The sequence below is a fragment of the Oncorhynchus keta genome, chromosome 1 (assembly GCF_023373465.1).
Source record: "Oncorhynchus keta strain PuntledgeMale-10-30-2019 chromosome 1, Oket_V2, whole genome shotgun sequence".
Classification (NCBI taxonomy): domain Eukaryota; kingdom Metazoa; phylum Chordata; class Actinopteri; order Salmoniformes; family Salmonidae; genus Oncorhynchus; species Oncorhynchus keta.
Window position 1 is genome coordinate 7296102 of NC_068421.1, and position 276075 is coordinate 7572176.

The 276075-nt window shown below is 46.9% G+C and overlaps 5 protein-coding genes and 6 long non-coding RNA genes across 26 annotated transcripts in view; 1 reads left to right on the forward strand and 10 right to left on the reverse strand.

Moving 5' to 3' along the window:
- Positions 1-17870: 17870 nt before the first annotated feature.
- On the reverse strand, positions 17871-21792 carry LOC127911878 (uncharacterized). 10 transcript variants are annotated; one of them, XR_008079901.1, is made up of 4 exons: positions 20974-21792; positions 20896-20934; positions 20398-20592; positions 17871-20313 (listed from the first exon to the last, which is right to left on the reverse strand). It is a non-coding gene; the product is annotated as an uncharacterized LOC127911878 (long non-coding RNA). The 10 variants fall into 10 exon arrangements; XR_008079873.1 differs by having other exon boundaries at positions 17871-20040; positions 20080-20313; positions 20896-21792; XR_008079818.1 differs by having other exon boundaries at positions 17871-20001; positions 20041-20313; positions 20896-21792.
- Positions 21793-21803: 11 nt separating this feature from the next.
- On the reverse strand, positions 21804-147105 carry LOC118380856 (rho guanine nucleotide exchange factor TIAM1-like). The gene is made up of 30 exons (XM_052479358.1): positions 146961-147105; positions 146138-146757; positions 143001-143373; positions 138159-138380; positions 137500-137737; positions 126680-126852; positions 126313-126537; positions 119185-119370; positions 116151-116300; positions 114998-115079; positions 114524-114528; positions 112250-112399; positions 104206-104310; positions 103320-103401; positions 102341-102427; positions 96608-96820; positions 90812-90912; positions 84763-84828; positions 74842-75042; positions 69919-69987; positions 68332-68457; positions 66630-66738; positions 56793-56972; positions 54835-54953; positions 44781-44889; positions 44368-44426; positions 35442-35550; positions 26932-27019; positions 23444-23616; positions 21804-23235 (listed from the first exon to the last, which is right to left on the reverse strand). Exons 2-30 carry the CDS (start codon positions 146746-146748, stop codon positions 22625-22627), a joined length of 5022 nt encoding a protein of 1673 aa, XP_052335318.1. The 5' UTR covers positions 146749-146757; positions 146961-147105; the 3' UTR covers positions 21804-22624.
- Positions 64086-65346, reverse strand: LOC127911827 (uncharacterized). Of its 4 annotated transcripts, none has more exons than XR_008079666.1 (3): positions 65039-65346; positions 64415-64830; positions 64086-64258 (listed from the first exon to the last, which is right to left on the reverse strand). It is a non-coding gene; the product is annotated as an uncharacterized LOC127911827 (long non-coding RNA). The 4 variants fall into 4 exon arrangements; XR_008079664.1 differs by having other exon boundaries at positions 64311-64778; positions 65039-65345; XR_008079731.1 differs by having other exon boundaries at positions 64467-64830; positions 65039-65345.
- Positions 125366-126306, reverse strand: LOC127912774 (uncharacterized). 2 transcript variants are annotated; one of them, XR_008083351.1, is made up of 4 exons: positions 125957-126306; positions 125859-125908; positions 125693-125744; positions 125366-125450 (listed from the first exon to the last, which is right to left on the reverse strand). It is a non-coding gene; the product is annotated as an uncharacterized LOC127912774 (long non-coding RNA). The 2 variants fall into 2 exon arrangements; XR_008083352.1 differs by lacking the exon at positions 125366-125450 and having other exon boundaries at positions 125588-125744.
- Positions 147106-147314: 209 nt separating the features above from the next.
- Positions 147315-202233, reverse strand: LOC127912539 (uncharacterized). Its single transcript, XR_008083121.1, has 3 exons — positions 202060-202233; positions 183191-183323; positions 147315-147400 (listed from the first exon to the last, which is right to left on the reverse strand). It is a non-coding gene; the product is annotated as an uncharacterized LOC127912539 (long non-coding RNA).
- Positions 202234-206334: 4101 nt separating this feature from the next.
- LOC127911389 (collagen alpha-5(IV) chain-like) lies at positions 206335-243593 on the reverse strand. 3 transcript variants are annotated; one of them, XM_052477875.1, is made up of 4 exons: positions 243446-243593; positions 241428-241531; positions 219663-219789; positions 206335-207644 (listed from the first exon to the last, which is right to left on the reverse strand). In XM_052477875.1, the coding sequence occupies exons 1-4, from the start codon at positions 243471-243473 to the stop codon at positions 206965-206967; spliced, it is 939 nt and encodes a 312-aa protein (XP_052333835.1). In that variant the 5' UTR covers positions 243474-243593; the 3' UTR covers positions 206335-206964. The 3 variants fall into 3 exon arrangements, with proteins under 3 accessions (XP_052333835.1, XP_052333889.1, XP_052333864.1); XM_052477929.1 differs by lacking the exons at positions 241428-241531; positions 243446-243593 and adding an exon at positions 234605-235017; XM_052477904.1 differs by lacking the exons at positions 241428-241531; positions 243446-243593 and adding an exon at positions 234183-234569.
- Positions 229806-231473, reverse strand: LOC127912563 (uncharacterized). The gene is made up of 3 exons (XR_008083326.1): positions 231381-231473; positions 230321-230446; positions 229806-229968 (listed from the first exon to the last, which is right to left on the reverse strand). It is a non-coding gene; the product is annotated as an uncharacterized LOC127912563 (long non-coding RNA).
- Positions 243594-245548: 1955 nt separating the features above from the next.
- Positions 245549-246714, reverse strand: LOC127912788 (uncharacterized). Its single transcript, XR_008083438.1, has 4 exons — positions 246614-246714; positions 246255-246342; positions 245757-245844; positions 245549-245585 (listed from the first exon to the last, which is right to left on the reverse strand). It is a non-coding gene; the product is annotated as an uncharacterized LOC127912788 (long non-coding RNA).
- Positions 246715-249081: 2367 nt separating this feature from the next.
- On the reverse strand, positions 249082-264241 carry LOC127909169 (SR-related and CTD-associated factor 4-like). Its single transcript, XM_052469297.1, has 10 exons — positions 263987-264241; positions 262854-262937; positions 262618-262662; positions 261730-261891; positions 254658-255158; positions 253702-253928; positions 252269-252610; positions 251809-252005; positions 251594-251694; positions 249082-251420 (listed from the first exon to the last, which is right to left on the reverse strand). Exons 1-10 carry the CDS (start codon positions 264014-264016, stop codon positions 251214-251216), a joined length of 1896 nt encoding a protein of 631 aa, XP_052325257.1. The 5' UTR covers positions 264017-264241; the 3' UTR covers positions 249082-251213.
- A 443-nt stretch (positions 264242-264684) lies between these two features.
- On the forward strand, positions 264685-266953 carry LOC118376535 (melanocortin-2 receptor accessory protein-like). The gene is made up of 4 exons (XM_052479264.1): positions 264685-264802; positions 265686-265770; positions 266147-266243; positions 266505-266953. Exons 1-4 carry the CDS (start codon positions 264800-264802, stop codon positions 266563-266565), a joined length of 246 nt encoding a protein of 81 aa, XP_052335224.1. The 5' UTR covers positions 264685-264799; the 3' UTR covers positions 266566-266953.
- A 108-nt stretch (positions 266954-267061) lies between these two features.
- The window catches only part of LOC118394759 (nucleolar pre-ribosomal-associated protein 1-like), an 83607-nt gene continuing 74593 nt past the window's right edge, over positions 267062-276075 (reverse strand). The window contains 3 exon segments of the mRNA XM_052469302.1: positions 267062-268474; positions 268789-269436; positions 273266-273507. Of these exon segments, the coding sequence (XP_052325262.1) occupies positions 268251-268474; positions 268789-269436; positions 273266-273507 (1114 nt within the window). The 3' untranslated portion in view covers positions 267062-268250.

Below are 276075 nucleotides of genomic sequence, written 5' to 3' on the forward strand. Positions count from 1 at the left end.
ACTCCTGTCTCTCCTGCCCCTCTCCACTCCTGTCCCTCCTGCCTCTTTCTCCACTCCTGTCTCTCCTGCCTCTTTCTCCACTCCTGTCTCTCCTGCCTCTTTCTCCACTCCTGTCCCTCCTGCCTCTTTCTCCACTCCTGTCTCTCCTGCCTCTTTCTCCACTCCTGTCCCTCCTGCCTCTTTCTCCACTCCTGTCTCTCCTGCCTCTTTCTCCACTCCTGTCCCTCCTGCCTCTTTCTCCACTCCTGACTCTCCTGCCTCTTTCTCCACTCCTGTCCCTCCTGCCTCTTTCTCCACTCCTGTCTCTCCTGCCTCTTTCTCCACTCCTGTCTCTCCTGCCTCTTTCTCCACTCCTGTCTCTCCTGCCTCTTTCTCCACTCCTGTCTCTCCTGTCTCTTTCTCCACTCCTGTCTCTCCTGCCCCTCTCCACTCCCGTCTCTCCTGCCTCTTTCTCCACTCCTGTCTCTCCTGTCTCTTTCTCCACTCCTGTCTCTCCTGCCCCTCTCCACTCCTGTCCCTCCTGCCTCTTTCTCCACTCCTGTCTCTCCTGCCTCTTTCTCCACTCCTGTCTCTCCTGCCTCTTTCTCCACTCCTGTCCCTCCTGCCTCTTTCTCCACTCCTGTCTCTCCTGCCTCTTTCTCCACTCCTGTCCCTCCTGCCTCTTTCTCCACTCCTGTCTCTCCTGCCTCTTTCTCCACTCCTGTCTCTCCTGCCTCTTTCTCCACTCCTGTCTGTCCTGTCTCTTTCTCCACTCCTGTCTCTCCTGCCCCTCTCCACTCCCGTCTCTCCTGCCTCTTTCTCCACTCCCGTCTCTCCTGCCTCTTTCTCCACTCCTGTCTCTCCTGCCCCTCTCCACTCCCGTCTCTCCTGCCTCTTTCTCCACTCCCGTCTCTCCTGCCTCTTTCTCCACTCCTGTCCCTCCTGCCTCTTTCTCCACTCCTGTCTCTCCTGCCTCTTTCTCCACTCCTGTCCCTCCTGCCTCTTTCTCCACTCCCGTCTCTCCTGCCTCTTTCTCCACTCCTGTCTCTCCTGCCTCTTTCTCCACTCCTGTCCCTCCTGTCTCTTTCTCCACTCCTGTCCCTCCTGCCTCTTTCTCCACTCCTGTCTCTCCTGCCCCTCTCCACTCCTCTCTCTCCTGCCTCTTTCTCCACTCCTGTCCCTCCTGTCTCTTTCTCCACTCCTGTCTCTCCTGTCTCTTTCTCCACTCCTGTCTCTCCTGCCTCTTTCTCCACTCCTGTCTCTCCTGCCTCTTTCTCCACTCCTGTCCCTCCTGCCTCTTTCTCCACTCCTGTCCCTCCTGCCTCTTTCTCCACTCCTGTCTCTCCTGTCTCTTTCTCCACTCCTGTCTCTCCTGCCTCTTTCTCCACTCCTGTCTCTCCTGTCTCTTTCTCCACTCCTGTCTCTCCTGCCCCTCTCCACTCCCGTCTCTCCTGCCTCTTTCTCCACTCCTGTCTCTCCTGTCTCTTTCTCCACTCCTGTCTCTCCTGCCCCTCTCCACTCCTGTCCCTCCTGCCTCTTTCTCCACTCCCGTCTCTCCTGCCTCTTTCTCCACTCCCGTCTCTCCTGCCTCTTTCTCCACTCCTGTCTCTCCTGCCTCTTTCTCCACTCCCGTCTCTCCTGTCTCTTTCTCCACTCCTGTCTCTCCTGCCTCTTTCTCCACTCCTGTCCCTCCTGCCTCTTTCTCCACTCCTGTCCCTCCTGCCTCTTTCTCCACTCCTGTCTCTCCTGTCTCTTTCTCCACTCCTGTCTCTCCTGCCCCTCTCCACTCCCGTCTCTCCTGCCTCTTTCTCCACTCCTGTCTCTCCTGTCTCTTTCTCCACTCCTGTCTCTCCTGCCCCTCTCCACTCCTGTCCCTCCTGCCTCTTTCTCCACTCCTGTCCCTCCTGCCTCTTTCTCCACTCCTGTCTCTCCTGCCTCTTTCTCCACTCCTGTCCCTCCTGCCTCTTTCTCCACTCCTGTCTCTCCTGCCTCTTTCTCCACTCCTGTCCCTCCTGCCTCTTTCTCCACTCCTGTCTCTCCTGCCTCTTTCTCCACTCCTGTCCCTCCTGCCTCTTTCTCCACTCCTGTCTCTCCTGCCTCTTTCTCCACTCCTGTCTCTCCTGCCTCTTTCTCCACTCCTGTCTCTCCTGCCTCTTTCTCCACTCCTGTCTCTCCTGTCTCTTTCTCCACTCCTGTCTCTCCTGCCCCTCTCCACTCCCGTCTCTCCTGCCTCTTTCTCCACTCCTGTCTCTCCTGTCTCTTTCTCCACTCCTGTCTCTCCTGCCCCTCTCCACTCCTGTCCCTCCTGCCTCTTTCTCCACTCCTGTCTCTCCTGCCTCTTTCTCCACTCCTGTCTCTCCTGCCTCTTTCTCCACTCCTGTCCCTCCTGCCTCTTTCTCCACTCCTGTCTCTCCTGCCTCTTTCTCCCTCCTGTCCCTCCTGCCTCTTTCTCCACTCCTGTCTCTCCTGCCTCTTTCTCCACTCCTGTCTCTCCTGCCTCTTTCTCCACTCCTGTCTGTCCTGTCTCTTTCTCCACTCCTGTCTCTCCTGCCCCTCTCCACTCCCGTCTCTCCTGCCTCTTTCTCCACTCCCGTCTCTCCTGCCTCTTTCTCCACTCCTGTCTCTCCTGCCCCTCTCCACTCCCGTCTCTCCTGCCTCTTTCTCCACTCCCGTCTCTCCTGCCTCTTTCTCCACTCCTGTCCCTCCTGCCTCTTTCTCCACTCCTGTCTCTCCTGCCTCTTTCTCCACTCCTGTCCCTCCTGCCTCTTTCTCCACTCCCGTCTCTCCTGCCTCTTTCTCCACTCCTGTCTCTCCTGCCCCTCTCCACTCCCGTCTCTCCTGCCCCTCTCCACTCCTGTCCCTCCTGCCTCTTTCTCCACCCTGTCTCTCCTGCCTCTTTCTCCACTCCTGTCTCTCCTGCCTCTTTCTCCACTCCTGTCCCTCCTGTCTCTTTCTCCATTCCTGTCCCTCCTGCCTCTTTCTCCACTCCTGTCTCTCCTGCCCCTCTCCACTCCTGTCCCTCCTGCCTCTTTCTCCACTCCTGTCTCTCCTGCCTCTTTCTCCACTCCTGTCTCTCCTGCCTCTTTCTCCACTCCTGTCCCTCCTGCCTCTTTCTCCACTCCTGTCCCTCCTGTCTCTTTCTCCACTCCTGTCCCTCCTGCCTCTTTCTCCACTCCTGTCTCTCCTGCCCCTCTCCACTCCTGTCCCTCCTGCCTCTTTCTCCACTCCCGTCTCTCCTGCCTCTTTCTCCACTCCCGTCTCTCCTGTCTCTTTCTCCACTCCTGTCTTTCCTGTCTCTTTCTCCACTCCTGACTCTCCTGCCTCTTTCTCCACTCCTGTCCCTCCTGCCTCTTTCTCCACTCCTGTCCCTCCTGTCTCTTTCTCCACTCCTGTCCCTCCTGCCTCTTTCTCCACTCCTGTCTCTCCTGCCCCTCTCCACTCCTGTCCCTCCTGCCTCTTTCTCCACTCCCGTCTCTCCTGCCTCTTTCTCCACTCCCGTCTCTCCTGTCTCTTTCTCCACTCCTGTCTCTCCTGCCTCTTTCTCCACTCCTGTCCCTCCTGTCTCTTTCTCCACTCCTGTCCCTCCTGCCTCTTTCTCCACTCCTGTCTCTCCTGCCCCTCTCCACTCCTGTCCCTCCTGCCTCTTTCTCCACTCCTGTCTCTCCTGCCTCTTTCTCCACTCCTGTCTCTCCTGCCTCTTTCTCCACTCCTGTCCCTCCTGCCTCTTTCTCCACTCCTGTCCCTCCTGCCTCTTTCTCCACTCCTGTCTCTCCTGTCTCTTTCTCCACTCCTGTCTTTCCTGTCTCTCTCCACTCCTGTCTCTCCTGCCTCTTTCTCCACTCCTGTCTTTCCTGTCTCTTTCTCCACTCCTGTCCCTCCTGTCTCTTTCTCCACTCCTGTCTCTCCTGTCTCTTTCTCCACTCCTGTCTCTCCTGCCTATCTCCACTCAGGCTGTGATGGATTCAATCAACAGGAGGGGCTGACCCGTAACAGGGTGTCGTCATGGTGACTCCAGCCACAGCCCATGCCTCAATAAACACTCTATAATGTAGTGCTGCAGTAACAGAGTCCTGGTTCCCCCTCTGCTGTCTCCTGTCTTCCACTGCACTGTGTGGAACGGACACACACACACACCCACCCACCCTGTCACTGTCAATTACCCCTGTTCCAGAGATCAGTTCCGGACTCCATCAAGCCACTGATCAGCCGTGTTAGTTAGGTGAGTGACATGGTGTGTTTGTGCGAGTGCCTGCACAAGTGTCTATGAGGAGTGACAGGTTGCTAACGCAGGCCAGCCAGGGTGACTCCCCTGTCAACATAACATCTGTGTCCGCAGGACAGCCTGTTCCCTATTAAGTGCACTATGTAGAGAATGGGTAGCCATTTGGGTCAGAAACTTGTCTTCACAAGGACTCAAATATAGTAGAGGAGGACAGGGATAGGTGGCATATGTTTTTGTCCAAGGAAAACAATGGTACATTAATCTCCTGCCGCACATAGCCCTGATCTGTCCCTTTAGTCGTTACAGACCAGAGGAGATTGACAAGGAGGGATGGGCTCAGGGAGAAGTGGACCTATGATGAAAATTACAGGCCTCTCTCATCTTTTTAAGTGGGAGAACTTGCACAATTGTTGGCTGACTAAATCCTTTTTTGCCCCACTGTAAGTGCCAAGCAAATACACAGCAATACACCCCCCCTCCTTTCCTCTTCAGTGTCCCTCTCCACCTCCACGTCCCTCTCCACCTCCACGTCCCTCTCCTCCTTCACGTCCCTCTCCACCTCCACCTCCACCTCCACGTCCCTCTCCACCTCCACGTCCCTCTCCACGTCCCTCTCCACCTCCACCTCCACGTCCCTCTCCACCTTCCTGTCCTTCTTTCCCCCTGCCTGTCCCTCTCCTCCTCTCTGTCCCTCTCCTCCTCCTTGTCCTCCTCCTTGTCCCTGTCCTCCTCCTCAGTCCTTCTTTCCCCTGCCTGTCCCTCACCTCCTCTCTGTCCCTCTCCACCTCCACGTCCCTCTCCACCTCCCTCTCCACCTTCCTGTCCTTCTTTCCCCCTGCCTGTCCCTTTCCCCCTGCCTGTCCCTTTCCTCCTCCCTGTCCCTCTCCACCTCCCTGCCCCTCTCCTCCTCCCGGTCCTTCTTTCCCCCTGCCTGTCCCTCACCTCCTCTCTGTCCCGCTCCTCCTCCCGGTCCTTCTTTCCCCCTGCCTGTCCCTCACCTCCTCTCTGTCCCGCTCCTCCTCCCGGTCCTTCTTTCCCCCTGCCTGTCCCTCACCTCCTCCCTGTCCCTCTCCTCCTCCTCCTCTCTGTCCTTCTTTCCCCCTGCCTGTCCCTCACCTCCTCTCTGTCCCTCTCCTCCTCCCTGTCCTTCTTTCCCCCTGCATGTCCCTCTCCTCCTCCTCCTCCTCCTCCTCCTCTCTGTCCCTCTCCTCCTCCCTGTCCTTCTTTCCCCCTGCATGTCCCTCTCCTCCTCCTCCTCCTCCTCCTCCTCTCTGTCCTTCTTTCCCCCTGCCTGTCCCTCACCTCCTCCCTGTCCCTCTCCTCCTCCTCCTCCTCCTCCTCCTCCTCTCTGTCCTTCTTACCCCTGCCTGTCCCTCACCTCCTCTCTGTCCCTCTCCTCCTCTCTTTCCCTGTCCCTCTCCTCCTCCCTGTCCCTCTCCTCCTCCTCCTCCTCCCTGTCCCTCTCCTCCTCCTCACTGTCCCTCTCCTCCTCCTCCTCCTCCTCCTCCTCCTCCTCCTCCTCCTCCTCCTCCTCCCTGTCCCTCTCCTCCTCCTCACTGTCCCTCTCCTCCTCCTCACTGTCCCTCTCTTCTCTGTCCCTCTCCTCCTCCTCCTCCTCCCTGTCCCTCTCCTCCTCACTGTCCCTCTCCTCCTCCTCACTGTCCCTCTCCTCCTCCTCACTGTCCCTCTCTTCTCTGTCCCTCTCCTCCTCCCTGTCCCTCTCCTCCTCCTCCCTGTCCCTCTCCTCCTCCTCCCTGTCCCTCTCCTCCTCCTCACTGTCCCTCTCCTCCTCCTCACTGTCCCTCTCCTCCTCCCTGTCCCTCTCCTCCTCCTCCCTGTCCCTCTCCTCCTCCTCCTCCCTGTCCCTCTCCTCCTCCTCACTGTCCCTCTCCTCCTCCTCCCTGTCCCTCTCCTCCTCCTCCCTGTCCCTCTCCTCCTCCTCCATGTCCCTCTCCTCCTCCTCCTGTCCCTCTCCTCCTCCTCACTGTCCCTCTCCTCCTCCTCCTGTCCCTCTCTTCTCTGTCCCTCTCCTCCTCCCTGGCCCTCTCCTCCTCCTCACTGTCCCTCTCCTCCTCCTCACTGTCCCTCTCCTCCTCCTCACTGTCCCTCTCCTCCTCACTGTCCCTCTCCTCCTCCCCACTGTCCCTCTCCTCCTCCTCCCTGTCCCTCTCCTCCTCCTCTCTGTCCCTCTCCTCCTCCTCCTCCCTGTCCCTCTCCTCCTCTGTCCCTCTCCTCCTCCCTGTCCCTCTCCTCCTCTCTGTCCCTCTCCTCCTCCTCCTCCCTGTCCCTCTCCTCCTCCTCTCTGTCCCTCTCCTCCTCTGTCACTCTCCTCCTCTGTCACTCTCCTCCTCTGTCACTCTCCTCCTCCCTGTCCCTCTCCTCCTCCTCCCTGTTCCTCTCCTCCTCCTCCCTGTTCCTCTCCTCCTCCCCTCTGTCCCTCTCCTCCTCCTCCCTGTCCCTCTCCTCCTCCTCCCTGTCCCTCTCCTCCTCCTCTGTCCCTCTCCTCCTCCTCTCTGTCCCTCTCCTCCTCCTCCTCCCTGTCCCTCTCCTCCTCTCTGTCACTCTCCTCCTCTCTGTCACTCTCCTCCTCCTCTCTGTCCCTCTCCTCCTTTCTGTCACTCTCCTCCTCTCTGTCCCTCTCCTCCTCCTCTCTGTCCCTCTCCTCCTTTCTGTCACTCTCCTCCTCTCTGTCCCTCTCCTCCTCCTCCTCCCTGTCCCTCTCCTCCTCCTCTCTGTCCCTCTCCTCCTCCTCTCTGTCCCTCTCCATCTCCTCCCCTGTCCCTCTCCATCTCCTCCTCCCTGTCCCTCTCCTCCTCCTCCCTGTCCCTCTCCTCCTCTCTGTCCCTCTCCTCCTCTCTGTCCCTCTCCTCCTCTCTGTCCCTCTCCTCCTCCTCCTCCCTGTCCCTCTCCTTCTCTCTGTCCCTCTCCTCCTCCCTGTCCCTCTCCTCCTCTCTGTCCCTCTCCTCCTCTCTGTCCCTCTCCTCCTCCTCCTCCTCCTCCCTGTCCCTCTCCTCCCTGTCCCTCTCCTCCTCTCTGTCCCTCTCCTCCTCCTCCCTGTCCCTCTCCTCCTCCTCCCGGTCCCTCTCCTCCTCCCTGTCCCTCTCCTCCTCTCTGTCCCTCTCCTCCTCTCTGTCCCTCTCCTCCTCCCCCTGTCCCTCTCCTCCTCTCTGTCCCTCTCCTCCTCTCTTTCCCTCTCCTCCTCCCTGTCCCTCTCCTCCTCCCTGTCCCTCTCCTCCTCCCTGTCCATCTCCTCCTCCTCTGTCCCTCTCCTCCTCCTCTGTCCCTCTCCTCCTCCTCTGTCCCTCTCCTCCTCCTCCCTGTCCCTCTCCTTCTCCTCCCTGTCCCTCTCCTCCTCCTCTCTGTCCCTCTCCTCCTCCTCCCTGTCCTCCTCTCCTCCCTGTCCCTCTGCTCCTCCTCCCTGTCCCCCTCCTCCTCCTCCTCCCTGTCCTCCTCCTCCTCCCTGTCCCTCTCCTCCTCCTCTCTGTCCCTCTCCTCCTCCTCCTCCCTGTCCCTCTCCTCCTCCTCCCTGTCCCTCTCCTCCTCCTCCTCCCTGTCCCTCTCCTCCTCCTCCCTGTCCCCCTCCTCCTCCTCCCTGTCCTCCTCTCCTCCCTGTCCCCCTCCTCCTCCCTGTCCTCCTCTCCTCCTCCTCCCTGTCCCTCTCCTCCTCCTCCTCCCTGTCCTCCTCTCCTCCGCCTGTCTTTCCCCTCCAGAGATCTGACCCGTTCTTTTCATTTTCCTCCTGGCTGTAAGCAGGACAATCACGCTGCTACAGTTTGGCAGCTTCTCAATGAGACAGGTTGGCTTCGTGTTCAGAATGGTCCCATGCAACAGACCTCCTCTCACCTCTGGCTCCCATCTCTCTCTCTCTTTTCATCCCTCACTGACTGTGCTTGTCCGAGCATGTCTGACTTCAGCGGCTGCTCTGAGGTCTTGAAAGTCAGTTTTCAGCGGTTCTGTTTTTCACCTGCTGTTCTGAAACGGTGTGGTCTTCTCTTTATCACAGTGTGTGGTCTTCTCTTTATCACAGTGTGTGGTCTTCTCTTTATCACAGTGTGTGGTCTTCTCTTTACCACGGAGTGTGTGGTCTTCTCTTTACCACGGAGTGTGTGGTCTTCTCTTTACCACGGAGTGTGTGGTCTTCTCTTTACCACGGAGTGTGGTCTTCTCTTTATCACAGAATGTGGTCTTCTCTTTACCACGGAGTGTGTGGTCTTTATCACAGTGTGTGGTCTTCTCTTTACCACGGAGTGTGTGGTCTTTACCACGGAGTGTGGTCTTCTCTTTATCACAGTGTGTGGTCTTCTCTTTACCACGGAGTGTGTGGTCTTTACCACGGAGTGTGGTCTTCTCTTTATCACAGTGTGTGGTCTTCTCTTTATCACAGTGTGTGGTCTTTATCACAGTGTGTGGTCTTCTCTTTATCACAGTGTGTGGTCTTTATCACAGTGTGTGGTCTTCTCTTTATCACAGTGTGTGGTCTTTATCACGGTGTGTGGTCTTCTCTTTATCACAGTGTGTGGTCTTCTCTTTATCACAGTGTGTGGTCTTCTCTTTATCACAGTGTGTGGTCTTCTCTTTATCACAGTGTGTGGTCTTCTCTTTATCACAGTGTGTGGTCTTCTCTTTATCACAGTGTGTGGTCTTCTCTTTATCACAGTGTGTGGTCTTCTCTTTATCACAGTGTGTGGTCTTCGCTTTATCACAGTGTGTGGTCTTTATCACAGTGTGTGGTCTTCTCTTTATCACAGTGTGTGGTCTTCTCTTTATCACAGTGTGTGGTCTTTATCACGGAGTGTGTGGTCTTTATCACAGTGTGTGGTCTTCTCTTTATCACAGTGTGTGGTCTTCTCTTTATCACAGTGTGTGGTCTTTATCACGGAGTGTGTGGTCTTTATCACAGTGTGTGGTCTTCTCTTTATCACAGTGTGTGGTCTTCTCTTTATCACAGTGTGTGGTCTTCTCTTTACCACGGAGTGTGTGGTCTTTATCACAGTGTGTGTGGTCTTTATCACGGAGTGTGTGGTCTTTATCACAGTGTGTGGTCTTTATCACGGAGTGTGTGGTCTTTATCACAGTGTGTGGTCTTTATCACAGTGTGTGGTCTTTATCATAGTGTGTGGTCTTCTCTTTACCACGGAGTGTGTGGTCTTTATCACGGTGTGTGTGGTCTTTATCACAGTGTGTGGTCTTCTCTTTATCACAGTGTGTGGTCTTTATCACAGTGTGTGGTCTTCTCTTTATCACAGTGTGTGGTCTTCTCTTTATCACAGTGTGTGGTCTTCTCTTTACCACGGAGTGTGTGGTCTTTATCACGGTGTGTGTGGTCTTTATCACGGAGTGTGTGGTCTTTATCACAGTGTGTGGTCTTTATCACAGTGTGTGGTCTTTATCATAGTGTGTGGTCTTCTCTTTACCACGGAGTGTGTGGTCTTTATCACGGAGTGTGTGGTCTTTATCATAGTGTGTGGTCTTCTCTTTACCACGGAGTGTGTGGTCTTTATCACGGTGTGTGTGGTCTTTATCACAGTGTGTGGTCTTCTCTTTATCACAGTGTGTGGTCTTTATCACAGTGTGTGGTCTTCTCTTTATCACAGTGTGTGGTCTTCTCTTTATCACAGTGTGTGGTCTTCTCTTTACCACGGAGTGTGTGGTCTTTATCACAGTGTGTGTGGTCTTTATCACGGAGTGTGTGGTCTTTATCACAGTGTGTGGTCTTTATCACAGTGTGTGGTCTTTATCACAGTGTGTGGTCTTTATCACAGTGTGTGGTCTTTATCACAGTGTGTGGTCTTTATCACAGTGTGTGGTCTTTATCACAGTGTGTGGTCTTTATCACCGTGTGTGGTCTTTATCACGGAGTGTGTGGTCTTTATCACAGTGTGTGGTCTTTATCACGGAGTGTGTGGTCTTTATCATAGTGTGTGGTCTTTATCACGGAGTGTGTGGTCTTTATCACAGTGTGTGGTCTTTATCACAGTGTGTGTGGTCTTTATCACGGAGTGTGTGGTCTTTATCACGGAGTGTGTGGTCTTTATCACAGTGTGTGGTCTTTATCACGGAGTGTGTGGTCTTTATCACAGTGTGTGGTCTTCTCTTTATCACGGAGTGTGTGGTCTTTATCACAGTGTGTGGTCTTTATCACAGTGTGTGTGGTCTTTATCACAGTGTGTGGTCTTCTCTTTATCACGGAGTGTGTGGTCTTTATCACAGTGTGTGGTCTTTATCACAGTGTGTGTGGTCTTTATCACAGTGTGTGGTCTTTATCACGGAGTGTGTGGTCTTTATCACAGTGTGTGGTCTTTATCACGGAGCGTGTGGTCTTTATCACGGAGCGTGTGGTCTTTATCACGGAGCGTGTGGTCTTTATCACAGTGTGTGGTCTTTATCACAGTGTGTGGTCTTTATCACGGAGCGTGTGGTCTTTATCACAGTGTGTGGTCTTTATCACAGTGTGTGGTCTTTATCACGGAGTGTGTGGTCTTTATCACAGTGTGTGGTCTTCTCTTTACCACGGAGTGTGTGGTCTTTATCACAGTGTGTGGTCTTTATCACAGTGTGTGGTCTTTATCACAGTGTGTGGTCTTCTCTTTATCACGGAGTGTGTGGTCTTTATCACAGTGTGTGGTCTTTATCATAGTGTGTGGTCTTCTCTTTACCACGGAGTGTGTGGTCTTTATCACAGTGTGTGGTCTTTATCACGGTGTGTGGTCTTTATCACAGTGTGTGGTCTTTATCACAGTGTGTGGTCTTTATCATAGTGTGTGGTCTTTATCATAGTGTGTGGTCTTTATCACAGTGTGTGGTCTTTATCACGGAGTGTGTGGTCTTTATCACAGTGTGTGGTCTTCTCTTTATCACGGTGTGTGGTCTTTATCATAGTGTGTGGTCTTTATCACAGTGTGTGGTCTTTATCACAGTGTGTGGTCTTTATCACAGTGTGTGGTCTTTATCACGGAGTGTGTGGTCTTTATCACGGTGTGTGGTCTTTATCATAGTGTGTGGTCTTTATCACAGTGTGTGGTCTTTATCACAGTGTGTGGTCTTTATCACAGTGTGTGGTCTTTATCACAGTGTGTGGTCTTCTCTTTATCACGGAGTGTGTGGTCTTTATCACAGTGTGTGGTCTTTATCACAGTGTGTGGTCTTCTCTTTACCACGGTGTGTGTGGTCTTTATCACAGTGTGTGGTCTTCTCTTTACCATGGTGTGTGTGGTCTTTATCACAGTGTGTAGTCTTTACCACGGAGTGTGTGGTCTTTATCACGGAGTGTGTGGTCTTTATCACGGAGTGTGTGGTCTTTATCACAGTGTGTGGTCTTTATCACGGAGTGTGTGGTCTTTATCACGGTGTGTGTGGTCTTTATCACAGTGTGTGGTCTTTATCACAGTGTGTGTGGTCTTTATCACAGAGTGTGTGGTCTTTATCACGGTGTGTGGTCTTTATCACGGAGCGTGTGGTCTTTATCACAGAGTGTGTGGTCTTTATCACGGAGTGTGTGGTCTTTATCACAGAGTGTGTGGTCTTTATCACGGAGTGTGTGGTCTTTATCACGGAGCGTGTGGTCTTTATCACGGAGCGTGTGGTCTTTATCACAGTGTGTGTGGTCTTTATCACAGTGTGTGGTCTTTACCACGGAGCGTGTGGTCTTTACCACGGAGTGTGTGGTCTTTACCACGGTGTGTGGTCTTTATCACAGTGTGTGGTCTTTATCACAGTGTGTGGTCTTTATCACAGTGTGTGGTCTTTATCATAGTGTGTGGTCTTTATCACAGTGTGTGGTCTTTATCACGGAGTGTGGTCTTTATCACGGAGTGTGTGGTCTTTATCACAGTGTGTGGTCTTTATCACAGTGTGTGGTCTTTATCACAGTGTGTGGTCTTTATCACAGTGTGTGGTCTTTATCACAGTGTGTGGTCTTTATCACAGTGTGTGGTCTTTATCACGGAGTGTGTGGTCTTTATCACAGTGTGTGGTCTTTATCACAGTGTGTGGTCTTTATCACAGTGTGTGGTCTTTATCACAGTGTGTGGTCTTTATCACAGTGTGTGGTCTTCTCTTTACCACGGTGTGTGTGGTCTTTATCACAGTGTGTGGTCTTCTCTTTACCACGGTGTGTGTGGTCTTTATCACAGTGTGTAGTCTTTACCACGGAGTGTGTGGTCTTTACCACGGAGTGTGTGGTCTTTACCACGGAGTGTGTGGTCTTTATCACGGAGTGTGTGGTCTTTATCACGGAGTGTGGTCTTTATCACGGTGTGTGTGGTCTTTATCACAGTGTGTGGTCTTTATCACGGTGTGTGTGGTCTTTATCACAGTGTGTGGTCTTTATCACGGTGTGTGTGGTCTTTATCACAGTGTGTGGTCTTTATCACAGTGTGTGTGGTCTTTATCACAGAGTGTGTGGTCTTTATCACAGTGTGTGTGGTCTTTATCACAGAGTGTGTGGTCTTTATCACGGAGCGTGTGGTCTTTATCACGGAGCGTGTGGTCTTTATCACGGAACGTGTGGTCTTTATCACGGAGCGTGTGGTCTTTACCACGGAGTGTGTGGTCTTTACCACGGAGTGTGTGGTCTTTACCACGGTGTGTGGTCTTTATCACAGTGTGTGGTCTTTATCACGGTGTGTGTGGTCTTTACCACGGAGCGTGTGGTCTTTATCACGGAGCGTGTGGTCTTTATCACGGAGTGTGTGGTCTTTATCACGGAGCGTGTGGTCTTTATCACGGAGCGTGTGGTCTTTATCACGGAGCGTGTGGTCTTTATCACGGAGCGTGTGGTCTTTATCACAGTGTGTGGTCTTCTCTTTATCACGGAGCGTGTGGTCTTTATCACAGTGTGTGGTCTTTATCACGGAGCGTGTGGTCTTTACCACGGAGTGTGTGGTCTTTACCACGGAGTGTGTGGTCTTTACCACGGTGTGTGGTCTTTATCACAGTGTGTGGTCTTTATCACAGTGTGTGGTCTTTATCACGGTGTGTGTGGTCTTTACCACGGAGTGTGTGGTCTTTACCACGGAGTGTGGTCTTTATCACAGTGTGTGTGGTCTTTACCACGGAGTGTGTGGTCTTTATCACGGAGTGTGTGGTCTTTATCACGGAGTGTGTGGTCTTTATCACGGAGTGTGTGGTCTTTATCACGGAGTGTGTGGTCTTTATCACGGAGTGTGTGGTCTTTATCACGGTGTGTGGTCTTTATCACAGTGTGTGGTCTTTATCACGGAGTGTGTGGTCTTTATCACGGTGTGTGTGGTCTTTATCACGGTGTGTGGTCTTTATCACGGTGTGTGGTCTTTATCACGGAGTGTGTGGTCTTTATCACAGTGTGTGGTCTTTATCACGGAGTGTGTGGTCTTTATCACGGTGTGTGGTCTTTATCACGGAGTGTGTGGTCTTTATCACGGAGTGTGTGGTCTTTATCACGGAGTGTGTGGTCTTTATCACGGTGTGTGGTCTTTATCATAGTGTGTGGTCTTTATCACGGAGTGTGTGGTCTTTATCACGGTGTGTGGTCTTCTCTTTACCACGGAGTGTGTGGTCTTTATCACGGAGTGTGTGGTCTTTATCATAGTGTGTGGTCTTTATCACAGTGTGTGGTCTTCTCTTTACCACGGAGTGTGTGGTCTTTATCACGGAGTGTGTGGTCTTTATCACGGAGTGTGTGGTCTTTATCACAGTGTGTGGTCTTTATCACAGTGTGTGGTCTTTATCACAGAGTGTGTGGTCTTTATCACAGTGTGTGGTCTTTATCACAGTGTGTGTGGTCTTTATCACGGAGTGTGTGGTCTTTATCATAGTGTGTGGTCTTTATCACAGTGTGTGGTCTTTATCACGGAGTGTGTGGTCTTTATCATAGTGTGTGGTCTTTATCACGGAGTGTGTGGTCTTTATCACAGTGTGTGGTCTTTATCACAGTGTGTGGTCTTTATCATAGTGTGTGGTCTTTATCACAGTGTGTGGTCTTTATCATAGTGTGTGGTCTTTATCATAGTGTGTGGTCTTTATCACGGAGTGGGTGGTCTTTATCACGGAGTGTGTGGTCTTTATCACAGTGTGTGTGGTCTTTATCACAGTGTGTGTGGTCTTTATCATAGTGTGTGGTCTTTATCACAGTGTGTGGTCTTTATCACAGTGTGTGGTCTTTATCACGGAGAGTGTGGTCTTTATCACGGAGTGTGTGTTCTTCTCCCTCTTTCCGGATCACATAGAGGAAGATTTTTCTCAGAATTAGCTTTTTTTCCCCAGACATGTCTGGGCACATTGGACATAAATATTTATTTTCTCTCTGTCTCTCGAAAAAACGGTTCTCTACAACATTTCACAGTCCATAGATACCCACCAGAAGCTGAAGTTGAACCAAACCAAAGACTGAAAACAACCGTACAGTGCTGTAAATGACAAGTAGGAAACCAATTTATTTGATATGATAAACACATTATAATATTTACATACAGAGTAATAAAAATGCAGTCTTAGTAGCACAATGGGTTGTTTCACAAGTATTATAATTATTAATATTATTATTAGAGGATTTATGTTTACACATTTTCGCCATCTTGATGGGGGGGGTCTGTTGTGGTGGCAAATATCATCAACACCAATTCACTAGATGAATAAATAAATTCAAAGCTATTGATAGTGCATTATCGGTGGTGAACAAACAGAGAAACTGTAAGAAATTAATTTCTTAACAGAAAAAGACTATTGAATGCATGTGCAAGTTGTCCACAGCAAAAATGTGCACAAAGAGTTAGTTTTCACAAAGATAATGTAGTGATCAGAACCGGTGGAATGAAAAGTAAAGGAACATGGGTGACCAACAACAACTAAAAGATTACAAACGAATAATATGACAATTCAAGTAAAACAGGATTTTGTTAACTTAAAAACACAATTCCCTTAGCCTCAGTGAAGACCGGGTGAATAAAACATCATTCTTCTCTTCTATGTCATCAGAGAATAAACCAAATAGTTGTAAGACTAAAAAGCTAGCCTGGTTTCGGTTTTTCAAAACAGGAAGTCAATATTATATACACGAACGAAGAAAGTAATATTGCTCCAAAAAAAAAAAAAACGCATCTGTGTTGCTAGAATAAAATGTAAAACACACACCTATTAGTAAACTTTGCAAGACTTGACTAGGCTGTCCTCAAACCTTGAACTGTGGAAGGATTCAGATAATATACTATGGTACAAAAGCAAGATTTCTGGCTCTCACAGACTTCTCACTAACTTCTTCTTTAAGAGGCTCCTCTGTCCTCCACTCGTTACCTGTATTAATGACAAGGTTCCCTTTGTGTCAGTCAACGTCGGTTCAACATTCTACGGGGAGTCGCACTCTCGCTACTTCGGTTGAAGGATCTACGGTCTCGCCTGACAGGGCCGACGAAATCCGCGCTTCCCTGGAAGCTCCGACTTTCCACAGGTGATGAGCGCCGAGGCTCGGATTCATTACCTTCAATTATTCCGCTCTTTCACCTCGATGTGAACAGGACCGATTCAGGCTACTAAAACAAACAATTAGAAAGCGAGACGTTACATTGCGCCAACTAAAACCGTCCCCCAGTCACACGGTTATAGTATTTCTCTGAAAGATCATTTCTGAGTAGTTTGTCTCGGCCTGGCGCATGCTCAGGTGGCCCTCCCTCCAACCAGTCAGTGTGCCCATCGCCACGTACTGCGGGCAAACTCCATAAAAATACATGTAGAATTTAGTGTTACAACAAAGAAAGTGTTAAGTTTAAAGTTTAAGTGTTACCGACGGCAACTTTCCCTTCCCGGATGCCGACACATCGTCTGGGACTGAGGTGCAGGAAACGGAGGGAGACCTTGGGGCTGTCGTCGGAACAGTTGGAATAAGCATTAACACAGGGGGATAAGTGAGACGGTTGGTTACATACAGGGCCCAGGTTTGGAATGACGACTTTGGTCTCGTCTCTTGACTGCCCCGGGGAGTTTTCTCGGATGACGAAGAGGACTTAGTTCCGGGACCTCCTCGCGCTACGGGAATAGAGGTAACAGAACTTCTGCCGCGGGGCGTCATTTGGAGATGACGCGGCCGTGTTCAACCCCCGCCGCAGAAGTTATCACGGTTCGGTGGGAAGTACCTGACAGTCACACAGTCAAGTGCCACCTACCCGTTCCCAGATTTCATTGAAGAACTGACAACAACAACTGTCCGACCCTTAATTAGCTAAACCGGTGTCCTGGCTATATTCCCAATCTGCCCTTCATACCATCATGGCCACCGTAATCATCCCAAGCTTCCAATTGGCTCATCCATCCCCCCTCCTCTCCCCTGTAACTATTCCCCAGGTCATTGCTGTAAAATGAGAATGTGTTCTCAGTCAACTGACCTGGTAAAATAAGGGTTGAATAAAACAAGATGCTGGGTGGGTGTGGCCCCCTTCCGACGATCTGGGTGGGTGTGGCCCCCTTCCGACGATCTGGGTGGGTGTGGCCCCCTTCCGACGATCTGGGTGGGTGTGGCCCCCTTCCAACGATCTGGGTGGGTGTGGCCCCCTTCCAACGATCTGGGTGGGTGTGGCCCCCTTTCAACGATCTGGGTGGGTGTGGCCCCCTTTCCACGATCTGGGTGGGTGTGGCCCCCTTTCAACGATCTGGGTGGGTGTGGCCCCCTTTCAACAATCTGGGTGGGTGTGGCCCCTTTCAACGATCTGGGTGGGTGTGGCCCCCTTTCCACGATCTGGGTGGGTGTGGCCCCTTTCCACGATCTGGGTGGGTGTGGCCCCCTTTCCACGATCTGGGTGGGTGTGGCCCCCTTTCCACGATCTGGGTGGGTGTGGCCCCCTTTCCACGATCTGGGTGGGTGTGGCCCCCTTTCCACGATCTGGGTGGGTGTGGCCCCCTGATCTGGGTGGGTGTGGCCCCCTTTCCACGATCTGGGTGGGTGTGGCCCCCTTTCCACGATCTGGGTGGGTGTGGCCCCCTTTCCACGATCTGGGTGGGTGTGGCCCCCTTTCCACGATCTGGGTGGGTGTGGCCCCCTTTCCACGATCTGGGTGGGTGTGGCCCCCTTTCCACGATCTGGGTGGGTGTGGCCCCCTTTCCACGATCTGGGTGGGTGTGGCCCCCTTTCCACGATCTGGGTGGGTGTGGCCCCCTTCCAACGATCTGGGTGGGTGTGGCCCCCTTCCAACGATCTGGGTGGGTGTGGCCCCCTTCCAACGATCTGGGTGGGTGTGGCCCCCTTCCAACGATCTGGGTGGGTGTGGCCCCCTTCCAACGATCTGGGTGGGTGTGGCCCCCTTCCAACGATCTGGGTGGGTGTGGCCCCCTTCCAACGATCTGGGTGGGTGTGGCCCCTTCCAACGATCTGGGTGGGTGTGGCCCCCTTCCAACGATCTGGGTGGGTGTGGCCCCCTTCCAACGATCTGGGTGGGTGTGGCCCCCTTCCAACGATCTGGGTGGGTGTGGCCCCCTTCCAACGATCTGGGTGGGTGTGGCCCCCTTCCAACGATCTGGGTGGGTGTGGCCCCCTTCCAACGATCTGGGTGGGTGTGGCCCCCTTCCAACGATCTGGGTGGGTGTGGCCCCCTTCCAACGATCTGGGTGGGTGTGGCCCCCTTCCAACGATCTGGGTGGGTGTGGCCCCCTTCCAACGATCTGGGTGGGTGTGGCCCCCTTCCAACGATCTGGGTGGGTGTGGCCCCTTCCAACGATCTGGGTGGGTGTGGCCCCCTTCCAACGATCTGGGTGGGTGTGGCCCCCTTCCAACGATCTGGGTGGGTGTGGCCCCCTTCCAACGATCTGGGTGGGTGTGGCCCCCTTCCAACGATCTGGGTGGGTGTGGCCCCCTTTCAACGATCTGGGTGGGTGTGGCCCCCTTTCAACAATCTGGGTGGGTGTGGCCCCCTTCCAACGATCTGGGTGGGTGTGGCCCCCTTTCAACAATCTGGGTGGGTGTGGCCCCCTTTCAACGATCTGGGTGGGTGTGGCCCCCTTCCAACGATCTGGGTGGGTGTGGCCCCCTTTCAACAATCTGGGTGAGTGTGGCCCCCTTTCAACAATCTGGGTGGGTGTGGCCCCCTTTCAACATCTTTTCAAAGAGACTTACCCAGAACTTCTGACAGTGTACTGCTGTTGACCAGATATGGAAGAGGTTCAACAAATATATCCATGCTTTTGACTACTGCAAAGCTCTACTTTCTGGCTACCCGGATAAAGCACTAAATAAACTTCAGTTAGTGCTAAACACGGCTGCCAGAATCCTGACTAGAACCCAAAAAATGTATCATATTACTCCAGTGCTAGCCTCTCTACACTGGTTTCCTGTTAAGGCAAGGGCTGATTTCAAGGTTTTACTGCTAACCTACAAAGCATTACATGGGCTTGCTCCTACCTATCTCTCTGATTTGGTCCTGCCGTACATACCTACACGTACGCTACGGTCACAAGACGCAGGCCTCCTAATTGTCCCTAGAATTTCTAAGCAAACAGCTGGAGGCAGGGCTTTCTCCTATAGACTCGGCCTCAACCTTCAACCTCAGTCCCCAGTCCCCCCCACCCCGAGCGACTCTTAAGGTCCAAATGCGCCCTTTTCTCCGACATGTCCTACAGATCCTTAGCTTATGAGCCATTTCCCTTTTCAGCCTCCTCTGTTTGCTTTCTGAAGAGCAACGGAGGTTACATGCCGTGTGTCCGGTGCGAACTTCACTTCACGTATATTGAACGGGCCTGGGTCATGTGACCAGCATATTGTTTTTCTTCTGTTTTGCTAATCCAGCAGGACGCTCTCTCAGCAGCGTCTCTCCCACTGGATTGTGGGGGATCTCTCTCTCTCTGGCACATAGCAGCAAGGGGTTACCTAGCGCGGTGTACGTGCCCACTCCACCGGGAGTCTGGCAACGTGTCGGCCGTTGTTTAAAGCGTTGACTATAGGAGATAGTTGGGCATCACCACACACGTGTGAGGTTTTATCGCTTGGACGTCACACAGTGTGCTTACGGTTGGGACCAGGGGACAAGGGGAAGTCACCAGGCAGCGCACCGTGTGCTTACGGCTGGGACCAGGGGACAAGGGGAAGTCACCAGGCAGCGCACCGTGTGCTTACGGCTGGGACCAGGGGACAAGGGGAAGTCACCAGGCAGCGCACCGTGTGCTTACGGCTGGGACCAGGGGACAAGGGGAAGTCACCAGGCAGCGCACCGTGTGCTTACGGCTGGGACCAGGGGACAAGGGGAAGTCACCAGGCAGCGCACCGTGTGCTTACGGCTGGGACCAGGGGACAAGGGGAAGTCACCAGGCAGCGCACCGTGTGCTTACAGCTGGGACCAGGGGACAAGGGGAAGTCACCAGGCAGCGCACAGTGTGCTTACGGCTGGGACCAGGGGACAAGGGGAACAACCGCATCTGGTGGGGGTCAGGTTCATTTAGTATCCGTTAGGGTTGGCTTGGGGAGGCTTGGGGAGGGATTATATTTCCCCATAGTATGTTGTACCAAAGTTGACTGACTGGAAGGGAACGTAAACGTTTTGACTATAACTACTGTTTTCTGAAGGAGGGAAACGAGGTACAACACCTGTTCCTGGGCTCGGTAAAGAGCGGTAATTTAATTGAAGGAATTAATCTGAGCCTCACGCTTATCACCTGCGGAAGGTGTGGCTTTCAACAAGGAGAGGATGTAAATTGGCCTTGTGAGGCGTGATTCTAGATCCTTCACCCCGAAGAGCCACTCCCCATAGTGTGTTGTACCTCGTTTCCCTCCTTCTTGGAACAGTAGTTATAGCTGCGTTTCATGTGTTCTAAACACATATGCACACTTGACAACAATGTGCAGGAACCTATAGTACCCCCTGGTATCTGCCCCAATGGGCAGGAACCTATAGTACCCCCTGGTATCTGCTCCAATGGGCAGGAACCTATAGTACCCCCTGGTATCTGCTCCAATGGGCAGGAACCTATAGTACCCCCTGGTATCTGCCCCAATGGGCAGGAACCTATAGTACCCCCTGGTATCTGCTCCAATGGGCAGGAACCTATAGTACCCCCTGGTATCTGCCCCAATGGGCAGGAACCTATAGTACCCCCTGGTATCTGCCCCAATGGGCAGGAACCTATAGTACCCCCTGGTATCTGCTCCAATGGGCAGGAACCTATAGTACCCCTGGTATCTGCCCCAATGAGCATGATGGGCAGGAACCTATAGTACCCTGGTATCTGCCCCAATGGGCAGGAACCTATAGTACCCCCTGGTATCTGCCCCAATGGGCAGGAACCTATAGTACCCCCTGGTATCTGCTCCAATGGGCAGGAACCTATAGTACCCCCTGGTATCTGCTCCAATGGGCAGGAACCTATAGTACCCCCTGGTATCTGCCCCAATGGGCAGGAACCTATAGTACCCCCTGGTATCTGCTCCAATGGGCAGGAACCTATAGTACCCCTGGTATCTGCCCCAATGGGCAGGAACCTATAGTACCCCTGGTATCTGCTCCAATGGGCAGGAACCTATAGTACCCCTGGTATCTGCTCCAATGGGCAGGAACCTATAGTACCCCTGGTATCTGCCCCAATGGGCAGGAACCTATAGTACCCCTGGTATCTGCCCCAATGGGCAGGAACCTATAGTACCCCTGGTATCTGCTCCAATGGGCAGGAACCTATAGTACCCCTGGTATCTGCCCCAATGAGCATGAATCTATAGTACCCCTATATCTGCTCCAATGTGCAGGAACCTATAGTACCCCCTGGTATCTGCCCCAATGGGCAGGAACCTATAGTACCCCCTGGTATCTTCCCCAATGGGCAGGAACCTATAGTACCCCCTGGTATCTGCCCCAATGGGCAGGAACCTATAGTACCCCCTGGTATCTGCCCCAATGTGCAAACCATGCCAAGCAACAGTATTGATTAGGGTCCATGATTGTACTGTCAGACAGTGAGCCAGCCAGCCAGCCAGTCAGTCTCTCACAGTTTGACCTCCACATCACCATATGATTGGGTAAGACCCCTCCATGTCTCCGTATGATTGGTTGATTCAATAAGACCCCTCCCCTCCCTGTATTCCAGTATTGCTCCCATTGGAGGGCTTGTGTATCTGTACACAACAAGGCATTCAAGTACATTGACAAGGAGTCGATATAGCAGCTTGAAGAAGCTGTGCCATGCATTTCTATGCACATGTAATATTGATGGGTGGGGATTGATTGATTGATTGATTGATTGCTTACTGATTATTTCTTGAAGCTCATGGATGCTTCCCAAATGGCACCCTTTAGACCATGGCCCTATAGAACCCTATTCCCTATATATAGTGCACTACTTTAGACCAGAGCCCTATTCCCTATATAGTGCACTACTTTAGAACAGAGCCCTATTCCCTATATAGTGCACTACTTTAGAACAGAGCCCTATTCCCTATATAGTGCACTACTTTAGAACAGAGCCCTATTCCCTATATAGTGCACTACTTTAGACCAGAGCCCTATTCCCTATATAGTGCACTACTTTAGACCAGAGCCCTATTCCCTATATAGTGCACTACTTTAGAACAGAGCCCTATTCCCTATATAGTGCACTACTTTAGACCAGAGCCCTATTCCCTATATATAGTGCACTACTTTAGACTAGAAGAGCCCTATTCCTATATAGTGCACTACTTTAGACCAGAGCCCTATTCCCTATATATAGTGCACTACTTTAGACCAGGGCCCTATTCCCTATATAGTGCACTACTTTAGACCAGAGCCCTATTCCCTATATATAGTGCACTACTTTAGACCAGAGCCCTATTCCCTATATAGTGCACTACTTTAGAACAGAGCCCTATTCCCTATATAGTGCACTACTTTAGACCAGAGCCCTATTCCCTATATATAGTGCACTACTTTAGACTAGAAGAGCCCTATTCCCTATATAGTGCACTACTTTAGACCAGAGCCCTATTCCCTATATATAGTGCACTACTTTAGGCCAGGGCCCTATTCCCTATATAGTGCACTACTTTAGACCAGAGCCCTATTCCCTATATATAGTGCACTACTTTAGACCAGGGCCCTATTCCCTATATAGTGCACTACTTTAGAACAGAGCCCTATTCCCTATATAGTGCACTACTTTAGACCAGAGCCCTATTCCCTATATAGTGCACTACTTTAGAACAGAACCCTATTCCCTATATAGTGCACTGCTTTAGACCAGGGCCCTATAGAACCCTATTCCCTATATAGTGCACTACTTTAGAACAGAACCCTATTCCCTATATAGTGCACTGCTTTAGACAGGGCCCTGTTCCCTATATAGTGCACTGCTTTAGACAGGGCCCTATTCCCTATATAGTGCACTACTTTCGACCAGAACCTTATGGGCCCCAAATAGGGAAAAGGGTGCCATTTGTAACTCATATAAAGCTCTCTGTCTGAGTGGTGAGACAGACTGTCTGTAACCACCTGCTGATCTTGTACTCTAGCTCTGTAGTGTCTGACCCCCTGAGTCCGGGGGACAGTTCTCCCTGCGTAGCCAGATGTCCTCGCCTTCCTCCCTAGCCCCTTGGTCATCCAAACTCATCCCAGCTAGGCCACGCTGCTTCCCCAGGTGGGAAAGTCTCATCCCTGGGGTGGTGGTCCCCATGGCGCCCTGGGGCTGGGGGTGTTTAAGGCCCCTCTCTTGGCCTTCCTCTCCCAGGGACAGGGACCCGATAGGCCCATCTAGGTCTGTGTTGGACAGTGATTCAGTGGAGGGTCCTCTGACAGACAGGCAGAAATCATCATCACCACTAAACATCTCTGTTTCTTTCACGTCTCCTCCTCCTTTCACCTCCGCCTCCTGCTGCGCCTCCTGCTGCGCCTTGTAGCGCTCCAGGTCAATCTGCTCCTCCACCCAGCGGTCTGTATCCCCTGCCTGCACCTCCCCCTGTTCCTTTCCTTCCCTTTGTCCCTGTCCATCAGGCTCTTCAGAAGACAGTGGAGACAGAGGGGACTCCTGGTCCGGCTCGCCGTCGAAGACGATGTCTGTGTCGATAGTGAACCGGTTCCTCACCAGTTTCCTCCGGCCCAGGGTCCTCGCCGGGTCTGACGCTGCAGAGGGAAGAGAAACAGACATCAAGGTTTCAGTGGGATGAATGGATTAGGTCAATAACGTCAATAGATCACATATAAAATATAAGCTAAGCTAGCTGTTAGCGGTTACCTGCTTTAAATCACACTGACACAAGCACACAGACGACCCACGTCCAATCACATAATCCCCCCCCACACACGCCTCTTCCCTCCCGACAGCACCTACCTGCTCTGTTCATGGCAGGTCTGGCTCCCTTCAGGGCACAGAGGCGTTTGCCTCCGAAGGGGACATACTGCTGGTTGGGAGGTAGAGACTCTGTCTTCATCAGCTGGCGTCGTTGTTTATCTCTCAGGATGGAGTGGACTGTCTTCAGGAAGTCCTTCTTACTGTCCACAGAACTGGACGAAAGAGAGATTTGAACAGATTCGGCATGGGGTTCCCAGATCCTCAAAAAGTTATACTGCTGCACCATCGAGAGCAGACAGGTTGCGTCACCGCCTGCTATGGTAACTGCTCGGCATCCGACCGTAAGACACTACAGAGGGTAGTGCATATGGCCCAGTACATCACTGGAGCAGGGCATCCTGCCATACAGGATCTATATACCAGGCGGTGTCATATACTGTTTTCTCTGTTACTGCACGGCAAGCGGTACCAGAGCACCAAGTCTAGGTCCAAAAGGGCTCCTTAACAGCTTCTAACTCCAAGCCATAAGACTCCTGAACAGCTAATCAAATGGCCACCCGGACTATTTACATTGACCCCCTTTGTTTTTACACTGCTGCTACTCACTGTTTATTATCTATGTATAGTATATATATATATGTATATGTATAATTACCTCGACTAACCTGTATCCCCACACACTGACTCTGTACCGGGTACCCCCTGTATATAGTCTCATTACTAACCTGTACCCCCTGTATATAGTCTCATTACTAACCTGTACCCCCTGTATATAGTCTCATTACTAACCTGTACCCCCTGTATATAGTCTCATTACTAACCTGTACCCCCTGTATATAGTCTCATTACTAACCTGTACCCCTGTATATAGTCTCATTACTAACCTGTACCCCTGTATATAGTCTCATTACTAACCTGTACCCCTGTATATAGTCTCATTACTAACCTGTACCCCCTGTATATAGTCTCATTACTAACCTGTACCCCTGTATATAGTCTCATTACTAACCTGTACCCCTGTATATAGTCTCATTACTAACCTGTACCCCTGTATATAGTCTCATTACTAACCTGTACCCCTGTATATAGTCTCATTACTAACCTGTACCCCTGTATATAGTCTCATTACTAACCTGTACCCCTGTATATAGTCTCATTACTAACCTGTACCCCTGTATATAGTCTCATTACTAACCTGTACCCCCTGTATATAGTCTCATTACTAACCTGTACCCCCTGTATATAGTCTCATTACTAACCTGTGCCCCTGCACATTGACTCGGTACCGGTACCCCCTGTATATAGTCTCATTACTAACCTTTACCCCTGTATATAGTCTCATTACTAACCTGTACCCCCTGTATATAGTCTCATTACTAACCTGTACCCCTGTATATAGTCTCATTACTAACCTGTACCCCCTGTATATAGTCTTATTACTAACCTGTACCCCCTGTATATAGTCTCATTACTAATCTGTACCCCCGCACATTGACTCGGTACCGGTACCCCCCTGTATATAGTCTCATTACTAACCTGTACCCCCTGTATATAGTCTCATTACTAACCTGTGCCCCTGCACATTGACTCGGTACCGGTACCCCCTGTATATAGTCTCATTACTAACCTGTACCCCTGTATATAGTCTCATTACTAACCTGTACCCCTGTATATAGTCTCATTACTAACCTGTACCCCTGTATATAGTCTCATTACTAACCTGTACCCCCTGTATATAGTCTCATTACTAACCTGTACCCCCTGTATATAGTCTCATTACTAACCTGTACCCCTGTATATAGTCTCATTACTAACCTGTACCCCTGTATATAGTCTCATTACTAACCTGTACCCCCTGTATATAGTCTCATTACTAACCTGTACCCCTGTATATAGTCTCATTACTAACCTGTACCCCTGTATATAGTCTCATTACTAACCTGTACCCCTGTATATAGTCTCATTACTAACCTGTACCCCTGTATATAGTCTCATTACTAACCTGTACCCCTGTATATAGTCTCATTACTAACCTGTACCCCTGTATATAGTCTCATTACTAACCTGTACCCCTGTATATAGTCTCATTACTAACCTGTACCCCTGTATATAGTCTCATTACTAACCTGTACCCCTGTATATAGTCTCATTACTAACCTGTACCCCTGTATATAGTCTCATTACTAACCTGTACCCCTGTATATAGTCTCATTACTAACCTGTCTCATTACTAACCTGTACCCTGTATATAGTCTCATTACTAACCTGTACCCCTGTATATAGTCTCATTACTAACCTGTACCCCCTGTATATAGTCTCATTACTAACCTGTACCCCCTGTATAGTCTCATTACTAACCTGTACCCCCCTGTATATAGTCTCATTACTAACCTGTACCCCTGTATATAGTCTCATTACTAACCTGTACCCCTGTATATAGTCTCATTACTAACCTGTACCCCTGTATATAGTCTCATTACTAACCTGTACCGCCTGTATATAGTCTCATTACTAACCTGTACCCCCTGTATATAGTCTCATTACTAACCTGTACCCCCTGTATATAGTCTCATTACTAACCTGTACCCCTGTATATAGTCTCATTATTGTTATTTTATTGTGTTACTTTTTATTACATTTTTTTCTTTATTTCTTGCACTGTTGGTTAAGGGCTTGTAAGTAAACATTTCATGGTAAGGACTACACCTGTTGTCCTCAAGGCCATGTGACAAATAAAATGGTATTTGATTGGTTTAATTCTCAGATGGTTAATAAGACATACAGTTGAAGTCAGTCAATTTCTTGTTAACAAACTATAGTTTTGACAAGTCGGTTAGGACTTCTACTTTGTGCATGACACAAGTCCAACAATTGTTTTCAGTCAGATTATTTCACTTATAATTCACTGGATCACAATTCCAGTGGGTCAGAAGTTTACATACATTAAGTTGACTGTGCCTTTAAACAGCTTGGAATATTCCAGAAAATAATGTCATGGCTTTAGCTTGTGGAAGGCTACCCGAAATGTTTGACCCAAGTTAAACCATTTAAAGGCAATGCAACCAAATACTAATTGAGTGTATGTAAACTTCTGACCCACTGGGAATGTGATGAAAGAAATAAAAGCTGAAATAAATCACTCTCTCTACTATTATTCTGACATTTCACATTCATAAAATAAAGTGGTGACCCTAACTGACCTAAGACAGGGAATTTTTTACAATCATTAAATGTCAGGAAATTGTGTGAAACTGAGTTTAAATGTATTTGGCTAAGGTGTGTGTAAACTTCCGACTTCAACTGTATATAGGTCAATAGCCACAGCATTAATCAGCATCAAGGAGCTTCCCCTCTTGGTGCTTTGGGCATCTGGAAAGGCACTATATTAATGAATTAATTAAACATGAAGATTTTTTTTTTTAAACGATTAAAAGATATTGAGGGTGGTTCCAAAGTAAATCAGTGACTTAATGCCAATGTTCTCTTCAGTCAGGACTGATAAACATCAGTTTGGTCAGGAGGCTCACCTGCAGCACAGGTGGAATGTCCTCTCCGGCCGTCCTTCTGACTCGGACTTGACGTGGACGATCTCACACACGGCAGAGCCCTCTCCGTCTGCATGGCACGCACACATGTTATAACCTCACATACAGAACAACTCATTTGTAGTCACTGACTATCTTTCTCTCACTCCATCATGTCTATTCAGACAGAGAACATTAAAGAACATCATGTCTATTCAGACAGAGAACATTACAAAGAACATCATGTCTATTCAGAAAGAGAAGAACATTACAAAGAACATCATGTCTATTCAGAAAGAGAAGAACATTACAAATAACATCATGTCTATTCAGAAAGAGAAGAACATTACAAAGAACATCATGTCTATTCAGACAGAGAAGAACATTACAAAGAACATCATGTCTATTCAGACAGAGAAGAACATTACAAAGAACATCATGTCTATTCGGAAAGAGAAGAACATTACAAAGAACATCATGTCTATTCAGACAGAGAACATTACAAATAACATAATGTCTATTCAGACAGAGAACATTACAAATAACATCATGTCTATTCAGAAAGAGAAGAACATTACAAAGAACATCATGTCTATTCAGAAAGAGAAGAACATTACAAAAAACATAATGTCTATTCAGAAAGAGAAGAACATTAAAGAACATCATGTCTATTCAGACAGAGAACATTACAAAGAACATCATGTCTATTCAGAAAGAGAAGAACATTACAAAGAACATCATGTCTATTCAGACAGAGAACATTACAAAGAACATCATGTCTATTCAGAAAGAGAAGAACATTACAAAGAACATCATGTCTATTCAGACAGAGAACATTACAAAGAACATGTCTGTTCAGACAGAGAACATTACAAAGAACATCATGTCAATTCAGAAAGAGAAGAACATTACAAAGAACATCATGTCTATTCAGACAGAGAACATTACAAATAACATCATGTCTATTCAGACAGAGAACATTACAAATAACATCATGTCTATTCAGAAAGAGAAGAACATTACAAATAACATCATGTCTATTCAGAAAGAGAAGAACATTACAAATAACATCATGTATATTCAGAAAGAGAAGAACATTACAAAAAACATCATGTCTATTCAGAAAGAGAAGAACATTACAAAAAACATCATGTATATTCAGAAAGAGAAGAACATTACAAAAAACATCATGTCTATTCAGAAAGAGAAGAACATTACAAAGAACATCATGTCTATTCAGAAAGAGAAGAACATTACAAAAAACATCATGTCTATTCAGACAGAGAACATTACAAAGAACATCATGTCTATTCAGAAAGAGAACATTACAAAGAACATCATGTCGATTCAGAAAGAGAAGAACATTACAAAGAACATCATGTCTATTCAGAAAGAGAACATTACAAAGAACATCATGTCTATTCAGACAGAGAACATTACAAAGAACATCATGTCTATTCAGAAAGAGAACATTACAAAGAACATCATGTCTATTCAGACAGAGAACATTACAAAGAACATCATGTCTATTCAGAAAGAGAAGAACATTAAAGAACATCATGTCTATTCAGACAGAGAACATTAAAGAACATCATGTCTATTCAGAAAGAGAAGAACATTAAAGAACATCAAGTCTATTCAGAAATAGAAGAACATTACAAAGAACATAATGTCTATTCAGAACTGTACCTTGGTTATAGAGGGCTCTATATTGAACTGTACCTTGGTTATTGAGGGCTCTATATTGAACTGTACCTTGGTTATTGAGGGCTCTATATTGAACTGTACCTTGGTTATAGAGGGCTCTATATTGAACTGTACCTTGGTTATAGAGGGCTCTATATTGAACTGTACCTTGGTTATTGAGGGCTCTATATTGAACTGTACCTTGGTTATTGAGGGCTCTATATTGAACTGTACCTTGGTTGAGGGCTCTATTTTAACTGTACACTACCTTGGTTATTGAGGGCTCTATATTAAACTGTACATTGGTCAGAGGGCTCTATATTGAACTGTACTTTGGTTATAGAGGGCTCTATATTGAACTGTACCTTGGTTATAGAGGGCTCTATATTGAACTGTACCTTGGTTATAGAGGGCTCTATATTAAACTGGACCTTGATTATTGAGGGCTCTATATTAAACTGTACTGTACCTTGGTTATAGAGGGCTCTATATTGAACTGTACCTTGGTTAGAGGGCTCTATATTGAACTGTACCTTGGTTAGAGGGCTCTATATTGAACTGTACCTTGGTTATTGAGGGCTCTATATTGAACTGTACCTTGGTTATTGAGGGCTCTATATTGAACTGTACCTTGGTTATTGAGGGCTCTATATTGAACTGTACCTTGGTTATTGAGGGCTCTATATTGAACTGTACCTTGGATATTGAGGGCTCTATATTGAACTGTACCTTGGTTATAGAGGGCTCTATATTAAACTGTACCTTGCTTATTGAGGGCTCTATATGGAACTGGACCTTGATTATTGAGGGCTCTATATTAAACTGTACTGTACCTTGGTTAGAGGGCTCTATATTAAACTGTACTGTACCTTGGTTATTGAGGGCTCTATATTGAACTGTACCTTGGTTATTGAGGGCTCTATATTAAACTGTACCTTGGTTATTGAGGGCTCTATATTAAACTGTACCTTGGTTATTGAGGGCTCTATATTGAACTGTACATTGGTTATAGAGGGCTCTATATTGAACTGTACCTTGGTTATTGAGGGCTCTATATTGAACTGTACATTGGTTATAGAGGGCTCTATATTGAACTGTACATTGGTTATTGAGGGCTCTATATTGAACTGTACCTTGATATTGAGGGCTCTATATTGAATTGTACCTCGGTTATAGAGGGCTCTATATTAAACTGTACCTTGGTTATTGAGGGCTCTATATTGAACTGTACCTTGGATATTGAGGGCTCTATATTGAACTGTACCTTGGTTATAGAGGGCTCTATATTAAACTGTACCTTGGTTATTGAGGGCTCTATATTAAACTGTACCTTGGTTATTGAGGGCTCTATATTGAACTGGACCTTGATTATTGAGGGCTCTATATTAAACTGTACTGTATCTTGGTTATTGAGGGCTCTATATTAAACTGTACTGTACCTTGGTTAGAGGGCTCTATATTAAACTGTACTGTACCTTGGTTAGAGGGCTCTATATTAAACTGTACTGTATCTTGGTTATTGAGGGCTCTATATTAAACTGTACCTTGGTTATAGAGGGCTCTATATTGAACTGTACCTTGGTTAGAGGGCTCTATATTGAACTATACCTTGGTTATAGAAGCCTCTATATTGAACTGTACCTTGGTTATTGAGGGCTCTATATTGAACTATACCTTGGTTATAGATGGCTCTATATTGAACTGTACCTTGGTTATTGAGGGCTCTATATTGAACTGTACCTTGGTTAGAGGGTTCTATATTGAACTATACCTTGGTTATAGAAGCCTCTATATTGAACTGTACCTTGGTTATTGAGGGCTCTATATTGAACTGTACCTTGGTTAGAGGGCTCTATATTGAACTATACCTTGGTTATAGAAGCCTCTATATTGAACTGTACCTTGGTTATTGAGGGCTCTATATTGAACTATACCTTGGTTATAGAGGGCTCTATATTGAACTGTACCTTGGTTATTGAGGGCTCTATATTGAACTATACCTTGGTTATAGAGGGCTCTATATTGAACTGTACCTTGGTTATTGAGGGCTCTATATTGAACTGTACCTTGGTTATAGAGGGCTCTATATTGAACTGTACCTTGGTTATTGAGGGCTCTATATTGAACTGTACCTTGGTTATTGAGGGCTCTATATTGAACTGTACCTTGGTTGAGGGCTCTATTTTAACTGTACACTACCTTGGTTATTGAGGGCTCTATATTAAACTGTACATTGGTCAGAGGGCTCTATATTGAACTGTACTTTGGTTATAGAGGGCTCTATATTGAACTGTACCTTGGTTATAGAGGGCTCTATATTGAACTGTACCTTGGTTATAGAGGGCTCTATATTAAACTGGACCTTGATTATTGAGGGCTCTATATTAAACTGTACTGTACCTTGGTTATAGAGGGCTCTATATTGAACTGTACCTTGGTTAGAGGGCTCTATATTGAACTGTACCTTGGTTATTGAGGGCTCTATATTGAACTGTACCTTGGTTATTGAGGGCTCTATATTGAACTGTACCTTGGTTATTGAGGGCTCTATATTGAACTGTACTGTACCTTGGTTAGAGGGCTCTATATTAAACTGTACTGTACCTTGGTTATTGAGGGCTCTATATTGAACTGTACCTTGGATATTGAGGGCTCTATATTGAACTGTACCTTGGTTATAGAGGGCTCTATATTAAACTGTACCTTGCTTATTGAGGGCTCTATATGGAACTGGACCTTGATTATTGAGGGCTCTATATTGAACTGTACATTGGTTATAGAGGGCTCTATATTAAACTGTACTGTACCTTGGTTAGAGGGCTCTATATTAAACTGTACTGTACCTGGTTATTGAGGGCTCTATATTGAACTGTACCTTGGTTATTGAGGGCTCTATATTAAACTGTACCTTGGTTATTGAGGGCTCTATATTAAACTGTACCTTGGTTATTGAGGGCTCTATATTGAACTGTACATTGGTTATAGAGGGCTCTATATTGAACTGTACATTGGTTATAGAGGGCTCTATATTGAACTGTACCTGGTTATTGAGGGCTCTATATTGAACTGTACATTGGTTATAGAGGGCTCTATATTGAACTGTACATTGGTTATTGAGGACTCTATATTGAACTGTACCTTGGATATTGAGGGCTCTATATTGAATTGTACCTCGGTTATAGAGGGCTCTATATTAAACTGTACCTTGGTTATTGAGGGCTCTATATTGAACTGTACCTTGGATATTGAGGGCTCTATATTGAACTGTACCTTGGTTATAGAGGGCTCTATATTAAACTGTACCTTGGTTATTGAGGGCTCTATATTAAACTGTACCTTGGTTATTGAGGGCTCTATATTGAACTGGACCTTGATTATTGAGGGCTCTATATTAAACTGTACTGTATCTTGGTTATTGAGGGCTCTATATTAAACTGTACTGTACCTTGGTTAGAGGGCTCTATATTAAACTGTACTGTATCTTGGTTATTGAGGGCTCTATATTAAACTGTACCTTGGTTATAGAGGGCTCTATATTGAACTGTACCTTGGTTAGAGGGCTCTATATTGAACTATACCTTGGTTATAGAAGCCTCTATATTGAACTGTACCTTGGTTATTGAGGGCTCTATATTGAACTATACCTTGGTTATAGATGGCTCTATATTGAACTGTACCTTACAAAGAATTGAGGGCTCTATATTGAACTGTACCTTGGTTAGAGGGTTCTATATTGAACTATACCTTGGTTATAGAAGCCTCTATATTGAACTGTACCTTGGTTATTGAGGGCTCTATATTGAACTGTACCTTGGTTAGAGGGCTCTATATTGAACTATACCTTGGTTATAGAAGCCTCTATATTGAACTGTACCTTGGTTATTGAGGGCTCTATATTGAACTATACCTTGGTTATAGAGGGCTCTATATTGAACTGTACCTTGGTTATTGAGGGCTCTATATTGAACTGTACCTTGGTTATTGAGGGCTCTATATTGAACTATACCTTGGTTATAGAGGGCTCTATATTGAACTGTACCTTGGTTATTGAGGGCTCTATATTGAACTATACCTTGGTTATAGAGGGCTCTATATTGAACTGTACCTTGGTTATTGAGGGCTCTATATTGAACTGTACCTTGGTTATTGAGGCCTCTATATTGAACTGTACCTTGGTTATAGAAGCCTCTATATTCAACTGTACCTTGGTTATTGAGGGCTCTATATTAAACTGTACCTTGGTTATTGAGGGCTCTATATTAAACTGTACCTTGGTTATTGAGGGCTCTATATTGAACTGTACCTTGGTTAATGAGGGCTCTATATTGAACTGTACTTTGGTTATAGAGGGCTCTATATTGAACTGTACCTTGGTTATTGAGGGCTCTATATTGAACTGTACCTTGGTTATAGAGGGCTCTATATTGAACTGTACCTTGGTTATTGAGGGCTCTATATTGAACTGTACCTTGGTTATTGAGGGCTCTATATTGAACTGTACCTTGGTTGAGGGCTCTATTTTAACTGTACACTACCTTGGTTATTGAGGGCTCTATATTAAACTGTACATTGGTCAGAGGGCTCTATATTGAACTGTACTTTGGTTATAGAGGGCTCTATATTGAACTGTACCTTGGTTATAGAGGGCTCTATATTGAACTGTACCTTGGTTATAGAGGGCTCTATATTAAACTGGACCTTGATTATTGAGGGCTCTATATTAAACTGTACTGTACCTTGGTTATAGAGGGCTCTATATTGAACTGTACCTTGGTTAGAGGGCTCTATATTGAACTGTACCTTGGTTATTGAGGGCTCTATATTGAACTGTACCTTGGTTATTGAGGGCTCTATATTGAACTGTACTGTTATTGAGGGCTCTATATTGAACTGTACCTTGTTATTGAGGGCTCTATATTGAACTGTACCTTGGATATTGAGGGCTCTATATTGAACTGTACCTTGGTTATAGAGGGCTCTATATTAAACTGTACCTTGCTTATTGAGGGCTCTATATGGAACTGGACCTTGATTATTGAGGGCTCTATATTAAACTGTACTGTACCTTGGTTAGAGGGCTCTATATTAAACTGTACTGTACCTTGGTTATTGAGGGCTCTATATTGAACTGTACCTTGGTTATTGAGGGCTCTATATTAAACTGTACCTTGGTTATTGAGGGCTCTATATTAAACTGTACCTTGGTTATTGAGGGCTCTATATTGAACTGTACATTGGTTATAGAGGGCTCTATATTGAACTGTACATTGGTTATAGAGGGCTCTATATTGAACTGTACCTTGGTTATTGAGGGCTCTATATTGAACTGTACATTGGTTATAGAGGGCTCTATATTGAACTGTACATTGGTTATTGAGGGCTCTATATTGAACTGTACCTTGGATATTGAGGGCTCTATATTGAATTGTACCTCGGTTATAGAGGGCTCTATATTAAACTGTACCTTGGTTATTGAGGGCTCTATATTGAACTGTACCTTGGATATTGAGGGCTCTATATTGAACTGTACCTTGGTTATAGAGGGCTCTATATTAAACTGTACCTTGGTTATTGAGGGCTCTATATTAAACTGTACCTTGGTTATTGAGGGCTCTATATTGAACTGGACCTTGATTATTGAGGGCTCTATATTAAACTGTACTGTATCTTGGTTATTGAGGGCTCTATATTAAACTGTACTGTACCTTGGTTAGAGGGCTCTATATTAAACTGTACTGTACCTTGGTTAGAGGGCTCTATATTAAACTGTACTGTATCTTGGTTATTGAGGGCTCTATATTAAACTGTATCTTGGTTATTGAGGGCTCTATATTAAACTGTACCTTGGTTATAGAGGGCTCTATATTGAACTGTACCTTGGTTAGAGGGCTCTATATTGAACTATACCTTGGTTATAGAAGCCTCTATATTGAACTGTACCTTGGTTATTGAGGGCTCTATATTGAACTATACCTTGGTTATAGATGGCTCTATATTGAACTGTACCTTGGTTATTGAGGGCTCTATATTGAACTGTACCTTGGTTAGAGGGTTCTATATTGAACTATACCTTGGTTATAGAAGCCTCTATATTGAACTGTACCTTGGTTATTGAGGGCTCTATATTGAACTGTACCTTGGTTAGAGGGCTCTATATTGAACTATACCTTGGTTATAGAAGCCTCTATATTGAACTGTACCTTGGTTATTGAGGGCTCTATATTGAACTATACCTTGGTTATAGAGGGCTCTATATTGAACTGTACCTTGGTTATTGAGGGCTCTATATTGAACTGTACCTTGGTTATTGAGGGCTCTATATTGAACTATACCTTGGTTATAGAGGGCTCTATATTGAACTGTACCTTGGTTATTGAGGGCTCTATATTGAACTATACCTTGGTTATAGAGGGCTCTATATTGAACTGTACCTTGGTTATTGAGGGCTCTATATTGAACTGTACCTTGGTTATTGAGGGCTCTATATTGAACTGTACCTTGGTTATTGAGGCCTCTATATTCAACTGTACCTTGGTTATAGAAGCCTCTATATTCAACTGTACCTTGGTTATTGAGGGCTCTATATTAAACTGTACCTTGGTTATTGAGGGCTCTATATTGAACTGTACCTTGGTTAATGAGGGCTCTATATTGAACTGTACCTTGGTTATTGAGGGCTCTATATTGAACTGTACCTTGGTTATTGAGGGCTCTATATGGAACTGGACCTTGGTTATTGAGGCCTCTATATTGAACTGTACCTTGGTTATTGAGGGCTCTATATTCAACTGTACCTTGGTTATTGAGGGCTCTATATTGAACTGTACCTTGGTTATTGAGGGCTCGGACTTGGAGCGCGTCTGTGGAGATCATGTGACGGAAGCGAAATGGGTCCTTGTCTTCAGACGAGACTGACGACACTCGATGGGAGCCACCCTGAGAGACACACAGACAGCCCTTAGATACACCCCCCAGACAGACAGATACGCACGCACGCACCCCCAGACAGACAGATACGCACCCCCCTACTGGCACAGATACGCCCCCAGACAGACAGATACACCCCCCCTACAGATACCCCCAGACAGACAGATCGCCCCCAGACAGACAGATACACCCCCCTACAGACAGATACGCCCCCAGACAGACAGATACACCCCCCCCTACAGACAGGTACGCCCCCAGACAGACAGATACACCCCCTACAGACAGGTACGCCCCCAGACAGACAGATACGCACCCCCTACAGACAGATACGCCCCCCCCCAGACAGATACGCCCCCAGACAGACGGATACACCCCCCCAGACAGACACACCCCCCGCCAACAGACAGATACGCACCCCCTACAGACAGACACGCACCCCCCTACAGACAGATACGCACCCCCTACAGACAGATACGCACCCCCCACAGACAGATACGCACCCCCTACAGACAGATACGCACCCCCCTACAGACAGATACGTACCCCCCCAAAAGACAGATATGCACCCCCAACAGACAGATACGCACCCCCCATACAGACAGACACACACCTCCCCAAAAGACAGATATGCACCCCCCCCCCTACAGACAGACGCACCTCCCCCTACAGACAGACCTCCCCAAAGACAGATATGCACCCCCAACAGACAGATACGCACCAGACACCACCTCCCCATACAGACAGACACGCACCCCCCCAACAGACAGATACGCACCCCCCCAACAGACAGATACGCACCCCCCACAGACAGATACCACCCCCCACAGACAGATACGCACCCCCTACAGACAGATACGCACCCCCCCCTACAGACAGATACGCACCCCCCCTACAGACAGATACGCACCCCCCACAGACAGATACGCACCCCCCCAACAGACAGATACGCACCCCCCTACAGACAGATACACAGACAGATACGCACCCCCTACAGACAGATACGCACCTCCCCTACAGACAGATACGCACCCCCCACAGACAGATACGCACCCCCTACAGACAGATACGCACCCCCCCCTACAGACAGATACGCACCCCCCCTACAGACAGATACGGACCCCCCACAGACAGATACGCACCCCCCCCTACAGACAGATACGCACCTCCCCCTACAGACAGATACGCACCCCCCCCTACAGACAGATACGCACAGACAGATACCCCCCCCCACAGACAGATACGCACCCCCAACAGACAGACGCACCCCCCCATACAGACAGACACACACTCCCCATACAGACAGATACGCACCCCCCAACAGACAGATACGCACCCCCCATACAGACAGACACACACTCCCCAACAGACAGATCCCCCCAACAGACAGATACGCACCCCCAACAGACAGATACAGACAGATACGCACCCCCCTACAGACAGATACGCACCCCCAGATACGCACAGACAGATACCTACGCACCTCCCCTACAGACAGATACGCACCCCCCTACAGACAGATACGCACCCCCTACAGACAGACCTCCCCCTACAGACAGATACGTACCCCCCACAGACAGACCCCCCAACAGACAGATACCCCCTACAGACAGACACCCTCCCCCAACAGACAGATATGCACCCCCCCTACAGACAGATACGCACCCCCCCCATACAGACAGACACACACCCCCATAAAGACAGATACGCACCCCCCCAGACAGACGCACCCCCCTACAGACAGATACGCACCTCCCCCACAGACAGATACGCACCCCCAACAGACAGATACGCACCCCCACAGACAGATACGCACCCCCCATACAGACAGATACGCACCCCCCCATACAGACAGACACACACCTCCCCAACAGACAGATACGCACCCCCCAACAGACAGATACGCACCCCCCCACAGACAGATACAGACAGACACCTCCCCCAACAGACAGATACGCACCCCCCAACAGACAGATACGCACCCCCCACAGACAGACACCCCCCATACAGACAGATACGCACCCCCCATACAGACAGATACGCACCCCCCAACAGACAGATACGCACCCCCCCAACAGACAGATACGCACCCCCCAACAGACAGATACGCACCCCCTACAGACAGATACGCACCCCCCCTACAGACAGATACGCACCAGACAGATACCCCCCCACAGACAGATACGCACCCCCCTACAGACAGATACGCACCCCCTACAGACAGATACGCACCCCCCTACAGACAGATACGCACCTCCCCCTACAGACAGATACGCACCCCCCTACAGACAGATACGCACCCCTACAGACAGATACGCACCCCCCTACAGACAGATACGCACCCCCCTACAGACAGATACGCACCCCCACAGACAGATACCCCCCCCCATACAGACAGATACGCACCTCCCCTACAGACAGATACGCACCTCCCCCTACAGACAGATACGCACCCCCACAGACAGATACGCACCCCCCACAGACAGATACAGACAGATACGCACCCCCCATACAGACAGACACACAGACCTCCCCATACAGACAGATACGCACCCCCCCCAACAGACAGATACGCACCCCCCCATACAGACAGACACACACCTCCCCAACAGACAGATACGCACCCCCAACAGACAGATACGCACCCCCCCCCCACAGACAGATACGCACTACAGACAGATACGCACCCCCAGACAGATACGCCCCCCACAGACAGATACGCACCCCCCCTACAGACAGATACGCACCCCCCCTACAGACAGACACACACCTCCCCACAGACAGATACGCACCCCCCAACAGACAGATACGCACCCCCCACAGACAGATACGCACCCCCCTACAGACAGATACGCACCAGACAGATACGCACACAGACAGATACGCACCCCCTACAGACAGACAGATACGCACCCCCCTACAGACAGATACGCACCTCCCCTACAGACAGATACGCACCCCCCTACAGACAGATACGCACCCCCCACAGACAGATACGCACCCCCCTACAGACAGATACGCACCCCCCTACAGACAGATACGCACCTCCCATACAGACAGACCTCCCTACACACCCCCCCAGACAGATACGCACCTACAGACAGATACGCACCCCTACAGACAGATACGCACCTCCCCTACAGACAGATACGCACTCCCCTACAGACAGATACGCACCCCCCACAGACAGATACGCACCCCCCTACAGACAGATACGCACCCCCTACAGACAGACACGCACCTCCCCTACAGACAGATACGCACCCCCCAACAGACAGATACGCACCCCCATACAGACAGACACACACTTCCCCCTACAGACAGATACGCACCCCCAACCAGATACCCCCCTACAGACAGATACGCACCTCCCCCCTACAGACAGATACGCACCCCCCACAGACAGATACGCACCCCCAGAGAGATACGCACCCCCAACAGACAGATACGCACCCCCTACAGACAGACACACACCTCCCCTACAGGACATACAGACAGATACGCACCCCCTGGACAGACAGATACGCACCCCCCATACAGACAGACACACACCTCCCCCAGATACAGACAGATACGCACCCCAGACAGACACACAGACAGATACGCACCCCCTACAGACAGACACGCACCCCCCCTACAGACAGATACGCACCCCCACAGACAGATACACCCCAACAGACAGATACGCACCCCAGACAACAGACAGATACGCACCCCACACACCTCCCCATACAGACAGACACGCACCCCCCCAACAGACAGATACGCAGACAGATACGCACCCCCCCCACAGACAGATACGGACAGACAGATACGCACCCCCACCCTACAGACAGATACGCACCCCCCTACAGACAGATACAGACAGACACACACCCCCCAACAGACAGATACGCACCCCCCCAGACAGATACGCACCCCCCTACAGACAGATACGCACCCCCCCTACAGACAGATACGCACCCCCCCAACAGACAGATACGCACCCCCCCACAGACAGATACGCACTACAGACAGATACGCACCCCCCTACAGACAGATACGCACCCCCTACAGACAGATACGCACCCCCCACTACAGACAGATACGCACCCCCCTACAGACAGATACGCACCCCCTACAGACAGATACGCACCCCCCCACAGACAGATACACACCTCCCTACAGACAGATACCCCCCCCACAGACAGATACGCACCCCCTACAGACAGATACGCACCCCCATACAGACAGATACACCACCTCAGACAGATACGCACCTCCCCCTACAGACAGACAGCACTACAGACAGATACGCACCCCCCAACAGACAGATACGCACTGACAGATACGCACCCCCCCAACAGACAGATACGCACCCCCCTGACAGATACGCACCCCCCAACAGACAGATACGCACCCCCTACAGACAGATACGCACCCCCTACAGACAGATACGCACCCCCCAGACAGACAGATACGACCCCCTACAGACAGATACGCACCTACAGACAGATACGCACCCCCTACAGACAGATACGCACCCCCCTACAGACAGATACGCACCCCCTACAGACAGATACGCACCCAGACCCACTGGACAGACAGATACGCACCCCCTACAGACAGATACGCACCCCCTACAGACAGATACGCACCCCCCAACAGACAGATACGCACCCCCATACAGACAGACACACACCTCCCCTACAGACAGATACGCACCCCCTACAGACAGATACGCACCCCCTACAGACAGATACGCACCCCCCCAACAGACAGATACCACTGGACAGATACGCACCCCCCATACAGACAGATACGCACCCCAACAGATCCATAAATGATTGCCAAAGCTTTTGGGTTGGTTTAGATGGCTGTGTGATATGCCTTTTACAATACATCAACTGGTACCAGTGACCCACTGGACTAGGTATGGAAGGTACCACTGGACTAGTAATGGAAGGTACCACTGGAAGGTACCACTGGACTAGGTATGGAAGGTACCACTGGACTAGTAATGGAAGGTACCACTGGACTAGTAATGGAAGGTACCACTGGACTAGTAATGGAAGGTACCACTGGACTAGTAATGGAAGGTACCACTGGACTAGGTATGGAAGGTACCACTGGACTAGTAATGGAAGGTACCACTGGACTAGTAATGGAAGGTACCACTGGACTAGGTATGGAAGGTACCACTGGACTAGTAATGGAAGGTACCACTGGACTAGTAATGGAAGGTACCACTGGACTAGTAATGGAAGGTACCACTGGAAGGTACCACTGGACTAGGTATGGAAGGTACCACTGGACTAGGTATGGAAGGTACCACTGGACTAGGTATGGAAGGTACCACTGGACTAGGTATGGAAGGTACCACTGGACTAGGTATGGAAGGTAACACTGACCCACTGGACTAGGTATGGAAGGTACCACTGACCCAGTGGACTAGGTATGGAAGGTACCACTGACCCAGTGGACTAGGTATGGAAGGTACCACTAGGTATGGAAGGTACCACTGACCCAGTGGACTAGGTATGGAAGGTACCACTAGGTATGGAAGGTACCACTAGGTATGGAAGGTACCACTGGACTAGTAATGGAAGGTACCACTGGACTAGGTATGGAAGGTACCACTGGACTAGGTATGGAAGGTACCACTGGACTAGGTATGGAAGGTACCACTGGACTAGGTATGGAAGGTACCACTGGACTAGGTATGGAAGGTACCACTGGACTAGGTATGGAAGGTACCACTGGACTAGGTATGGAAGGTACCACTGGACTAGGTATGGAAGGTACCACTGGACTAGGTATGGAAGGTACCACTGGACTAGGTATGGAAGGTACCACTGGACTAGGTATGGAAGGTACCACTGGACTAGGTATGGAAGGTACCACTGGACTAGGTATGGAAGGTACCACTGACCCAGTGGACTAGGTATGGAAGGTACCACTGACCCAGAGGAATAGGTATGGAAGGTACCACTGACCCAGAGGACTAGGTATGGAAGGTACCACTGACCAAGAGGACTAGGTATGGAAGGTACCACTGGACTAGGTATGGAAGGTACCACTGACCCAGACGACTAGGTATGGAAGGTACCACTGGACTAGGTATGGAAGGTACCACTGGACTAGGTATGGAAGGTACCACTGGACTAGGTATGGAAGGTACCACTGGACTAGGTATGGAAGGTACCACTGGACTAGGTATGGAAGGTAACACTGACCCACTGGACTAGGTATGGAAGGTACCACTGACCCAGTGGACTAGGTATGGAAGGTACCACTGACCCAGTGGACTAGGTATGGAAGGTACCAGTAGGTATGGAAGGTACCACTGACCCAGTGGACTAGGTATGGAAGGTACCACTAGGTATGGAAGGTACCACTGACCCACTGGACTAGGTATGGAAGGTACCACTGGGTATGGAAGGTACCACTAGGTATGGAAGGTACCACTAGGTATGGAAGGTACCACTAGGTATGGAAGGTACCACTAGGTATGGAAGGTACCACTGGACTAGGTATGGAAGGTACCACTAGGTATGGAAGGTACCACTGACCCACTGGACTAGGTATGGAAGGTACCACTAGGTATGGACTAGGTATGGAAGGTACCACTATGGAAGGTACCACTGGACTAGGTATGGAAGGTACCACTAGGAAGGTACCACTAGGTATGGAAGGTACCACTAGGTATGGAAGGTACCACTAGGTATGGAAGGTACCACTAGGTATGGAAGGTACCACTAGGTATGGAAGGTACCACTAGGTATGGAAGGTACCACTAGGTATGGAAGGTACCACTGGTACCACTAGGTATGGAAGGTACCACTAGGTATGGAAGGTACCACTGGGTATGGAAGGTACCACTAAGTATGGAAGGTACCACTAGGTATGGAAGGTACCACTAGGTATGGAAGGTACCACTGAGTATGGAAGGTACCACTAGGTATGGAAGGTACCACTAGGTATGGAAGGTACCACTGGACTAGGTATGGAAGGTACCACTAGGTATGGAAGGTACCACTAGGTATGGAAGGTACCACTAGGTATGGAAGGTACCACTAGGTATGGAAGGTACCACTGGACTAGGTATGGAAGGTACCACTAGGTATGGAAGGTACCACTAGGTATGGAAGGTACCACTAGGTATGGAAGGTACCACTGGACTAGGTATGGAAGGTACCACTAGGTATGGAAGGTACCACTAGGTATGGAAGGTACCACTAGGTATGGAAGGTACCACTAGGTATGGAAGGTACCACTAGGTATGGAAGGTACCACTAGGTATGGAAGGTACCACTAGGTATGGAAGGTACCACTAGGTATGGAAGGTACCACTAGGTATGGAAGGTACCACTAGGTATGGAAGGTACCACTAGGTATGGAAGGTACCACTAGGTATGGAAGGTACCACTAGGTATGGAAGGTACCACTAGGTATGGAAGGTACCACTAGGTATGGAAGGTACCACTGGACTAGGTATGGAAGGTACCACTAGGTATGGAAGGTACCACTAGGTATGGAAGGTACCACTAGGTATGGAAGGTACCACTAGGTATGGAAGGTACCACGGTATGGAAGGTATGGAAGGTACCACTAGGTATGGAAGGTACCACTGGACTAGTATGGAAGGTACCACTGGACTAGGTATGGAAGGTACCACTAGGTATGGAAGGTACCACTGGAGGTATGGAAGGTACCACTGGACTAGGTATGGAAGGTACCACTAGGTATGGAAGGTACCACTAGGTATGGAAGGTACCACTAGGTATGGAAGGTACCACTAGGTATGGAAGGTACCACTAGGTATGGAAGGTACCACTGGAGGTATGGAAGGTACCACTAGGTATGGAAGGTACCACTAGGTATGGAAGGTACCACTAGGTATGGAAGGTACCACTAGGTATGGAAGGTACCACTAGGTATGGAAGGTACCACTGGACTAGGTATGGAAGGTACCACTAGACTAGGTATGGAAGGTACCACTAGGTATGGAAGGTACCACTAGGTATGGAAGGTACCACTAGGTATGGAAGGTACCACTAGGTATGGAAGGTACCACTGGACTAGGTATGGAAGGTACCACTAGGTATGGAAGGTACCACTAGGTATGGAAGGTACCACTGGACTAGGTATGGAAGGTACCACTAGGTATGGAAGGTACCACTGGACTAGGTATGGAAGGTACCACTAAGTATGGAAGGTACCACTAGGTATGGAAGGTACCACTAGGTATGGAAGGTACCACTAGGTATGGAAGGTACCACTGGACTAGGTATGGAAGGTACCACTAGGTATGGAAGGTACCACTAGGTATGGAAGGTACCACTAGGTATGGAAGGTACCACTGGACTAGGTATGGAAGGTACCACTAGGTATGGAAGGTACCACTAGGTATGGAAGGTACCACTGGACTAGGTATGGAAGGTACCACTAGGTATGGAAGGTACCACTAGGTATGGAAGGTACCACTAGGTATGGAAGGTACCACTAGGTATGGAAGGTACCACTGGACTAGGTATGGAAGGTACCACTAGGTATGGAAGGTACCACTGGACTAGTAATGGAAGGTACCACTGGACTAGGTATGGAAGGTACCACTAGGTATGGAAGGTACCACTGGACTAGATATGGAAGGTACCACTAGGTATGGAAGGTACCACTAGGTATGGAAGGTACCACTAGGTATGGAAGGTAACACTGGACTAGGTATGGAAGTGATGCTTCAACAAAGCCAAAATAAATTCGAACCACTTGATGGGAATGGAATATCGAGGTTAGGATTCAGAGAAACTATGGTTGAAAGGTTTGGTTGTGATAAGAGACGGAACTTACCATTTTCTTCTTCTGCTTGGATCCATCCTTACACACAAACACCACGGCTGTTCTGAAGACTGAACCATGAAGAGGGCGATGGAAGGGGTCGCAGAAAGATTTCATGTAATACGTTTCAAATACATGAAATAAGCTACCATAATACAGTATTATGTCTCTTGGAGTGATCAGGCTTGCACTCAGTCCCAAATTGGCTGTGGTCAAAAGTAGTGCACTATAACAGGAATAGGGGACACAGTCTATGTCATTCGACAGAGTGGTACATGTATCCCCTTATGTAACAGACAGCCATCTTAAGAGTGATCTAGAGAAGGTTCTAAGTAGCTTTGTCCTGTTCTAGAACTAGAACCCCATTAGCTACATGGTTCTGAGAAGCCACATCTGATGCACACTAGGTATTGCCCTTAACGTACTGAATGCAGCCAGTTGGGGTTCTTTCTTCCATTTGCCCAGGGAGGAGGGAGGGTTGATCCAGGCTACGCTGGTGTGGAGCAGCAAGTCCCCCATCGACAGATCAGCAACCTACAACACAACCATGTTACAACCATGTTACAACACAACCATGTTACAACCATGATACAACACAACCATGATACAACACAACCATGATACAACACAACCATGTTACAACCATGTTACAACACAACCATGTTACAACACAACCATGATACAACACAACCATGTTACAACACAGCCATGTTACAACCATGTTACAACACAACCATGTTACAACCATGTTACAACACAACCATGTTACAACCATGATACAACACAACCATGTTACAACACAGCCATGTTACAACCATGATACAACACAACCATGTTACAACACAGCCATGTTACAACACAGCCATGTTACAACACAGCCATGTTACAACCATGTTACAACCATGATACAACACAACCATGATACAACACAACCATGTTACAACACAACCATGTTACAACACAACCATGATACAACACAACCATGTTACAACACAGCCATGTTACAACCATGTTACAACACAACCATGTTACAACCATGTTACAACACAACCATGTTACAACCATGATACAACACAACCATGATACAACACAGCCATGTTACAACCATGATACAACACAGCCATGTTACAACACAGCCATGTTACAACCATGTTACAACACAACCATGTTACAACCATGTTACAACACAACCATGTTACAACCATGATACAACACAACCATGATACAACACAGCCATGTTACAACCATGATACAACACAGCCATGTTACAACACAGCCATGTTACAACACAGCCATGTTACAACACAGCCATGTTACAACCATGTTACAACCATGATACAACACAACCATGTTACAACACAGCCATGTTACAACACAACCATGTTACAACACAGCCATGTTACAACACAACCATGTTACAACACAACCATGTTACAGCCATGTTACAGCCATGTTACAACACAGCCATGTTACAACCATGTTACAACCATGTTACAACACAGCCATGTTACAACACAACCATGTTACAACACAACAATGTTACAACACAACCATGTTACAACCATGTTACAACACAACCATGTTACAACTATGTTACAACACAACCATGTTACAACACAACCATGTTACAACACAACCATGTTACAACCATGTTACAACTATGTTACAACACAACCATGTTACAACTATGTTACAACACAACCATGTTACAACTATGTTACAACACAACCATGTTACATCCATGTTACAACACAACCATGTTACAACTATGTTACAACACAACCATGTTACATCCATGTTACAACACAACCATGTTACAGTCATGTTACAACACAACCATGTTACAGTCATGTTACAACACAACCATGTTACAGCCATGTTACAACACAACCATGTTACAGCCATGTTACAACAACTATGTTACAACACAACCATGTTACATCCATGTTACAACACACCCATGTTACAGCCATGTTACAACACAACCATGTCACAACCATGTTACAACCATGATACAACACAGCCATGTTACAACACAGCCATGTTACAACACAGCCATGTTACAACACAACCATGTTACAACACAGCCATGTTACAACACAACCATGTTACAACACAACCATGTTACAGCCATGTTACAGCCATGTTACAACACAGCCATGTTACAACCATGTTACAACACAACCATGTTACAACCATGTTACAACACAACCATGTTACAACACAACAATGTTACAACACAACCATGTTACAACCATGTTACAACACAACCATGTTACAACTATGTTACAACACAACCATGTTACAACACAACCATGTTACAACCATGTTACAACTATGTTACAACACAACCATGTTACAACTATGTTACAACACAACCATGTTACAACTATGTTACAACACAACCATGTTACAACTATGTTACAACACAACCATGTTACAACCATGTTACAACACAACCATGTTACAACTATGTTACAACACAACCATGTTACATCCATGTTACAACACAACCATGTTACAGTCATGTTACAACACAACAATGTTACAGCCATGTTACAACACAACCATGTTACAACACAACCATGTTACATCCATTTTACAACACACCCATGTTACAGCCATGTTACAACACAACCATGATACAACACACCCATGATACAACCATGTTACAACACACCCATGTTACAACACACCCATGTTACAACACACACCCATGATACAACCATGTTACAACACAACCATGTTACAACACAACCATGTTACAACACAGCCATGTTACAACACAGCCATGTTACAACACAACCATGTTACAACACAACCATGTTACATCCATGTTACAACACAACCATGATACAACACACCCATGTTACAACACAACCATGTTACAACTATGTTACAACTATGTTACAACACAACCATGTTACAACTATGTTACAACACAACCATGTTACAACACAACCATGTTACAACACAACCATGTTACAACCATGTTACAACTATGTTACAACACAACCATGTTACAACACAACCATGTTACAGCCATGTTACAACACAACCATGTTACAACACAACCATGTTACAACACAACCATGTTACAACACACCCATGATACAACCATGTTACAACTATGTTACAACACAACCATGTTACAACACACCCATGATACAACCATGTTACAACACAGCCATGTTACAACACAGCCATGTTACAACACAACCATGTTACAGCCATGTTACAGCCATGTTACAACACAGCCATGTTACAGCCATGTTACAACCATGTTACAACCATGTTACAACACAGCCATGTTACAACACAACCATGTTACAACACAACCATGTTACATCCATGTTACAACATAACCATGATACAACACACCCATGATACAACCATGTTACAACTATGTTACAACACAACCATGTTACAACACAACCATGTTACAACACAACCATGTTACAACACAACCATGTTACATCCATGTTACAACATAACCATGTTACAACACACCCATGATACAACCATGTTACAACTATGTTACAACACAACCATGTTACAACACACCCATGATACAACCATGTTACAACACAGCCATGTTACAACACAGCCATGTTACAACACAACCATGTTACAGCCATGTTACAGCCATGTTACAACACAGCCATGTTACAGCCATGTTACAACCATGTTACAACCATGTTACAACACAGCCATGTTACAACACAACCATGTTACAACACAACCATGTTACAACACAACCATGTTACATCCATTTTACAACACACCCATGTTACAGCCATGTTACAACACAACCATGATACAACACACCCATGATACAACCATGTTACAACACACCCATGTTACAACACAACCATGTTACAGCCATGTTACAGCCATGTTACAACACAGCCATGTTACAACCATGTTACAACCATGTTACAACACAGCCATGTTACAACACAACCATGTTACAACACAACCATGTTACAACACAACCATGTTACAACCATGTTACAACACACCCATGTTACAACACAACCATGTTACAACACAACCATGTTACAACACAACTATGTTACAACACAACCATGTTACAACCATGTTACAACACAACCATGTTACAACTATGTTACAACACAACCATGTTACAACAACACAACCATGTTACATGTTACAACACAACCATGTTACATCCATGTTACAACACAACCATGTTACAGTCATGTTACAACACAACCATGTTACAGTCATGTTACAACACAACCATGTTACAGCCATGTTACAACACAACCATGTTACAGCCATGTTACAACAACTATGTTACAACACAACCATGTTACATCCATGTTACAACACACCCATGTTACAGCCATGTTACAACACAACCATGTCACAACCATGTTACAACCATGATACAACACAGCCATGTTACAACACAGCCATGTTACAACACAACCATGTTACAGCCATGTTACAGCCATGTTACAACACAGCCATGTTACAGCCATGTTACAACCATGTTACAACCATGTTACAACACAGCCATGTTACAACACAACCATGTTACAACACACCCATGATACAACCATGTTACAACTATGTTACAACACAACCATGTTACAACACACCCATGATACAACCATGTTACAACACAGCCATGTTACAACACAGCCATGTTACAACACAACCATGTTACAGCCATGTTACAGCCATGTTACAACACAGCCATGTTACAGCCATGTTACAACCATGTTACAACCATGTTACAACACAGCCATGTTACAACACAACCATGTTACAACACAACCATGTTACATCCATGTTACAACATAACCATGATACAACACACCCATGATACAACCATGTTACAACTATGTTACAACACAACCATGTTACAACACAACCATGTTACAACACAACCATGTTACAACACAACCATGTTACATCCATGTTACAACATAACCATGATACAACACACCCATGATACAACCATGTTACAACTATGTTACAACACAACCATGTTACAACACACCCATGATACAACCATGTTACAACACAGCCATGTTACAACACAGCCATGTTACAACACAACCATGTTACAGCCATGTTACAACACAGCCATGTTACAGCCATGTTACAACCATGTTACAACCATGTTACAACACAGCCATGTTACAACACAACCATGTTACAACACAACCATGTTACAACACAACCATGTTACATCCATTTTACAACACACCATGTTACAACCATGTTACAACACAACCATGATACAACACACCCATGTTACAACCATGTTACAACACATGTTACAACACAACCATGTTACAGCCATACAGCCATGTTACAACACAGCCATGTTACAACAAAACCATGTTACAACCATGTTACAACACAGCCATGTTACAACACATGTTACAACACAACAATGTTACAACACAACCATGTTACAACCATGTTACAACACAACCATGTTACAACTATGTTACAACACAACCATGTTACAACACAACCATGTTACAACACAACCATGTTACAACCATGTTACAACTATGTTACAACACAACCATGTTACAACTATGTTACAACACAACCATGTTACAACTATGTTACAACACAACCATGTTACATCCATGTTACAACACAACCATGTTACAACTATGTTACAACACAACCATGTTACATCCATGTTACAACACAACCATGTTACAGTCATGTTACAACACAACCATGTTACAGTCATGTTACAACACAACCATGTTACAGCCATGTTACAACACAACCATGTTACAGCCATGTTACAACAACTATGTTACAACACAACCATGTTACATCCATGTTACAACACACCCATGTTACAGCCATGTTACAACACAACCATGTCACAACCATGTTACAACCATGATACAACACAGCCATGTTACAACACAGCCATGTTACAACACAGCCATGTTACAACACAACCATGTTACAACACAGCCATGTTACAACACAACCATGTTACAACACAACCATGTTACAGCCATGTTACAGCCATGTTACAACACAGCCATGTTACAACCATGTTACAACACAACCATGTTACAACCATGTTACAACACAACCATGTTACAACACAACAATGTTACAACACAACCATGTTACAACCATGTTACAACACAACCATGTTACAACTATGTTACAACACAACCATGTTACAACACAACCATGTTACAACCATGTTACAACTATGTTACAACACAACCATGTTACAACTATGTTACAACACAACCATGTTACAACTATGTTACAACACAACCATGTTACATCCATGTTACAACACAACCATGTTACAACTATGTTACAACACAACCATGTTACATCCATGTTACAACACAACCATGTTACAGTCATGTTACAACACAACCATGTTACAGTCATGTTACAACACAACCATGTTACAGCCATGTTACAACAACTATGTTACAACACAACCATGTTACATCCATGTTACAACACACCCATGTTACAGCCATGTTACAACACAACCATGATACAACACACCCATGATACAACCATGTTACAACACACCCATGTTACAACACACCCATGTTACAACACAACCATGTTACAACACAACTATGTTACAGCACACCCATGATACAACCATGTTACAACACAACCATGTTACAACACAACCATGTTACAACACAGCCATGTTACAACACAGCCATGTTACAACACAACCATGTTACAACACAACCATGTTACATCCATGTTACAACACAACCATGATACAACACACCCATGTTACAACACAACCATGTTACAACTATGTTACAACTATGTTACAACACAACCATGTTACAACTATGTTACAACACAACCATGTTACAACACAACCATGTTACAACACAACCATGTTACAACCATGTTACAACTATGTTACAACACAACCATGTTACAACACAACCATGTTACAGCCATGTTACAACACAACCATGTTACAACACAACCATGTTACAACACAACCATGTTACAACACACCCATGATACAACCATGTTACAACTATGTTACAACACAACCATGTTACAACACACCCATGATACAACCATGTTACAACACAGCCATGTTACAACACAGCCATGTTACAACACAACCATGTTACAGCCATGTTACAGCCATGTTACAACACAGCCATGTTACAGCCATGTTACAACCATGTTACAACCATGTTACAACACAGCCATGTTACAACACAACCATGTTACAACACAACCATGTTACATCCATGTTACAACATAACCATGATACAACACACCCATGATACAACCATGTTACAACTATGTTACAACACAACCATGTTACAACACAACCATGTTACAACACAACCATGTTACAACACAACCATGTTACATCCATGTTACAACATAACCATGATACAACACACCCATGATACAACCATGTTACAACTATGTTACAACACAACCATGTTACAACACACCCATGATACAACCATGTTACAACACAGCCATGTTACAACACAGCCATGTTACAACACAACCATGTTACAGCCATGTTACAGCCATGTTACAACACAGCCATGTTACAGCCATGTTACAACCATGTTACAACCATGTTACAACACAGCCATGTTACAACACAACCATGTTACAACACAACCATGTTACAACACAACCATGTTACATCCATTTTACAACACACCCATGTTACAGCCATGTTACAACACAACCATGATACAACACACCCATGATACAACCATGTTACAACACACCCATGTTACAACACACCCATGTTACCCATGGTACAACACAACCATGCTACAACACAACCATGCTACAACACAACCATGTTACAGCACACCCATGATACAACCATGTTACAACACAACCATGTTACAACACAACCATGTTACAACACAACCATGTTACAACACAACCATGTTACAACACAACCATGTTACAACCATGTTACAACACAACCATGTTACAACCATGTTACAACACAACCATGTTTCAACACAACCATGTTACAACCATGTTACAACTATGTTACAACACAACCATGTTACAACTATGTTACAACACAACCATGTTACAACAAAACCATGTTACAACTATGTTACAACACAACCATGTTACAACTATGTTACAACACAACCATGTTACAACACAACCATGTTACAACTATGTTACAACACAACCATGTTACAACACAACCATGTTACAACTATGTTACAACACAACCATGTTACATCCATGTTACAACACAACCATGTTACAGCCATGTTACAACACAACCATGTTACATCCATTTTACAACACACCCATGTTACAGCCATGTTACAACACAACCATGATACAACACACCCATGATACAACCATGTTACAACACACCCATGTTACAACACACCCATGTTACAACACACACCCATGTTACAACCATGGTACAACACAACCATGTTACAACACAACCATGTTACAGCACACCCATGATACAACCATGTTACAACACAACCATGTTACAACACAACCATGTTACAACACAACCATGTTACATCCATTTTACAACACACCCATGTTACAGCCATGTTACAACACAACCATGATACAACACACCCATGATACAACCATGTTACAACACACCCATGTTACAACACACCCATGATACAACCATGTTACAACACACCCATGTTACAACACACCCATGTTACAACCATGGTACAACACAACCATGCTACAACACAACCATGCTACAACACAACCATGTTACAGCACACCCATGATACAACCATGTTACAACACAACCATGTTACAACACAACCATGTTACAACACAACCATGTTACAATACAGCCATGTTACAACACAACCATGTTACAACACAACCATGTTACAATACAGCCATGTTACAACACAACCATGTTACAACACACCCATGTTACAACCATGGTACAACACAACCATGCTACAACACAACCATGCTACAACACAACCATGTTACAGCACACCCATGATACAACCATGTTACAACACAACCATGTTACAACACAACCATGTTACAACACAACCATGTTACAATACAGCCATGTTACAACACAACCATGTTACAATACAGCCATGTTACAATACAACCATGTTACATCCATGTTACAACACAACCATGATACAACACAACCATGTTACAACTATGTTACAACACAACCATGTTACAACTATGTTACAACACAACCATGTTACAACACAACCATGTTACAACTATGTTACAACACAGCCATGTTACAACACAACCATGTTACAACCATGTTACAACTATGTTACAACACAACCATGTTACAACTATGTTACAACACAACCATGTTACAACACAACCATGTTACAACTATGTTACAACACAACCATGTTACAACACAACCATGTTACAGCCATGTTACAACACAACCATGTTACAGCCATGTTACAACACAACTATGTTACAACACAGCCATGTTACAACACAACTATGTTACAACACAACCATGTTACATCCATGTTACAACATAACCATGATACAACACACCCATGATACAACACACCCATGTTACAACACACCCATGTTACAGCCATGTTACAACACAACCATGATACAACACATCCATGATACCACAGAACATGAGGAGACTCCCAAAAACACTGTACCTCTGTCTCGATACCACAGAACATGAGGAGACTCCCAACAACACACCTCTGTCTAGATACCACAGAACATGAGGAGACTCCCAACAACACTGTACCTGTCTGGATACCACAGAACATGAGGAGACTCCCAACAACACTGTACCTCTGTCTCGATACCACAGAACATGAGGAGACTCCCAACAACACACCTCTGTCTAGATACCACAGAACATGAGGAGACTCCCAACAACACTGTACCTGTCTGGATACCACAGAACATGAGGAGACTCCCAAAAACACACCTCTGTCTGGATACCACAGAACATGAGGAGACTCCCAACAACACTGTACCTCTGTCTGGATACCACAGAACATGAGGAGACTCCCAACAACACACCTCTGTCTAGATACCACAGAACATGAGGAGACTCCCAACTACACACCTCTGTCTAGATACCACAGAACATGAGGAGACTCCCAACAACACACCTCTGTCTCGATACCACAGAACATGAGGAGACTCCCAACAACACACCTCTGTCTCGATACCACAGAACATGAGGAGACTCCCAACAACAACACACCTCTGTCTCGATACCACAGAACATGAGGAGACTCCCAACAACACACCTCTGTCTCGATACCACAGAACATGAGGAGACTCCCAACAACACTGTACCTCTGTCTGGATACCACAGAACATGAGGAGACTCCCAACTACACACCTCTGTCTAGATACCACAGAACATGAGGAGACTCCCAACAACACACCTCTGTCTAGATACCACAGAACATGAGGAGACTCCCAACAACAACGCACCTCTTTCTTGTCTCCACTCTGCTCCGCTATGAGCTGGTCAAACACCAACCCAAACTCCTCGTGGATCTTCTGCATCTCATTGATGTGACTGGCCACCTTGTTCATGGCCTTCATAGCAACTGGACAGGAAGGAGAGAGAAGAGAAGAGGAACACTATTATACTAAACCTAACCCTTCTGCATCCCATTGATAAAATAATATAATAAGCATGTACTATAGGACACCCCCCTCCCTCCCTCCCTCCTCCTACAGCTCTCTCAGTAGTAGTGGGTACTATAGGACACCCCCCTCCCTCCTACAGCTCTCTCAGTAGTAGTGGGTACTATAGGACACCCCCCTCCCTCCCTCCCTCCTCCTACAGCTCTCTCAGTAGTAGTGGGTACTATAGGACACCCCCCTCCCTCCTACAGCTCTCTCAGTAGTAGTGGGTACTATAGGACACCCCCCTCCCTCCCTCCCTCCGTCCCTCCTACAGCTCTCTCAGTAGTAGTGGGTACTATAGGACACACCCCTCCCTCCCTCCCTCCTCCTACAGCTCTCTCAGTAGTAGTGGGTACTATAGGACACACCCCTCCCTCCCTCCCTCCATCCTACAGCTCTCTCAGTAGTAGTGGGTACTATAGGACACACCCCTCCCTCCCTCCTCCTACAGCTCTCTCAGTAGTAGTGGGTACTATAGGACACACCCCTCCCTCCCTCCTAAAGCTCTCTCAGTAGTAGTGGGTACTATAGGATACACCCCTCCCTCACTCCCTCCCTCATCCTACAGCTCTCTCAGTAGTAGTGGGTACTATAGGATACACCCCTCCCTCCCTCCCTCCTCCTACAGCTCTCTCAGTAGTAGTGGGTACTATAGGACACACCCCTCCACCCCTCCTCCTCCTACAGCTCTCTCAGTAGTAGTGGGTACTATAGGACACACCCCTCCCTCCCTCCCTCCCTCCTACAGCTCTCTCAGTAGTAGTGGGTACTATAGGACACACCCCTCCCTCCCTCCTACAACTCTCTCAGTAGTAGTGGGTACTATAGGACACACCCCTCCCTCCCTCCTCCTACAGCTCTCAGTAGTAGTGGGTACTATAGGACACACCCCTCCCTCCCTCCCTCCTCCTACAGCTCTCTCAGTAGTAGTGGGTACTATAGGACACACCCCTCCCTCCCTCCTAAAGCTCTCTCAGTAGTAGTGGGTACTATAGGACACACCCCTCCATCCCTCCTCCTCCTACAGCTCTCTCAGTAGTAGTGGGTACTATAGGACACACCCCTCCCTCCCTCCTACAACTCTCTCAGTAGTAGTGGGTACTATAGGACACACCCCTCCCTCCCTCCTACAACTCTCTCAGTAGTAGTGGGTACTATAGGACACACCCTCCCTCCCTCCCTCCTCCCTCCCTCCTACAGCTCTCTCAGTAGTAGTGGGTACTATAGGACACACCCCTCCCTCCCTCCTCCTCCTACAGCTCTCTCAGTAGTAGTGGGTACTATAGGACACCCCCCCCCTCCTCCTACAGCTCTCTCAGTAGTAGTGGGTACTATAGGACACACCCCTCCCTCCCCCTACAGCTCTCTCAGTAGTAGTGGGTACTATAGGACACCCCCCTCCTCCTACAGCTCTCTCAGTAGTAGTGGGTACTATAGGACACACCCCTCCCTCCCTCCTCCTACAGCTCTCTCAGTAGTAGTGGGTACTATAGGACACCCCCTCCCTCCCTCCTCCTACAGCTCTCTCAGTAGTAGTGGGTACTATAGGACACCCCCCCCCCCTCCCTCCCTCCTCCTACAGCTCTCTCAGTAGTAGTGGGTACTATAGGAGACACCCCGCCCTCCCCTCCCTCCTCCTACAGCTCTCTCAGTAGTAGTGGGTACTATAGGACACCCCCCCCTCCCTCCTCCTACAGCTCTCTCAGTAGTAGTGGGTACTATAGGACACACCCCTCCCTCGCTCCCTCCCTCCTTACCATTCAGGTGATAGTGTTCTTCACTGTCCGGGTCTGTCAGTGAGTACAGCTCTCTCAGTAGTAGTGGGTACTTCAGAACTCTCTGGATGGGTTTGATCAGGTAGGACTCCAGGGTTGAGGAGTGTTGCTGTTTCGGGTTCCTGTCTTCCAGAAACGCCTTGAAGTCTGCATCGGTCTTAGCTAGATGCAATGAGATGGGGGGGTTACACACGTAACCTCCAAACGTTTCAGAAGGACAATGAAATAAGATCCAACATAAAGAAGCCCCCCGACTGTCTGCTGGTACCATACTGTTATGTGATCTGTTAATGAAGGCCAATACAAGAACAACACTTTCTCTTCTGTCTTAGCTAGAAGCAGAGGAGAGTTTAATACGCAGCCAACACATTCTGTTGTAGCTATGAAGAGGTCATTCAACACTGCCCTAAGAAACACATTCTGTTGTAGCTATGAAGAGGTCATTCAACACTGCCCTAAGAAACACATTCTGTTGTAGCTATGAAGAGGTCATTCAACACTGCCCTAAGAAACACATTCTGTTGTAGCTATGAAGAGGTCATTCAACACTGCCCTAAGAAACACATTCTGTTGTAGCTATGAAGAGGTCATTCAACACTGCCCTAAGAAACACATTCTGTTGTAGCTATGAAGAGGTCATTCAACACTGCCCTAAGAAACACATTCTGTTGTAGCTATGAAGAGGTCATTCAACACTGCCCTAAGAAACACATTCTGTTGTAGCTATGAAGAGGTCATTCAACACTGCCCTAAGAAACACATTCTGTTGTAGCTATGAAGAGGTCATTCAACACTACCCTAAGAAACACATTCTGTTGTAGCTATGAAGAGGTCATTCAACACTGCCCTAAGAAACACATTCTGTTGTAGCTATGAAGAGGTCATTCAACACTGCCCTAAGAAACACATTCTGTTGTAGCTATGAAGAGGTCATTCAACACTGCCCTAAGAAACACATTCTGTTGTAGCTATGAAGAGGTCATTCAACACTGCCCTAAGAAACACATTCTGTTGTAGCTATGAAGAGGTCATTCAACACTGCCCTAAGAAACACATTCTGTTGTAGCTATGAAGAGGTCATTCAACACTGCCCTAAGAAACACATTCTGTTGTAGCTATGAAGAGGTCATTCAACACTGCCCTAAGAAACACATTCTGTTGTAGCTATGAAGAGGTCATTCAACACTGCCCTAAGAAACACATTCTGTTGTAGCTATGAAGAGGTCATTCAACACTGCCCTAAGAAACACATTCTGTTATAGCTATGAAGAGGTCATTCAACACTGCCCTAAGAAACACATTCTGTTGTAGCTATGAAGAGGTCATTCAACACTGCCCTAAGAAACACATTCTGTTGTAGCTATGAAGAGGTCATTCAACACTGCCCTAAGAAACACATTCTGTTGTAGCTATGAAGAGGTCATTCATTCTGTTGTAGCTATGAAGAGGTCATTCAACACTGCCCTAAGAAACACATTCTGTTGTAGCTATGAAGAGGTCATTCAACACTGCCCTAAGAAACACATTCTGTTGTAGCTATGAAGAGGTCATTCAACACTGCCCTAAGAAACACATTCTGTTGTAGCTATGAAGAGGTCATTCAACACATTCTGTTGTAGCTATGAAGAGGTCATTCAACACTGCCCTAAGAAACACATTCTGTTGTAGCTATGAAGAGGTCATTCAACACTGCCCTAAGAAACACATTCTGTTATAGCTATGAAGAGGTCATTCAACACTGCCCTAAGAAACACATTCTGTTGTAGCTATGAAGAGGTCATTCAACACTGCCCTAAGAAACACATTCTGTTGTAGCTATGAAGAGGTCATTCAACACTGCCCTAAGAAACACATTCTGTTGTAGCTATGAAGAGGTCATTCAACACTGCCCTAAGAAACACATTCTGTTGTAGCTATGAAGAGGTCATTCAACACTGCCCTAAGAAACACATTCTGTTGTAGCTATGAAGAGGTCATTCAACACTGCCCTAAGAAACACATTCTGTTGTAGCTATGAAGAGGTCATTCAACACTGCCCTAAGAAACACATTCTGTTGTAGCTATGAAGAGGTCATTCAACACTGCCCTAAGAAACACATTCTGTTGTAGCTATGAAGAGGTCATTCAACACTGCCCTAAGAAACACATTCTGTTGTAGCTATGAAGAGGTCATTCAACACTGCCCTAAGAAACACATTCTGTTGTAGCTATGAAGAGGTCATTCAACACTGCCCTAAGAAACACATTCTGTTGTAGCTATGAAGAGGTCATTCAACACTGCCTAAGAAACACATTCTGTTGTAGCTATGAAGAGGTCATTCAACACTGCCCTAAGAAACACATTCTGTTGTAGCTATGAAGAGGTCATTCAACACTGCCCTAAGAAACACATTCTGTTGTAGCTATGAAGAGGTCATTCAACACTGCCCTAAGAAACACATTCTGTTGTAGCTATGAAGAGGTCATTCAACACTGCCCTAAGAAACACATTCTGTTGTAGCTATGAAGAGGTCATTCAACACTGCCCTAAGAAACACATTCTGTTGTAGCTATGAAGAGGTCATTCAACACTGCCCTAAGAAACACATTCTGTTGTAGCTATGAAGAGGTCATTCAACACTGCCCTAAGAAACACATTCTTTGTAGCTATGAAGAGGTCATTCAACACTGCCCTAAGAAACACATTCTGTTGTAGCTATGAAGAGGTCATTCAACACTGCCCTAAGAAACACATTCTGTTGTAGCTATGAAGAGGTCATTCAACACTGCCCTAAGAAACACATTCTGTTGTAGCTATGAAGAGGTCATTCAACACTGTTGTTGTAGCTATGAAGAGGTCATTCAACACTGCCCTAAGAAACACATTCTGTTGTAGCTATGAAGAGGTCATTCAACACTGCCCTAAGAAACACATTCTGTTGTAGCTATGAAGAGGTCATTCAACACTGCCCTAAGAAACACATTCTGTTGTAGCTATGAAGAGGTCATTCAACACTGCCCTAAGAAACACATTCTGTTGTAGCTATGAAGAGGTCATTCAACACTGCCCTAAGAAACACATTCTGTTGTAGCTATGAAGAGGTCATTCAACACTGCCCTAAGAAACACATTCTGTTGTAGCTATGAAGAGGTCATTCAACACTGCCCTAAGAAACACATTCTGTTGTAGCTATGAAGAGGTCATTCAACACTGCCCTAAGAAACACATTCTGTTGTAGCTATGAAGAGGTCATTCAACACTGCCCTAAGAAACACATTCTGTTGTAGCTATGAAGAGGTCATTCAACACTGCCCTAAGAAACACATTCTGTTGTAGCTATGAAGAGGTCATTCAACACTGCCCTAAGAAACACATTCTGTTGTAGCTATGAAGAGGTCATTCAACACTGCCCTAAGAAACACATTCTGTTGTAGCTATGAAGAGGTCATTCAACACTGCCCTAAGAAACACATTCTGTTGTAGCTATGAAGAGGTCATTCAACACTGCCCTAAGAAACACATTCTGTTGTAGCCCTAAGAAACACATTCTGAAGAGGTCATTCAACACTGCCCTAAGAAACACATTCTGTTATAGCTATGAAGAGGTCATTCAACACTGCCCTAAGAAACACATTCTGTTGTAGCTATGAAGAGGTCATTCAACACTGCCCTAAGAAACACATTCTGTTGTAGCTATGAAGAGGTCATTCAACACTGCCCTAAGAAACACATTCTGTTGTAGCTATGAAGAGGTCATTCAACACTGCCCTAAGAAACACATTCTGTTGTAGCTATGAAGAGGTCATTCAACACTACCCTAAGAAACACATTCTGTTGTAGCTATGAAGAGGTCATTCAACACTGCCCTAAGAAACACATTCTGTTGTAGCTATGAAGAGGTCATTCAACACTGCCCTAAGAAACACATTCTGTTGTAGCTATGAAGAGGTCATTCAACACTGCCCTAAGAAACACATTCTGTTGTAGCTATGAAGAGGTCATTCAACACTGCCCTAAGAAACACATTCTGTTGTAGCTATGAAGAGGTCATTCAACACTGCCCTAAGAAACACATTCTGTTGTAGCTATGAACACTGAAGAGGTCATTCAACACTGCCCTAAGAAACACATTCTGTTGTAGCTATGAAGAGGTCATTCAACACTGCCCTAAGAAACACATTCTGTTGTAGCTATGAAGAGGTCATTCAACACTGCCCTAAGAAACACATTCTGTTGTAGCTATGAAGAGGTCATTCAACACTGCCCTAAGAAACACATTCTGTTATAGCTATGAAGAGGTCATTCAACACTGCCCTAAGAAACACATTCTGTTATAGCTATGAAGAGGTCATTCAACACTGCCCTAAGAAACACATTCTGTTGTAGCTATGAAGAGGTCATTCAACACTGCCCTAAGAAACACATTCTGTTGTAGCTATGAAGAGGTCATTCAACACTGCCCTAAGAAACACATTCTGTTGTAGCTATGAAGAGGTCATTCAACACTGCCCTAAGAAACACATTCTGTTATAGCTATGAAGAGGTCATTCAACACTGCCCTAAGAAACACATTCTGTTGTAGCTATGAAGAGGTCATTCAACACTTCTGCTATGAAGAGGTCATTCAACACTAAGAAACACATTCTGTTGTAGCTATGAAGAGGTCATTCAACACTGCCCTAAGAAACACATTCTGTTGTAGCTATGAAGAGGTCATTCAACACTGCCCTAAGAAACACATTCTGTTATAGCTATGAAGAGGTCATTCAACACTGCCCTAAGAAACACATTCTGTTGTAGCTATGAAGAGGTCATTCAACACTGCCCTAAGAAACACATTCTGTTGTAGCTATGAAGAGGTCATTCAACACACATTCTGTTGTAGCTATGAAGAGGTCATTCAACACTGCCTAAGAAACACATTCTGTTGTAGCTATGAAGAGGTCATTCAACACTGCCCTAAGAAACACATTCTGTTGTAGCTATGAAGAGGTCATTCAACACTGCCCTAAGAAACACATTCTGTTGTAGCTATGAAGAGGTCATTCAACACTGCCCTAAGAAACACATTCTGTTGTAGCTATGAAGAGGTCATTCAACACTGCCCTAAGAAACACATTCTGTTGTAGCTATGAAGAGGTCATTCAACACTGCCCTAAGAAACACATTCTGTTGTAGCTATGAAGAGGTCATTCAACACTGCCCTAAGAAACACATTCTGTTGTAGCTATGAAGAGGTCATTCAACACTGCCCTAAGAAACACATTCTGTTGTAGCTATGAAGAGGTCATTCAACACTGCCCTAAGAAACACATTCTGTTGTAGCTATGAAGAGGTCATTCAACACTGCCCTAAGAAACACATTCTGTTGTAGCTATGAAGAGGTCATTCAACACTGCCCTAAGAAACACATTCTGTTGTAGCTATGAAGAGGTCATTCAACACTGCCCTAAGAAACACATTCTGTTGTAGCTATGAAGAGGTCATTCAACACTGCCCTAAGAAACACATTCTGTTGTAGCTATGAAGAGGTCATTCAACACTGCCCTAAGAAACACATTCTGTTGTAGCTATGAAGAGGTCATTCAACACTGCCCTAAGAAACACATTCTGTTGTAGCTATGAAGAGGTCATTCAACACTGCCCTAAGAAACACATTCTGTTGTAGCTATGAAGACATTCAACACTGCCCTAAGAAACTTCTGTTGTAGCTATGAAGAGGTCATTCAACACTGCCCTAAGAAACACATTCTGTTGTAGCTATGAAGAGGTCATTCAACACTGCCCTAAGAAACACATTCTGTTGTAGCTATGAAGAGGTCATTCAACACTGCCCTAAGAAACACATTCTGTTGTAGCTATGAAGAGGTCATTCAACACTGCCCTAAGAAACACATTCTGTTGTAGCTATGAAGAGGTCATTCAACACTGCCCTAAGAAACACATTCTGTTGTAGCTATGAAGAGGTCATTCAACACTGCCCTAAGAAACACATTCTGTTGTAGCTATGAAGAGGTCATTCAACACTGCCCTAAGAAACACATTCTGTTGTAGCATTCAACACTGCCCTAAAAACACATTCTGTGAAGAGGTCATTCAACACTGCCCTAAGAAACACATTCTGTTGTAGCTATGAAGAGGTCATTCAACACTGCCCTAAGAAACACATTCTGTTGTAGCTATGAAGAGGTCATTCAACACTGCCCTAAGAAACACATTCTGTTGTAGCTATGAAGAGGTCATTCAACACTGCCCTAAGAAACACATTCTGTTGTAGCTATGAAGAGGTCATTCAACACTGCCCTAAGAAACACATTCTGTTGTAGCTATGAAGAGGTCATTCAACACTGCCCTAAGAAACACATTCTGTTGTAGCTATGAAGAGGTCATTCAACACTGCCCTAAGAAACACATTCTGTTGTAGCTAGAATTCATATGAAGAAACACATTCTGTTGTAGCATGAAGAGGTCATTCAACACTGCCCTAAGAAACACATTCTGTTGTAGCTATGAAGAGGTCATTCAACACTGCCCTAAGAAACACATTCTGTTGTAGCTATGAAGAGGTCATTCAACACTGCCATAAGAAACACATTCTGTTGTAGCTATGAAGAGGTCATTCAACACTGCCCTAAGAAACACATTCTGTTGTAGCTATGAAGAGGTCATTCAACACTGCCCTAAGAAACACATTCTGTTGTAGCTATGAAGAGGTCATTCAACACTGCCCTAAGAAACACATTCTGTTTTAGCTATGAAGAGGTCATTCAACAATGTGGATGATGTATCAATACAGAGTCACTACAAAGATACAGGTGTCCTTCTTAACTCAGTTGCCGGAGAGGAAGGAAACCGCTCAGGGATTTCAACATGAGGCCAATGGTGTCTTTAAAACAGTTACAGAGTTTGATGACTGTGATAGGAGAAGACTGAGGATGGATCAACAACATTGTAGTTACTCCATAATACTAACCTAAATGCCAGAATGAAAAAGGAAGCCTGAACAGAATAAATAAATAAATACCAACAAGGAATTAAAGTAATACACCAAAACATGTGGCAGAGCAATTCACTTTCTGTCCTGAATACAAGGTGTTATGTTGGGGGAGAATCCAATACATTACTGAGTACCACTCTCCATGTTTACATGCATAGTGGTGGCTGCATCATGTTATGGGTATGCTTGTAATCGTTAAGGACTGGGGAGTTTTTCAGGATAAAAAATACACAGAATGGAGCTAAGGACAGGCAACATCCTAGAGGGGAAACCTGGTTGTCTGCTTTTTCACCAGACACTGGGAGATGAATTCACCTTTCAGCAGGACAATAACCTAGAACACATCTACACTGGGAGATGAATTCACCTTTCAGCAGGACAATAACCTAGAACACATCTACACTGGGAGATGAATTCACCTTTCAGCAGGACAATAACCTACAACACATCTACACTGGGAGATGAATTCACCTTTCAGCAGGACAATAACCCAGAACACATCTACACTGGGAGATGAATTCACCTTTCAGCAGGACAATAACCTAGAACACATCTACACTGGGAGATGAATTCACCTTTCAACAGGACAATAACCTAGAACACATCTACACTGGGAGATGAATTCACCTTTCAGCAGGACAATAACCTAGAACACATCTACACTGGGAGATGAATTCACCTTTCAGCAGGACAATAACCTAGAACACATCTACACTGGGAGATGAATTCACCTTTCAGCAGGACAATAACCTAGAACACATCTACACTGGGAGATGAATTCACCTTTCAGCAGGACAATAACCTAGAACACATCTACACTGGGAGATGAATTCACCTTTCAGCAGGACAATAACCTAGAACACATCTACACTGGGAGATGAATTCACCTTTCAGCAGGACAATAACCTAGAACACATCTACACTGGGAGATGAATTCACCTTTCAGCAGGACAATAACCTAGAACACATCTACACTGGGAGATGAATTCACCTTTCAGCAGGACAATAACCTAGAACACATCTACACTGGGAGATGAATTCACCTTTCAGCAGGACAATAACCCAGAACACATCTACACTGGGAGATGAATTCACCTTTCAGCAGGACAATAACCTAGAACACATCTACACTGGGAGATGAATTCACCTTTCAACAGGACAATAACCTAGAACACATCTACACTGGGAGATGAATTCACCTTTCAGCAGGACAATAACCTAGAACACATCTACACTGGGAGATGAAGTCACCTTTCAGCAGGACAATAACCTAGAACACATCTACACTGGGAGATGAATTCACCTTTCAGTAGGACAATAACCTAGAACACATCTACACTGGGAGATGAATTCACCTTTCAGCAGGACAATAACCTAGAACACATCTACACTGGGAGATGAATTCACCTTTCAGCAGGACAATAACCTAGAACACATCTACACTGGGAGATGAATTCACCTTTCAGCAGGACAATAACCTAGAACACAAGGCCACATCTACACTGGAGTTGCTTACCAAGAAGACAGTGAATGTTCCTGAGTGGCAGAGTTAAAGATTTGACTTAAATCTACTTGAAAATCTATGGCAAGACTTGACAATGATTTGTCTAGCAATAATATAACGGGAAAATATTGCACAATCCAGGTGTTCAAAGCACTTAAGCTACTTAGATACCAGGAAGACAGACAGCTGCAATCATCTAACGTGCGTTGACTCAAGGGTGTGAATACCAATGTAAATTAGATATATTTTTCTATTCTCCGTTTCGCAAACACATTGTTAGAAACATGTTTTCACTGTCATTATGGAGATGAGTGAGAGAAAAACATTATTGAATCCATTTTGAATTCATTAACATTTAACATTAACATTTAAGTCATTTAGCAGACGCTCTTATCCAGAGCGACTTACAAATTGGTGCATTCACCTTATAACATCCACTTTACAATAGTGCATCTAAATCTTTTAAGGGGGGTGAGAAGGATTACTTATCCTATCCTAGGTATTCCTTAAAGAGGTGGGGTTTCATTATGGAGATGAGTGAGAGAAAAACATCTATTGAATCCATTTTGAATTCAGGCTGTAACAACAAAAAATGTGGAATGAGTCAAAGGGGGTATGAATACTTTTCTGAAGTCAGGGCCCATAGGGAATGGTCAAAAGTAAGGCACTACGTAGGGAATATTTTTTAAATGTAACCTTTATTTAACTAGTCAGTTAAGAACAAATTCTTATTTTAAAATGACGGCCTAGGAACAGTGGGGTTAACTGCCTGTTCAGGGGCAGAACGACAGATTTGTACCTTGTCAGCTCGGGGATTTGAACTTGCAACCTTCCGGTTACGAGTCCAACACATGCTGGCATGTGGGACACGAGCCCATCTCTCTGTAGTGCAGGGTGGGTCAGTGGAAACACCACATGCTGGCATGTGGGACACGAGCCCATCTCTCTGTAGTGCAGGGTGGGTCAGTGGAAACACCACATGCTGGCATGTGGGACACGAGCCCATCTCTCTGTAGTGCAGGGTGGGTCAGTGGAAACACCAGAGGTGTCAGGAAGGAAATAGTTCAGGTTCGAACTGTCATATATACACCCTTTACAAGCAGCTAGGACACACACACACACACCAACTGTGTTTAACTCACCCTTTACAAGCAGCTAGGACACACACACACACACACCAACTGTGTTTAACTCACCCTTTACAAGCAGCTAGGACACGCACACACACACACACACACACACACACACACACACACACACACACACACACACACACACACACACACACACACACACACACACACACACAAAACCACGCACCAACTGTGTTTAACTCACCCTTTACGAGCACCTTGGGGACTTTGGTGTGGCTGGCGCAGAACGCACTGTAGATCTTAAACCGATCTGCATAGTACAGGAAGGAACCTCCTAGAGAGAAGAGGATTTTCTGACAAGGAGAGGAGAGAGTCGTGGTTACACAATGTGTTTTGGTAGCGGAGGAGAGTTAAAATGGAGAGGAGAGAGTCGTGGTTATACAATGTGTTTTGGTAGCGGAGGAGAGGAGAGAGTCGTGGTTACACAATGTGTTTTGGTAGTGGAGGAGAGGAGAGAGTCGTGGTTATACAATGTGTTTTGGTAGTGGAGGAGAGTTAAAATGGAGAGGAGAGAGTCGTGGTTATACAATGTGTTTTGGTAGCGGAGGACAGTTAAAATGGTAGATGTAGGTTTGACAGTCAGTTGATAGATTTCTGTCCTCGATCCAGGCAGGCTGTTATTGTGTAATCTAGGCAGGCTGTTATTGTGTAATCTAGGCAGGCTGTTATTGTGTAATCTAGGCAGGCTGTTATTTTGTAATCTAGGCAGGCTGTTATTGTTTAATCTAGGCAGGCTGTTATTTTGTAATCTAGGCAGGCTGTTATTTTGTAATCTAGGCAGGCTGTTATTTTGTAATCTAGGCAGGCTGTTATTTTGTAATCTAGGCAGGCTGTTATTTTGTAATCTAGGCAGGCTGTTATTTTGTAATCGAGGCAGGCTGTTATTTTGTAATCTAGGCAGGCTGTTGTTTTGTAATCTAGGCAGGCTGTTATTTTGTAGTTCTAGGCAGTATGTCATTTTGTAGTTCTAGGCAGTATGTAATTTTGTAGTTCAAGGCAGTATGTCATTTTGTAGTTCTAGGCAGTATGTCATTTTGTAGTTCTAGGCAGTATGTCATTTTGTAGTTCTAGGCAGTATGTCATTTTGTAGTTCTAGGCAGTATGTCATTTTGTAGTTCAAGGCAGTATGTCATTTTGTAGTTCTAGGCAGTATGTCATTTTGTAGTTCTCGGCAGTATGTCATTTTGTAGTTCTAGGCAGTATGTCATTTTGTAGTTCTAGGCAGTATGTCATTTTGTAGTTCAAGGCAGTATGTCATTTTGTAGTTCTAGGCAGTATGTCATTTTGTAGTTCAAGGCAGTATGTCATTTTGTAGTTCAAGGCAGTATGTCATTTTGTAGTTCAAGGCAGTATGTCATTTTGTAGTTCAAGGCAGTATGTCATTTTGTAGTTCAAGGCAGTATGTCATTTTGTAGTTCAAGGCAGTATGTCATTTTGTAGTTCAAGGCAGTATGTCATTTTGTAGTTCAAGGCAGTATGTCATTTTGTAGTTCTAGGCAGTATGTCATTTTGTAGTTCTAGGCAGTATGTCATTTTGTAGTTCTAGGCAGTATGTCATTTTGTAGTTTTGGCAGTATGTCATTTTGTAGTTCAAGGCAGTATGTCATTTTGTAGTTCAAGGCAGTATGTCATTTTGTAGTTCTAGGCAGTATGTCATTTTGTAGTTCTAGGCAGTATGTTATTTTGTAGTTCTAGGCAGTATGTCATTTTGTAGTTCAAGGCAGTATGTCATTTTGTAGTTCAAGGCAGTATGTCATTTTGTAGTTCAAGGCAGTATGTCATTATGTAGTTCAAGGCAGTATGTAATTTTGTAGTTCAAGGCAGTATGTAATTTTGTAGTTCTAGGCAGTATGTCATTTTGTTCTAGGCAGGCTGTTATTTTGTACCTTGAACTGGTCCACTCTCTCCAGCTTCTCCAGGTCTGGGACCAATCTGGTCCCGTCTTCTAGAGTCTTCAGGAATTCCACCTGGAACTCCACCATCTCAGGCAGGTTCCCAACCAGAATGTCCAGCTGGAGACGCACAAAAGGAAGGAGGGAAATATATTATTTCACAATATAATCAACAAATTACAACTCAAGTGCCCTATTACAGTGAGAGGGGGGGGGGGTCTGCATCCCAAATGGCATCATATTCTCTATATAGTGCACTACTTTTGATGAGAGCCATATGAGCCCCGGTAAAAAGTAGTGCACTTGATGGTAGATAGGGAGCCATTTGGGCCGCAAGTAGTGAGGGTGTTGAAGTGAGGCGATCCTATTAAAAGCACCGAAACCATCTGTGTTCCAGTCTCAGCCTCATAGTTATCCCTGTCTGTTCTCTCGTCTAAAACCTCCTCCTCGTCGCTCTTCCTCTCACACACAGTACAGTCTGTACATGATTACGCAACAGCCATTCTATGAAAAAAAGTAGTTTTTTTTAGCACCAAAGACATTTAAAAAGGCAGCACCAGTACCTCTCCCTCTCCCACCGTGTATCATACCTCATCCTGAGTGAGGCACGTCAGTACCTCTCCCACCATGTATCATACCTCATCCTGAGTGAGGCACGTCAGTACCTCTCCCACCATGTATCATACCTCATCCTGAGTGAGGCACGTCAGTACCTCTCCCTCTCCCACCATGTATCATACCTCATCCTGAGTGAGGCACGTCAGTACCTCTCCCTCTCCCACCATGTATCATACCTCATCCTGAGTGAGGCACGTCAGTACCTCTCCCCCACCATGTATCATACCTCATCCTGAGTGAGGCACGTCAGTACCTCTCCCTCTCCCACCATGTATCATACCTCATCCTGAGTGAGGCACGTCAGTACCTCTCCCACCATGTATCATACCTCATCCTGAGTGAGGCACGTCAGTACCTCTCCCTCTCCCACCATGTATCATACCTCATCCTGAGTGAGGCACGTCAGTACCTCTCCCACCATGTATCATACCTCATCCTGAGTGAGGCACGTCAGTACCTCTCCCACCTGTATCATACCTCATCCTGAGTGAGGCACGTCAGTATCTCTCCCACCATGTATCATACCTCATCCTGAGTGAGGCACGTCAGTACCTCTCCCACCTGTATCATACCTCATCCTGAGTGAGGCACGTCAGTATCTCTCCCACCATGTATCATACCTCATCCTGAGTGAGGCAGCCAGTACCTCTCCCACCATGTATCATACCTCATCCTGAGTGAGGCACGTCAGTATCTCTCCCACCATGTATCATACCTCATCCTGAGTGAGGCACGTCAGTATCTCTCCCTCCTGTATCATACCTCATCCTGAGTGAGGCAGCCAGTACCTCTCCCACCATGTATCATACCTCATCCTGAGTGAGGCACGTCAGTATCTCTCCCTCCTGTATCATACCTCATCCTGAGTGAGGCACGTCAGTACCTCTCCCTCTCCCACCTGTATCATACCTCATCCTGAGTGAGGCACGTCAGTACCTCTCCCTCTCCCACCATGTATCATACCTCATCCTGAGTGAGGCACGTCTCCTTCTGCAGCGGGGTTAAGTACCTCCCGATGAGACAATTGAGATCCTGCAAGACAAAGAGTGATTCGGATTATACTAAAGTGCTAGACTCACACACACGCTCAAACACCCATTGAATGGGCTAGTGGAGACACACACACCAACACACCAACCGTTGATTGGGGTGGTGGATGTCATCTCATGGATATGTACACACACGGAGAGGGGGAATAGAAAACACTCTGGCTTTAAACACACTTATGACAACAAGTCATTAAGTCATCAAGAGGTACTATAAACTGGCACGCACCGTGTTCAATTAAAATACCACTGTTCCTAATCATATGTACACACATATATATATACACATCCTTTATTCTCTAGGTCTCACACTGACTGAGTTTGTTTGAAGTATTATGACATCTCCGTCAAGATATCTCCGTCAAGATATCTCTGTTTCTACTTAGATCAGATAAATACACTACATGACCAAAAGTATGTGGACACCTGCTCGTTCAACATCTCATTCCAAAATCATGGGCATTAATATGGAGTTGGTCCCCTCCCTATACTGCTATAACAGCCTCCTCTTCTGGGAAGGCTTTCCACTAGATGTTGGAACATTGCTGCTATAACAGCCTCCACTCTTCTGGGAAGGCTTTCCACTAGATGTTGGAACATTGCTGCTATAACAGCCTCCACTCTTCTGGGAAGGCTTTCCACTAGATGTTGGAACATTGCTGCTATAACAGACTCCACTCTACTGGGAAGGCATTCCACAGGGGCATTGTCATGCTGAAACAGGAAAGGGCCTTCCCCAAACTGTTGCCACAAAGTTGGAAGCACAGATTCGTCTAGGATGTCCTTGTATGCTGTAGCCTTAAGATTTCCCTTCACTGTAATTAAGAGGCCTAGCCTGAACCATGAAAACAACTCCAGACCATTATTCCTCCTCCACCAAACTTTACAGTTAGCACAATGCATTGGGGCAGGTAGAGTTTCTCCTGGCATCCGTCACTCCAGAGAAGGCGTTTCAACTGCTCCAGAGTCCAATGGTGGCGATCTTTATACCACTCCAGCTTGGTGATCAGATTACATGTATATAATATATATATATATAGGGATATTTAATATCCCTCTTTCTAGTTAGATCAGATTACATACGTAGTATTGAGGTCTGTTTCTAGTTAGATCAGATTACATACGTATTGAGGTCCGTTTCTAGTTAGATCAGATTACATACGTAGTATTGAGGTCCGTTTCTAGTTAGATCAGATTACATACGTAGTATTGAGGTCTGTTTCTAGTTATATCAGATTACATATGTAGTATTGAGGTCTGTTTCTAGTTAGATCAGATTACATACGTAGTATTGAGGTCTGTTTCTAGTTAGATCAGATTACATACGTAGTATTGAGGTCCGTTTCTAGTTAGATCAGATTACATACGTAGTATTGAGGTCCGTTTCTAGTTAGATCAGATTACATACGTACTGAGGTCTGTTTCTAGTTAGATCAGATTACATACGTAGTATTGAGGTCCGTTTCTAGTTAGATCAGATTACATACGTATTGAGGTCTGTTTCTAGTTAGATCAGATTACATACGTAGTATTGAGGTCTGTTTCTAGTTAGATCAGATTACATACGTATTGAGGTCCGTTTCTAGTTAGATCAGATTACATACGTAGTACTGAGGTCTGTTTCTAGTTAGATCAGATTACATACGTAGTATTGAGGTCCGTTTCTAGTTAGATCAGATTACATACGTATTGAGGTCTGTTTCTAGTTAGATCAGATTACATACGTAGTATTGAGGTCTGTTTCTAGTTAGATCAGATTACATACGTATTGAGGTCCGTTTCTAGTTAGATCAGATTACATACGTAGTATTGAGGTCTGTTTCTAGTTAGATCAGATTACATACGTAGTATTGAGGTCTGTTTCTAGTTAGATCAGATTACATACGTATTGAGGTCTGTTTCTAGTTAGATCAGATTACATACGTAGTATTGAGGTCTGTTTCTAGTTAGATCAGATTACATACGTAGTATTGAGGTCTGTTTCTAGTTAGATCAGATTACATATGTATTGAGGTCTGTTTCTAGTTAGATCAGATTACATACGTAGTATTGAGGTCTGTTTCTAGTTAGATCAGATTACATACGTATTGAGGTCCGTTTCTAGTTAGATCAGATTACATACGTAGTATTGAGGTCTGTTTCTAGTTAGATCAGATTACATATGTAGTATTGAGGTCCGTTTCTAGTTAGATCAGATTACATACGTATTGAGGTCTGTTTCTAGTTAGATCAGATTACATACGTATTGAGGTCTGTTTCTAGTTAGATCAGATTACATACGTAGTATTGAGGTCTGTTTCTAGTTAGATCAGATTACATATGTAGTATTGAGGTCCGTTTCTAGTTAGATCAGATTACATACGTAGTATTGAGGTCTGTTTCTAGTTAGATCAGATTACATATGTATTGAGGTCTGTTTCTAGTTAGATCAGATTACATACGTAGTATTGAGGTCTGTTTCTAGTTAGATCAGATTACATACGTAGTATTGAGGTCTGTTTCTAGTTAGATCAGATTACATAAGTATTGAGGTTATATTATGTATTTAACTTCTCAGAGTTTCTTTGTAACCCAGTTATAATACAATGTTTTGCTTTTCTATATTCTATAACCCAGTTATGACCCCTTCTCCCACAAACACCCCCCCTTCTCCCACAAACACCCCCCCGACCCCCTTCTCCCATAAACACCCCCCAACCCCTTCTCCCACAAACACCCCCAACCCTCTTCTCCCATAAACACGCCAGACCCCCTTCTGCCATAAACACCCCCAACCCTCTTCTCCCACAAACACCCCCGACCCCCTTCTCCCATAAACACCCCCGACCCTCTTCTCCCACAAACACCCCCCGACCCCCTTCTGCCATAAACACCCCCGACCCCCTTCTGCCATAAACACCCCCGACCCCCTTCTGCCATAAACACCCCCGACCCCCTTCTGCCATAAACACCCCCGACCCCCTTCTCCCATAAACACCCCCAACCCTCTTCTCCCACAAATACCCCCGACCCCCTTCTCCCACAAACACCCCCGACCCCCTTCTGTCATAAACACCCCCCGACCCCTTCTGCCATAAACACCCCACCCCGACCCCCTTCTGCCATAAACACCCCACCCCGACCCCCTTCTCCCCATAAACACCCCCGACCCCCTTCTCCCATAAACACCCCCACCCCCTTCTCCCATAAACACCCCCGACCCCCTTCTCCCATAAACACCCCCGACCCCTTCTCCCATAAACACCCCCCGACCCCCTTCTCCCATAAACACCCCACCCCGACCCCCTTCTCCCATAAACACTCCCCCGACCCCCTTCTGCCATAAACACTCCCCGACCCCTTCTCCCATAAACACCCCCGACCCCCTTCTCCCATAAACACCCCCCGACCCCCTTCTCCCATAAACACCCCTGACCCCCTTCTCCCATAAACACTCCCCGACCCCCTTCTCCCATAAACACTCCCGACCCCCTTCTCCCATAAACACCCCATCCCGACCCCTTCTCCCATAAACACTCCCCGACCCCCTTCTCCCATAAACACCCCCCGACCCCCTTCTCCCATAAACACCCCACCGACCCCCTTCTCCCATAAACACCCCTTCCGACCCCCTTCTCCCATAAACACCCCCGACCCCCTTCTGCCATAAACACCCCCCGACCCCCTTCTGCCATAAACACCCCCGACCCCTTCTCCCATAAACACCCCCCGACCCCCTTCTCCCATAAACACCCCCCCGACCCCTTCTCCCATAAACACCCCCCCGACCCCTTCTCCCATAAACACCCCCGACCCTCTTCTCCCATAAACACCCCTTCCCGACCCCCTTCTCCCATAAACACCCCTTCCCGACCCCCTTCTGCCATAAACACCCCCCGACCCTCTTCTCCCATAAACACCCCTTCCCGACCCCCTTCTCCCATAAACACCCCCCGACCCCCTTCTCCCATAAACACCCCCCGACCCTCTTCTCCCATAAACACCCACCCGACCCCCTTCTCCCATAAACACCCCCCCGACCCCCTTCTGCCATAAACACCCCCGACCCCCTTCTCCCATAAACACCCCCGACCCCCTTCTGCCATAAACACCCCCGACCCCTTCTCCCATAAACACCCCCCGACCCCCTTCTGCCATAAACACCCCTCTTCTCCCATAAACACCCCACCCGACCCCTTCTCCCATAAACACCACGCCCTGACCCCCTTCTCCCATAAACACCCCACCCTGACCCCCTTCTCCCATAAACACCCCCGACCCCCTTCTCCCATAAACACCCCCGACCCCCTTCTGCCATAAACACCCCCCCGACCCCCTTCTCCCATAAACACCCCCCCCGACCCCTTCTGCCATAAACACCCCTCTTCTCCCATAAACACCCCCCCGACCCCCTTCTCCCATAAACACCACACCCTGACCCCCTTCTCCCATAAACACCACACCCCTGACCCCTTCTCCCACAAACACCCCATCCCGACCCCCTTCTCCCATAAACACCCCATCCCGACCCCCTTCTCCCATAAACACCCCCTGACCCCTTCTCCCATAAACACCCCCCCCGACCCCCTTCTCCCATAAACACCCCACCCCGACCCCCTTCTCCCATAAACACCCCATCCCGACCCCTTCTCCCATAAACATCCCATCCCGACCCCCTTCTCCCATAAACACCCCATCCCGACCCCCTTCTCCCATAAACACCCCACCCGACCCCTTCTCCCATAAACACCCCATCCCGACCCCCTTCTCCCATAAACACCCCATCCCGACCCCCTTCTCCCATAAACACCCCCCACAAACACCAAACACACAGCAGAGATGTAGTATTACTGTTACTGACTTTGACATAGGTGCGTTCCGTCTCAACCAGCTCACAGATTACTTTGCGTAGCTTGTCGGCGTCGGAGAGCTGGCGGCTGGCGGTGCCGATGGCAGGGGGACGGAAGGGCGAGTCCAGGCTGGGGGATGAGGAGGTCGTGGCACACTCAGACGGATTCATATCATGGAGACTGCGGCAGAATGCTGCGACCTGCTCCGTACTCTACAGAGAGAGGTAGAGAGAGAGAGAGAGAGAGCAAGAGAGAGGCAGGGAGAGAAATAAATAGAGAGAGAGATAGATGGTGGATGGATGGAGAGGAGTGAGAATGAGAGGGAGAGAGACAGATGAGAGGAGAGAGATGAGAGAGATCGAGGGAGGGACAGAGGGTGATAAGAGCGAGAGAGAGAGAGAGAGAGAGAGAGAGAGAGAGAGAGAGAGAGAGAGAGAGAGAGAGAGAGAGAGAGAGAGAGAGAGAGAGAGAGAGGAGAGGGTGGGATGAGAGATGTAGAGAGAGCGGAAGAGGGATGAGAGGAGAGATGTAGAGAGAGAGCGGAAGAGGAGGGATGGATAGAGAGGAGGTAGAGAGAGAGGAATCGAGAGGAGAGGGGGAGAGCGAGAGAGAGAGAGAGGGGGGAGAGGGTGGGATGAGAGATGTAGAGAGAGGAATCGAGAGGAGAGAGGGGTAGAGAGAGAAAGGTATGAGGAGAGAGAGAGAGAGAGAGGGGAGAGAGAGAGAGAGAGAGAGGAGAGGGTGGGATGAGAGATGTAGAGAGAGAGCGGAAGAGGAGGGATGGATGGAGAGGTAGAGAGAGAGAGGAATCGAGACGAGAGAGGGGTAGAGAGAGAAAGGTATGAGGTAGAGAGAGAGATGGTGGATGGATGGAGGGGAGCAAGAATGAGAGGGAGAGAGACAGACGGAGTGAGAGACAGATGAGAGGAGAGAGATGAGAGAGATCGAGAGAGAGATAGAGGGAAGAAAGAAGTAGAGAGAGAGGGATGGAGAGGAGAGAGGGATGGAGAGGAGAGGAGAGAGGGATGGAGAGGAGAGGAGAGAGGGAAGTGAGAGGAGAGAATTTTTAATTGGCAATGAACACAGATTTCTTTCCTCAGGGCCATGGGGTTAGGACAGGGATGCAGCTTAACGCTCGCCCCCTCTTCAACATTTACGTCAATGAATTGGCGAGGGCACTAAAACAGTCTGCAGCACCCGACCTCACCTCACTGGACTAGGAAACGTTTGCCGATGATCTGGTGCTTCTGTCCCTACCAACTGAGCAGCACCAACAGCAGCACCTAGAATCTTCTGCACAGATTCTGTCAGGGCCCTGACAGTGAATCATAGTAAGAGAGTGTTCCAAAAAAGTTATAGTTGCTAATAACACAAAAACTAATTCTATCTAGACACTGTTGCCTTAAGAGCACACAAAGAATTACACCTACCTCGGCCTAAACATCAACCCCACAGGTCACTTCAGCATAGGGGCGGCGGGGTGGCCTAGTGGTTAGAGCGTTGGACTAGTAACCGGAAGGTTGCAAGTTTAAACCCCCGAGCTGACAAGGTACAAATCTGTCGTTCTGCCCCTGAACAAGGCAGTTAACCCACTGTTCCTAGACCAGTTAACCCACTGTTCCTAGGCCAGTTAACCCACTGTTCCTAGACCAGTTAACCCACTGTTCCTAGACCAGTTAACCCACTGTTCCTACCAGTTAACCCACTGTTCCTAGACCAGTTAACCCACTGTTCCTAGACCCCACTGTTCCTAACCAGTTAACACTGTTCCTAGACCAGTTAACCCACTGTTCCTAGTTAACCCAGTTAACCCACTGTTCCTAGACCAGTTAACCCACTGTTCCTAGACCAGTTAACCCACTGTTCCTAGACCAGTTAACCCACTGTTCCTAGACCAGTTAACCCACTGTTCCTAGACCAGTTAACCCACTGTTCCTAGACCAGTTAACCCACTGTTCCTAGGCCGTCATTGAAAATAAGAATGTGTTCTTTAACTGACTTGCCTGGTTAAATAAAGGTAAAAAAATAGCTGAGAAAGAACTAAAGAGTCAAGGCAAGATGGGCCTTCTATGCCATCAAAAGGAACATAAAATTCAACATCCCAATTACGATCTAGTAAAAAAAGAAATAATTGAATCAGTTGTTGAACCCAACCTTTATGGTTGTGAGGTGTGGGGTTCCACACATCAACCAACAATAGACTAAATGGGACAAACACACAATTGATGCAGGCAGAATTCTGCAAAAATATACTTTGTGTACAACGGAAAAGCCCAAACAATGCAGAGCAGAGCAGAATTAGGACTATACCCACTAATCATCAAAATCCAGAAAATAACTGTTAAATTCTTCAACCACCTAAAAGGAAGCAGATGAACCTGAAGAAGAGTCCCCTTAAAAAGCTGGTCCTGGGGCTCTGTTCACAAACAGACACCACAGAACCCCAGGGGGCTCTGTTCACAAACAGACACCACAGAACCCCAGGGGGCTCTGTTCACAAACAGACACCACAGAACCCCAGGGGCTCTGTTCACAAACAGACACCACAGAACCCCAGGGGGCTCTGTTCACAAACAGACACCACAGAACCCCAGGGGGCTCTGTTCCCAAAATACCTGACCACTGTGACTGACACCAAATTGAAGAAAATCCTCGACTATGTACAGACTTCCGTGACCATAGCCTTGCCGTAGCAAACAGGCAGACCTGGCTCTCAAGAGAACACACTGCCCACAAAATGAGGTGGAAACTGAGCTACACTTCCTCACCTCCTGCCAAATGAATGACCCCATTATTTCCAACAGATCACACAGACCCACAAAGAATATCAAAACAAACGGACGAGAGGAGGGAAGAGGTGAGAGGCAGGATTGGAGAAAGGACAGGAGAAGGAGAAGAGGCGTGGGAGAATGGATCATTTGAACTTCTATCTATTTTTGGGCCTGTCATAATAGTCAGTCTACTTCTCCTTTTCTCTTTCTGTCATATCTCTTTTGATGTATTGATCTCTTCCCCTGTGTCTTCCTCCTACTGATGTATTGATCTCTTCCCCTGTGTCTTCCTCCTACTGATGTATTGATCTCTTCCCCTGTGTCTTCCTCCTACTGATGTATTGATCTCTTCCCCTGTGTCTTCCTCCTACTGATGTATTGATCTCTTCCCCTGTGTCTTCCTCCTACTGATGGCTGATGTATTGATCTCTTCCCCTGTGTCTTCCTCCTACTGATGTATTGATCTCTTCCCCTGTGTCTTCCTCCTACTGATGGCTGATGTATTGATCTCTTCCCCTGTGTCTTCCTCCTACTGATGGATGATGTGATCTCTTCCCCTGTGTCTTCCTCCTACTGATGGATGATGTATTGATCTCTTCCCCTGTGTCTTCCTCCTACTGATGTATTGATCTCTTCCCCTGTGTCTTCCTCCTACTGATGGCTGATGTATTGATCTCTTCCCCTGTGTCTTCCTCCTACTGATGTATTGATCTCTTCCCCTGTGTCTTCCTCCTACTGATGGATCTCTTCCCCTGTGTCTTCCTCCTACTGATGTATTGATCTCTTCCCCTGTGTCTTCCTCCTACTGATGTATTGATCTCTTCCCCTGTGTCTTCCTCCTACTGATGGCTGATGTATTGATCTCTTCCCCTGTGTCTTCCTCCTACTGATGTATTGATCTCTTCCCCTGTGTCTTCCTCCTACTGATGGGTGATGTATTGATCTCTTCCCCTGTGTCTTCCTCCTACTGATGTATTGATCTCTTCCCCTGTGTCTTCCTCCTACTGATGGCTGATGTATTGATCTCTTCCCCTGTGTCTTCCTCCTACTGATGTATTGATCTCTTCCCCTGTGTCTTCCTCCTACTGATGGCTGATGTATTGATCTCTTCCCCTGTGTCTTCCTCCTACTGATGTATTGATCTCTTCCCCTGTGTCTTCCTCCTACTGATGTATTGATCTCTTCCCCTGTGTCTTCCTCCTACTGATGGCTGATGTATTGATCTCTTCCCCTGTGTCTTCCTCCTACTGATGTATTGATCTCTTCCCCTGTGTCTTCCTCCTACTGATGTATTGATCTCTTCCCCTGTGTCTTTCTCCTACTGATGGATGATGTATTGATCTCTTCCCCTGTGTCTTCCTCCTACTGATGGCTGATGTATTGATCTCTCTCCTCCCCTGTGTTTTCCTCCTACTGATGGGTGATTGTTGGGATCTCTTCCCCTGTGTCTTCCTCCTACTGATGGCTGATGTAAATCTGGTGTGTCTTCCTCCTACTGATGGCTGATGTATTGATCTCTTCCCCTGTGTCTTCCTCCTACTGATGTATTGATCTCTTCCCCTGTGTCTTCCTCCTACTGATGGCTGATGTATTCACTGCACTACGGGGCTGGCTTATCTCTTCCCTGTGTCTTCCTCCTACTGATGGCTGATGTATTGATCTCTTCCCCTGTGTCTTCCTCCTACTGATGTATTGATCTCTTCCCCTGGCTTCCTCCTACTGATGTCGTTGATCTCTCCCCTGGTCTTCCTGGCTACTGATGGCTGATGTATGATCTCTTCCCCTGTGTCTTCCTCCTACTGATGTATTGATCACTTCCCCTGTGTCTTCCTCCTACTGATGTATTGATCTCTTCCCCTGGTCTTCCTCCTACTGATGTATTGATCTCCTCCCCTGTGTCTTCCTCCTACTGATGTATTGGCAAAACCCCTGGGCTGGCTCCTACTGATGGCTGATGTATTGATCTCTTCCCTGTGTCTTCCTCCTACTGATGTATTGATCTCTTCCCTGTGTCAAAACTACTGATGGCTGATGTATTGATCTTGGCCTGTGTCTTCCTCCTACAAAACAGATCTCCTCCCCTGTGTCTTCCTCCTACTGCTGGCTGATGTATTGATCTCTTCCCCTGTGTCTTCCTCCTACTGATGTATTGATCTCTTCCCTGTGTCTTCCTCCTACTGATGTATTGATCTCTTCCCCTGTGTCTTCCTCCTACTGATGTATTGATCTCTTGACCCCGGTGTCAAAACCTACTGATGGATGATGTATTGATCTCTTCCCCTGTGTCTTCCTCCTACTGATGGCTGATGTATTGATCTCTCTCCTCCCCTGTGTTTTCCTGAGTGTTGATGTGCATTGTTGGGATATCTTCACTTAGGGCAGAAATAGACGGGTTGGTTGTTAAGCAACAAAACTGGTGAGTGCTCAACTACGAGCCAAAACAGACGGGGCTGGCTTAGATCGTTGACACTACGGGGCTGGCTTAGATCGTTGACACTACGGGGCAAAAAATACGGGGCTGGCTTAGATCGTTGACACTACGGGGCTGGCTTAGATCGTTAACACTACGGGGCTGGCTTAGATCATTAACACTACGGGGCTGGCTTAGATCATTAACACTACGGGGCTGGTTTAGATTGTTGACACTACGAGCCAAAACAGACAGGGCTGGTTTAGATCGTTGACACTACCCAGAACATGGTTTAGATCGTTGACACTAGAATATCAGGGGCTGGTTTAGATTTTGACACTACGGGGTACTGGCTTAGATTTGACACACCAAAAAATGGGGCTGGCAGTTATACAAAAAACACTACGGGGCTGGCTTAGATCGTTGACACTACGGGGCAAAACAGACGGGGCTGGCTTAGATCGTTGACACTACGGGGCAAAACAGACGGGGCTGGCTTAGATCGTTGACACTACGGGGCAAAACAGGCGGGGCTGGGTTAGATCGTTGACACTACGGGGCTGGCTTAGATCGTTGACACTACGGGGCAAAACAGACGGGGCTGGCTTAGATCGTTGACACTACGGGGCTGGCTTAGATCGGGGCTGGCTTAGATCGTTGACACTACGGGGCAAAACAGACGGGGCTGGGTTAGATCGTTGACACTACGGGGCTGGCTTAGATCGTTGACACTACGGGGCAAAACAGACGGGGCTGGCTTAGATCGTTGACACTACGGGGCAAAACAGACGGGGCTGGCTTAGATCGTTGACACTACGGGGCTGGCTTAGATTGTTGACACTACGGGGCTGGCTTAGATCGTTGACACTACGGGGCTGGCTTAGATCGTTGACACTACGGGGCTGGCTTAGATCGTTGACACTACGGGGCAAAACAGACGGGGCTGGCTTAGATCGTTGACACTACGGGGCTGGCTTAGATTGTTGACACTACGGGGCAAAACAGACGGGGCTGGCTTAGATCGTTGACACTACGGGGCTGGCTTAGATCGTTGACACTACGGGGCAAAACAGACGGGGCTGGCTTAGATCGTTGACACTACGGGGCAAAACAGACGGGGCTGGCTTAGATCGTTGACACTACGGGGCAAAACAGACGGGGCTGGCTTAGATCGTTGACACTACGGGGCAAAACAGACGGGGCTGGCTTAGATTGTTGACACTACGGGGCTGGCTTAGATTGTTGACACTGCGGGGTAGTGTTGCTTGTGATAGAAACATACCCAGAACATGGTTACCATATTCTCAGAATATCAGAAATGTGTATTTTTACAGTAGCATGTCTGTACTGGCTGGCAATGATGATGCCAGCTATACACAAAAACAGACAGAGTTCCATCTGCAAGTTTTAAATGTGGAAAAACAAAAAATTGCAACAGAATCACTTAGGGACAAATGACAAAAATCACAATATTGTTTTTAAAAAAGGGCACAATCTGACAGCTGGATCTTTTAAAGGAATGATATACAGTATGTGATTTGGATTTCAGGAAGACCAAAGAGAAATGTTCAGCTATATAGAAACAATAAATTCATTTAGAACATAGTGGAAATGTGATCATGATTTGTACTCAGAATTAATCTTAATGATTATTACCATCTTTCATTGAGCATAATTTTAATGATCAGATAAGTGTGTAGCAACTGTTGCCAAATAATAACATTAACTTCTATATTTCTAAAAATGTGACAGTTGGGTGCCCAACCAATTTCCCAATAACAGATAACTCTACGGTGCTTACTGGGGCAGTATAGTTAGGGTTTCCTCTGGACAGGACAGGGCCTAATCCCTCCCGATCTGAAACAACTTTAGTGAGAAGAGTCATTTCAGGAGTATCATTAAAAACAAGTTAATATGCCCCAACAACATTAGACAAATATACAGAAAGCCCTTAATTAAAGTGCTGATAATAAATCAATGCAATTTAGCATAGTGATTTAGGAGTATCATTTTCGTTCCCATGAACCGTGTTCTGTGTATGGTTGGTTGGACGTTGATGGAAAATTCTCCTAACCAATAGAAAACTGGAAAAAAATTTTTGCAATGTTCCCATGAACCGTGTCTAGTACAAAATCTTAAATTCTGATAACGTGGTATTTTCTTGTGGATTGACGAGGAATTGAAAAATGTTATGGTTGAGAGGGATCAGGCAAAAGTACTTCAAATTGAGAATTTATGTGACTAAACTGAATAAAAAGAAGAAACTATACTATGAAAGAAAGATACATTATATAAAAATGACAGTAACAAGCTTTGGAGCACCTTAAGTTTTGGCAAAAATTGCAAACTCAGTCATTCATTGAATCAAATGGCTCATTCATCACAAAACCCACTGATACTTTGATGATTTTCTCATTGGCAAGATTAGCAAACTTAGGCATGACATGCCAGCAACTTGGATGGATAATTGCAGACGATAATGCCACTCCTATTTGCCATATCTTCAATTTAAACCCACTACAATGTGTGTGCCCCCAGGCTTGAAAGGAAGCAAAAGTCATTATTCTACCTAAGAACAGTAAAGCCCCCTTTACTGGCTCAAATAGCCGACCAATCAGCCTGTCACCAACCCTTTTGGTCAAAATTGTGTTTGACCAAATACAATGCTATTTTACAGAAAACAAATTGACAGACTTTCAGCACGCTTATAGGGAAGGAAATTCAACAAGCACAGCACTTACACAAATGACTGATGATTGGCTGAGAGAAATTGATGATACAAATATTGTGGGGGCTGTTTTGTTAGACTTCAGCGCAGCTTTTGACATCATTGATCATAGGTCTGCTGCTGGAAAAACGTGTGCGTTATGGCTTTACACCCTCCGCTATAATGTGGATAAACAGACGTGTCCTTTAATGGAAGCCTCTCCAACATAATCCAGGTAGAATCAGGAGTTCCCCAGGGCAGCTGTCTAGGCCCCTTTACTTTTTTTCAATCTTTACTAATGACATGCCACCGACATTAAGTAAAGCCAGAGTGTGTCTATGTATGCGCATGACTCAACACTATATACACGTCAGCTACTACTGAAATGACTGCAACACTTAACAAAGAGCTGCAGTTAGTTTCAGAGTGGGTGGCAAGGATCTAAGTTAGTCCTAAACATTTCAAAAACTAAAAGAATTGGGACTAATCATTCATTCAAGTAGGTCTGAGCATGGGCGATGTGGATGTTTTGTATTGCTGATAAAAGGTCAAATAAAATCATATAGGCCTCCCGGGTGGCACAGTGGTCAAAGGCACTACATTGCAGTGCTAGCTGTGCCACCAGAGACTCTGGGTTTGAGCCCAGGCTCTGTCGCAGCCGGCCGTGACCGGGAAGTTCGTGGGGCGACACACAATTGGCCGAGCATCGTCCGGGTTAGGGAGGGTTTGGCCAGTAGGGATATCCTTGTCTCATCGCGCAGTAGCAACTCCTGTGGTGGGCCGGGCGCAGTGCACGCTGACCAGGTCGCCAGGTGCACAGTGTTTCCTCCGACACATTGGTGCGGCTGGCTTCCGGGTTGGAGGAGCGCCATGTTAAGAAGCAGTGCGGCTTAGTTGGGTTGTGTTTCAGAGGATGCATGGCTCTCGACCTTCGTCTCTCCCGAGCCTGTACGCGAGTTGTAGCGATGAGACAAGATAGTCACTACTAACAATTGGATACCACGAAATTGGGGAGAAAAAGGGGGGTAATTTTTTTTTTTATAAATAAAATTGTATAAAAAAAGATGTGTATAACAAAAAAGCTCACAGAATGACTGTATGACAGATTGGAGAGCTTCGCTAGCTGACAGTGCGGAGGAGTCACAGTTTCAGCTCACAGGATGACTATGACAGATTGGAGAGCTTCGCTAGCTGACAGTGCGGAGGAGTCACAGTTTCAGCTCACAGGATGACTATGACAGATTGGAGAGCTTCGCTAGCTGACAGTGCGGAGGAGTCACAGTTTCAGCTCACAGGATGACTATGACAGATTGGAGAGCTTCGCTAGCTGACAGTGCTTAGGGACTGTGGTGACAGATTGGAGAGCTTTGCTAGCTGACAGTGCTTAGGAGTCACTGCTGGTGACAGACAGATTGAGAGCTTCGCTAGCTGACAGTGCTTCACAGTTTCAGCTCACAGGATGACTGACAGATTGGAGAGCTTCGCTAGCTGACAGTGCTTAGGAGTCACAGTTTCAGCTCACAGGTGACTATGACAGATTGGAGAGCTTTGCTAGCTGACAGTGCTGAGGAGTCACAGCATCCTGACTATGACAGATTGTCCACACAGCAGCCAGTTTCAGCTCACAGGATGACTAGAGCTGACAGTGCGGAGGAGTCACAGTTTCAGCTGTGACAGATTGCAGAGCTTCGCAGCTGACAGTGTGGAGCCCTATTCCAGCTATAGTGACTATGACAGATACTTTAGACCAGGACCCATAGTGCACTATATAGTGGATAGGGTGCCATTTGGGAAGCAAGAAACGGTGTGAATCACAGCGATTAAAAGCATCAGGAATCACACAACCTCACCACATCAGGTAGCCTTGCGTTAGAGACAACAGTCCAACCAGCGTAATATACGACGTAGTCCAACCAACAAGAAAATCACAGCTGACAGTATGAACCAATAAAAGAACAAAGACACGACAAAAACACTGAATAAACATCTTTAGTTAAGTAAAGAGGAAGTAGATGTAGCTAGTTATTTTAGAGAGCAGGCTCACCAGATGCAGCATGTCAGAGATGGACTCTGAGGAGCGCTCGCTCCTCTTCAGGGCAGACATGGGAGGCTGGCGGACAGAAAAGACGACAGACAGATGGAGTGAGACGGAGAGGAGGAGAGGACCGTCGGTCAGTCAAAGCCTCAGTCAGCGGAAGGGAAGAGTCCAATGTAAAGGAGAGCTCTCTCTCTCTCTCTCTCTCTCTCTCTCTCTCTCTCTCTCTCTCTCTCTCTCTCTCTCTCTCTCTCTCTCTCTCTCTCTCTCTCTCTCTCTCTCTCTCTCTCTCTCTCTCTCTCTCTCTCTCTCTCTCTCTCTCTCTCTCTCTCTCTCTCTCTCTCTCTCCTCTCTCTCTCTCTCTCTCTCTCCTCCTCTCCTCTCCTCTCCCCCCCTCTCTCCTCTCTCCCCCTCTCCTCTCCTCTCTCTCCCCTCTCCTTCACTCCTCTCGTGGCTCAGGTCACAAATCTTGCTGCTGTGATCCACTGTGGAATTTCCCCAGTAGATATCTCAAAATTGGGAGTCCCCCTCATCTCGTGGCAAATTCCTTACGTTTACTATGTTACTCGGTGCATCAGGCTGGGTAAAACAACATGACATTCCATGTGCCAGCCCGGTCTCCTAGATTGGAAGTTTATTTGAATTTTTATTTATTTTACCTTTATTTAAATAGGCAAATCAGTTAAGAACACATTCTTATTTTCAATGACTGCCTAGGAACAGTGGGGTTAACTGCCTGTTCAGGGGCAGAACGACAGATTTGTACCTTGTCACCTCGGGTATTCGAACTTGCAACCTTTCGGTTACTAGTCCAACGCTCTAACCACTAAGCTCCCCTGCCGCCCCGAAGGCGACCAGCTTTGTATTTATTGTATTTATTAACCTCAGCTTGAACACCACCATAAAGCTAGCTAAATACAGTAGTCTAGGTTTGTATTTATTGATTAACCTCAGCTTGAACACCACCATAAAGCTAGCTAAATACAGTAGTCTAGGTTTGTATTTATTGATTAACCTCAGCTTCTCATGACTGGCAGCACGGTGCAACCAGAACTCAGAGCTTCAGCTAAAAAAAATATATTATTGTCAGAAATGCTACAAAAAGGTAGCATATTGTTTACTGAAATGTGTACACGCGAGAGCAATACATGATACATTTAAAATAAACCGACGCTACAAACTTAGTCAATACTGCATTTTTTAAAGTCCAAAGGTCACTTTATGGTCGCTACAGTCTCGTTGTAAATCCGACGTCTAGAATTTAAGATAGGTAAGCGCAAGAAATACTATTAAAAATCAATTGCTAACCACCTCGTTAAAAGAAAATCTGGTACGTGGTTCTCAGTCACGGCCCGGACGGCTCATGACCAGAGGCGGATTGTGTTGTGTACATTTTTTATTTTATTTGACCTTTATTTAACCAGGCAAGTCAGTTAAGAACATATTCTTATTTTCAATGACGGCCTAGGAACAGTGGGTTAACTGCCTGTTCAGGGGCAGAACGACAGATTTGTACCTTGTCAGCTCGGGGGTTTGAACTTGCAACCTTCCGGATACTAGTCCAAACGCTCTAACCACTAGGCTATCATGTTGATTTGAAATTTTCTTATCGAGATTGGTGTCATTATGGTTTAGATTTGATGGTCAGGAGATTTGAATTTAATACTGAGCTTCAATCAATGCCTATAATAGACACAATCATTTCTCCACATGGTTTCAGAGAGCTAATCAGGGGGCAATCATTTCTCCACATGGCTTCAGAGAGCTAATCAGGAGGCAATAATTTCTCCACATGACTTCAGAGAGCTAATCAGGGGGCAATCATTTCTCCACATGGCTTCAGAGAGCTAAATCAGGGGGCAATCATTTCTCCACATGGCTTCAGAGAGCTAATCAGGAGGCAATCATTTCTCCACATGACTTCAGAGAGCTAATCAGGAGGCAATCATTTCTCCACATGGCTTCAGAGAGCTAATCAGGAGGCAATCATTTCTCCACATGACTTCAGAGAGCTAATCAGGGGGCAATCATTTCTCCACATGGCTTCAGAGAGCTAATCAGGGGGCAATCATTTCTCCACATGACTTCAGAGAGCTAATCAGGAGGCAATCATTTCTCCACGTGACTTCAGAGAGCTAATCAGGGGGCAATCATTTCTCCACGTGACTTCAGAGAGCTAATCAGGGGGCAATCATTTCTCCACATGGCTTCAGAGAGCTAATCAGAGGGCAATCATTTCTCCAAATGGCTTCAGAGAGCTAATCAGGGGGCAATCATTTCTCCACGTGACTTCAGAGAGCTAATCAGGGGCCAGTTTTTATTTTATTAAATTGTTTAGAAGGCTGCTCTGAGGTCAACAGGATGACACTGGTTGTCTTGCAGTGAGGCCAGGGTTGTCTAAGTGACAAATAAAACCCAATTCCCTACGTAGTGCACTACCTTCGGAGGGGGTGGGGGGATCGAGAGAGAGAGAGAGAGAGAGAGAGAGAGAGAGAGAGAGAGAGAGAGAAAAGACAGAAGAACTGCAGTGAAAATATTGACTAATGAGAGGAAGTATGAACTACAGCAGGTGTCAGACACTAGACGTTCAGGTGGAGATGTCATATAAACATCAGCCCATGAAACCAGGCTTGAAGTACACTCTGACTGAAAACCACCTCAAAACGGAGCTCCATACCACAGCTGTTGCATTCTAATTAGCCTAGCCTAGCCTAGCCTAGACTAGCCTGCACCCATATGTTTCTGTGTAAACAGACCCTGCCATTTTATGCTATGCAGCTACAATGCTATCAGCAACCTCCTGGGGAAAAGGCTCAAATGGCACCCTATTCCCTACGTGGCCCACTACTTTTGGACCAGAGCGCAGTGCACTACGTCAGGAATCGGGTGCCATTTGGAACACATCACTCTTATTCTATGACATGCAGGCTTTGTTAGTTCACCCTGACTAGCTTATTTAGTCTGTTTGCATTGCCTGTCCATTTATTAGGAAGTTATTCCAGACTCACATCAAACATCTCCAATCAAAAATCAAATCCAGCTACCCTCTGACTATCCTACCGATCCTCGACTTCGCAAAATGGCTTCCAACACTCCTGCAAACTGGATGCAGTCTATCACAGTGCCATCCGGTCACTAAAGCAAATGGCATGCCTATTGGCCCTCACTACATATTCGTGCCAGACCCACTAGGTCTTTCCATGCTACCAGTTCAGGTCACGATGGCAACACCCATCCGTGCACTCCAGCAGGTGTATCTCACTGATCATCCCTAAAGCCAACACCTCATTTGGGTGTCATTTGCTGCCTGTGACTGGAACGAATTGCAAAAATCGCTGAAGTTGGAGACTTTTATCTTATTCTAGCTGACATGCAGCTGCTTTGTTAGTTCACCTACCTGACTAGCTTATTTAGTCTGTTTGCATTGCCTGTCCATTTATTAGACTGAAGTTACTCTACTGAATTTATAACAAACACTGCCTCCGTTAAACAATCTTAATCACCATTCATAATTTATAATCAAGCATTTAGAATACAGACTAATCAAAGGGGCACCCGTCTCTCTGCTCTTCCCCCCTCAAACCAAATCCCATCCCTCCATTCCTGGTCCACAGAGGTTTTGATCTAACTATGGGGCCAAAGCTGACATATCAACAAGCTGTTGGACAGCTAAAGTAACGAGACGTGATGACGAAGATCTATTTATTTTCAAAGCTTTGAAAATACACCCCCCCTGTAAGGATTTTCTGCATCCTATGTAAAAGGTCACGGAAGAGAGTCCAAATCATGCACATTAGGAGGAGGGGGAAGAAGAAACTGTATGTCTTGTATCACTTTATTCTCCCAGCCAAGAGTCAATGAGTTGGTGGCAGAGGTGCAGAATACGGTGCAGAGAGGGGACGTCTCTAGATTACAGACGGTGCAGAGAGGGGACGTCTCTAGATTACAGACGGTGCAGAGAGGGGACGTCTCTAGATTACAGACGGTGCAGAGAGGGGACGTCTCTAGATTACAGACGGTGCAGAGAGGGGCGTCTCTAGATTACAGACTTTGCAGAGAGGGGACGTCTCTAGATTACAGACGGTGCAGAGAGGGGACGCCGCCAGATTACAGACTTTGCAGAGAGGGGACGTCTCTAGATTACAGACGGTGCAGAGAGGGGACGTCGCCAGATTACAGACGGTGCAGAGAGGGGACGTCGCCAGATTACAGACGGTGCAGAGAGGGGACGCTAGATTACAGATTACAGATTACAGACGGTGCAGAGAGGGGACGTCTCTAGATTACAGACGGTGCTGAGAGGGGACGTCTCTAGATTACAGACGGTGCAGAGAGGGGACGTCTCTAGATTACAGACGGTGCAGAGAGGGGACGTCTCTAGATTACAGACGGTGCAGAGAGGGGACGTCTCTAGATTACAGACGGTGCAGAGAGGGGACGTCGCCAGATTACAGATGGTGCAGAGTGGGGACGTCGCCAGATTACAGACGGTGCAGAGAAGGGACGTCTCTAGATTACAGACGGTGCAGAGAGGGGACGTCTCTAGATTACAGACGGTACAGCGAGGGGATGTCTCTAGATTACAGACGGTGCAGAGGGGGGACGTCTCTAGATTACAGACGGTGCAGAGGGGGCCGTCTCTAGATTACAGACGGTGCAGAGGGGGACGTCTCTAGATTACAGACGGTGCAGAATACGGTGCAGGGGGGACGTCTCTAGATTACAGATGGTGCAGAAGGGGACGCCGCCAGATTACAGACGGTGCAGAGAGGGGACGTCTCTAGATTACAGACGGTGCAGAGAGGGGACGTCTCTAGATTACAGACGGTGCAGAGAGGGGACGTCTCTAGATTACAGACGGTGCAGAGAGGGGACGTCTCTAGATTACAGACGGTGCAGAGAGGGGACGTCGCCAGATTACAGACGGTGCAGAGAGGGGACGTCTCTAGATTACAGACGGTGCAGAGAGGGGACGTCTCTAGATTACAGACGGTGCAGAGAGGGGACGTCTCTAGATTACAGACGGTGCAGAGAGGGGACGTCTCTAGATTACAGACGGTGCAGAGAGGGGACGTCTCTAGATTACAGACGGTGCAGAGAGGGGACGTCTCTAGATTACAGATGGTGCAGAGTGGGGACGTCTCTAGATTACAGACGGTGCAGAGAGGGGACGTCGCCAGATTACAGACGGTGCAGAGAGGGGACGTCTCTAGATTACAGACGGTGCAGAGAGGGGACGTCTCTAGATTACAGACGGTGCAGAGAGGGGATGTCTCTAGATTACAGACGGTGCAGAGAGGGGACGTCTCTAGATTACAGACGGTGCAGAGAGGGGACGTCTCTAGATTACAGACGGTGCAGAGAGGGGACGTCTCTAGATTACAGACGGTGCAGAGAGGGGCCGTCGCCAGATTACAGACGGTGCAGAGAGGGGACGTCTCTAGATTACAGACGGTGCAGAGAGGGGACGTCTCTAGATTACAGATGGTGCAGAATACGATGCAGAGAGGGGACGTCTCTAGATTACAGACGGTGCAGAGAGGGGACGTCTCTAGATTACAGACGGTGCATAGAGGGGACGTCGCCAGATTACAGACGGTGCAGAGAGGGGATGTCTCTAGATTACAGACGGTGCAGAATATGGTGCAGAGAGGGGACGTCTCTAGATTACAGACGGTGCAGAGAGGGGACGTCTCCAGATTACAGACGGTGCAGAGAGGGGACGTCTCCAGATTACAGACGGTGCAGAGAGGGGACGTCACCAGATTACAGACGGTGCAGAGAGGGGACGTCACCAGATTACAGACGGTGCAGAGAGGGGACGTCGCCAGATTACAGACGGTGCAGCACAATGTTCAGTGAAGCACAGAGACGAACCACTGGTGATCCACACTGTCAACATAATCACATCAATGTTTGTTGTCATTCGTATCACTGGTTCATTACTATGCACTTTGAATTTGCTGCATTTTGGTGACGCAGGGCTCCCTGGGAAAAGAGACGTTGGGTCTCAATGGGACGTCCCTGCTTGAATAGAGAAGGAGAACAGAACCTTTACCTTTCTGCATTGGTCTGCCTCGCTGAAGATCTCAGAGTCGTCGTCCAGGCTGTCTCCAGAACTATCCAGCATCAGACCAACCCCGTCATCCAGAATCTCCTCTGGAACATGAAGAATATAAACACCACATCAACAATACAAACAAACAATAGAAATATAAACAATACAAACATAAACAATACAAACAAACAACACAAACATCAACAACACATCAACAATACAAACATCAACAACACAAACATCAACAACACATCAACAATACAAACATCAACAATACAATCATCAACAATACAAACATCAACAATACAAACATCAACAATACAAACATCAACAATACAAACATCAACAACACATCAACAATACAAACAAACAATACAAACATCAACAATACAAACATCAATAACAAACAATACAAACATCAACAATACAAACATCAAACAATACAAACATCAACAATACAAACATCAACAATACAAACATCAACAACAAACATCAACAATACAAACAAACAATACAAACAAACAATACAAACAAACAATACAAACATCAACAATACAAACATCAACAATACAAACATCAACAAACATCAACAATACAAACAAACAATACAAACATCAACAATACAAACATCAACAATACAAACATCAACAATACAAAAATCAACAATACAAACATCAACAATACAAACATCAACAATACAAACATCAACAATACAAACATCAACAATACAAACATCAACAATACAAACATCAACAATACAAACATCAACAATACAAACATAAACAAACATCAACAATACATCAACAATACAAACATCAACAATACAAACAAACAATACAAACATAAACAATACAAACAAACAATACAAACATCAACAATACAAACAAACAATACAAACATCAACAATACAAACATCAACAATACAAACATCAACAATACAAACATCAACAATACAAACATCAACAATACAAACATTAACAATACAAACATCAACAATACAAACATCAATAATACAAACAAACATCAACAATACAAACATCAACAATACAAACAAACAATACAAACATCAACAACAATACAAACAAACAATACAAACATCAACAACAATGCAAACATCAACAACAATACAAACATCAACAATGCAAACATCAACAACAATACAAACATCAACAATACAAACATCAACAATACAAACTTCAACAATACAAACATCAACAATACAAACATCAACAACAATACAAACAAACAATACAAACATCAACAACAATGCAAACAAACAATACAAACATCAACAACAATGCAAACAAACAATACAAACATCAACAACAATGCAAACATCAACAACAATACAAACATCAACAATGCAAACATCAACAACAATACAAACATCAACAATGCAAACATCAACAACAATGCAAACATCAACAACAATAAAAACATCAACAACAATAAAAACATCAACAACAATAAAAACATCAACAACAATAAAAACATCAACAATACAAACATCAACAACAGAGACAGACCCTGGTGAGCAGCTGTCCTGCTAACATATCAATATTACCAGGTTCCCAAATGTTCCCTAACAGGTCAGTATAGAGGACTACTGTAACTCACAGAGAACACATCAGTATAGAGGACTACTGTAACTCACAGAGAACACATCAGTATAGAGGACTACTGTAACTCACAGAGAACACATCAGTATAGAGGACTACTGTAACTCACAGAGAACACATCAGTATAGAGGACTACTGTAACTCACAGAGAACACATCAGTATAGAGGATTACTGTAACTCACAGAGAACACATCAGCATAGAGGTCTACTGTAACTCACAGAGAACACATCAGTATAGAGGTCTACTGTAACTCACAGAGAACACATCAGTATAGAGGACTACTGTAACTCACAGAGAACACATCAGTATAGAGGTCTACTGTAACTCACAGAGAACACATCAGTATAGAGGACTACTGTAACTCACAGAGAACACATCAGTATAGAGGACTACTGTAACTCACAGAGAACACATCAGTATAGAGGACTACTGTAACTCACAGAGAACACATCAGTATAGAGGTCTACTGTAACTCACAGAGAACACATCAGTATAGAGGTCTACTGTAACTCACAGAGAACACATCAGTATAGGTCTACTGTAACTCACAGAGAACACATACTGTAACTCACAGAGAACACATCAGTATAGAGGTCTACTGTAACTCACAGAGAACACATCAGTATAGAGGTCTACTGTAACTCACAGAGAACACATCAGTATAGAGGACTACTGTAACTCACAGAGAACACATCAGTATAGAGGTCTACTGTAACTCACAGAGAACACATCAGTATAGAGGACTACTGTAACTCACAGAGAACACATCAGTATAGAGGACTACTGTAACTCACAGAGAACACATCAGCATAGAGGAACTACTGTAACTCACAGAGAACACATCAGTATAGAGGACTACTGTAACTCACACATCAGAGAACACAACTCAGTAGTATAGAGGACTACTGTAACTCACAGAGAACACATCAGTATAGAGGACTACTGTAACTCACAGAGAACACATCAGTATAGAGGACTACTGTAACTCACAGAGAACACATCAGTATAGAGGACTACTGTAACTCACAGAGAACACATCAGTATAGAGGACTACTGTAACTCACAGAGAACACATCAGTATAGAGGACTACTGTAACTCACAGAGAACACATCAGTATAGAGGACTACTGTAACTCACAGAGAACACATCAGTATAGAGGACTACTGTAACTCACAGAGAACACATCAGTATAGAGGACTACTGTAACTCACAGAGAACACATCAGTATAGAGGACTACTGTAACTCACAGAGAACACATCAGTATAGAGGACTACTGTAACTCACTGTAACAGAGAACACATCAGTATAGAGGACTACTGTAACTCACAGAGAACACATCAGTATAGAGGACTACTGTAACTCAGAGAGAACACTACTCAGTATAGAGGACTACTGTAACTCACAGAGAACACATCAGTATAGAGGACTACTGTAACTCACAGAGAACACATCAGTATAGAGGACTACTGTAACTCACAGAGAACACATCAGTATAGAGGACTACTGTAACTCACAGAGAACACATCAGTATAGAGGACTACTGTAACTCACAGAGAACACATCAGTATAGAGGACTACTGTAACTCACAGAGAACACATCAGTATAGAGGTCTACTGTAACTCACAGAGAACACATCAGTATAGAGGACTACTGTAACTCACAGAGAACACATCAGTATAGAGGACTACTGTAACTCACAGAGAACACATCAGTATAGAGGACTACTGTAACTCACAGAGAACACATCAGTATAGAGGACTACTGTAACTCACAGAGAACACATCAGTATAGAGGACTACTGTAACTCACAGAGAACACATCAGTATAGAGGACTACTGTAACTCACAGAGAACACATCAGTATAGAGGACTACTGTAACTCACAGAGAACACATCAGTATAGAGGACTACTGTAACTCACAGAGAACACATCAGTATAGAGAACACATCAGATAGAGGACTACTGTAACTCACAGAGAACACATCAGTATAGAGGACTACTGTAACTCACAGAGAACACATCAGTATAGAGGACTACTGTAACTCACAGAGAACACATCAGTATAGAGGACTACTGTAACTCACAGAGAACACATCAGTATAGAGGACTACTGTAACTCACAGAGAACACATCAGTATAGAGGACTACTGTAACTCACAGAGAACACATCAGTATAGAGGACTACTGTAACTCACAGAGAACACATCAGTATAGAGGACTACTGTAACTCACAGAGAACACATCAGTATAGAGGACTACTGTAACTCACAGAGAACACATCAGTATAGAGGACTACTGTAACTCACAGAGAACACATCAGTATAGAGGACTACTGTAACTCACAGAGAACACATCAGTATAGAGGACTACTGTAACTCACAGAGAACACAACTCAGAGAACACATCATAGAGGACTACTGTAACTCACAGAGAACACATCAGTATAGAGGACTACTGTAACTCACAGAGAACACATCAGTATAGAGGTCTACTGTAACTCACAGAGAACACATCAGTATAGAGGACTACTGTAACTCACAGAGAACACATCAGTATAGAGGACTACTGTAACTCACAGAGAACACATCAGTATAGAGGACTACTGTAACTCACAGAGAACACATCAGTATAGAGGACTACTGTAACTCACAGAGAACACATCAGTATAGAGGACTACTGTAACTCACAGAGAACACATCAGTAACTAAGGACTACTGTAACTCACAGAGAACACATCAGTATAGAGGACTACTGTAACTCACAGAGAACACATCAGTATAGAGGACTACTGTAACTCACAGAGAACACATCAGTATAGAGGACTACTGTAACTCACAGAGAACACATCAGTATAGAGGACTACTGTAACTCACAGAGAACACATCAGTATAGAGGACTACTGTAACTCACAGAGAACACATCAGTATAGAGGACTACTGTAACTCACAGAGAACACATCAGTATAGAGGACTACTGTAACTCACAGAGAACACATCAGTATAGAGAACACATCAGTATAGAGGTCTACTGTAACTCACAGAGAACACATCAGTATAGAGGTCTACTGTAACTCACAGAGAACACATCAGTATAGAGGTCTACTGTAACTCACAGAGAACACATCAGTATAGAGGACTACTGTAACTCACAGAGAACACATCAGTATAGAGGTCTACTGTAACTCACAGAGAACACATCAGTATGGAGGACTACTGTAACTCACAGAGAACACATCAGTATAGAGGTCTACTGTAACTCACAGAGAACACATCAGTATGGAGGACTACTGTAACTCACAGAGAACACATCAGTATAGAGGTCTACTGTAACTCACAGAGAACACATCAGTATAGAGGTCTACTGTAACTCACAGAGAACACATCAGTATAGAGGACTACTGTAACTCACAGAGAACACATCAGTATAGAGGACTACTGTAACTCACAGAGAACACATCAGTATAGAGGACTACTGTAACACATCAGTATAGAGGACTACAGAGAACACATCAGTATAGAGGACTACTGTAACTCACAGAGAACACATCAGTATAGAGGACTACTGTAACTCACAGAGAACACATCAGTATAGAGGTCTACTGTAACTCACAGAGAACACATCAGTATAGAGGACTACTGTAACTCACAGAGAACACATCAGTATAGAGGACTACTGTAACTCACAGAGAACACATCAGTATAGAGGACTACTGTAACTCACAGAGAACACATCAGTATAGAGGTCTACTGTAACTCACAGAGAACACATCAGTATAGAGGACTACTGTAACTCACAGAGAACACATCAGTATAGAGGTCTACTGTAACTCACAGAGAACACATCAGTATAGAGGTCTACTGTAACTCACAGAGAACACATCAGTATATATATATAGAGGACTACTGTAACTCACAGAGAACACATCAGTATAGAGGACTACTGTAACTCACAGAGAACACATCAGTATAGAGGACTACTGTAACTCACAGAGAACACATCAGTATAGAGGACTACTGTAACTCACAGAGAACACATCAGTATAGAGGTCTACTGTAACTCACAGAGAACACGTCAGTATAGAGGACTACTGTAACTCACAGAGAACACGTCAGTATAGAGGACTACTGTAACTCACAGAGAACACATCAGTATAGAGGACTACTGTAACTCACCCTGGTTCATAGAGAAGATGTCTGTGTGGAGGACTTCCTGTGCATCAGAGCGTCGGGGGGGCAGGTAACAGATTTGTCGTCGGTCCGTGGAGGGCAGTGTGTTCACGGTCAGGGACAGAGAGGCCTGGGAAAACGCCCCCTTCATGTCCCCGAACTTCAATCTGCACGAGTCTTTCCCATTCAGCTGCAAGATCTCATCGCCCGCATTCAGACCTGAAGAGCCAAAGACGGTATATTAGTGTGTGTGTGCTCACTCGTGCTCATCTGAGATATAATAATCACAGCACAGCTGAAAACGGCATGATGGCTGGATGTTGGACGATTTTTTTCTGAATCAATAAAATGTATTTTATTAAGGCTATCTGAGCAGCTAACCGATCGCTGCAGCTGTACATAATCTATTGGTAAATAGCCCACCCATTTTCACCTACCTCATCCCCACAGTTTTTATTTATTTACTTTTCTGCTCTTTTGCACACCAATATCTCCACCTGTACATGATCATCTGATCATTTATCACTCCAGTGTTAATCTGCAAAATTGTAATTATTCGCCTACCTCCTCATGCCTTTTGCACACATTGTATATAGACTGCCCCTTTTTTTTCTACTGTGTTATTGACTTGTTAATTGTTTACTCCATGTGTAACTCTGTGTTGTCTGTTCACACTGCTATGCTTTATCTTGGCCAGGTCGCAGTTGTACATGAGAACTTGTTCTCAACTAGCCTACCTGGTTAAATAAAGGAGAAATACAAATATTTAAAAAATAAATAAATAAAAAGGCTTTTTTTTTTACATCAGAAGTTTTCACAAAGTGCTATACAGAAACCCAGACTAAAACATCTCTCTCTCTCTCTCTTCAAGAATTAAGTTTCTTCAAGAGGAAGTGTTCATTAGTTCATTAGAGTTAACTGGCTCTCATGAGGACCGCCACAGGAAAGGAAGACCCAAAGGTACCTCTGCTGCAGAGGATAAGTTCATTAGAGTTTACCAGCCTCAGAAATTGCAGCACAAATAAATGCTTCACAGAGTTCATGTAACAGACATATCTCAACATCAACTGTTCAGAGGAGACTGTGTGAATCAGGCCTTTATGGTCGAATTGCTGCTAAAGGACCAAGAAGAAGAAGAGACTCGATTGGGCCAAGAAACATGAGTAATGGACATTAGACCAGTGGAAATCTGTCATTTGGTCTGATAAGTCCAAATTTGAGATTTTTGATTCCAACCGCCATGTCTTTGTGAGATGCAGAGCAGGTCATTGGATGATCTCCGAAATGTGTGGTTCCGACCGTGAAGCATGGAGGAGGAGGTGTGGTGGTGTTGGGGTGCTTTTACATTTACATTTAAGTCATTTAGCAGACGCTCTTATCCAGAGCGACTTACAAATTGGTGCATTCACCTTATGACAACCAGTGGAACAGCCACTTTACAATAGTGCATCTAAATCTTTTAGGGGGGGGGGGGTGAGAAGGATTACTTTATCCTATCCTAGGTATTCCTTAAAGAGGTGGGGTTTCAGGTGTCTCCGGAAGGTGGTGATTGACTCCGCTGTCCTGGCGTCGTGAGGGAGTTTGTTCCACCATTGGGGGCCAGAGCAGCGAACAGTTTTGACTGGGCTGAGCGGGAACTGTACTTCCTCAGTGGTAGGGAGGCGAGCAGGCCAGAGGTGGATGAACGCAGTGCCCTTGTTTGGGTGTAGGGCCTGATCAGAGCCTGGAGGTACTGAGGTGCCGTTCCCCTCACAGCTCCGTAGGCAAGCACCATGGTCTTGTAGCGGATGCGAGCTTCAACTGGAAGCCAGTGGAGAGAGCGGAGGAGCGGGGTGACGTGAGAGAACTTGGGAAGGTTGAACACCAGACGGGCTGCGGCGTTCTGGATGAGTTGTAGGGGTTTAATGGCACAGGCAGGGAGCCCAGCCAACAGCGAGTTGCAGTAATCCAGACGGGAGATGACAAGTGCCTGGATTAGGACCTGCGCCGCTTCCTGTGTGAGGCAGGGTCGTACTCTGCATATGTTGTAGAGCATGAACCTACAGGAACGGGCCACCGCCTTGATGTTAGTTGAGAACGACAGGGTGTTGTCCAGGATCACGCCAAGGTTCTTAGCGCTCTGGGAGGAGGACACAATGGAGTTGTCAACCGTGATGGCGAGATCATGGAACGGGCAGTCCTTCCCCGGGAGGAAGAGCAGCTCCGTCTTGCCGAGGTTCAGCTTGAGGTGGTGATCCGTCATCCACACTGATATGTCTGCCAGACATGCAGAGATGCGATTCGCCACCTGGTCATCAGAAGGGGGAAAGGAGAAGATTAATTGTGTGTCGTCTGCATAGCAATGATAGGAGAGACCATGTGAGGTTATGACAGAGCCAAGTGACTTGGTGTATAGCGAGAATAGGAGAGGGCCTAGAACAGAGCCCTGGGGGACACCAGTGGTGAGAGCGCGTGGTGAGGAGACAGATTCTCGCCACGCCACCTGGTAGGAGCGACCTGTCAGGTAGGACGCAATCCAAGTGTGGGCCGCGCCGTAGAGGGTGGAGAGGAGGATCTGATGGTTCACAGTATCGAAGGCAGCCGATAGGTCTAGAAGGATGAGAGCAGAGGAGAGAGAGTTAGCTTTAGCATTGCGGAGCGCCTCCGTGATGCAGAGAAGAGCAGTCTCAGTTGAATGACTGGTCTTGAAACCTGACTGATTTGGATCAAGAAGGTCATTCTGAGAGAGATAGCGGTAGAGCTGGCCAAGGACGGCACGTTCAAGAGTTTTGGAGAGAAAAGAAAGAAGGGATACTGGTCTGTAGTTGTTGACATCGGAGGGATCGAGTGTAGGTTTTTTCAGAAGGGGTGCAACTCTCGCTCTCTTGAAGACGGAAGGGACGTAGCCAGCGGTCAGGGATGAGTTGATGAGCGAGGTGAGGTAAGGGAGAAGGTCTCCGGAAATGGTCTGGAGAAGAGAGGAGGGGATAGGGTCAAGCGGGCAGGTTGTTGGGCGGCCGGCCGTCACAAGACGCGAGATTTCATCTGGAGAGAGAGGGGAGAAAGAGGTCAGAGCATAGGGTAGGGCAGTGTGAGCAGAACCAGCGGTGACGTTTGACTTAGCAAACGAGGATCGGATGTCGTCGACCTTCTTTTCAAAATGGTTGACGAAGTCATCTGCAGAGAGGGAGGAGGGGGGAGGAGGATTCAGGAGGGAGGAGAAGGTGGCAAAGAGCTTCCTAGGGTTATATGCTTTGCTGGTGATACTGTCAGCGATTTATTTAGAATTCAAGGCGCACTTAACCAGTATGGCTTCCACAGCATTCTGCAGCGATACACCATCTCCTTTAGTTTGCTCTTAGTGGGATTATTATTTGTTTTTCAACAGGACAATGACCCAACACACCTCCAGGCTGAACAGGACAATCTTTACCTTGAAGAATCTAAAATCTAAAATATGTTTAGATATGTTTAAATATGTTTAGACTCCGGGCTGTGTAAGGGCTATTTGACCAAGAAGGAGAGTGATGGAGTGCTGCATCAGATGACCTGGCCTCCACAATCACCCAACCTCAACACGTTTGAGATGGTTTGGGATGAGTCGGACCGCAGAGTGAAGGAAAAGCAGCCAAAAAAGTGCTCAGCATATGTGGGAACTCCTTCAAGACTTTTGGAAAAGCATTCCAGGTGAAGCTGGTTGAGAGAATGCCAAGAATGTGCAAAGCTGTCATCAAGGCAAAGGGGTGGCTAATTTGAAGAATCTCAAATATAAAATATATTTTGATTAGTTTAACACTTTTTGGGGGGGTTACTACATGATTTCATATGTGTTATTTCATAGTTGTGACGTCTTCACTATTATTCTACAATGTAGAAATTAGAAAAAATAAATTAAAAACCCTTGAATGAGTAGGTGTGTCCAAACTGTTGACTGGTACCTGTAGCTAATAGGAAACCATTTGGGACAAAGACACTGTTATGGAAATTCTACACAGGGACACTCGAAGTCAATAATAAATTGATTAATTATTTATTATTAACGAGCTTCATTTATAGAACATATTCTGGGCGTTCTGCCAAATGGGTTCTAAGGAGGTCGTTATGTCGTCGTCGTCCCCCCCCCGCCCACCCACACACCCCCACACTCTCATATCTTTACCAAGCGCAGGTAGATTAGATTTGATGAACCGATGATTATTTTACCACACGAAGACAATATGAACATTTTCAGGGCTGTCTTTCTTCACATGATATAAAAAATAAATAAAAATGTCCATCACAACACTTCTCAGTGCGTTGTCATATTCAACCATGCCAGTCGTGAGGATCGTTATGCTCATCAGAAGACTTGAGGCTGTCGGATAACTGTTTTCTTTAGTCCAATTTTTGCACAATTATCAAATGAGCCATTAATATCCATTCATTGCTAAAAATAAATAAATCCTTCACCACCCCCATATTGACCTCAACATTAACACTGGAGAGAGCACCCCCCCCACCCCAAACACCACACACACACACACACACACACACACACACACACACACACACACACACACACACACACACACACACACACACACACACACACACACACACACACACACACACACACACACACACACACACACACAGTTTGGAATGTCTCATCAACTGCAGTAATTATATGATTGTACAGCCACCAACTTTTCAGTGGAGATTGCATAGAGATGGCTGATGAAACTAATCATATGATATCTTCCCTCTCCCTGCCCTCTCTGTCTGGCATGAAACTAATCATATGATATCTTCCCTCTCCCTGCCCTCTCTGTCTGGCATGAAACTAACCATATCTTCCCTGCCCTCTCTGTCTGGCATGCAAGTAATCATATCTTCCCTTTCCCTGCCCTCTCTGTCTGGCATGAAACTAATCATATCGTCCCTCTCCTCTCTGTCTGGCATGCAACTAATCATATCGTCCCTCTCCTCTCTGTCTGGCATGCAACTAATCATATCGTCCCTCTCCTCTCTGTCTGGCATGAAACTAATCATATCTTCCCTCTCCTCTCTGTCTGGCATGCAACTAATCATATCGTCCCTCTCCTCTCTGTCTGGCATGCAACTAATCATATCGTCCCTCTCCTCTCTGTCTGGCATGAAACTAATCATATCGTCCCTCTCCTCTCTGTCTGGCATGCAACTAATCATATCGTCCCTCTCCTCTCTGTCTGGCATGCAACTAATCATATCGTCCCTCTCCTCTCTGTCTGGCATGAAACTAATCATATCTTCCCTATCCCTGCCCTCTCTGTCTGGCATGCAACTAATCATATCGTCCCTCTCATCTCTGTCTGGCATGCAACTAATCATATCGTCCCTCTCCTCTCTGTCTGGCATGAAACTAATCATATCTTCCCTATCCCTGCCCTCTCTGTCTGGCATGCAACTAATCATATCGTCCCTCTCATCTCTGTCTGGCATGCAACTAATCATATCGTCCCTCTCCTCTCTGTCTGGCATGAAACTAATCATATCGTCCCTCTCCTCTCTGTCTGGCATGCAACTAATCATATCGTCCCTCTCATCTCTGTCTGGCATGCAACTAATCATATCGTCCCTCTCCTCTCTGTCTGGCATGAAACTAATCATATCGTCCCTCTCCTCTCTGTCTGGCATGCAACTAATCATATCGTCCCTTTCCCTGCCCTGTCCGTTCTGTTATATACTCAGATACAGATAAATGGAGATGGAAAGTCATTTGAGCTGTGAATTGTAATGAACCTCTAGCGAAGGCCAATCCTCCCGCCTTTACATCGGTTATGTAGAGCTGCTGCACCAAATCCTCCTCTACCACTGAGATGGAAAACCCTGGAGGAGAGGAGAGGAGAGGAGAGGAGAGGAGAGGAGGAGAGAGAGAGAGAGAGAGAGAGAGAGAAGGACAGAGAGAGAGAGAGAGAGAAGGACAGAGAGAGAGGGAGAGAGGGACAGAGAGAGAGGGAGAGAGGGACAGAGAGAGAGGGAGAGAGGGACAGAGAGAGAGGGAGAGAGGGACAGAGAGAGAGGGAGAGAGGGACAGAGAGAGTGAGTGAGTGAGTGAGTGAGTGAGTGAGTGAGTGAGTGAGTGAGTGAGTGAGTGAGTGAGTGAGTGTGAGTGAGAAGAGAGAGAGAAACACTTCATTAATTGAAAGCACATCACGAAATCACCTGGGATTTATTTTCTCTGCCCTGACAGGGATTGGTCTAAGAAAGACAGGAAATCTGAGATGTGACTGGAAGTCAATAACAGGATACAACACAAACGACATTTACTGCATCCCAAATGCAACCCCATTGTCTTTATAGTCCTTTTAGCCAGGTGCCAAAGATCTCTGGTCTAAAGTAGTGCACTATATAGGGAATAGGGTTCTATAGGGCTCTGGTCTTAAGTAGTGCACTATATAGGGAATAGGGTGCCTAACCAATCATACAGGACTCATCCTTACCGTAGCCAATCATACAGGATTCATCCTTACCGTAGCCAATCATACAGGACTCATCCTTACCGTAGCCAATTATACAGGACTCATCCTTACCATAGCCAATCATCCTTACCGTAGCCAATCATACAGGACTCATCCTTACCGTAGCCAATCATACAGGATTCATCCTTACCGTAGCCAATCATACAGGACTCATCCTTACCGTAGCCAATTATACAGGACTCATCCTTACCATAGCCAATCATCCTTACCGTAGCCAATCATACAGGACTCATCCTTACCGTAGCCAATCATACAGGACTCATCCCTGTCGAACTGGATGACTTTGGTTATTTTGGAGCCCAGCTCTATCTCTTTATAAAGCTGTGGAGAGAAGGAGAGAGAGAGAGGAGATAGATGGAGAGAAAGGGAGAGAGAGAGAGGGGAGATAGATGGAGAGAAGGAGAGAGAGAGAGGAGATAGATGGAGAGGAGAGAGAGAGAGGGGAGATAGATGGAGAGAAGGAGAGGGAGAGAGAATGAGAGGGAGAGAGGAGGAGAGGGAGAGATGAAGAGAGAGAGAGATGGAGAGAAGGAGAGAGAGAGAGGAGGAGAGGGAGAGATGAAGAGAGAGAGAGATGGAGAGAAGGAGAGAGAGAGAGAGAAGGAGAGAGAAAGAGAAGGACAGGGAGAGATGAAGAGAGAGATGGAGAGAGAGAGAGAAGAGAGAAAGAAGGAGAAAGAGAAGGAGAGAGAGAGAGAGAGAGAGAAGGACAGGGAGAGATGAAGAGAGAATGAAGGAGAGAGAGAGAGAAGGACAGGGAGAGATGAAGAGAGAAAGAAGGAGAAAGAGAAGGAGAGAGAGAGAGAGAAGGACAGGGAGAGATGAAGAGAGAATGAAGGAGAGAGAGAAAGAGAGAAGGAGAGGGAGAGAGAAGGAGAGAGAAAGAGAGAGAAGGACAGGGAGAGATGAAGAGAGAATGAAGGAGAGAGAGAAAGAGAGAAGGAGAGGGAGAGAGAAGGAGAGAAAGAGAGAAGGAACAGGAATGTCTTGTTACAAAAAGAAGCACGAACGGAATACGACGAGGAGGGAGTCTAATTTATTTATTAAGCTGGTGTGTGTGTCATCTCAGTGAGATGCTAAGACTGTGACAGGAGATCATCTGTGATGAGGAAATGAGAAACGTACCAAGTCACACAGCTGCTCGTCAGGTTTAGGGATGTAGAATTGGACTTGGTTATCCATGAGGAACTTGAGACGCAGGTAATGTTTGGTGGAATCCAGCTGGTGGGCCTGTGGAGTTCAAGTAGAGAACACACACACACACACACACACACACACACACACACACACACACACACACACACACACACACACACACACACACACACACACACACACACTTTAGTGAAGATTCAGAGTGTGGAGTTTAGAAGGGAGAAAGAGGATCGGTACAGGGTAGGGCTGCATCTCAATTCTCCACCCTTATCCCCAAAGTGTGCACTTGTACACTTCATGGATTGGTGTAATCATTGGCTAGAGGGAGCTTCCAACGTCGTTAGATCCGTGACTGGAAGTTAACTGTGTTAAAAGCTGGAAAATGGGCACAATAAGAATCAGAGTATTTCACAATTCACTGTGTCTGTCATCAAACAAGCTGATCAACACTTCCTGTAAACTGTGTTGAAGCTGTACACATGTTAAACCATCTTAATAAGAAAAACATATTGGTGAAAATGTGACCATTTAATTTCAGAACACATACACTGTAAGTACTATACTATACCAAGATGCTAAACATTTGAAACCAACTTTATATGACGGACGTAATCTCGGTACAGTTAATGATTTGAACGCGAGTGACACATTTTTTGCACAAGGAAGTCTGTGTGCGCCAGGGGGAGAGGGAGGGGAAACAGGGGGAGAGGGAGGGGAAACAGGGGGAGAGGGAGGGGGAACAGGGGGAGAGGGAGGGGAAACAGGAGGAGGGGAGGGGAAACAGGGGGAGAGGGAGGGAAACAGGGGAGAGGGAGGGGAAACAGGGGAGAGGGGAGGGGAACAGGGGAGAGGGAGGGGGAACAGGGGAGAGGGAGGGGAACAGGAGGAGAGGGAGGGGGAACAGGGGGAGAGGGAGGGGAAACAGGAGGAGAGGGAGGGGAAACAGGGGAGAGGGAGGGGGAACAGGGGAGAGGGAGGGGAAACAGGAGGAGAGGGAGGGGAACAGGGGAGAGGGAGGGGAAACAGGGGAGAGAGGGGGGGAACAGGGGAGAGGGGAGGGGGAACAGGAGGGGAGGGAAACAGGGGGAGAGGGAGGGGAAACAGGGGAGAGGGAGGGGAAACAGGGGAGAGGGAGGGAAACAGGGGAGATGGAGAGGGAACAGGGGAGAGGGAGGGGAAACAGGGGGAGAGGGAGGGGAAACAGGGGAGAGGGAGGGGAAACAGGGGGAGAGGGAGGGGAAACAGGGGGAGAGGGAGGGAAACAGGGGAGAGGGAGGGGAACAGGGGAGAGGGAGGGGAACAGGGGGAGAGGGAGGGGGAACAGGGGAGAGGGAGGGGAAACAGGGGAGAGGGAGGGGAACAGGGGGAGAGGGAGGGAAACAGGGGGAGAGGGAGGGGGAACAGGGGAGAGGGAGGGGGAACAGGGGGAGAGGGAGGGGGAAACAGGGGAGAGGGAGGGGAAACAGGGGAGAGGGAGGGGAAACAGGGGGAGAGGAGGGGAAACAGGGGAGAGGGAAACAGGGGAGAGGGAGGGGAAACAGGGGAGAGGGAGGGGAACAGGGGAGGGGAGGGGAACAGGGGAGAGGGAGGGGAACAGGGGGAGAGGGAGGGGAACAGGGGAGAGGGAGGGAAACAGGGGAGAGGGAGGGGGAACAGGGGGAGAGGGAGGGGAACAGGGGGAGGGGAGGGGGAACAGGGGGAGAGGGAGGGGGAACAGGGGGAGAGGGAGGGGAAACAGGGGGAGAGGGAGGGGGAACAGGGGAGAGGAGGAGGGGAAACAGGGGAGAGGGAGGGGGAACAGGGGAGGGGAGGGGAAACAGGGAGGGGAACAGGGGGAGAGGAAACAGGGGGAGGGGAAACAGGGGGAGAGGGAGGGGGAACAGGGGGAGAGGGAGGGGGAACAGGGGGAGGGGAGGGGAAACAGGGGAGAGGGAGGGGAACAGGGGGAGAGGGAGGGAAACAGGGGGAGGGAGGGGAAACAGGGGAGGGGAGGGGAAACAGGGGGAGAGGGAGGGGGAACAGGGGAGAGGGAGGGGAAACAGGGGGAGAGGGAGGGGAAACAGGGGGAGAGGGAGGGGAAACAGGGGGAGAGGGAGGGGGAACAGGGGGAGAGGGAGGGGGAAACAGGGGAGGGGAGGGGAACAGGGGGAGAGGGAGGGGGAACAGGGGAGAGGGGGGGAACAGGGGAGGGAGGGGAACAGGGGAGAGGGAGGGGAAACAGGGGAGAGGGAGGGGAAACAGGGGGAGAGGGAGGGGAACAGGGGAGAGGGAGGGGGAACAGGGGAGAGGGAGGGGAAACAGGGGGAGAGGGGAAACAGGGGAGAGGGAGGGGGAACAGGGGGAGAGGGAGGGGAACAGGGGAGAGGGAGGGGGAACAGGGGGAGAGGGAGGGGGAACAGGGGGAGAGGGAGGGGAACAGGGGAGAGGGAGGGAAACAGGGGGAGAGGGAGGGGAAACAGGGGGAGAGGGAGGGGAACAGGGGGAGAGGGAGGGGAAACAGGGGGAGAGGGAGGGGAAACAGGGGAGAGGGAGGGGAACAGGGGAGAGGGAGGGGAACAGGGGGAGAGGGAGGGGGACAGGGGGGAGGGGCGGGGAAACAGGGGGAGAGGGAGGGGAAACAGGGGGAGAGGGAGGGGAAACAGGGGAGAGGGAGGGGAAACAGGGGAGAGGGAGGGAAACAGGGGAGAGGGAGGGGAACAGGGGAGAGGGAGGGGGAACAGGGGGAGAGGGAGGGGAAACAGGGGAGAGGGAGGGGGAACAGGGGAGAGGGAAACAGGGGAGAGGGGGGAAACAGGGGGAGGGGAGGGGAAACAGGGGAGAGGGAGGGGAAACAGGGGAGAGGAGGGGAAATGGGGGGAGGGAGGGAAACAGGGGAGAGGGGAGGGGGAAAACAGGGGGAGAGGGGGGGGAGAGGGAGGGGAAACAGGGGAGAGGGAGGGGAAACAGGGGGAGAGGGAGGGAAACAGGGAGGGAGGGGAAACAGGGGAGAGGGGAGGGGAGGGGAAACAGGGGAGAGGGAGGGGAAACAGGGGAGAGGGAGGGGGAACAGGGGAGAGGGGAGGGGGAGGAGAGGGAGGGGAAACAGGGGAGAGGGAGGGAACAGGAGGAGAGGTGGGGAAACAGGGGGAGAGGGAGGGGAAACAGGGGGAGAGGAGGGAAACAGGGGAGAGGTGGGGAACAGGGGGAGAGGGGAGAGGGGAGACAGGGGAGGGGAGGGAAAACAGGGAGAAGGGGGGAAACAGGGGAGGGGAGAGGGGAAACAGTGGGAGGGGAGGGAAACAGGGGGAGAGAGGGAGGAGAAACAGGGGGAGAGGAGGGGAAACGGGGAGAGGGGAGGGGAAACAGGGGAGAGGGAGGGGGAAAGGGGAGAGGGAGGGGAGAGGGGGGGAAACAGGGGAGAGGGAGGGGAGAGGGAGGGAAACAGGGGAGAGGGAGGGGAAACAGGAGGAGAGGTGGGGAAACAGGGGAGAGGGAGGGGAAACAGGGGGAGAGGAGGGGGAACAGGGGGAGAGGTGGGGAAACAGGGGGAGAGGGAGGGGAAACAGGAGGAGAGGTGGGGAAACAGGGGGAGAGGGAGGGGAAACAGGGGAGAGGAGGGGAACAGGGGGAGAGGTGGGGAAACAGGGGAGAGGGAGGGGAAACAGGGGAGAGGGAGGGAAACAGGGGAGAGGGATGGGGAACAGGGGGAGAGGTGGGGAAACAGGGGGAGAGGGGAGCCTGGAGAGTGAGGGGAGGGGAAACAGGGGGAGAGGGGAGGGGGAAACAGGGGAGAGGGGGAGGGGGAGAGGGAGGGGAAACAGGGGAGAGAGGGAGGGGAACAGGGAGAGAGGGAGGGGAAACAGGGGAGGGGAAACAGGGGAGAGGGAGGGGAGGGGGAACAGGGGAGAGGGAGGGAAACAGGGGAGAGGGAGGGGAAACAGGGGAGAGGGAGGGGAAACAGGGGGAGAGGGAGGGGAAACAGGGGGAGAGGAGGGGAAACAGGGGGAGAGGGAGGGGAAACAGGGGAGAGGGAGGGGGAACAGGGGGAGAGGAGAGGGGGGAGAGGGAGGGGAAACAGGGGAGTGGGGGAGGGGAGAGGGAGGTGAAACAGGGAGAGAGAGGAGGCAGAAACAGGGAGAGAGAGGGAGGCGAAACAGGGAGAGAGAGGGAGGGGAAACAGGGGAGAGGGGAAACAGGGGGAGAGGGGAGGGGAAACAGGGGGAGAGGGGAGGGGAAACAGGGGGAGAGGGAGGGGAACAGGAGGAGGGGAGGGGAACAGGAGGAGAGGGAGGGGAACAGGAGGAGAGGGAGGGAACAGGAGGAGAGGGAGGGGAACAGGAGGAGGGGAGGGAACAGAGGGAGAGGGAGGGGGAACAGGGGAGAGGGAGGGGGAACAGGGGGAGAGGGAGGGGGAACAGGGGGAGAGGGAGGGGAACAGGAGGAGAGGGAGGGGAACAGGAGGAGGGGGGACAGGAGGATGGGGGACAGGAGGAGGGAGGGGACAGGAGGAGGGGGAGGGGAACAGGAGGAGGGGAGGGAAAACAGGAATGAGAGGGGAGGGGAAACAGGAGGAGAGGGAGGGGAACAGGAGGAGAGGGAGGGGAACAGGAGGAGGGGAGGGGGAACAGGAGGAGGGGAGGGAAACAGGAATGAGAGGGGAGGGGAAACAGGGGAGAGGGAGGGGAACAGGAGGAGGGAGGGAAACAGGGGTGAGGGAGGGAAACAGGGGGAGAGGGAGGGGAACAGGAGGAGAGGGAGGGGAAACAGGAGGAGAGGAGGGAAACAGGGGGAGAGGGAGGGGAAACAGGGGAGAGGGAGGGGAAACAGGGGAGAGGGAGGGAAACAGGGAGAGGGAGGGGAAACAGGGGAGAGGGAGGGGAAACAGGGAGAGGGAGGGGAAACAGGGAGAGAGAGGGAGGGGAAACAGGGGGAGAGGAGAAGAACAGAGTCCTTTTGGGACTCAGTTCCTGTCTCATTACTGAGCTCATTTCAATGTGATGTAGCAGTCATAATGCCTGTGTGAGGTAGCAGCCATAATACCTGTGACTGTGTGAGATAGCAACCATAATGCCTGTGTGAGGTAGCAACCATAATGCCTGTGATTGTGTGAGGTAGCAGCCATAATGCCTGTGAGTGTGAGGTAGCAGCCATAATGCCTGTGAGTGTGAGGTAGAAGCCATAATGCCTGTGAGTGTGAGGTAGAAGCCATAATGCCTGTGAGTGTGAGGTAGCAACCATAATGCCTGTGAGTGTGAGGTAGCAACCATCCTTACCGTAGCCAATCATACAGGACTCATCCTTACCGTAGCCAATCATACAGGACTGATCCTTACCTTAGCCAATCATACAGGACTGATCCTTACCGTAGCCAATCATACAGGACTCATCCTTACCGTAGCCAATCATACAGGACTCATCCTTACCGTAGCCAATCATACAGGACTGATCCTTACCTTAGCCAATCATACAGGACTGATCCTTACCGTAGCCAATCATACAGGACTCATCCTTACCGTAGCCAATCATACAGGACTCATCCTTACCGTAGCCAATCATACAGGACTGTATACTGTTACTAGAACACCAAACTAGTCCAGGACAGGAAGAGATGGACGGACCACTTGGTGTGATGAGGCATAACATCATTGTTCTCTACTCTGGAAAGCTGCAGGTGTTCTCCGGTGTAGGTTAGTTAAGTTGCTAGTTACCTTGCAGACAGTCTCCTGGTGTAGGCTAGTTAAGTTGCTAGTTACCTTGCAGACGGTCTCCCGGTGTAGGTTAGTTGTTGCTAGTTACCTTGCAGACAGTCTCCTGGTGTAGGCTGAGTTAAGTTGCTAGTTACCTTGCAGACGGTCTCCGTGTAGGTTAGTTAGTTGCTAGTTACCTGGCAGACAGTCTCCTGGTGTAGGTTAGTTAAATTGCTAGTTACCTTGCAGACGGTCTCCGGTGTAGGTTAGTTAAGTTGCTAGTTACCTGGCAGACAGTCTCCGGTGTAGGTTAGTTAAGTTGCTAGTTACCTTGCAGACAGTCCCTGGTGTAGGCTAGTTAAGTTGCTAGTTACCTTGCAGACGGTCTCCGGTGTAGGTTAGTTAAGTTGCTAGTTACCTTGCAGACAGTCTCCTGGTGTAGGCTAGTTAAGTTGCTAGTTACCTTGCAGACGGTCTCCGGTGTAGGTTAGTTAAGTTGCTAGTTACCTGGCAGACAGTCTCCTGGTGTAGGTTAGTTAAATTGCTAGTTACCTTGCAGACGGTCTCCGGTGTAGGTTAGTTAAGTTGCTAGTTACCTGGCAGACAGTCTCCTGGTGTAGGTTAGTTAAATTGCTAGTTACCTTGCAGACGGTCTCCGGTGTAGGGTAGTTAAGTTGCTAGTTACCTTGCAGACGGTCTCCGGTGTAGGTTAGTTAAATTGCTAGTTACCTTGCAGACGGTCTCCGGTGTAGGTTAGTTAAGTTGCTAGTTACCTGGCAGACAGTCTCCTGGTGTAGGTTAGTTAAGTTGCTAGTTACCTGGCAGACAGTCTCCGGTGTAGGTTAGTTAAGTTGCTAGTTACCTGAAATCAGACAGTCTCCTGGTGTGGTTAGTTAAATTGCTAGTTACCTTGCAGAGAAGTCTCCGGTGTAGGGTAGTTATTGCTAGTTAATCATGCAGACTGTCCTTACCGTGTAGGTTAGTTAAACTCATCTTACCGTAGCCACCATTGCAGACGGTCTCCTGTAGGTTAGTTAATCATTACCTGGCAGACAGTCTCCTGGTGTAGGTTAATCATACAGGCTAGTTACCTGGCAGACAGTCTCCTGGTGTAGGTTAGTTAAATTGCTAGTTACCTTGCAGACGGTCCTGTAGGTTAGTTAAGTTGCTAGTTACCTGGCAGACAGTCTCCTGGTGTAGGTTAGTTAAATTGCTAGTTACCTTGCAGACGGTCTCCGGTGTAGGGTAGTTAGCTAATTACCTTGCAGACGGTCTCCGGTGTAGGTTAGTTAAGGTGCTATTACCTTACAGACGGTCTCCGGTGTAGGCTAGTTAAGTTGCTAGTTACCAAGACTAGTCCAGTGTAGGTTAGGAAGAGACCTTGCAGACAGTCTCCTGGTGTAGGTTAGTTAAACATCATTGTTACCTTGCAGACGGTCTCCGGTGTAGGTTAGTTAAGTTGCTAGTTACCTTGCAGACGGCCTCCGGTGTAGGTTAGTTAAGTTGCTAGTTACCTTGGAGACGGTCTCCGGTGTAGGTTAGTTGTTGCTAGTTACCTTGCAGACAGTCTCCGGTGTAGGTTAGTTAAGTTGGTAGTTACCTTGCAGACGGTCTCCGGTGTAGGTTAGTTAAGTTTCTAGTTACCTTGCAGACGGCCTCCGGTGTAGGTTAGTTAAGGTGCTAGTTACCTTGCAGACGGTCTCCGGTGTAGGTTAGTTAAGGTGCTAGTTACCTTGCAGACAGCCTCCGGTGTAGGTTAGTTAAATTGCTAGTTACCTTGCAGACGGCCTCCGGTGTAGGTTAGTTAAGGTGCTAGTTACCTTGCAGACGGTCTCCGGTGTAGGTTAGTTAAGGTGCTAGTTACCTTGCAGACGGTCTCCGGTGTAGGTTAGTTAAGTTGCTAGTTACCTTGCAGACGGCCTCCAGTGTAGGTTAGTTAAGTTGCTAGTTACCTTGCAGACGGTCTCCGGTGTAGGTTAGTTAAGTTGCTAGTTACCTTGCAGACAGTCTCCTGGTGTAGGTTAGTTAAATTGCTAGTTACCTTGCAGACGGTCTCCGGTGTAGGTTAGTTAAGTTGCTAGTTACCTTGCAGACGGCCTCCGGTGTAGGTTAGTTAAGGTGCTAGTTACCTTGCAGACGGCCTCCGGTGTAGGTTAGTTAAGGTGCTAGTTACCTGCAGACGGCCTCCGGTGTAGGTTAGTTAAGGTGCTAGTTACCTTGCAGACGGCCTCCGGTGTAGGTTAGTTAAGGTGCTAGTTACCTTGCAGACGGCCTCCGGTGTAGGTTAGTTAAGTTGCTAGTTACCTTGCAGACGGTCTCCGGTGTAGGTTAGTTAAGTTGCTAGTTACCTTGCAGATGGTCTCCAGCGCGTCCAGAGCAGACTCTCCAGGCTGGATGATGACGAGGACAGGCTGGTCGTTAGGAAGACACACCCAGGACGGGGTCAGGTGGTCAGGCACCCAGATATCACTGTCTGTCATGTGACTGTCTGAGTTGACCTGAGGAAGACTCTTCCCTCATGACTCTTCTGGAGAGATAGAAAGACATTGTTTAGAACTAGCTTGTTTGTTTTATTTTTATTTTATTTAACCTTTATTTAACTAGGGCAAGTCAGTTAAGAACACATTCTTATTTTACAATGACGGCCTGGGAACAGTGGGTTAACTGGTCTAGGAACAGTGGGTTAACTGGTCTAGGAACAGTGGGTTAACTGGTCTAGGAACAGTGGGTTAACTGCCTTGTTCAAGGGCAGAACGACAGATTTGTACCTTGTCAGCTCGGGGATTTGAACTTGCATGACTACCTGTCTGTGGTGGGTAAAGTACCAAACTGTCATATTTGAGGAAAAGTAAAATATACCTTAATATAAAATGCCTCAAGTAAAAGGTCACCCAGTAATATACAACTTGAGTAAAAGTCTAAAAGTATTTGGTTTAAATTATACTTAAGTATCAACAGTAAAAATCGTTTCAAATTCCTTATTTTAAGCAAACCAGATCTTTCTAGTTAAAAATTTATTTTATTTACGGATAGCCAGGGTCCCACTCCAACACTCAGACATCATTTACAAACAAAGCATGTTGGTTTAGTGAGTCCTCCAGATCAGAGGCAGTAGGGATGACCAGGGATGTTTTCTGTTTAGTGAGTCCTCCAGATCAGAGGCTAGTAGAGATGACCAGGGATGTTCTCTGTTTAGTGAGTCCTCCAGATCAGAGGCAGTAGGGATGACCAGGGATGTTCTCTGTTTAGTGAGTCCTCCAGATCAGAGGCTAGTAGAGATGACCAGGGATGTTCTCTGTTTAGTGAGTCCTCCAGATCAGAGGCAGTAGGGATGACCAGGGATGTTCTGTTTAGTGAGTCCTCCAGATCAGAGACAGTAGGGATGACCAGGGATGTTCTCTGTTTAGTGAGTCCTCCAGATCAGAGGCTAGTAGAGATGACCAGGGATGTTCTCTGTTTAGTGAGTCCTCCAGATCAGAGGCAGTAGGGATGACCAGGGATGTTCTCTGTTTAGTGAGTCCTCCAGATCAGAGACAGTAGGGATGACCAGGGATGTTCTCTGTTTAGTGAGTCCTCCAGATCAGAGGCAGTAGGGATGACCAGGGATGTTTTCTGTTTAGTGAGTCCTCCAGATCAGAGGCTAGTAGGGATGACCAGGGATGTTCTCTGTTTAGTGAGTCCTCCAGATCAGAGGCAGTAGGGATGACCAGGGATGTTTTCTGTTTAGTGAGTCCTCCAGATCAGAGGCTAGTAGGGATGACCAGGGATGTTCTCTGTTTAGTGAGTCCTCCAGATCAGAGGCAGTAGGGATGACCAGGGATGTTCTCTGTTTAGTGAGTCCTCCAGATCAGAGGCAGTAGGGATGGCCAGGGATGTTCTCTGTTTAGTGAGTCCTCCAGATCAGAGGCAGTAGGGATGACCAGGGATGTTCTCTGTTTAGTGAGTCCTCCAGATCAGAGGCAGTAGAGATGACATTATACATTACATTTAAGTCATTTAGCAGACGCTCTTATCCAGAGCGACTTACAAATTGGTGCATTCACCTTATGACATCCAGTAGAACAGTCATTTTACAATAGTGCATCTAAATCTTAAAGGGGGGTGAGAAGGATTACTTATCCTTCTATCCTTCTCACCCCCCCCCCCACTTAGTCCTCCAGATCAGAGACAGTAGGGATGACCAGGGATGTTCTCTGTTTAGTGAGTCCTCCAGATCAGAGGCAGTAGGGATGACCAGGGATGTTCTCTGTTTAGTGAGTCCTCCAGATCAGAGGCAGTAGAGATGACCAGGGATGTTCTCTGTTTAGTGAGTCCTCCAGATCAGAGGCAGTAGAGATGACCAGGGATGTTCTCTGTTTAGTGAGTCCTCCAGATCAGAGGCAGTAGGGATGACCAGGGATGTTCTCTGTTTAGTGAGTCCTCCAGATCAGAGGCAGTAGGGATGACCAGGGATGTTCTCTGTTTAGTGAGTCCTCCAGATCAGAGGCAGTAGGGATGACCAGGGATGTTCTCTGTTTAGTGAGTCCTCCAGATCAGAGGCAGTAGTGATGACCAGGGATGTTCTCTTGATAAGTGCGTGAATTTGATTATTTTCCTGTCCTGCTAGGCATTCAAGATGTAACGAGTACTTTTAGGTGTCAAGGAAAATGTAAGGAGTAAAAAGTACATTATTTGCTTTAGGAATGTCGTGAAGTGAAAGCAAAAGTAGTCAAAAATATAAAAAGTAAATAGTACAGACACCCCAAAAAACAACTTAAGTAGTACTTTAAAGTATTTTTTGACTTAAGTACTTTACACCACTGCTGACTGTACATGTGACCCGAGGAAGTCTCTTCTTCACTCTTCTAGGAAACAGACACGCAGTAAATAGTGTTCCTACCAGCCTAAAGATTTTGTAAATGAAGGTCAATCTGTTCTTTGACTGATGCCTCAGTATCAGTTATCCACCAAGCTAGGAAGATGAATGGTACCCGACTGCCTCCTTACCTGTGTCTGTGTGTCTGTGTGTCTGTGTGTCTGTGTGTCTGTGTGTCTGTGTGTCTGTGTGTCTGTCTGTCTGTCTGTCTGTCTGTCTGTGTGTGTGTGTGATGCCTTACTTACCCCTCTCTCCCTGGCAGTGTCCACATCATAGATCCCGTCCAGAGGCTTTTTCACTGGCTCCTCCCCATCAACAAAGACCTGAGGGAGAAACAGCAAGGCCAATATAGAACCCCTCCAAAAAATGGCTGAGCAGAGAAGTTGTATGTCTGAGATAAGTGGCAGTTCTAAGTGGCAGTTCTAAGTGGCAGTTCTAAGAGGCAGTTCTAAGAGGCAGTTCTAAGAGGCAGTTCTAAGAGGCAGTTCTAAGTGGCAGTTCTAAGTGGCAGTTCTAAGTGGAAGTTCTAAGTGGAAGTTCTAAGTGGAAGTTCTAAGAGGCAGTTCTAAGTGGCAGTTCTAAGTGGCAGTTCTAAGTGGCAGTTCTAAGAGGCAGTTCTAAGAGGCAGTTCTAAGTGGAAGTTCTAAGTGGCAGTTCTAAGTGGCAGTTCTAAGTGGAAGTTCTAAGTGGAAGTTCTAAGAGGCAGTTCTAAGTGGCAGTTCTAAGTGGCAGTTCTAAGAGGCAGTTCTAAGTGGCAGTTCTAATTGGCAGTTCTAATTGGCAGTTCTAAGTGGCAGTTCTAAGTGGCAGTTCAAATTGGCAGTTCTTAGTGGCAGTTCCAGTGTACTGTTCCAGATCTCTATGCAGGTTAATTTCTACAGAGCTGCTGGTTAAATAGACCAGGAGGATGGTGGGCTGTGGTCTGCTGGAGTTAAAGACACGTACCTGGTGGGCTGTGGTCTGCTGGAGTTAAAGACACGTACCTGGTGGGCTGTGGTCTGCTGGAGTTAAAGACACGTACCAGGTGGGCTGTGGTCTGCTGGAGTTAAAGACACGTACCTGGTGGGCTGTGGTCTGCTGGAGTTAAAGACACATACCAGGTGGGCTGTGGTCTGCTGGAGTTAAAGACACATACCAGGTGGACTGTGGTCTGCTGGAGTTAAAGACACGTACCAGGTGGGCTGCTGGAGTTAAAGACACGTACCTGGTGGGCTGTGGTCTGCTGGAGTTAAAGACACATACCAGGTGGGCTGTGGTCTGCTGGAGTTAAAGACACATACCAGGTGGACTGTGGTCTGCTGGAGTTAAAGACACATACCAGGTGGACTGTGGTCTGCTGGAGTTAAAGACACATACCAGGTGGACTGTGGTCTGCTGGAGTTAAAGACACGTACCTGGTTGATGGTGGGGTGGACTGTGGTCTTCTTCTTGGAAGTAGTGTCCAGGCCCCACAGAGAGGAGAACCTGCTCTTACGTTTAGATGAGGAGGTACGTGACATGGCCTGGGTACGTCTCCTCCCCCCGCTCTCTGTACGGGCTGCCACCTACATCACACACACAGACAGAGAGAGAGAAATAAACAGCGAGAGAGAGACACACAGACACACACACACACACACAGAGACAGAGAGAGACACACACACAGAGAGAAAGAAAAAGCGATAGAGAGAGAGAGAGAGAGAGACAGAGAGAGAGAGACACAGAGAGAAAGAAACAGCGAAAGACAGAGAGTGATATAGAGAGAAAGAGACAGACACAGAGGGAGACACACAGACAGACACAGAGGGAGACACACAGACAAACACACAGAGCGAGACAGAGAGAGACAGACACACACAGAGACAGACAAAAGGAGAGAGAGAGAAAGACATTCAGAGACAGCATTATTGAAAGGAGCATATCTAACACACAGAACACCTCACCCACAAAACCTGACACTGCTGGTTAGGTCTGACTGGTTATATAGACCAGGAGGACAAGTGGTTATATAGACCAGGAGGACTAGTGGTTATATAGACCAGGAGGACTAGTGGTTATATAGACCAGGAGGACTAGTGGTTATATAGACCAGGAGGACAAGTGGTTATATAGACCAGGAGGACTAGTGGTTATATAGACGAGGAGGACTAGTGGTTATACAGACCAGGAGGACTAGTGGTTATACAGACCAGGAGGAGAGACTAGTGGTTGTATAGACCAGGAGGACAGACTAGTGGTTATATAGACCAGGAGGACAGACTAGTGGTTATATAGACCAGGAGGACAGACTAGTGGTTATATAGACCAGGAGGACAGACTAGTGGTTATATAGACCAGGAGGACAGACTAGTGGTTATATAGACCAGGAGGACTAGTGGTTATACAGACCAGGAGGACAGACTAGTGGTTATATGGCCCATGAGGACAGACTAGTAGTTATACAGACCAGGAGGACTAGTGGTTATATAGACCAGGAGGACTAGTGGTTATATAGACCAGGAGGACTAGTGGTTATACAGACCAGGAGGACAGACTAGTGGTTATATGGCCCATGAGGACTAGTGGTTATATAGACCAGGAGGACTAGTGGTTATATAGACCAGGAGGACTAGTGGTTATATAGACCAGGAGGACTAGTGGTTATATAGACCAGGAGGACTAGTGGTTATATAGACCAGGAGGACTAGTGGTTATATAGACCAGGAGGACTAGTGGTTATATAGACCAGGAGGACTAGTGGTTATATAGACCAGGAGGACTAGTGGTTATACAGACCAGGAGGACAGACTAGTGGTTATATAGACCAGGAGGACAGACTAGTGGTTATACAGACCAGGAGGACTAGTGGTTATATAGACCAGGAGGACTAGTGGTTATACAGACCAGGAGGACTAGTGGTTATATAGACCAGGAGGACTAGTGGTTATATAGACCAGGAGGACTAGTGGTTATATAGACCAGGAGGACTAGTGGTTATATAGACCAGGAGGACTAGTGGTTATACAGACCAGGAGGACTAGTGGTTATATAGACCAGGAGGACTAGTAGTTATACAGACGAGGAGGACAGACTAGTGGTTATATAGACCAGGAGGACAGACTAGTGGTTATATAGACCAGGAGGACAGACTAGTGGTTATATGGCCCATGAGGACTAGTGGTTATATGGCCCAGGAGGACTAGTGGTTATATGGCCCAGGAGGACTAGTAGTTATACAGACCAGGAGGACTAGTAGTTATACAGACCAGGAGGACTAGTGGTTATATGGCCCAGGAGGACTAGTAGTTATACAGACCAGGAGGACAGACTAGTGGTTATATAGACCAGGAGGACAGACTAGTGGTTATATGGCCCATGAGGACAGACTAGTGGTTATACAGACCAGGAGGACTAGTGGTTATATAGACCAGGAGGACAGACTAGTGGTTATATAGACCAGGAGGACTAGTGGTTATATAGACCAGGAGGACTAGTGGTTATATAGACCAGGAGGACTAGTGGTTATATAGACCAGGAGGACTAGTGGTTATATAGACCAGGAGGACTAGTGGTTATATGGCCCAGGAGGACTGACTAGTGGTTATATGGCCCAGGAGGACTAGTGGTTATATGGCCCAGGAGGACTAGTGGTTATATAGACCAGGAGGACTAGTGGTTATATAGACCAGGAGGACTAGTGGTTATACAGACCAGGAGGACAGACTAGTGGTTATATAGACCAGGAGGACAGACTAGTGGTTATATAGACCAGGAGGACAGACTAGTGGTTATATAGACCAGGAGGACAGACTAGTAGTTATATAGACCAGGAGGACAGACTAGTGGTTATATAGACCAGGAGGACAGACTAGTGGTTATATAGACCAGGAGGACAGACTAGTGGTTATATAGACCAGGAGGACAGACTAGTGGTTATATAGACCAGGAGGACAGACTAGTGGTTATATAGACCAGGAGGACTAGTGGTTATATAGACCAGGAGGACTAGTGGTTATACAGACCAGGAGGACAGACTAGTGGTTATATGGCCCAGGAGGACTAGTGGTTATATGGCCCAGGAGGACTAGTGGTTATATAGACCAGGAGGACTAGTGGTTATATAGACCAGGAGGACTAGTGGTTATACAGACCAGGAGGACAGACTAGTGGTTATATAGACCAGGAGGACAGACTAGTGGTTATATAGACCAGGAGGACAGACTAGTGGTTATATAGACCAGGAGGAGAGACTAGTGGTTATATAGACCAGGAGGAGAGACTAGTGGTTATATAGACCAGGAGGACTAGTGGTTATATAGACCAGGAGAGACTAGTGGTTATATAGACCAGGAGGACTAGTGGTTATATAGACCAGGAGGACAGACTAGTGGTTATACAGACCAGGAGGACAGACTAGTGGTTGTGTGTGTGCAGACTGTGTGTGTGTGTGTGTGTGCGCTCGCAACACACCAGAGCATGAAAGGACGACACAGAGAAGATTCCGAGGCGTCCCATGGCCAATTTAGTGGGTCTGGAGGCGAAGGCTAGCAGGCGTTTGGGGTTGGGCAGCTCCCCTCCTTGCAGACTGGCCAGGTAACAGCGGAACCGGAACAAACCCATATGAAACTGTTCCAAGTTCTGCTCCCACAGAAAGATCTAGAACAAACAAAAGAAAACACAACAACCCATTTAACAAAAAAAAAGGGGTCAATCTGGGTTTGGTACATCCACGTATGGACAGTCCATGTTTCTCACGGATGGACAGTCTTTGCATCCATAGCTGTGTCTACGCATTTGAGAGTGGTTACACTGCCACGTGTGTCTCCACGCCCAAACGTCAACAAAACCAAAGAGCTGACGGTGGACGACAGGAGACAGCAGAGAGACTACGCCTCCAGCCACATCGACGGGGCCGGGGGATGAAGAGGGTCAAAAGTTCAGAGTTCAACAGCGGGTACCTGAGGACCTGAAACGGTCCCTTCACATAGAAGGTGCAACAGCGCCTCAGAAATAGTAGCAGGGTGAATGCTGAACTGTTGTTCACACATATCCACAAATATTTAGGATTACATAATGGGGGGGGGGGTTTAACTGCAAGGACTCGGTTTGATCGAGGCGTTACCTCGAGAGTTGCATTCCAAATTTCCCAGTCAGGAACAACGTTTGTTGCATGGAGAGGGAGATGGCACAGCCGTCAGAGAAGGTAACGTTAGTGATCACACAGGGAGATGATCTGTTTGAGCCTAAGGACCAGGTTTCAGGTCTCCAAGCACAGTTTACACTGCTCCTACACCCTCCTACAGCCAGGGTGGAGGGTGGAAGAGCCAGCCAGGGTGGAGGGTGGAAGAGCCAGCCAGGGTGGAGGGTGGAAGAGCCAGCCAGGGTGTGGGGGGGGGAGAGCCAGCCAGGGTGGAGGGTGGGGGAGAGCCAGCCAGGGTGGAGGGTGGAAGAGCCAGCCAGGGTGGAGGGGGAAGAGCCAGCTAGGGTGGAGGGGGGCAGCTAGGGTGGAGGGGGGAGCCAGCCAGGGTGGAGGGGGAGAGCCAGCCAGGGTGGAGGGGGAAGAGCCAGCCAGGGTGGAGGGGGGAAGAGCCAGCTAGGGTGGAGGGGGAGGAAGAGCCAGCTAGGGTGGAGGGGGGAAGAGCCAGCTAGGGTGGAGGGGGGAAGAGCCAGCTAGGGTGGAGGGGGAAGAGCCAGCTAGGGTGGAGGGGGGAAGAGCCAGCTAGGGTGGAGGGGGAAGAGCCAGCTAGGGTGGAGGGGGAAGAGCCAGCCAGGGTGGAGGGGGGAAGAGCCAGCCAGGGTGGAGGGTGGAAGAGCCAGCCAGGGTGGAGGGGTGGAAGAGCCAGCCAGGGTGGAGGGGGGAAGAGCCAGCCAGGGTGGAGGGGGAGAGCCAGCCAGGGTGGAGGGGGAGAGCCAGCCAGGGTGGAGGGGGAGAGCCAGCCAGGGTGGAGGGGGAGAGCCAGCCAGGGTGGAGGGGGAGAGCCAGCCAGGGTGGAGGGGGAGAGCCAGCCAGGGTGGAGGGGGAGAGCCAGCCAGGGTGGAGGGGGGAAGAGCCAGCCAGGGTGGAGGGTGGGGGGAGAGCCAGCCAGGGTGGAGGGTGGAAGAGCCAGCCAGGGTGGAGGGGGAAGAGCCAGCTAGGGTGGAGGGGGGCAGCTAGGGTGGAGGGGGGAGAGCCAGCCAGGGTGGAGGGGGAGAGCCAGCCAGGGTGGAGGGGGAAGAGCCAGCCAGGGTGGAGGGGGAAGAGCCAGCTAGGGTGGAGGGGGGAAGAGCCAGCTAGGGTGGAGGGGGGAAGAGCCAGCTAGGGTGGAGGGGGGAGAGCCAGCTAGGGTGGAGGGGGGAAGAGCCAGCTAGGGTGGAGGGGGGAAGAGCCAGCTAGGGTGGAGGGGGAAGAGCCAGCTAGGGTGGAGGGGGAAGAGCCAGCCAGGGTGGAGGGGGGAAGAGCCAGCCAGGGTGGAGGGTGGAAGAGCCAGCCAGGGTGGAGGGGTGGAAGAGCCAGCCAGGGTGGAGGGGGGAAGAGCCAGCCAGGGTGGAGGGGGGAGAGCCAGCCAGGGTGGAGGGGGAGAGCCAGCCAGGGTGGAGGGGGAGAGCCAGCCAGGGTGGAGGGGGGAGAGCCAGCCAGGGTGGAGGGGGGAGAGCCAGCCAGGGTGGAGGGGGAGAGCCAGCCAGGGTGGAGGGGGAGAGCCAGCCAGGGTGGAGGGGGAGAGCCAGCCAGGGTGGAGGGGGAGAGCCAGCCAGGGTGGAGGGGGAGAGCCAGCCAGGGTGGAGGGGGAGAGCCAGCCAGGGTGGAGGGGGAGAGCCAGCCAGGGTGGAGGGGGGAGAGCCAGCCAGGGTGGAGGGGGGAGAGCCAGCCAGGGTGGAGGGGGAGAGCCAGCCAGGGTGGAGGGGGGGAAGAGCCAGCCAGCGTGGAGGGGGAAGAGCCAGCCAGCGTGGAGGGGGGGGAAGAGCCAGCCAGCGTGGAGGGGGGGAAGAGCCAGCCAGCGTGGAGGGGGGAAGAGCCAGCCAGGTGGAGGGGGGAAGAGCCAGCTAGGGTGGAGGGGGAAGAGCCAGCTAGGGTGGAGGGGGAAGAGCCAGCCAGGGTGGAGGGGGGAAGAGCCAGCCAGGGTGGAGGGTGGAAGAGCCAGCCAGGGTGGAGGGGGGAAGAGCCAGCCAGGGTGGAGGGGGAAGAGCCAGCCAGGGTGGAGGGGGGAAGAGCCAGCCAGGGTGGAGGGGGAGAGCCAGCCAGGGTGGAGGGGAGAGCCAGCCAGGGGGAGAGCCAGCCAGGGTGGAGGGGGGAGAGCCAGCCAGGGTGGAGGGGGAAGAGCCAGCCAGGGTGGAGGGGGAAGAGCCAGCCAGGGTGGAGGGGGAAAGAGCCAGCTAGGGTGGAGGGGGGAAGAGCCAGCTAGGGTGGAGGGGGAAGAGCCAGCCAGGGTGGAGGGGGGGAAGAGCCAGCCAGGGTGGAGGGGGAAGAGCCAGCCAGGGTGGAGGGGGAAGAGCCAGCCAGGGTGGAGGGGGGAGAGCCAGCCAGGGTGGAGGGGGAGAGCCAGCCAGGGTGGAGGGGGAGAGCCAGCCAGGGTGGAGGGGGAGAGCCAGCCAGGGTGGAGGGGGAAGAGCCAGCCAGGGTGGAGGGGGAAGAGCCAGCCAGGATGGAGGGGGAAGAGCCAGCCAGGGTGGAGGGGGAGAGCCAGCCAGGGTGGAGGGGGGAGAGCCAGCCAGGGTGGAGGGGGGGGGGAGAGCCAGCCAGGGTGGAGGGGGGGAGAGCCAGCCAGGGTGGAGGGGGAGAGCCAGCCAGGGTGGAGGGGGGAGCCAGCCAGGGTGGAGGGGGGAAGAGCCAGCTAGGGTGGAGGGGGAAGAGCCAGCTAGGGTGGAGGGGGGGAAGAGCCAGCCAGGGTGGAGGGGGGAAGAGCCAGCCAGGGTGGAGGGGAGAGAGAGCCAGCCAGGGTGGAGGGGGGAGAGCCAGCCAGGGTGGAGGGGGAGAGCCAGCCAGGGTGGAGGGGGAAGAGCCAGCCAGGGTGGAGGGGGAGAGCCAGCCAGGGTGTAGGGGGAGAGCCAGCCAGGGTGTAGGGGGAAGAGCCAGCCAGGGTGGAGGGGGAGAGCCAGCCAGGGTGTAGGGGGAAGAGCCAGCCAGGGTGGAGTTAGGGAAGAGCCAGCCAGGGTGTAGGGGGAAGAGCCAGCCAGGGTGGAGTTAGGGAAGAGCCAGCCAGGGTGGAGGGGGAGAGCCAGCCAGGGTGGAGGGGGGAGAGCCAGCCAGGGTGGAGGGGGGGAGAGCCAGCCAGGGTGGAGGGGGGAGAGCCAGCCAGGGTGGAGGGGGAGAGCCAGCCAGGGTGGAGTTAGGGGAAGAGCCAGCCAGGGTGGAGGGGGAGAGCCAGCCAGGGTGGAGGAGGGGAAGAGCCAGCCAGGGTGGAGGGGGGGGGGAAGAGCCAGCCAGGGTGGAGGGGGGAAGAGCCAGCCAGGGTGGAGGGGGGGGAAGCGCCAGCCAGGGGGGAAGAGCCAGCCAGGGTGGAGGGGGAGAGCCAGCCAGGGTGGAGGGGGGCCAGCCAGGGTGGAGGGGGAGAGCCAGCCAGGGTGGAGGGGGAGAGCCAGCCAGGGTGGAGGGGGGAGAGCCAGCCAGGGTGGAGGGGGAAGAGCCAGCCAGGGTGGAGGGGGGAAGAGCCAGCCAGGGTGGAGGGGGAGAGCCAGCCAGGGTGTAGGGGGAAGAGCCAGCCAGGGTGGAGGGGGAGAGCCAGCCAGGGTGTAGGGGAAGAGCCAGCCAGGGTGGAGGGGGGAGAGCCAGCCAGGGTGGAGGGGGGAGAGCCAGCCAGGGTGGAGTTAGGGAAGAGCCAGCCAGGGTGGAGGGGGGAGAGCCAGCCAGGGTGGAGGGGGGAAGAGCCAGCCAGGGTGGAGGGGGAAGAGCCAGCCAGGGTGGAGGGGGAGAGCCAGCCAGGGTGGAGGAGGGGAAGAGCCAGCCAGGGTGGAGGGGGGAAGAGCCAGCCAGGGTGGAGGGGGGAAGAGCCAGCCAGGGTGGAGGGGGAAGCGCCAGCCAGGGTGGAGGGGGAAGAGCCAGCCAGGGTGGAGGGGGGAAGAGCCAGCCAGGGTGGAGGGGGGAAGAGCCAGCCAGGGTGGAGGGGGAGAGCCAGCCAGGGTGGAGGGGGGAGAGCCAGCCAGGGTGGAGGGGGAAGAGCCAGCCAGGGTGGAGGGGGAAGAGCCAGCCAGGGTGGAGGGGGAGAGCCAGCCAGGGTGTAGGGGGAAGAGCCAGCCAGGGTGGAGGGGGAGAGCCAGCCAGGGTGGAGGGGGAAGAGCCAGCCAGGGTGGAGGGGGGAGAGCCAGCCAGGGTGGAGTTAGGGGAAGAGCCAGCCAGGGTGGAGGGGGGAGAGCCAGCCAGGGTGGAGGGGGGAGAGCCAGCCAGGGTGGAGGGGGAAGAGCCAGCCAGGGTGGAGGGGGAGAGCCAGCCAGGGTGGAGGGGGAGCCAGCCAGGGTGGAGGGGGAGAGCCAGCCAGGGTGGAGGGGGAGAGCCAGCCAGGGTGGAGGGGGAAGAGCCAGCCAGGGTGGAGGGGAGAGCCAGCCAGGGTGGAGGGGGGAAGAGCCAGCCAGGGTGGAGGGGGGAAAGAGCCAGCCAGGGTGGAGTTAGGGGAAGAGCCAGCCAGGGTGGAGTTAGGGGAAGAGCCAGCCAGGGTGGAGTTAGGGGAAGAGCCAGCCAGGGTGGAGTTAGGGGAAGAGCCAGCCAGGGTGGAGGTAGGGGAAGAGCCAGCCAGGGTGGAGTTAGGGGAAGAGCCAGCCAGGGTGGAGGTAGGGGGAGAGCCAGCCAGGGTGGAGTTAGGGGAAGAGCCAGCCAGGGTGGAGGGGGAGAGCCAGCCAGGGTGGAGGGGGAGAGCCAGCCAGGGTGGAGGGGGAAAGAGCCAGCCAGGGTGGAGGGGAGAGCCAGCCAGGGTGGAGGGGGGAAGAGCCAGCCAGGGTGGAGGGGGGGAAGAGCCAGCCAGGGTGGAGGGGGGAAGAGCCAGCCAGGGTGGAGGGGGAAGAGCCAGCGAGGGTGGAGGGGGAAGAGCCAGCGAGGGGGGCGAGAGGAGCCAGCCAGGGGGAGAGAGCCAGCCAGGGGGGAGAGAGCCAGCCAGGGTGGAGGGAGGAAGAGCCAGCCAGGGTGGAGGGTGGAAGAGCCAGCCAGGGTGGAGGGGGGAGAGCCAGCCAGGGTGGAGGGTGGAAGAGCCAGCCAGGGTGGAGGGGGGAGCCAGCCAGGGTGGAGTTAGGGAAGAGCCAGCCAGGGTGGAGGGGGGAAGGGCCAGCCAGGGTGGAGGGGGAAGAGCCAGCCAGGGTGGAGGGGGAAGAGCCAGCCAGGGTGGAGGGGCGGAAGAGCCAGCCAGGGTGGAGGGAAGAGCCAGCCAGGGTGGAGGGGGGAAGAGCCAGCCAGGGTGGAGGGTGGAAGAGCCAGCCAGGGTGGAGGGAGGGAAGAGCCAGCCAGGGTGGAGGGAGGGGAAGAGCCAGCCAGGGTGGAGGGGGGAAGAGCCAGCCAGGGTGGAGGGGGGAAGAGCCAGCCAGGGTGGAGTTAGGGGAAGAGCCAGCCAGGGTGGAGTTAGGGGAAGAGCCAGCCAGGGTGGAGGGGGGAAGAGCCAGCCAGACAACAGTAACCTGAAGAACAACATATATTAGTCTCGACAAACAGGGTCTGGACTCCTAATTACATGATCAATACTGTCTAGTAGTCTTCCTCGTCTTGGTAACGGTAACTGAGCTCACACACCTGGTCTAGTAGTCTTCCTCGTCTTGGTATCGGTAACTGAGCTCACACACACCTGGTCCAGTAGTCTTCCTCGTCTTGGTATCGATAACTGAACTCACACACACCTGGTTCAGTAGTCTTCCTCGTCTTGGTATCGGTAACTGAGCTCACACACACACACACACACACACACACACACACACACACACACACCTGGTCCAGTAGTCTTCCTCGTCTTGTTATCGGTAACTGAGCTCACACACACCTGGTCTAGTAGTCTTCCTCGTCTTGGTAACGGTAACTGAGCTCACACACCTGGTCTAGTAGTCTTCCTCGTCTTGGTATCGGTAACTGAGCTCACACACACCTGGTTCAGTAGTCTTCCTCGTCTTGGTATCGGTAACTGAGCTCACACACACACACACACACACCTGGTCCAGTAGTCTTCCTCGTCTTGGTATCGGTAACTGAGCTCACACACCTGGTCTAGTAGTCTTCCTCGTCTTGGTATCGGTAACTGAGCTCACACACCTGGTCCAGTAGTCTTCCTCGTCTTGGTATCGGTAACTGAGCTCACACACCTGGTCCAGTAGTCTTCCTCGTCTTGGTATCGGTAACTGAGCTCACACACCTGGTCCAGTAGTCTTCCTCGTCTTGGTATCGGTAACTGAGCTCACACACACCTGGTCCAGTAGTCTTCCTCGTCTTGGTATCGGTAACTGAGCTCACACACCTGGTCCAGTAGTCTTCCTCGTCTTGGTATTGGTAACTGAGCTCACACACCTGGTCCAGTAGTCTTCCTCGTCTTGGTATTGGTAACTGAGCTCACACACCTGGTCCAGTAGTCTTCCTCGTCTTGGTATCGGTAACTGAGCTCACACACACACACACACACACACACACACACACACACACACACACACACACACACACACCTGGTCCAGTATGGTCTTCCTCTTCTTTGTATCGGTCACGGCACTGAGCTGCATGTCTCCCATCTTCTTCATCTTCTCGTCCATGTCGATCTTCTGCTCCAGCTTCTTAATCTCCGTCCTCAACAGACGCACCGTGTCCTCCCGGTGATGCTGCCTGGCAACGGCCGCCGCGCACGCCGAGTGGATGGCCGTGATCCAGTTCTCCAGCTCCGTCTGACTGCACGTCTACAAGGGGTTAGAGGTCAGAGGAAGGGTTACACAGACCTTTACTCCACACTTACAGCATGCTTGGAATACAGCCAAGTTAAACAACAAATGACCAAACAGTGTACATCACACACACACACACACACGGAGCTCCTCCTACCTGGAAGAGAAATGCATCCCCTAGACAGTTGCTGAGGCAGAAGACAAAGTCCTTCTTGGGGTGTTCAGGGACGGCCTGGACGATACTGTTCTCAGCCCACGCCGTATGTTTAGAGACACTGTTGTGGTCGATCCCCGACCGTCCGTCCGTCTCGTAGAAGAAGAGAGTGCATCCTGGGTGAGAGAAAGCAGGAACAAGGCAGTTACGCACAACCATCAATCAAATCAAATCAATCAATCAATCATAAGCAGTGTTTCCTATAAAGTGCAAAATGCAGTCAAACACAATAAAGTATCAATGAAAACGGTTTACGGTGATGTATATTTCTAGACGGTGATAGCTTTCTTTCCTTCTCATATCTGACAGGGGGAAATGTCCCTGCAGAAAACAACAACAAACAGCTTGTTTATTCGATTTAATTCTGCTCTCTTAGTGGCCAGCGGTAAGAAGTGCAGGTCTGGATTCTCCAGGAGGGAGCACGCATAATCAGAATAATGATAGGGCCTCTAGAATGCTGATGTGGCCCCTAGAATAATGATGTGGCCTCTAGAATGCTGATGTGGCCCCTAGAATGCTGATGTGGCCCCTAGAATGCTGATGTGGCCCCTAGAATGCTGATGTGGCCCCTAGAATGCTTATGTGGCCCCTAGAATGCTTATGTGGCCCTAGAATAATGATGTGGCCCCTAGAATGCTGATGTGGCCCCTAGAATAATGATGTGGCCCCTAAAATGCTGATGTGGCCCCTAGAATAATGATGTGGCCCCTAGAATGCTGATGTGGCCCCTAGAATGCTTATGTGGCCACTAGAATGCTGATGTGGCCCCTAGAATAATGATGTGGCCCCTAAAATGCTGATGTGGCCCCTAGAATAATGATGTGGCCCCTAGAATGCTGATGTGGCCCCTCGAATGCTGATGTGGCCCCTCGAATGCTGATGTGGCCCCTAGAATGCTGATGTGGCCCCTAGAATGCTGATGTGGCCCCTAGAATGCTGATGTGGCCCCTAGAATGCTGATGTGGCCCCTCGAATGCTGATGTGGCCCCTCGAATGCTGATGTGGCCCCTCGAATGCTGATGTGGCCCCTCGAATGCTGATGTGGCCCCTAGAATGCTGATGTGGCCCCTAGAATAATGATGTGGCCTCCAGAATGCTTATGTGGCCCCTAGAATGCTGATGTGGCCCCTAGAATAATGATGTGGCCCCTAGAATAATGATGTGGCCCCTAGAATGCTGATGTGGCCCCTAGAATGCTGATGTGGCCCCTAGAATGCTGATGTGGCCCCTAGAATGCTGATGTGGCCCCTAGAATGCTTATGTGGCCCCTAGAATGCTTATGTGGCCCCTAGAATGCTGATGTGGCCCCTAGAATAATGATGTGGCCCCTAAAATGCTGATGTGGCCCCTAGAATAATGATGTGGCCCCTAAAATGCTGATGTGGCCCCTAGAATAATGATGTGGCCCCTAAAATGCTGATGTGGCCCCTAGAATAATGATGTGGCCCCTCGAATGCTGATGTGGCCCCTAGAATGCTGATGTGGCCCCTCGAATGCTGATGTGGCCCCTAGAATGCTGATGTGGCCCCTCGAATGCTGATGTGGCCCCTAGAATGCTGATGTGGCCCCTCGAATGCTGATGTGGCCCCTCGAATGCTGATGTGGCCCCTCGAATGCTGATGTGGCCTCTAGAATGCTGATGTGGCCCCTCGAATGCTGATGTGGCCCCTAGAATGCTGATGTGGCCCCTAGAATAATGATGTGGCCTCCAGAATGCTTATGTGGCCCCTAGAATGCTGATGTGGCCCCTAGAATAATGATGTGGCCCCTAGAATAATGATGTGGCCCCTAGAATAATGATGTGGCCCCTAGAATGCTGATGTGGCCCCTAGAATGCTGATGTGGCCCCTAGAATGCTGATGTGATCCCCTAGAATAATGATGTGGCCCCTAGAATGCTGATGTGGCCCCTAGAATGCTGATGTGGCCCCTAGAATGCTGATGTGGCCCCTAGAATAATGATGTGGCCCCTAGAATAATGATGTGATCCCCTAGAATAATGATGTGGCCCCTAGAATGCTGATGTGGCCCCTAGAATGCTGATGTGGCCCCTAGAATTCTGATGTGGCCCCATGAATGCTGATGTGGCCCCATGAATGCTGAAGTGACCCCAAGAATGCTGAAGTGACCCCTAGAATGCTGAAGTGACCCCTAGAATGCTGATGTGGCCCCTAGAATGCTGATGTGGCCCCTAGAATGCTGATGTGGCCCCTATAATGCTGATGTGACCCCTAGAATGCTGATGTGGCCCAGTCAAGTGGTATTAAAGGCCTACTCTGTGATATTTAGGTTAATGATGTGGCCCAGTCAAGTGGTATTAATGGCCTACTCTGTGATATTTAGGTTAATGATGTGGCCCAGTCAAGTGGTATTAATGGCCTACTCTGTGATATTTAGGTTAATGATGTGGTCCAGTCAAGTGGTATTAATGGCCTACTCTGTGATATTTAGGTTAATGATGTGGCCCAGTCAAGTGGTATTAATGGCCTACTCTGTGATATTTAGGTTAATGATGTTGTCCTTAAGCCATTTTGCCACTCCTTCCTCATGATGCCATCTATTTTGTGAAGTGCACCAGTCCCTCCTGCAGCAAAGCACCCTCATAAAATGATGCTGCCACCCCCATGCTTCACGGTTGGAATGCTGATCTTCGGCTTGCAAGCCTCCCCCTTTTTCCTCCAAACATAACGATGGTCATTATGGCCAAACAGTTCTATTTTTGTTACATCAGACCAAAGGACATTTCTCCAAAAAGTATGATCTTTGTCCCCATGTGCAGTTGCAAACCGTAGTCTGGCTTTTTTTATGGTGGTTTTGGAGCAGTGGCTTCTTCCTTGCTGAGCGGCCTTTCAGGTTATGTCGATATAGGACTCGTTTTACTGTGGATATAGATACTTTTGTACCGGTTTCCTCCAGCATCTTCACAAGGTCATTTTGCTGTTGATCTGGGATTGATTTGCACTTTTCGCACCAAAGTACGTTTATCTCTAGGAGACAGAACGCGTCTCCTTCCTGAGCGGTATGGCGGCTGTGTGGTCTCATGGTGTTTATACTTGCATACTATTGTTTGTACAGATGAACATGGTACCTTCAGGCGTTTGGAAATTGCTCCCAAGGATGAGCCAGACTTGTGGAGGTCTACAATTTATTTTCTGAGGTCTTTCGATTTTCCCATGATGTGAAGCAAAGAGGCACTGAGTTTGAAGGTAGGCCTTGAAATACATCCACAGGTACAACTCCAATTGACTCAAATCATGACAATTCGCCTATCAGAAGCTTCTAAAGCCATGACATAATTTTCATGAATTTTCCAAGCTGTTTAAAGGCACAGTCAACTTAGTGTATGTAAACTTCTGACCCACTGGAATTGTGACACAGTGAATTATAAGTGAAATAATCTGTCTCTAAACAATTGTTGGAAAACTGACTTGTGTCATGCACAAAGTAGATGTCCTAACCGACTCGCCAAAACTATAGTTTGTTTACAAGAAATTAGTGGAGTGGTTGAAAAACAAGTTTTAATGACTCCAACCTAAGTGTATGTAAACTCCCGACTTCAACTGTACCTCTTCAGGGGAACTGTCATAAATCACATAGGGTTGTATTGAGTACAGTGCTGTAAATAGCTCTTCAGGGGAACTTTTGTAGTAGTAGTAGTAACATTTGTAGCAGTAGTAGTAGTAACATTTGTAACAGTAGTAGTAGTAACATTTGTAACAGTAGTAGTAGTAACATTTGTAGCAGTAGTACATTTACATTTACATTTAAGTCATTTAGCAGACGCTCTTATCCAGAGCGACTTACAAATTGGTGCATTCACCTTATGACATCCAGTGGAACAGCCACTTTACAATAGTGCATCTAAATCTTTTAAGGGGGTGAGAAGGATTACTTTATCCTATCCTAGGTATTCCTTTAAGAGGTGGGGTTTCAGGTGTCTCCGGAAGGTGGTGATTGACTCCGCTGTCCTGGCGTCGTGGGGAGTTTGTTCCACCATTGGGGGCCAGAGCAGCGAACAGTTTTGACTGGGCTGAGCGGGAACTGTACTTCCTCAGTGGTAGGGAGGCGAGCAGGCCAGAGGTGGATGAACGCAGTGCCCTTGTTTGGGTGTAGGGCCTGATCAGAGCCTGGAGGTACTGAGGTGCCGTTCCCCTCACAGCTCCGTAGGCAAGCACCATGGTCTTGTAGCGGATGCGAGCTTCAACTGGAAGCCAGTGGAGAGAGCGGAGGAGCAGGGTGACGTGAGAGAACTTGGGAAGGTTGAACACCAGACGGGCTGCAGCATTCTGGATGAGTTGTAGGGGTTTAATGGCACAGGCAGGGAGCCCAGCCAACAGCGAGTTGCAGTAATCCAGACGGGAGATGACAAGTGCCTGGATTAGGACCTGCGCCGCTTCCTGTGTGAGGCAGGGTCGTACTCTGCGGATGTTGTAGAGCATGAACCTACAGGAACGGGCCACCGCCTTGATGTTAGTTGAGAACGACAGGGTGTTGTCCAGGATCACGCGAAGGTTCTTAGCGCTCTGGGAGGAGGACACAATGGAGTTGTCAACCGTGATGGCGAGATCATGGAACGGGCAGTCCTTCCCCGGGAGGAAGAGCAGCTCCGTCTTGCCGAGGTTCAGCTTGAGGTGGTGATCCGTCATCCACACTGATATGTCTGCCAGACATGCAGAGATGTGATTCGCCACCTGGTCATCAGAAGGGGGAAAGGAGAAGATTAATTGTGTGTCGTCTGCATAGCAATGATAGGAGAGACCATGTGAGGTTATGACAGAGCCAAGTGACTTGGTGTATAGCGAGAATAGGAGAGGGCCTAGAACCGAGCCCTGGGGACACCAGTGGTGAGAGCGCGTGGTGAGGAGACAGATTCTCGCCACGCCACCTGGTAGGAGCGACCTGTCAGGTAGGACGCAATCCAAGCGTGGGCCACGCCGGAGATGCCCAACTCGGAGAGGGTGGAGAGGAGGATCTGATGGTTCACAGTATCGAAGGCAGCCGATAGGTCTAGAAGGATGAGAGCAGAGGAGAGAGAGTTAGCTTTAGCAGTGCGGAGCGCCTCCGTGATACAGAGAAGAGCAGTCTCAGTTGAATGACTAGTCTTGAAACCTGACTGATTTGGATCAAGAAGGTCATTCTGAGAGAGATAGCGGGAGAGCTGGCCAAGGACGGCACGTTCAAGAGTTTTGGAGAGAAAAGAAAGAAGGGATACTGATCTGTAATTGATGACATCGGAGGGATCGAGTGTAGGTTTTTTCAGAAGGGGTGCAACTCTCGCTCTCTTGAAGACGGAAGGGACGTAGCCAGCGGTCAGGGATGAGTTGATGAGCGAGGTGAGGTAAGGGAGAAGGTCTCCGGAAATGGTCTGGAGAAGAGAGGAGGGGATAGGGTCAAGCGGGCAGGTTGTTGGGCGGCCAGCCGTCACAAGACGCGAGATTTCATCTGGAGAGAGAGGGGAGAAAGAGGTCAGAGCACAGGGTAGGGCAGTGTGAGCAGAACCAGCGGTGTCGTTTGACTTAGCAAACGAGGATCGGATGTCGTCGACCTTCTTTTCAAAATGGTTGACGAAGTCATCTGCAGAGAGGGGAGGAGGGGGAGGGGAGGAGGATTCAGGAGGGAGGAGAAGGTGGCAAAGAGCTTCCTAGGGTTAGAGGCAGATGCTTGGAATTTAGAGTGGTAGAAAGTGGCTTTAGCAGCAGAGACAGAGGAGGAAAATGTAGAGAGGAGGGAGTGAAAGGATGCCAGGTCCGCAGGGAGGCGAGTTTTCCTCCATTTCCGCTCGGCTGCCCGGAGCCTTGTTCTGTGAGCTCGCAATGAGTCGTCGAGCCACGGAGCGGGAGGGGAGGACCGAGCCGGCCTGGAGGATAGGGGACATAGAGAGTCAAAGGATGCAGAAAGGCAGGAGAGGAGGGTTGAGGAGGCAGAATCAGGAGATAGGTTGGAGAAGGTTTGAGCAGAGGGAAGAGATGATAGGATGGAAGAGGAGAGAGTAGCGGGGAGAGAGAGCGAAGGTTGGGACGGCGCGATACCATCCGAGTAGGGGCAGTGTGGGAAGTGTTGGATGAGAGCGAGAGGGAAAAGGATACAAGGTAGTGGTCGGAGACTTGGAGGGAGTTGCAATGAGGTTAGTGGAAGAACAGCACCTAGTAAAGATGAGGTCGAGCGTATTGCCTGCCTTGTGAGTAGGGGGGAAGGTGAGAGGGTGAGGTCAAAAGAGGAGAGGAGTGGAAAGAAGGAGGCAGAGAGGAATGAGTCAAAGGTAGACGTGGGGAGGTTAAAGTCGCCCAGAACTGTGAGAGGTGAGCCGTCCTCAGGAAAGGAGCTTATCAAGGCATCAAGCTCATTGATGAACTCTCCGAGGGACCTGGAGGGCGATAAATGATAAGGATGTTAAGCTTGAAAGGGCTGGTAACTGTGACAACATGAAATTCAAAGGAGGCGATAGACAGATGGGTAAGGGAGAAAGAGAGAATGACCACTTGGGAGAGATGAGGATCCCGGTGCCACCACCCCGCTGACCAGAAGCTCTCGGGGTGTGCGAGAACACGTGGGCGGACGAAGAGAGAGCAGTAGGAGTAGCAGTGTTATCTGTGGTGATCCATGTTTCCGTCAGTGCCAAGAAGTCGAGGGACTGGAGGAGGCATAGGCTGAGATGAACTCTGCCTTGTTGGCGGCAGATCGGCAGTTCCAGAGGCTACCAGAGACCTGGAACTCCACGTGGGTCGTGCGCGCTGGGACCACCAGATTAGGGTGGCCGCGGCCACGCGGTGTGGAGCGTTTGTATGGTCTGTGCAGAGAGGAGAGAACAGGGATAAACAGACACATAGTTGACAGGCTACAGAAGAGGCTACGCTAATGCAAGGAGATTGGAATGACAAGTGGACTACACGTCTCGAATGTTCAGAAAGTTAAGCTTACGTAGCAAGAATCTTATTGACTAAAATTATTAAAATGATACAGTACTGCTGAAGTAGGCTAGCTGGCAGTGGCTGCGTTGTTGACTTTGTAGGCTAGCTGGCAGTGGCTGCGTTGTTGACACTACACTAATCAAGTCGTTCCGTTGAGTGTAATAGTTTCTACAGTGCTGCTATTCGAGGGCTAGCTGGCTAGCTAGCAGTGTTGATTACGTTACGTTACGTTGCGTTAAAAAGAACGACAATAGCTGGCTGGCTAGCTAACCTAGAAAATCGCTCTAGACTACACAATTATCTTTGATACACAGACGGCTATGTAGCTAGCTATGTAGCTAGCTACGATCAAACAAATCAAACCGTTGTGCTGTAATGAAATGAAATGAAAATGTGATACTACCTGTGGAGCGAAGCGGAATGCGACCGGGTTGTTGAGTGCGGAAGTTCTATTCAGTAGACGTTGGCTAGCTGTTGGCTAGCTAGCAGTGTCTCCTACGTTAAGGACGACAAATAGCTGGCTAGCTAACCTCGGTAAATTAAGATAATCACTCTAAGACTACACGCTCTAAACTACACAATTATCTTGGATACGAAGACAGCAAAGACAACTATGTAGCTAGCTAACACTACACTAATCAAGTCGTTCAGTTGAGTGTAATAGTTTCTACAGTGCTGCTATTCGGTAGACGGTGGACGTTTGCTAGCTGGGTAGCTGCTGGGCAGATAGCAGTGTAGACTACGTTAGGACGACGAAATACGAAGTTGCAATAGAAGTGCTGACTGTTTCACTTTGTTGTCCTCTTTCTTTTCCTTTTTCTTCTGTCCTTCTTTTGTCCTTATTTTGTCTTCCTTTCTTCTGTTAACTAGATATTTTTGTTGTTGTTATTCTTTGTAAGCTAGCTAGCTTCTTCCAGGAGAGTCCCTAGCAACTGCTTAGCAACAAGTAAAAAATTCTGCTAGCAATTCAGCTCGCTAAGATAACTGTACAATTTTATGAATAAATACTTTTTCAAAAGCCTGTCTTTTTTGGTTTGTTCCTTGTTTTGTCTTCTATTGAGTCTTGCAGTTTTCTCTTGATTTTTTCGATGTACTTCACTCTAAAAAACATTTAAATCTCAATATATACAGGAGCTCATTATTCCGCAGCTGCTCAATTTAGAACTCCGGAACAGCTTAGTAGTAGTAACATTTGTAGTAGCAGTAGTAGTAGTAACATTTGTAGCAGTAGTAGTAGTAACATTTCTAACAGTAGTAGTAGTAGTAGTAACATTTGTAGCAGTAGTAGTAGTAACATTTTTAGCAGTAGTAGTAGTAGTAACATTTGTAGCAGTAGTCGTAGTAGTAACATTTGTAGCAGTAGTAGTAGTAGTAGTAGTATCATTTCTAACAGTAGTAGTAGTAGTAGTAACATTTGTAGCAGTAGTCGTAGTAGTAACATTTGTAGCAGTAGTAGTAGTAACATTTGTAGTAGTAGTAGTAGTAGTAGTAGTAGTAACAGTTGTAGTAGTAGTAGTAACATTTGTAGCAGTAGTCGTAGTAGTATCATTTCTAACAGTAGTAGTAGTAACATTTGTAGCAGTAGTAGTAGTAGTAACATTTGTAGCAGTAGTAGTAGTAGTAGTAACATTTGTAGCAGTAGTAGTAGTAGTAACATTTGTAGCAGTAGTAGTAGTAGTAGTAACATTTGTAGCAGTAGTAGTAGTAGTAGTAACATTTGTAGCAGTAGTAGTAGTAGTAACATTTGTAGCAGTAGTAGTAGTAACATTTGTAGCAGTAGTAGTAGTAGTAGTAACATTTGTAGTAGTAGTAGTAACATTTGTAGTAGTAGTAGTAGTAGTAACATTTGTAGCAGTAGTAGTAGTAGTAACATTTGTAGTAGTAGTAGTAGTAGTAACATTTGTAGCAGTAGTCGTAGTAGTAACATTTGTAGCAGTAGTAGTAGTAGTAACATTTGTAGTAGTAGTAGTAGTAGTAACATTTGTAGCAGTAGTAGTAGTAACATTTGTAGCAGTAGTAGTAGTAGTAGTAACATTTGTAGCAGTAGTAGTAGTAGTAGTAACATGTGTAGCAGTAACAGTAGTAGTAGTAACATTTGTAGCAGTAGTAGTAGAAGTAACATTTGTAGTAGTAGTAACATTTGTAGTAGTAGTAACATTAGTAGTAGTAGTCGTAGTAGTAACATTTGTAGCAGTAGTAGTAGTAGTAACATTTGTAGTAGTAGTAGTAGTAACATTGTAGCAGTAGTAGTAGTAGTAGTAACATTTGTAGCAGTAGTAGTAGTAGTAGTAACATTTGTAGCAGTAGTAGTAGTAGTAGTAACATTTGTAGCAGTAGTAGTAGTAGTAGTAACATTTGTAGCAGTAGTAGTAGTAGTAGTAACATTTGTAGCAGTAGTAGTAGTAGTAACATTTGTAGTAGTAGTAGTAGTAGTAGTAACATTTGTAGCAGTAGTAGTAGTAGTAACATTTGTAGTAGTAGTAGTAGTAGTAGTAACATTTGTAGCAGTAGTAGTAGTAGTAGTAACATTTGTAGCAGTAGTAGTAGTAGTAGTAACATTTGTAGCAGTAGTAGTAGTAGTAGTAACATTTGTAGCAGTAGTAGTAGTAGTAACATTTGTAGTAGTAGTAACATTTGTAGTAGTAGTAGTAACATTTGTAGTAGTAGTAGTAGTAACATTTGTAGCAGTAGTCATTTGTAGTAGTAGTAACATTTGTAGCAGTAGTAGTAGTAGTAACATTTGTAGTAGTAGTAACATTTGTAGTAGTAGTAGTAACATTTGTAGTAGTAGTAGTAGTAACATGTCTAACAGTAGTAGTAGTAGTAACATTTGTAGTAGTAGTAGTAGTAGTAACATTTCTAACAGTAGTAGTAGTAGTAGTAACATTTGTAGCAGTAGTAGTAGTAACATTTGTAGCAGTAGTAGTAGTAGTAGTAACATTTGTAGCAGTAGTAGTAGTAGTAACATTTGTAGCAGTAGTAGTAGTAACATTTGTAGCAGTAGTAGTAGTAACATTTGTAGCAGTAGTAGTAGTAACATTTGTAGTAGTAGTAACATTTGTAGCAGTAGTAGTAGTAACATTTGTAGCAGTAGTAGTAGTAGTAACATTTGTAGTAGTAGTAACATTTGTAGCAGTAGTAGTAGTAACATTTGTAGCAGTAGTAGTAGTAACATTTGTAGCAGTAGTAGTAGTAACATTTGTAGTAGTAGTAGTAGTAACATTTGTAGTAGTAGTAGTAGTAACATTTGTAGCAGTAGTAGTAGTAACATTTGTAGTAGTAGTAATATTTGTAGTAGTAGTAGTAGTAACATTTGTAGCAGTAGTAGTAGTAACATTTGTAGTAGTAGTAGTAGTAACATTTGTAGTAGTAGTAACATTTGTAGTAGTAGTAGAAGTAACATTTGTAGCAGTAGTAGTAGTAACATTTGTAGCAGTAGTAGTAACATTTGTAGCAGTAGTAGTAGTAACATTTATAGCAGTAGCTGTAATGTGTTTAGAGCCAGTAGATAGTTAGATAGCAGTGTGTATAGATACAGTAGATAGTTAGATAGCAGTGTGTATAGATACAGTATATACTGTAGGGTAGGTACTAGTAATAATAATAGTTAGATAGCAGTGTGTATAGATACAGTATATACTGTAGGGTAGGTACTAGTTATAGCAGTGTGTATAGATACAGTATATACTGTAGGGTAGGTACTAATTATAGCAGTGTGTATAGATACAGTATATACTGTAGGGTAGGTACTAGTTATAGCAGTGTGTATAGATCCAGTATATACTGTAGGTTATGTACCTTTGAGGCAGACCCAGTAGCTGTAATGTGTATCGAGCCAGTAGATAGGGTAGGTTACCTTTGAGGCAGACCCAGTAGCTCTTCCACTTCCTCCTGGTGGCTGACTCCACCTTCTTGCTTTTCTTGTGAACCAGGAAGTTCTTGACGGCCAGTCGGCCCGCCTTCCGCACGGTTCCCTGGACGACGCCGTGCAGGGGATCTGATTGGTAGGCTGAACTCATGGTGCTCTGCTCATCACTCAGGGCTGACCCCGCCTCCTCCAGACTCTCTGTCTGACATGAGCTCATCTCCAACTCCTGATCATAACATTACATTACATTCAAATCAATAAAGCTTTATTGTTCCCGAACTGCAATTTGTTTGCAGCTTAAAATACATAGACAGACAAAGGACTGAAAACAGCAAACCCCCCTGAGAGCCTGGTCCCTCTCTAGGTTTCTTCCTAGGTTCTGGCCTTTTTCGGGAGTTGTTCCTAGCCAACATGCTTCTACATCTGCATTGCTTGTTGTTTTTGGGGTTTTTGGGTTTGTGTATCAGCTGATGTAAAAAGGGCTTTAAAAATCTATTTGATTTGAAACACACATAGCAGATGATGATTGTGATCGTGTGTGTGTATGGTGTGTGTGTGTGTGTGTGTGTGTGTGTGTGTGTGTGTGTGTGTGTGTGTGTGTGTGTGTGTGTGTGTGTGTGTGTGTGTGTGTGTGAACCAGAACCCACCTGTCTGAAGTTCTCGTAGACCCCCTGGACCCCCTCACTGGCTCCTCCCCCGCTGCTGCTTCCGCTGTCGCTGCCAGCGAACAGGCTCCGCCCCGCCGCCGAGCACACGGAGAAGGACATAGACATGGTCTTATAGCGCCGGGACTGATGCTCCGCCCCCGAAGCCGTCACCCCGTCGATGCCACTGTCCTCGTACTCACTGCCCTCTCCAGCAGTCACATCCTGGAAACGCACAGGTACAGACACACGGGTAGAGATGAGACACACACACACACACACACACACATGACACAGGTAGAGATGAGACACAGACACACACATGACACAGATAGAGACACACCCACACACACACGTAGAGATGAGACACACACACACACACACACACACACACACACGCACACACACAGGTAGAGATGAGACACACACACACACACATGACACAGATAGAGACACACCCACACAGGTAGAGATGAGACACCCACACACACACACGACACAGGTAGAGATGAGACACCCACACACACACACGACACAGGTAGAGATGAGACACCCACACACGACACAGGTAGAGACATACCCACACGACACAGGTAGAGATGAGACACACACACGACACAGGTAGAGATGAGACACCCACACACACACAAGACACAGGTAGAGATGAGACACCCACACACGACACAGGTAGAGACATACCCACACGACACAGGTAGAGATGAGACACACACACGACACAGGTAGAGACACACCCACACGACACAGGTAGAGACACACCCACACGACACAGGTAGAGATGAGACACACCCACACGACACAGGTAGAGATGAGACACCCACACACGACACAGGTAGAGACATACCCACACGACACAGGTAGAGATGAGACACACACACGACACAGGTAGAGACACACCCACACGACACAGGTAGAGACACACCCACACGACACAGGTAGAGATGAGACACACCCACACGACACAGGTAGAGATGAGACACACACACACGACACAGGTAGAGACAAACCCACACACGACACAGGTAGAGATGAGACACACACACACGACACAGGTAGAGATGAGACACACACACACACAATAGAGACACACCCATCCACACACACGACGTAGAGGTGAGACACACACAGTCTATGGACACTTGTTGCATTCTATTGGTCTCCAGACATGTGGTCAGACTGACAGAAAACCAAGCTTCAGTCCTGTCACACCAGCAGTCCTTCACCTTGAGTAGAGTCCATACCGTCTCTGCAGATGTGGAGGTGGCAACCCTACCCTCAACAAATCCTGATCCTACCCTGGCCAACCTTAGCCTAGTCTACAGACGGGTCTTTCTAGAAACTAAGGCACCAGTGGTGCCCTTAACAAATCCAACAAGTTGAGGTCACTGATCCTACCCTGGCCAACCTTAGTTACTAGAAAGACCAGTCTGTAGACTAGGCTAAGGTACCATTGGTGCCCTTAAAAAATCCTGATCCTACCCTTGCCTACCATAGCCTAGTCTACAGACGGGTCTTTCTAGAAACTAAGGTACCAGTGGTGCCCTTGAAAAATCCTGATCCTACCCTTACAATGTATACTACCATTCAAAAGTTTGGGGTCACTTAGAAATGTCCTTGTTTTTGAAAGAAAAACTATTTTTTTGCTCGGACACCCATGCATACCCCACAAGACATGCCACAAGAGGTCTCTTCACAGTCCAGAACAGACTATGGGAGGCGCACAGTACTACATAGAGCCATGACTACATGGAACTCTATTCCACAGTACTACATAGAGCCATGACTACATGGAACTCTATTCCACAGTACTACATAGAGCCATGACTACATGGAACTCTATTCCACAGTACTACATAGAGCCATGACTACATGGAACTCTATTCCACAGTACTTCATAGAGCCATGACTACATGGAACTCTATTCCACAGTACCACATAGAGCCATGACTACATGGAACTCTATTCCACAGTACTACATAGAGCCATAACTACATGGAACTCTATTCCACAGTACTTCATAGAGCCATCACTACATGGAACTCTATTCCACAGTACCACATAGAACCATGACTACATGGAACTCTATTCCACAGTACCACATAGAACCATGACTACATGGAACTCTATTCCACAGTACCACATAGAGCCATGACTACATGGAACTCTATTCCACAGTACTACATAGAGCCATGACTACATGGAACTCTATTCCACAGTACTACATAGAGCCATGACTACATGGAACTCTATTCCACAGTACTACATAGAGCCATGACTACATGGAACTCTATTCCACAGTACTACATAGAGCCATGACTACATGGAACTCTATTCCACAGTACTACATAGAGCCATGACTACATGGAACTCTATTCCACAGTACCACATAGAACCATGACTACATGGAACTCTATTCCACAGTACCACATAGAGCCATGACTACATGGAACTCTATTCCACAGTACCACATAGAACCATGACTACATGGAACTCTATTCCACAGTACCACATAGAACCATGACTACATGGAACTCTATTCCACAGTACTACATAGAGCCATGACTACATGGAACTCTATTCCACAGTACTACATAGAGCCATGACTACATAACTCTATTCCACAGTACTACATAGAGCCATGACTACATGGAACTCTATTCCACAGTACTACATAGAGCCATGACTACATGGAACTCTATTCCACAGTACCACATAGAACCATGACTACATGGAACTCTATTCCACAGTACCACATAGAACCATGACTACATGGAACTCTATTCCACAGTACCACATAGAACCATGACTACATGGAACTCTATTCCACAGTACCACATAGAACCATGACTACATGGAACTCTATTCCACAGTACTACATAGAGCCATGACTAGATGGAACTCTATTCCACAGTACTACATAGAGCCATGACTACATGGAACTCTATTCCACAGTACTACATAGAGCCATGACTACATGGAACTCTATTCCACAGTACTTCATAGAGCCATGACTACATGGAACTCTATTCCACAGTACTACATAGAGCCATGACTACATGGAACTCTATTCCACAGTACTACATAGAGCCATGACTACATGGAACTCTATTCCACAGTACCACATAGAGCCATGACTACATGGAACTCTATTCCACAGTACTACATAGAGCCATGACTACATGGAACTCTATTCCACAACAAGTAACTACGCTGCTTTGGCATTAGTTCCTGTCTTGACAGGAACTAATGGGGATCCATAATAAACCCCAGGAAGAGTAGCTGCTGCCTTGGCAGGAACTAATGGGGATCCATAATAAACCCCAGGAAGAGTAGCTGCTGCCTTGGCAGGAACTAATGGGGATCTATAATAAACCCCAGGAAGAGTAGCTGCTGCCTCGGCAGGAACTAATGGGGATCCCTAATAAACCCCAGGAAGAGTAGCTGCTGCCTTGGCAGGAACTAATGGGGATCCATAATAAACCCCAGGAAGAATAGCTGCTGCCTTGGCAGGAACTAATGGGGATCCATAATAAACCCCAGGAAGAGTAGCTGCTGCCTCGGCAGGAACTAATGGGGATCCATAATAAACCCCAGGAAGAGTAGCTGCTGCCTCGGCAGGAACTAATGGGGATCCCTAATAAACCCCAGGAAGAGTAGCTGCTGCCTCGGCAGGAACTAATGGGGATCCATAATAAACCCCAGGAAGAGTAGCTGCTGCCTCGGCAGGAACTAATGGGGATCCATAATAAACCCCAGGAAGAGTAGCTGCTGCCTCGGCAGGAACTAATGGGGATCCATAATAAACCCCAGGAAGAGTAGCTGCTGCCTCGGCAGGAACTAATGGGGATCCATAATAAACCCCAGGAAGAGTAGCTGCTGCCTTGACAGGAACTAATGGGGATCCATAATAAACCCCAGGAAGAGTAGCTGCTGCCTTAGCAGGAACTAATGGGGATCCATAATAAACCCCAGGAAGAGTAGCTGCTGCCTTAGCAGGAACGAATGGGGATCCATAATAAACCCCAGGAAGAGTAGCTGCTGCCTTGGCAGGAACTAATGGGGATCCATAATAAACCCCAGGAAGAGAAGCTGCTGCCTCGGCAGGAACTAATGGGGATCCATAATAAACCCCAGGAAGAGTAGCTGCTGCCTTGGCAGGAACTAATGGGGATCCATAATAAACCCCAGGAAGAGTAGCTGCTGCTTTGGCAGGAACTAATGGGGATCCATAATAAACCCCAGGAAGAATAGCTGCTGCCTTGGCAGGAACTAATGGGGATCCATAATAAACCCCAGGAAGAGTAGCTGCTGCCTCGGCAGGAACTAATGGGGATCACTAATAAACCCCAGGAAGAGTAGCTGCTGCCTTGGCAGGAACTAATGGGGATCACTAACAAACCCCAGGAAGAGTAGCTGCTGCCTCGGCAGGAACTAATGGGGATCCATAATAAACCCCAGGAAGAGTAGCTGCTGCCTCGGCAGGAACTAATGGGGATCCATAATAAACCCCAGGAAGAATAGATGCTGCCTCGACAGGAACTAATGGGGATCCATAATAAACCCCAGGAAGAGTAGCTGCTGCCTCGGCAGGAACTAATGGGGATCCCTAATAAATAAAAAATGAACACATTTCTAGCAGCAAAATGTGTTAAATTATAGCCGTGGTATTAAAAGGGAGAATAAACCACGTCGTTCTGTAGTTTCCGTAGAACACACAGTCCCTCGTTAATGATCCCTTACGTACCAGTGTGGTCTATGATTCTGTGTGCATCCTATGACTAAAAAAACAAACATGGAGTCAAGTGTAACACCATTGTGACATCCTACCTGTATGGTCTGTGCCCTGCGTCCCTGCATAGTGGAGCAGGTGGCAGCCCGGGGATTGGTTAGCCCCTCAGACAGGCAGTGCGAGCGTCGGCAGGGCAGAGTATACGCTCCGTACGAGTTCCCATCATCCTCCTCTTCCGGAGACACCATCTTATCACCCTCTCGGTCGGAGCGGTTAGCGTCATGGTGCCACTTAGCGTAGCGTCCAGCGGGGCGGCGAGTCGGGGTCTTCTGACCCCCGTAGAGCTGGTCCAGGGAGTTGGCTCGGCCTGCTGCGTCCAGACTCTCCAGACCCTCAGGGGACACGAGCCCCAGCAGGCCGTCACAATCAGGGAAGTCTTCTACCTCCTCTGTGTCGATGATCTCCTCTGTGCTGAAAAGAGACGGAAATTGAATGGATTTGAACTGACAACCCTCCAGTTGGTCGATTCTCTACACTTACACGTTAGTCATTTAGCATATCCAGAGTGTGTCGTGGACATTTCCTGTATTTACCAAATCATGAGAGCAAACCACACACACAAGTCAGTTATCATAAAGTCCATCTTTAATTATGATGAGCTCCATCACAACCCTGTGACTCTCAGATCAATTCAGTGTCTATAAATGAATTCTCTGAGAGTCCCTTACACATTGCAACTGCATTGGCTATAAATTATCGTTCAAGCTTTGTCTCCTAAACTATGTTCTTATCTCGCTCTCAGGACCATAAAACAAAACCTGATCAACAGGCATATATCAAATGCACCCCTCCTGGACAAGATCACAGAGACACAGAGACTGGCACACAGACATTGTGGAGCCAATAAATAATTGGTTTAAAAGATATGTTTAAATATGAAGACAAGCTTGACCCCTCCCCTTTCTGCGGTCCAAGTGACTGACCCCAGGACAGAGAACTGCAACCGGCCACCACTATAGTACAACAAGACATTCTGATGAGAATTAACTCACAAGCATATAATGAAAATAAAAACCTCTTATCTATGTTACTCAACTAATTCAGATTATTCCCCAACAAGTGACTTACAATTAGTGCATTAATCTACAAGTAACTAAGTAAGAAAACCTCATATCACAGTCATAGTATATCACGGTCAATCTCTAACCTGGTGAGGTGTTCCTGGCTGAGGTCTGACTTCTCTAACCTGGTGAGATGTTCCTGGCTGAGGTCTGACTTCTCTAACCTGGTGAGATGTTCCTGGCTGAGGTCTGACTTCTCTAACCTGGTGAGATGTTCCTGGCTGAGGTCTGACTTCTCTAACCTGGTGAGGTGTTCCTGGCTGAGGTCTGACTTCTCTAACCTGGTGAGATGTTCCTGGCTGAGGTCTGACTTCTCTAACCTGGTGAGATGTTCCTGGCTGAGGTCTGACTTCTCTAACCTGGTGAGATGTTCCTGGCTGAGGTCTGACTTCTCTAACCTGGTGAGATGTTCCTGGCTGAGGTCTGACTTCTCTAACCTGGTGAGATGTTCCTGGCTGAGGTCTGACTTCTCTAACCTGGTGAGGTGTTTCTGGCTGAGGTCTGACTTCTCTACCCTGGTGAGATGTTCCCGGCTGAGGTCTGACTTCTCTAACCTGGTGAGATGTTCCCGGCTGAGGTCTGACTTCTCTAACCTGGTGAGATGTTCCTGGCTGAGGTCTGACTTCTCTAACCTGGTGAGATGTTCCTGGCTGAGGTCTGACTTCTCTAACCTGGTGAGATGTTCCTGGCTGAGGTCTGACTTCTCTAACCTGGTGAGATGTTCCTGGCTGAGGTCTGACTTCTCTAACCTGGTGAGGTGTTCCTGGCTGAGGTCTGACTTCTCTAACCTGGTGAGATGTTCCTGGCTGAGGTCTGACTTCTCTAACCTGGTGAGATGTTCCTGGCTGAGGTCTGACTTCTCTAACCTGGTGAGATGTTCCTGGCTGAGGTCTGACTTCTCTAACCTGGTGAGGTGTTCCTGGCTGAGGTCTGACTTCTCTAACCTGGTGAGATGTTCCCGGCTGAGGTCTGACTTCTCTAACCTGGTGAGATGTTCCCGGCTGAGGTCTGACTTCTCTAACCTGGTGAGATGTTCCTGGCTGAGGTCTGACTTCTCTAACCTGGTGAGATGTTCCTGGCTGAGGTCTGACTTCTCTAACCTGGTGAGGTGTTCCTGGCTGAGGTCTTACTTCTCTAACCTGGTGAGATGTTCCTGGCTGAGGTCTGACTTCTCTAACCTGGTGAGATGTTCCTGGCTGAGGTCTGACTTCTCTAACCTGGTGAGATGTTCCTGGCTGAGGTCTGACTTCTCTAACCTGGTGAGATGTTCCTGGCTGAGGTCTGACTTCTCTAACCTGGTGAGATGTTCCTGGCTGAGGTCTGACTTCTCTAACCTGGTGAGATGTTCCTGGCTGAGGTCTGACTTCTCTAACCTGGTGAGATGTTCCTGGCTGAGGTCTGACTTCTCTAACCTGGTGAGGTGTTCCTGGCTGAGGTCTGACTTCTCTAACCTGGTGAGATGTTCCTGGCTGAGGTCTGACTTCTCTAACCTGGTGAGATGTTCCTGGCTGAGGTCTGACTTCTCTAACCTGGTGAGATGTTCCTGGCTGAGGTCTGACTTCTCTAACCTGGTGAGATGTTCCTGGCTGAGGTCTGACTTCTCTAACCTGGTGAGATGTTCCTGGCTGAGGTCTGACTTCTCTAACCTGGTGAGATGTTCCTGGCTGAGGTCTGACTTCTCTAACCTGGTGAGATGTTCCTGGCTGAGGTCTGACTTCTCTAACCTGGTGAGATGTTCCTGGCTGAGGTCTGACTTCTCTAACCTGGTGAGATGTTCCTGGCTGAGGTCTGACTTCTCTAACCTGGTGAGATGTTCCTGGCTGAGGTCTGACTTCTCTAACCTGGTGAGATGTTCCTGGCTGAGGTCTGACTTCTCTAACCTGGTGAGATGTTCCTGGCTGAGGTCTGACTTCTCTAACCTGGTGAGGTGTTCCTGGCTGAGGTCTGACTTCTCTAACCTGGTGAGATGTTCCTGGCTGAGGTCTGACTTCTCTAACCTGGTGAGATGTTCCTGGCTGAGGTCTGACTTCTCTAACCTGGTGAGATGTTCCCGGCTGAGGTCTGACTTCTCTAACCTGGTGAGATGTTCCTGGCTGAGGTCTGACTTCTCTAACCTGGTGAGATGTTCCTGGCTGAGGTCTGACAGACTGAAGTCCAGACTGTCATCTTCTCTCCACATGTCAGCTGATTTGGATCTCTTCTTCTTGAAGCTGACCACCTCTCGAGGTTCCCTAGGTCCGTCTCTAGTCTTCTGAAGGTAGGTCGCCTCCCCTGCGTTACTGTATAGGCCCAGTCCTCTGTCCTGTAGACCCTGGGGTTCGTGGGGTCTAGTCCCAGGTGACTCTGGGAGTGTTACAGACGGGTTGTCTAGGTGGGTATGGCAGGAGACGGGCCGGAGGTTCATGGCCACGCGGTCCACCCAGATCGGAGAGGAGTAGTCTGACAGGACATTGGTCTGGTTGAAGGGCTCCAGGGCGTGATCCGCTAAGGACTGTGGGATACTAGGGGTGCTGCTGGAACGCGTGGAGGTCTCAGAGTTTCGGTGATCCACTTTGCCTTGCGAGGCGTGACGGTCACGGGAGCGGTGGGTGGAACCAGAACTGGACTGGGACTGATGGCGCTTGTTGGAGACGCGGAGCGATCGAGACGTGTGCTTACGGGACAGGTGGCCATGTTGGGTGCCGTAGAAGGCGTGATCGCCGTTCTGGCTCTCCACGTTGCCCATGGTTACAGTCTACATCAGAAAAGACAGGTAACGACACGGATAAACAACTCATGACGTTAGAGAGATGCGTGTCAAAACCCCAACATTTTAATTAGTGACAATTCACGAAGTAAAACACACGATGTCCTGCCGACGATAACATAACCAGCATCCGTATGTATCATAAATGTAATCTTGCCAAGAACTTTCGTATCATATATCAGTTAACCAACCTGAAGTCTGGCGTTGACATCACTGGCATGTTGAGTTCCAACCGTCAGGCTGTCTATCCAAATCACAGAGAGAGAGAGACAGAGAGAGAGAGAGAAAGAGAGAGAAAGAGAGCGAGAGAGAGAGAAAGAGAGCGAGAGAGAGACAGACAGAGAGAGCGAGAGAGGGGGAGAGAGCGAGAGAGGGGGAGAGAGCGAGAGAGGGGGAGAGAGCGAGAGAGGGGGAGAGAGAGCGAGAGAGGGGAGAGAGAGCGAGAGAGGGGAGAGAGCGAGAGAGGGGAGAGAGAGAGAGAGGGGGAGAGAGCGAGAGAGGGGGAGAGAGAGAGAGAGAGAGAGCGAGAGCGAGAGAGAGAGAGAGAGAGAGAGAGAGAGAGAGAGAGAGAGAGGGGGAGGGAGAGAGAGAGAGAATGGTCCTGATGCCGCTGATATGTACTCAAAAATATCTGGGAGAAGAGAGAAAACAGAAACCCTGGTCAGTCATCGCTGTAAAAAAAAAAGAACAAAACTTACAATAGTATTTCTGAAGGAACATGAACTTTAACAAGAAGAGGGACTCTGCCTGCTGGGTAATAAATTTCAGACATTTTGTGGTTAAAGTTGAACATATTTAATTACCCAATCAGTGACTGGGACCACACAGAAATGGGGGTTGTGAGAACAATGATCAGTTAACAGTTTTACTACAATCTGAGAGAGTCCCAGCTGTACTACAACCACACGCCTGTATTACGCTGGTTTTACTGGGCTACAAAATATGTTCAAGTGTGGTTGCCATTAGTTACAACAAGACCTAATAAACTGGAGGAAAAGTCACATAAACACTTCTGATTGTACCACACACACACACACACACACAGCAAAGAAAAAGAAAAATACCACAGCCTACAACATTAGTTCTTTAAACAGGGATGCTCTGTGGGTGAGTGTTCAGATTTCCCTCGTTGACTAGAATCCGATTGAAGTTGTGAATATCAATCTGTACTCTATCAGAACCATGTTTAATAGTTTAATGTCGGGGCTACCGAGTGGCACAGCGGTCTAAGGACACTGCATCTCAGTGCTAGAGGCGTCACTACAGACCCTGGTTCGATTCCAGGCTGTATCACAACCGGTCGTGAGTTGGGAGTCCCATAGGGCGGCGCACAATTGACCCAGCGTCGTCCGGGTTAGAGGAGGGTTTGGCCTGGTGTAGGCCATTGTAAATAAGAATTTGTTCTAAACTTGGCTTGCCTCGTTAAATAAAATAAAAAAATGGCTGACTGCATCAAGACAAAAGGAGATGATGCGGACTACAGGAAAAGGAGGACCGAGCCACGCCCCCATTCTCATCGACGGGGCCGTAGTGGAGCAGGTTGTGAGCTTCAAGTTCCTTGGCGTCCACATCACCAACAAACTAACATGGTCCAAACACACCAAGACAGTCGTGAAGAGGGCACGACAACACCTATTCCCCCTCGGGAGACTACAAAGATTTGGCATTGATCCTCAGATCCTCAAAAGGTTCTACAGCTGCACCATCGAGAGCATCTTGACCATCGAGAGCATCTTACGGTGAGCAGCACCAGTAGTTAGAGTAAGGTGAGCAGCACCAGTAGTTAGAGTCAGGTGAGCAGCACCAGTAGTTAGAGTCAGGTGAGCAGCACCAGTAGTTAGAGTAAGGTGAGCAGCACCAGTAGTTAGAGTAAGGTGAGCAGCACCAGTAGTTAGAGTAAGGTGAGCAGCACCAGTAGTTAGAGTAAGGTGAGCAGCACCAGTAGTTAGAGTAAGGTGAGCAGCACCAGTAGTTAGAGTAAGGTGAGCAGCACCAGTAGTTAGAGTCAGGTGAGCAGCACCAGTAGTTAGAGTCAGGTGAGCAGCACCAGTAGTTAGAGTCAGGTGAGCAGCACCAGTAGTTAGAGTAAGGTGAGCAGCACCAGTAGTTAGAGTAAGGTGAGCAGCACCAGTAGTTAGAGTCAGGTGAGCAGCACCAGTAGTTAGAGTAAGGTGAGCAGCACCAGTAGTTAGAGTAAGGTGAGCAGCACCAGTAGTTAGAGTCAGGCGAGCAGCACCAGTAGTTAGAGTCAGGCGAGCAGCACCAGTAGTTAGAGTCAGGCGAGCAGCACCAGTAGTTAGAGTAAGGCGAGCAGCACCAGTAGTTAGAGTAAGGTGAGCAGCACCAGTAGTTAGAGTAAGGTGAGCAGCACCAGTAGTTAGAGCAAGGTGAGCAGCACCAGTAGTTAGAGCAAGGTGAGCAGCACCAGTAGTTAGAGCAAGGTGAGCAGCACCAGTAGTTAGAGCAAGGTGAGCAGCACCAGTAGTTAGAGCAAGGTGAGCAGCACCAGTAGTTAGAGTAAGGTGAGCAGCACCAGTAGTTAGAGTAAGGTGAGCAGCACCAGTAGTTAGAGTAAGGTGAGCAGCACCAGTAGTTAGAGTAAGGTGAGCAGCACCAGTAGTTAGAGTAAGGTGAGCAGCACCAGTAGTTAGAGTAAGGTGAGCAGCACCAGTAGTTAGAGTCAGGTGAGCAGCACCAGTAGTTAGAGTAAGGTGAGCAGCACCAGTAGTTAGAGTAAGGTGAGCAGCACCAGTTCCTCTGTGTTAGTTGTATGTCAAACTAGAGTAGGAGGAGTGAGGAGGGGGAGGAGAAAGAGGAGGAGTGAGGAAGGGAAGGAGAAAGAGTAGGAGTGAGGAAGGGGAGGAGAAAGAGGAGGAGGAGGAGTGAGGAAGGGGAGGAGAAAGAGGAGGAGGAGGAGTGAGGAAGGGGAGGAGAAAGAGTAGGAGTGAGGAAGGGAAGGAGAAAGGGGAGGAGAAGGAGGAGGAGAAGGAGGAGTGAGAAAGGGGAGGAGAAAGAGGAGTGAGGAAGGGGAGGAGAAAGAGGAGTGAGGAAGGGGAGGAGAAAGAGGAGGAGTGAGAAAGGGGAGGAGAAAGAGGAGGAGTGAGAAAGGGGAGGAGAAAGAGGAGGAGTGAGGAAGGGGAGGAGAAAGAGGAGGAGTGAGAAAGGGGAGGAGAAAGAGGAGGAGGAGTGAGAAAGGGGAGGGGGAGGAGAAAGAGGAGGAGGAGGAGTGAGGAGGGGGAGGAGAAAGAGGAGGAGTGAGGAGGGGGAGGAGAAGAGGAGGAGGAGGAGTGAGGAGGGGAGGAGAAAGAGGAGGAGGAGGAGGGGGAGGAGAAAGAGGAGGAGGAGTGAGGGGGGGGAGAAAGAGGAGGAGTGAGGAGGGGAGGAGAAAGAGGAGGGGAGGAGAAAGAGGAGGAGTGAGGGGGGAGGAGAAGAGGAGGAGTGAGAAAGGGGAGGAGAAAGAGGAGGAGTGAGAAAGGGGAGGAGAAAGAGGAGGAGGAGTGAGAAAGGGGAGGAGAAAGAGGAGGAGGAGTGAGGAAGGGAAGGAGAAAGGGGAGGAGAAGGAGGAGGAGAAGGAGGAGTGAGGAAGGGGAGGAGAAAGAGGAGGAGTGAGGAAGGGGAGGAGAAAGAGGAGGAGTGAGAAAGGGGAGGAGAAAGAGGAGGAGGAGGAGGGAGGAAGGGAAGGAGGAAGGGGAGGAGAAGGAGGAGGAGTCGGAGGGGGGAGGAAGGGGAGGAGAAAGAGGAGGAGTGAGGAAGGGGAGGAGGAAGAGGAGGAGTGAGGAAGGGGAGGAGGAAGAGGAGGAGTGAGGAAGGGGAGGAGGAAGAGGAGGAGGAAGAGGAGGAGGAGGAAGGGGAGGAGGAAGAGGAGGAGGAGAAAGAGGAGGAGTGAGGAAGGGGAGGAGAAAGAGGACGAGGAGAGAGGAGGAGGAGAAAGAGGAGGAGTGAGAAAGGGGAGGAGTGAGAAAGGGGAGGAGAAAGAGGAGGAGTGAGGAAGGGGAGGAGGAAGAGGACGAGGAGAGAGGAGGAGGAGAAAGAGGAGGAGTGAGAAAGGGGAGGAGAAAGAGGAGGGGGAGGAGGATGGGGGCTACAAGTGGGCTCACACCTTCTCGCCATGTTGCACATTTGGGATACAGTCGTCTCTCTCTACAGTAGTCTTTCCCTACAGTAGTATCTCCTGAAGGTACTAGTCCTTTAGCCACACTATTCTGATGGTCTGTCTCTCCTGAAGGTACTAGTCCATTAGCCACACTATTCTGATGGAACGAAGGAGAAAAATAAGATGATTCCTTTTCCTCCTGACGTTCTCGCTTTCATTCACATCTTTTAAGTGTAGCCAGGACAGAGGAGAGTTACATAATGGTTGGAGCTGACCCTGTCTTTTGGTTTCCCAACCCCTCTCCCCCTCTCTCCATCCCCCTACCTCTCCCCCTCTCCATCCCCCTACCTCTCCATCCCCCTACCTCTCTCTATCCCCTACCTCTCTCTATCCCCCTACCTCTCCCTCTCTCCATCCCCCTACCTCTCCCCTCTCTCCATCCCCCTACCTCTCCCCCTCTCCATCCCCTACCTCTCCCCTCTCCATCCCCTACCTCTCCCCTCTCTCCATCCCCCTACCTCTCCCCCTCTCTCCATCCCCCTACCTCTCCCCCTCTCTCCATCCCCCTACCTCTCCCCCTCTCCATCCCCTACCTCTCCCCTCTCCATCCCCTACCTCTCCCTCTCTCCATCCCCTACCTCTCCATCCCCATCCCCCTACCTCTCCCTCTCTCCATCCCCCTACCTCTCCCTCTCTCTCCATCCCCCTACCTCTCCCTCTCTCCATCCCCCTACCTCTCCCTCTCTCCATCCCCCTACCTCTCCCTCTCTCCATCCCCCTACCTCTCCTCCTCTCTATCCCCCTACCTCTCCCCTCTCCATCCCCCTACCTCTCTCTATCCCCCTACCTCTCCCTCTCTCCATCCCCTACCTCTCCATCCCCTACCTCTCCATCCCCTACCTCTCCCTCTCTCTATCCCCCTACCTCTCTCTATCCCCCTACCTCTCCCTCTATCCATCCCCTACCTCTCCATCCCCCCTACCTCTCCTCCTCTCCATCCCCTACCTCTCCTCCTCTCCATCCCCTACCTCTCCTCCTCTCCATCCCCTACCTCTCCTCCTCTCCATCCCCTACCTCTCCCCCTCTCCATCCCCCTACCTCTCCCTCTCTCCATCCCCCTACCTCTCCCTCTCTCCATCCCCCTACCTCTCCCTCTCTCCATCCCCTACCTCTCCTCCTCTCCATCCCTTACCTCTCCTCCTCTCCATCCCCCTACCTCTCTCCATCCCCCTACCTCTCTCCATCCCCCTACCTCTCCCTCTCTCCATCCCCCTACCTCTCCCTCTCTCCATCCCCCTACCTCTCCATCCCCCTACCTCTCCATCCCCCTACCTCTCCATCCCCCACCTCTCTCCATCCCCCTACCTCTCCTCCCCCACCTCTCTCCATCCCCCTACCTCTCCTCCTCTCTATCCCCCTACCTCTCTCCATCCCCCTACCTCTCCTCCTCTCTATCCCCCTACCTCTCCTCCTCTCTATCCCCCTACCTCTCCTCCTCTCTATCCCCCTACCTCTCCTCCTCTCTATCCCCCTACCTCTACTCCTCTCTATCCCCCTACCTCTACTCCTCTCCATCCCCTACCTCTACTCCTCTCCATCCCCTACCTCTCCCCCTCTCCATCCCCCCTACCTCTCCCTCTCTCCATCCCCCTACCTCTCTCCATCCCCCTACCTCTCTCCATCCCCCTACCTCTCTCCATCCCCCTACCTCTCTCCATCCCCCTACCTCTCCCTCTCTCCATCCCCCTACCTCTCCCTCTCTCCATCCCCCTACCTCTCCATCCCCCTACCTCTCCATCCCCTTACCTCTCCATCCCCTTACCTCTCCATCCCCTTACCTCTCCATCCCCTTACCTCTCCATCCCCTTACCTCTCCTTCTCTCCATCCCCCTACCTCTCCCTCTCTCCATCCCCCTACCTCTCCCTCTCTCCATCCCCCTACCTCTCCCTATCCCCCTACCTCTCCCTATCCCCCTACCTCTCCCCCTACCTCTCCCTACTCTCCATCCCCCTACCTCTCCCTCTCTCCATCCCCCTACCTCTCCCTCTCTCCATCCCCCTACCTCTCCCTCTCTCCATCCCCCTACCTCTCCCTCTCTCCATCCCCCTACCTCTCCCCATCCCCCTACCTCTCCACCCCCTACCTCTCCCTCTCTCCATCCCCTACCTCTCTCCATCCCCCTACCTCTCTCCATCCCCCTACCTCTCCTCCTCTCCATCCCCTACCTCTCCCTCTCTCCATCCCCCTACCTCTCCTCCTCTCCATCCCCCTACCTCTCCTCCTCTCCATCCCCCTACCTCTCCTCCTCTCCATCCCCTACCTCTCCTCCTCTCCATCCCCTACCTCTCCTCCTCTCCATCCCCTACCTCTCCTCCTCTCCATCCCCTACCTCTCCTCCTCTCCATCCCCTACCTCTCCTCCTCTCCATCCCCTACCTCTCCTCCTCTCCATCCCCCTACCTCTCTCCATCCCCCTCCCTCTCTCCATCCCCCTCCCTCTCTCCATCCCCCTACCTCTCCATCCCCCTACCTCTCCATCCCCCTACCTCTCCATCCCCCTACCTCTCCATCCCCCTACCTCTCCATCCCCCTACCTCTCCCTCTCTCCATCCCCCTACCTCTCCCTCTCTCCATCCCCCCCTACCTCTCCTCCTCTCCATCCCCTACCTCTCCTCCTCTCCATCCCCTACCTCTCCTCCTCTCCATCCCCTACCTCTCCTCCTCTCCATCCCCTACCTCTCCTCCTCTCCATCCCCCTACCTCTCCTCCTCTCCATCCCCTACCTCTCCTCCTCTCCATCCCCCTACCTCTCTCCATCCCCCTACCTCTCTCCATCCCCCTACCTCTCCATCCCCTTACCTCTCCCTCTCTCCATCCCCCTACCTCTCCCTCTCTCCATCCCCCTACCTCTCCCTCTCTCCATCCCCCTACCTTTCCACCCCCTACCTCTCCTCCTCTCTATCCCCCTACCTCTCCCCCTCTCTATCCCCCTACCTCTCCCCCTCTCTATCCCCCTACCTCTCCCCCTCTCCATCCCCCTACCTCTCCCCCTCTCCATCCCCCTACCTCTCCCCCTCTCCCCCTACCTCTCCCCCTCCATCCCCCTACCTCTCCCCCTCTCCATTCCCCTACCTCTCCCCCTCTCCATCCCCCTACCTCTCCCCCTCTCCATCCCCCTACCTCTCCCCCTCTCCATCCCCTACCTCTCCCTCTCTCCATCCCCCTACCTCTCCCTCCCCCTACCTCTCCCTCTCTCCCTCCCCCTACCTCTCCTCCTCTCCCTCCCCCTACCTCTCCTCCTCTCCATCCCCCTACCTCTCCTCCTCTCCATCCCCCTACCTCTCCCCCTCTCTCCATCCCCCTACCTCTACTCCTCTCCATCCCCCTACCTCTACTCCTCTCCATCCCCCTACCTCTACTCCTCTCCATCCCCCTACCTCTACTCCTCTCCATCCCCCTACCTCTACTCCTCTCCATCCCCCTACCTCTACCCTCTCCATCCCCCTCTCTATCCCCCTACCTCTCCCCCTCTCCATCCCCCTACCTCTCCCCCTCTCCATCCCCCTACCTCTCCCCTCTCCATCCCCCTACCTCTCCCCCTCTCCATCCCCCTACCTCTCCCTCCCCTACCTCTCCCTCTCTCCATCCCCCTACCTCTCCTCCTCTCCATCCCCCTACCTCTCCTCCTCTCCATCCCCCTACCTCTCCTCCTCTCCATCCCCCTACCTCTCCTCCTCTCCATCCCCCTACCTCTCCTCCTCTCCATCCCCCTACCTCTCCTCCTCTCCATCCCCCTACCTCTCCTCCTCTCCATCCCCTACCTCTCCCCCTCCATCCCCTACCTCTCCCTCTCTCCATCCCCTACCTCTCCCTCTCCATCCCCTATCCCCTACCTCCATCCCCTCCTCTCCCTCTCCATCCCCTACCTCTCCCTCCCCTACCTCTCCCTCTCTCCATCCCCTACCTCTCCCTCTCTCCATCCCCTACCTCTCCCTCTCTCCATCCCCTACCTCTCCCTCTCTCCATCCCCTACCTCTCCCTCTCTCCATCCCCTACCTCTCCCTCTCTCCATCCCCTACCTCTCCCTCTCTCCATCCCCTACCTCTCCCTCTCTCCATCCCCTACCTCTCCCTCTCTCCATCCCCACTCAGGTCAGTTTCACTTCAGTAACACTAGACTAGTGCACTGTGTTATGTTATTCACTCAGAGGACAGAGAGAGAGATAAAGAGGGGGAGCGGGGGCGAGAGAGCGAGAGAGGGGGGGAATGAACGGGGGAGCACGAGGGAGGGGGAGCGAGAGCGAGCGGGGGGGTGCGAGAGCGAGCGGGGGGGAGTGCGAGAGCGAGCGGGGGGGGAGTGCGAGAGAGGGGGAGAGAGCGAGAGGGAGGGAGAGCTAGTTGGGAAGAGCGAGAGCGAGGTGGGGAGAAAAAGCTTCCGAATGACTGCTTGATGAGATGAGAGCCTTAAGGCGACCAACTGTGCTGCAACTGGGTTTTATTTTTTAAAGCTGCAGTGTTGAGGGTGGCAGGGTGCGTTGGCTGCGCTGTTGAGGGTGGCAGGGTGCGTTAGCTGCGCTGTTGAGGGTGGCAGGGTGCGTTAGCTGCACTGTTGAGGGTGGCAGGGTGCGTTAGCTGCGCTGTTGAGGGTGGCAGGGTGCGTTAGCTGCGCTGTTGAGGGTGGCAGGGTGCGTTAGCTGCGCTGTTGAGGGTGGCAGGGTGCGTTAGCTGCGCTGTTGAGGGTGGCAGGGTGCGTTAGCCGCGCTGTTGAGGGTGGCAGGGTGCGTTAGCCGCGCTGTTGAGGGTGGCAGGGTGCATTAGCTGCGCTGTTGAGGGTGGCAGGGTGCGTTAGCTGCGCTGTTGAGGGTGGCAGGGTGCGTTAGCTGCGCTGTTGAGGGTGGCAGGGTGCGTTAGCTGCGCTGTTGAGGGTGGCAGGGTGCGTTAGCTGCGCTGTTGAGGGTGGCAGGGTGCGTTAGCTGCGCTGTTGAGGGTGGCAGGGTGCGTTAGCTGCGCTGTTGAGGGTGGCAGGGTGCGTTAGCTGCGCTGTTGAGGGTGGCAGGGTGCGTTAGCTGCGCTGTTGAGGGTGGCAGGGTGCGTTAGCTGCGCTGTTGAGGGTGGCAGGGTGCGTTAGCTGCGCTGTTGAGGGTGGCAGGGTGCGTTAGCTGCATATTCCCTCTATTAATAAATGAAGAAGAAATGCCAGAGTAGAGGACCATGATCCCTCTGACCACCCAGGGGCCTATAGCCAGACTAGAGGACCATGATCCCTCTGACCACCCAGGGGCCTATAGCCAGACTAGAGGACCATGTTCCCTCTGACCACCCAGGGGCCTATAGCCAGACTAGAGGACCATGTTCCCTCTGACCACCCAGGGGCCTATAGCCAGACTAGAGGACCATGTTCCCTCTGACCACCCAGGGGCCTATAGCCAGACTAGAGGACCATGTTCCCTCTGACCACCCAGGGGCCTATAGCCAGACTAGAGGACCATGTTCCCTCAGACCACCCAGGGGCCTATAGCCAGACTAGAGGACCATGTTCCCTCTGACCACCCAGGGGCCTATAGCCAGACTAGAGGACCATGTTCCATCTGACCACCCAGGGGCCTATAGCCAGACTAGAGGACCATGTTCCCTCAGAGCACCCAGGGGCCTATAGCCAGAGTAGAGGACCATGTTCCCTCAGAGCACCCAGGGGCCTATAGCCAGACTAGAGGACCATGTTCCCTCAGATTACCCAGGGGCCTATAGCCAGAGTAGAGGACCATGTTCCCTCAGACCACCCAGGGGCCTATAGCCAGACTGTAGGACCATGTTCCCTCAGACCACCCAGGGGCCTATAGCCAGACTAGAGGACCATGTTCCCTCAGAGCACCCAGGGGCCTATAGCCAGACTAGAGGACCATGTTCCCTCTGACCACCCAGGGGCCTATAGCCAGACTAGAGGACCATGTTCCCTCTGACCACCCAGGGGCCTATAGCCAGACTAGAGGACCATGTTCCCTCTGACCACCCAGGGGCCTATAGCCAGACTAGAGGACCATGTTCCCTCAGAGCACCCAGGGGCCTATAGCCAGAGTAGAGGACCATGTTCCCTCTGACCACCCAGGGGCCTATAGCCAGAGTAGAGGACCATGTTCCCTCAGAGCACCCAGGGGCCTATAGCCAGAGTAGAGGACCATGTTCCTCAGAGCACCCAGGGGCCTATAGCCAGAGTAGAGGACCATGTTCCTCAGAGCACCCAGGGGCCTATAGCCAGAGTAGAGGACCATGTTCCTCAGAGCACCCAGGGGCCTATAGCCAGAGTAGAGGACCATGTTCCCTCAGAGCACCCAGGGGCCTATAGCCAGACTAGAGGACCATGTTCCCTCTGACCACCCAGGGGCCTATAGCCAGACTAGAGGACCATGTTCCCTCAGACCACCCAGGGGCCTATAGCCAGACTAGAGGACCATGTTCCCTCTGACCACCCAGGGGCCTATAGCCAGACTAGAGGACCATGTTCCCTCTGGCCACCCTCTATGTACATTGAGTGAACAAAACATTAAGAACACCTTCCTAATATTGAGTTTCAACCCCCACATTGGCCCACATTGCCAATGCTTCCCACAGTTGTGTCAAGTTGGGTGGATGTCCTTTGGGTGGTGGACCATTCTGGATACATATGGGAATCTATTGAGCGTTGGAGCTGACCCTGTTTTTCCTACCCCTCCTGCCTCGCCCTACCCCTCCTGCCTCGCCCTACCCCTCCTGCCTCGCCCTACCCCTCCTGCCTCGCCCTACCCCTCCTGCCTCGCCCTACCCCTCCCTGCCTCGCCCTACCCCTCCCTGCCTCGCCCTACCCCTCCCTGCCTCGCCCCTACCCCACCCTACTCCTCCTTGCCTCGCCCTACCCCTCCTGCCTCGCCCCTACCCCTCACTGCCTCGCCCTACCCCTCACTGCCTCGCCCTACCCCTCACTGCCTCGCCCTACCCCTCCTGCCTCGCCCTACCCCTCCCTGCCTCGCCCTACCCCTCCTTGCCTCGCCCTACCCCTCCTGCCTCGCCCTACCCCTCCTGCCTCGCCCTACCTGCCCTACCCCTCCTACCCCCCCCCCTATCCAGAGTAGAGACCCAGCAAAGTTGCACACTCAAACCAGTGCGCCTGGCACCTACTACCATACCCCATTCAAAAGGTACTTAAATATTTTGTCTTGGCCCATTCACCCTCTGAATGACACATACACAATCCATGACTCAATTGTCTCAAGGCTTAAAAATCCTTATTTAACCCAGTCTCCTCCCCTTCATTTACACTGATTGAAGTGAATTTAACAAGTGACATCAGTAAGGGATCATATCTTTCACCTGAATTCACCTGGTCAGTCTGTGTCATGGAAAGAGGTGTTCCTAATGTTTTGTACACTCAGTGTATTCTCTCTCGGATTCACCTGGTCAGTCTGTGTCATGGAAAGAGGTGTTCCTAATGTTTTGTCCACTCAGTGTATTCTCTCTCGGATTCACCTGGTCAGTCTGTGTCATGGAAAGAGGTGTTCCTAATGTTTTGTCCACTCAGTGTATTCTCTCTCAGATTCACCTGGTCAGTCTGTGTCATGGAAAGAGGTGTTCCTAATGTTTTGTACACTCAGTGTATTCTCTCTGCAACCTCAAAACACACAGTCGGTTCTGGATTGTTTTCTCAGACTATCGTGCTATTATTTAGGGACACACATACCAAATTGCTAAGTGAAAAGAATTAGAGTGTAAAATGTGTTGGCGTTGCGACAGAGTCTGGGCAATTGGATAATTGGGTCACAGCGAGCGGGAACAAGCCTGTTTCTCCCCGTTCTCTTCTCTTCTCTTCCTTCAGGACACAATTCGATAGCTGTTACAGCAGTCACATGATCATTCCTATAGCTAGCTGTTACAGCAGTCACATGATCATTCCTATAGCTAGCTGTTACAGCAGTCACATGATCATTCCTATAGCTAGCTATTACAGCAGTCACATGATCATTACTATAGCTAGCTGTTACAGCAGTCACATGATCATTCCTATAGCTAGCTGTTACAGCAGTCACATGATCATTCCTATAGCTAGCTGTTACAGCAGTCACATGATCATTCCTATAGCTAGCTGTTACAGCAGTCACATGATCATTCCTATAGCTAGCTGTTACAGCAGTCACATGATCATTCCTATAGCTAGCTGTTACAGCAGTCACATTATCATTTATATAGCTAGCCGTTACAGCAGTCACATGATCTAGCCGTTACATGATCATTCCTATAGCTAGCTGTTACAGCAGTCACATGATCATTTATTTAACAGCTCGCTAGCTGTTAAAATATGAAGATCCAAAGAGTCAACAATATTGGGGGGGGCGGGGCATAGGAGCATGACTTGGAGACAAAGCTATATATAGGACACCAGTTCGCTAGCTGCTATTAATATAAACACGGAAATATGTTGGCCTAAATACTATAGTACTGTATGGGGAGGTTCATCAGCATGAGAAGGCATTAGCCGCAGGGCTCTCAGAGAGACAGATCTACAGTTGAAGTCAAGGAAGTTTACATACATTTAGGTTGGAGTCATTAAAACTAGTTTTTTTTCAACCACTCCACAAATTTCTTGTTAACAAACTATAGTTTTAGCAAGTCGGGTTAGGACATCTACTTTGTGCATGAGTAATGAGTCATTTTTCCAACAATTGTTTACAGACAGATTATTTCACTCACTGTAATCACATTTCCAGTGGGTCAGAAGTTTACATACACTAAGTTGACTGTGCCTTTATAAACAGCTTGGAATGCTCTAGTTTAGTGAATCTCCCCCCCGAGGTGCCCCGTCTCATACCACTAGAACGTTGGCAGTATTCAGTAGGGCATTATTTCTGGTGTAGGGCAACTACCAGGCCTGAGACATATAGATAGAGTGAAACAACACAGGTTACAGTACGACACAAAACACTAAAAGAAAGCACCGTTATCCCCCGCTCCTTTTAAAGAAAGCACCGTTATCCCCCGCTCCTTTTAAAGCACCGTTATCCCCCGCTCCTTTTACAGAAAGCACCGTTATCCCCCGCTCCTTTTAAAGCACCGTTATCCCCCGCTCCTTTTACAGAAAGCACCGTTATCCCCCGCTCCTTTTAAAGCACCGTTATCCCCCGCTCCTTTTAAAGAAAGCACCGTTATCCCCCGCTCCTTTTAAAGAAAGCACCGTTATCCCCCGCTCCTTTTAAAGCACCGTTATCCCCCGCTCCTTTTACAGAAAGCACCGTTATCCCCCGCTCCTTTTAAAGCACCGTTATCCCCCGCTCCTTTTAAAGAAAGCACCGTTATCCCCGCTCCTTTTAAAGAAAGCACCGTTATCCCCGCTCCTTTTAAAGAAAGCACCGTTATCCCCCGCTCCTTTTAAAGAAAGCACCGTTATCCCCCGCTCCTTTTAAAGAAAGCACCGTTATCCCCCGCTCCTTTTAAAGAAAGCACCGTTATCCCCCGCTCCTTTTAAAGCACCGTTATCCCCCGCTCCTTTTAAAGAAAGCACCGTTATCCCCCGCTCCTTTTAAAGAAAGCACCGTTATCCCCCGCTCCTTTTAAAGAAAGCACCGTTATCCCCCGCTCCTTTTAAAGAAAGCACCGTTATCCCCCGCTCCTTTTAAAGAAAGCACCGTTATCCCCTGCTCCTTTTAAAGTACCGTTATCCCTGCTCCTTTTAAAGAAAGCACCGTTATCCCCCGCTCCTTTTAAAGAAAGCACCGTTATCCCCCGCTCCTTTTAAAGAAAGCACCGTTATCCCCCTCCTTTTAAAGAAAGCACCGTTATCCCCTGCTCCTTTTAAAGAAAGCACCGTTATCCCCTGCTCCTTTTAAAGCACCGTTATCCCCCGCTCCTTTTAAAGAAAGCACCGTTATCCCCGCTCCTTTAAAGCACCGTTATCCCCGCTCCTTTTAAAGAAAGCACCGTTATCCCGCGCTCCTTTTAAAGAAAGCACCGTTATCCCCCGCTCCTTTTAAAGAAAGCACCGTTATCCCCGCTCCTTTTAAAGAAAGCACCGTTATCCCCTGCTCCTTTTAAAGAAAGCACCGTTATCCCCTGCTCCTTTTAAAGAAAGCACCGTTATCCCCTGCTCCTTTTAAAGCACCGTTATCCCCCGCTCCTTTTAAAGCACCGTTATCCCCTGCTCCTTTTAAAGAAAGCACCGTTATCCCCTGCTCCTTTTAAAGCACCGTTATCCCCCGCTTTTAAAGAAAGCACCGTTATCCCCTGCTCCTTTTAAAGAAAGCACCGTTATCCCCGCTCCTTTTAAAGAAAGCACCGTTATCCCCCGCTCCTTTTGAAGCACCGTTATCCCCGCTCCTTTTAAAGAAAGCACCGTTATCCCCCGCTCCTTTTAAAGAAAGCACCGTTATCCCCTGCTCCTTTTAAAGAAAGCACCATTATCCCCCGCTCCTTTTAAAGCACCGTTATCCCCCGCTCCTTTTAAAGAAAGCACCGTTATCCCCCGCTCCTTTTAAAGAAAGCACCGTTATCCCCCGCTCCTTTTAAAGAAAGCACCGTTATCCCCCGCTCCTTTTAAAGAAAGCACCGTTATCCCCCGCTCCTTTTAAAGAAAGCACCGTTATCCCCTGCTCCTTTTAAAGCACCGTTATCCCCTGCTCCTTTTAAAGCACCGTTATCCCCTGCTCCTTTTAAAGCACCGTTATCCCCTGCTCCTTTTAAAGAAAGCACCGTTATCCCCTGCTCCTTTTAAAGAAAGCACCGTTATCCCCTGCTCCTTTTAAAGCACCGTTATCCCCTGCTCCTTTTAAAGCACCGTTATCCCCTGCTCCTTTTAAAGCACCGTTATCCCCTGCTCCTTTTAAAGCACCGTTATCCCCTGCTCCTTTTAAAGCACCGTTATCCCCTGCTCCTTTTAAAGCACCGTTATCCCCTGCTCCTTTTAAAGCACCGTTATCCCCTGCTCCTTTTAAAGAAAGCACCGTTATCCCCTGCTCCTTTTAAAGCAGCGGTATCCCCCGCTCCTTTTAAAGAAAGCACCGTTATCCCCCGCTCCTTTTAAAGAAAGCACCGTTATCCCCCGCTCCTTTTAAAGAAAGCACCGTTATCCCCTGCTCCTTTTAAAGCACCGTTATCCCCTGCTCCTTTTCAACATTGAGGACAGTGGGGGGGGGAGGGGAAACCAGTTCAGTCCCTGGGTCTTCTTGATCCCTTAGATTTCCTTTATCTAGTGTAGAGGGCTTGGCTTGCAAAGAGATGACAAATTATCGTTTCCACACAGCAGATGAGAGAGTTAAGATATGGCTTAGGTCTCACTAACTAAAAAAACTCTGTGTCCAAAATGGCACCCTATTCCCTATATAGTGCACTACTTATTGGCCCTGGTCAAATAGTAGTGCAACCATTAAAAAATGGTGTCCAAAATGGCACCATATTCCCTATATAGTGCACTACTTATTGGCCCTGGTCAAATAGTAGTGCAACCATTAAAAAATGGTGTCCAAAATGGCACCCTATTCCCTATATAGTGCACTACTGGTCAAATAGTAGTGCACTATAAAAAGGGAATAGGGTGCCATTTGGGACACATGGAGAACGAAAGGAGCCGTTCTTTAACTCCCCTTATGTCTTGTTAAATTAAATGTTCACCAACACTGCTTCAGTCTATGGTGCAACGCCAGGATTTAAAACTTTAAAAAAAAGAAGATTTATAGCTCCTTTGAGCTTTGTGGAAAACCCCCCTGAAAATGTTCATTATAAAATAGTGTGTGATCAGATAATTTTTTTTTTTTTGCTAGCCTAAAGAGAATACCACTACTGACATCACAGCTACTGACATCACAGCTACTGACATCACAGCTACTGACATCACAACTGCTGACACTACAACTGCTGACATCACAACTGCTGACATCACAGCTACTGACATCACAGCTACTGACATCACAGCTACTGACATCACAGCTACTGACATCACAACTACTGACATCACAACTACTGACATCACAGCTACTGACATGACATCACAACTACTGACACTACAACTACTGACATCACAACTACTGACACTACAACTACTGACACTACAACTACTGACATCACAACTACTGACATCACAACTACTGACATCACAGCGGATGTCTTTTTACATTGCCAGAAAACATCTTCCATCTTCTCTAATAGGCTAGCCTGGAATACAAATTCAATTTCCCTCTGTTTCACATCGCCGTTTACTTGTTCCAAGGTAAGGCGGAATGATTTGATGAGATCTTAAAAACAGAAAAAAAAGAGGAACTGGCACACTGCTCTTGCCAGGACCTCTGTTTATTTAAGCGTACCTCTTTAAGGCCTATGTGTACCGAAGGGGACAAGGGTACTGTGTAGGAGCTCTCCGCCATCCACCCTATGAAACCAGGACAATAACAGTGTAATCTGACACAGGCCATAGCCTACCCTACACAAAGGACTATGTCTGCATCACACCTTGATCCCCTCACAGTGCACTACTTTAGACCAGAACCCAACAGAGAATATTGAGAGTCCATCCATCTGTCCATCCATCTAAAACCTAAAAAGGTTATTAGTCTGTCCCCATAAGAGAACCCTTTTTGGTTCCATGAAGAACCTTTTAGGTTCTGTGTAAAAAACATTTTCCACAGAGGGTTCTACAACGAACCCAAAAGGGTTCTCCTATCTGGACAGCCATAATAAAATATTTTTTTCCCCCCGAAGAGTGTAGGGAGCCATTGAAATGCCCACCATGTCGCCTACTCAGATGACCTCTGTGTTGTACACAGTGTTAACATGGGGGTCATCCCAGAACTATGTGGCAGAGACCCCTTTGTTATGAGAGAGCGAGCGAAAAACACACACTTTCCACAAATCATGAACTTCAAAAAATAGATTATTTTACCTGCTGTATTCCCAAAGTGTGTGACGTGGTCAGAGATCAGCGGGTGTGTAAGGGAAAATCAGCAGGACAACTCAATATCATTCATTGCAGTGCTAGTTCACTACAGAAAGCCTCCTAGATGTTGTATAGAGCTACAGATGTTGGGTCTTAATTTGAGACAGTTTGCTACAGCATGAAAATAATCCTGCAGCAACAGGAAATGTGAATTATTATGTGGATTCTAATTAAAATGGTACATATTTGTCAGGGTTGATGCATTTTTCATAAGGGAAAAAAATCAAGTCAAAGCGCTGCTGCAATGGGGTGATCAAATTAACACCCGACATCTGTACAGCCATTCTAGTCATCCATCTTGCCTTGCTGTAGTGAATGCTCAACACAAAACTTCCAACAACGTGACTCTACAAAACATCCGAGTCTCACAGAAACGTTACAACTTCCGGTTCCAGGTCACACAGACTAATAACTACACTGGTGAAAGAAGGTCAAGAATGTATGGACTGACGACCCCCTCCCCAACACAACACAGACACCCCCCCAACACAACACAGACACACACCCCCCAACACAACACAGACACACACCCCCCCCACAACACAGACACACCCCCCCCAACACAACACAGACACACCCCCCAACACAACACAGACCCCCCCCAACACAACACAGCCCCCCCAACACAACACAGCCCCCCAACACAACACAGCCCCCCAACACAACACAGCCCCCCAACACAACACAACACAACACAGCCCCCCAACACAACACAGCCCCCTCCCAACACAACACAGCCCCCCAACACAACACAGACCCCCAACACAACACAGCCCCTCCCCCAACACGACACAGCCCCCCCCAACATGACACAGACCCCCCCCCAACACAACACAGCCCCTCCCCCCCCAACACGACACGAAGTAGTTGGCATGACAATAAGTGACAAGGAGTTGGCATGACAATAAGTGACAAGGAGTTGGCATGACAATGGAGTTGGCATGACAATGGAGTTGGCATGACAATGAGTGACAAGGAGTTGGCATGACAATGGAGTTGGCATGACAATGAGTGACAAGGAGTTGGCATGACAATAAGTGACAAGGAGTTGGCATGACAATAAGTGACAAGGAGTTGGCATGACAATAAGTGACAAGGAGTTGGCATGACAATAAGTGACAAGGAGTTGGCATGACAATGGAGTTGGCATGACAATAAGTGACAAGGAGTTGGCATGACAATGGAGTTGGCATGACAATAAGTGACAAGGAGTTGGCATGACAATAAGTGACAAGGAGTTGGCATGACAATGGAGTTGGCATGACAATGGAGTTGGCATGACAATGGAGTTGGCATGACAATAAGTGACAAGGAGTTGGCATGACAATGGAGTTGGCATGACAATAAGTGACAAGGAGTTGGCATGACAATGGAGTTGGCATGACAATAAGTGACAAGGAGTTGGCATGACAATAAGTGACAAGGAGTTGGCATGACAATGGAGTTGGCATGACAATAAGTGACAAGGAGTTGGCATGACAATAGAGTTGGCATGACAAAGGAGTTGGCATGACAATGGAGTTGGCATGACAATGAGTGACAATGGAGTTGGCATGACAATGAGTGACAATGGAGTTGGCATGACAATGGAGTTGGCATAACAATAAGTGACAAGGAGTTGGCATGACAATAAGTGACAAGGAGTTGGCATGACAATAAGTGACAAGGAGTTGGCATGACAATAAGTGACAAGGAGTTGGCATGACAATGAGTGACAAGGAGTTGGCATGACAATGGAGTTGGCATGACAATGAGTGACAAGGAGTTGGCATGACAATGGAGTTGGCATGACAATGAGTGACAAGGAGTTGGCATGACAATAAGTGACAAGGAGTTGGCATGACAATAAGTGACAAGGAGTTGGCATGACAATAAGTGACAAGGAGTTGGCATGACAATAAGTGACAAGGAGTTGGCATGACAATGAGTGACAAGGAGTTGGCATGACAATGAGTGACAAGGAGTTGGCATGACAATGAGTGACAAGGAGTTGGCATGACAATGAGTGACAAGGAGTTGGCATGACAATAAGTGACAAGGAGTTGGCATGACAATAAGTGACAAGGAGTTGGCATGACAATAAGTGACAAGGAGTTGGCATGACAATAAGTGACAAGGAGTTGGCATGACAATGAGTGACAAGGAGTTGGCATGACAATAAGTGACAAGGAGTTGGCATGACAATAAGTGACAAGGAGTTGGCATGACAATAAGTGACAAGGAGTTGGCATGACAGCACAAACAGACAGACTACATGTACACCAGGCTGTTTCTTCTCTCTTTAGGAATAAAATCAGGATTTTTTTTTTTGCTATTTAAAAAAGATCCGCCATCTTCTTGGCAGGTTGAGTAGGGAGAGGAATTTACCTTCTAAATGTGATCTGTAACCCTAGAAACCTTGAAAAGCAAACAGCTGGGGGGGCAGTGGTAAAATGGGACAAGTTGCCAGACACTGCAATATGAAGTCAAGGGGCGGGCTAAAGAGGCGGGGCTCGGCCTGGGTCCCAAATGACACCCTATTCCCTATATAGTGCCCTAGTTTTGACCAGAGACCTATGGAGCCTGGTTAAAAGTTGTGCACTATATAGGGAATAAGGAGTCCTAGCAGAACCTGGCGAGGACCAGTGGAACAGTCTGCCTGATGGAATCCAATTTGGTTTCATTCATAATTCACATCAGGATTGGTAGTATGCTAAGATGCTGCATACTGACTAACTGAACACGGCTGGGCTGGTGCGTTTTTTTGATTTGATTCTGGAAATGTTTTAAATTACATGCCGTCATATAAATGTATGAGGATAGATTTCTTCACGGACAACGTGTCACAATACTGCCAACATCATGTCGCCTCCTTGTGATGGAGACCTTTCATGCAAAGCCAGGAAGAGCAAAGACTGATGAGTGTTCAAATGAAATCCAATGTAAAGCATATGGCCATACTCAACTGACTGGGCGGGGGTGGGAGGGGAGTGAGTTGGAGGAGGGGGAGGGGAGTGAGTTGGAGGTGGGGGAGGGGAGTGAGTTGTAGGTGGGGGATGGAGGGGAGGGGAGTGAGTTGGAGGTGGGGGAGGGGAGTGAGTTGGAGGTGGGGGAGAGGGAGTGAGTTGGAGGAGGGGGAGGGGAGTGAGTTGGAGGAGGGGGAGGGGAGTGAGTTGGAGGAGGGGGAGGGGAGGAGTTGGAGGAGGGGGAGGGGAGTGAGTTGGAGGAGGGGAGGGGAGTGAGTTGGAGGAGGGGAGGGGAGTGAGTTGGAGGAGGGGGAGGGGAGTGAGTTGGAGGAGGGGGAGGGGAGTGAGTTGGAGGAGGGGAGGGGAGTGAGTTGGAGGAGGGGGTTGGGGGAGTGAGTTGGAGGAGGGGAGTGAGTTGGAGGAGGGGAGTGAGTTGGAGGAGGGGAGTGAGTTGGAGGAGGGGAGTGAGTTGGAGGAGGGGAGTGAGTTGGAGGAGGGGAGTGAGTTGGAGGAGGGGAGTGAGTTGGAGGAGGGGAGTGAGTTGGAGGAGGGGAGTGAGTTGGAGGAGGGGAGTGAGTTGTATGGAGGGGGATGGAGGGGGGATGGAGGGGAGGGGAGTGAGTTGTATGTGGGGGATGGAGGGGAGGGGAGTGAGTTGTATGTGGGGGATGGAGGGGGAGGGGAGTGAGTTGTATGTGGGGGATGGAGGGGGAGGGGAGTGAGTTGTATGTGGGGGATGGAGGGGGAGGGGAGTGAGTTGTATGTGGGGGATGGAGGGGAGGGGAGTGAGTTGTATGTGGGGGATGGAGGGGAGGGGAGTGAGTTGTATGTGGGGGATGGAGGGGAGGGGAGTGAGTTGTATGTGGGGGATGGAGGGGGAGGGGAGTGAGTTGTATGTGGGGGATGGAGGGGGAGGGGAGTGAGTTGTATGTGGGGGATGGAGGGGAGGGGAGTGAGTTGTATGTGGGGGATGGAGGGGGAGGGGAGTGAGTTGTAGGTGGGGGTTGGAGGGGAGGGGAGTGAGTTGTAGGTGGGGGTTGGAGGGGGAAGGGAGTGAGTTGTAGGTGGGGGTTGGAGGGGGAAGGGAGTGAGTTGTAGGTGGGGGAAGGTGGGGGAAGGGAGTGAGTTGTAGGTGGGGGATGGAGGGGGAGGGGAGTGAGTTGTAGGAGGGGGTTGGAGGGGGAAGGGAGTGAGTTGTAGGTGGGGGATTCTACACCAGGGACAAACAGTGATTCCCACTCCCCAGAAACAGCACTTCTGTCCTGAAGAATGTTATCTAAACATACAGTAGGCAAAGTCCTAAAATACACAGTGCTCAGATGAAAAGAACAGCAGCTGACTTCCAGATCTGGCCACAGCTTCATCCCCATTACAGTGTCAAACAGATACCTACCGTACATGGTCTCTCGTCTTCCACCTTTGAAGCTTTAAAAATTAGGTTTGAATGAAAGACAGACACTGGCGTTTTAGACTTCAAGGAAATAAACTACTGTGTTTTAGACTTCAGGAAGTGAACTACTGTGTTTTAGACTTCAGGAAGTGAACTACTGTGTTTTAGACTTCAGGAAGTGAACTACTGTGTTTTAGACTTCAAGGAAATTAACTACTGTGTTTTAGACTTCAGGAAGTGAACTACTGTGTTTTAGACTTCAGGAAGTGAACTACTGTGTTTTAGACTTCAGGAAGTGAACTACTGTGTTTTAGACTTCAGGAAGTGAACTACTGTGTTTTAGACTTCAAGGAAATTAACTACTGTGTTTTAGACTTCAGGAAGTGAACTACTGTGTTTTAGACTTCAGGAAGTGAACTACTGTGTTTTAGACTTCAGGAAGTGAACTACTGTGTTTTAGACTTCAGGAAGTGAACTACTGTGTTTTAGACTTCAGGAAGTGAACTACTGTGTTTTAGACTTCAGGAAGTGAACTACTGTGTTTTAGACTTCAGGAAGTGAACTACTGTGTTTTCTTTGATATATAAAATCACTCTCGGTCAACTTTAAAACACGTCAATGACATTTGTTCTTTTTTATTTTTTTAAATTTTTATTTAAGGAACTTTGTCTGGTTTTAAACTTACTCTTGAAAGTTGTAATAGTAGAATGTACAAGGTACAATTTCTGTAGCTCAGTTGGTAGAGCATGGCGCTTGTAACGCCAGGGTAGTGGGTTCGATTCCCGGGACCACCCATACGTAGAATGTATGCACACATGACTGTAAGTCGCTTTGGATAAAAGCGTCTGCTAAATGGCATATATTATTATTATTATATATAATATGGGCAGTACATCATCAGTTCCTCTTGTCCTGTTAGTCATTACAAACCTTAGAGAGATATTTATAACATGAAATGTCCAGATCAACTAGTCCATGTCAGCTAACATTTTAATATATTTTTTACATTTTATGTAGGTGTTTTTAGTCCATAGGAGGTATATATATATTTTTTGTCATTCAAAAATCATATGAATAAACATTAGACATGGCAAAATGTGTTGAACTGCTGGAAATAAGCTTTAAACCTGCAACATTTTCTCTCACCGACAAGAGGGGTGTGAACAGTTTGTGTCAGGAACAGTGCTTGTGCCCATAGAAGTAGACATTCCGCGTGGTGGGGAGGGGCAAGATGTTCACAAATGCTAGAAGGAGGGTGTGTCTCCCCCCTCCCCCTCCCCCGAGTGAGGAAGTTCTAGAACCCCTGGACTAGTGTATAAACCCCTCACGTCTGCATGATAATGAAAACAGTTGCTTTGTGAGAAGGTGTTAAAAGTTGAGTTAGCCATTGTTATGTAAACGAGAGCTGAAAAAGGACCAGTGGCCCTGGCTTTGGCCCCAAATGAGAGCAGGTCTGCCTGGCGCAGTGACACACGAGATACAATCACCTCCCAGCTATTAGCATAGGATACCTCCCAGCTATTAGCATAGGATACCTCACAGCTATTAGCATAGGATACCTCACAGCTATTAGCATAGGATACCTCACAGCTATTAGCATAGGATACCTCACAGCTATTAGCATAGGATACCTCACAGCTATTAGCATAGGATACCTAACAGCTATTAGCATAGGATACCTCACAGCTATTAGCATAGGATACCTCATAGCTATTAGCATAGGATACCTCAGAGCTATTAGCATAGGATACCTCAGAGCTATTAGCATAGGATACCTCATTTACTATTAAGCATAGGATACCTCTTACAGCTATTAGCATAGGATACCTCACAGCTATTAGCATAGGATACCTCACAGCTATTAGCATAGGATACCTCACAGCTATTAGCATAGGATACCTCACAGCTATTAGCATAGGATACCTCACAGCTATTAGCATAGGATACCTAACAGCTATTAGCATAGGATACCTCACAGCTATTAGCATAGGATACCTCATAGCTATTTGCATAGGATACCTCACAGCTATTTGCATAGGATACCTCACAGCTATTAGCATAGGATACCTCACAGCTATTAGCATAGGATACCTCACAGCTATTAGCATAGGATACCTCACAGCTATTAGCATAGGATACCTAACAGCTATTAGCATAGGATACCTCACAGCTATTAGCATAGGATACCTCAAAGCTATTAGCATAGGATACCTCACAGCTATTAGCATAGGATACCTCCCAGCTATTAGCATAGGATACCTCCCAGCTATTAGCATAGGATACCTCCACAGCTGGAGTATTAGCATAAAATACCTCCACAGCTATTAGCAAACTAGGAAGTCGGTCACATCTACTTTGTGCATGACACGCATATTTATAACAATTGTTTAAGAGGGAAGTTTACATACACTTAGGCTGGAGTCATTTAAAAAAAAAAAAAATTTTGTCATCCACTTCTAATAAATTTCTTTTTAACAAACTATAGTTTTGGCAAGTCGGTAAGAACATCTCATTTACATGACACGTGGCCAAGATAAAGCAAAGCAATTGTTTACAGACCCAGAGTTATTTCACATGGAATAACAATTCCAGTGGGTCAGAAATGTAAACGTACATGAGAGTTACACTGTGCCTTTAAACAGAGTTACACATGGAAAATAAAAAAAGATGTCATGGCTTTAGAAACTTACTAATGGGCTAAACAACAACATCATTTTTATTTATTTATTTATTTATTTAACCTTTATTTAACCAGGTAGGCAAGTTGAGAACAAGTTCTCATTTACAATTGCGACCTGGCCAAGATAAAGCAAAGCAGTTCGACACATACAACAACCCAGAGTTATACATGGAGTAAAACAAACATACAGTCAATAATACAGTAGAAAAACAAGTCTATATACAACATGAGCAAATGAGGTGAGATAAGGGAGGTAAAGGCAAAAAGGCCATTGGTGGTAAAGTAAATACAATATAGCAAGTAAAACACTGGAATGGTAGTTTTGCAGTGGAAGAATGTGAAAAGTAGAGATAGAAATAATGGGGTGCAAAGGAGCAAAATAAATAAATACAGTAGGAGGAGAGGTAGTTGTTTGGGCTAAATTATAGATGGGCTATGTACAGGTCAGGTGCAGTAATCTGTGAGCTGCTCTGACAGCTGGTGCTTAAAGCTAGTGAGGGAGATAAGTGTTTCCAGTTTCAGAGATTTTTGTAGTTCGTTCTAGTCATTGGCAGCAGAGAACTGGAAGGAGAGGAGGCCAAAGGAATAATTGGTTTTGGGGGTGACCAGTGAGATATACCTGCTGGAGCGCGTGCTACAGGTTGGTGCTGCTATGGTGACCAGCGAGCTGAGATGAGGGGGGACTTTACCTAGCAGGTTCTTGTAGATAACCAGGAGCCAGTGGGTTTGGCGACGAGTATGAAGCGAGGGCCAGCCAACGAGAGCGTACAGGTCGCAGTAGTGGGTAGTATATGGGGCTTTTCATGACAAAAAGGACGGCACTGTGATAGACTGCATCCAATGTATTAAGTAGGGTGTTGGAGGCTATTTTGTAAATGACATCGCCGAAGTCGAGGATCGGTAGGATGGTCAGTTTTACAAGGGTATGTTTGGCAGCATGACTGAAGGATGCTTTGTTGCGAAATAGGCAGACAATTCTAGATTTAACTTTGGATTGGAGATGTTTGATGTGAGTCTAGAAGGAGAGTTTACAGTCTAACCAGAAACCTAGGTATTTGTAGTTGTCCACATATTCTAAGTCAGAACCGTCCAGAGTAGTGATGTTGGACGGGCGGGCAGGCATTTAGTTTTACTTGTATTTAAGAGCAATTGGAGGCCACGGAAGGAGAGTTGTAATGGCATTGAAGCCCCGTGGCACCCCCATAGAGACTGCCAGAGGCCCGGACAACAGGCCCTCCGATTTGACACACCGAACTCTATCAGAGAAGTAGTTTGGTGAACCAGGCGAGGCAATCATGTGAGAAACCAATTTGAGTCAATTGGAGGTGTACCTGTGGATGTATTTCAAGGCCTACCTTCAAACTCAGTGCCTCTTTGCTTGACATCATGGGAAAATCTAAAGAAAACCCCTCGGGAAAAAAATGGTAGACCTCCACAAGTCTGGTTCATCCTTGGAGAAAGGAAGAAGCCACTGCTCTAAAACCACCATAAAAAAGCCAGACTACGGTTTGCAACTGCACATGGGGACAAAGATCGTACTTTTTGGAGAAATGTCCTCTGGTCTGATGAAACAAAAATAGAGCCGTTTGGCCATAATGGCCATCGTTATGTTTGGAGGGGAAAGGGGGAGGCTTGCATGCCGAAAAACACCATCATGAGGTAGGAAATTATGTGGATATATTGAAGCAACATCTCAAGACATCAGTTTTAAAGCTTGGTCACAAATGGGTCTTCCAAACGGACAATGACCCCAAGCATACTTCCAAAGTGGTGGCAAAATGGCTTAAGGACAACAAAGTATTGGAGTGGCCATCACAAAGCCCTGACCTCAATCCTATAGAATATTTCTGGGCAGAGCTGAAAAAGCTTGTGCGAGCAAGGAGGCCTACAAACCTGACTCAGTTACACCAGCTCTGTCAGGAGGAATGGGTGGATTTTGGCCCAACTTATTGTGGGAAGCTTGTGGAAAGCTACCCAAAACATTTGACCCAATTTAGCAATTTAAAGGCAATGCTACCAAATACTAATTGAGTGTATGTAAACTTCTGACCCACTGGGAATGTGATGAAATATATCGTTCTCTCTACTATTATTCTGATATTTCACATTCTTAAAATAAAGTGGTGATCTTACCTGACCTAAGACAGGGAATTTTTCCTAGGATTAAATGTCAGGAATTGTGAAAATGTTTAAATGTATTTAGAGTTTAAATGAGTTTAAATGTATTTGGCTAAGGTGTATGTAAACTTCTGACTTCCACTGTACCACACAGCTATGAGCATTAGCATCAAGCATAGGATACCTCAGAGCTATTAGCATAGGATACCTCACAGCTATTAGCATAGGATACCTCAGAGCTATTAGCATAGGATACCTCAGAGCTATTAGCATAGGATACCTCAGAGCTATTAGCATAGGATACCTCAGAGCTATTAGCGTTGCCCCCCATCACTGCCACTCAAATTAAACTCAAATTAAACTGTCAAATTAAACTGCCACTCAAATTAAACTGTCAAATTAAACTGCCACTCAAATTAAACTGCCACTCAAATTAAACTGTCACATGCGCCGAACAGGTGTAGACTTTACCGTGATATATTACGAGCCCTTTCCCAACACGGCAGAGTTAAAAAGTAAGACATTATGAATTGAGGGATGAATACATGTTTATTGAATAGGACACCTCACGTCTATTAGCATTAGCAGCTATTAGCATCTAGCATAGGACACGTCACGTCTATTAGCATTAGCAGCTATTAGCATCTAGCATAGGACACCTCACATCTATTAGCATTAACATGATCTATTAGCATCAGGTAGCACAGGGTGGGGTGTAGGGGTGGGCAATTCCAGTCCTCGAGGGCCTGATTGGTTTCACAGGTTTGCCCCAGCCCATCTACCGAACTCCAATAATCACCTAATCATGATCTTCAGTTTAGAATGCAATTTGATGAATCAGCTTTGTATGGTCGGAATGGAGAAAAAAATAAAAAGATGAAGAGTAGAGGCCGAGACAGCGGTGGGCCGAGGCCGAGACAGTGGTGGGCTGAGGCAGAGACACCTCATTACACAACTGTACCCCGTGCTGGGGACAATAAAAGGCCACTCTAAAATGTGCAGTTTTGTCACACAACACAATGCCATAGATGTCTCAAGTTTTGAGGGAGCATGTAATTGGCATGTGGTCTGCAGGATCGTCCACAGAGCTGTTCCCAAATCATTTAATGTTCATTTCTCTACCATAAGCCGCCTCCAATGTCATTTTAGAGAATTTGTCAGTACGTCCAACAGGCCTCACAACATGGGGAGGGGGGTGCTGAGGAGTATTTCTGTCTGTAATAAAGCCCTTTTGTGGGGAAAAAGGCTGGGCCTGGCTCCCCAGTTGGTGGGCCAAGACACTGGCAGGCTGAGGCCAAGACGCTGGCGGGCTGTCTTTCACTTCCTAATCATACGTGTGGCAGCTAGCGACCTCCCTGCCTGTCTGTCTGGCCCAGGCATTTAAAACGTCCCTTAACTACGGCTTTCATTCCTTTGCTGGCTACAGACTGAACACAATGCTGACCACAGATTGGCTGGACAAAAAAATGACACGGAGCCAAGGACAGTTAGCAGCAGCTAAAAGACCCGTGATGATGTATTGAGAATGTGTTCTCTGTTAATCCGCCGTGATTAGAATCTCCTTTCAGCGAAGAGATCAATGTGTTCCAATGTGTTCATGGTCAGCGAAGCGACAATATCAAGCCGAAGCTCCGCTACCTCGATGTGGCTTGGTTGTTTCTTTATGTAACATCGTCAACTAAAAAGACTCAAAACACCCTGTAGTGCATCACTTACGACCAGAGCTATTTGGGACAGACCCCTTCCACTTCCCGTCCACACTCATATCGATCTGAAGCAGGGAATAACGGAGGTTGAAGCTGTGATGACCAGCGCAGGCAGGAGTGTAAAACTGAACTGACAATGAACTTAAAGCGGAGTGATAAACGTCCACGAACAGGGTGGACACGTTCCATTTGGGACAGAGTCCTTGACGCGAGAGTCGAGACGCCAAGTTTCCACATGTGACCCACATAGGAGAAAGGACATCAGAGAAAGAGACCGTCTCCTTCAGAGAAGAAAATCTGGCTTTCAAATCACATGAACGGTATATAACCGGTGTAAACTATTCAGCAAAATGCAGAGTTCATATCAAACACAAAAAGAAATCCCAGAAAATTATATATTTTTTAAAGAAAGCACAGAATTCTATGACCGTACCGGCCGTGCATCTATACAGATCAGATCTTACCCTGTATGGGTCAGATGTGATCTATACAGAATATGCTACTGAGTCTACTGATCCAAATCAGATCTCCAGATCTCTACATGTTCAGACCAGGCCCGCCGTGAAGCCTTGGGTCCCACAAAACACCCATCTCTTCAGCACAGCACCCCCAGGAACTAACCCTACCCCTGGGGAGATCCCCACCCCATGCACCCACCTCTCCATCACCACAAAGTCTGCTGGAGCTAACTCAAACCCCATGGGAGAGGAACATGACAGTCTAAATTCTCCTCTGAATCCACAGCCACCACAGCACTCCAGGAGCTAACCCCAACCCCCAGGAGCTAACCCCCTGGAGTTAATCCCCCCCAGGAGCTGAAAACCCCCCAGGAGTTAAACCCCCTCTGGAGTTAATCCCAGCCCTAGGGGTTAACCCCAACCCTCCAGGGTTAAACCCCCTCCAACCCCAACCTCCAGGGGTTAACCCCAACCCCTCCAGGGGTTAACCCCAACCCTCCAGGGTTTAACCCCAACCCTCCAGGGTTTAACCCCAACCCTCCAGGGTTTAACCCCAACCTCCAGGGTTTAACCCCAACCCTCCAAACCCCCCCAACCCTCCAGGGTTAACCCCCTCCAAAGGCATCAGCATACTCCGATCTCGTCTAGGCGAACCAAAACGAGAGTGCCTGCATACTCTCTTAAAACATTTGCTTGAAAAATGAGGGGGAAAAAAGCCATCAAGGCACCGAAGAAAGTATACGTATTCCTCAAAATAGTCAGAATTAATATAAGATAACTCAAGAAATCTGACATTTTGGCAGAGGAGATCAAACTGTTCCGAACGGTTTGGGATGGGAAGCCATAAACCCCTCCCCAACAACCACTACTCGCCTAAATCTTCCTTCCCTCCAGCCCCTGTGCATTGAGGCGTGACCCATCTGGGTCTTGGCACACACACACAACTACACAAAGCTGTGGAAGAACAGAAAGGTCTGGGATGTCCTGGTCTCAAAACAGCCACACACACACACAGTCCTACTGGTCCCTCTAGTCCAGGACAAACAATGTCCCTCTGTTCTGTTGTCTGTCTGATAAGAAAGTCACACTGTTGTAAAAGCCCTAATCTCGACAACCACTTTGCATATCTAGATGTTTTATAATGGTGGGGTATTTCCTTTGCCCCCCCCCCCTCCCTCCCTCCCCCAAAACATCACCTTTCAGCAGGCAGTGAAAAGAGAAAGGCAACTGTTGGAGGAAGCTGATGAAAAATCTTCTGTTGTTGTTCTTGTTTTAAAGGAAAATAAATATAATACACAATATAAAAAGGGATCCCAAACTGTGAACTGAGGGGGGGCAATATTTTACTTTACCTTTATTTTACTAGGCAAGTCAGTTAAGAACAAATTCTTATTTTCAATGACGGTCTAGGAACAGTGGGTTAACTGGTCTAGGAACAGTGGGTTAACTGGTCTAGGAACAGTGGGTTAACTGGTCTAGGAACAGTGGGTTAACTGGTCTAGGAACAGTGGGTTAACTGGTCTAGGAACAGTGGGTTAACTGGTCTAGGAACAGTGGGTTAACTGCCTGTTCAGGGGCAGAACAACAGATTTGTACCTTGTCAGCTCGGGGGTTTGAACTTGCAACCTTCCGGTTACTAGTCCAACGCTCTAACCACGAGGCTACCATGCCGCCCCAATGGAGTGGCTATAATAAGTCTGGCTGGACATCTGACTTTACTGCGAATTTCAGAAATGATTTGACTAAACTCTACAAAAAAAAAAGAAACTGTATTATCAACGATAAAGAACGATGGGAGAGAAAAAAAAAGTTGGCTCGACTTTAAATATAAAGAGGATTTGGCTTCTCCACTAACACATGGGCTTGTGCTTTAGAGATCGTTTATGAGACCCTGTTCATTTTCTATCATTCCTTCCTACAAGAAGAAGTTGGTCGTTATTCGTGTGCCTTGTACACGGTTCTGATTAAATTTGTAACAAAAATGGTATTTTCATAGACTTGAAAGCCAGATGAGTGATTATTGCAAACAAGCAGGTTTACAGTGTTATTGACCTTTAATTGTGCGACAAAGCTTTTTTAGAGATACACACACAAAATGTGTGTGTGTGTGTGTGTATGTATATATATTTTAAAAAATTAGAGATGATTTTTAGGACATAATCGCCCATCACCCACCCACACTCCCTTTAGAGAGCCAAGACTACCAGATAAAAAAACACTTCTTTTTTTAACTCTCAACACTGAATATCAGAGTAGCTAAAAAAAAGCACTCACCCAAATCCTCTCTTCTCAGCTAGTCATAGTCCTGGTCAGCTCTGAGAGTTGAAACCAGAGCCTTTACAACCCTTGACCTCGTGTCCTGCTAAGTTCTAGGGCGACGGTTGCTAGGCTACATTTCCATAAACTATGACAGGCAGCAGATGACCCATTCTCGCCCTGCTCCGGGGTTCCTTGAGCACAAAAAGACACAGAAGCAAGCAGCCGGGGTTGAAGTAGATTGAGATTCAACCAACTTACAGTCCCATCTCCCCAGGACACTTATTTATTTAACCTTTATTCCTGGCTTTTATTCCTTCCTGGCTCAGGAAGGCCACCAAAAATTCAGAGATTTCCATACCCAACTATAACATCTTCCGTCAAGATAGAACTGCCAAAGGGGGCGGAGTATTTTGCCTAATGCATACTCTCAAACCCAAACAGTTTGAACTACTAATTTTGTTTAGAAACAAGTCTATCACTGTGCCCCTACTACTGACCCCCGTCAGCTCCCAGCTGCGCCCTGGACACCATTTGTGAATTGATATCTAGCTTCAGAGTTTGTTCTGTTAGGTGACCTAAACTGGGACATGCTTAACACCCCGGCAGTCCTACAATCTAAGCTAGATGCCCTCAATCTCACTCAAATCATCAAGGAACCCACCAGGTAAACCCTAACTCTGTAAAAAAGGGCACCCTCATAGACGCTATCCTGACCAACTGGCCCTCCAAATATACCTCCGCTGTCTTCAACCAGGATCTCAATCACTGCCTCAGACGTATCCGCCACGAAGTCAAACGACCACCCCTCATCACTGTCAAACGCTCCCTTTCTGTGAGCAGGCCTTTCTAATCGACCTGGCCCGTGTATCCTGGAAGGACATTGACCTCATCCCGTCAGTTGAGGATGCCTGGTCATTCTTTAAAAGTAACTTCCTCAATTTTAGGGATGCTCCGTTCAAAAATGCAGAACCAAGAACAGATACAGCCCTTGGTTCACTCCAGACCTGACTGCCCTCGAGTCCTGTGGCGGACTGCAATAGCATCGAATAGCCCCCGTGATATGCAACTGTTCAGGGAAGTCAGGAACCAATACACGAGTCAGTCAGGAAAGCTAAGGCCAGCTTCTTCAGGCAGAAGTTTGCATCCTGTAGCTCCAACTCCAAAAAGTTCTGGGACACTGTGAAGTCTATGGAGAACAAGAGCACCTCCTCCCAGCTGCCCACTGCACTGAGGCTAGGAAACACGGTCTCCACCGATAAATCCATGATTATCGAAAACTTCAATAAGCACTTCCGGCTGGCCATGCCTTCCGCCTGGCTACTCCAACCTCGGCCAACAGCTCCGCCCCGTAGTTCCTCACCCAAGCCTCTCCAGGTTCTCCTTTACCCAGATCCAGATAGCAGATGTTCTGAAAGAGCTGCAAAACCTGGACCCGTAAAATCAGCTGGGCTTGACAATCTGGTATTTCTGAAACTATCTGCCGCCATTGTCGCAACCCCTATTACCAGCCTGTTCAACCCTCTTTCATATCGCTGAGATCCCCAAGGATTGTTGCCGCAGTCATCCCCTCTTCAAAGGGGGAGACACCCTGGACCCAAACTGCTATAGACCTATATCCATCCTGCCCTGCCTATCTAAGGTCTTACAGGTAAAGCCAAGTCAACAAACAGGTCACTGACCATCTCGAATCCCACCGTAGCTGTGCAGGTCCGAGCCGGTCATGCACCTCAGCCACACTCAAGGTACTAAATGATATCATAACCGGATAAAAGACAGTACTGTGCAGCCGTCATCGACTAAGGCTTTCGACTCTGTCAATCACTCATGCAGACTAACAGCCTTTTTTCGGATGACTGCCTTGCCTGGTTCACCAATTACTTTGCAGACAGAGTTCAGTGTGTCAAATCAGAGGGCATGCATCCGGTCCTCTGGCAGTCTCTATGGGGTGCCAGGGTTCAGGGCCGACTCTTTTCTCTGTATATATCAATGATGTTGCTAGTCAGTCCACCTCTATGCAGACGACACCATTCTATATACGGCCCGTCATTGGACACTGTGCTATCCAACCTCCAAACGAGCTTCAATGCCATACAGCACCCTTCCGTGGCCTCCAACTGCTCTTAAAGGAGTAAAACCAAATGCATGCTTTTCAACCGATCGCTGCCTGCACCCGCATGCCCGACTAGCATCACCACCCTGGATGGTTCCAACCTTGAATATGTGGACATCTATAAGTACCTAGGTGTCCCTGCAAACTCTCCTTCCAGACTCAATCAAACATCTTCAAAAATCAAATCCAGGTCGGCTTTCTATTCCGCAACAAAGCCTCCTTCACTCACGCTGCCAAGCTACCCTAGTAAAACTGACTCCTACCGATCATGCTGTCATCTACAAAATGGCTTCCAACACTCTAGCAAACTGGATGCAGTCTACCACAGTGCCATCCGTTTTGTCACTAAAGCACCTTATACCACCCACCACTGCGACTTGTATGCTCTAGTCGGCTGGCCCTCACTACATATTGTCGCCAGACCCACTGGCTCCAGGTCATCTACAAGTCCATGCTAGGTAAAGCTCCGCCTTATCTCAGTTCACTGGTCACGATGTCCACCCATCATGCGCTCCAGCAGGTGTATCTCACTGATCATCCCTAAAGCCAACACCTCATTTGGCGCCTTCGTTCCAGTACTCTGCTGCCTGTGACTGGAACGAGTCCCTCATGCTGAAGTTGGAGACTTTTATCTTCTCCAACTTCAAACATCAGCTATCCGAGCAGCTAACCGATCGCTGCAGCTGTACATAGTCTATAGGTAAATAGCCCCTTTTTCACCTACCTCATTCCCATACTGTTTTTATACTGTTTTTATTTATTTACTTTTCTGCTCTTTTGCACACCAATATCTCTACCTGTACATGCCCATCTGATCATTTATCACTCCAGTGTTAATCTGCAAAATTGTATTATTCGCCTACCTCCTCATGCCTTTTGCACACATTGTATATAGACTGCCCATTTTTTTCTACTGTGTTATTGACTTGCTAATTGTTTACTCCATGTGTAACTCTGTGTTGTCTGTTCACACTGCTATGCTTTATCTTGGCCAGGTCGCAGTTGCAAATGAGAACTTGTTCTCAACTAGCCTACCTGGTTAAATAAAGGTGAAATAAAAAAAAAATAAATAGGCAAGTTAGACACTCACTAGGGATTATTTTGTAATGCATCCAAAATGGCACCCTGTTTACTTTAGTGCCCTACTCTGGACAGGTAGCGCTACATATTGATATTGGCTATGTACAGGTGGGCTATGTACAGGTGCACCATGTCCAGATAAAATGTCAAGGGGTAAAAAAAAAAGTTGAATTGAAAAAAGTAGAACGAGGAAAAATCTAAGACGTTGGAAAACGTATTAAAGGTTTTTAAAAAAGTGAAAAGTTTGGCAGATATGCAAAGTAGCAAAGGGAGGAACCATCAACAGACTAGTCAGTCCCTCATGCTAACGTTTACAGGTAGCAACGATCAGACTAGTCAGTCCCTGATGCTAACATTTACAGGTAGCAACGATCAGACTAGTCAGTCCCTCATGCTAACATTTACAGGTAGCAACGATCAGACTAGTCAGTCCCTCATGCTAACATTTACAGGTAGCAACGATCAGACTAGTCAGTCCCTCATGCTAACGTTTACAGGTAGCAACGATCAGACTAGTCAGTCCCTCGTGCTAACGTTTACAGGTAGCAACGATCGTTTACAGGTAGCAACGATCAGACTAGTCAGTCCCTCATGCTAACGTTTACAGGTAGCAACGATCAGACTAGTCAGTCCCTCATGCTAACGTTTACAGGTAGCAACGATCAGACTAGTCGGTCCCTCATGCTAACATTTACAGGTAGCAACGATCAGACTAGTCGGTCCCTCATGCTAACATTTACAGGTAGCAACGATCAGACTAGTCAGTCCCTCATGCTAACATTTACAGGTAGCAACGATCAGACTAGTCAGTCCCTCATGCTAACGTTTACAGGTAGCAACGATCAGACTAGTCAGTCCCTCAGTAGCTATATGTAAACGTTAGCATATCACAACCAACTGAATTGTACAGTATTGTGAAAAAATATGAATAGCAACATACAGTTGAAGTCAGAAGTTTACATAGACACATATATTTAAACTCCGCTTTTTCCACAATTCCTGACATTTAATCCTGGTAAAAAATTCCCTGTTTTAGGTCAGTTAGGATCACCACTATTTTAAGAATGTGAAATGTCAGAATAATAGTAGAGAGAATGATTTATTTCAGCTTTTATTTCCTTCATCACATTCCCAGTGGGTCATAAGTTTGCATAGAGTCAATTAGTATTTGGTAGCATTTCCTTTTAATTGCTTAACTTGGTTCAAATGTTCCAATACCTTGACTTTGTTGTCCTTAAGCCATTTTGCCACAACTGTGGAAGTATTCTGGGGTCATTGTCCATTTGGAAGACCCATTTGCGACAGAGCTTTAACTTCCTGATTGATGTCTTGAGATGTTTCTTCAATATATCCACATCATTTTCCCTCCTCATGATGCCATCTATTTTATGAAGTGCACCAGTCCCTCCTGCAGCAAAGCACCCCCACAACATGATGCTGCCACCCCTGTGCTTCACGGTTGGGATGGTGTTCTTCGGCTTGCAAGCCTCCCCCTTTTTCCTCCAAACATAACGATGGTCATTATGGGCAAACAGTTCTATTTTAGTTTCATCAGACCAGAGGACATTTCTCCAAAAAGTACGATCTTTGTCCCCATGTGCAGTTGCAAACTGTAGTCTGGCTTTTTTTTATGGGGTTTTGGAGCAGTGGTTTCTTCCCTGCTGAGAGGCCTTTCAGGTTATGTCGATATAGGACTCGTTTTACTGTGGATATAGATACTTTTGTACCCGTTGCCTCTAGCATCTTCACAAGGTCCTTTGCAGTTGTTCTGGGATTGATTTGCTCTTTTCGCACCGAAGTACGTTCATCTCTAGGAGACAGAACGCGTCTTCTTCCTGAGCGGTATGACGGCTGCGTGGTCCCATGGTGTTTAAACTTGCATACTATTGTTTGTACAGATGAACGTGGTATCTTCAGGCGTTTGGAAATTGCTCCCAAGGATGAACCTGACTTGTGGAGGTCTACACATTTTTTTCTGAGGTCTTGGCTGATTTCTTTAGATTTGCCCATGATGTCAAGCAAAGAGGCACTGAGTTGAAATACATCCACAGGTACACCACCAATTGACTCAAATGATGTCAATTCGCCTATCAGAAACTTCTAAAGCCATGACATAATTTTCATGAATTTTCCAAGCTGTTTAAAGGCACAGTCAACTTAGTGTATGTAAACTTCTGACCCACTGGAATTGTGATACAGTGAATTATAAGTCAAATAATCTGTCTGTAAACAATTGTTGGAAAAATGACTTGTGTCATGCACAAAGTAGATGTCCTCACCGACTTGACAAAACTATAATTTGTTAACAAGAAATTTGTGTAGTGGTTGAAAAACAAGTTCCAATGACTATGCGTGTGTAAACTTCCGACATCAACTGCAGCAAAAAGTGGACATTGGTTTGCTTGCTTAGTTGTGAGAGACGAGGTTTGGTTTCTTCACACTTCCTTTAGGAGGGGAAAGGATTTAAACCCAAGGAGCCATGTGTCTCTGCAGCTATCTCAGGAACACACACACACACAGCATGCTACACTAAAACATTGGACACACACACACACACACACACACACACACACACACACACACACACACACACACACACACACACACACACAATGGAAATGAGTTAAGCTACCTTACCTTGCTGCAACTAGGCAGAGCCAGTGTGCTTCCTTTCAGCCCGACTGCTCAGATTCAGAGGAAATCACTGCATCACTGGAGACATTTCACGCTCCATTCTGTTGGCTCCAGAATCCTGACACTCCTCTTTCAACTGTACAGAGGGAAGACTGAGTCGGTATCGTGTGACTGGCTGCTGCTGCCTGCCAGGCTGATTTGAGGAACTGGGGGGTAGAATATAGCAGGGAGAGAGGAAGGGGGTGTGGCTGTTTGTAAAACTCTTCACTCACATCCCTCCCTACTTCGCTCGTTCTTTGATCCCCCACTCTCCCTCCCTCTCTGATCCCTCACTCTCCCTCCCTCCCTCTCTGATCCCTCACTCTCCCTCGTTCCCTGATCCCTCCCCCTCCCTCTCTGATCCCTCACTCTCCCCCTCCCTCGTCCCTACCTGATCCCTCCCCCTCCCTCTCTGATCCCTCACTCTCCCTCGTTACCTGATCCCTCCCCCCCTCGTTCCCTGATCCCTCCCTCCCTCGTTCCCTGATCCCTCCCTCCTTCCCTGATCCCTCCCTCCTTGCCTCCTTCCCTGATCCCTCCCTCCTTGCCTCCTTCCCTGATCCCTCCCTCCTTCCCTGATCCCTCCCTCCTTCCCTGATCCCTCCCCCCCTCCCTCTCTGATCCCTCACTCTCCCTCCCTCCCTCTCTGATCCCTCACTCTCCCTTGCCTCCTTCCCTCTGATCCCTCACTCCCCTCGTCCTTCCCTCCTTCCCTGATCCCTCCCCTCCCTCCTTCCCTGATCCCTCCCTCCTTCCCTGATCCCTCCCTCCTTGCCTCCTTCCCTGATCCCTCCCTCCTTGCCTCCTTCCCTGATCCCTCCCTCCCATCCTGCCTGATCCCTGATTCCTCCCTCCCATCCTGCCTCCCTGATCCCTGATTCCTCCCCTCCCATCCTGCCTGATGCTTCCCTGATCCCTCCCTCCCTTGCCTCCCTTCCCTGATCCCTCCCTTCCCTGCCTCCTTCCCTGATCCCTCCCTCCCCTCCTTCCCTGATCCCTCCCTCCTCCTCCTTCCTGATCCCTTCCTCCCCTCCTTCCCTGATCCCTCCCTCCTTGCCTCCTTCCCTGATCCCTCCCTCCCTGCCTCCTTCCCTGATCCCTCCCTCCTTGCCTCCTTCCCTGATCCCTCCCTCCCCTTCCTTCCTGATCCCTCCCTCCTCCTCTCCCATCCTGCCTGATCCCGGATTCCTCGCTCCCTTCCCTCCCTTCCCTGATCCCTCCCTCCCCTGATCCCTCCCTCCCCTGATCCCTCCCTCCCCTCCTGCCTGATCCCGGATTCCTCCCTCCCTTCCCTGATCCCTCCCTTCCCTGATCCCTCCCTCCCCTCGCTTGTTCTCCGATTCCTCCCCCCAGACTGAGAAGTGACTGCTGTGCCAGCAGGAATGTCTGTTCCCTCCTTATAAATCCACCCTCCCTCAGTCTCCTGTTTAATTGCCTCAGAAGCTCACTTGTGGGAAGCATCACATTTCAACTTGGACTCAGGGGTAGACGTATCATGGTAAACTTTAGTGTTGTATGGTACGTTCTGTATGGTATGTATTCATTTGTGGAAGTCCATCATCCATTTCGTATGATATGTTAGGAATTTGCAAAACGTATTTTATTTTTATTTATTTTACCTTTATTTAACCAGGCAAGTCAGTTAAGAACAAATTCTTATTTTCAATGACTGCCTAGGAACAGTGGGTTAACTGCCTTATTCAGGGGCAGAATGACAGATTTGTACCTTGTCAGCTCGGGGATATGAACTTGAAAACTTTACCCTGGTTACTAACCACTAGTCCAACACTAACCACTAGGCTACCCTGCCACTAGTATGATATGGCTACCCTGCAAATACAAATTCCAATTTATTGTTGCTAACTTTAGCCAGGTGGCTAACTTTAGCCAGCCAGGTGGCTAACTTTAGCCAGCCAGGTGGCTAACTTTAGCCAGCCAGGTGGCTAACTTTAGCCAGCCAGGTGGCTAACTTTAGCCAGCCAGGTGGCTAACTTTAGCCAGGTGGCTAACTTTAGCCAGCCAGGTGGCTTTTAGCCAGGTGGCTAACTTTAGTTAGCCAGGTGTCTAACTTTAGCCAGGTGTCTAACTTTAGCCAGGTGTCTAACTTTAGCCAGGTGTCTAACTTTAGCCAGGTGTCTAACTTTAGCCAGGTGTCTAACACGGTAATGTTACCTAAACTAGAGGTTAGGATTAAGGTTAAGAGTATGGTTAAATTCTACTAGTTTGCCTAATTTCAGTTTGTGACAAAACAAGTATAGTGTAGAGAATCATGGTACCGTCTAAACCACTGTGAAATATCTTTTCCAGAACCACAAATATTATATTTACAACTGTTTAAAGATGGTGTACAAAATCAAAAGTAAAAAGACACAAAAAAACTAAATTTAAGAATGAAAAGCATTGAAACAGAGCACATAGAACACATGTATTATCATGAGTATGTATTGCGATAGTGGCTTGATGGGTCACTGGTTTATAGTGTTATTACCTGTACGTTTCACCATAGGTTAACCTTTTTGGATGTTTTTTTTTTTATATGTTACATTAATATGCTTCTTAGACTTGCTTTTAATGAGGATGACAGATCTATAAACCTCAAATTTTTATGTGAATTTGGTCAGGTCAGGTCACCCCCCCAAAAAAAAAGTTGCATATAGCAGCTCTAAGTAGTTGCAAAGTTAATAATTAGCTCAAATGCTTAGGTGGTCCAACTTTTGGGTTGCTAGACATTCGAGTTATACATTCGACCAACCACCCTACTTTCGTTTTTGCCTCAAGTAACCTTCTGTTTTTTGTAACCATACCAAATGTAAAATTTCATACTAATTTGAGTGTCCCGGATGTACGTTTACTTATGTTACGTCTAGTCAATGAGACCAGGCTGCAAATTTAAACTAAAAATCTCACACACCCCCTTCCCTATAACATACTCACTTACACACCCCTTTCAGATACAACCTAGCGCCATAATACAGTCACAAGACCCACTGGTTGCCTTCTAGGCTACAGAGAGCTGGTAGTCCCACCCACCACACTACCAGGTGGGTGGTATAGAGGAGACAGACCCACTGGTTGCCTTCTAGGCTACAGACAGCTGTTAGTCCCATCCACCAAACTACCAGGTGTGAAACAGGGAAGAGACTCAGGGGGTATGCTAATTTGGTATAGAGCAGACCTAACCCACTATTAAATTATTCTAAACAGGAATATTTTTCACCTGTCTAGAAATTAATAAGGAAATTATCTCAACAGAGAAAAATGTCCTAATTTGTGCTACCTATATCCCCCCACTAGAATCCCCATACTTTAATGAAGACAGCTTCTCCATCCTAGAGCGGGAGATCAACCATTTCCAGGCTCAGGGACATGTACTAGTCTGTGTCTCAACCCAGAGTCTCTCAGAGGGTTCAGTCAGCCCACTGACACCCCTATCAGAACACAGCAAAATCAGTCTAGCTGAACAGAGCATTACTCAATCGTGAGGCATCAAAGCCAAAGGAACTGAATAATATTAAGAAATACTATAGATTGAAGGAAAATAGTATTGAAATCTACCAAAATACAATTAGGCAACAACAAATTCATTCCCTATTAGACAACTTCCAGGAAAAAACATTTCACTGTAATAGTGAAGGTGTAAACTTGGCAGTAGAAAACCTAATCAGTATATTTCAACTTCCCCATCGAACACATTTTTTTTCAAGCAGACAACCTAAGAAAATTAACAACTATGACAAATGGTTTGATGAAGAACGCAAAAACCTGAGAAAGAAATTGAAAAACCTGTCCAACCAAAAACATAGAGGAGACTCAGAAAACCTGAGTCTACGCCTTCACTATGGCGAATCACTAAAACAATAATGTAATTAAAGAATCCATAGAATCCAACCACTTCTGGGAAAATTGAAACACTCGAAACTAACAACACGAAGAGTTATCTATCCAAAAGAGGCGTGGATAAACCCCTTCTCCAATCTTATTGTCTCTATAACAAAGAACAAACAGCAAAAACATACACATGATCAAATAAGAATCTTATGGCTGGTGGCAGTATTGAGTAGCTTGGATGAATAAGGTGCCCAGAGTAAACTGCCTGCTACTCAGTCCTAGTATATTTGGATAGAACACACTCTGAAGTTTCTAAAACTGTTTGAATGATGTCTGTGAGTATAACAGAACTCATATGGCAGGCAAAAACCTGAGAGAAAAAAATCCAACCAGGAAGTGGGAAATCTCAGGTTTTTAACTCATTGCCTATCGAAGATAGTGGGATATTGGTCATATTGCACTTCCTAAGGCTTCCACTAGATGTCAACAGTCTTTAGAACCTTGTTCGATGCTGCTACTGTGAAGTGGGGGCGAATGAGTCAGAGGTCTGCCAGAGAGCCACGACCTGGTCACGCACGTTCACGTGAGAGTTAGCTTGAGTTCCATTGCAATTCTGAAGACAAAGGAATTCTCCAGTTGGAACATTAATGTTAAAAACATTCTAAAGATTGATTCTATATATCGTTTGACATGTTTCTACGGAACTTGTTGACTTTGACTGCTCCTAGTGATCGCGCGTAATGAATTTGGATTACTTTACTAAATGCCAACACAAAGGAGGTATTTGGACATAAAATGGACATTATCGAACAAAACAAACATTTATTGTGGAACTGGGATTCCTGTGAGTGCATTCTGATGAAGATCAAAGGTAAGTGAATATTTATAATGCAATTTCTGACTTCTGTTGACGACACAACATGGGTTGTTTGGGTTGTTTTGGTCTCTGAGCGCCGTACTCGGATTATTGCCTGGTGTTTTTTTTTTTTTTAATCTGACACAGCGGTTGCATTAAGGAGAAGTGCATCTATAATTCCGTGCATTATAGTTGTATCTTTTATCAATGTTTATTACAAGTATTTCTGTAAATTGATTTGGATCTCTGCAAAAAAAAAATCACAGAATGTTTTGGAACTACTGAACGTAACGCACCAATGTAAACAGATTTTTTTTATATAAATATGAACTATATCGAACAAAACATACATGTATTGTGTAACATGAAGTCCCATGAGTGTCATCTGATGAAGATCATCAAAGGTTAGTGATTCATTTTCTCTCTATTTCTGCTTTTTGTGACTCCTCTCTTTGGCTGGAAAAATGGCTGTGTTTTTCTGTGACTTGGTGGTGACCTAACATAATCCTTTGGTTTGCTTTCGCTGTAAAGCCTTTTTGTAAATCGGACACTGTGGTGGGATTAACAAGATGTGTATCTTTAAAATGGTGTAAAATACTTGTATGTTTGAGGAATTATAATTATGGTATTTCTGTTGTTTTGAATTTGGCGCCCTACACTTTTCACTGGCTGTTGTCATATCAATCCCGTTAGCAGGATCTCAGCCCAAAGAGGTTTTAAAGACTACCAGAACCCACTAGATTCTTAAATTATATTGAATGAACTACAGGACAAAATACAAACCCTCCAACCCAAAAAGGCCTGTGGTTTTGATGGTATCCGAAATTAAATTAAATATACAAACCACAAATTCCAATTAGCTATACTTAAAATTTTTAACATTCTCAGCTCGGGTATCTTCCCCAATATTTTGAACCAAGGACAACCCCAATTCACAAAAGTGAGACAAATTTGACCCCAATAACTACCGTGGGATCTGCGTGAATAGCAACCTTGGGAAAATCCTCTGCATTATCATTGACAGCAGAATTCTACATTTCCTCAGTGAAAACAATGTGATGAGCAAAAGTCAAATTGTCTTTTTTTACCAAATTACAGTAAAACAGACCACGTATTCACCCTGCACACCCTAATTGACAAACAAACAAAACAAAATCTTCTCATGCTTTGTTGATTTCAAAAAAGTTTTGCTCAATTTGGCATGAAGGTCTGCTGTACACATTGATGGAATGTGCTGTTGGGGGGGAAATCATACAACATTATAAAATCCATGTACACAAACAAGTGTGTGGTTAAAATTGGCAACAAAAAAAATGAATTTCTTTCCACAGAGCCGTGGGGTGAGACAGGGATGCAGCTTAAGCCCCCCTCCCCCTCTTCAACATATATATATATCAATGAATTGGCGAGGGCACTAGAACAGTCTGCAGCACCCGGCCTCACCCTACTAGAATCTGAAGTCAAACGTGTACGGTTTTGCTGATGATCAGGCGCTTCTGTCACCAACCAAGGAGGGCCTACAGCAGCATCTAGATCTTCTGCACAGATTCTGCCAGACCTGGGCCCTGCCAGACCTGGGCCCTGACAGACCTGGGCCCTGACAGACCTGGGCCCTGACAGACCTGGGCCCTGACAGACCTGGGCCCTGACAAAAATAATGGTGTTCCAAACAAGGTCCAGTCGCCAGGACCACAAATACAAATTCCATCTAGACACCGTTGCCCTAGAGCACACAAACTATATATACACCTTAGCCAAAACATCAACGCCACAGGTAACTTCCACAAAGCTGTGAACCATCTGAGAGACAAGGCAAGAAGGACCTTCTACGCCATCAAAAGGAACATAACATTCAACATACCAATTAGGATCTGGCTGAAAATCAGTTATAGAACCAATTGACCTGGACAAATTCACAACCGCAGTTAATGTACAGCTACAAACGAATTAAAAAGGCAGACTAACAAAACGGAGCACAGAGATATATACACACAAAATCTTTGTACGATCTGTCTGGGGTTCACTCACAAACCAAAAATTCACAAAAATGGGACAAACACTAAATTGAGACTCTGCATACAGAATATAAAAATAAATTTAAAAAATCTTCTTTGTGCAACGTAAAACAGCAAATAATGAATGCAGAGCAGAAATAGGCCGATACCCAATAATGATCAAAATCGTGTGTGAGAGCGAACGAGAGAACGAGCCAGAGATCCAAAATAGAACTGTGAATGAACGAAAGGGCTGAAGCATAGTTGTCATAGCACCGGCGATGTCCTCAGGCTGCCAGCCTTGTCAGAGATGATGGCTGCAGAAAACAACCAGCCAGGGAGACAACACACACACGTGTTTCCAGAAGCAGTTTTGCATACCAACACTAAAACAGACCCTGGGGTTACACTAGGAAACAGACGCCTGATAACCAAACGGTCTCTCTCTCTCACACACACAGTGTCGGTCTCTCTCTCTCTCATCAAATTAATGGTGATGCAGATCGGAAATATAATAAAATGAAAACAATCTGACATTTAATAGTAAGAAATGAATGAGGACAATAATGAACTAGTGAGAAAGACACACACACACACACACACACACACACACACACACACACACACACACACACACACACACACACACACACACACACACACACACACACACAGACACAGAGTCCTGCCCACTGTGTCAACACCACTTTAACGTTACAGCAACACAAGCCAACCTGCCCTCACATCATAAGCTCTATATCTCTGTAAGAGCATGGAAGCCCCAGTCTGTGTGTGCGCGTGCGCGCGCGCGCGTTTGTTTGTAACATAGTAAAATGGGGTCACTTTCCCCTGCCATCTGAGTGGATCATCTTGACACGAACATACTGAGAGGATTTTAAAATTCTCTCAAGGATATAAGATGACTTGCAAGCAGGAATTCCGCACATGTTCGTGACCTTCGGTTAATATATTGGTTAGATGGGAATGTTATATATACACACACACACACACACACACACACACACACACACACACACACACAATATATTTAGCCAAATGCATTTAAACTCCGTTTTTCACAATTCCTGACATTTAATCCGAGTAAAAATTCCCTGTTTTAGGTCAGTGAGGATCACCACTTTATTTTAAGAATGTGAAATGTCAGAATAATAGTAGAGAGAATTATTTATTTCAGCTTTTATTTCTTTCATCACATTCCCAGTGGGTCAGAAGTTTACATACACTCACTTAGTATTTGGTAGCATTGCCTTTATATTGCTTAAATGGGTCAAACGTTTTGGGTAGCCTTCCACAAGCTTCCCACAATAAATTGGGTGAATTTTGGCCCATTTCTCCTGACAGAGCTGGTGTAACTGAGTCAGGTTTGTGGCCTCCTTGCTCGCACACAATTCTTCAGTTCTGCCCACAAATGTTCTGTAGGATTGAGGTCAGGGCTTTGTGATGACCACTCCAATACCTTGACTTTGTTGTCCTTAAGCCATTTTGCCACAACTTTGGAAGTATGCTTGGGGTCATTGTCCATTTGGAAAACCCATTTGCGACCAAGCTTTAACTTCCTGACTGATGTCTTGATGTTGCTTCAATATATCCACATAATTTTCCATCCTCATGATGCCATCTATTTTGTGAAGTGCACCAGTCCCTCCTGCAGCAAAGCACCCCCACAACATGCTGCTGCCACCCCCGTGCTTCACGGTTGGGATGGTGTTCTTCGGCTTGCAAGCCTCCCCCTTTTATCCTCCAAACATAACGGTGGTCATTATGGCCAAACAGTTCTATTTTTGTTTCATCAGACCAGAGGACATTTCTCCAAAAAGTACGATCTTTGTCCCCATGTGCAGTTGTAAACCGTAGTCTGACTTTTTTATGGTGGTTTTGGAGCAGTGTCTTCTTCCTTGCTGAGCGGCCTTTCAGGTTATGTTGATAAAGTGCTAATTTTAAAAATGACTTGTGTCATGCACAAAGTAGATGTCCTTACCGACTTGCCAAAACTATAGTTTGTTAACAAGAAATTTGTGGAGTGGATGAAAAATGAGTTAAGTGTGTGTATGTATGTATATATAATATATAATTACTTATTTATGCGTCACTTGATAACTACTCTACTACATGGAAGCATGTCTAGGGCCGTATGTCAGCCTATGAAGCTTTTCAGGGTAGGCGTGCTGAACTAGGATCAGGTCCCACCCTCTCCATGTGATTTCATTCATTGTGATCTAAAAAGGCAAAACTGATCCCAAAACAGCACCGAACTTAACCGGCTATCCACCTGCCTTTAAATTATCTCCCTCAATATATACATACCCAGAATTTTTTTTCAAATTAATATTATTATTATAATTTATTTTTTAACTCAGTCACAGAGAAGCAGCAACACAGAGCCCTCCCCCGTTCCTCTGTTCTAAAGAATCTCTTGTTCTGTGATGGATGGAGGGAGGGAAAGTGGGAGAGATGATAATTCTCACAAGAAAACTTTTGGCCAGTGGAATTAGCCAGTCTGTGTGGAATGCGTCAACATTACTGTCTGGGGGCCGAGTCATAAATGGAACCCGAATCCCCTATACAGCAGCCCATTGGGCAATGGGCCCTGGTTAACAGTAGTGCACTATATTAGTCCCCTATACAGCACACCCAATGGGCCCTGGTTAACAGTAGTGCACTATATTAGTCCCCTATACAGCACACCCAATGGGCCCTGGTTAACAGTAGTGCACTATATTAGTCCCCTATACAGCACACCCAATGGGCCCTGGTTAACAGTAGTGCACTATATTAGTCCCCTATACAGCACACCCAATGGGCCCTGGTTAACAGTAGTGCACTATATTAGTCCCCTATACAGCACACCCAATGGGCCCTGGTTAACAGTAGTGCACTATATTAGTCCCCTATACAGCACACCCAATGGGCCCTGGTTAACAGTAGTGCACTATATTAGTCCCCTATACAGCACACCCAATGGGCCCTGGTTAACAGTAGTGCACTATATTAGTCCCCTATACAGCACACCCAATGGGCCCTGGTTAACAGTAGTGCACTATATTAGTCCCCTATACAGCAGCCCATTGGGCAATGGGCCCTGGTTAACAGTAGTGCACTATATTAGTCCCCTATACAGCACACCCAATGGGCCCTGGTTAACAGTAGTGCACTATATTAGTCCCCTATACAGCACACCCAATGGGCCCTGGATAACAGTAGTGCACTATATTAGTCCCCTATACAGCACACCCAATGGGCCCTGGTTAACAGTAGTGCACTATATTAGTCCCCTATACAGCACACCCAATGGGCCCTGGTTAACAGTAGTGCACTATATTAGTCCCCTATACAGCACACCCAATGGGCCCTGGTTAACAGTAGTGCACTATATTAGTCCCCTATACAGCACACCCAATGGGCCCTGGTTAACAGTAGTGCACTATATTAGTCCCCTATACAGCACACCCAATGGGCCCTGGTTAACAGTAGTGCACTATATTAGTCCCCTATACAGCACACCCAATGGGCCCTGGTTAACAGTAGTGCACTATATTAGTCCCCTATACAGCACACCCAATGGGCCCTGGTTAACAGTAGTGCACTATATTAGTCCCCTATACAGCACACCCAATGGGCCCTGGTTAACAGTAGTGCACTATATTAGTCCCCTATACAGCACACCCAATGGGCCCTGGTTAACAGTAGTGCACTATATTAGTCCCCTATACAGCACACCCAATGGGCCCTGGTTAACAGTAGTGCACTATATTAGTCCCCTATACAGCAACCCATTGGGCAATGGGCCCTGGTTAACAGTAGTGCACTATATTAGTCCCCTATAAAGCACACCCAATGGGCCCTGGTTAACAGTAGTGCACTATATTAGTCCCCTATACAGCACACCCAATGGGCCCTGGTTAACAGTAGTGCACTATATTAGTCCCCATATACAGCACACCAATGGGCCCTGGTTAACAGTAGTGCACTATATTAGTCCCCTATACAGCACACCCAATGGGCCCTGGTTAACAGTAGTGCACTATATTAGTCCCCTATACAGCACACCCAATGGGCCCTGGTTAACAGTAGTGCACTATATTAGTCCCCTATACAGCACACCCAATGGGCCCTGGTTAACAGTAGTGCACTATATTAGTCCCCTATACAGCACACCCAATGGGCCCTGGTTAACAGTAGTATAATAGGGTGCACCATGTAGGGTATAGGGTGCACTATGTAGGGAATAGGGTGCACTATGTAGGGAATAGGGTGCACTATGTAGGGAATAGGGTGCACTATGTAGGGAATAGGGTGCACTATGTAGGGAATAGGGTGCACTATGTAGGGAATAGGGTGCACTATGTAGGGAATAGGGTGCACTATGTAGGGAATAGGGTGCACTATGTAGGGAATAGGGTGCACTATGTAGAGAATAGGGTGCACTATGTAGGGTATAGGGTGCACCATGTAGGGTATAGGGTGCACCATGTAGGGTATAGGGTGCACTATGTAGGGAATAGGGTGCACTATGTAGGGAATAGGGTGCACTATGTAGGGTATAGGGTGCACTATGTAGGGAATAGGGTGCACTATGTAGGGAATAGGGTGCACTATGTAGGGAATAGGGTGCACTATGTAGGGAATAGGGTGCACTATGTAGGGAATAGGGTGCACTATGTAGGGAATAGGGTGCACTATGTAGGGAATAGGGTGCACTATGTAGGGTATAGGGTGCACTATGTAGGGTATAGGGTGCACTATGTAGGGAATAGGGTGCACTATGTAGGGAATAGGGTGCACCATGTAGGGAATAGGGTGCACCATGTAGAGTATAGGGTGCACCATGTAGGGTATAGGGTGCACCATGTAGGGTATAGGGTGCACCATGTAGGGAATAGGGTGCACTATGTAGGGAATAGGGTGCACTATGTAGGGTATAGGGTGCACTATGTAGGGAATAGGGTGCACTATGTAGGGAATAGGGTGCACTATGTAGGGAATAGGGTGCACTATGTAGGGAATAGGGTGCACTATGTAGGGAATAGGGTGCACTATGTAGGAATAGGGTGCACTATGTAGGGAATAGGGTGCACTATGTAGGAATAGGGTGCACTATGTAGGGAATAGGGTGCACTATGTAGGAATAGGGTGCACTATGTAGGGAATAGGGTGCACTATGTAGGAATAGGGTGCACTATGTAGGGAATAGGGTGCACTATGTAGGGAATAGGGTGCACTATGTAGGGAATAGGGTGCACTATGTAGGGAATAGGGTGCACTATGTAGGGAATAGGGTGCACTATGTAGGGAATAGGGTGCACTATGTAGGGAATAGGGTGCACTATGTAGGGAATAGGGGAATGCACTATGTAGGGAATAGGGTGCACTATGTAGGGAATAGGGTGCACTATGTAGGGAATAGGGTGCACTATGTAGGGAATAGGGTGCACTATGTAGGGAATAGGGTGCACTATGTAGGGAATAGGGTGCACTATGTAGGGAATAGGGTGCACTATGTAGGGAATAGGGTGCACTATGTAGGGAATAGGGTGCACTATGTAGGGAATAGGGTGCACTATGTAGGGAATAGGGTGCACTATGTAGGGAATAGGGTGCACTATGTAGGGAATAGGGTGCACTATGTAGGGTATAGGGTGCACTATGTAGGGTATAGGGTGCACTATGTAGGGTATAGGGTGCCCTATGTAGGGAATAGGGTGCCATTTGGGACATAGACCTGGGAAGAACTCGCTCTCTCTCTTTCTCTCCTCCATGAAAACATCTCTCCAGCACACTGTAGTCTGTAGGGAGAGAGAACTATGGATAACAGACCAGTTCAATCTAACTTGGTCCCTGATCTCTTTTGTCTTGTTCTTCAAACTCCTATGGGTCATTGTCATGATGAAGTTCAATGGAATGAACTTCAAAAATAAAACAACACCAAAAGATCGTAGATAATAATAATAATGAAGATATTTTCTCCCATCCAATCACATGTACTTCCGTTCAACAGCTATTGAAAAAAATATGTATAGAATTTAAGGAAAAAGAGGGTGTGTTGTAGAAGGGCTTTCTTAGCAGGGCTTTCTTAGCAGAGCACGGCTTCCTTAGCAGGTCTTTCTTAGCAGGGCTTTCTTAGCAGAGCAGGGCTTTCTTAGCAGGGCTTTCTTAGCAGGGCTTTCTTAGCAGCGCAGGGCTTTCTTAGCAGGTGCTTTCTTAGCAGAGCAGGGCTTCCTTAGCAGGGCTTTCTTAGCAGAGCAGGGCTTCCTTAGGGGGAGCTTCCTTAGCTAACGTCATAACTACAATGGGGTCTGAATGATGAATAATTATGGAAATAACAGAGTTGGAGTGGATTGATTTGGAATTATAATTCAGTCCTACTGAATGCATCGTTGCAGTGACTACAATACCAAACGTCCCTCCACAAGGGAATGGATGGTCCCCAAACATCTGCTACGTAAAGATCCTCTTCGACATTTACATTGCAACTTATATCCAAGTGAGGGCTGGCCTTTTTTAAATGTTTGGCATTTAAAATGTAAAACGATTATATGTTCTTATTTTTGCTTTATAAATTATTTCATAAGACTCCGTTTGTAAATGTATTTATTATTATTATTATTTATTTATTTAAATCTGCCTTACAGAGAAGGGCCTGTTCAGTTTGGCTGGTGTTCAGAACAAACAAGAGCCACAACAACATTTCGCGGTCCAAATTGAACCCTATTGCTTTCTGGTGAACTACTTAGGACCAGGGCCCATAGCAACGCTGCAGCTGGACAGAACAAAGTTAGTCTACAGCAGAACAAAACACCCAGGGGGAGAAAAAAAAAAGTTTGTCTGGAGCAGAACAAACAGAACAAGCAGAACAAACAGAACAAGCAGAACAAACAGAACAAGCAGAAACAAGCAGAACAAACAGAAACAAGCAGAACAAACAAGCAGAACAAACAGAACAAACAGAACAAGCAGAACAAACAAGCAGAACAAGCAGAACAAACAAGCAGAACAAGCAGAACAAACAAACAGAACAAACAAGCAGAACAAACAAGCAGAACAAACAAGCAGAACAAACAGAACAAACAGAACAAGCAGAACAAACAGAACAAGCAGAACAAACAGAACAAGCAGAACAAACAGAACAAGCAGAACAAGCAGAACAAACAGAACAAGCAGAACAAACAGAACAAGCAGAACAAACAGAACAAGCAGAACAAGCAGAACAAACAGAACAAACAGAACAAGCAGAACAAACAGAACAAACAGAACAAACAGAACAAACAAGCAGAACAAACAGAACAAACAGAACAAGCAGAACAAACAGAACAAACAGAACAAACAAGCAGAACAAGCAGAACAAACAAGCAGAACAAGCAGAACAAACAGAACAAACAAGAGAACAAGCAGAACAAACAGAACAAGCAGAACAAACAGAACAAACAGAACAAACAGAACAAACAGAACAAACAAGCAGAACAAACAGAACAAACAGAACAAACAAGCAGAACAAACAGAACAAACAGAACAAACAAGCAGAACAAACAGAACAAACAGAACAAACAAGCAGAACAAACAGAACAAACAAGCAGAACAAGCAGAACAAACAGAACAAACAGAACAAACAAGCAGAACAAGCAGAACAAACAAGCAGAACAGAACAAACAGAACAAGCAGAACAAACAGAACAAACAGAACAAACAGAACAAACAGAACAAGCAGAACAAACAGAACAAACAGAACAAACAGAACAAACAAGCAGAACAAACAAGCAGAACAAACAGAACAAACAAGCAGAACAAACAGAACAAACAAGCAGAACAAGCAGAACAAACAGAACAAACAGAACAAACAGAACAAACAAGCAGAACAAACAAACAGAACAAACAAGCAGAACAAACAGAACAAACAAGCAGAACAAGCAGAACAAACAGAACAAACAGAACAAACAAGCAGAACAAGCAGAACAAACAGAACAAGCAGAACAAGCAGAACAAACAGAACAAGCAGAACAAGCAGAACAAGCAGAACAAACAGAACAAGCAGAACAAGCAGAACAAGCAGAACAAACAGAACAAACAGAACAAACAAGCAGAACAAGCAGAACAAACAGAACAAACAGAACAAACAGAACAAACAAACAGAACAAGCAGAACAAACAGAACAAACAAGCAGAACAAACAGAACAAACAAGCAGAACAAACAAACAGAACAAACAGAACAAACAGAACAAACAGAACAAACAAGCAGAACAAGCAGAACAAACAAGCAGAACAGAACAAACAGAACAAACAGAACAAGCAGAACAAGCAGAACAAACAGAACAAACAGAACAAACAGAACAAACAGAACAAGCAGAACAAACAGAACAAACAGAACAAACAGAACAAACAGAACAAACAAGCAGAACAAACAGAACAAACAAGCAGAACAAACAGAACAAACAAGCAGAACAAACAGAACAAACAAGCAGAACAAACAGAACAAACAGAACAAACAAGCAGAACAAGCAGAACAAACAGAACAAACAGAACAAAACAAGCAGAACAAACAGAACAAACAGAACAAGCAGAACAAACAGAACAAGCAGAACAAACAGAACAAGCAGAACAAACAGAACGAACAAACAGAACAAACAGAACAAACAGAACAAACAGAACAAACAGAACAAGCAGAACAAACAGAACAAGCAGAACAAACAGAACAAACAGAACAAACAGAACAAACAGAACAGAACAAACAGAACAATAACACAACAGCATTTACTACTCTCCACTTTGCAAATGAAATGAACAAGCAGTTATGTGAATGTGGGATAAAATATGAATTATTCACACAGAGCACTTTTTTTTTTTTAAGGATCTAAAATATGCACATTTCAAGCAATCATCTGTGTCTGGGGTAGTACATGCTTTATACACAAGAAGAAGAAAAAAACGAAACAAAAGCTCAGTTTGTGTACCAGACAAGTCCTTAGGTGTTACTGGAAAACAAATGATCAGATGACTTGCAGTGGACATTCTTCAGCGTGTGGTTCAAAAGAAAGATCCTGAGCTGCCTCCAGTAGTTAGTCTACATCTGATTGTCGCTGGAGAGAGGGGCCGTGGACCAAACGGCTCCCTATTCCCTACATAGTGCACTACTTCTGACCAGAATGGCTCCCTATTCCCTACATAGTGCACTACTTTTGACCAGAATGGCTCCCTATTCCCTACATAGTGCACTTCTTTTGACCAGAATGGCACCCTATTCCCTACATAGTGCACTACTTTTGACCAGAATGGCACCCTATTCCCTACATAGTGCACTACATTTGACCAGCGCCCTATTCCCTACATAGTGCACTACTTTTGACCAGCGCCCTATTCCCTACATAGTGCACTACTTTTGACCAGCGCCCTATTCCCTACATAGTGCACTACTTTTGACCAGCGCCCTATTCCCTACATAGTGCACTACTTTTGACCAGCGCCCTATTCCCTACATAGTGCACTACTTTTGACCAGCGCCCTATGGGTCCTCGAGTACCCCCCTAACAACATACATTTTTGTTGAAGCTACAGACAACAACAAAAAAAACACCTGATTCAACTTGTCAAGCCCTTGACGATTAGTTGACAAGTAGAGAGTCAGGTGTACTTGTTCGGGCCTCAACAACAATATGTACTGTTGGACCGGAGTTGGGCTGTTGGGGTTACTGGAGGACCCGAGTTGGGGCGTACTGGAGGACCCGAGTTGGGGGGGGATACTCGAAGACTCAAGTTGGGCTGTTGGCGGGGATAGTGGAGGACCCGAGTTGGGCTGTTGCGGGGGATACTGGAGGACCCGAGTTGGGCTGTTCGAGGGGGGGTGGGGGGGATTCTGGAGGACCCGAGTTGGGCTGTTGGGGGGGGGTACTGGAGGACCCGAGTTGGGCTGTTGGGGGGTACTGGAGGACCCGAGTTGGGACAACACTGTTGTAGAGAATAGTCTACCATTTGGGACCTCATGGTAAATACCAAGAGAAGAGGCCGTTCCAATAGAGTCATGTGAGCCAGAGAATCTTTCTTTCCTGAAATTATTCAGGACAAAGAATTTGAAACTATAAAAATATGAAGAAAAAAAATCTAATATTTATTGGGTGGAAAGACTAAATAAATGTTTTGGCAGCCAAATGTGTGTCCTCCTGCCACAACCTGAGGGACAGCCTGGGAAAAGTGCCAATAATATTTCCCATCTTGTTTTGTCTTTCATACCATGTCATGTGTCTTCTCAGTAAGGTTGACACTGGTCTACTACCAGGTCATGTGTCTCCTCAGTAAGGTTGACACTGGTCTACTACCAGGTCACGTGTCTCCTCAGTCAGGTTGACACTGGTCTACTACCATGTCATGTGTCTTCTCAGTCAGGTTGACACTGGTCTACTACCAGGTCATGTGTCTTCTCAGTCAGGTTGACACTGGTCTACTACCAGGTCATGTGTCTTCTCAGTCAGGTTGACACTGGTCTACTACCAGGTCATGTGTCTCCTCAGTCAGGTTGACACTGGTCTACTACCAGGTCATGTGTCTCCTCAGTCAGGTTGACACTGGTCTACTACCAGGTCATGTGTCTTCTCAGTCAGGTTGACACTGGTCTACTACCAGGTCATGTGTCTTCTCAGTCAGGTTGACACTGGTCTACTACCAGGTCATGTGTCTTCTCAGTCAGGTTGACACTGGTCTACTACCATGTCATGTGTCTTCTCAGTCAGGTTGGCACTGGTCTACTACCAGGTCATGTGTCTTCTCAGTCAGGTTGGCACTGGTCTACTACCAGGTCATGTGTCTTCTCAGTCAGGTTGACACTGGTCTACTACCAGGTCACGTGTCTCCTCAGTCAGGTTGACACTGGTCTACTACCAGGTCATGTGTCTTCTCAGTCAGGTTGACACTGGTCTACTACCAGGTCATGTGTCTTCTCAGTCAGGTTGACACTGGTCTACTACCAGGTCATGTGTCTTCTCAGTCAGGTTGACACTGGTCTACTACCAGGTCATGTGTCTTCTCAGTCAGGTTGACACTGGTCTACTACCAGGTCATGTGTCTTCTCAGTCAGGTTGACACTGGTCTACTACTATTGCTTTAATGTATCATTATTCTCATTAATATTGTTGATGTACACATATGATCTCTGTAATTGCAAACAAAGGTTTCTGTACCAAATATTAAGTTCTGCTTTTCTCATGTATCAAATACTTTTGTCATGCAATAAAATACAAATTAATTACTTAAAAATCATACGAGATTTTCTGGATTTTTGTTTTAGATTCCGTCTCTCACAGTTGAAGTGTACCTATGATAAAAAGTACAGACCTCTACATGCTTTGTAAGTAGGAAAACCTGCAAAATCAGCAGTGTATCAAATGCTTGTTGTCCCATCCTCATTCTACCACACCAAGTCATTCTGAGACAATGTCTCTCTCTCTCTCTCATATATATTGCACCCACCAGAGTCCAACAGTTTGTTTCCAAACACATTGTCAAATCAATACACATGTTTACAGATCTTATTCTACAGGTTGTGCATGTTTAATGTCCTGCGGGCATTTGGTTTAATCAATAGACTGCCGTCAGGTTTGATTAGAACACCTGTAGCAAGGCAGGCATGTCTGTCTACTGCTGTCTGTCTGTCAGTGTCACCGTGAACTCCTCCACTCAGTAATGAAGACGCAGACATGACACTGTTTACCTCTCAAAATAGCCACGGGGGGGGGACTAGAGTCGACAACATTGTGAAGTGAAATGTTGCCCAATGTAGCCTACTGATCTATAGGCTATCTAGGCAACTATGCCATTCATGTGGTGGTGGCAGGGCAATGGACACATGCATCCATCCATCCATTATGAATACAAAACAAGTGGACATGGCTCATGCAGTAATGTCAGCTTAAAAGCACTGCTATATGAGAAACACCCGGCAGCTTACCTGTGCGTTTAGCCTGTCCGTACACAAGATACGACACGAGAAAAGTCTCATGCCTTATTATTGACGCGGTCACCGGAATTCAAACCGGTCTCTAGGAGCCGGGGGGGGACTATACCAAGGCGTCAAACATCAAGCTCATTGATCCTCACATGAGAAGAAAAACTAACAACAAAAACACTATATTCAAAATTAAAACGTAAAAAACGTACCTGTCATTACTCTCAGGTGATTATTGTGGTTGTCGTCCAGTGTGTGCGGTGAATTGGACCCGCTGTGTAGAACATGCCATCCCTAGACTGTGTCTGTTCCGCTAGAAGCTCCGTGTTTCCGCTACCATGTTGTTTTCATGCCGCGAGGTGAGGGCGGGGCGCGCGGCCCTTAGACAGCGGAGACTGCGCGCGAGTGGATGACGAGAGTGACACTAAATTCTTGCTCGAGCCAATCGGAGTCGGGAGTCCGGGACACCTCTACATCTGTGTGTTTGTGCAAACTGTGCATTATCAATAAATACACCGAGACTACACCTATACAAATCAATCACTGACACACACATTTTTTTTTATAGGAATATGTTTTCATTTAATTATTTTAAATGTTATCCAACCAATTCTTCAGACAGTCAAGCAACTAATAAACAAATCACTCACAGTGTTGGATAATCTGTTAGTTTAAAATCATGTAAAATTGGGCCTCCTGAGTGACGCAGCGGTCTAAAGCGCCACTCCAGACCCGGGTTACTTGGCTCATTGCGCTCTAGCGGACCAGGCGCCTGCAGGCTGACTTCGGTAGTCAGTTGGATGGTGTTTCCTCTGACACATTGGTGCAGCTGCCTTCCGGGTTAAGCGAGAGGTTGTTAAGAAGCACAGTTTTGGCGGGTCATGTTTGCGGAGGACGCAGGACCTTCGCCTCTCCCCTGAGCCCATTGGGGAGTTGCAACGATATGACAAGATTGAAATTCGGGAGAAAAAGGAGGGGGAAAAAAGTCAAATTATTTTTGACCAATCGGTGGATAGAAAATCTCGATTTCTAGAAATATAAATGGAGAAAATAAATGTCCATCACCACAGAGAAGTGACCAAGGTAAAGGGGGTTATAACTTCAGAAGGTAGTAAACTATGTCCAGTTGGTTTCTAATGTTAGAGGACACAATACGAAACGTTGTCTTCACCAGTAATACTCTCAGGCTATAAGGGGGGTCATGAGAAGCAGACAACATTGTATTGTGTGGAGTCAAGTGGCCGGCCGGTAGCACTGGACTCACTCGTGTCAACTGAACAGAGCCCGTTGGCCGTGAGGAAAGAAGCAGTCACCCTTAACATGTAACATAACAAACCGGGCGTGAATAATATTTATGTTGTGGTCAGACAATATAAACAGATGTACAAAATAGATACCATCTGGATAAGACAACAGGCCATCTCTGGATAAGACAACGGGCCATCTGGATAAGACAACGGGCCATCTGGATAAGACAACAGGCCATCTGGATAAGACAACAGGCCATCTGGATAAGACAACAGGCCATCTGGATAAGACAACAGGCCATCTGGATAAGACAACAGGCCATCTCTGGATAAGACAACAGGCCATCTGGATAAGACAACAGGCCATCTGGATAAGACAACAGGGCATCTGGATAAGACAACAGGGCATCTGGATAAGACAACAGGGCATCTGGATAAGACAACAGGGCATCTGGATAAGACAACAGGTTTAGTCCCAAATGGCATCCTATTCTATTCCCTATGTAGTACACTACTTCAGAGCCCTATGTAGTACACTACTTCAGACCAGAGCCCTATGTAGTGCACTACTTCAGACCAGAGCCCTATGCAGTACACTATATATATATATACACACACACACACACACACACACACACACACACACACACACACACACAACACACACACACACACACATATATACATACATATAAATAATTGTCATCACCCTCCCCCCACACTTCTAAAACAAAAGTTGTGCCCATGGGGCCTGAAGTGGTCTCACCACCACCATGGAGAAGAAGGCTCAACAACCGTCTCTATAATCTCAGGTAGCTGAAGACATTTGTCATGGGCCCCACAGTCTGTTCACTCTGCTACCATCTAGTGGACAGAGGCAGTACAGGCGCATCAAAGCCGGGAACGAGAGACAAACGGTACTCTCTGCCTTGCACCTTGAAACTAATGCCCCATGTTTATAGTCATTGAAAGCTGGTCACCTCCTGTTCTGTTTCTATACTGCTGTTTACTCACTGTGTATGTGTAACAGTATAACTTTAAACCGTCCCCTCGCCCAATACCCGGGCGCGAACCAGGGACCCTCTGCACACATCAACAACAGTCACCCCACGAAGCATCGTTACCCATCGCTCCACAAAAGCCGCGGCCCTTGCAGAGCAAAGGGGGAACCACTACTTCAAGGTCTCAGAGCAAGTGAAGTCACCGATTGAAACACTATTTAGTGCGCACCACCGCTAACTAAGCTAGCTAGCGTTTCACATCCGTTACATATGTACAGTATACACTGTATTCTCCACATAGCTAATGCTAATACACCTACTACTGTACATATCATTTTCCATACAAACTCTATACTGCCGATACACACTACATATTTATATAGTGGATTCTGACATATGCTCACTCTAAAATACACTTTATATAGAGCAGTATGTGGACACCCCTTCAAATTAGTGGATTCAGCTATTTCAGCCACACCCATTGCTGACAGGTGTTATAAAATTGAGCACACAGCCATGCATTCTCCATAGACAAACATTGCAAGTAGACTGGCCTTACTGAGGAGCTCAGGGACTTTCAATGTGGCACCGTCATAGGATGCGACCTATCCGATAAGTCAGTTGGTAAAACTTCTGCCCCGGTCAACTGTAAGCGCTGTTATTGTGAAGTGGAAACGTCTAGGAGCAACCTCAGAGAACGGGACCACCGAGCGCTGAATTGCGTAGCGCGTAAAAATCATCTGTTCAGAACTGCCTCTGGAAGCAACATCAGCACCAGAACTGTTCGTCGGGAACTTCATGAAATGGGTTTCCGTGGTCGAGCAGCGACACACAAGACGAAAGATCACCATGCGCAACGGCAGGCATTGGTTGGAGCGGTGTAAAGCTCGCCGCCATTGGACTCTGGAGCAGTGGAAACGCGTTCTCTGGAGTGATGATTCACGCTTTACCATCTAGCAGTTCGATGTACGAATCTGGGTTTGGCGGATACCAGGAGAACGCTACCTGCCCATAATGCATAGCGCAAAATGTGAAGTTTGGTGGAGGAGGAATAATGGTGTGGAGCTGTTTTTCATGGTTCAGGCCCCTTAGTTCCAGTGAAGGGAAATCTAAACGCTACAGCATACAATGACATTCTAGATGATTCTGTGCTTCCAACTTCGTGGCAACAGGTTTCCTGTTTCAGCATGACAATGCCCCCGTGCACAAAGCGAGGTCCATACAGGAAGGGTTTGTTGAGATCGGTGTGGAAGAACTTGACTGGTCTGCAGAGCCCTGACCTCAACCCCACCGAACACATTTGGGATGAATTGGAACGCCGACCGCCAGCCAGGCCTAATCTCCCAACATCAGTGCCTGACCTCACTAATGCTCTTGTGACTGAATGGAAGCAAGTCCCCACGGCAATGTTCCAACATCTAGTGGAAAGCCTTCCCAGAAGAGTGGAGGCTGTTATAGCAGCAATGTTCCAACATCTAGTGGAAAGCCTTCCCAGAAGATGGAGGCTGTTATAGCGGCAATGATCCAACATCTAGTGGAAAGCCTTCCCAGAAGAGTGGAGGCTGTTATAGCAGCAATGTTCCAACATCTAGTGGAAAGCCTTCCCAGAAGATGGAGGCTGTTATAGCGGCAATGATCCAACATCTAGTGGAAAGCCTTCCCAGAAGAGTGGAGGCTGTCATAGCAGCAATGTTCCAACATCTAGTGGAAAGCCTTCCCAGAAGAGTGGAGGCTGTCATAGCAGCAATGTTCCAACATCTAGTGGAAAGCCTTCCCAGAAGAGTGGAGGCTGTCATAGCAGCAATGTTCCAACATCTAGTGGAAAGCCTTCCCAGAAGAGTGGAGGCTGTTATAGCAGCAATTTTTTAATGTATAAACCGACCTCAACCACTCCAGGACCCCTGGACATTGAATAACGTCCGGATACTGACCTGTATATACACGTACATTCTCCGACGTACATCGTAGTTCTTGTGGTTTCGATTCAGTCATTTGGGACTTGCCCAACTTCTCAAGGGTCCTAGTCCGTACCGTACTGCCTGGTGCAAAGTAGGGCACTATATACAGAATAGGGTGGAATTTGGCACGCTTCCCAAGTCAGACCCTATCTACTATGCCATGTAAAGAAGTGATACAGCACCCCCTACTGGTAGACAATGGAACTGCCTAGTGTCCCTTGTATGAGTGAGTTAAAACACTCTCATGAAGAACTTACAAACAACAAAAAAAAGACACTAAAATTTGTACAAAAATAGTTTACTAAAAACAAACTGCTAATGATAAATTCTGAAGCAAAAGATGTTCATGTTTTCAACACCCCCCCCCCATCAATACAAGGATGATGGTGTTTTCAGGTCAACTGTGTTTCTCCTCACTGCCCTTAATGACAGACTTCCTGGAGAAGAAACAACAAAACATTCACTCAAAATATACAACAAAAAAAAACAGAATATTGGCCATCAGCACAAATACAATATATACAAATCAGTATTCTTCTCTCTGTGGTTTTCTGTCAGAACGTACCAGCTGAAAAGGGCAGGACAAAAGGTCTTCACATGAACAGACTTCAAAATTAGACTTCCACTGGGTTTAAACTGTGATATTCTGATAGGGTAGGTTTCCCCAGACACAGATTAAACCTAGTCCTGAACTAAGAAGTCGTTCTAACAGAGATCCTGCGTGTGTCTCCAAGTTGTTCTCCAGGTCAGACATCTGTTCAGCAAAACAAAAACACTCTGGGTTTTTACTGGACAAGTTCAGGTAGTTCATTCCCGTTTCACTCTGTTCCAAAACGTTTTCTCCCTGCTGAACAGGACCCTGGATGATTACCCCCCAGTCTCTACGGCTGAACCTTCCTGGCCCTGCCTCATCACCATTCAAATCTATCCCGTCGGTTCATGAAGCTCCCCTCAGGCCCATCTATGGGCCGACCATTTCCCCCTCCTCCTCCTCCTCCTCTAGGAAACCCTCTCCCCCGCTCCCCAAACCTCCCTCCGTCCCTGTCACGTCCCCCAAACCCTGGCCTCTCGCCCCTGAAGTGTCTCCCGCCCTCCCAGTTGCCTTCTTCTTCCCCGGGGGGTCCGGGCTGGAAGGGATGTCTGGGGGGTCCAGGCTGGAAGGGATGTCTGGGGGGTCCAGGCTGGATGGGATGTCTGGGGGGTCCGTGAGGAAAGTCCTCCATGGACTGGTGGCCCATGGGCATCCTGAACCCACCTGGAGGGCGCCCCCTGGGGGGAAACATAGGGTTGGGGCCCCTGGGGCCCATCATCATTGGAGGCATGTTGGGGGGAGGGAGGTGAGGGGGGAAGTGGGGCTGGAGGTGAGGGGGTGGTAGTCCCGGACGAGGCTGCATGGGCAGCATGGCCGGCCTGGTACCCAGTAACACTGCTGGGCCTGGAGGACTTATCAAGGCCCCTGGTCCGCCTGGGCCTGGAGCTCCCAGCTGGATGTCTGGAGTGTCTGAGGGGCCATCACTCCCTCCAGCCTCGTCTTTAGATCCAGAGTCATCTTTGGTGCTCCCTGGTCCACCCACTACTGGATGAGGGAAACCTGCAGACAGAGTAGACACACGCAACATATGGTTTAGAAACATGTCAAAACATGGAGCACAAAACCCATTTTATACAACAAATTACAACAAACTTTAAAACATGTTTAAGGTTGTGATTCCTTTGGTTTGGACCTGTCATTTTCATAACAAATATATTAGAACTGTACAAAACGACAATCAGAGAGGAGAAGGAGAACTGTACAAAACGACAACCAGAGAGGAGAAGGAGAACTGTACAAAACGACAACCAGAGAGGAGAAAGAGAACTGTACAAAACGACAACCAGAGAGGAGAAGGAGAACTGTACAAAACGACAATCAGAGAGGAGAAAGAGAACTGTACAAAACGACAACCAGAGAGGAGAAGGAGAACTGTACAAAACGACAATCAGAGAGGAGAAGGAGAACTGTACAAAACGACAATCAGAGAGGAGAAGGAGAACTGTACAAAACGACAATCAGAGAGGAGAAGGAGAACTGTACAAAACGACAATCAGAGAGGAGAAGGAGAACTGTACAAAACGACAACCAGAGGGGAGAAGGAGAACTGTACAAAACGACAACCAGAGGGGAGAAGGAGAACTGTACAAAACGACAACCAGAGAGGAGAAGGAGAACTGTACAAAACGACAACCAGAGAGGAGAAGGAGAACTGTACAAAACGACAATCAGAGAGGAGAAGGAGAACTGTACAAAACGACAATCAGAGAGGAGAAGGAGAACTGTACAAAACGACAATCAGAGAGGAGAAGGAGAACTGTACAAAACGACAATCAGAGGGGAGAAGGAGAACTGTACAAAACGACAATCAGAGAGGAGAAGGAGAACTGTACAAAACGACAACCAGAGAGGAGAAGGAGAACTGTACAAAACGACAACCAGAGAGGAGAAGGAGAACTGTACAAAACGACAATCAGAGGGGAGAAGGAGAACTGTACAAAACGACAATCAGAGAGGAGAAGGAGAACTGTACAAAACAACAACCAGAGAGGAGAAGGAGAACTGTACAAAACGACAATCAGAGAGAAGGAGAACTGTACAAAACGACAATCAGAGAGGAGAAGGAGAACTGTACAAAACGACAATCAGAGAGGAGAAGGAGAACTGTACAAAACGACAACCAGAGGGGAGAAGGAGAACTGTACAAAACGACAACCAGAGAGGAGAAGGAGAACTGTACAAAACGACAACCAGAGAGGAGAAGGAGAACTGTACAAAACGACAATCAGAGAGGAGAAGGAGAACTGTACAAAACGACAATCAGAGAGGAGAAGGAGAACTGTACAAAACGACAATCAGAGAGGAGAAGGAGAACTGTACAAAACGACAATCAGAGGGGAGAAGGAGAACTGTACAAAACGACAATCAGAGAGGAGAAGGAGAACTGTACAAAACGACAATCAGAGAGGAGAAGGAGAACTGTACAAAACGACAATCAGAGAGGAGAAGGAGAACTGTACAAAACCACAATCAGAGGGGAGAAGGAGAACTGTACAAAACGACAATCAGAGAGGAGAAGGAGAACTGTACAAAACGACAATCAGAGAGGAGAAGGAGAACTGTACAAAACGACAACCAGAGAGGAGAAGGAGAACTGTACAAAACGACAACCAGAGAGGAGAAGGAGAACTGTACAAAACGACAATCAGAGGGGAGAAGGAGAACTGTACAAAACGACAATCAGAGAGGAGAAGGAGAACTGTACAAAACGACAATCAGAGAGGAGAAGGAGAACTGTACAAAACGACAACCAGAGAGGAGAAGGAGAACTGTACAAAACGACAATCAGAGAGAAGGAGAACTGTACAAAACGACAATCAGAGAGGAGAAGGAGAACTGTACAAAACGACAATCAGAGAGGAGAAGGAGAACTGTACAAAACGACAACCAGAGAGAAGGAGAACTGTACAAAACGACAACCAGAGAGGAGAAGGAGAACTGTACAAAACGACAATCAGAGAGGAGAACTGTACAAAACGACAACCAGAGAGGAGAAGGAGAACTGTACAAAACGACAATCAGAGAGGAGAAGGAGAACTGTACAAAACGACAATCAGAGAGGAGAAGGAGAACTGTACAAAACGACAATCAGAGAGGAGAAGGAGAACTGTACAAAACGACAATCAGAGAGGAGAAGGAGAACTGTACAAAACGACAATCAGAGGGGAGAAGGAGAACTGTACAAAACGACAATCAGAGAGGAGAAGGAGAACTGTACAAAACGACAATCAGAGAGGAGAAGGAGAACTGTCCAAAACGACAATCAGAGAGGAGAAGGAGAACTGTACAAAACGACAATCAGAGAGGAGAAGGAGAACTGTACAAAACGACAACCAGAGAGGAGAAGGAGAACTGTACAAAATGACAACCAGAGAGGAGAAGGAGAACTGTACAAAACGACAATCAGAGGGGAGAAGGAGAACTGTACAAAACGACATTCAGAGAGGAGAACTGTACAAAACGACAACCAGAGAGGAGAAGGAGAACTGTACAAAACGACATTCAGAGAGGAGAACTGTACAAAACGACAACCAGAGAGGAGAAGGAGAACTGTACAAAACGACAATCAGAGAGGAGAAGGAGAACTGTACAAAACGACAACCAGAGAGCAGAAGGAGAACTGTACAAAACGACAATCAGAGAGGAGAAGGAGAACTGTACAAAACGACAATCAGAGAGGAGAAGGAGAACTGTACAAAACGACAATCAGAGGGGAGAAGGAGAACTGTACAAAACGACAATCAGAGAGGAGAAGGAGAACTGTACAAAACGACAATCAGAGAGGAGAAGGAGAACTGTACAAAACGACAATCAGAGAGGAGAAGGAGAACTGTACAAAACGACAATCAGAGAGGAGAAGGAGAACTGTACAAAACGACATTCAGAGAGGAGAAAGAGAACTGTACAAAACGACAATCAGAGAGGAGAAGGAGAACTGTACAAAACGACAATCAGAGAGGAGAAGGAGAACTGTACAAAACGACAATCAGAGAGGAGAAGGAGAACTGTACAAAACGACAATCAGAGAGGAGAAGGAGAACTGTACAAAACGACAATCAGAGGGGAGAAGGAGAACTGTACAAAACGACAATCAGAGAGGAGAAGGAGAACTGTACAAAACGACAATCAGAGAGGAGAAGGAGAACTGTACAAAACGACAACCAGAGAGGAGAAGGAGAACTGTACAAAACGACAACCAGAGAGGAGAAGGAGAACTGTACAAAACGACAATCAGAGGGGAGAAGGAGAACTGTACAAAACGACAATCAGAGAGGAGAAGGAGAACTGTACAAAACGACAATCAGAGAGGAGAAGGAGAACTGTACAAAACGACAACCAGAGAGGAGAAGGAGAACTGTACAAAACGACAATCAGAGAGGAGAAGGAGAACTGTACAAAACGACAATCAGAGAGGAGAAGGAGAACTGTACAAAACGACAATCAGAGAGGAGAAGGAGAACTGTACAAAACGACAACCAGAGAGGAGAAGGAGAACTGTACAAAACGACAACCAGAGAGGAGAAGGAGAACTGTACAAAACGACAATCAGAGAGGAGAACTGTACAAAACGACAACCAGAGAGGAGAAGGAGAACTGTACAAAACGACAATCAGAGAGGAGAAGGAGAACTGTACAAAACGACAATCAGAGAGGAGAAGGAGAACTGTACAAAACGACAATCAGAGAGGAGAAGGAGAACTGTACAAAACGACAATCAGAGGGAGAAGGAGAACTGTACAAAACGACAATCAGAGAGGAGAAGGAGAACTGTACAAAACGACAATCAGAGAGGAGAAGGAGAACTGTACAAAACGACAATCAGAGAGGAGAAGGAGAACTGTACAAAACGACAATCAGAGAGGAGAAGGAGAACTGTACAAAACGACAACCAGAGAGGAGAAGGAGAACTGTACAAAATGACAACCAGAGAGGAGAAGGAGAACTGTACAAAACGACAATCAGAGGGGAGAAGGAGAACTGTACAAAACGACATTCAGAGAGGAGAACTGTACAAAACGACAACCAGAGAGGAGAAGGAGAACTGTACAAAACGACATTCAGAGAGGAGAACTGTACAAAACGACAACCAGAGAGGAGAAGGAGAACTGTACAAAACGACAATCAGAGAGGAGAAGGAGAACTGTACAAAACGACAACCAGAGAGGAGAAGGAGAACTGTACAAAACGACAATCAGAGAGGAGAAGGAGAACTGTACAAAACGACAATCAGAGAGAAGGAGAACTGTACAAAACGACAATCAGAGGGGAGAAGGAGAACTGTACAAAACGACAATCAGAGAGGAGAAGGAGAACTGTACAAAACGACAATCAGAGAGGAGAAGGAGAACTGTACAAAACGACAATCAGAGAGGAGAAGGAGAACTGTACAAAACGACAATCAGAGAGGAGAAGGAGAACTGTACAAAACGACAATCAGAGAGGAGAAGGAGAACTGTACAAAACGACATTCAGAGAGGAGAAAGAGAACTGTACAAAACAACAACCAGAGAGGAGAAGGAGAACTGTACAAAATGACAACCAGAGAGGAGAAGGAGAACTGTACAAAACGACAATCAGAGAGGAGAAGGAGAACTGTACAAAACGACAACCAGAGAGGAGAAGGAGAACTGTACAAAACGACAATCAGAGGGGAGAAGGAGAACTGTACAAAACGACAATCAGAGAGGAGAAGGAGAACTGTACAAAACGACAACCAGAGAGGAGAAAGAGAACTGTACAAAACGACAATCAGAGAGGAGAAGGAGAACTGTACAAAACGACAATCAGAGAGGAGAAGGAGAACTGTACAAAACGACAATCAGAGGGGAGAAGGAGAACTGTACAAAACGACAATCAGAGAGGAGAAGGAGAACTGTACAAAACGACAATCAGAGAGGAGAAGGAGAACTGTACAAAACGACAACCAGAGAGGAGAAGGAGAACTGTACAAAACGACAACCAGAGAGGAGAAAGAGAACTGTACAAAACGACAACCAGAGAGGAGAAGGAGAACTGTACAAAACGACAATCAGAGAGGAGAAAGAGAACTGTACAAAACGACAACCAGAGAGGAGAAGGAGAACTGTACAAAACGACAACCAGAGAGAAGGAGAACTGTACAAAACGACAACCAGAGAGGAGAAGGAGAACTGTACAAAACGACAATCAGAGAGGAGAACTGTACAAAACGACAACCAGAGAGGAGAAGGAGAACTGTACAAAACGACAATCAGAGAGAAGGAGAACTGTACAAAACGACAATCAGAGAGGAGAAGGAGAACTGTACAAAACGACAATCAGAGAGGAGAAGGAGAACTGTACAAAACGACAACCAGAGAGGAGAAGGAGAACTGTACAAAACGACAACCAGAGAGGAGAAGGAGAACTGTACAAAACGACAATCAGAGAGGAGAACTGTACAAAACGACAACCAGAGAGAAGGAGAACTGTACAAAACGACAATCAGAGAGGAGAAGGAGAACTGTACAAAACGACAATCAGAGAGGAGAAGGAGAACTGTACAAAACGACAATCAGAGAGGAGAAGGAGAACTGTACAAAACGACAATCAGAGAGGAGAAGGAGAACTGTACAAAACGACAATCAGAGGGGAGAAGGAGAACTGTACAAAACGACAATCAGAGAGGAGAAGGAGAACTGTACAAAACGACAATCAGAGAGGAGAAGGAGAACTGTACAAAACGACAATCAGAGAGGAGAAGGAGAACTGTACAAAACGACAATCAGAGAGGAGAAGGAGAACTGTACAAAACGACAACCAGAGAGGAGAAGGAGAACTGTACAAAATGACAACCAGAGAGGAGAAGGAGAACTGTACAAAACGACAATCAGAGGGGAGAAGGAGAACTGTACAAAACGACATTCAGAGAGGAGAACTGTACAAAACGACAACCAGAGAGGAGAAGGAGAACTGTACAAAACGACATTCAGAGAGGAGAACTGTACAAAACGACAACCAGAGAGGAGAAGGAGAACTGTACAAAACGACAATCAGAGAGGAGAAGGAGAACTGTACAAAACGACAACCAGAGAGGAGAAGGAGAACTGTACAAAACGACAATCAGAGAGGAGAAGGAGAACTGTACAAAACGACAATCAGAGAGGAGAAGGAGAACTGTACAAAACGACAATCAGAGGGGAGAAGGAGAACTGTACAAAACGACAATCAGAGAGGAGAAGGAGAACTGTACAAAACGACAATCAGAGAGGAGAAGGAGAACTGTACAAAACGACAATCAGAGAGGAGAAGGAGAACTGTACAAAACGACAATCAGAGAGGAGAAGGAGAACTGTACAAAACGACAATCAGAGAGGAGAAGGAGAACTGTACAAAACGACAATCAGAGAGGAGAAGGAGAACTGTACAAAACGACAATCAGAGAGGAGAAGGAGAACTGTACAAAACGACAATCAGAGAGGAGAAGGAGAACTGTACAAAACGACAATCAGAGAGGAGAAGGAGAACTGTACAAAACGACAATCAGAGGGGAGAAGGAGAACTGTACAAAACGACAATCAGAGAGGAGAAGGAGAACTGTACAAAACGACAATCAGAGAGGAGAAGGAGAACTGTACAAAACGACAACCAGAGAGGAGAAGGAGAACTGTACAAAACGACAATCAGAGAGGAGAAGGAGAACTGTACAAAACGACAACCAGAGAGGAGAAGGAGAACTGTACAAAACGACAATCAGAGAGGAGAAGGAGAACTGTACAAAACGACAATCAGAGAGGAGAAGGAGAACTGTACAAAACGACAATCAGAGAGGAGAAGGAGAACTGTACAAAACGACAACCAGAGAGGAGAAGGAGAACTGTACAAAACGACAACCAGAGAGGAGAAGGAGAACTGTACAAAACGACAATCAGAGAGGAGAACTGTACAAAACGACAACCAGAGAGGAGAAGGAGAACTGTACAAAACGACAATCAGAGAGGAGAAGGAGAACTGTACAAAACGACAATCAGAGAGGAGAAGGAGAACTGTACAAAACGACAATCAGAGAGGAGAAGGAGAACTGTACAAAACGACAATCAGAGGGGAGAAGGAGAACTGTACAAAACGACAATCAGAGAGGAGAAGGAGAACTGTACAAAACGACAATCAGAGAGGAGAAGGAGAACTGTACAAAACGACAATCAGAGAGGAGAAGGAGAACTGTACAAAACGACAATCAGAGAGGAGAAGGAGAACTGTACAAAACGACAACCAGAGAGGAGAAGGAGAACTGTACAAAATGACAACCAGAGAGGAGAAGGAGAACTGTACAAAACGACAATCAGAGGGGAGAAGGAGAACTGTACAAAACGACATTCAGAGAGGAGAACTGTACAAAACGACAACCAGAGAGGAGAAGGAGAACTGTACAAAACGACATTCAGAGAGGAGAACTGTACAAAACGACAACCAGAGAGGAGAAGGAGAACTGTACAAAACGACAATCAGAGAGGAGAAGGAGAACTGTACAAAACGACAACCAGAGAGGAGAAGGAGAACTGTACAAAACGACAATCAGAGAGGAGAAGGAGAACTGTACAAAACGACAATCAGAGAGGAGAAGGAGAACTGTACAAAACGACAATCAGAGGGGAGAAGGAGAACTGTACAAAACGACAATCAGAGAGGAGAAGGAGAACTGTACAAAACGACAATCAGAGAGGAGAAGGAGAACTGTACAAAACGACAACCAGAGAGGAGAACTGTACAAAACGACAACCAGAGAGGAGAACTGTACAAAACGACAACCAGAGAGGAGAACTGTACAAAACAACAACCAGAGAGGAGAACTGTACAAAACAACAACCAGAGAGGAGAACTGTACAAAACGACAACCAGAGAGGAGAAGGAGAACTGTACAAAACGACAACCAGAGAGGAGAAGGGGAACTGTACAAAACGACAACCAGAGAGGAGAAGGAGAACTGTACAAAACAACAACCAGAGAGGAGAACTGTACAAAACAACAACCAGAGAGGAGAACTGTACAAAACGACAACCAGAGAGGAGAAGGAGAACTGTACAAAACGACAACCAGAGAGGAGAAGGAGAACTGTACAAAACGACAACCAGAGAGGAGAACTGTACAAAACGACAACCAGAGAGGAGAACTGTACAAAACAACAACCAGAGAGGAGAACTGTACAAAACGACAACCAGAGAGGAGAACTGTACAAAACGACAACCAGAGAGGAGAAGGAGAACTGTACAAAACGACAACCAGAGAGGAGAACTGTACAAAACGACAACCAGAGAGGAGAACTGTACAAAACAACAACCAGAGAGGAGAACTGTACAAAACAACAACCAGAGAGGAGAACTGTACAAAACGACAACCAGAGAGGAGAAGGAGAACTGTACAAAACGACAACCAGAGAGGAGAAGGAGAACTGTACAAAACGACAATCAGAGAGGAGAACTGTACAAAACGACAACCAGAGAGGAGAAGGAGAACTGTACAAAACGACAACCAGAGAGGAGAAGGAGAACTGTACAAAACGACAATCAGAGAGGAGAAGGAGAACTGTACAAAACGACAATCAGAGAGGAGAACTGTACAAAACGACAATCAGAGAGGAGAACTGTACAAAACAACAATCAGAGAGGAGAACTGTACAAAACGACAATCAGAGAGGAGAAGGAGAACTGTACAAAACGACAATCAGAGAGGAGAACTGTACAAAACGACAACCAGAGAGGAGAACTGTACAAAACGACAACCAGAGAGGAGAAGGAGATCTGTACAAAACGACAATCAGAGAGGAGAAGGAGAACTGTACAAAACGACAATCAGAGAGGAGAACTGTACAAAACGACAACCAGAGAGGAGAAGGAGAACTGTACAAAACGACAACCAGAGAGGAGAAGGAGAACTGTACAAAACGACAATCAGAGAGGAGAAGGAGAACTGTACAAAACGACAATCAGAGTGGAGAAGGAGAACTGTACAAAACGACAATCAGAGAGGAGAAGGAGAACTGTACAAAACGACAACCAGAGAGGAGAACTGTACAAAACGACAACCAGAGAGGAGAAGGAGAACTGTACAAAACGACAACCAGAGAGGAGAAGGAGAACTGTACAAAACGACAATCAGAGAGGAGAAGGAGAACTGTACAAAACGACAATAAGAGAGGAGAAGGAGAACTGTACAAAACGACAATCAGAGAGAAGGAGAACTGTACAAAACGACAACCAGAGAGGAGAAGGAGAACTGTACAAAATGACAACCAGAGAGGAGAAGGAGAACTGTACAAAACGACAATCAGAGAGAAGGAGAACTGTACAAAACGACAATCAGAGAGAAGGAGAACTGTACAAAACGACAATCAGAGAGAAGGAGAACTGTACAAAACGACAATCAGAGAGGAGAAGGAGAACTGTACAAAACGACAACCAGAGAGGAGAAGGAGAACTGTACAAAACGACAATCAGAGAGGAGAAGGAGAACTGTACAAAACGACAATCAGAGTGGAGAAGGAGAACTGTACAAAACGACAACCAGAGAGGAGAACTGTACAAAACGACAACCAGAGAGGAGAACTGTACAAAACGACAACCAGAGAGGAGAAGGAGAACTGTACAAAACGACAACCAGAGAGGAGAAGGAGAACTGTACAAAACGACAACCAGAGAGGAGAAGGAGAACTGTACAAAACGACAATCAGAGAGGAGAAGGAGAACTGTACAAAACGACAATCAGAGAGGAGAAGGAGAACTGTACAAAACGACAATCAGAGAGGAGAAGGAGAACTGTACAAAACGACAACCAGAGAGGAGAAGGAGAACTGTACAAAACGACAATCAGAGAGGAGAAGGAGAACTGTACAAAACGACAATCAGAGAGGAGAAGGAGAACTGTACAAAACGACAATCAGAGAGGAGAAGGAGAACTGTACAAAACGACAATCAGAGAGGAGAAGGAGAACTGTACAAAACGACAATCAGAGAGGAGAAGGAGAACTGTACAAAACGACAATCAGAGGGGAGAAGGAGAACTGTACAAAACGACAACCAGAGAGGAGAAGGAGAACTGTACAAAATGACAACCAGAGAGGAGAAGGAGAACTGTACAAAACGACAATCAGAGAGGAGAAGGAGAACTGTACAAAACGACAATCAGAGAGGAGAAGGAGAACTGTACAAAACGACAATCAGAGAGGAGAACTGTACAAAACGACAATCAGAGAGGAGAACTGTACAAAACGACAATCAGAGAGGAGAACTGTACAAAACGACAACCAGAGAGGAGAAGGAGAACTGTACAAAACGACAATCAGAGAGGAGAACTGTACAAAACGACAACCAGAGAGGAGAAGGAGAACTGTACAAAACGACAACCAGAGAGGAGAAGGAGAACTGTACAAAACGACAATCAGAGAGGAGAACTGTACAAAACGACAACCAGAGAGGAGAAGGAGAACTGTACAAAACGACAACCAGAGAGGAGAAGGAGAACTGTACAAAACGACAATCAGAGAGGAGAAGGAGAACTGTACAAAACGACAATCAGAGAGGAGAAGGAGAACTGTACAAAACGACAACCAGAGAGGAGAAGGAGAACTGTACAAAACGACAATCAGAGAGGAGAAGGAGAACTGTACAAAACGACAATCAGAGAGGAGAAGGAGAACTGTACAAAACGACAACCAGAGAGGAGAAGGAGAACTGTACAAAACGACAACCAGAGAGGAGAACTGTACAAAACGACAACCAGAGAGGAGAAGGAGAACTGTACAAAACGACAACCAGAGAGGAGAAGGAGAACTGTACAAAACAACAATCAGAGAGGAGAAGGAGAACTGTACAAAACGACAATCAGAGAGGAGAACTGTACAAAACGACAATCAGAGAGGAGAACTGTACAAAACGACAACCAGAGAGGAGAAGGAGAACTGTACAAAACGACAATCAGAGAGGAGAACTGTACAAAACGACAATCAGAGAGGAGAACTGTACAAAACGACAACCAGAGAGGAGAAGGAGAACTGTACAAAACGACAACCAGAGAGGAGAAGGAGAACTGTACAAAACAACAATCAGAGAGGAGAAGGAGAACTGTACAAAACGACAATCAGAGAGGAGAACTGTACAAAACGACAATCAGAGAGGAGAACTGTACAAAACGACAACCAGAGAGGAGAACTGTACAAAACGACAACCAGAGAGGAGAAGGAGAACTGTACAAAACGACAATCAGAGAGGAGAAGGAGAACTGTACAAAACGACAACCAGAGAGAAGGAGAACTGTACAAAACAACAATCAGAGAGGAGAACTGTACAAAACGACAACCAGAGAGGAGAAGGAGAACTGTACAAAACGACAATCAGAGAGGAGAAGGAGAACTGTACAAAACGACAACCAGAGAGGAGAAGGAGAACTGTACAAAACGACAACCAGAGAGGAGAAGGAGAACTGTACAAAACGACAACCAGAGAGGAGAAGGAGAACTGTACAAAACGACAACCAGAGAGGAGAAGGAGAACTGTACAAAACAACAATCAGAGAGGAGAAGGAGAACTGTACAAAACGACAATCAGAGAGGAGAACTGTACAAAACGACAACCAGAGAGGAGAACTGTACAAAACGACAACCAGAGAGGAGAACTGTACAAAACGACAACCAGAGAGGAGAAGGAGAACTGTACAAAACGACAATCAGAGAGGAGAAGGAGAACTGTACAAAACGACAATCAGAGAGGAGAAGGAGAACTGTACAAAACGACAATCAGAGAGGAGAACTGTACAAAACGACAACCAGAGAGGAGAACTGTACAAAACGACAACCAGAGAGGAGAAGGAGAACTGTACAAAACGACAATCAGAGGGGAGAAGGAGAACTGTACAAAACGACAATCAGAGTGGAGAAGGAGAACTGTACAAAACGACAACCAGAGAGGAGAAGGAGAACTGTACAAAACGACAACCAGAGAGGAGAAGGAGAACATTTGTTTGTGATCCTCTAGCTGTTCATTTGGTTCAGTCCCATAATGTTGTTACCTGGAGGCTGTGTGGGGTTGAAGCCAGCGTGCAGGAAGAGAGGGGTTCCACCGGGGGTGAGGGAGGGGGGAGGGCCAGGGAATCCAGAGGGACCACCCATTGACCCTATTGGCTGGACTGGAGGCACCTGGAGACAAAACACAAGAATATCAACAACAGTTTTTTTTTTTCAAACTGCCTTTGGAAGCAACGTCGTCACGGTAACTGTTAGTCGGAAGCTTAATGAAATGGGTTTCCATGGTGTAAAGCTCACCGCCATTGGACTCTGGAGAAGTGGAAACGCTTCACCGTGATTTTGGAATTAAATGTTCGACAAGCAGGTGTTTTTTTTTAAAAATGTATTTTATGTAACCTTTATTAACTAGACAAGTTAATTAAGAACAATTTCTTATTTACAATGACGGCATTCCCCGGCCAAACCCTGACGTCGCTGGGCCAATTGTGTGCCACTGTGCCCAGGTTACTATAACATTAAAAAAAGTACATGAATCCATATACAGCCAAATGATAATCCATAATAGATCAATCATTTCTCATAATAGTAGAAACGTGTCATTAATCACCCATGTACTGGTTCATAATAATGGACTATCCCCGCCCCCCCCCGACGGCGATGGACTAATCTGCGCCCCTGCGCCCCCACCCCCGACAGCGATAATACTGTCATTCACGTTAAAACATGTATGTGTAGCCCATGGCATGTCATACTCTTTTTGGCCAGACAGCATCAAATACATGGGCTACATATAGTAAGAGGGGCGCTGTTTCCCACGCTCGGATGCTTTCTCCAGTGAGATACTTTCAGAACTGAAGAAAAGTTGGCGGGTGCACAAGTGCACTGTTCGAATGCTGTAATTATTTTTGGATGAACGTGCGAAAGTCACCATAGTCTTTGAAGTAATTTGTTTGACAAATCAGATGAAAACATTCAAATGAAATAAATAATATATATTTTTACAGTTAAAAGCTGTAATATGTCACTTTTGGTCCGACCCGACCAAATCCACATAGAAAAGTGAGCTATAGATCTGTCACTCAGTGAAAGCAAGTCTAAGAAGCGGTATATCTGTTCTATGCGCACTATTTCTATGCTTCCCGTTCTTAAGATCTGTTTTTTTGCGTCTTTTACTTTCGGTAATGTACACCAGCTTCAAAACAGCTGAAAATACATTATTTTTGGTTATGGAAAATATATTTAACAGCGGTTTAAAATGGTACAGTGACTGCTTGTTTTGTCACAAACTGAAATTAGGCGAACTATTAGAATATGAGGAACCAGGTGCCTTCGGGAAATATTCAGACCACTTGACTTCATCCACATTGTCTTAGGTTACAGCCGTATTCAGCAATCTACACACAATACCTCAATGACAAAGTCAAAACAGGTTTTTAGAAATTTTTGCAAAAAAATAAAAACAGAAGTATGCAGACTCTTTGCTACGAGACTCAAAATTGAGCTCAGATGCATCCTGCTTCCATTGATCATCCTTGATGTTTCTTCAACTTGGAGTCCACCTGTGGTAAATTCAATTGATTGGACATGATCTGGAAAGGCGCACACCTGTCTATATAAAAAGAAAAAAAACATTAAACGTTTATTTTTAATTTTTAATGCATGTGCAAGCTGCCCACGGGACATTAAAAGTTTAGTAATAACACATTGGGATATCAATAAACATCTGGTTGTTTTTGAGTGGGTGAAACTCTGTTTCTTGAACTGCATTGTTGGTTAAAGGGCTTGTAAGTAACATGTCACTGTGAGGTCTACTACACCTGTTGTATTCAGCATTTCACTGTGAGGTCTACTACACCTGTTGTATTCAGCATTTCACTGTGAGGTCTACTACACCTGTTGTATTCAGCATTTCACTGTGAGGTCTACTACACCTGTTGTATTCAGCATTTCACTGTAAGGTCTACTACACCTGTTGTATTCAGCATTTCACTGTGAGGTCTACTACACCTGTTGTATTCAGCATTTCACTGTGAGGTCTACTACACCTGTTGTATTCAGCATTTCACTGTGAGGTCTACTACACCTGTTGTATTCAGCATTTCACTGTTAGGTCTACTACACCTGTTGTATTCAGCATTTCACTGTGAGGTCTACTACACCTGTTGTATTTAGCATTTCACTGTGAGGTCTACTTCACCTGTTGTATTCAGCATTTCACTGTAAGGTCTACTACACCTGTTGTAATTCAGCATTTCACTGTGAGGTCTACTACACCTGTTGTATTCAGCATTTCACTGTGAGGTCTACTACACCTGTTGTATTCAGCATTTCACTGTGAGGTCTACTTCACCTGTTGTATTCAGCATTTCACTGTGAGGTCTACTACACCTGTTGTATTCAGCATTTCACTGTGAGGTCTACTACACCTGTTGTATTCAGCATTTCACTGTACGGTCTACTACACCTGTTGTATTCAGCATTTCACTGTGAGGTCTACTACACCTGTTGTATTCAGCATTTCACTGTGAGGTCTACTACACCTGTTGTATTCAGCATTTCACTGTGAGGTCTACTACACCTGTTGTATTCAGCATTTCACTGTGAGGTCTACTACACCTGTTGTATTCAGCATTTCACTGTAAGGTCTACTACACCTGTTGTATTCAGCATTTCACTGTGAGGTCTACTACACCTGTTGTATTCAGCATTTCACTGTGAGGTCTACTTGTGGTCCTACACCTCAGTTGTATTCAGCATTTCACTGTGAGGTCTACTACACCTGTTGTATGCAGCATGACTTCACTGCTTTGGATACCTACACCTGTTGTATTCAGCATTTCATGGGTCTACCTATGTTTATTCATCATTTCACTGTAGGTCTACTACACCTGTTGTATTCAGCATTTCACTGTAAGGTCTACTACACCTGTTGTATTCAGCATTTCACTGTGAGGTCTACTACACCTGTTGTATTCAGCATTTCACTGTAAGGTCTACTACACCTGTTGTATTCAGCATTTCACTGTGAGGTCTACTAAATGACATGGTGTAGTTGGTACTGCGGGGACTAAACTGGCATCTGGAGCTGTTTCACTGACACACTCACCTACCCTGTTGTATTCAGCACTTTCCCAAAATGTACTCTGGTCAGACCTGTTGCTATTCAAATTTCACTTTGAGTGTTGTCTGGTCCTGATTGTATTCAGCATTTCACTTTCTGGTCTAAAAAAAAAAAAAAAAAACGTGACAAATAACCTGTTGTATTCAGTATTTCACTGTGAGGTCTACTACAGTATAGTATGTATTCAGTATTTCACTGTGAGGTCTACTATTCCTGTATGTATTCAGCATTTCACTGTGAGGTCTACTACACCTGTATGTATTATAGCATTTCACTGTGAGGTCATAGTGATATATTCAGTATAGTATTTGAATAGTAAATATTACCCACATTTCCACGCTGAAATGACATGGTGAGCCCAGTGGGATGCTATTCAGTATAAACTAGCATTGGAGTATTGGTGTCACATTCTTGACACACTATAGTACCGCTGTATAGTATAGTATTCAGTATAGCATAAGCCCAAAATGTATCCTGGTCAGATCCAGCTATGACAAATGTGTGTATTTGCGTGTTGTCTGGTCGGTATTGTAGATAAGAGCAGAATATCATTCAGTATAGTAAAAAAAAATAATTCAGTATAGTATAGTATTCAAATGGTATAGCTTCAGTATAGTATTCAGTATAGTATAGTATAGTATTCAGTATAGTATAGTATAGTATTCAGTATAGTATAGTATTCAGTATAGTATAGTATTCAGTATAGTATAGTATAGTATTCAGTATAGTATAGTATTCAGTATGGTATAGTATTCAGTATAGTATTCAGTATTATAGTATTCAGTATAGTATAGTATTCAGTATAGTATAGTATTCAGTATAGTATAGTATAGTATAGTATTCAGTATAGTATAGTATTCAGTATAGTATAGTATTCAGTATAGTATAGTATTCAGTATAGTATTCAGTATAGTATAGTATTCAGTATAGTATACTCATTATAGTATAGTATTCAGTATAGTATAGTATTCAGTATGGTATAGTATTCAGTATAGTATAGTATTCAGTATAGTATAGTATTCAGTATAGTATAGTATTTAGTATAGTATAGTATTCAGTATAGTATTCAGTATAGTATTCAGTATAGTATAGTATTTAGTATAGTATTCAGTATAGTATTCAGTATAGTATTCAGTATAGTATAGTATTCAGTATAGTATACTATTAAGTATAGTATTCAGTATAGTATAGTATTCAGTATAGTATAGTATAGTATTCAGTATAGTATAGTATTCAGTATAGTATACAGTATTATACTATAGTATATCAGTATAGTATAGTATTCAGTATAGTATAGTATTCAGTATAGTATACAGTATAGTATAGTATTCAGTATAGTATAGTATTCAGTATAGTATATTCAGTATAGTATTCAGTTCCCACGTTATGACTGATGTCACAGATCACCACCCGGAGCTGTTACTGAACCCAGAACAACCTACAATCCTCAGTGCTTTAGGTCTCAGTTTATTACTGGCCATAGAGATCAGTGCATTATCTAACCATACACTCTTTACAGGTGAGGATGACGTTTATAGTCATCGCCCGATTAACATTGAAACAACACACTCCAGTATAATTCCTCATTTACACCAGTTGGGAGCTCAAAGAAAATAAGTAAAAAACAAACTTATTTTTTTTTATTTATTGCCACTGTCACTACTGACAATAACACTCATCTTCTTGGTAGTGAGCATGTTTTAGTTTATATATTTTTTATTTTACCTTTATTTAACGAGGCAAGTCAGTTAAGAACAAATTCGTATTTTCAATGACGGCCAAGGAACAGTGGGTTAACTGCCTTGTTCAGGGGCAGAACGACAGATTTTTACCTTGTCAGCTCGGGGATTCAATCTAGCAACTTTTCAGTTACTGGTCCAATGCTCTAAACCGCTAGGCTACCTGCCGCCCCTCTAAAACCGCTAGGCTACCTGCCGCCCCTCTCAAACCGCTAGGCTACCTGCCGCCCCCCTCAAACCGCTAGGCTACCTGCCGCCCCCCTCAAACCGCTAGGCTACCTGCCGCCCCCCTTAAACCGCTAGGCTACCTGCCGCCCCCCTAAAACCGCTAGGCTACCTGCCGCCCCCCTAAAACCGCTAGGCTACCTGCCGCCCCCCTAAAACCGCTAGGCTACCTGCCGCCCCCCTAAAACCGCTAGGCTACCTGCCGCCCCCCTAAAACCGCTAGGCTACCTGCCGCCCCCCTAAAACCGCTAGGCTACCTGCCGCCCCCCTAAAACCGCTAGGCTACCTGCCGCCCCCCTAAAACCGCTAGGCTACCTGCCGCCCCCTAAAACCGCTAGGCTACCTGCCGCCCCTAAAACCGCTAGGCTACCCCCTAAAACCGCTACCTGCCGCCCTAAAACCGCTAGGCTACCTGCCGCCCCCCTAAAACCGCTAGGCTACCTGCCGCCCCTAAAACCGCTAGGCTACCTGCCGCCCCCCTAAAACCGCTAGGCTACCTGCCGCCCCCCTAAAACCGCTAGGCTACCTGCCGCCCCCCTAAAACCGCTAGGCTACCTGCCGCCCCTCTAAAACCGCTAGGCTACCTGCCGCCCCTCTAAAACCGCTAGGCTACCTGCCGCCCCTAAACCGCTAGGCTACCTGCCTCCCCCTAAAACCGCTAGGCTACCTGCCGCCCCCTAAAACCGCTAGGCTGCCTGCCGCCCCTCTAAACCACTAGGCTACCTGCGTGATTCAGAGGGCCTGCAAATGGCTGCTGCCGCCCTCTAAACCACTACCCAGTGTTCAGTGCACTGCAAAAAGCAATGGTGTGCATTGAGAAACATTCACTGTAGACACTGACGGAAGACAACTAAGATTGCAGAAACAAAACATTTGTGGCAGTCTGGCAGAGGCACCAAGGGATGACCCGATGAAATCACCAGAGAGAATAAGGCTTCACTGTTTCAGTTGTAATTCTCCCATCAAGAGGTTTTCTCCTCACGAGGGTGTGAGACAAGCGACGGAAAATAATTGAATGATTAAATGTCAAAAAATAAAATAAATAAAGTTATTTGTGGCAGTCTGGAAGGCACCAAGTGGCCATTGGCAGTGATTAACCAGAGAAAATAGAGCTTCACGGTTTGCTGTAATTCTTCCATCAGAGGCTTTGCTCACTAGGGTGTGCTGCAGCTCCATAATGATGACAGACCCTTAGCTCATGTCGTTTTGTCATCACTGCAGTGCAGGGGTGTTTACGAACTCATCCCCTTGAGTTTCATCCAGCCCTGCCGGTTCTCCCTGGCGCCTACTTGAATGTTACTGATTGGTTGGAGTGTCCACACTCGGTGGCTTCTCACACTACTGAACCGAGCCGAGCCAAGCCAAGTTGTACTCAGCTGGCCTGAGTATCAGAGCCAGCTGTTTGGTTCCAGCAGGTACGACAAGTAGGAAAATTAGTCCTTAGTTAAACGGTAAGGACAAAAATGAGTTTGGCTGGTAGGATGGAAGCAGTCCGGACCATAAGTTCTGATAGGTGGACTAGACAGAACTCATAGGTGGACTAGACAGAACTCATAGGTGGACTAGACAGAACTCATAGGTGGACTAGACAGAACTCATAGGTGGACTAGACAGAACATTAATTTTTCATCTTCTTCTCCAAAAACATATACAATGAGAGAGTTTGTATTATAGTGGTATCATACTTGGTGTTTTTATACTTAAATACTTATTTTCCACCATAAATTGCAAAGAAATTCATTAAAAATCCTACAATGTGATTTTCTGGATATTTGTTAGTAGTTGAAGTGTACCTATGATGAAAATTACAGGCCTCTCTCATCTTTTAAGTGGGAGAACTTGCACGATTGGTGGCTGACTAAATACTTTTTGCCCCACTGTCTCATACGTACATGTATTTGTACATGAAGTATGCCGTATATATGTTTAACATTGTACAGTTGAAGTCATAAGTTTACATACACTTAGGTTGGAGTCATTAAAACTCGTTTTCAACCACTCCACAAATGTTGTTGTTAATTAACAAACTATAGTTTTGGCGAGTCGGTTAGAACATCTACTTTGTGCATTGACACAAGTCATTTTTCCAACAATTGTTTAGAGACAGATTATTTCACTTATAATTCACTGTATCACAATTCCAGTGGGTCAGAAGTTTACATACACTAAATTGACTGTGTCTTTAAACAGCCTGGAAAATTCCAGAAAATGATAGGCTAATTGACATCATTTGAGTCAATTGGAGGTGTACCTGTGGATGTATTTCAAAGCCTACCTTCCAACTCAGTGCCTCTGACATCATGGGAAAATCAAAATAAATCAGCCAAGACCTCAGAATAAAATTGTAGACCTCCACAAGTCCACAATTTCCAAATGCCTGAAGGTACCACGTTCATCTGTACAAACAATAGTACACAAGTATAAACACAATGGGATCACGCAGCCGTCATACCGCTCAGGAAGGAGACGCGTTCTGTCTCCTAGAGATGAACGTACTTTGGTGCGAAAAGTGCAAATCAAACCAGAACAACAGCAAAGGACCTTGTGAAGATGCTGGAGGAAACAGGTACAAAAGTATCTATATCCACAATAAAACGAGTCCCATATCAACAGAATCTGAAAGGCCGCTCAGCAAGGAAGAAGCCACTGTTCCAAAACCATCATAAAAAAGCCAGACTACGGTTTGCAACTGCACATGGGGACAAAGATTACCGTTTTTGGAGAAATGTCCTCTGGTCTGATGAAACTAAAATAGAACTGTTTGGCCATAATGACCATCGTTATGTTTTGGAGGAAAAAGGGGGAGGCTTGCAAGTCGAAGAACACCATCCCAACCGTGAAGCACGGGGGTGGCAGCAGCATGTTGTGGGGGTGCTTTGCTGCAGGAGGGACTGGTGCACTTCACAAAATAGATGGCATCATGAGGATGGAAAATTCTGTGGACATACTGAAGCAACATCAAGACATCAGTCAGGAGGTTAAAGCTTGGTCGCAAATGGGTCTTCCAAATGGACAATGACCCCAAGCTTGCTTCCAAAGTTGTGGCAAAATGGCTTAAGGACAACAAAGTCAAGGTATTGGAGTGGCCATCACAAAGCCCTATCCTCAATCCTATAGAACATTTCTGGGCAGAACTGAAAAAGATTGTGCAAACAAGGAGGCCTACAAACCTGACTCAAGTTACACCAGCTCTGTCAGGAGGAATGGGCCTGCTGAGTATGTATGTAAACTTCTGACCCACTTCTGACCCACCGAATGTGATGAAATAAATAAAAGCTGAAATAATGCTCTCTACTATTATTCTGACATTTCACATTCTTAAAATAAAGTGGTGATCATAACTGACCTAAGACAGGGAATTTTTATTTGTGAAAAACCGAGTTTAAATGTATTTGGCTAAGGTGTATGTAAATTTCTGACTTCAACTGATTATATATATATATATATATATATATATATACACACACATTATGTTCAAGTTGTTGGCTCCAGTTGAAAAGCAGGTATGGTTAACGTTGGAGTCGGTAATTATGTTTCATCGTAGGCTACATGAGTTCAAAAGATTGGTAACTGGTCGACACTGCCCTACCAAGCAAAAGAGCATTTCATAGAAAATGAATTGACATTTTTTCATACATTAAGTACATGCTTTATCATGTGGACAAATACCCTGCCTCCATAGTGTTGAGGTGAAAATGAGCGGGGGGTCATGTTTGCAGCAACTGCAAAAGTTAAAGCGAAAACAAGCGGTGTCTAGTTTACCTTGGTGTCACTGACCTATGACCTGCAGTGTCTACGGTTTACCTTGGTGTCACTGACCTATGACCTGCAGTGTCTACGGTTTACCTTGGTGTCACTGACCTATGGCCTGCAGTGTCTAGTTTACACTGACCTATGACCTGCAGTGTCTACGGTTTACCTTGGTGTCACTGACCTATGACCTGCAGTGTCTACGGTTTACCTTGGTGTCACTGACCTATGACCTATGGCCTGCAGTGACCTGCAGTCTACGGTTTACCTTGGTGTCACTGACCTATGGCCTGCAGTGTCTAGTTTACCTTGGTGTCACTGACCTATGACCTGCAGTGTCTACGGTTTACCTTGGTGTCACTGACCTTGACCTGCAGTGTCACCTGACCTATGACCTGCAGTGTCTACGGTTTACCTTGGTGTCACTGACCTATGACCTGCAGTGTCTACGGTTTACCTTGGTGTCACTGACCTATGGCCTGCAGTGTCTAGTTTACCTTGGTGTCACTGACCTATGACCTGCAGTGTCTACGGTTTACCTTGGTGTCACTGACCTATGACCTGCAGTGTCACTTTACATTGGTGTCACTGACCTATGACCTGCAGTGTCTAGTTTACATTGGTGTCACTGACCTATGACCTGCAGTGTCTACGGTTTACCTTGGTGTCACTGACCTATGACCTGCAGTGTCTACGGTTTACCTTGGTGTCACTGACCTATGACCTGCAGTGTCTACGGTTTACCTTGGTGTCACTGACCTATGACCTGCAGTGTCTACGGTTTACCTTGGTGTCACTGACCTATGACCTGCAGTGTCTAGTTTACCTTGGTGTCACTGACCTATGACCTGCAGTGTCTAGTTTACCTTGGTGTCACTGACCTATGACCTGCAGTGTCTAGTTTACCTTGGTGTCACTGACCTATGACCTGCAGTGTCTACGGTTTACCTTGGTGTCACTGACCTATGACCTGCAGTGTCTATGGTTTACCTTGGTGTCACTGACCTATGACCTGCAGTGTCTAGTTTACCTTGGTGTCACTGACCTATGACCTGCAGTGTCTAGTTTACCTTGGTGTCACTGACCTATGACCTGCAGTGTCTAGTTTACCTTGGTGTCACTGACCTATGACCTGCAGTGTCTAGTTTACCTTGGTGTCACTGACCTATGACCTGCAGTGTCTAGTTTACCTTGGTGTCACTGACCTATGACCTGCAGTGTCTACGGTTTACCTTGGTGTCACTGACCTATGACCTGCACCTATGACCTGCCTGCAGTGTCTAGTTTACCTTGGTTTGACCTTGACCTGCAGTGTCACTGACCTATGACCTGCAGTGTCTAGTTTACCTTGGTGTCACTGACCTATGACCTGCAGTGTCTACGGTTTACCTTGGTGTCACTGACCTATGACCTGCAGTGTCTACGGTTTACCTTGGTGTCACTGACCTATGACCTGCAGTGTCTACGGTTTACCTTGGTGTCACTGACCTATGACCTGCAGTGTCTACGGTTTACCTTGGTGTCACTGACCTATGACCTGCAGTGTCTAGTTTACCTTGGTGTCACTGACCTATGACCTGCAGTGTCTAGTTTACCTTGTTGTCACTGACCTTGACCTGCAGTGTCTAGTTTACCTTGGTGTCACTGACCTATGACCTGCAGTGTCTAGTTCACCTTGGTGTCACTGACCTGCAGTGTCTAGTTTACCTTGGTGTCACTGACCTATGACCTGCAGTGTCTAGTTTACCTTGGTGTCACTGACCTATGACCTGCAGTGTCTAGTTTACCTTGGTGTCACTGACCTATGACCTGCAGTGTCTAGTTTACCTTGGTGTCACTGACCTATGACCTGCAGTGTCTAGTTTACCTTGGTGTCACTGACCTATGACCTGCAGTGTCTACGGTTTACCTTGGTGTCACTGACCTATGACCTGCAGTGTCTACGGTTTACCTTGGTGTCACTGACCTATGACCTGCAGTGTCTACGGTTTACCTTGGTGTCACTGACCTATGACCTGCAGTGTCTAGTTTACCTTGGTGTCACTGACCTATGACCTGCAGTGTCTAGTTTACCTTGTTGTCACTGACCTATGACCTGCAGTGTCTAGTTTACCTTGTTGTCACTGACCTTGGTGTCAGTTTACTGACACTGACCTGACCTGCAGTGTCTAGTTTACCTTGGTGTCACTGACCTATGACCTGCAGTGTCTAGTTTACCTTGGTGTCACTGACCTCCTGCAGTGTCTAGTTTACCTATGACCTGACCTGCAGTGTCTAGGTTTACCTTGGTGTCACTGACCTATGACCTGCAGTGTCTAGTTTACCTTGGTGTCACTGACCTATGACCTGCAGTGTCTACGGTTTACCTGGTGTCACTGACCTATGACCTGCAGTGTCTAGTTTACCTTGGTGTCACTGACCTATGACCTGCAGTGTCTAGTTTACCTTGGTGTCACTGACCTATGACCTGCAGTGTCTAGTTTACCTTGTTGTCACTGACCTATGACCTGCAGTGTCTAGTTTACCTTGGTGTCACTGACCTATGACCTGCAGTGTCTAGTTTACCTTGGTGTCACTGACCTGTCACTGGTGTCACCTATGACCTGCAGTGTCTAGTTTACCTTGGTGTCACTGACCTATGACCTGCAGTGTCTAGTTTACCTTGGTGTCACTGACCTATGACCTGCAGTGTCTAGTTTACCTTGGTGTCACTGACCTATGACCTGCAGTGTCTGCAGACCTGACCTGCAGTGTCTAGTTTACCTTGGTGTCACTGACCTATGACCTGCAGTGTCTAGTTTACCTTGGTGTCACTGACCTATGACCTGCAGTGTCTACGGTTTACCTTGGTGTCACTGACCTATGACCTGCAGTGTCTATGGTTTACCTTGGTGTCACTGACCTATGACCTGCAGTGTCTAGTTTACCTTGGTGTCACTGACCTATGGCCTGCAGTGTCTAGTTTACCTTGGTGTCACTGACCTATGACCTGCAGTGTCTAGTTTACCTTGGTGTCACTGACCTATGACCTGCAGTGTCTACGGTTTACCTTGGTGTCACTGACCTATGACCTGCAGTGTCTATGTTTAACTGCCACAGTGTCTAGTTTACCTTGGTGTCAAATGACCTGCAGTGTCTATTTACCTTGTTGTCACTGACCTATGACCTTGTCTAGTTTACACTGACCTATGACCTGCAGTGTCTAGTTTATGTCACTGACCTGCAGTGTCTAGTGGGTGTCACTGACCTATGACCTGCAGTGTCTAGTTTACCTTGGTGTCACTGACCTATGACCTGCAGTGTCTAGTTTACCTTGGTGTCACTGACCTATGACCTGCAGTGTCTAGTTTACCTTGTTGTCACTGACCTATGACCTGCAGTGTCGGTTTACCTTGGTGTCACTGACCTATGACCTGCAGTGTCTAGTTTACCTTGTCACTGACCTATGACCTGCAGTGTCTAGTTTACCTTGGTGTCACTGACCTATGACCTGCAGTGTCTATTTACCTTGTTGTCACTGACCTATGACCTGCAGTGTCTAGTTTACCTTGGTGTCAAATGACCTGCAGTGTCTGTTTACCTTGGTGTCACTGACCTGCAGTGTCTAGTTTACCTGGTGTCACTGACCTATGACCTGGTGTCTAGTTTACCTTGGTGTCACTGACCTTGACCTGCAGTGTCTAGTTTACCTTGTTGTCACTGACCTATGACCTGCAGTGTCTAGTTTACCTTGGTGTCACTGACCTATGACCTGGTGTTTTTACCTTGACTGACCAGTGTCTAGTTTACCTTGGTGTCACTGACCTATGACCTGCAGTGTCTAGTTTACCTTGGTGTCACTGACCTATGACCTGCAGTGTCTAGTTTACCTTGTTGTCACTGACCATGACCTGCAGTGTCTACGGTTTACCTTGGTGTCACTGACCTATGACCTGCAGTGTCTAGTTTACCTTGGTGTCACTGACCTATGACCTGCAGTGTCTAGTTTACCTTGGTGTCACTGACCTATGACCTGCAGTGTCTACTATGACATTAACAGACATACAAATAAATACATTAAAACAAGTTTGGAAATGTATTCCAGTGGGCCGAGCAAGAAGGCAGTAACTGCCGTCTAGGGTCAAAGGTGATGTGACCTCTTCAGACATCCGCTACGTTATCCTCAGATGTTTCCTAATCACACTAAATGTGATTTGGGTACAATTAGGACTGTAATAATGGTGTCCCATGTTATCTAACCTACTGTCCCAGTCTACTAAATATGGTTTTGACCCATGGTGTACGTAAATGGGCGTGTCATGTCACCTGCGAAAATGAATAATATATTTTGTGATTAGGGAACATCTTGAGGATTTTATAGAAATGTATCATTCGTTGAGCTAATATGCTGGATAGATGTCGAAAGAGGTTGCAGGAGAAAAGTGTTCCACTTATTCCAAATTCACATTATATATTGGCCAACGGCAGGATTTGAAGCCTTCAGTCGGCCATTTTGGCATTCCCCAGTCGGAACAGTCCTCCATAGAAATGAATGGCATTCTACAGTATTTCAATTAAAATGTTTCAAGGACAGAAGTATATAGTAACAAAAGTAACATGTATACTTTAAAATAAAATGTTTAGATATTTTTTCATTTTTGTTTAGCTCGTTATATTTTGACGTACGCATTAAGGTGTCTGTAATATAATAAAGCTTGACAAAAACACATGTAGACAATAAATAAATGCATTTCTGTAAAACATTTTCAAAACGGCTTCAAAACAGCACCCCCTATCAGTCATTCAGTGTATATACACATTATTGGTTGCTACCAATGGTGAAAAAGAAAAGCCTAGATTGCTAATAGTGGTGTATTGGCCATTGAGTGGTTTTGAAGCCACCGATCGGCCATTTTGGTACTCCCCGGTAGGAAACAGTCCTTCGTAGTAATGAATGGAATTCTACACTATTTCAATGAAATGGGAAAAAGGACAACATTACATGCATTTAAGTATTTATGATGTTTCAGTGGGGACAGTAACATTAGTACTCACTATAATAAATACTTTATTTATAATTGTATGTGAAGTAAACGAAGTACCAATTAAGGCGTCTACTATAATAAAAGTGACAAAAAATGAATGTAGACATTAATACATGCATTTCTATAGTTTACCATTTAAATTTTTTTTTTTTTTTTTTTTTTACATTGGAGTACCAAGATGGCTGCACAGTGGCTTCAATACAGGGCTCCCTGTCAGTCACCTAGGGGTTTATACACTTCATTGGATGCTACCAAAGGAGTAGGAGGAAAAAAGTTGTCCTGGAACTCTGATCCAAGATCAGTTTCACATTTTTTTTTTTTTTTGTCCCCCAATTGTAAAGGTTAAATTGGAGAAGAGGATCCACCCCCTGAATGACAATAAGGATAATCCACCCCCAATTTCAGTAGACACTCTTTCCTACAGCTACACCATACAAACTGGAGGTCCCTGTATTTCAGTAGACAAAACATCTAAAAAGATTTTGTCCATAAAAAATCCAAATAGGATGTCACCTAGTCATGTACAAGCTATAAGCAGTAATGTTTCGGTGCTCAATATAGTATTTATATGCGTTTGCATAACGTACACTTATGATCAGATGAAACTGAACAAACTAATTCCTACATAACCACACAGCCATCAGGCCACTGCAGGTTAGGTATTGGGTAAAGGGAGGGAGGGAAGGGGGCGGGGTCTATCCTTACCCAGATCTCAGATTCCCCCGGTAGAAGATCCCGCGGTGGAGCTCCACCGTGGGGCCCACGGGCGGTTTCCCTCCTTCGTTCCTGCTAGACCCACAGCACTAACGCCAGTGTCTTATCCCACCCCACAGTGGCCAACACGTCTTTTTGTTGTTGTTGTTTTCCCGCCCATTAAAACATAACTGAACCTACAACATGACATGAGAACATTATTGTCTGTTTCCTTACTGTTGAATAAAATGTTTTAATTCATAAATTATATTTAGGAATTTTTCACTTGCAACTAACTACATGAAAGTACGTGACCTAAACCAAAATAGTTTGATATGACCTGAATAACGTGTCAGACCGTGATCACTGGTCATTTCATACATTGTGATCAGCTGGGAGTTCTGGACATCGGCAAAAACATTGTTTCAGCTCACCTCACGTCTTTGGCCCCCACCTCATGTCAGCCCTACACGGACGAGCACTGGAATATTGTAAAGCGGTAAAGATATTATCTGCTATCGCAAGGAACAACATAACGCACTAACTGTTCCTTCGGACGCCAATTTCAGTTCCTTTGTTGCAACTTGAATTGTGATGAAGATTAAATTAAGAACAACTCGTTGCTCGTTCAGTTGTTCCTGGGACTTGACCCCGCCCCCCACACACAAAATATCATGACAGTAATCCGGTAGATTTCCAAATGGGAGCGTCACCTTTACCTGTCAGCCATTGGGAGGTTCCTCAGGACAGTCCCAGCGAGGGAGGGACCTCCGATGTCCACGTCCAGAAACACTCACCTTTAGTGAGGCCTCGTGAGACTGACGACGACTGACAATGTGTCAGTTGGTGCCCACAGATTTAGGAACTACATTAAAAATACAAAAATACAAAATAAAGAATGCCCGTGCAGGTGTCTTTGTGAAAGCTGTTGAGAGCTATAACAGTATCTTCAGGGTTCACCTCATTCACCTACCTGGGTGATAACCTCAAGTTAGTTTGGTTGACTAAAACAAGTTGCCATAGAAGACTAGTTTGAGGAGCGTGAAGAGTCAGTTTCGGGGTGGAGTGGGTTTCAGGGTTAGACTGTATGGTCATGATACTGAACTAGGAGATATGAAGTATTTGAACATGTATAAGCAGCAAACCTTTGTTAAGCAACATTATGAACAATACACATCTAGCAACTACTGTTTTTTTGTGTTATAGATTTTTAATTAAAATTATGTTTTAGGCAGGTTTGACAACTTATTTTTTACCTATATATATGCTGTTGATGAAATATTGCAGTAAATTCCTACCTTTTCCTGAAAATGAGGACATTTAGACGATGTGATCATCTTCTCTTCATTCATCCCTTCTAAAAGTCCCAACCCTGGTTCTGAAGCAGGGCCTACAAATTAAAAACACCCGCCCAACGCGGGTAGAGTTTGGCGTTGGCAGGTAATGGCGTGCTTCAGTTCGTCTGGTACAGCGTATACATTTCCTCCTAATATGTCAGAATTAAATCGAAGATAATTTAAGAAGAAGTCTGTCATTAAAAAGTGACACGAGCCCCCCCGAGGAGATCTTAGTCTCGCAATTTTACTTCTAAAAAGATGTTTCGTGCAGTATTTATCCCCCCCAATGCGCATGAAAACTAGTCTCTCACAGCATGACGAAAAGTTTAGGCTCCCTACTGTTGACCAATCACCAACGAAGTGGTGTTGACTTTGGCTTGCCTCAAGAAAAAAATGTACCCGAACAGCCGAAGGAGAGAAACCTTACCAAAGTCCAAAACGTCATAATATATGCACAAATTCTTCCAAACGTCTTATGAATGTCTAATTCACCAGACCTGTGGGCAGGGGGTGGTCACATCCAGGACTCTAACGGTGCAGGAAATGTGCCCGAACAGCCGAAGGAGAGAAACCGTACCAAAGTCCAAAACGTCATAATATATGCACAAATTCTTCCAAACGGTTTCGGCTGGGAAGAATAATAACGTCTTATGAATGTCTAATTCACCAGTCCTGTGGGCGGGGGGTGGTCACATCCAGGACTCTTAACGGTGCAGACATTTCATACAAACAGTCAAGTCAAATATGGCCCCACATGCAAAGTAGTGATTTATAGCAGAATAAATGCTGCAGTAGCGGTTTTCAAAGTATTTCTGCAATTTTGTTTCATACATCTGGTAATGCACAAAGAAATAGGAATCCCAACGTTATAGCTAACCGACCTCGCACAGCAACACTTCCTGCTGGAGAGAACAGGGTTGGAGAGCCCTGTCCTAGGCAATAGATCGCAAAGCTAGGCATCCTCGCAAAACTTTTTCAATATCTCAAGTGCTTGTTGTTTTTAACCTCACTAGGGTAGGGGGCACTATTTTCACCTCCGGATGAAAAACGTGCCCAAAGTAAACTGCCTGTTACTCAGGCCCAGAAGCTAGGATATGCATATAATTGGTATATGTGGATAGAAAACACTCTGAAGTTTCCAAAACTGTTAAAATAATGTCAGAGTATAACAGAACTGATATGTCAGGAGACAACCTGAGAAAAATCCATCCAGGAGGTGGAATTGTTTTATGTTTGTAATTTTCCACTGACTGCCCATACAATATCTCATTACTTAGGACTCAGATTTCACTTCCTATGGCTTCCACTAGGTGTCAACAGTCTAGAAATTGTTTCAGGCTTGTATTCTGAAAAAGGAGAGAGTAAGACATCTGAGTGAGTGGATAGTGGAAAGTCCCCAAACCTGTTTACGGCGCACAACTGAGAGCTCGCCTTCTTTGTACGGTTGAAATATTGATTATTATGACAAAAACCTGAGGTTTGATTATAAACATCGTTTGACATGTTTCTACAAACCTTACTGATACTTTTGGATTTTTCGTCTGCCTGTTGTGACCGCCTTGGAGCCATTGGATTACTGAACAAAAAAGTTTTGGATATAAAGAGGACTTTATCGAACATTTATTGGGTAACTGGGAGTCTTGAGTGCAACCATATGAAGATCATCAAAGGTAAGTGATTCATTTTATCTCCATTTCTGACTTTTGTTAATCCTCTACTTGTCTGGTTACTGTTTGTAAATGCTTTGTGTGCTGGGCGCTGTCCTCAAATAATCGCATGGTATGCTTTTGCCGTAAAGCCTTTTTGAAATCTGACACAACGGTTGAATTAACAAGAAGTTAATCTTCAAACTGATGTATAACACTTGTATGTTTATGAATTTGGCGCTCTGCAATTTCACCGGATGTTGGCCAGGTAGCGTCCCACAGCCCCTAGAGGGGTTACGAATGACGCCTACTATGGATTGCTAAAATAATGATAAATGTTCACACTTCAACCATTTAAATATTATGGGGATATCTATACATTTTGCAGACAGGCGCGAGTGTTCAGTGTAGCCTATTATCATATAGACATGACGTGGAAATAGCTTCACGCCTGCAATAAAAACCTCCAGGCTTCCGTCATGAGTCAATTAAATTAAAAATAATAATCACAGGGGGGGAGGGGGCAGTTTGGAAAAAAACTAATCCTGTGTGAATGGTCCTCTGGAATAACGCTTGATTGGATAATAATTACATAACCAAAGTGTCTAGTAATACCTGTCAAATAGGGCCATATAACATGGAAAATGATAGGCGTATCAGTTTAGAGTGCGCCGCATCACCCCGTGGGATTGGTCAAGGCTGCACCCAGCAGAAACATCACTAAAACAATTATAGTTCCGACACATCCCCTTTAAACAAAATAGGCCTTTTATAGGCTAAGTTGATGAGCAAATGGACAGCATTACACTCATGCCAGTCCTTCTAGAATGCAGATGGGAGTCTTCCGAGTAGAACTCTGCCATAATGACGGTGCGTACGTATCCGTTTCAGCGTGTCCAGCAAGAGTCAACTCCTCAGACTCCAACCACAGGTGTTGGGAGTCGATTCCAAAAATCCTGGAGTCGTGTACCACTAAGGCCCACGTGATTACTTGAGCGACCACCCGTTACCAAGGTAACCTTAAAGGGGCAGCTGAACATTTGTCTCATCTGTGACATTTTTGTTTTTGAAGACAGCCCACAAAATATTACATTTAATAGAGCAAATCGCTCACATTACTTCTTAATGGTAATACATGACTTATTTTAGAGAAACTTAAGAAAGCTCGCCCATTGTGTTCAGTGTAATTAATGCAGATAAAATATTTTGTCAGGTAAAAAAAAAAATCTGAGTGGCTGGTAGACAAAAATGTTGTTTTAGGCCTGAAGACATTCATAAGCCTGTGTGTTGCGCCACATTTTACAGGATTATGTATTCATGCATGTATGTTCACGTGTATGAACTAGAAACACAGTTTCAAACACAATTGTCCGTACCAGTACAACCCGGATCTACCTTGTGAAACACAAGTCTCTGGTACAACCTATTTACCTGGTCAAATCAGGCTGAGATCTAATGCATATATCCACGATGCACTAACAGCAGCAGTCTGTTTGCTAATGTCTTTTGAATAAATAACATGAAGTCATATTAAAATGAAAAAAATGTGCCACTTCTGGAAGTTCTGCGTTGAGTCAAATGTTCAATTATTTAAAATGACATTCATGATTGCGTAGATCATTCTGCCTCGGTCATGATAGGAAGAATATGTGGACTTAGTGCACTCTCTCAGCCTACACGTTCCAGAATGGTTCAGACATGAGGCGAGGGAACTCAGTCCTCCGTTTCTGGATGCCATTCTATTCAAACCAATCAGTCGAGGCCCCCCTCATGTAAGGCATAGGGACTTTGAACAGGCATAAATAAATAAAAGGCTTGATATTGAAGCAAATGCAGGAAGATGGTGAAACATTTCAAACAGAGATAGAAACCCACCAGGTGGTACCAGCAGGAAACTCATATCAGCTTTAAAAAAACAAAGTTATTTTAATGCAAAAACTGTTGTTCATCTGCATCAACGACCAATGTGACCGTCCTAATATCTTACTAATCAGGAAGGTACCGTTCTGATGAGACAAAAGTGAATAAGACAAGTAAACTAAAGAACGAAGTTGCCTTCCATTTATTGGTGAGAAACTGTGAAACCCCTGTAAAAGGCATCATGTATAGATAGGCAGTAACTGGATCCTTTTGCATTCAGACGTACTACTGGAGGAAAGCTATACAACAGCCTTTCAATATGGGACCTTAGTTTTTATATAGGCGATGTACTGAGGTGAGTGAATACCTTTCAAATACTAGTTACCCATGATACTACGAAATCATTTTATTTTTATTGGTCCACTTATTCACAAAGATACTTTGTTGCATTTTGAGGAAAAGTGTTTGCATATGAATACTTATAAAACCTGCCATTTTTAATAACAGCTAAAAACAACAAAACAATAAAAACAGACAACCAAGGCACAAAACCTCTGGATAAAAGTCTGCGTCCTATGAGATGGTGAGGTAGAACACACAGAACGGTGTGTTTCATTGGGACCCTGCTGTCTGTGGTGCTGTCTGTGGTGTGTTTCATTGGGTCCCTGCTGTCTGTGGTGTGTTTCATTGGGACCCTGCTGTCTGTGGTGCGTTTCATTGGGACCCTGCTGTCTGTGGTGCGTTTCATTGGGACCCTGCTGTCTGTGGTGCGTTTCATTGGGACCCTGCTGTCTGTGGTGCGTTTCATTGGGACCCTGCTGTCTGTGGTGTGTTTCATTGGGACCCTGCTGTCTGTGGTGTGTTTCATTGGGACCCTGCTTTCTGTGGTGTGTTTCATTGGGTCCCTGCTGTCTGTGGTGTGTTTCATTGGGACCCTGCTGTCTGTGGTGTGTTTCATTGGGACCCTGCTGTCTGTGGTGTGTTTCATTGGGACCCTGCTGTCTGTGGTGCGTTTCATTGGGACCCTGCTGTCTGTGGTGCGTTTCATTGGGACCCTGCTGTCTGTGGTGTGTTTCATTGGGACCCTGCTGTCTGTGGTGCGTTTCATTGGGACCCTGCTGTCTGTGGTGCGTTTCATTGGGACCCTGCTGTCTGTGGTGCGTTTCATTGGGACCCTGCTGTCTGTGGTGCGTTTCATTGGGACCCTGCTGTCTGTGGTGTGTTTCATTGGGACCCTGCTGTCTGTGGTGTGTTTCATTGGGACCCTGCTGTCTGTGGTGTGTTTCATTGGGTCCCTGCTGTCTGTGGTGTGTTTCATTGGGACCCTGGTGTCTGTGGTGCATTGGGACCCTGTCTGTGTTTCATTGGGACCCTGCTGTCTGTGTGCATTGGGACCCTGCTTTCTGTGTTTTCATTGGGACCCTGGTGTGTTTTTCATTGGGACCCTGCTTTCTGTGGTGTGTTTCATTGGGACCCTGGTGTGTTTCATTGGGACCCTGCTGTCTGTGTGTTTCTTTGGGACCCTGTGTGTGTTTCTTTGGGACCCTGGTGTGTTTCTGTGGTGTGTTTCTTTGGGACCCTGGTGTGTTTCTTTGGGACCCTGCTGTCTGTGGGACCCTGGTTTCATTGGGACCCTGCTGTCTGTGGTGTGTTTCATTGGGTCCCTGCTGTCTGTGGTGCGTTTCATTGGGACCCTGCTTTCTGTGGTGCGTTTCATTGGGACCCTGCTGTCTGTGGTGTGTTTCATTGGGACCCTGCTTTCTGTGGTGTGTTTCATTGGGACCCTGCTGTCTGTGGTGTGTTTCATTGGGTCCCTGCTGTCTGTGGTGTGTTTCATTGGGACCCTGCTGTCTGTGGTGTGTTTCATTGGGACCCTGCTGTCTGTGGTGTGTTTCATTTGGACCCTGCTGTCTGTGGTGTGTTTCATTTGGACCCTGCTGTCTGTGGTGTGTTTCATTTGGACCCTGCTGTCTGTGGTGTGTTTCATTGGGACCCTGCTGTCTGTGGTGTGTTTCATTGGGACCCTGTTTGTTGGGACTGTGGTGTGTTTCATTGGGTCCCTGCTGTCTGTGGTGTGTTTCATTGGGACCCTGGTGTGTTTCATTGGGACCCTGCTGTCTGTGTGTTTCATTGGGACCCTGGTGTGTTTCATTGGGACCCTGGTGTGTTTCATTGGGACCCTGGTGTGTTTCTTTGGGACCCTGGTGTGTTTCTTTGGGACCCTGGTGTGTTTCTTTGGGACCCTGGTGTGTTTCTTTGGGACCCTGGTGTGTTTCTTTGGGACCCTGGTGTGTTTCTTTGGGACCCTGGTGTGTTTCTTTGGGACCCTGGTGTGTTTCTTTGGGACCCTGGTGTGTTTCTTTGGGACCCTGCTGTCTGTAGTGTGTCATCGTCTCCCCTGCAGCGGGTGTTACCTGTACGTGGGCGGTGGCAGCTCCGTCGGTTTCCATGGCATCCGCTCCTCCTCCGTTGTTCAGTCCTGCTGGTTTAGTCAGCTCCTTCACGTCATCTCCCCATTCTGAAGAACAGACCAATCAAACAAAAATCAGGGACAATACAGACTTCGGCGACACCAGCAATGTACAGATAGATACAGTGGGGAGAACAAGTATTTGATACACTGCCGATTTTGCAGGTTTTCCTACTTACAAAGCATGTAGAGGTCTGTAATTTTGATCATAGGTACACTTCAACTGTGAGAGACGGAATCTAAAACAAAATTATTTTTATGTAATTAATTTGCATTTTATTGCACGACATAAGTATTTGATCACCTACCAACCAGTAAGAATTCCGTCTCTCACAGACCTGTTAGTTTTTCTTTAAGAAGCCCTCCTGTTCTCCACTCATTACCTGTATTAACTGCACCTGGTTGAACTTGTTACCTGTATAAGACACCTGTCCACACACTCAATCAAACAGACTCCAACCTCTCCACAATGGCCAAGACTAGAGAGCTGTGTAAGGACATCAGGGTTAAATTGTAGACCTGCACAAGGCTTGGATGGGCTTCAGGACAATAGGCAAGCAGCTTGGTCAGAAGGCAACAACTGTTGGCGCAATTATTAGAAAATGGAAGAAGTTCAAGATGACGGTCAATCACCCTCGGTCTGGGGCTCCATGCAAGATCTCACCTAGTGGGGCATCAATGATCACGAGGAAGGTGAGGGATCAGCCCAGAACTACACGGCAGGACCTGGTCAATGACCTGAAGAGAGCTGGGACCACAGTCTCAAAGAAAACCATTAGTAACACACTACGCCGTCATGGATTAAAATCCTGCAGCGCACGCAAGGTCCCCCTGCTCAAGCCAGCGCATGTCCAGGCCCATCTGAAGTTTGCCAATGACCATCTGGATGATCCAGAGGAGGAATGGGGGAAGGTCATGTGGTCTGATGAGACAAAAAGATAGCTTTTTGGTCTAAACTCCACTTGCTTATCTGCAAAAGGGACAGGACGACTACACCGTATTGAGGATGGATGGGGCCATGTATCATGAGATCTTGGCCAACAACCTCCTTCCCTCAGTAAGAGCATTGAAGATGGGTCGTGGCTGGGTCTTCCAGCATGACAACGACCAAACACACTGCCAGGGCAACTAAAGGAGTGGCTCCGTAAGAAGCATCTCAAGGTCCTGGAGTGGCCTAGCCAGCCTCCAGACCTGAACCCAATAGAAAATCTTTGGAGGGAGCTGAAAGTCCGTGTGCCCAGCGACAGCAACCCGAAAGATCTGGTGAAGGTCTGTATGGAGTGGGCCAAAATGCCTGCTGCAGTGTGTGCAAACCTGGTCGAGAACTACAGGAAACGTATGATCTCTGTAATTGCAAGCAAAGGTTTCTGTACCAAATATTAAGTTATGCTTTTCTGATGTATCAAATACGTATGGCATGCAATAAAATGCAAATGCATTACTTTAAAAAATCATACAATGTGATTTTCTGGATTTTCATTTAGATTCCGTCTCTCACAGTTGAAGTGTACCGATGATTAAAAAAATTACAGACCTCTACATGCTTTGTAAGTAGGAAAACCTGCAAAACTCGGCAGTGTATCAAATACTTTTTCTCCCCACTGTATAACCTAGCCCTGTGTCAAATACTTATACCCAGACCACTTGACCAAAATAGGAGAAACTGTCCCTTGTTAAAAGGACAGGTTATCACCCTAGTCATTCCACATCTAGACAAAGGGTGAATCTCAATTGTCTTCCTTGATTCCTCGCATCCGCTTTCCTCACCGTCTCAAAGTGCATTGGAGGGGAAGGTCTGAGGGGAGGAACCCCCCACCCCCCCCCAAAAAAAATATATTCTTCTTCTCCGATGTATTTTGATGTGGTCGAGGAAAGCGGAAGTGAGGAATCAAAAGAAGACAATTGAGATTCACCCAAAGCGGGACAGTTGTAGAAAACAGAAAATGGCAGTCAGATGTTTACCTGGACAGAGTGTGTCTGCGTCCAGCATGCCTCCCTCCCCTGTAGCCCTCCAGCTCCTCTATCTTCACCTTGCTCCAGGGGATGTAGGTGACGCCTCGCTCCACATCCCAGAACTTCTTATGGGTCGCCTTTATACCCTTGTTCAAGGCCCACGAATCTACATACAAATACAATATTTTACTTAAACTAAGCATAAAGTGTTTTAAAATACATTATGTGCTGCCGTTTGTGTTGCATGGTATACCAAAACGTTGGTACTTGTTCCATGGGAGAATATGAAAAACTGTTGGGTACTAGAAGTTGTTACTTTCAGTACTTCCGTCATATAAGGATTGAGAGGGTCGAGTCTGTCTACTCATTTGTCTGAATCTTCTCGGGGGCAGGCTAGCCAGGCTACTTAGCTACTCAAGAGGGCAGTGGTATTCTAGCCAGGCTACTTGGCTTCTCAAGGGGCAGCAGTATTCTAGCCAGGCTACTTGTCTTCTCAAGGGGGCAGCAGTATTCTAGCCAGGCTACTTGGCTTTACACATGACATACCTCGTGGTTAGAGCGTTGGACTTGTAACCGGAAGGTTGCAAGTTCAAACCCCCGAGCTGACAAGGTACAGATCTGTCCTTCTGCCCCTTGAACAAGGCAGTTAACCCACTGTTCCTAGACCAGTTAACCCACTGTTCCTAGACCAGTTAACCCACTGTTCCTAGACCAGTTAACCCACTGTTCCTAGACCAGTTAACCCACTGTTCCTAGACCAGTTAACCCACTGTTCCTAGACCAGTTAACCCACTGTTCCTAGACCAGTTAACCCACTGTTCCTAGACCAGTTAACCCACTGTTCCTAGACCAGTTAACCCACTGTTCCTAGACCAGTTAACCCACTGTTCCTAGACCAGTTAACCCACTGTTCCGAGGCAGTCATTGTAGAAATAATAATTTGTTCTTAACTGACTTGTCTAGTTAAATAAAGGTCAAATAAATAAATACATTTGCATTGTACCGTTACTCTATGAGCAACTAAATTGAAATTGTTTTTAAGTGACAAGGAACATGACATTCATGTGAGCATCACTGTCAAACACTCCTAAAACACTTCTACGACCTGGCCCGGTTATCCTGGAAGGATATTGATCTCATCCCGTCAGTAGAGGATGCCTGGATGTTCTTCAAAAAGTGCTTTCCTCACCATCTTAAAATAAAAGCATGCTCCTATGAAAAAAATGTAGAACTAAGAACAGATATGGTCCTTCTGTGGCTCAGTTGGTAGAGCCTGGCGCTTGTAACGCCAGGGTAGTGGGTTCGATTCCCGGGACCACCCATACGTAGAATGTATGCACACATGACTGTAAGTCGCTTTGGATAAAAGCGTCAGCTAAATGGCATATATTATTATTATTATTATTATTATTATTATTATTATTATATATAGCCTTGGTTCACTCCAGCCCTCGACCAGCACAAAAACATCCGGTGGTGTACTGCACTATCATCAAATAGTCCCCGCGATATGCAACTTTTCAGGGAAGTCCAGAACCAATACACACAGGCAGTTAGGAAAGCAAAGGCTAGCTTTTTCAAACAGAAATTTGCATCCTGCGGCACTAATTCCAAAAAGATTTTGGGACACTGTAAAGTCCATGGAGAATAAGAGCACCTCCTCCCAGCTGCCCACTGCACTGAGGCTAGGAAACACTGTCACCACTGACGAAATTCTCAATTATCGTGGATTTAATAAGCATTTGTCTACGGCTGGCCATGCTTTCCTCCTGGCTACCCCAACCCCGATCAACAGCTCCACACCCCGCGCAGCAACTTGCCCAAGCCTCCCCAGCTTCTCCTTCACCCAAATCCAGACAGCAGATGTCCTGAAAGAGCTGCAAAATCTGAATCCCTACAAAATCAGCTAAACAACCTGGACTCTCTCTTACCTAAAATTAAAGCTCCGTCATCCCCCTCTTCAAAGGAGTCCAAACTGTTCAAACTAAAGATTGAAATCCTGCTGCCTGCCTCTAGACCCAAACTGTTATAGTCATCCCCCTCTTCAGACCCAAACTGGGGCCCTGCCTCTACAAACTCTTTCCTGTCCAAAAACTGTTACAAACCTATATCCATCCTGCCCTGCCTCTAGACCCAAACTGTTACAGACCTATATCCATCCTGCCCTGCCTCTAGACCCAAACTGTTATAGACCTATATCCGTCCTGCCCTGCCCTATATCCATCCTGTCTCTAGACCCAAACTGTTACAGACCTATATCCATCCTGCCCTGCCTCTGTTAGACCCAAACTGCCCTGTCTCTAGACCCAAACTTACAGACCTATATCCATCCTGCCCTGCCTCTAGACCCAAACTGTTATAGACCTATATCCATCCTGCCCTGCCTCTAGACCCAAACTGTTACAGACCTATATCCATCCTGCCCTGCCTCTAGACCCAAACTGTTAGACCTATCCATCCTGCCCTGCCTCTAGACCCAAACTGTTACAGACCTATATCTATCCTGCCCTGCCTCTAGACCCAAACTGTTACAGACCTATATCCATCTCTGCCCAAACTGCCCCATCCTGCCTCTAGACCCAAACTGTTACAGACCTATATCCATCCTGCCCTGCCTCTAGACCCAAACTGTCAGACCTATATCCATCCTGCCCTGCCTCTAGACCCAAACTGTTCTACAGACCTATATCCATCCTGCCCTGCCTCTAGACCCAAACTGTTAGACCTATATCCATCCTGCCCTGCCCTGCCTCTAGACCCAAACTGTTACAGACCTATATCCATCCTGCCCTGCCTCTAGGCCCAAACTGTTACAGACCTATATCCATCCTGCCCTGCCTCTAGACCCAAACTGTTACAGACCTATATCCATCCTGCCCTGCCTCTAGACCCAAACTGTTATAGACCTATATCCATCCTGCCCTGCCCAAACTGTTAACTAGACCCAAACTGTTACAGACCTATATCCATCCTGCCCTGCCTCTAGACCCAAACTGTTAGACCTATCCATCCTGCCCTGCCTCTAGACCCACTGTTACAGACCTATATCTATCCTGCCCTGCCTCTAGACCCAAACTGTTACAGACCTATATCCATCCTGCCCTGCCCTGCCTCTAGACCCAAACTGTTACAGACCTATATCCATCCTGCCCTGCCTCTAGACCCAAACTGTCAGACCTATATCCATCCTGCCCTGCCTCTAGACCCAAACTGTTACAGACCTATATCCATCCTGCCCTGCCTCTAGACCCAAACTGTTAGACCTATATCCATCCTGCCCTGCCCTGCCTCTAGCCCTGCCTCTAGACCCAAACTGTTACAGACCTATATCCATCCTGCCCTGCCTCTAGGCCCAAACTGTTACAGACCTATATCCATCCTGCCCTGCCTCTAGACCCAAACTGTTACAGACCTATATCCATCCTGCCCTGCCTCTAGACCCAAACTGTTACAGACCTATATCCATCCTGCCCTGCCTTTCTAAAGTCTTCAAAAGCCAAGTCAACAAAACAGATTACCGACCATTTCAAATCCCACCGTACCTTCTCCACTATGCAATCTGGTTTCCAAGCTGGTCATGGGTGCACCTCAGCCACACTCAAGGTCCTATATATCAATGACAGACTCTCTTGTTGCAGGTGATTCTCTGATCCACCTCCACGAAGACGACACCACTCTGTACACATCTGGCCCTTCTTTGGACACTGTGCTAACTAACCTCAAAATTAGCTTCAACACCATACAACACTCCTTCCGTGGCCTTCAACTGCTCTTAAAATGCTAGTAAAACTAAATGCATGCTCTTCAACCGATCGCTGCCCACACTGCCCTGCCCACCCGCCCAGCATCACTACTCTGGACGGTTCTGACTATGTGGACATCTGCTCATCTATCCCTCCAGTGTTAATTTATTAAATTGTACTCACTTCACTACTGTGGTCTATTTATTGCCTTAACCCCCATTTGCATACACTGTATATAGATTTTCTATTGTGTTATTGACTGTACGAGGGCTTTGTTTATTCCACGTGTAACTCCGTTGTTTCTGTCGCACTGCTTTGCTTTATCTTAGCCAGGTTAAATAAAGTTTAAATAAATCATTAAACCCAGCAACAACAACAAAAAATAGGTTTGGAGGTGGAGGGTTGATTTGGAGGTGGAGGGTCGGTTTGGAGGTGGAGGGTCGGTTTGGAGGTGGAGGGTCGGTTTGGAGGTGGAGGGTCGGTTTGGAGGTGGAGGGTCGGTTTGGAGGTGGAGGGTCGGTTTGGAGGTGGAGGGTCGGTTTGGAGGTGGAGGGTCGATTTGGAGGTGGAGGGTCGATTTGGAGGTGGAGGGTCGATTTGGAGGTGGAGGGTCAGTCATGGGGCGGTGTATCACAGCATCATCGGACTGAGCTTGTCGTCATTGCAGGTAATCTCAACGCTGTGCGTTACAGGGAAGACATCCTCCTCCCTCATGTGGTACCCTTCCTGCACGCTCATCCTGACATGACCGTCCAGCATGACAATGTCACCAGCCACACTGCTCGTTCTGTGCGTGATTTCCTGCAAGACAGGAATGCCAGTGTCCTGCCATGTCCAGCGAAGGGGCCGGACCCCAATCCCATTGAGCACGTCTGGGACCTGTTGGATCGGAGGGCTAGGGCCATTCCCCCCAGAAATGTCCGGGAACTTGCAGGTGCCTTGGTGGAAGAGTGGGGTAACATCTCACAGCAAGAACTGGCAAATCTGGTACAGTCCATGAGGAGATTTTATTTTACCTTTATTTAACCAGGTAGGCAAGTTGAGAACAAGTTCTCATTTACAACGGCACTGCAGTACTTAATGCAGCTGGTGACCACACCAGATACCGAATTACTTTTGATTTTGACCCCCCCCGCCCCCCTTTGTTCAGGGACACGTTATATTCCGTGTCTGTTAGTCACATGTCTGTGGAACCTGTTCGGTTTGTCTCAGTTGTTGAATCTTATGTTCACACAGATACTAACTGAAAATAAGCACGGTTGACTAAGAGGACATTTATATATTTTTTTTTTCTGAGTTTAGGTGAATGTGGTGGTTTGTGAGTAATTCAACACAGGAAAAATAAAACACAAAAAAAATTAACATAAACTGACGGATTTGTATGTTAAAAAGAAAACGGGGTATTATGCCAATTAGATTTCCGCGGGGAGCGGACATTTACCGTTGGGGGCATATTTACAATAGCGTCAATTTTGACTTTGTGGTTGTGCTATCTAGTGGATTCCCTACCTGACGGCGCCCCCCCCCCCCCAAACACAAATGGTTAAAACATCTCCTGTTTGTATGATCAACATTTGATGACATGTTTTAGGTGTTGGGGATGGGCTTCTGTAGTTTTACGTGGCTCAGTGCAGCCGGAAGTTACTGAAAACAATTCAGAATATAAAAAACAGGCTGGTGGTGCAATTTCAGGTAAAAACTCAATAAAAACAAGTCTGAAATATTACGAAAATGTCTACACATTTTAATCACTATTACTAATTATGAATAAATAAATAATAATAATAAATAATATTACATTACACTGCAATTCGTAATTCGAAAGTATTCAGACCCTTGACTTTTTCCAGTTACGTTACTTATTCAAAAAATGAATTAAATTGCCCCCCCCCCCGAAATCTACACACAATATCCCATAATGACAAAGAAAAAAAAACTATTTTTTTTGCTACATTATTACAAATAAAATAAAAAATACCACATTTAAATAAGTATTCAGACTCTTTAATCAGTACTTTGTTGAAGCACCTTTAGCAGTGATTACAGCCTGGAGTCTTCTTGGGTATGATGCTACAAGCTTGGCCAACGTGTATTTGGAGAGTTTCTCCCCATTCTTCTCTGCAGATCCTCTCAAGCTCTGTCAGGTTGGATGGGGAGCGTCGCTGCACAGCTAGTTTCAGGTCTATCCAGAGATGTTCGATCAGGTTCAAGTCCGGGCTCTGGTTGGGCCAGACATTCAGAGACTTGTCCCGAAGCCACTCCTGCATGGTCTTGGCTGTGATTTAAAGCTAAATAAATTCTGCAGTAGCTATTTTCAAAGTATTTCTGTCATTTTGTTTCATACATCTGGTAATGCACAAAGAAATAGGAATCCTAACGTTATAGCTAACCGACCTCGCACAGCAACACTGCCTGTGAGTGAAGTGCTGTAAGATTTGTTTTTTAGAAGCAATGCGCACAGGCATAAAAGTTGGTATAACTACTAAAGTGAGACCTTATCCTTGTGTTTCCTGGATATTTACATTGAAAAACCACTTCCCTTGTGACCATAACAATGTTTGAGTTGGCTTCCACTACTAGCGAAGAGGAGAGGATTGTCACCTTCTACTAGTGAGATTCTCATGGGAACAATTGAAGAATGAACATGGTCTCATCTGTGATATTTAGGTTTAATAACCTCTATGGGATCAATGTCACTCCCGCAGAAAATGTTGAGCTAACGTAGAATAATAGCTTACATTCTTGTTAATGTAACTGTACTGTCCAATTTACAGTAGCTATTACAGTGAAATAATACAATGCTATTATTTGAGGAGAGCGCACAATTATGAACTTGAAAATGTATTAATAAACCAATTAGGCACATTTGGGCAGTCTTGATACAACATTTTGGACATACATGCAATGGTTCATTGGATCAGTCTAAAACGTTGCACACACTGCTTCCATCTAGTGGCCAAATCCTAAATTGCACCTGGGATGGAATAATACATTATGGCCTTTCTCTTACATCATGAATATGCATATCCTTGCTTCAGGTCCTGAGCAACAGGCAGTTAGATTTGGGTATGTCATTATCGGAGAAAATTGGAAAAAAGGGTCCGATCCTTTAGGACGGTTTTAAAGACTCAGGACAAAAAAATATTACATTTAATTGAGCAATGTAGTTTTCTTAATTGTAATACATTCCTTGTTTTAGAAACATTACTAAGCATGCTCATGATTTTTGGTATAACTAATGCGGGAAAAATATTTTACCTGGTAATAAACCTGAATGACCAGTAGAATTTATCTGCCACAGCAGATGGTAGACACTTTTTTATTTATTTTAAGTTTGTATTAGGCCTCTGCCCAATGGCCAGCAGAGCGAGCAGGCCGGCCATTGCCCTAGCGATGGCCACACCAACAGAAGAGGCAACTTTTGAGGTCTGGTAACAATCAAAAAAAAATTTGAGGGGGTGTGTAGTTGTCCTTTAATTCGCCTAGCAAGAGACTAGCAGCTATTGGTTTTTTTTTTGTACTGTACAATGTTGGCTACATGTTGCAAACTCTGCCATCACAACAACAACAAATGACACGCAATTTGATCAAAATCATCATAATATCATTCTGCCTACTTTACAGTCAACATTTAAAATCAGGAAGGTTTTGGGGGGGGGGAAATCCTCTAGAAATGTTAATTCAAACACAGCATGATGACTGAAATACGCATCACAAAGACTCAACAACAACAAACTTTTTGAATAGCCGGTCTGCATAACACACTGCTGTTTGAATAAATCTTGATAATACATTTTTTTTAAACAAATTGTGAGCCAAAAACTAAAAACGTGACCAGCTGACAAAGATATTCCCACTGGTCGGCCTAGCAACCAATAAAAATATGTTTGGCACTGCAAAGTCAAATGGTCACAAATGGAAGTGTTTTGGTTGCCGTTTTGAACACGGAACAATCTTCTTATTTTTTTTTTTTTTTAAATCTTGCTTTTAAAAAAGAGCCAGAGGCCCCATATTTACCAGGTCTACATTGTAAATCAGAATGTTATTTGACAAACTGGCCAGGCCACAAAAAAATACAATATTTTTTTAAAAGTTGGTTTAACGTACATAAATAAATCAACAAGTACCTTGATGGTCTTCTGGTTGACCTTGAAGGATCCTCTGCCGAGTTTGTGTAGAGCTCTGTAGGCATCCTGCCTGTGGACCATCACTATGTAGGCACATCCCCGAGGAGGGATCATCTGGAGGGGAGAGGGAACAGGTTGGTATTACCTAAGTTGTTCCTAGACCATTTTTCAGGGTGAACCCCCCATTAGTTATACAGAGCACTCCCTTGGTTATTCCTGATGAGCCCTGGTCAAAAGTAGTACACTACAACAAAGGGATTAGGGTGCCAGTAAGTATATACACTTACATTAATGGAGTCAATCTGCCCAAACTCCTCTAGTAAACACATGACGTCCTGCCGAGAAGTCTTCTTGTCCAGCTGGCCCACCCACAGAGTCGTGGTGCAAACTACAACAACAACGACGAGGGAAACACTCAATACGGGGCCCTTGTCGAATATAGTAGGGAATAAGGTACCAATCGGGAGGCGGATCCTCTCGTGTATCATCTGACAGTACGTACCACTGAGTGTCTGGCTCTTGATGCTGGGCAGACCTTTCTGTCTACGGTCTTTGTCCTTCTCTCTCTCCTTCCTCTCCTGCGAGCGGGAGCGAGGGGAGTTCCAGCGACTCTCCCTGGAGCGGGACCCGGAGCGCTGGGAGGAGTGTCGGGGCTTCCGGGAGCGAGAGTTGGACCTGGCTCTCTTTCTCCTGGGAGATCTGGAGAGAGATCAAGTGTATTTATAAAAACATTACAGTAAAATGAAATAGGTAAAAAAAAAAAAAATAAGGATATAAAAGCAAGAAAGGATTATTCAAATAACAGTACAATCATGAACTAAAAGCCAAGCTAAAAAAGTGGGGACGGGCAGGGTTCTGTTACAGAGGATCTGTTCATCCTAAACAATACTTTTACAGGTTTTTTAAAAAAGTGTCCTCAACAAAAAAAAAAACTAATATCAACCATGGTTCCAGCTTCTTACCGAGAGCCAGACCTGGAGCGTGACCTCCTGCTGTGGCCGCGCTGCCTCCCCTCCCTCCTCCCAGACGGATCTTCTCTCTCTCTGGGGTTTCCCTGGTCCGGGTTCTGCTGGTCAGTGTGCTGGCTCTGGTTGTAGCCCTTGTTCAGACCAGGGTATCCTTCACCAGGTGTCTGCTGCCTCCCAGGCTGGCCCATCATATGACCCTGAAATTGCAGCTCCATGTTGGGCGGCGTCTGACCAGGAAACTGGCCACCATAAACGTTTCCCGGAACAAGGGAATCCAATTCCTCTTTCTTCACTTCTTCCGGTTCGTCGTCAGTAATCAAACCGGTCCAGGAGTTTCTGAAGACAGAACCCGCCATAACAACCACAACACCCCGATTTAGCGACACATCCGTAACCAATCACACTAGAGTTGACTTAACATCCGTGACCAATCACACTAGAGTTGACTTAACATCCGTGACCAATCACACTAGAGTTGACTTAACATCCGTGACCAATCACACTAGAGTTGACTTAACATCCGTAACCAATCACACTAGAGTTGACTTAACATCCGTAACCAATCACACTAGAGTTGACTTAACATCCGTAACCAATCACACTAGAGTTGACTTAACATCCGTAACCAATCACACTAGAGTTGACTTAACATCCGTAACCAATCACACTAGAGTTGACTTAACATCCGTAACCAATCACACTAGAGTTGACTTAACATCCGTGACCAATCACACTAGAGTTGACTTAACATCCGTGACCAATCACACTAGAGTTGACTTAACATCCGTGACCAATCACACTAGAGTTGACTTAACATCCGTGACCAATCACACTAGAGTTGACTTAACATCCGTGACCAATCACACTAGAGTTGACTTAACATCCGTGACCAATCACACTAGAGTTGACTTAACATCCGTGACCAATCACACTAGAGTTGACTTAACATCCGTGACCAATCACACTAGAGTTGACTTAACATCCGTAACCAATCACACTAGAGTTGACTTAACATCCGTAACCAATCACACTAGAGTTGACTTAACATCCGTAACCAATCACACTAGAGTTGACTTAACATCCGTAACCAATCACACTAGAGTTGACTTAACATCCGTAACCAATCACACTAGAGTTGACTTAACATCCGTGACCAATCACACTAGAGTTGACTTAACATCCGTAACCAATCACACTAGAGTTGACTTAACATCCGTAACCAATCACACTAGAGTTGACTTAACATCCGTGACCAATCACACTAGAGTTGACTTAACATCCGTGACCAATCACACTAGAGTTGACTTAACATCCGTGACCGACCGCCCATTTCAAGGAGGCTTTATGAAAACCACGGAAATGCTGTCCTGTTAGATTAGGCCTCTTAAAAAATAAAAAATGGTCTGTTGGTCAGAAATTTGCTTTGCGTACAATAATGAATTACCTTAGCTAGCAAGTTATTCTGCTCTGCAGGATGTGTGTGGTGCGTGTTGAACAGTGGATGGTGTGTGTTATGCTGGCCTTGGACCCTCTGCGAGTGGGTCTGGTCAGACACGGTGCTGGGAGCCGTAGTTTGAGTCTCGTCCGCCATGGTGCTGGGAACCAGAGTGGTGGTCTGCTGCCCTGACTGGAGCCTCAGAAGCATCTTCTGAAGCTGGACACAGACAGGAGGGGATAACAGCCAAATTACATACAATCCTTCAAATCAGTTGCTACCAGCAAGAAAACATAATGTATTTATCCTCTACTAGCCTGGTATAAAAACGTATTTTCAGTAGAACTACATTGTTCACAGTAAACAGACAAAAGGAGTCATGGATGATTGTGGTGAAGAACAAACACTGAAGAGAAAAACTAGAGACGTGTTCATTTTTATTTCCTGTCCCAGTCATGTTGTTCTGGGGTGTATTTTTGTAATTATTTTTTTTTACCTTTATTTAACTAGGCAAGTCAGTTAAGAACAAGTTCTTATTTTCAATGACGGCCTAGGAACAGTGGGTTAACTGGTCTAGGAACAGTGGGTTAACTGGTCTAGGAACAGTGGGTTAACTGGTCTAGGAACAGTGGGTTAACTGGTCTAGGAACAGTGGGTTAACTGGTCTAGGAACAGTGGGTTAACTGCCTGTTCAGGGGCAGAATGACAGATTTGTACCTTGTCAGCTCGGGGGTTTGAACTTGCAACCTTCCGGTTACTAGTCCAACGCTCTAACCACTAGGCTACCCTGCCGTATGAGCTAGTACTGTGTAATAGTGTAGCTATTACAATAGAGACTGAGTATAAATGGGAGTAGAACATCTGACCATGGCAAAATGACAGGTAACCTCTTGGTTAGGGAATTAGAATATCTATGGGAACACTTTCATTTCTATTGCTCTCACTCACCTCGTGTCCCTGTCCAGACTGGAAGAGCTGGGCCACAGCCGCCAGAGCCTCAGGGTTCCGAAGCTGTGGTGGGAGGTGGGGCAGGGCTGCTGCTATGGAGACAGGGGGCTGGGCTGCTGCTGCTATGGAGACAGGGGGCTGGGCCAGGTGCTGGGCTGCTGCTGCTATAGAGACAGGGGGCTGGTGCTGGGCTGCTGCTATGGAGACAGGGAGCTGGGCTGCAGCAATAGAGGCACTGGAGACTGTGGGCTGGGCCTGGGCTGCTGCAACGAAGGCACTAGAGACTGGGGGCTGGGCTGCTGCTATGGAGACTGTGGGCTGGGCCTGGTGCTGGGCTGCTGCAATAGAGGCACTGGAGACTGGGGGCTGGGCCTGGAGGTCCTCCTGGGGGGAGGGAGCAAGGACCAAAGAGCCAGTAGCCATGTCCAACAGGGGCTGGACGACATCCATCTCAAACACAGCGTTCTTCTGCCACAGGTTGAGAACACGGATGATCTTACTCTGCGTAGAGAGAGAGAGAGAGAAAGAGAGCGGATAAGAACCCACAATGAGAGGAGTTTACAGTTACGCTTTAGGTTGTCCGTTGAGTTGATCAGAAGCCAGCTTAATTAGTCGACTACCCCCCTACACCTGGCCCAATAGTAATTAGTCGACTACCCCCCACACCCGGCCCAATAGTAATTAGTTGACTACCCCCCACACCTGGCCCAATAGTAATTAGTTGACTACCCCCCACACCTGGCCCAATAGTAATTAGTCGACTACCCCCCCCCCACAGACCTGGCCCAATAGTAATTAGTCGACTACCCCAACACCTGCCCCAATAGTAATTAGTCGACTACCCCCCACACACCTGGCCCAATAGTAATTAGTCGACTTCCCCCACACACCTGCCCCAATAGTAATTAGTCGACTTCCCCCCCACACCTGCCCCAATAGTAATTAGTCGACTACCCCCCACACCTGCCCCAATAGCAATTAGTCGACTACCCCCCACACCTGCCCCAATAGCAATTAGTCGACTTCCACTCATACCTGGCCCAATAGTAATTAGTCGACTACCCCAACACCTGCCCCAATAGCAATTAGTCGACTACTACCCACACCAAGTATGGAGTGAGCATGATGCTGGTGAATTTGCATGTCCCATGTAAGTGGCAATGATGAGTAAAACATCTTATCCTAATTATTTGACACATTCATTTTTTTCTTTCCCTTTGCTATTCGTTAATCATTACCATGTGGTTCTATGTCCATAGTATCACATCAGGACAGTAGACCAAAGGATTTCCTTTCCAAGAACGTCAGGGCCTCGTCAGGGCCTCGTCAGGGCCTCGTCAGGGCCTCGTCAGGGCCTCGCTAGACAGCGATGCTAAGACGCTAAATTCAGTGACTCTCGTTAGTCAGTGTAACTTGACAAATGGCATCTGTGAGAGTTGTTCATTTGACTCCCAAATATTTTGCGTAGGCTACAGATAGACCGAGGCTTTTCGGAGATTATTCTGAAAACATTTGATGAAGTTGGTGACTCATCACTGCAGGAACAATAGGTAGTGGAGACTCATTCTGGTCCAAAATATGGTCGTTAGGGACCTCAAGGAATCCAGGCATTAAAATGGAATATTGACCTCAGCAGGGAATCAACTAAATGTATTGGGGGGAAAAAATAATTTCACCAAGTGAACAGAATGCATCAGTGATTCGTATTTCCTGCAACTTCCTGAAGAGGCAAAGAGAACACGTGTGTGTGTGTGTGTGCGTGTGCAGTGCGTGTGACTACCTCTTTGCGTAGCCGTTAGCGACGATGCTAATGAAAACAGTCTTCTGGTAGGTAAAAAGGCTTTCCCAAAAACCTTCTCAATTAAATGTTAAGTACAAAGTGGACTACACTTACCTGGCAGAAAGATATCATGATTATTTGAATCAATCAAGTGGGTATTTGTTTAGCAAACTCTACCATATCATGTTCACTACAAAAACACCACGAAAACAGCCTCTTGCTAGGTGTGTATTTGAATTAAAGAGTAACTACCAGACCTCAAAAGTGGTCTTCTGATGTGGTTTAAGCATCGTTGTGGACTTAGAAAAACAACAACTTTGCATGTTATATGAAAAAGGTTAACTTTGCGAGTAAGCATCTGAAAAAAAAAAAATGAAACTTGGGCAAACTAAACCTTTAATTTATTTTTCAAGATAATGTAGGCTATATGATTCATTTTTGTTTCAATAAAATACAGAATTTGAAGAACAAACATTGTGGCAATTGTTATCTTGCAGAAAAACAAGACTAATCTCAGGAGATATTACTGTTCTTACTCTTCCTGATCATATAGACCTAGGTGATATCCAAAACTAGCAAAAACACTGAATTCATACATTCAGTCGAAAAAAAAAAAATAATTGTATAGTCGTGTCTTTCTACACAATACGACAACACATTTCTCCAACCGGTAAACTCAATAAAAGTATTCAATTATTATACCAGAGGCCACAGAAGCAGAGATCCTTCAGCAAAGCCCCGCCGGCCAGGAGACGCCTGGCTGGCTATGTTTTTTTAGTAGGCATTGCCTACGACACGAAGCTTCCAATATCATGAGCAAAGATGTCAGTCACTAAATCAACAATAAAGGCTATCAAGGTACGTTAGGCCAACATTAGAGCAACGTGTATGTGTGTAAACTGTATAAGGAGCACTGTCCTGTTATGACGAAAATAATATTGTCCAACCCATCGGGTATCTCACTGCACCCTCATACGCCATATCTTGAAATACGCAGACAGACAAATTAAAAGTATGTTTACATTGTAATACTTCTGACAGCAGTCTTCCTAACTCTCTCTGTCCGTAACGTTTGAACTTCACAACATTTCCCAGAAAGCCTGAATTATTAAGTCATCAGTAGTTTTACACTTTAGACGAGACTCTGCCGTTGTGCTGTAGAATTAGTCAATTTTGTTTCTAGTATAATACGTCCTATACATTAACTTATACTGGATGAAACATACGGTTTCATGTTCAACATTCCCTCCATCTTATGCGCGGCTAACCGGACGCAGCCACCCGCGCGCGGCTAACCGGACGCAGCCACCCGCGCGCGGCTAACCGGACGCAGCCACCCACCCACGCGCGACTAACCGAACGCAGCCACCCACCCACCCACGCGCGACTAACTCAACACACCCACCCACGCGCGACTAACTCAACACACCCACCCACGCGCGACTAACTCAACACACCCACCCACGCGCGACTAACTCAACACACCCACCCACGCGCGACTAACTCAACACACCCACCCACGCGCGACTAACTCAACACACCCACCCACGCGCGACTAACTCAACACACCCACCCACGCGCGACTAACTCAACACACCCACCCACGCGCGACTAACTCAACACACCCACCCACGCGTGACTAACTCAACACACCCACCCACGCGTGACTAACTCAACACACCCACCCACCCACACGCGACTAACTCAACACACCCACCCACGCGCGACTAACTCAACACACCCACCCACCCACCCACGCGCGACTAACTCAACACACCCACCCACGCGCGACTAACTCAACACACCCACCCACCCACCCACGCGCGACTAACTCAACACACCCACCCACCCACCCACGCGCGACTAACTCAACACACCCACCCACCCACCCACCCACCCACCCACGCGCGACTAACTCAACACACCCACCCACGCGCGACTAACTCAACACACCCACCCACCCACCCACCCACGCGCGACTAACTCAACACACCCACCCACCCGCGACTAACTCAACACACCCACCCACCCACCCACGCGACTAACTCAACACACCCACCCACCCACCCACGCGCGACTAACTCAACACACCCACCCACCCGCGACTAACTCAACACACCCACCCACCCACCCACGCGCGACTAACTCAACACACCCACCCACCCACCCACGCGCGACTAACTCAACACACCCACCCACCCACCCACCCACGCGCGACTAACTCAACACACCCACCCACCCACGCGCGACTAACTCAACACACCCACCCACGCGCGACTAACTCAACACACCCACCCACCCACGCGCGACTAACTCAACACACCCACCCACGCGCGACTAACTCAACACACCCACCCACCCACGCGCGACTAACTCAACACACCCACCCACGCGCGACTAACTCAACACACCCACCCACGTGCGACTAACTCAACACACCCACCCACGCGCGACTAACTCAACACACCCACCCACCCACGCGCGACTAACTCAACACACCCACCCACCCACCCACGCGCGACTAACTCAACACACCCACCCACGCGCGACTAACTCAACACACCCACCCACGCGCGACTAACTCAACACACCCACCCACCCACCCACGCGCGACTAACTCAACACACCCACCCACGCGCGACTAACTCAACACACCCACCCACGCGCGACTAACTCAACACACCCACCCACCCACCCACGCGCGACTAACTCAACACACCCACCCACCCGCGACTAACTCAACACACCCACCCACCCACCCACGCGCGACTAACTCAACACACCCACCCACCCACCCACGCGCGACTAACTCAACACACCCACCCACGCGCGACTAACTGAACACACCCACCCACGCGCGACTAACTCAACACACCCACCCACGCGCGACTAACTGAACACACCCACCCACGCGCGACTAACTCAACACACCCACCCACGCGCGACTAACTCAACACACCCACCCACGCGCGACTAACTCAACACACCCACCCACGCGCGACTAACTCAACACACCCACCCACGCGCGACTAACTCAACACACCCACCCACGCGCGACTAACTCAACACACCCACCCACGCGCGACTAACTCAACACACCCACCCACGCGACTAACTGAACACACCCACCCACGCGCGACTAACTGAACACACCCCACCACGCGCGACTAACTGAACACACCCACCCACGCGCGACTAACTCAACACACCCACCCACGCGCGACTAACTCAACCCACCCACCCACGCGCGACTAACTCAACCCACCCACCCACCCACGACTAACTCAACCCACCCACCCACCCACGCGCGACTAACTCAACCCACCCACCCACCCACGCGCGACTAACTCAACCCACCCACGCGCGACTAACTCAACCCACCCACGCGCGACTAACTCAACCCACCCACCCACCCACGCGCGACTAACTCAACCCACCCACCCACCCACGCGCGACTAACTCAACCCACCCACCCACCCACGCGCGACTAACCCAACCCACCCACCCACGCGCGACTAACTCAACCCACCCACCCACGCGCGACTAACTCAACCCACCCACCCACGCGCGACTAACTCAACCCACCCACCCACGCGCGACTAACTCAACCCACCCACCCACGCGCGACTAACTCAACCCACCCACCCACGCGCGACTAACTCAACCCACCCACCCACGCGCGACTAACTCAACCCACCCACGCGCGACTAACTCAACCCACCCACCCGCGACTAACTCAACCCACCCACCCACGCGCGACTAACTCAACCCACCCACCCACGCGCGACTAACTCAACCCACCCACCCACCCACGACTAACTCAACCCACCCACCCACGCGCGACTAACTCAACACACCCACCCACCCACGCGCGACTAACTCAACACACCCACCCACCCACGCGCGACTAACTCAACACACCCACCCACCCACGCGCGACTAACTCAACACACCCACCCACCCACGCGCGACTAACTCAACACACCCACCCACCCACGCGCGACTAACTCAACACACCCACCCACCCACGCGCGACTAACTCAACACACCCACCCACCCACGCGTGACTAACTCAACACACCCACCCACCCACGCGACTAACTCAACACACCCACCCACCCCCACCCACGCGCGACTAACTCAACACACACCCACCCACCCACCCCCACACCACGCGACTAACTGAACACAACCACCCACCCACGCACGACTAACTGAACACAACCACCCACCCACGCGCGACTAACTGAACACACCCACCCACGCGCGACTAACTCAACACACCCACCCACCCACGCGCGACTAACTCAACACACCCACCCACCCACGCGCGACTAACTCAACACACCCACCCACCCACGCGCGACTAACTCAACACACCCACCCACCCACGCGCGACTAACTCAACACACCCCACCCACCCACGCGCGACTAACTCAACACACCCACCCACGCGCGACTAACTGAACACAACCACCCACCCACGCGCGACTAACTGAACACAACCACCCACCCACGCGCGACTAACTGAACACAACCACACACCCACCCACACCCACCCACCCACCCACACGCGACTAACTGAACACAACACACCCACCCACCCACGCACGCACGACGCGACTAACTGAACACAACCACCCACCCACGCACGACTAACTGAACACAACCACCCACCCACGCGCGACTAACTCAACACACCCACCCACGCGCGACTAACTCAACACACCCACCCACCCACGCGCGACTAACTCAACACACCCACCCACCCACGCGCGACTAACTCAACACACCCACCCACCCACGCGCGACTAACTCAACACACCCACCCACCCACGCGCGACTAACTCAACACACCCACCCACGCGCGACTAACTGAACACAACCACCCACGCGCGACTAACTGAACACAACCACCCACCCACGCGACTAACTGAACACAACCACCCACGCGCGACTAACTGAACACAACACACCCACCCACGCGCGACTAACTGAACACAACACACCCACCCACCCACGCGCGACTAACTGAACACAACCACCCACCCACGCGCGACTAACTGAACACAACCACCCACCCACGCGCGACTAACTGAACACAACCACCCACCCACGACTAACTGAACACAACCACCCACCCGCGACTAACTGAACACAACCACCCACCCACGGCTAACTGAACAACCACCCACGACTAAACTACTGATTGGTTTGTTCTAGCACTGACACAAACTGTGCATCGCTAACTTGGTGCAACACCCCCCCAAAACAGCTACAGTAGTAACCTACCTTGTCATCGTGTGGACAGAGGTAGAGGTTCTGGAATGTCGGGGCGAAGTTCTTTTGGAACCTTGGTCCATAGACGTCCTTGTCCACTCCAAACTGGTGTCGTGACTGTCGGACTATAGAATCCACCACGTATAGGCCAGGAACCTTCAGCTCTGGCTTGCACTTGAGGAACAAGGCTCAGATGTTATCATCATCATTGGTATTTCTACCTTTATCACTGGTCTACAAATTACAATAAGGGTCAGAACCTTAAATGTTTTATAACCATTTTATAAAAAGGGTAAAAACTTTAGTTTTTATTAAATGGTTTCCAGGGCTAAAGCCTTCCGCATGCCTCAGTTCGGCTGATAGGCAAACCGAACGAGCGTGCTGGCATAATCACTTTTGCGGGGGAAAAAAGCAGCAATAGTACCGTTTGTCCATCTTGAGATGCCGTAGCCAGTACACTTCTTCAAAATAGTCAGAATTAATCTAAGACACCTCAAAATATAAGTAATTGGTTTACATTTTTTGCAGAGATCGTATCCACAAGGTTTTACATCCAACTGGGATATTTTGTGCAGTATTTCAAGTTAATAAATTTGAATGAAAAATGTCTCTCATTTGAATGACAAAAATACAATTTTAGAATCCCCAGTGTCGACAAATTACTGATGAAGGGACATCAGGCTTTCCGAGAAAGAGAGAGAGAGAAAGAAAGAGAAAAAAAGTGCACGAGCAGCCGAAATATTAACTTCACCAAAGACTAAAACAAATAAAAAAACGTCACAAAATATGCAAACTGCTCTGGATGGGCAACATGCGGACGACTTTAGGCTACTGACTTTGTCTGAAAGCAAATCGACCCACTCTTGATAATAGTTCCATGGTTGTTTTCACATTACTTACCTTCTTGATGAACTTCTCCACAATCTGGACGACATGCTTGTATAGCTGAGAGGCAAGATGAAATGTGTCACGTTGTGAATTTAGACATGGTCACATTTTAGCATAAGAAAAATATCTTCACCCATATTTTAATTTTCCAATGAGACACTCAACTTATCAGATAACAGGACAGTGCTCCTTCTACAGTTTACACAGTTTACACACACGCACGTTGCTCTAATGTTGGCCTAACTTACCTTGATAGCCTTTATTGCTGATTTAGTGACTGACATCATCTTTGCTCGTGATATTGGAGGCTTCATGTCAATCATAGCGAATAACTATAGTTAAGAGGGAAAACGAATAATACCTTTAGTTAGCACCCGAACGAGGTCATCTCATCCAAACCACATAAAATCATCCAAAACTCACATTTGTGTTTTATATTATAACCAAAGTTTAGAGAGTAAGGGTAGACAGAATCATTGGAAAAAAACAAACAAACACTGGATGCATCTACAATTAACACGTGGTGTATACACAGGCAAATGGCAAACATACACAACGTGGGGAATGATGAGAAGTGATGCTGCCCATGTTTTGAATTATGCTAAATAAAGTAACAGTTGACGGGGATATAAATGGCTGGTGTAGTCATCTCTACAAGAGGAAAAACAGCTAGCTACCACACAACACGTTAGTTATATTAACGAATAGTTTATTTTAGACAAATAACTTTGTACATAAAAACAACTGGGAAACTAACGTTACCAAACTTGTAATTACATAACCTGAGTCGCATTTCCTTTTAAACAAAACCACCATCTAGCAGCTAGTCAGCTACTGTAACCAACTAGTTAGTTAAACCAATGGTTCCTCGTTGAGTTATGTACTAATACAGGCCGACACAATCAACCCGAACAAAACAATAATCTGGCCGTGCAATAAAGTTCACATTATCAGCTGTTTCTGTCATGGTCTGTACATTAATTATGGGAAACCAGTAATAACACTCAAAGACTGATGATCCATCTTAGGTTAACAAACATAATTGTAAAAAAAAAAAAAGTTCGCCATCTAGCATGATAGCTTTTAGTTAGCTACCGTTAGCTGCGTAGCCATGTTGGAGTTGTTGATTAGAAAGGTCACAAGCGGGTAGCATCTAACCTACGTCTGATTAGCTATTAAATTAATATGTTGTCCTTCTGGTGGGCTAGATCATTTTTAGTAACATGGCAAACAGTTGGCTCAATTGGGACATCTTTGGCCAGATAACTAGCTAACTACATCGACATTTGGTTAGCCAGTAGAGATATATCTGCCTCTGGGTGAGCTAGCTAAGATAGCAATGTAGTTAGCTAACCAAAAAAAAAACAGCTTCATGTTTTACCTCCAAGTTGAAAGCGTTGACGGAATCCATACTTTACTTATTTGTTGATGTGCCGATCAATTATCCTTATAAGTGAGTAATGCGTGGTGATTTAGCTAGCTAGCTGTGTTTATATATTCGTAGCAAACATCAGCTCTCGTTGCTAACCCGTGTCTCCGCTTGTCGATAACAGGTATGACCAAAACAAAGATTTGGAGAACCAAACCAAGATAGAGCCGGTCGTTTCCAACGGGAACCAATGGCAGAGCCAAGCAAGGATGTGGTCAGAGCCATGCACAAGCTAGTGGAGATCCTATTGGCGCGTTCTAGCATATATTTGCATATTTCCGTTAGGGAACGCCTACTTTATGAAGTGCGCGTATGCGTTAACTCAATTCGCCCCTGCACTCTTAATTAAACAACGCCATTTAAAAAAAATAACTTTGGCAAAGGGTAAAGTCTACAACACGCAGTCCACTATGTTATATATCTTCCTTTATGAAACAGAAAACTGTATGGAGATCAAATGTTTCATCGATGAGAAAATTAGCAGATTTTCGGGCATAAATTCATTTCGCTCCATCTCCCACTGGGCTTCCGCTCATCACCATATTTGGTAGTGAGTGGAAAAGCTTACCGGATGCTTCACATTTATACATCCGATTAAATATCTGGTGCATTGTTCTGTGGCCAAAACGTTTACGAGGGAAAAACACATTGGAACGCATAACCAATTTCTCGCGAGAGACCAGAAGAGGCCAGGACAGGATTGCTGCAAAGACACCCCACAGATGTGAATCAGAACAATACTCAAGAGTTTATCACAAATTGAGAATGGTGATGATAATTTATTTTAACTCAATTATACTAATCATAAAGATCGATGTGGATTACAAGGGCAGCCGACAACAACACAAGAAATCTGTACAAAGGAAATTAGAAAATTGCGTGACACATCAACTACGGTACATCGCATTTCTATGACCCACCCATATTTTTACTTTTTATGAAAAATTGAGATCTATACATAAGTCCTTTATTTTAAAAAAAAAGTTGTTTTATCATTATCTCGTTTTGAGAGGGAGAGAGAAAGAGAGAGACAGTCCGAGAAACTGGGTGAGAGAGAGAGACTGGGAAAGAGAGAGAGAGAGAGAGACAGGGCAGGAGAGAGACAGGGAAGGAGAGACATGGCAGGAGAGAGCGACAGGGAAGGAGAGAGAGAGACAGGGCAGGAGAGAGAGAGAGAGCGACAGGGCAGGAGAGAGAGAGCAACAGGGCAGGAGAGAGAGAGCAACAGGGCAGGAGAGAGACAGGGAAGGAGAGAAGGCAGGAGAGAGAGACAGGGAAGGAGAGAGAGAGCGAGACAGGGCAGGAGAGAGAGAGCGAGACAGGGCAGGAGAGAGACAGGGAAGGAGAGAGAGACAGGGAAGGAGAGAGAGCAACAGGGCAGGAGAGAGACAGGGCAGGAGAGAGAGACAGGGAAGGAGAGAGAGAGAGACAGGGCAGGAGAGAGAGACAGGGCAGGAGAGAGAGACAGGGAAGGAGAGAAGGCAGGAGAGAGAGAGACAGGGCAGGAGAGACAGGGAAGGAGAGAAGGCAGGAGAGAGAGAGAGAGACAGGGCAGGAGAGAGACAGAGAGGGGGAGAGGGAGAGCACAAGAGGAAAAGGCATTCCTACACGACTGACCATGAGAATGATAAACTCCACTAACTCCTCACAGGATTCATGGAGATACGAGTGGGAATATTACTACGATTACCTAGACCCAATACCAGTGGACGAGAGCAAACTGAAATATAACAAGTGTGAGTATTGAAAAGGCTTCCTTTACCATCATCTCTGTGTATCCCAAATGGCACCCTATTCCCTATATAGTGCACTACTTTATACCGGGCCCATAAGTTGTGCACTATGCAGGTCAAAAGTAGTGCACTATATAGGGAATAGGGTGCCAGCCCTGGTCTAAAATAGTGCACTATATAGGGAATAGGGTGCCATCCCTGGTCTAAAATAGTGCAGTATATAGGGAATAGGGTGCCAGCCCTGGTCTAAAGTAGTGCACTAAATAGGGAATAGGGTGCCAGCCCTGGTCTAAAGTAGTGCACTAAATAGGGAATAGGATGCCTTTTAGAACAAAGACTTGCAACGATACTAAGATTGTCCCTCTTTTCCCTCCTTCAGACTTGATAGTGATCGTATTCTGGATCAGTCTCGCTGCTTTTGTGGGATCCCTGTTTGTCATTTTGACTTTCATGTCCCGTTCAGTCAGTCTACCCAAGTAAGTCGCTCCTTTCAGTCTCATACAGCCTGAATACAATGTATTTCAGGTCATGTTTTACAGACAGATGAGTATTTATCCTTTCAGTCTCATACAGCCTGAATACAACGTATTTCAGGTCATGTTTTACAGACAGATGAGTATTTATGAGGCTTTGAATCTGAAAGGCTGATAAAAAGATAAATTGTTCGGACTCGCTGATGAGAAAAACAAAAAGAGTTTAATGTTTAATGCAAATGTATTGTATTTTTTTCTGTGCAGAGCTCATAGTTCCAAAACGGCCAAGAAATCATGGAGGAACCCTAGATCCACTTCTGCTTGATGGAGAAAACTTGATATGTTTTCTGCTTGATGGAGAATACTTGATATGTTTTCTGCTTGATGGAGAATACTTGATATGTTTTCTGCTTGATGGAGAATACTTGATATGTTTTCTGCTTGATGGAGAATACTTGATGTTTTCTGCTTGATCCCCAAACCCCTCTGAAAGACACACACACACACACACACACACACACACACACACACACACACACACACACACACACACACACACACACACACACACACACACACACACACACACACACACACACACACACAGGGAGCACAAGGCAGCAAGTGCAGAGCCCAAAGAGCAATTTTTAGGGGTTAAGTGCCTCACTTAAGGACACACTGCCAGGATATGGCATTTGGAAGACCACTGCTGTGGTCTGATGGAGCATTTCTGTGTGGAACATCGACTTACCTGCAATGTAGTGGCCTGGTTACAAAGTGGGATTTCCATGTTTCTATTCAAATACAAGACGACACCAAAATAGTTTTACAACATTTTATAAAAGAGTGAAGTGAATGTTTTGAACAGAAAAAATAAAATGAAATTAATGATTTACATACAAAACACACAACTTCTTTTAGAAAATTTAGATGCAAAATAACGGAGGCTTCCATTTTATGATTAAACAAGTATGCATACTGTATCCTGACTTGAGATTCTCAGAAAATGTCCTCTCACTAGACGTAAATTGATGATTTGCACGTGAGTTGTGCACACTTGTCTCAACTCTGAATCTACTGTATGGAACTGTTCTCTATTCCCAGTACACACACACACACAGAGTATAGCAAACATTAGGAACACCTTCCTAACAGAGTTTCTACCCCCCCCTTGCCCCCAGAACAGCCTCAATTCATCAGGGACATGGACTCTACAAGGTTTCTAAAGCGTTCCACAGGGATGCTGGCCCATGTTGACTCTACAAGGTGTCTAAAGCGTTCCACATGGATGCTGGCCCCATGTTGACTCTACAAGGTGTCTAAAGCATTCCACAGGGATGCTGGCCCATGTTGACTCTACAAGGTGTCTAAAGCGTTCCACAGGGATGCTGGCCCATGTTGACTCTACAAGGTGTCTAAAGCGTTCCACAGGGATGCTGGCCCCATGTTGACTCTACAAGGTGTTTAAAGCGTTCCACAGGGATGCTGGCCCCATGTTGACTCTACAAGGTGTTTAAAGTGTTCCACAGGGATGCTGGCCCATGTTGACTCCAATGCTCCCCACAGTTGTCCAGTTGGCTGGATGTCTTTTTGGGTAGTGGACCATTCTTGATACAACACGGGAAACTGTTGAGCATGAAAAACCCAGCAGCGTTGCAGTTCTTGACACAAACCGGTTCGCCTGGCACCTACTACCATACCCTGTTCAAAGGCACTTAAATCTTTTGTCTTGCCCATTCACCCTCAATTGCACACATACACAATGCTTCTTTAACCTGTCTCCTCCTCTTCGTCTACACTGATTTAACCTGTCTCCTCCTCTTCATCTACACTGATTGAAGTGGATTTAACAGATGACATCAATAAGGGATCGTGTCATGGAAAGAGCAGGTGTTCTTAATGTTTTGTATACTCAGTGTAGTTCACTACTTTTTGACCAGAGACCACGGGTCCTGGTTAAGAAATAGCATACTCAATAGGGTGTAATGTAATGCCACAGCTATTTAACCCCTATGGTGCAACAGTAGACTGCAGTCCTGAGAGGAGGTCACTACAGATGGTCCTGAGGTGTTCTGTGTGTGTCTGGGAACGTCGTTTGGACTTCTTCTTCTGGTCCTTGGTTCCTATAGAGCCCTGGATCTCATTCGCCAACCTGACATGGTTCAGGAACAGCTCTGGGCTCTTCGCTCCGCTCCACATCTCATGGATGTACAGAGACAGTAACATCAGACCTTCTGAAGGAGGAGATCAAGATAAACAACAACAACAACAACAACAACAATTATTATTATTATTAACCACAACAACAACAACAACCACAACAACAACCACAACAACAACGACGTATCAGACGTGTCATTTCCTTCCGTTTCCAAGCAACGCAAGAGACGCAACTAGGTTCAATGTAAAACTCTTTTTTTCCTGGGAATTTGTAGCTATATCTGATGTTTTTTTTTTTTTTTTTTTTTTACAAATCACTGCAATCTCCCTGTTACGATACAATAAATATTGAAGATAAAGTTTATCTGAATCGGTCATCTCTTCTTACCCTTTGTGGTCTGGTCATCACATGTTGTTCCTAGGGAGCATGCTGTGAGCACGGCCCTGTGCAGGTCACTCTCAGTGCAGCCTCTGGACTCCAGGAGCTGGATCATAATGTTGGTGAACAGCTGGACGTGTTCTACCCTGGAAGAGATCTGGGTCTGGGGCTGGGCCTGGGGCTGGGCCTGGGGCTGGGGCTCACAGGCCTGGTGATATAGACGGAGCAGGTCCACTCTCACAGCAGGGTCAGCCAGCACCAGGTCCACTATGAATCTATGAGACAGGACAGTCTTCTGGAACCAGCGAAGGAAGTGGACTGTCCCTTTGTCCTCGTAGGTGGAGGCTCCCTCTACCAAAGAGTTCAGGAACCACCTGGTGAGAAGATGGGCTGTGGTGTTAGCCAGGGGGTGGAGGTGAGAGTATGGGCGTCAGAGGAGGGAGGTGGGCTGGCGGGGAAGAGGGGGACAGGCAAGAGAGACAGGCTCCCAGTGGGTAAAGATATTCCTGAGGTGAGGAATACACTTCTCCAACAGAGTCTTCTCCTCCTCTCGTCTCTCTACCTCTCGTTCCTCCTCCTGTTCCTTTGGTCGGGAGTGAGAACGGGCCTGGGCCTGGACAGAGGAGCTTCTCCCTCGGCCTTTCTCCCTGCCCGACCCTGAGGACGTACAGAAACACAAACAGACACGTTGATTCTGCTGTCATAGACGAGGACGAGGGGTGAATAATGCCAAGCTAAAACCAATACAGAGATTTGTCAAGGCAAGGTTCATACACATTTTTGACAGGTGGAATTTCATGACTTTTCCATGACATTTAACCAACTTTCCATGACCAACAATTGGTGGTGTCTCCACGTACATAGGGCGCCCTCTGTAACTATTGGGACAGTGACACCGTTGTTGTTTTGGCTCTGTACTCCAGCACTTTGGTGAGAGGTTAGCATGTCTTGGGGGTATGATATAAAATGCTAACCTCTCCTGTTATTGTAATGATGAGAGGTTAGCATGTCTTGGGGGTATGATCATAAATGCTAACCTCCCCTGTTATTGTAATGGTGAGAGGTTAGCATGTCTTGGGGGTATGATCATAAATGCTAACCTCCCCTGTTATTGTAATGGTGAGAGGTTAGCATGTCTTGGGGGTATGATATAAAATGCTAACCTCCCCTGTTATTGTAATAATGAGAGGTTAGCATGTCTTGGGGGTATGATATAAAATGCTAACCTCCCCTGTTATTGTAATGGTGAGAGGTTAGCATGTCTTGGGGGTATGATATAAAATGCTAACCTCTCCTGTTATTGTAATGGTGAGAGGTTAGCATGTCTTGGGGGTATGATATAAAATGCTAACCTCCCTATTATTGTAATGGGTGAGAGTTTAGCATGTCTTGGGGGTATGATATAAAATGCTAACCTCCCTGTTATTGTAATAATGAGAGGTTAGCATGTCTTGGGGTATGATATAAAATGCTAACCTCCCCTGTTATTGTAATGGTGAGAGGTTAGCATGTCTTGGGGGTATGATATAAAATGCTAACCTCCCCTGTTATTGTAATGGTGAGAGGTTAGCATGTCTTGGGGGTATGATATAAAATGCTAACCTCCCCTATTATTGTAATGGGTGAGAGTTTAGCATGTCTTGGGGGTATGATCATAAATGCTAACCTCCCCTGTTATTGTAATGGTGAGAGGTTAGCATGTCTTGGGGGTATGATCATAAATGCTAACCTCCCCTGTTATTGTAATAATGAGAGGTTAGCATGTCTTGGGGGTATGATATAAAATGCTAACCTCCCCTGTTATTGTAATGGTGAGAGGTTAGCATGTCTTGCGGGTATGACATTTCAAGTCCAAAGTGCTGGAGTACAGAGCCAAAACAACAGAAATGGGTCACTGTCCCAATAATTACAGGGGGAGGGCACTGTAAAAAGAAAAGTCAGTGTAATGTGGTATCAACACAGGGAGGCTGCTCTCTGATCCCATGTACCATCTCCTGTCATTGAGCAAGGCACTAAACCACCACATAGTAGAATACCTGTTAGACTACTGTATAAAACACACACAATCAGTCTGGAGAGCTGCTAATACCTGTTGGACTACTGTATAAACACAGTCAGCCCTCAGTCTGGAGAGCTGCTAATACCTGTTAGACTACTGTATAAAACACACACAGTCAGTCTGGAGAGCTGCTAATACCTGTTAGACTACTGTATAAAAACACACACAGTCAGTCTGGAGAGCTGCTAATACCTGTTAGACTACTGTATAAAACACACACGGTCAGCCCTCAGTCTGGAGAGCTGCTAATACCTGTTAGACTACTGTATAAAACACACACAGTCAGCCCTCAGTCTGGAGAGCTGCTAATACCTGTTAGACTACTGTATAAAACACACGCGGTCAGCCCTCAGTCTGGAGAGCTGCTAATACCTGTTAGACTACTGTATAAAACACACACGGTCAGCCCTCAGTCTGGAGAGCTGCTAATACCTGTTAGACTACTGTATAAAACACACTCGGTCAGCCCTCAGCCTGGAGAGCTGCTAATACCTGTTAGACTACTGTATAAAACACACACGGTCAGCCCTCAGTCTGGAGAGCTGCTAATACCTGTTAGACTACTGTATAAAACACACACGGTCAGCCCTCAGGCTGCAGAGCTGCTGGGTGTGCAGACATTCGATCCAGACCTGCTCAAACGGAGGCAGTTTATCAAGGTTGTGGTTTGTTAGAGGGGAATAAAAATTCAACCTGACCACCCATTAGATCTCTCCTGGAGGATGGTTGACCACCCATTAGATCTCTCCTGGAGGATGGTTGACCACCCATTAGATCTCCTGGAGGATGGTTGACCACCCATTAGATCTCTCCTGGAGGATGGTTGACCACCCATTAGATCTCCTGGAGGATGGTTGACCACCCATTAGATCTCTCCTGGAGGATGGTTGACCACCCATTAGATCTCTCCTGGAGGATGGTTGACCACCCATGAGATCTCCTGGAGGATGGTTGACCATCCATTAGATCTCCTGAGGATGGTTGACCACCCATTAGATCTCTCCTGGAGGATGGTTGACCACCCATGAGATCTCCTGGAGGATGGTTGACCACCCATTAGATCTCCTGGAGGATGGTTGACCACCCATGAGATCTCCTGGAGGATGGTTGACCATCCATTAGATCTCCTGGAGGATGGTTGACCACCCATGAGCTCTCCTGGAGGATGGTTGACCACCCATTAGATCTCCTGGAGGATGGTTGACCATCCATTAGATCTCCTGGAGGATGGTTGACCACCCATTAGATCTCCTGGAGGATGGTTGACCATCCATTAGATCTCCTGAGGATGGTTAATCACCCATTAGATCTCCTGGAGGATGGTTGACCACCCATTAGATCTCCTGGAGGATGGTTGACCACCAATGAGCTCTCCTGGAGGATGGTTGACCACCCATTAGCTCTCCTGGAGGATGGTTGACCACCCATGAGATCTCCTGGAGGATGGTTGACCACCCATGAGATCTCCTGGAGGATGGTTGACCACCCATTCGATCTCTCCTGGAGGATGGTTAACCACCCATTAGATCTCTCCTGGAGGATGGTTAACCACCCACTAGATCTCTCCTGGAGGATGGTTAACCACCCATTAGATTTCTCCTGGAGGATGGTTGACCACCCATTAGATCTCTCCTGGAGGATGGTTGACCACCCATTAGATCTCTCCTGGAGGATGGTTGACCACCCATTAGATCTCCTGGAGGATGGTTGACCACCCATTAGATCTCTCCTGGAGGATGGTTGACCACCCATTAGATCTCTCCTGGAGGATGGTTGACCACCCATTAGATCTCTCCTGGAGGATGGTTGACCACCCATTAGATCTCTCCTGGAGGATGGTTGACCACCCATTAGATCTCCTGGAGGATGGTTGACCACCCATTAGATCTCTCCTGGAGGATGGTTGACCACCCATTAGATCTCTCCTGGAGGATGGTTGACCACCCATTAGATCTCCTGGAGGATGGTTGACCACCCATTAGATCTCTCCTGGAGGATGGTTAACCACCCACTAGATCTCTCCTGGAGGATGGTTAACCACCCATTAGATCTCTCCTGGAGGATGGTTAACCACCCACTAGATCTCTCCTGGAGGATGGTTGACCACCCATTAGATCTCCTGGAGGATGGTTGACCACCCATTAGATCTCTCCTGGAGGATGGTTGACCACCCATTAGATCTCCTGGAGGATGGTTGACCACCCATTAGATCTCTCCTGGAGGATGGTTGACCATCCATTAGATCTCTCCTGGAGGATGGTTGACCACCCATTAGATCTCCCCAGAGAGAGAAGCCACATCATGAGGTGTTTTTAATAAACTACAGCTCCTAAACATTTTGTCAAAGCAGGTAATTCAGAGAGAGAAGCCACATCATGAGGCAGCAGAGATCCTAGCAGCAGCAGGACATATCCAGTAATCACTCACCCAGCAGCTCCTTGACTTGACTGTGTTTCTCCGCCACAGTCTGCAGCTGGCTGAGGAGCGGTGCATTGTGGGTCAGCGTGCTCCAGCGGTGGAGGAGGGCGAGGGCGTCTTGGGAGGAAAGAGCCTGGGGTCGTAAGGTCAGCCAGCCAGCCTCCCCGTGGATCCCCAGAGCTGTTCCACAATGTTGCAGGATGGAGCTCAGAGTCTGGAGATACAGGCTCAGCTGACCTGCCTTCACCAGCCTGGAGAAGAGAAGAGGGGTATGAGAGGAGGAGAGAGGAGAGGTAACAGAGCTGTCCCACGCTGCTGCAGTCAGAAGCTCAGCGCTAGAGACTCAGCTGACCTGCCTTCACCAGCCTGGAGAAGAGAAGAGGGGTATGAGAGGAGGAGAGAGGAGAGGTAACAGAGCTGTCCCACGCTGCTGCAGTCAGAAGCTCAGCGCTAGAGACTCAGCTGACCTGCCTTCAGCAGTCTGGAGAAGAGGGGTATGAGAGGAGGAGAGAGGAGAGGTAACAGAGCTGTCCCACGATGCTGCAGTCAGAAGCTCAGCGCTAGAGACTCAGCTGACCTGCCTTCAGCAGTCTGGAAAATAGGGGTATGAGAGGAGGAGAGAGGAGAGGTAACAGAGCTGTCCCACGATGCTGCAGTCAGAAGCTCAGCGCTAGAGACTCAGCTGACCTGCCTTCACCAGCCTGGAGAAGAGAAGAGGGGTATGAGAGGAGGAGAGAGGAGAGGTAACAGAGCTGTCCCACGATGCTGCAGTCAGGAGCTCAGCCCTAGAGACTCTGGAGAGCAGTATAGGAATGGCGCTGGAATGGATAGCTATCGTTTTATGTGCTCTTCTGTGTTTTGTTTTACTCATCTTAAATGTAGACCACTATTTACCAAGAGAGTTTATCATCTATATTCTTGTAGCGGTCTATTTACCACCATAAACTGATGTTGGCACTAAGACCAGACTCAACCAGCTGTATAAGGCCATAAGCAAACAAGAAAATGCTCATCCAGAAGCGGCGCCCCTAGTGGCCGGTGTTTGTAATGCAGGAAACTGAAATCTGATTTACCTCTTTTCTACCAGCACGTCACCTGTGCAACTAGAGGCGACAAAACTCTAAAAAAAATCACCTTTACTCCACACATAGAAACACATGTAAAGCTCGCTCGCCCTCCATTCGGCAAATCTGACCATAACTCTATCCTCCTGATTCCGTCTTACCAGTAAAAACTCAAACAGGAAGTAGCAGCTCAATAAAGAAGGAGAGCGGAAACACTAATCTGGACTCTTATAAGAAATCGCTACGTCCTCCAACGAGCCATCAAACAGGTAAAGCGTCAATACAGGACAAAGATTTGAATCCGACAACGCTGGCTATGACGCTTGTCGGATGTGGCAGGGCGCGTAAACTATCACGGATTATAAAAGGAAAGTGAGACAAACCTACCAGTTGAGCTAAATGCCTTCTATGCTCGCCTCGAACCATGCATGAGAACACCAGCTGTTCCAGACGACTGTGTGATGCTTACTGCCGTTACTTCCCCCCCACCCCCAAAAAAAAAAAAAAAAAAATGTACAGAGGTACAATTATGTGTGTGTTATTATTCTACTTTATTTGAATATAATGTTTTATTTTTTCCATAGCCAATATGGAGAAAGGCCTTTTAAAACAGGTTAACATTCACAAGGTCTGAAGGCCAAACAGATCACCAGGACGCCCACTCAGAGCATACGCTGACCAGCTGGCAAGTGTCTTCACTGACATTTTCAACTCCGTAATATCAACGTGTTTCAAGACGACCAATATGTCCCTGTACCCAAGAATGGCAAGGTAACCTGTCTAAATGACTATCGCCCTGTAGCACTCACATCTGTAGCCATCATCCCAGACACCCTGGACCCAGTCCAATTGGCATACCTCCCCAACAGATCCACAGATGATGCAATCTCTATTGACCTCCACACTGCCCTTTCCCACCTGGACAAGAGGAACACCTACGTGAGGATGCTTTTCATTGACGACAGCTCCGAATTCAACGCCATAGACATCACTAAGCTAAGGACCATGGGACTAGACACCTCCCTCTGCAACTGGATCCTGAACTTCCTGACGGGCCGCCCGAGGTGGTGAGGGTAGGCAACAACACGGCCGCCATGCTGACCCTCAACAAAGGAGCCCCTCAGGGGTGCATGCTTAGTCCCCTCTTGTACTCCTTGTTCACCCATGACTGCGTTGCCACATAGGACTCCAACACCATCATTAAGTTTGCTGACGACACAATGGTGATATGCCTGATCACCGACGACGAGACAGCCTGTAGGGAGGAGGAGGTCAGAGACTTGACAGTGTTGTGCCAACACAACAACCTCTCCCCTTAACGTCAGCAAGACAGAAGAGCTGATTGTGGACTGAAGGAAACGCAAGGCCACGCAAACCCCCATTCACATCGACAGGACTGTATTGGAGCGGGTCAAGAGCTCCTCAGTGTCGACATCACTAAGGAGCTATCATGATCCACACACACCAACCAACACAGTCGTGAAGACAACACCTCTTTTCCCTTCAGGAGGCTGAATCTGTATTTGAAATTCACTGCTCGATTGGAGGGGCCTTGCAGATAATTGTATGTGTGGGGTAGGAATGTAATTACAATTAAGAAGTAATGTGGATATTTCGCTCAATTCAATTTCCTTTTTTGTGACCCAAATCTTTCAATCAATGTATGTTCAAATAAATCATTTAGATACAATAGTAAAAAGTAAAAACAGATAAACAGTTGTTTAACTGAACATTCAGAATCAACCAAGAGCCTGC

Coding starts and splice junctions, on each gene's coding strand:
- LOC118380856 (XM_052479358.1), bottom strand. CDS start 146,748: ATGGGCAACGTGGAGAGCCAGAACGGCGATCACGCCTTCTACGGCACC. Junction 66,739..68,331: donor AGAGAGTGGACCAGTTCAAG/GTACAAAATAAC, acceptor TCTCCTTGTCAG/AAAATCCTCTTCTCTCTAGG. Junction 35,551..44,367: donor CCAAGCAGAAGAAGAAAATG/GTAAGTTCCGTC, acceptor TGTGTCTCTCAG/GGTGGCTCCCATCGAGTGTC.
- LOC127911389 (XM_052477875.1), bottom strand. CDS start 243,473: ATGCTGGACGCAGACACACTCTGTCCAG. Junction 219,790..241,427: donor CTGCCACCGCCCACGTACAG/GTAACACCCGCT, acceptor TTTTGTCTCCAG/GTGCCTCCAGTCCAGCCAAT. Junction 207,645..219,662: donor CAACCCCACACAGCCTCCAG/GTAACAACATTA, acceptor CTCTGTCTGCAG/GTTTCCCTCATCCAGTAGTG.
- LOC127909169 (XM_052469297.1), bottom strand. CDS start 264,016: ATGGATTCCGTCAACGCTTTCAACTTGGAG. Junction 252,611..253,701: donor AAGGTAATTCATTATTGTAC/GCAAAGCAAATT, acceptor TTCTGTCTTCAG/AAACTCCTGGACCGGTTTGA. Junction 252,006..252,268: donor CGCTCCAGGTCTGGCTCTCG/GTAAGAAGCTGG, acceptor ATCTCTCTCCAG/ATCTCCCAGGAGAAAGAGAG.
- LOC118376535 (XM_052479264.1), top strand. Junction 265,771..266,146: donor CAAACTGAAATATAACAAGT/GTGAGTATTGAA, acceptor TCCCTCCTTCAG/ACTTGATAGTGATCGTATTC. Junction 266,244..266,504: donor CGTTCAGTCAGTCTACCCAA/GTAAGTCGCTCC, acceptor TTTTCTGTGCAG/AGCTCATAGTTCCAAAACGG.